This window comes from Pelobates fuscus, chromosome 13, assembly GCF_036172605.1.
Source record: "Pelobates fuscus isolate aPelFus1 chromosome 13, aPelFus1.pri, whole genome shotgun sequence".
NCBI classification, from domain to species: Eukaryota; Metazoa; Chordata; class Amphibia; order Anura; family Pelobatidae; genus Pelobates; species Pelobates fuscus.
Window position 1 is genome coordinate 110,846,535 of NC_086329.1, and position 286,323 is coordinate 111,132,857.

The following is a 286,323-nucleotide window of genomic DNA, read 5'->3' on the forward strand; positions in this document are numbered from 1 at the left end:
TGCCTTCTTGGCATATCCCTTTGCTGCTGGGGGGCAGGAACAACAACCTCTGCCCCCTGTAACTCAGCCTGCCGCTGGGGAGGAAGGACTGCACCTTCGGCTCCCTTGGACACACACGGCTGCTGGGGAGGATGGACGACACCATCAGCTCCCTGGGCCACACATTGCCGCTGGGGAGGGAGGTCTGCAAACCCCCTGGCCCGCTCTGATTCCCACGGCAAGTACTCTCGCACTGCTTTCTTCACACGCTGTATTAGATCCTCTGAGAGGTTGGGTCCGCATATAGCCAGCACCGCGGTGACCTCTCTGTCATACGCCTCTTGAGTGTAGCTGGGTGCCATGCTTGCTCTGCTGCAGTTGGTTCCTTGTAGATAGGGGCGCTGTACGGGTACTGGCGTTGCCCTCACTTTGTAATCCAGGAATGGTGTTGTCTGTAGCTGTCCCTCTGGTTGTAGGAACGATCCCGCCGCTTGCCACCAATTGTAACGGACCGTTTCAGCATGAAAGGGGAAAAATCCGTTTAGGCGATAATCCCCTTTTCTGGATACAGGCACAGCTACTGCAGAACACCACACTCCCGATCTGGATATGAAATAACACTCCGAACTGGAACAGCTGAACAAGAAAAGCATACAATCGGCTTACACTCTTGGCAGTCAGCTTACAATCCAATCCCCCCCAAGAACGAGACGACACTTCATTTTGAGGGTTAAGCAGGAACTCAAGACTGGGACACCCAGTCTGGCTTTTATTACCAACAAGTACATACAGGACACTCCCAGGGGGAGGATGAAATTAACCAATCACATGGATGTACCTCCCACACATTTCCTCCCCTTAGATTAACACTTAACACAATTATACTGTACACCTTTTTCCCCAATTCCTGGATGTACCCCAAATACATATGCTACACCTCCAAAACAGGTATCCCCTGATAGCCCTTATTCAGGGGGACAACATATGCAAGAATCAGCCCATTCGGATAAATGGTTCAGGAGTTATGGGACTTTAAAGTATTGACCGACCGCATGGGTAAAGTATCCGAAAACAGTTCCATGCATTTTGGCCCTGCGGTCGGTCACAAACAAGGGAATGAAAACAGACGAATTGCCTGTGTTATAGAGCCTGGAGAGGGTTTGAATGAATTCCCTTGTTTGTGGGGTTCTTTCTACCGAACGGCTGGTCATTCGGTAGTTTTTATACGAATTCCTGGAAGTCTGGAGGTCTCAGCGGTGTTTGCCTAGTCGAGTGTCCGATTTCAGTTCCAGACACTCGACGGCAAAACACCGCTGTTCGGCAGTTAAAGATGGCCGCCGCCACGTGGTTGTTTCCCGAATGGCGGCCACCCAGAGGACACATAATACATTACATGGATTGCCAATTACCTGTTTGCAACATTGTTGCAAACGGTAATTGGAGGCACACTTAGTCCTGGGTGGTCTGGTTGTTCGGTAGTTTCCTCCATACAATGAATGGAGTGATTCTACCGAACAATCAGATGAATGCTGTACATATATATAACCCAGGTTAACTGCATACAAAAATACATACATGACATTAAAGTATTAAAGGCAGGATTACTGTACTACGCTCCACAGTCTTAAAGGTGCAGTAGTCCCAAAAGTTCCAATATGTCCATCGCTGCTTTTAAAGGGCCAGTAGCAGCAATATAAATTATACATGCCCAAATATAGTCTTTAAAGTGCAATATGTCCAGGGGCCATAGTCAGCGGGCAGGAGGCTAGCAGCCAGGCTTCTCCAGCCCACAGTGGCGAAGTTGGTTTCGCCACAGATGGTGAGCTAATTCAGGGGTGCAATGGGCCACTTGACTGGATTTGCCCCCCAGGCCTGAGGCTGCCAGCCCTCCCCTGACAACAAGGTAACCCCCTAAGTCTTATATTCCTCGATAGCCTGGATCTAAGTGCCCATCATATCCAAAATTTACTCAGATCCCACAAATGCAGCCATTACGCCACCGGGTTATAGTTTAGACCGATCGTACACGAAGCGCCTGCTCAAAATAGTTCCATGAAATAAGGGTGTGTGGTCGGTCTCTTTCGGGAGTACTAAAATCCAACCAAATAAATGAGTGCCCTAATAGAAGTTTAAAACATAACATATATTGTTTCTCAATAAAACTAGGTTGACAGAATAAGTGTTTTGGGGCACTTTTGAGACTTTGTAAAATATGTGTTGTGTAACGGATCGCCTGGCACCCCGACCGGGTACCTCCGTTAAAGGATGCTCCTAGCGCTTCCTGAGGACTCCAAGCACTCTGGCAGACACCACAATCACCGAACCGATGCAGCATATGAATCTTCTCAAGCATAGGAATGCTGTAGACCGTTGAATAGGAACCATACGAATAGGCTTACACTCCTAGCAGTCAACTGGAACAGCATGCAATAAATCCTTCCCCCAATAATGAGACGACACTTCACTTTGAGGGTAAAACAGGAACTCTCTGGCTGCTAGCTTGCAGACCTTTTTATTAGGTGCTCCCATGAAGGGGAGGGACACACACAGTAACGTACATTAACCAATCACACAATAGTTACATCCCACACATAGCCCTCCCCTCTACCTGTAAACGAATTATCTGTACACACAGGAAAATACAATTATCATAGGTAGGGAAAATACAGTTTTTACACAACATTCATAACTCCCAAAATATACATCACTGTTACGGACCGTTTCAGCATAAAAGGGGAAAAATCAGTTTAGGTGATAATCCCCTTTTCCCAAAAAGGCACAGCTACTGTAAAAGCACCAAAACTCACGAACTGGATATAGGTGAATAAGGTAGCACTCCAGCTGGAACCTCACGAATAGCTGCTAGCAGATGAATAGGAAAAGCAGACATCAGCTTACACTCCTTAGCAATCAATCTCCAACAGCATACAGTGAATCCCCCCAAGAACGAGACAAGGCTCCGTGAGGGTCAAGCAGTGGTCTGAGGTGCTGGGCACCCAGCCTGGTTTTTATTACATGAGTACACATACAGGCCACACCCAGGGGGAGGCATAAAATAACCAATAACATAGATGTTACCTCCCACACATCCCCTCCCCTTAGTGTGACACTTAATCCCATTATGTGTACAGTTCCAAATATACTTTTCCATAACTTTCATAACTTTACAACCATACATCGTATCCACATAACAATCACATATTCGGACTCAGCATACTTTAAACATAACCACTCTCAAAAATCATACAAATCCCTCCAGTAAATAAAAAGTTACACGAAAGTCCTTTTATGACCGACCGCAAGCACCTTTTCTTGCCCAAAACAGTTCCATGGATTTGGGCTATGCGGTCGGTCACTTTCTAGCATAAAGACGGCTAAGTCCCGTTCGAAGTATGGCCGGTACTTCGACTTTAGTCGAAGTGTCGAAGTGAAGTCGATGGTACGGGTCGGCGGTGTTCGAGTTAAAATGGCCGCCGCCACGTGGTCCTTTGTCCGATGCCAGTCACTTCGACGACTTCGACAACTTCGGAACCTCCGGCACTTCGGTAACTTCGGCACTTCGGCTGCATCCGAAGTGCCCTATAAAAAGTGTAAATTCTTCTCCCCTAGTAATAAAAGGGCCGAACACTGTTTGTAAAAGGCCCAATCTCCCAGGGCCATAGTCCAAAGGCAGCAGGCAGGCAACCAGGCTCCTCCAATACAATGTGGCGAGATTGGTTTCGTCACATCTCTCCCCCTTTCCAAAAAGACTAACAGGGTACCTGACCTCCTGCCGGTCAGTGCCCTTGTTAGTCCAGCAATCCACCCACAAAGCAAATAAAACAGTACAGCCCACCCACAATAAATAGTTACTACACCTGGGTACAGGAGAAGTTTGTCCATGTCCAGGTGCCTCACCACGGCTGTGTAGGGGACTGGTAGGCTGCCTTGGTGGGTTGCTGAGTGGGCAGAGACCAGCGGTACTCTGTCCTGGTGCCAGCACTACCACCGGAGTAGTCTGGTTGGAGCCTGGTTGCTGGAGACGGACTGTCTCCCCCTTAGTTGCATAGCTCTGCTGCTGAGGGGGGAGACCGGTTGTCTCCCCCTTGGATACACAGCTCTGTCGTGGGGGGGTAGGACCGACCATCCCTACCCCCTGTGTGGTAAGTGCAGAGACCACGGTCCCATCTGCACTGGTGGGGGGTTTACAGTCTCCCCCTGGTACATTAAGCTGCCGCTGGGGAGAGGGGGTAACAAGCTCCTCTCCCGATAGAACACTCTGCCCATTAATGATCCGCCGCTGGGGAGAGGTGGTAACAAGCTCCTCTCCCATACATATTTCTAGTCTTTGCGGAGGGAGACCGACTGTCTCTCCTCCCAATACAGAGTCCTGCCGCTGGGGAAAGGAGACAGGGCTCTCTATTCCCTGCTGGATACTCTGCCACTGGAGAATGGAGACTGGGCTCCCAATTCCCGAAAAATCACGCTGCCGCTGGGGAGGGAGGACGCTGCTCTCCTCTCCCTGTATTCCACATTGCCCTCCTGGCATATCACTCTGCTGCTGGGGGGCAGGAACAACTACCTCTGCCCCCTGTAACTCAGCCTGCCGCTGGGGAGGGAGGAGGCTGCTCTCCTCTCCCTGCACTTCACATTGCCCTCCTGGCATATCACTCTGCTGCTGGGGGGCAGGAACAACTACCTCTGCCCCCTGTAACTCAGCCTGCCGCTGGGGAGGGAGGACGCTGCTCTCCTCTCCCTGCACTTCACATTGCCCTCCTGGCATATCACTCTGCTGCTGGGGGGCAGGAACAACTACCTCTGCCCCCTGTAACTCAGCCTGCCGCTGGGGAGGGAGGATACTGCTCTCCTCTCCCTGCACTTTACCCTGCCGCTGGGGAATGGAGACTGGGCTCCCAATTCCCTGCAGGCTCGGTGGAGAGACCTCGGTCCCATCTCCACTGGCCACCTGGGATTCTTCCCAGTAAAATTGTACCATCTCGTCCTCTCTGAATGGGTCTGGCTCTGGGTCTGTCCTGCTGCTTTCCTGCTGAGCTTTCTCATAATATTGGAACAGCTGTTGGTAGTCCTGTTCTAGTTCCATCTCCCGGGTTACCAGGTGGACCAGGTCTTGCTCAATTTCATGAGTGTCGTCCCAGTCATACCTGCTCTCCCTCCACTCAAAGAGATCACTGAACCGGGCTTGTGTGGGGCTCCCAAATTCAGGCTCTGAGAAAGACTCCCATAACAAGCCAGGACCATCAAACTCCTCTCCCTCTGGCTTGTCATGCTCGGCTGTCCAGGGCAGGTGCTGTGCAACATACCACCAAAGCGCCTGGTAGGCATCCTCCAGCCACATCTCCTGCCATACCCGGAGCTCCAATTCTTTTACCCATTACTCCCTGGGCTGCTCTCCCAGGAAGGGCATCCGCAGGGCTAGTCGCTCCTGCAAACGCTGATCTTCCTTGGGAAGTCTCTCACCTCATTGGTATTCCACAATGCCCAGTGCCTGGTACCAGATGCCTTTCCTTAATGCATCCCGGTCATCCATGTCACCCTCATCGTACTCCACTGCTGGTTCCATGCTGTTGCTTTTAGGGTCGCTGTACTGGGACATGCGTTGCCCTCAAATTGTAAAATCCAGAGCAATGGTGTCTCCTGTAGCTGTCCTTCTGGCTGTAGGAACGATCCCGCCGCTTGCCACCAATTGTTACGGACCGTTTCAGCATAAAAGGGGGAAAATCCGTTTAGGTGATAATCCCCTTTTCCCAAAAAGGCACAGCTACTGTAAAAGCACCAAAACTCACGAACTGGATATAGGTGAATAAGGTAGCACTCCAGCTGGAACCTCACGAATAGCTGCTAGCAGATGAATAGGAAAAGCAGACATCAGCTTACACTCCTTAGCAATCAATCTCCAACAGCATACAGTGAATCCCCCCAAGAACGAGACAAGGCTCCGTGAGGGTCAAACAGTGGTCTGAGGTGCTGGGCACCCAGCCTGGTTTTTATTACATGAGTACACATACAGGCCACACCCAGGGGGAGGCATAAAATAACCAATAACATAGATGTTACCTCCCACACATCCCCTCCCCTTAGTGTGACACTTAATCCCATTATGTGTACAGTTCCAAATATACTTTTCCATAACTTTCATAACTTTACAACCATACATCGTTACATAGTTACATAGTTAGATAGCTGAAAAGAGACTTGCGTCCATCAAGTTCAGCCTTCCTCACACCTGTTTTTTGCTGTTGATCCAAAAGGCAAAAAAAACCAAAAAAAAAAAAAAAAAAAAACCCAGTTTGAAGCACAATTTTGCAACAAGCTAGGACAAAAAATTCCTTCTTGACCCCAGAATGGCAGTCAGATTTATCCTTGAATCAAGCAGTTATTACCCTACATTGAAAGATTATATCCTTGAATATTCTGTCTTTGCAAGTATGCATCTAGTAGCTGTTTGAACATCTGTATGGACTCTGATAAAACCACTTCTTCAGGCAGAGAATTCCACATCCTGATTGTTCTTACAGTAAAAAAACCTTTCCTTTGCCTTAGACGAAATCTTCTTTCTTCCAGTCTAAACGCATGGCCTCGTGTCCTATGTAAAGTCCGGTTTGTGAATAGATTTCCACACAATGGTTTGTATTGGCCCCGAATATATTTGTATAATGTTATCATATCCCCTCTCAGGCGACGTTTTTCTAAACTAAATAGGTTTAAATTTGTTAACCTTTCTTCATAGCTGATATGTTCCATTCCTTTTATTAATTTTGTAGCCCGCCTCTGCACTTTTTCTAGTGCCATGATGTCCTTCTTTAGAACAGGTGACCAAAATTGCACAGCATATTCAATATGTGGTCTTACCAGTGATTTATAGAGAGGCAAAATGATATTCTCGTCCCGAGAATGAATGCCCTTTTTCATGCATGACAATACCTTACTGGCCTTGGCCACTGCTGATTGACATTGCACATTGTTGCATAGTTTGTTGTCTATAACAATTCCCAAGTCCTTTTCGTGTGTTGTTATCCCTAATTCACTTCCATTAAGGGTATACGTTGCTTGTGTATTCTTTACGCCGAAGTGCATAACTTTGCATTTTTCAACATTAAATTTCATCTGCCATTTGAGTGCCCAGTCCTCCAGTCTATCTAAATCCTTCTGCAGCAAAGTAATATCTTGCTCACATTGTATTATTTTACAAAGTTTTGTGTCATCTGCAAACACTGAAACATGACTTTCAATGCTGTCTTCAAGATCATTTATAAAAATGTTAAATAGAAGGGGTCCCAGAACAGACCCCTGAGGGACACCACTTGCCACCTCTGTCCAGCTTGAAAGTTTACCATTAACGACAACTCTTTGTATTCTGTTTTTAAGCCAATGTTCTACCCAAGAACAAGCATTTTCATCGAGACCGATTTCCTTGAGTTTGAACACTAACCTTTTGTGTGGAACTGTATCAAATGCCTTGGCAAAATCCAAATAGATCACATCCACTGCAACACCCTGATCTATACTTCTACTTACTTCTTCGTAGAACGCAATCAAGTTAGTTTGACATGACCTGTGCTTCATAAAACCATGCTGATTTTTGCTGATAACCATATTCTTCTCAAGGAATTCTTGAATATTATCCCTTAATAACCTTTCAAATATTTTACCAGCCACAGAAGTTAAGCTCACAGGTCTATAATTTCCAGGCAAGGATTTTGAACCCTTTTTGAATATAGGAACCACATCTGCCTTCCTCCAATCCTCCGGAACACTTCCTGAAAGAAAAGAATCTTGAAAGATTAAAAACAGAGGTTCACTTATTTCTACACTTAGTTCCTTAAGTACACGTGGATGGATACCGTCAGGCCCTGGAGCTTTGTTTATATTAACTTTCTTTAGTTGCTGCAGCACATTGTCTTGAGTTAACCAATTACAATTATTCTGCAAGTTTTTAGTAGCAATCATTTGCACATCTATTGCCATGGGTTCTTCTTTAATATATACGGAGGAGAAATAGTTATTTAGAATTCCTGCCTTTTCGTATCCACATAACAATCACATATTCGGACTCAGCATACTTTAAACATAACCACTCTCAAAAATCATACAAATCCCTCCAGTAAATAAAAAGTTACACGAAAGTCCTTTTATGACCGACCGCAAGCACCTTTTCTTGCCCAAAACAGTTCCATGGATTTGGGCTGTGCGGTCGGTCACTTTGTAGCATAAAAACGGCTAAGTCCCGTTCGAAGTATGGCCGGTACTTCGACTTTAGTCGAAGTGTCGAAGTGAAGTCGATGGTACGGGTCGGCGGTGTTCGATTTAAAATGGCCGCCGCCACGTGGTCCTTTGTCCGATGCCGGTCACTTCGACGACTTCGACAACTTCGGAACCTCCGGCACTTCGGTAACTTCGGCACTTCGGCTGCATCCGAAGTGCCCTATAAAAAGTGTAAATTCTTCTCCCCTAGTAATAAAAGGGCCGAACACTGTTTGTAAAAGGCCCAATCTCCCAGGGCCATAGTCCAAAGGCAGCAGGCAGGCAACCAGGCTCCTCCAATACAATGTGGCGAGATTGCTTTAGTCACAATCACATTTGCATAAAAATACATATTCACAATCAATCCATTCAGGGGAACAACATACTCAAAAATACGAATTGGACCAGGGGTTCAAAAGTTAGTACAAATGTGCATTTGACCTTCTGGAAGCATGGTTTTTACAGCTCAAACTAGTTCACCAGAATCCTCTATCCTGGAGACAATGGAGAAGCTGATTTAATTATATCCAGGGACAAACACAGCCTCCATTAAGCACATGTTACCAGCAACCACCAAAAGACATAAAAATGCATAACTCCTGTTATACTAAACAGAACCCCCACATTCAACCCATCCCCAGATGGCTTGGATCTGAGTGCTCAACATATCCAAACAGCGCGCATATGTAGCTTTCGCTACATATCTTCCCATTCGGGGGTAGACTAACCAGGTACCTGACCTTCTGCCGGTCAGTACCTAGATTAGTCGGGCAGCCCACCCATAAAACAAAATTAGCAGAGTAGCCCACCCACAAAACAAATTTAGCAGTGTAGCCCCCCCACAATAAAGAATTCACAGAATAGCCCCCCCACAATAAGTCATACTGGCCTGTAGGTCCCAAGTTGTGGGGTGAAACTGTGGCACCCTCGGCCTTGCTGGGCAAATGGCTGTGAGTACTTGGGGGCCAGATGCCCGATGTGCTCTGGGGTCAGAGCTGGGGTAGTCTCAGGGTAAGGAAAAAAGGAAGGACAGAGGCCAGCTGCGCTCTGCCCAGTTGCCAGCTCTTCCGCTGGGGCAGCCGGTAGAAAGTCAGGCTCAGGGGAAGGAAACAAGGGAGGACAGAGGCCAGCGGCACTCTGCCCAGTTGCCAGCTCTTCTGTTGGGGGGTCAGGGAACAAAGGAGTTGACTGGGGAGGAGAAATATCACTTACCTCCCCCTGGTACTCCGGCTGCTGCTGGGTGGGGAGGTCGATGCTCTCCACTTTCTGTAACTCCAGCTCTAGTTGGGGATCTGGGCCGGTTGCCCAGCATCCCTGTAGGGCCGGTGGAGAGATCTCGGTCCCATCTCCACCTGCCTGCAGGGGGTCCTCCCAGGACCAGTCTATGAGGTCCTCTACCTCGGGTACCTCTGGTTGGTGTTGGGGAGGGAGACCGGTTGTCTCTTCCTCCAATAACACATTCTGCCGCTGGGGAGTGAGACCGACTGTCTCCCCTCCCTGTAAAACATACTGCCACTGGGGATCTGGGCTGGGTGAGGGCCGGTAGAGAGACCTCGGTCCCATCTCCACCGGCCACCTTGGTTTCTTCCTCGTCCCACTCTACCTGTGGCTGGAGTTTCTCCCAACGTGCCCACTGGCCTTCCCTCAACGCCCTGTGTTGTAGGTTCCCGGTCACCATGTGTAGCGGCACCCCGGTGTAGTAGGGGGTTACGCCACTGAGAAGGTGTCCTTTCCCCCCCAAGATGAAGTCAGCTAAAGCATAACAGGTTCCCAGCAAATACGAATCCGCATAATAGCCATCCCCTCCAAGCACGAGATGAGACTCTGTGTTGAGGGTCAAAGTAGGAATAATCTTTATTCTGCAACTCGGGCTTTTATGCCGTACAACAACTCCTCCCCGTATCCGGAGGAGATAATACATTTACAGTGGGAGTCACTCCCACTGTACCGGGCAGAATATTTCACGATTATTACACGTTTAATAACACACACAATATATAACGAAAATGCACTGTGCTACGTGTATTAGGGAACGGAGATCTAAGGGAACAATATACGTGAAAATCCCCTAGATCGGTTGGGCCGTTTGCTAGATACACGTTTGCACCATTTACTCAGGAACCATATAACATAAACGAAAACTCTCTCTTGGATCTGGTGTCTCTAGTTCGGTACTTTGGATCTGTCGACCAGCATGGGCGTACGTTACCGGTAAGGTTGTAATTCGTCGTGTGGAAAGTTCATGAGTGTTCGGTCATTAGTTCATGCGGTCAAAATGGCCGCGACCCATTGTTCTCTCCACGTGGCTGCGTGTACCGTACGGATCCACAAGTACCCGAAATCCACAATAATCCAAATACAACGGCAATTCTCTGAGATGGTATCTATTACTCCAAAAGGGGTCTGTCACACCATGTCCCACACGAACCGCACGTATTTCTCCTCTGGATTGGGTCCGTAAAACTTAAGGTGCAACCCTACCATCGTGCCAAACTCTAGTACGGAGTAGCTATACGCCATGCTTGCTGTAGCCACTGCTGGTTCCATTATGTTGCTGAAGATAGGGACGCTGAACAACTCCACACATTACCGGTGTCTCTGAGCTGCTTCTCCTCGCACTAGGACGCCATCCCACTGCTTGCCACCAATGTAACGGATCCACTGGCACCCCGACTGGGTACCTCCGTTAAAGGATGCTCCTAGCGCTTCCAGAGGACTCCAAGCACTCCACCAGACACCATAAGCACCGCAGGCTGCAGCTATCTCCCTTCAGAATGAAGCAGGAACAAGCTCTTACAAGAGCTCAGTGATTATAGCAAGGGAATATGCCTAGCATAGCAATCCCTTGTAGCAGGTTCCCCCAATAAGAGACAGGACTCAAGTTGAGGGTAAAACAGGAACTCTCTGGCTGCTAGCTTGCAGCCCTTTTTATTAGGTGCTCCCATGAAGGGGAGGGACACACACAGTAACGTACATTAACCAATCACACAATAGTTACATCCCACACATAGCCCTCCCCTCTACCTGTAAACTAATTATCTGTACACACAGGAAAATACAATTATCATAGGTAGGGAAAATACAGTTTTTACACAACATTCATAACTCCCAAAATATACATCACATTCGCATAAAAATACTTATTCACAATCAATCCATTCAGGGGAACAACATACTCAAAAATCATACGAATTGGACCAGGGGTTCAAAAGTTAGTACAAATGTGCATTTGACCTTCTGGAAGCATGGTTTTTACAGCTCAAACTAGTTCCCCAGAATCCTCTATCCTGGAGACAATGGAGAAGCTGATTTAATTATATCCAGGGACAAACACAGCCTCCATTAAGCACATGTTACCAGCAACCACCAAAAGACATAAAAATACATAACTCCTGTTATACTAAACAGAACCCCCACATTCAACCCATCCCCAGATGGTTTGGATCTGAGTGCTCAACATATCCAAACAGCGCGCAGATGCCACAAACACAGTTCAAACGCCATGGGGTTTAAGTTTCGTATGGGCTGATGAGAGGGCCCATAATCCTGGGGCAGCCCAATAACCCACAGTATGCCCAAATACCATGCATAAAGGGCCAAATCGCCCAGGGACCGTAGTCACAGGGTAAGAGGCGGGCAAGCAGCCCCCTCCAAAACACAGTGGCGAAGTGGCTTTCGCTACATGTTGTTTTTTTTTTTTTTTTTATGCTTGGGGATAATTACATTAATACATTATCTACCATAATTATATCACAGGCAGAGGGGAGGGATTGTGTGCTGTATGTGGGAGTGTCAGGCAATTTACATTGTTTCTATTGGTTTGTATAATTTGTGTCCTGTGCCCCATCAGGTCCAGTGGGTTTTCCTCTGGCCTGAAACGTTGTATAAAAATCCAACCTGTTCCATTAAACCCCCAGATCATCTTGCACCTTCATGAAGTTTTGGCTCATGTTTGGCGGATTGGAGAACTAAATTCTGGAGATTGCTATAATCACTATACTCTCCTGAGTATAATCACTAAGCTCTTGTAAGAGCTATTCCTGCTTGACTCTCTGGAGCGAGAGGTTAACCCACTGGAACCTGCAGTCATGCTGCGGCAGTTTGTGGGTTTTGCAGCGGTTATGGTGCTCCAGTGCAGTGCTTATGGTACTTGTCAGTACTAGGAAGCAGCGATTTACGGAGGTACCCGGTTGGGGTGCAGTCGGTCCGTCACATCCAGTAAGTCAATTTTCTCCCATGGAACAGAGAGCCAAACATAAAGACCTAAAAGTACCCCATAACATAATAAAAACATACAATAACCCCACATGTCATACATCCCAAACAGCCCTGATCTGAGTGCCCAGGTTGTCCAAATAGCATTTACATTCATGCAGTGTAGGGGAATCACCACCAGGGCAAAGATCTGACCGGCTGCTTTTGGTGCTTTGCTGGTCAACTGTCGGGAGATCCTGTGGCCGAAATATGGGGTGCTCCACCTGGCTCTCAGAGAGCGTTTGTTCCCCTTAGTCTTGGGCACTTTCCCTCCAAAAAGCACTCTTCTGGCGGGTCACAAAGTGGTTCAAAACCCCGGACCAAGTAGTCCGGGAACCGCAAGATCGCCAAGCCGAAAACAGTTCCATAATATTCTCGGCTAAGTACCACTGAGGTGACCGGGAACCCCAAAGTCCTCATGCTGATATTAGTTCCATAGCAGTCGCAGCTAAGTACTGCTGAGGATTTGTTCATGTGAATGGCCGCCAGGGAGCTAGCATTTGGTTCCATTTGTGAGAAGGGAAAGTGCCAAACCAGGGGCACAGAGGGAAAGCTGCTAGTGGCGGCTGGGCAGGGTAACTGCCGAACAGGGTCTCAGACCTGGACCATAATTGGTAAGCAGGAGGCCAGCTTCTACACTCCTCCAGGAGTCCGTTGAAAAGAACATTTGTTAAAGTTGTTTTTGAAAGTAGAATTATCAAGGATCCTCTTCCTTGCCCTCTGGAGGACTGCAATTATTTACTATTTTTAATGAATTTTTTGATGTGTTGTTTTAGACAAATGTCATACTTACTAAGATGAAGAACGAGCTCTAAATAATTTCCATGGTCTTTCGTAATGTCCTTTTAAATTGAATGCAGCCTCATTTTTATCTCCACTATAACTCAGCCCTTGTTTTCCTATGACTTCTACAATGTCAGTACTTGCCACCGGTTTCTGACTTGTTCGTGCCTTACAGACATTTGTTCATACAAAAGTAGATCATCGACCCAGCACTTCTGGATTAAAAAAAAAAAAAGCTTCAGCACATACATTATGCTTCTCATGCTTTTCAGTTATTTGAACATGAAGCTTATCTGTCATGTCTTCCATAAAATAATTAGCTTCATGTGACCCTGAAAAAGCCAGACAAACAGAGCAAAACATAGCTTTCTTTATATTACAGTAGGCGACCATTTGCGACTTGACTTTTTAAATACTGGATACGGAATTTCCTGGTGTGGATGCTATTTGAAAAAGACAGCAAGTTGATTTTTCTTTGGACCATCAAATTAAGTAAATGATGGATCTATGTCTTCAGTTTGTGGGGACTAACCGAAGGGCAGGCTAATTGAGCTGTTGTCCGTTCTCACCTCTCTCGCTACTTGTTTTTCTCTCCTTAAGTTCTTTAAGGGCAATCACCACAATGGCGCGATGAGTATCATCGAAATCTTGGTTACACTGAGACTATGGAGTACCCTCGCTAACATCGAGAATCTTGTGGCGAAGACAAAATTGGTAAATGTCCCTCGTCACCTCCGTCAGTGCTCGTGACCGGCCTCCGCCAAAGCGGTTTATGTATTGGACCGCAGAGATATTGTCCATGCATAGGAGAATGCAACAATTGGAAATGTTCTTGGCCAGACTGTGGATCACAAAAGATCCCTCGATCAGTTCCAGGTAGTTGATATGGAACCCTGACTCCTCCTCTGACCATAATCCTCATGTAGAAGTGTGAGTGCAGGATTCACACCAAATATCTCCCAGTCGTTCCAGGCTTCCATGTGAAGGAGCCACCAACGAAGTTCTGTCCGTACCTCTGTGGAGACCGATACCCAATGGTCATACATGTGTCCAGTTCTTAGGTAGTGGGCTTTCAGCCTTTGCATGGTAATGAAGAGGTCCCAGAAAAATCGATTGGATGGAGGACGAGTACCAGGGCCGGACTGGGGATTCCAAAGCAGCCCTGGAAAAAAAAATCTATGCCAGCCCCATAAGTCATTGCGCCATATATTGTCGCATGTAATATGTAAGGCTATGTCTTGCCACCCTAGATGATTGATTTTATATGTATTAAGGCCTTTTGGCCTGTAATTGTGGGAGGGGCGTATGACACACCTCTTCCCTACTTAAGGGACACCCCTTACCTGGCTCCATATCGTTCGAGGTCAGCGCTGCATCATTTCCACTTCCGGGTCATCCAGACGCCATTTTACCTGATTACCCCATGAGGTTTTTTAAGCAGAGCTGTGTCAGGAATCCAGCCACGGGCTTTTCCGGCCTACCACCTTCTTTCTTCAATCCATCGCCGTGGATGGTGTCCAAGTGACTCACAAACTGTAAGTCAACCTACCTGTTATGCCAGGCATCAGTCCCACGGCACAATGCACGGGTCAGGTCCTCACTTTACGGCTGCATTTTGTCTAAGTCTGTTCTAAAACCATTGCATGTTCATGCATATCATTCGTTTAAACCTCCTACCGGTCTTTGGGTGTACTACAGGCTTCTTAGACATTATCGCATTTCATGTACAAACCAACGAACCACTGCATTTTCGCCTACACACTGACCCCTACCGGTCATTCGGTGTACTACAGGCTTCTCAGACATTATTGCATTTCATGTAAAAACCAACCTTGCTTCATTTAAACGATTGTCATTTCGGTTTGTGTTTTCTGGTCGGCACTTATTCATAGTATATTCTATGCACGATTGCTGTTCGCATTAAAATGCATACGGTTAAGCTATTCATGCTAACTTCTGTTTCCCTTCATACTAAGATTCGGTTATTCTGCTATGTATTCACATAGATCTTTTTCGTGAGTTACATTTCATCATTTCATGTATTTACATTTGGTTAAAAAGTTGCTTGGTTAAATAGACAGACCATTTTCATGCTATTTTTAAGGTATCACTTATTACATCAAGGGTATGAAACCAGCTAACATTTCTGTATAGACATTGGACTCCCACGCTTACTGGAGTATTTTTTATAATTATCCATTTCATTACAATTAAATCAGCCTACGTTACAGGCCTCATTTCTTTGTTGTTAACTATGACACAAGGATTTAATTCCTTTTCATGCATACTCGGGTTGAATCACACGTACTGATCCAACCAATCATACGTTTCCTGCACAGTAATCGGTTAAACTTTCAAATACTTATTTTACACGATCTTAGGTTGTCTATTTTGTTTCAGTTTGCTTATTATATATATATGGTTTTAATAATAATAGTTATTTTATTTTACAATGCAGATATTACATGTATATTACTGTTATGGTTAGCCTACATTACGGCTCCTTTTTCTGTCATGCTCGTACGACATACCACGAGTTCAAGGACACGGTCCTATTTTCAAAGAGTATAATGGAGATATGATGTTATTACAACCATGTACATTACGATTACATGGCACTAACTATTCAGGCCATTTCTTATCATACTCATACGATATACCACGAGTATATAAGAACACGATCCTACCTTCCACAGAGGGTTTTGGGTTGAATCACACGCATTGGTTCAACCACTCATACGTCACGTTACAACATTTTCTGCATAGATTGTCATTTCACATAATTTCACATGGCATTTACAAACTCAGGCCTTTTCTTGACACACTCAGACGACGTAACACGAGTATTCAAGAACACGGCATATACGTCTCACAAGACTTTCGGTTTTTGAATCACACGTTCTGGTTCATACATTCATACGGCACTTTACAGCAACATTTATGATTCTGCATATTGTCACTTCACATTAAAAAGTCCCTTGCATTCCCAGATCAGTTTAGTGACATGCATATCATCTGATCACCTTCCATATATACACATTACACGGCCAATCCCCTGCTGCCAGGTATCGGACTCAGCGTAACGCTTGTCACCAAGCATGGGCAGTCATGTCACTATCATACTCATAGATTTTACACCTCCCACACATACTGCTAGAAGCCCTAATCCCAGCCTATACAGATTACACAGGTCTCACAGGATCCATTCTCACTCTATCCCTTTTTAGGTTTATCCAGGTTTTCATACCTGTCGAATCTCAAACTTCATACATACTACCAGGTACATAAGCCTGCTCACGTTGTAGTTCACATACGTTTCATTCTTCTAGGCCATAGAGTACTGGCAAGTTAGGGGTATAGGCTCAAATAGGTACCTCCCTTCTTGGCATTTCTGCCTATCGTTTAGTGGTCCGCGAGGCCAACACCCCGCCTCAACGTTTCGGAGGCAAACGCCATCGGGCCACACGTGAGTTAGCCGCCTCGCAATATTATAGAGAGGGCCTCACCTGTCACTCCCTCCCCCTGTTTTCTTTTACTATCACCGAGAGGCCTACGATTCCTGCCACTACGACGGGTGGCCTCAATAACCCCTCGCGCCAACTCATAGACAGAGCCTCTCATAGCCACTTGGCAACTAGCAGGGCCTCACCTGTCACAAAACAAGATTAATTTTTCACCTTTCAGGCCTAGTTAGCCTGCCAGTATCACCCCTGGGGAATCGGTCACTACACCCCTTACCATGGCTGGGTCGCCCGCTGCGACCCCTCCAGCACTGGTTGAGTTGCAATCACTTTCTCCAGTTTCAGGGCACATGCTAAATCTGTGTCCAAATAAAATGTATCCCAAAACTATACTTAACATCAATAAACATTTCTGTACTTACGACATTACTGCCACATCATCCATCTAGACATTTGGTGGAATTCATTATCTCGGGTCTATCAGAAGGATTCACACAGGCCTCATACACATGCCTTCCGGAATCCTGGAATGTCCTAATTTACAATCCGCACAACAAACCCTACAGCGGTGGAGACACTCATAGCCAGGAAGTGGCAGAGGACTTCCTATGGGGGCCCTTCCAGTCCCCTCCGTTCACCACATGGCGGACAAACCCCATCGGTATTGTCACAGGGAAATCTTCTCACAAACAGAGACTTATCATTGATCTATCAACACCTCACACCTCTGCCACTCCTAGTCTGAACTCCCTCATACCCTCTGAGGAATTTTCACTGCAATATTCCACCATAGATCACGCCATTACGGCTATCATGCAGGCAGGGGCCGGAGCATGGCTCAGTAAGACTGATATCACAATGCTTTCAAGTTACTGCCTATCCACCCTACACTGTGTCACCTGCATGGTATCAAGTGGGCAGGGAACTACTATTTTGCTCATGTTTAACATTTAGGTTCCAAAGTAGTCCGGCCATTTTCGACGTATTCGCCAAAACCCTATGCTGGTTTTATTAAATATAGCCAGATGCCCTACAGTTATACATTATCTGGATGATTTCTTACTGGTCGAGGAGAATATTTCCCCTCCCAGTAGCCTAAAAGAAACCATCAGTCTATTCGAACAGGTGGGTGTCCCAGTCTCCTCCACCAAGACTGAAGGACCAGATACCTTCATCACATTCCTGGGTATCATACTAGACTCAGCCACCATGCAAGCTAGCCTGCCACGCCCAAGGTAGAAAACATTCTGATCAACATAATCTCTACATGCAACCGCAAGAATTACAGTCTCTGCTTGGGTCACTGAATTTTGCCATTCGCATCATACCTCAAGGCCGGGCTTTCATCTCACAACTCCTTTACATGTTTCCCAGTTTTAGACATGATGGACACAGGTCACCCCTGGATACCCAAGCCACGGCAGGCGTAATTATGTGGAGAAAATTTTTAACCACCTTGAATGGTAAAAGCATGTTCCTTCCAAAATTGTCTGACTCCTCACCTACCATTTGGTCAGACGCGGCGTCTACCACAGGTTTTGCAGCAATTTTTCAGGAACAAATGGCTTTGGGGCAGCTGGCCTTCAGAAGTTCAGGACCTGGAGGGTTTTTCCACTACCTCAGCTCTGTTTGAGATATATCCCATCGTGACGGTTGCCGTGGCATGGGTGCATTTATGGGCAGGTTCGTCTGTACGTTGCTACTCAGACAACCAAGTAACTTGTCACATTATAAACAAGGCCGATCCAAATCACTGACTATTATGAGATTCTTGAGGAAACTCACTTGGCTGGCTGCATGTCATAATTTTCTCTTGTTTTGTATTCATGTTCCAGGTGTATGTAACACTGCTGCTGACAATTTGTCTCGCTTTAATTTCCAGGCTTTTCGTCAAATACTCTCGTCAGCCGCACTCACAGCCACGAACACCCCACTATTCCACCATCTAGTACTGGACTAGATGCTATTATGCAACATAGCAGAACATTGTCCCAATTAGCACTGTCTACTAATACCCGGGAAACTTACGATAGAGCTTTCATTTGATTTAAAGATTCCTTTCTGAACACAACATCTTACAACCTTTCATCGTGACATCCTGGTTGGGCTTTGCTTCTTTTTGCCACCTCAAACTCAAACTATCATACAACACAATCAAACCATATCTGACAGGCATCCAACATCACATGCTAACTTTACAACCAGACAAATCAAGTGTCCTCCTACCAATTAAGAACATCCTTAGGGGTATTCAGAGATCCGAACCCCCACATACGGCCCAGAGGCTACCCATAGATTTCCATATTTTTAAAGACTTATACAATTCACTAGATTTAAACCCTTTACCAACAACACAAACCTCATCGTTACAACCACCATATACGTAGCCTTGTTTATGGTTTCTTGAGACCAAGAGAATTTACCGCCATCAGCACAACACAGTCCACTCACATCCTACTTCATTCACACTTAACAAAACACATGGACTATTATATCTTGACTCTGCCTCACTCCAAAACCAGTCAACATGCACTTTCAGTAGAGGTTAAGTACTATCCTACTCACAACAGGTGGAGCCCCGTCAAACTACTGGACTCATATACCCAGCATAACAACGAACCACCATCTCAACCACTTTCAGTCTACAAGGTTCGGTACTCACTACCACCACCTTTATGACACACGTCAGGTCTTTACTTACACAGCTGGGCCTCAAATCAGCTAACTATTCGGGCCACTCCTTCCTCAAAGGAGCAGCCTCCACAGCATCCGGTGCAAACATTCCAGTTCATGTTATCGGGTCACTGGGGCGCTGGAAGTCATCGGCTTACTCTAGATACATACCTAACCCGGTACAAGAAGTAAGAAATGCCTTTCAAGACATGTATGGTTAAAGTATGTATATTGCTGGTATGTAATAAATTTGATTTTCTACTTTTGCCCTCTTTATTTACAGGCCTACCTCATCGTCGGTTCCAGCACACCACAACCGACTTGCTCTTTTAATACCATCCTACACTTATCAGTGTTTGTATCTTCTGTACTATCATGAGCCCTTAACACAAGTATTAAGGCCTTTTGGCCTGTAATTGTGGGAGGGGCGTATGACACACCTCTTCCCTACTTAAGGGACACCCCTTACCTGGCTCCATATCGTTCAAGGTCAGCGCTGCATCACCCTCCCACCCACTCCTCATTATTAACTCCTTTTCTCTTTACATTTCTTCTTGGTGGGCCCTCTTTATTTACAGGCCTACCTCATCGTCGGTTCCAGCACACCACAACCGACTTGCTCTTTTAATACCATCCTACACTTATCAGTGTTTATATCTTCTGTACTATCATGAGCCCTTAACACAAATATATATATATATATATAGCTTTTTCCAATATCAAATATTGGTCCTTTCAGAGTAAAATTTTTAATTATACAGTAAGCATACTCACATGCAGACACAGACAGACAATCTCACTGACACAAGTTGATTGATACACAGCCTCACAGACAAACAATCTCACTGACATACATAAGGTCATTGACATAAAAACACAAACTCACTCAGTAGAAGGCACACACACACACAAGCAAGCCCACTCACTAGCAGGCGCGCGCGCGCGCACACACACACACACACACACACAGAGCTTAATGTAGTGGTTCTGGTGTCTATAGCCTGTCCCTGCAGGCTTTTCAATATAAACATGGGGGCTGGGGGGGCGATAGGGCCACATGGGGGCTGGGGCTATAATGGGACACATGGAGGATGGAGAGGGAACTATAATGGGACACATGGGGGCTGGGGGCTATAGGGACACATGGGGGCTGGGGAGGGGGCTATAATGGAACACATGGGGGCTGGGGGTAATAGGGACACATCCCTATTACCCCCAGCTCCCCCTCCCTCGCATGCAGCTTAATGAGACCGGGGCCGGAATATGACATCATATTCCGGCTCCGGTCTCTTTCTAGTGCGCGAGGGAGGGGGAGCAGAGACAGAACATGGGACACATGAGGGCTGGGGAGGGGTCTATAATGGGACACATGGAGGCTGGAGAGGGAACTATAATGGGACACATGGGGGCTGGGGGCTATAGGGACACATGGGGCTGGGGAGGGGGCTATAATGGAACACATGGGGGCTGGGGGTAATAGGGACACATGGGGGGCTGGAGAGGGTGCTATAATGGGACACATGGGCGCTGGGGGCTATAGGGACACATGGGGGGCTGGAGAGGGGGCTATAATGGGACACATGGGCGCTGAGGGCTATAGGGACACATGGGGCTATAATGGGACACATGGGGGCTTGGGAGGGTGGCTGTAATGGGACACATGGGGCTGGGGGGCTATATGGACACATGGGGCTGGGGGGCTATAGGGACACATGGGAGCTAGGGGGGCTTTAGGGACACATGGGAGCTGGGGAGGGGGCTATAGGGACACATGGGGCTAGGTAGGCTATAGGGACACATGGGAGCTGGGGAGGGGGCTATAAGGAGACATGGGGGCGATAGGGACACATGGGGAATGGGGAGGGGGCTATAGGAACCCATGGAGGGCTGGTGGGCTATAGGGACACATGAAGGGCTGGAGGGGGGATAGGGACACATGGGGCTGGGAGGGCTATAGGGACACATGGGGCTAGGTAGGCTATAGGGACACATGGGATCTGGGGAGGGGGCTCTAAGGACACATGGGGAATGGGGAGGGGGCTATAGGAACACATGGGGGCTATAATGGTACACATGGGGGCTGAGAAGTTCTCAGCCCCACCATTATAGCCCCAATGTGTTCCTATAGCCCCCCAGCCCCCATGTGTCCCTATAGCCCCCCAACCCCCATGTGTCCCTATAGCCCCCCAACCCCCATGTGTCCCTATCCCCCCTCCAGCCCTTCATGTGTCCCTATAGCCCCCCAGCCCTCCATGTGTTCCTATAGCCCATTCCCCATGTGTCCATATAGCCCCCTCTTCTTGCTGCCGCTGGCTGGGGAAGCTCTTCTTGTGGCCGCTGGCTGGGGAAGCTCTTCTTGTGGCCGCTGGGGGAGCAGGCTGTTCTGTCTCTGCTCCCCCTCCCTCGCATGCAGCTTAATGAGACCGGGGCCGGAATATGACGTCATATTCCGGCTCCGGTCTCTTTCTAGTGCGCGAGGGAGGGGGAGCAGAGACAGAACAGCCTGCTCCCCCAGCGGCCACAAGAAGAGCTTCCCCAGCCAGCGGCCACAAGAAGAGCTTCCCCAGCCAGCGGCAGCAAGAAGAGCTTCCCCAGCCAGCGGCAGCAAGAAGAGCTTCCCCAGCCAGCGGCCGCAAGAAGGGCTCCCTCTGCGGCCGCAGGTGAGCCAGCTGCCTGCCCGGCCCCAGGTGCCGACGGCCCACCGGAAATTTCCAGGTATCCCGGTGGGCCAGTCCGGCCCTGACGAGTACCCTCGCAAGTAGGCGGAGAGGTATGGTGTCTTTCCAGAGTACACGTCGGATCTCCTTCTGAATCACTGCTATCTTTGATGCAAGGAGGTGTAAGACGCATGAGTTGGAGTATATTTCGAGTCCTAGGAATTTAATCACTCGGGACGGGGACAGAGTCGACTTCTCTCTGTTCACTATGAAACCCAACAATTCCAGGAATCTTATTATAAACCTCGCTTGCGACTGTAGTCTGGAACTGTACTCACAAGAAATCAACAAGTTGTCCAGGTATATGAGACCACAGATACCCCGTGCTCTCAAGTGTGCCATGACCAGCGTTGGAAGCTTCATGAAACACCATGGGGTCAAGCTGAGGCCGAACGGTAGACACGTGAACTGGCAAGGTCGATCTTCCCGGGTGAAGCGAAGGAAGGTGCGACTTACGTGCTCCATGGGGACCTCTAGGTATGCGTCCGTCAAATCCAACTGTGTGAACCAGTCGTGTTTGAGTAGATCCCGCAGGAGATGGATACCTTCCATCTTGAAGTGTCGGTACGCCACAAAGCCATTGAGTTGGTGTAAGTAGATGACTGGACGATAGTCTCCCATTTTCTTTATGACCACAAAAAATATTGCTGAAATTGTCTGGGGCAAACTCTACGGCTCCTTTGGCGAACAGTGCTCGAATCTCTTTGTTTCGGAGCGATATGTGGATTTCGTTGCCCACAGTGGGGACCACCATTCAAACTGCTCCAGAGTATTGGTGAATTCTATCGCATACCCCTTTATTGTTTGGAGGACCCAGGTGTCCTGGAAACCATTTTTAACAGGGACGCTTTGCGTCAGTCCACACACCTGACCATATTCGTGTTGCCCAACTTGCATATTGCCCGTTGCACCCATTCCCTCACATCATGAGCTTTTAAAAAGTGTGCCTTGGGTGAGGGCTAGGTCTGCAAAATAGAGTATTTCTGCCAGGGGTCAATCATATCCAGCAGTTAGTCTTAAACCACTTTAAGACCGTTTCCTATGCCCTTCCATGGGTCCTGGCCTGATCGGGAAATAAATATACCACCGTGGTATCGAACTCCGGGGTGAGGGCAATCTTGTCCGGTAGTAGGGGTGTGGGCATTCGGTCCTGAGTTTGGCCCGGACTTCCTTGTCCATAGGCTTCCTCAGCCAGAAGTTGATAAACTTTGCCAGGAGATCTGGCAGACCCAATTCGGAGGGCTTCGGGTGACGTATGGTGCGTGGTTCGAACATGGGAGTGCTCCGCGCCAACCTTTCCTGCCAGGACGACCTGCGCGTTCTCTGCCTTGAGTGTAGTCCATGTCCTCTTGAGGCAAATCCTTCCATTCTTCCCCCTCTAAGGGAGGCTCCTTTGTCTTCCATTCGTCCATGATCTCTAGAGAAAAGGGAGGGATGGTGTGACTGTCTGAATATGTATAACAGTCTGTCATTCCCTTATTCCCATAAAACAATATCGCCAGTAATCCACAGGGTAAAATATCGCTGGTATCGCATAATAATCCACACATGAGCCAAAGCGTAATGCTGGAACAAGACTGGTTTAATGGAGGGAAAAGAGTCGGACAAGGATAAGGAGAAGTTCCGTTACAGGAAGAACTTGGTGCGGGGCATTTTCCATTTTGGCGAGCGTGATTGGAACGCGTGTCGGACATATGGTTGGTGGCGCTATGATGAACAATTTTGTCAGCGACTCGCTGTCCGCCCCTCTATCTTGTGGGATCAGATGGATATTGGCCTGTGGCTGTCCATCATGACTCGCCTGGCGGCAGACCAAGGGGGGACATCGTCCTTTCTTGGGGAGGGCGGTGGGGGGGGCGGTTCTGCCCCATCGGCCTCACACAGGCGGCCGGGCTGTTGTTGGAAGTTCAACAACAGCCAATGCAAGTAGGGAGCGACATGTCTTTTTAAACACGAATGCTCCCATTGCAGGGATGCCTACTTGACATCCCGCTGCTTTAAGTGGGGTAAGTTTGGGGACAAAGTCGATGTGGGGACTAAGGGCGAAGACGCCAGTGGCCGTGGACGTGATGCGCCCCTGGCTCGGCCATTATAGGAATCGCCGGGCCGCAGAGTTGATCCCGGAGGGGATTACCCCAGAAACTTGAAGTCGGTGTTTGATTTTTCTGATGTGCTCCTCGAAAAGCTCCGGAAGGGGGTTTCACTAGGGCGGGTGGTTGTGCCATTCAAGGCCCCTCCATTGTCCAATTTGCGAGTGTCGCCCTTGGGGGTGGTGCCCAAGAAGGAGGTGGGGAAATTTTGCCTGATTCACCATTTATTGTACCCTCACGGGGGCTCTGTAAATGATGACATCTCTGCCGAGCTGTGTCGGGCGTCTTATGCTTCCTTTGACGCTGCAGTACGCATGGTCAGGGCTGCGGGTCCCGGGGCATTGCTGGCAAAGGCGGACGTGGAATCAGCGTTTCGCTTGTTGCCGGTGCACCCCAATTGCCATCACCTCCTCAGTTGTTGTTTCCAGGGCCAGTACTATGTGGATATGTGCCTCCCGATTGGGTGCTCCATATCCTGCTTTTACTTCGAGTTCTTCAGCACTTTCCTAGAATGGGTGGTGCGGCAGGAGTCGGGGAACGACTCGCTGCTGCATTACCTTGACGACTTCCTGTGTGTGGGCCCTGCGCATTCTCTGGCCCCATGTAGGAGCCTGCTCATCTCGGTGGAAAGTGTATTTGGGCGCTTCGGGGTTCCACTTGCGCACGATAAGACTGTGTGGCCAGTGATGTGCCTTAGCTTCCTGGGCATCGAGATAGATTCGGTGGCCATGGAGTGCCGGCTGCCCCTAGGTGGAAGGGTTGCGCCAGGACGTGGCGGTAGCACGGGGCTTGCGGAAGATACAGCTATGCCAGCTGCAATCGCTGTTGGGGAAGTTGAACTTCGCATGCAGGATCATGCTCATGGGGCGGATTTTTAGCAGGCACCTAGGGGTGGCGATGCCTCGGCACTACATTAGACACATGAGGCAGTTGCGGGATGATTTGGACGTCTGGGGTACGTTCCTGGTGGATTATAATGGGAGGTCGTATTGGCAAGCGCAAGAGGTGTCCGGTGCGGATCTCCACCTCTATACGGACATGGCGAGTTCCGTCGGCTTTGGGGCGATATGGGGATACGCTGGTGAGCTGACACTTGGCCTGGGGACTGGTACGCCTCTGGTCTGACTAAGAATCTGGCTTTCCTCAAACTTTTCCCCATTGTGGTGGCGTTGGAGCTCTGGGGTCTGGACTTACGGGATCGGCGGGTTGTCGTTCACTGTGACAACCTTGGGGTCATGCAGGCGATTAACCAGCTCTCTGCCTCCTCCCCGCCGGTGGTTCATTTGCTCCAGCGCCTGGTGCTATGGTGTCTGTGCCTTAACGTGTCTTGTAGGACGCTGCATGTTCCGGGGGTTCACAATGTAATTGCTAATGCTCTCTCTCGTTCGCAGTGGTCGGAGTTCCCGGGCAGCTGCGCCCCACTCGGACGAGGATGGGTGCCGGTGTCCGGTGGAACTATGGTCCCTGGGCTCGAAAGGCTGATGGACCTGGTTTGAGTGTCTGTATCGAGTTCCACTTGGGCCAGATACTCGAAGGTATGGGCGTAATGGCTCGAGTGGGAGACAGGTCTGGGGGTTTTCCCGGATACGCCCGCTCGATTGCGGGGATGGTTGCGGCTATTGAACACTTGGGTGTCGCCTTCGGCGGTGTCCTCGCGCCTGGCTGGGCTGAGTTTTTTCTTTAAGCTGCAAGTGTGGGGGGACATGACCAAGGAGTTTGTGGTGAGGCAGGCGGTTAAGGGGCTGCATAAGGGTTGGGTTACGGTGGATACCCGGACGCCGGTGCCGGAGCGCTCCCACAGGTGTGCTTTTAGGACTTCGAGGTGCGGCTTTTTCGCTTGGCCTTTTCGTTTGCATTCTTTGGGGCCATGAGGATTGGGGAGTTGGTGTGTCCAAGCAGGGCAACCATTGGGGGAGCTCTGGGGTCTGGACTTACGGGATCGGCGGGTTGTCGTTCACTGTGACAACCTTGGGGTCATGCAGGCGATTAACCAGCTCTCTGCCTCCTCCCCGCCGGTGGTTCATTTGCTCCAGCGCCTGGTGCTATGGTGTCTGTGCCTTAACGTGTCTTGTAGGACGCTGCATGTTCCGGGGGTTCACAATGTAATTGCTAATGCTCTCTCTCGTTCGCAGTGGTCGGAGTTCCCGGGCAGCTGCGCCCCACTCGGACGAGGATGGGTGCCGGTGTCCGGTGGAACTATGGTCCCTGGGCTCGAAAGGCTGATGGACCTGGTTTGAGTGTCTGTATCGAGTTCCACTTGGGCCAGATACTCGAAGGTATGGGCGTAATGGCTCGAGTGGGAGACAGGTCTGGGGGTTTTCCCGGATACGCCCGCTCGATTGCGGGGATGGTTGCGGCTATTGAACACTTGGGTGTCGCCTTCGGCGGTGTCCTCGCGCCTGGCTGGGCTGAGTTTTTTCTTTAAGCTGCAAGTGTGGGGGGACATGACCAAGGAGTTTGTGGTGAGGCAGGCGGTTAAGGGGCTGCATAAGGGTTGGGTTACGGTGGATACCCGGACGCCGGTGCCGGAGCGCTCCCACAGGTGTGCTTTTAGGACTTCGAGGTGCGGCTTTTTCGCTTGGCCTTTTCGTTTGCATTCTTTGGGGCCATGAGGATTGGGGAGTTGGTGTGTCCAAGCAGGGCAACCATTGGGGGAGCTCTGGGGTCTGGACTTACGGGATCGGCGGGTTGTCGTTCACTGTGACAACCTTGGGGTCATGCAGGCGATTAACCAGCTCTCTGCCTCCTCCCCGCCGGTGGTTCATTTGCTCCAGCGCCTGGTGCTATGGTGTCTGTGCCTTAACGTGTCTTGTAGGACGCTGCATGTTCCGGGGGTTCACAATGTAATTGCTAATGCTCTCTCTCGTTCGCAGTGGTCGGAGTTCCCGGGCAGCTGCGCCCCACTCGGACGAGGATGGGTGCCGGTGTCCGGTGGAACTATGGTCCCTGGGCTCGAAAGGCTGATGGACCTGGTTTGAGTGTCTGTATCGAGTTCCACTTGGGCCAGATACTCGAAGGTATGGGCGTAATGGCTCGAGTGGGAGACAGGTCTGGGGGTTTTCCCGGATACGCCCGCTCGATTGCGGGGATGGTTGCGGCTATTGAACACTTGGGTGTCGCCTTCGGCGGTGTCCTCGCGCCTGGCTGGGCTGAGTTTTTTCTTTAAGCTGCAAGTGTGGGGGGACATGACCAAGGAGTTTGTGGTGAGGCAGGCGGTTAAGGGGCTGCATAAGGGTTGGGTTACGGTGGATACCCGGACGCCGGTGCCGGAGCGCTCCCACAGGTGTGCTTTTAGGACTTCGAGGTGCGGCTTTTTCGCTTGGCCTTTTCGTTTGCATTCTTTGGGGCCATGAGGATTGGGGAGTTGGTGTGTCCAAGCAGGGCAACCATTGGGGGAGCTCTGGGGTCTGGACTTACGGGATCGGCGGGTTGTCGTTCACTGTGACAACCTTGGGGTCATGCAGGCGATTAACCAGCTCTCTGCCTCCTCCCCGCCGGTGGTTCATTTGCTCCAGCGCCTGGTGCTATGGTGTCTGTGCCTTAACGTGTCTTGTAGGACGCTGCATGTTCCGGGGGTTCACAATGTAATTGCTAATGCTCTCTCTCGTTCGCAGTGGTCGGAGTTCCCGGGCAGCTGCGCCCCACTCGGACGAGGATGGGTGCCGGTGTCCGGTGGAACTATGGTCCCTGGGCTCGAAAGGCTGATGGACCTGGTTTGAGTGTCTGTATCGAGTTCCAGACTCGAGGTGCGGCTTTTTCGCTTGGCCTTTTCGTTTGCATTCTTTGGGGCCATGAGGATTGGGGAGTTGGTGTGTCCAAGCAGGGCAACCATTGGGGGAATCCTCTTCTAGGATGTCAGGGCTGGGTCTCCTTTAAGATTCGTTGCTCCAAGACTGACGTGTTTGGTAAAGGTAAGTGGGTACAGCTGGCAGCGTTTTGGCAGCTGGCAGTGTTTTTGCGAAGTTCACCCTGCACTGGCTGGCCCCCTGCTAGTGCACGAGGATGGGAGCTTCCTCTCCCATTTTCAATTTGTCAGGGTGTTTAGGCTGGGGTTGACTACTTTGGGCTTGGAGGGTGCGGAGTTTGGAGGGCACTCCTTCTGAATTGGCGCAGCAACGGAGGCTTCTCGGCTGGATATGCCGGATCAGGAGGTACAGAGAATAGGGAGGTGGGAATCCAGGTTTGTCTCTTATGTGCATCCTGACGGTCTCCTGAGCTAGACTGTTTGTTTTCCTCCCAGGTCTAGTTCCCTACAAGGTCTGGTTGATTGGTTACTCCTATATCCACTGGGCACGGAGGATAGCGGCAGTCCGGCCAGGGGGGAGCGTCTCGGTCTCATGCCAGTAACTGCGGAGGTACGGTGGTTCGGGGTCAGAGACATGAGGTGGGTCTGGCTCCTCCGTCTCTTGGTCAGGCTTTCCCGCTTGCTTGGGGCTAAATCGGTTTTGATTATCCATCTGGGTGGTAACGATCTGGGGACCGTGCCTGTGGGGGCCCTGGTGGACATGGCCAGGAGGGACTTGTCCCAGATCTTGATCTTGTTCCCCGACGTATCCGTGATTTAGTCGGAGGTAGTGGCGAGGAATTTTTGGCGGCAGGCCCACAGCCACAGTGCGCTGGAGCGCAGCCGCAAGAAGTTTAATCGGCGGATTGCGAAGTTTGTAACGGGGGTTGGGGGAATCTCGATACGGCACCAGGTTTTTGAAAAAGATGCAGCACATTTTTTCGACTGGATGGGGTGCATCTGACAGAGGTCGGGCTCGACCTGTTTAAGTTGTCGCTTCAAGAAGCTTTGGAACAGGCCATGGGGGGTTTGTGGCGGGGCATGTCCTTGCCAAATAAGGGATGGTAGATTAGATGAAAAGGGCCAATTCAGAAGGAGTGCCCTCCAAACTCCGCACCCTCCACGCCCAACGCAGTCAACCCCAGCCGAAACACCCTGACAATGGCCGGGTCTCATCCTTCCCCTGTCTCTTATGGTGAACCTGGAGGAGGTACCAGGTTTGACGTGCCCCCACTGGGTTGTAAGTAGACCGGTGGGCCCCACCGAGCGGAAAACCGGCTGGTGGGGAGCCCTGAAAAGGAAGAGGTTTTATTATGCCGAGGGGACGAGGTAAGAGCCTTGGGGAAGTTAGATTGGCAAAGACGGTTTCTTCATTACTGTATGACTGTATAAAAAGTGTTTATGTTAATTTATTATTATGTTATATTTTTAAGGAGTGATGCAGTATTTGGTGATGTTAATAAATGCTGTGGCCTGTTTTCCCAAGAAGTTGTCTGTCGTTATTTGAAGGGGTAAGTTATGTTTTTTTATGGGGGGATGAAGGGAATGCTATCCAATGCCCACTACGTACATACATATCTTTATAATGGTCACTCAAGGGAGTGAACTGGCCCTTTAATTTAAGTTCCTTTAATGAAAAACAGACATAAAATCTATATCCACATGTGCACACTCCTCAGGAACAAACTGCAAGAAATCCATATATTTACTGTGAAAAATGTCATTTCGTGGGAATCACGAACTGGCAAAACTAAGATGGCCGCCGAGAATCTAGGCAGCCATCTTGAAATTCAAGATGGCCACCGTTCACACACAAATATTCCGCGCGGCCCACAGTCGCGGCCCGCGGGTAAAGGCAAAGCGCCCCACGCTCCCTCCACCCCCAGTACCATTGTCTGTTAACCCCAGAACCTGCCAGGAATAAAACGTGATCGCGGTAAAATGCTGCTATTCATGCAAGTGACAGGGAAGGAAACAGGGTCAGCAAGGAGATGTAAAAAAGACAAAGTAAACATTAATGAAGGTTAAAACAGACTTGTGCTGCTGGAGGCATAAAATAAAGAAAGTTATGGAAAATATGAAGCCTCCTGTCATGTGATAAAATTATATATATATATTAATATTAAAATACACTTTTATTAATTGCGTGTGTGTGTGTGTGTATATATATACAATTATAGAGAGAGAGAGTTATTTAATTGAATAACTTTTACTCGCTTTTTAAATTTTTTTTACAGGCATGAGGGGGACTGCCTGAGAGTTCAGGCAGTCCCCCTGCAGGCACTACATAGGCCGGCTATTCCGGCCATGTAATTGCAAGGACCCCGCGATCACAAGGCTGGGAGGGGCCCGCATTGGGCAGAGGGGGTCTGCCTGAGCTTGCAGACAGACCCCAGGATCGCGACCACCATCGGGGGATCGGCGGGGACCCGGTAAGTACAATGGATGACGGGGATGTTCTATGCCCATCCTGGCATAGATGGCATAGAACGCCCGCCGTCCTTAAGGGTTTAAAAACGCTATAGTGTTCCCTTAATTCAAGAAATCAATAAAAAAAATCCACAAAGCATTCTGTATCAGATATACAATTAAAGGCTACTTAAAATTACCTTTCTTAGCAAACAATTATGGGGATGCAGTTACACCGTATGGCTATATCGAACAATATTCAACTCACACTACTCCTGGGCAGCAGCAATGACTATAGCACAATCATCCCCTATACATACACTAAAAACCAAATGCTACATAACCTCCAGTTATTGAAATGTGCGTAGGGAATTGGGATAGAGCTCCAGTAATGTTTTTCTTTGTTTTTTATTGTATGGCCATATCGTGTTAAACCCATCACACCAGGGTAGCCCAATATCTGTCGGTCCTACACAAATTATAACATGGGTTATAAACATGCTAACTGCAACACCACATGCAACTCTTTTTGCTTAACTCCTGGTTGTGCACAGTGTGGTATGTTTAAGGCATTCCAAGTCATGGGGTCCACCAGTCAGTTTCTCTCTGAATAATTGCTTTGCAGCTGCAGCTAAGTTGCTGGTGGCAAATAGAACAGACCAGTGCCAGCAGTCTGGGCCTCCATCCCTCAACTTGGTTGTGACCCCTTGGGCCTGATTTTGGCTGTGGCCTTTGTGCCTTGGCTGTCCTTTCTCTGTGTAATGGACCGTTTCAGCAGACAAGGAACAACCACCTCTGCCCACTGTAACTCAGCCTGCCACTGGGGAGGGAGGACGCTGCTCTCCTCTCCCTGCACTTCACACTGCCTTCCCGGCATATCACTCTGCTGCTGGGGGGCAGGAACAACTACCTCTGCCCCCTGTAACTCAGCCTGCCGCTGGGGAGGGAGGATGCTGTTCTCCTCTTCACTGCCTTCCCGGCATATCACTCTGCTGCTGGGGAATGGAGACTGGGCTCCCAATTCCCAATAAATCACACGGCCGCTGGGGAATGGAGACTGGGCTCCCAATTCCAGGCATCTCACACTGCCGCTGGGGAATGGAGACTGGGCTCCCAATTCCCTGCTGTATCTGCCACTGGGGAGAGGAGACTGGGCTCTCTCTGTCCCACAACTGTATCTGCCGCTGGAGTTCCTCCCAACGTGCCAACTGACCTTCTCCTGTTGCCCGGTGTTGCAGCCTCTTGAACACTAAATTCCTCATGAACTGCACCGATCTCTCCAGTGGATTGGGTCCGAAGAAGCTTAAGTGGAACCACACCATACGGTCGTACTCTCTCATAGAGTAGCTGTACTCCACTGCTGGTTCCATCCTGGTGCTGTTAGGGTCGCTGTACTGGGACATGCGTTGCCCTCAAATTGTACAATCCAAAGAAATGGTGTCTCCTGTAGCTGTCCTTCTGGCTGTAGGAACGATCCCGCCGCTTGCCACCAATTGTAATGGACCGTTTCAGCAGACAAGGGGTTAAAACCGCTTAGACGATAATCCCCTTTGCAAAGACAGGCACAGCTACTGTAGAATCACCAAAACTCACGAATTGGATATAAGTGAATGCATCAAACTCCCGAACTGCATACAAGGGAATAAGGTAGCACTCCAAACTCCCGAACTGGAACCTCTCGAATAGCTGCTAGCAGATGAACAGGAAAAGCTCCCAAGCGGCTTACACTCCTGGCAATCAGTCTCTAACAGCATACAGTGAATCCCCCCCAAGAACGAGACAAGGCTCCGTGTTGACGGTCAAGCAGTGGTCTGAGGTGCTGGCACCCCCAGCCTGGTTTTTATTACAGTCTTTGCAAATACAAGACCGCCCACAGGGAGGTAAAAACAACCAATAACATCACAGTTACATTCAGTTACCTTATCCTGAGAGGAAACTCAATTACACATACAGTTAAAACATACTTTTTACCCAACTTTCATAACTCTAGAACCATACATCCAATCTCCAAAATTACATATTCAAACTCAGCATACTTTAAACATAAACACTCTCAAAAATCATACCAATCCCTCCAGTGGATAAAAAGATAGACGGAAGTTCTTTATGACCGACCGCAAGCACATTTTCCTGCCCAAAACAGTTCCATAGATTTGGGCTGTGCGGTCGTCAATTTCCTGCAGAAAAACGGCTAAGTCCCATTCGAATGCACGAACGGGTCCGTTCGTGTAAATAGCACATTGTAACATGGTGTTCGAATTGTCGAACGTACTTTGACTTTAACCGAAGTGTCGAAGTGGAGGTGACGGTATGGGGCAGCGGTGTTCGACTAAATTAAAATGGCCGCCGCCACGTGTTCCTTTGTCGAATGTCGGCCACTTCATCGACTTCGACAACTTCGGTAACTTCAGCAATTCGGCTGCATCAGAAGTGCCATATAAAAAATGCCAATCCTTCTCCCCAGTATTTAAAGGGCCAGAATGAGTGACATAAACTCTGATGTGGCCGAATACCGTATTTAAAGGGGCCCAATCTCCCAGGGCCATAGTCCAAAGGCAGCAGGCGGACAACCAGGCTTCTCCAATGCAATGTGGCGAGATTACTCTCGTCACACTCTGGCCTTGGCTTGGGCCTGATTTTGGCTGTGGCCTTTGTTAAAGATCCGTTGGACCTTGGCTCCCCTTCACTCACTTGCTCTCCTTGCGCTGCCTGCAGCTGTCCGCAGTGCAGGTCTCAGAGCATTTAGGTAGCACGACGACTTGCGATATCACGTGGCGGCTAAGGTGGAGCAACATGCAGTAGGAAAAGCCAACTCCCCAGGACTAAGAATAACGAGATTTTTCACAAGTGGGTAGATGCGTGCTAGTCCAAAAATGCTCCCAATAAAAGATAATTACATTGACTAAAAAACATTGTATCATATTCACTAATACAGTGCTGTGACAGTGACAACTGGCTTTAAATAGAATGGGGAAAAAAACAACCATTTATATTGTGTGCTTGTTGAGATTGATCTATTCCAACCCTGCCGCCATAGCGCCCCCCATGGGTCGATGTCCGAGGTAAATGTCTTATTGATCTTATGGTAACATTGGATGTACTGCGCATGTTATAGCACAGAGACCCCACCCACATCCTATCCAGCCCCACCCACACCCTATCCAGCTCCTCCAACTTCCTATCCAAACCCTCCCACACCCTATCCAGCCAGTCTGATCAGACTGGCCCACATCCTCCTCTAATCCCTCCTACTCCCTCTCAGAGACACCCACATCATAGAATGTGACGGCAGATAAGAACCATTCGGCCCATCTAGTCTGCCCAGTTTTCTAAATACTTTCATTAGTCCCTGGCCTTATCTTATAGTTAGGATAGCCTTATGCCTATCCCACGCATGCTTAAACTCCTTTACTGTGTTAACCTCTACCACAGTCCACATCCTCCTCTAATCCCTCCTTCTCCCTCTCAGACACACCCACATCCTCCTCTAATCCCTCCTACTCCCTCTCAGAGACACCCACATCCTCCTCTAATCCCTCCTTCTCCCTCTCAGACACACCCACATCCTCCTCTAATCCCTCCTACTCCCTCTCAGACACACCCACATCCTCCTCTAATCCCTCCTACTCCCTCTCAGACACACCCACATCCTCCTCTAATCCCTCCTACTCCCTCTCAGACACACCCACATCCTGCTCTAATCCCTCCTTCTCCCTCTCAGACACACCCACATCCTCCTCTAATCCCTCCTACTCCCTCTCAGACACACCCACATCCTCCTCTAATCCCTCCTACTCCCTCTCAGACACACCCACATCCTCCTCTAATCCCTCCTACTCCCTCTCAGACACACCCACATCCTCCTCTAATCCCTCCTACTCCCTCTCAGACACACCCCCATCCTCCTCTATTCCCTCCTACTCCCTCTCAGACACGCCCACATCCTCCTCTAATCCCTCCTACTCCCTCTCAGACACACCCACATCCTCCTCTAATCCCTCCTACTCCCTCTCAGACACACCCACATCCTCCTCTATTCCCTCCTACTCCCTCTCAGACACACCCACATCCTCCTCTAATCCCTCCTACTCCCTCTCAGACACACCCACATCCTCCTCTAATCCCTCCTACTCCCTCTCAGACACACCCACATCCTCCTCTATTCCCTCCTACTCCCTCTCAGACACACCCACATCCTCCTCTAATCCCTCCTACTCCCTCTCAGACACACCCACATCCTCCTCTAATCCCTCCTACTCCCTCTCAGACACACCCACATCCTCCTCTAATCCCTCCTTCTCCCTCTCAGACACACCCACATCCTCCTCTAATCCCTCCTACTCCCTCTCAGACACACCCACATCCTCCTCTAATCCCTCCTACTCCCTCTCAGACACACCCACATCCTCCTCTAATCCCTCCTACTCCCTCTCAGACACACCCACATCCTCCTCTAATCCCTCCTACTCCCTCTCAGACACACCCACATTCTCCTCTAATCCCTCCTACTACCTCTCAGACACACCCACATCCTCCTCTAATCCCTCCTACTCCCTCTCAGACACACCCACATCCTCCTCTAATCCCTCCTACTCCCTCTCAGACACACCCACATCCTCCTCTAATCCCTCCTACTCCCTCTCAGACACACCCACATCCTCCTCTATTCCCTCCTACTCCCTCTCAGACACACCCACATCCTCCTCTAATCCCTCCTACTCCCTCTCAGACACACCCACATCCTCCTCTAATCCCTCCTACTCCCTCTCAGACACACCCACATCCTCCTCTATTCCCTCCTACTCCCTCTCAGACACACCCACATCCTCCTCTAATCCCTCCTACTCCCTCTCAGACACACCCACATCCTCCTCTAATCCCTCCTACTCCCTCTCAGACACACCCACATCCTCCTCTAATCCCTCCTTCTCCCTCTCAGACACACCCACATCCTCCTCTAATCCCTCCTACTCCCTCTCAGACACACCCACATCCTCCTCTAATCCCTCCTACTCCCTCTCAGACACACCCACATCCTCCTCTAATCCCTCCTACTCCCTCTCAGACACACCCACATTCTCCTCTAATCCCTCCTACTCCCTCTCAGACACATCCACATTCTCCTCTAATCCCTCCTACTACCTCTCAGACACACCCACATCCTCCTCTAATCCCTCCTACTCCCTCTCAGACACACCCACATCCTCCTCTAATCCCTCCTACTCCCTCTCAGACACACCTCTAATCCCTCCTACTACCTTTCAAGCTCAGGTCTCCTGTATTGCCCATGTACAGCTCTAATCCCTCCTTCTGCCTTCTAGCCCAACCCATATCCTGTTTTTTCCTCCCATTCTCTCTTAGACCCTCCCATTCCCACCGCTAATCCCTCCCATTTCTTCTCTCCAATCACACACTGCTCTAATCCCTGCTTCTCTTTTAGGCCAGCCCACATTCTGTGCCAGCCCCGCCCCCTGCTCTCCATGAACTGACATTCACTATGATCTCTCCCCTCTCTCTTTACAGGTGAAGAACCAGAGGAGCTGAGACTTGTTGGGGGACGCAGTGAGTGTGAGGGGCGAGTGGAGGTGAAGTATCGGGGAGAGTGGGGCACAGTGTGTGATGATTCCTGGTATAGATATAATAACACTGCTGTGGTCTGTAACCAGCTGGGCTGCAGTAAGTTACACACAGACCATGAATATGACGCTGCCTCTTTATTTGGTCCTGGATCAGCGAGGATTTGGTTGGATAATGTAGAATGTACAGGATCAGAGTCAGCGCTGTGGGATTGTCAGCATAATTCATGGGGAAAACATAACTGTGGTCACGATGAAGATGTTGGAGTGATCTGTGCCGGTGAGAAACCTCTAATATTATTAAACTCTCATTTTACCCTGTATACTATAATATTGGGTGTATATTGATTAATCACTATTTAATACTGTCTGTTATGAATGCCACAAATTAAAGCTAACCCAATGTACCTCTTTCCCCATCACCGACACTCAGTACAGGTACCGTGAACAGCCTTCCTAAACACTTCCTGTAAACTAAGATCTAATGTTTACATTTCCTTTATTACAAATTAAGTTTAATTTAAAATGTATTATCTCCTCCTCTGTTAATAGAGTGCTAGAACATGCAGGAGCAGCCTGTGTATGACTAAATTTCAATTTACAAAGCACTGTGTACAGTATCAGGACAATCACACAGCACTGTGTACAGTATCAGGACAATCACAAAACACTGTGTACAGTATCAGGACAATCACAGAGCACCGTGTACAGTATCAGAACCTTCACACAGCACTGTGTACAGTATCAGGACATTCACAGAGCACTGTGTACAGTATCAGAACATTCACACAGCACCGTGTACAGTATCAGGACAATCACAGAGCACTGTGTACAGTATCAGAACCTTCACACAGCACTGTGTACAGTATCAGGACATTTACACGGCACTGTGTACAGTATCAGGACAATCACAGAGCACCGTGTACAGTATCAGAACCTTCACAAAGCACTGTGTACAGTATCAGGACATTCACAGAGCACTGTGTACAGTATCAGAACATTCACACAGCACCGTGTACAGTATCAGGACAATCACAGAGCACTGTGTACAGTATCAGAACCTTCACACGGCACTGTGTACAGTATCAGGACATTAACAGAGCACCGTGTACAGTATCAGGACAATCACAGAGCACTGTGTGCAGTATCAGGACATTTACACGGCACTGTGTACAGTATCAGGACAATCACACAACACCGTGTACAGTATCAGGACAATCACACAGCACTGTGTACAGTATCAGGACATTCACAGAGCACTGTGTACAGTATCAGGACAATCACACAGCACCGTGTACAGTATCAGGACATTCACAGAGCACTGTGTACAGTATCAGGACAATCACACAGCACTGTGTACAGTATCAGAACCTTCACACAGCACCGTGTACAGTATCAGAACCTTCACACCGCACCGTGTACAGTATCAGGACATTCACACAGCACTGTGCACTCATTATGACATCTCCAACACGAATTGGAAGCGTTATCTTGTATTAGTGCTAGCTTTTTTGGTAGTAAACTTCTACATGCGTAGTGCATAATGTACCGTTCTGCAAGGTTTGGAGAGTTTTGATGTTATTATGTGAGTACAATTTTAAGTATATTCTTGATATATTTTTTTTATTTTTTATAAGCAGCTCATTTCGAAGTCCATCAGCCTCTGCCCATTTACATCTTACAATAGAGGTTTGAAACGTTTATGTAGCCAAGATGTAATCTGTGTATATGAGTAGTGTGCTATTGATCGGATATCACATATACAGTTTGTAGGAACCCTTCTTCTAAATATTAGAAATTCTGGTTATTCCATGTCTGCACCAAATTGTACAGTTTAAACCTGGAATAACCAATGATAATGAGATTCTAAACGCTGGCAATGTTCGCCCTATATAGATAGTGTTCATTTCGTTATACCGAGTATTGACTATTATGGTAATTTTCTTAAATCTTTCTGTAGCCATATGTGGCAAAAGTAACCTCACCACTGGTACTTGGTGGGGCCCTCTTGCCAGCCTCTTGACCCCATATTATGGGCCCTGCAAAAAGACCTGTTAAAAAGTTACGTCCATGGAAAAACCAAACCACTGAACTGATCTGGGTGATAAAGTGTGTGTTGTTCTGTACCTGGAGATAATTAATTATCTCTCAGACACAGAGAAGGAGTATGTTGAATGTATTGCTTATCTGTGCCTCTCCCTCTCCCCCTTTTTCCTGTCCTATTGTTCTCCAGCAGGGTGTTGTCCCAGGGACAATGCCAGACCAGTTTAAACTGGCTGCTTTGTCCCTCCTCAATCTCCCATCAGCCCTTGCTATTGTCTGACCCCACCCTTCCTTGTACTATAGTAATCTATGTAACCTTCTGTATGTAAATGAGGCTGTTGGGGGTTTAAATGTGTGTATAAATTGTAACTGCTGGCTTGTATTAAACAGACCTGCTTACCCCTTCATGAAGTCTTGGCTCATGGTTGGGTGAACTACACTCTGGGGAGTAATCACAATACTCCCCTGAGTATAATCACTAGCTCTTTTAAGAGCTGTTCCTGCTACGCTCTCTGGAAGAGGAGAGGTCTACCCACTGTGAGCTGGAACCTGGTCTTGGGTCCAGGGTGGGTGGAGGACAGCGAGACTCCAAACAAGCTGCGGTGGTTTGTGGGGTCTACAGTGCTTATGGTGTCTGGTGTGCTTGGAGCCCTCGGAAAGCACTAGAAGCATCGATTGGCTGAGGTACTCGCTAGGAGTGCCAGGCAGTCCGTCACACCATACAATAGAATCTATCAAGTTCAATGGGAATAAAGTAGGTCTCATAAAGGATGAATTCTCCAAGAAAGGGCCTAACACTGGTAATTTATTTATACAAAGAAAAAGTCCATAAATAGGGGACCAAAATATAGGAGAGTCCCTTGCCATAGGAATATTGTATGAATAGGTGACGAGTCTGTACTTTAGAGTAATGAATTTTAAGTTAAATTAAAAATAAACAAAAACTCCTATGTTAAAATACATCATATTAATCATTTATCCTAACATATAAAAGGAAAGGGAACATATTTGAAAGGCCACACACTTCCAATGCAATTAGTATTGGGAAAATCCCGTTATTGTGTGCTAGGACATATGTGAAGTGGCATGTCTACCATAACAGGAAGTACTGACCACATTTTAACATGAGTGGAACTATTACATCATAGTAATGACTGTAAGATAAGAATTAAAAGCCAAATAATGGCCATATAAATCATGTAGCTGGAACAGAAATAAAGTATCCACTTAACTCACTCTACATTGGTAGCAATCCCATGTAAATTGTAACAAAGACAGGGGAGAACTAATCATAAAGTAGCAAAAGAGAGAAAGAAATGAAACCTATCAAATATAGCTCGCTAATCAGAAAAGGAAACAAGTATTAAACCTGCATTTGAACTCCCATGCATGAGTGGATACGTCATATATGTAAGCTTGCCTTTACTACAAATCTAAGTCCACACGGTTAATTCCCTAGTTGAGCTGAATCCTTCAAACCTAGTGAGAGCCACGCCTATTACCTCGAGACATAAAGCCTTCCACTAGAGATGAGCGAACCCGAACTGTAAAGTTTGGGTTCGTACCGAACATTTTGATTTTTGGACCCCGAACCCAAGCCCGGACATTTCAGTGACAGTTCGAGTTCGGTGTTCGGAAATTTAATGGCGCGTTTTGAAAAGCTGCAGGGCAGCCAATCAACAAGCGTTTGACTCGTGTGCCCTTAGAAGCCATCACAGCCACACCTACTAATGGCATGGCTGTGATTGGCCAGTGCTGCATGTAACCCAGCCTCTATATAAGCTGGAGTCACATGAGCTCTTATTAGTGTAGGGAGAGGATGCTGCAGCTGTGAGGGACAGATTAAAGCGGCACTGTCATGCCGAATTTACCTTTCTCCAATTGATTCATCTTCTCTCCCTCTCTCAGGATCTGTTCTTCTTTCCTTCCTGTTTTCTTTAAATCTTAAGAAAAAGTAGGGACTATTTCTCTTCTGGAGGTTTCCTACGCAGTGACCAGAGGTGACCAGCGGAGGAGCAAAGTGTGCTTCGTTTCCGGTGGTCACAGGAATTTTCCCATGATCCTTAGCTTTCCTCCCTGTTCCCACGATGCTTCCTCTCAGTATTGCCGAATGTCCTGTCACTTAGACAGACCGCCGGCAAAACTGCATCCTAACAGAATGAGAACAGTTTCTCCATTCGTGTTAGAACGCAATTCGGGACTTTGTTCAGATCGCAATTTCATTCAAATTAATGAAACTCCGATCCTATTCGTGCTGTGGCTGCATCTTGCAGCCGCTTAGTAGATAACTCCCTAACTCCCACGGTATCAGGGAGCTACCTACTAAAAGGCTGAAAGACCTAAATTGGTCTTTCAGCCACATTTACTAATATGTAGTAAATAGAAAGGGAGGGGAACACTTGAAAAAGCCTACTGTTTGGCGAAACGCGTTGTGTATTTATACTTTGTTTTTAATTAAAGTATTTTGTGACTACCACTTACCTTTGGTTAGTACATTTACTTTATATGTTGCTGTTTTATCCTGCCTGATTTTTTTTAAACAATATTCAGTACTTCAAAAGAAATCCCTGGTGGGGATTATTCCACCCACGCTTGGTTCATAGAGCAGTGTGGCTGCTTAACACTGTAAGTACGTTTCATTTTTATTCCACTGTCATTTTATATATGGAAAACACTATGGGCCCTCTCTTGTGATTTTATTTTCATAAGACCGGCACTGCAAGCATCATTAGAGGAATATCCTACACGTGGGGAGTTAAAATACCACTGTATGCTGTTTTACTCAGAGCTGGTCATAGCTCTTTAAATTGTAAGTTGGCACTCTTAGGATCTCAGTGTTGTCTGTTGTTGCAGTATTACCAAAGTTATTGCACCATTGGGTTTTTCCATCTTTTATATATTTTATATGCTGACGTCTGTCTGGGATGGTGTAAAGAATCTTGTGAAGACACCTCCAATTGTCCAGCGATATCCTACATGTGGGGAGTACTAAATACCACTGTATGCTGTTTTACCTAGAGCTGGGCTTAGCTCTTTAAATTGTAAGTTGGCACTTCTCCACGTCTGTGTTGTTCGTGATCCTTTCCGCATTACGGTTTTGCACTATTGGTCTCCCCTCTCTGCTTTTGTATTCCATATTCGACTACTGAGATCCCAAAGAAAGAACATAAGAACACTCACTCAAGGTCCACATTGTACCTAAAGACTTTTTCATCTCCCTTTATTTTATTTAGCGCACCCTGTATTTGTTGTCTTTTGTTCTCTACATTTACTAATATGAAATAAAGATTACTTTGTATTAGTAAATTATGCCCCTACTCGCTATAACGCGAGTAGGGGCATGTCTAGTAAGCAGTGAGCAGCCTGTGGTTGCTCACTGTAAAAACATAAATAAAAAAAACATTCTAACCCCCCCCACCCCCTTCCCCTGCGTGGCGGGTGGGGGCCCCCTAAATAACAATTAGGCGGGGGGACCTATTGTCCTCCCCCCGGCCCCCGCCCATGGGCGACGGGTAGGGGACCCTAAAAAACAATAAGGGGGGGACCTACTGTCCTCCCCCTCTGGCCCCCACCCCTGCACGGTGGGTGGGTGCCCTAAATAAGGATAAGCGGGGGGGACCTACTGTCCTCCACCCCAGCTCCCACCCCTGAGCGGTGGGTGGGGGCCCTAAATAAGGATAAGGGGGGGGACCAACTGTCCTCCCCTCTGGCCCCCACCCCTGAGCGGTGGGTGGGGGCCCTAAATAAGGATAAGGGGGGGACCTACTGTCCTCCCCCTCAGCCCCCACCCCTGAGCGGTGGGTGGGGACCTTAAATAAGGATAAAGGGGGGGGACCTACTGTCCTCCCCCACGGCCCCCACCCCTGAGCGGTGGGTGGGGGCCCTATATAAGACTGGTGGAGGGAACCTACTGTCCTCACCCCTGGCCCCCACCCCTGAGCGGTGGGTGGGGGCCCTAAAAAACAATAAGGGGGCGGACCTACTGTCCTCCCCCCCTGGCCCCCAACCCTGAGCGGTGGGTGGGGGCGCTATATAAGACTGGTGGGGGGGAACCTACTATCCTCCCCCCTGGCCCCCACCCCTGAGCCATGGGTGGGGGCCCTATATAAGACTGGTGGGGGGGACCTACTGTATCCCCCCGGCCCTCACCCCTGAGCGGCGGGTGGGGGCCCTAAATAACCCCCCCTAGTCACCCCCCACCCAAATAAAACTATCCCCTACCTACCCCCCTCACCCTAAAAATAGTGAGGGGGGAATAAAATAACTAACCTGTAAACAAAAATTCAACTTACCATTTGACGTCTTCGTTTTTCTAAAATCTTCATTTTTCAGCCCAAAAAAGGCCAAATAAAAAGCTATCATATCCATCGAATTTAAAATAAAATAAAAAACCCGAGCGCAAAAAAAATCCTGACGAAAAAGATAAAAAACTACGCTAAAAAAATTAATCCATCTTCACCCATGGAGGGCTCCACGCAGACTGAGCTCTGCAGGGCGGGGTAAGGCTTTTAAAGCCTTGCCCCGCCCTGCAATTAGGCTAAGAACACTCTGATTGGCTGGTTTAAGCCAATCAGAGTGCTCTTTGTCATTTTACACAGCGTGGGAAAATTCCAGAACTTTCCCACGCTGTGTAAAATGACACAGAGCACTCTGATTGGTGGGCTTGAAATCCATCCAATCACAGTGCTCTGTGTCATATTACACAGCGTGGGAAAGTTCTTTGGAATTTTCCCACGCTGTGTAAAATGACAAAAAGCACTCTGATTGGCTATCCTTATTTAGGGCCCCCACCCGCCGCGCAGGGGTGGGGCCAGAGGGGGAGGACAATAGGTCCCCCCTTATTGTTTTTTATGGTCCCCCACCCGTCGCCCATGGGTGGGGGCTGGGGGGGAGGACAATAGGTCCCCCCCATAATTGGCATTTAGGGGGCCCCCACCCACCACAGGCTGCTCACTGTTTACTAGACATGCCCCTACTCGCGGTATAGCGAGTAGGAGCTAAATTTACTAATACTAAGTAATCTTTACTTAGTATTAGTAAATGTGGCTGAAAGACCAGTTTAGGTCTTTCAGCCTTTTAGTAGATAGCTCCCTGATACCGTGGGAATTAGGGAGTTATCTACTACGCGGCTGCAAGATGCAGCCACAGCACGAATAGGATTGGAGTTTCATTCATTCGAATGAAATTGCGATCTGAACAGAGTCCCGAATTGCATCCTAACACGAATGGAGAAACTGTTCTCATTCTGTTAGAACGCAATTCGGCAGTTTTACCGGCGTTCTGTCTAAGTGACAGGACATTCGGCAATACTGACAGGAGGCATCGTGGGAACAGGGAGGAAAGCTAAGGATCATGGTAAAATTCCTGTGACCACCGGAAACGAAGCACACTTTGCTCCTCCGCTGGTCACCTCTGGTCACTGCTTAGGAAACCTCCAGAAGAGAAATAGTCCCTACTTTTTCTTAAGATTTAAAGAAAACTAGAGCAGACAGGAAGAAAAGAAGAACAGATCCTGAGAGAGGAAGAGAAGAGGAATCGATTGGGGAAAGGTAAGTTCAGCATGACAGTGCCGCTTTAAGAAAGAATTCTGGTGTTGAATCTGCAAACTACAGCAATTATTTTTGTGGGTGCTACATTTTTGTACCCTGCCCCGAGCCCAGTGCCACAGGGAAATAAGCAATCAGTCTGTTTGTTAGGTGGGCACTTGCAACTGCATGTTTGCCAGGCACATTACTTTAATCCTGTTCTCGTAGCTCAGTGGGCAAAATCGAGGCATTTTTAAATACGGCTGTGACATTGCAGTTTGACAAATTCACATTTCTTTGGTGCTAAAAAGTACATTTGTGGTGTGCACTTCATATCTGAGAGTCAAATAGAACCGTCAAATACTGTGGTTACATCGCACTTTGAAATATTCACATTTCTTTGGTGCTAAAAAGTAAATTTGGAGCGTGTACTTCATATCTGAGAGTCAAATAGAACCGTCAAATATTGTGGTTACATCGCACTTTGAAAAATTCACTGCGCAGGAGCTGTGGACGGGCATGGAACAACAGACGGATGAGTGGTTGTTACCACTGAGCCTCAAGCATGGCCTGGTGGTGTGCGATAATGGGCAAAACCTCGTAGCAGCTCTGGGCCTAGCCAGTTTGCTGCACATCCCTTGCCTGGCGTATGTGCTGAATTTGGTGGTGCAGAAATTCCTGAAAAACTACCCAGATATATCAGAGCTGCTGCAGAAAGTGCGGGCCGCCTGTGCGCACTTTCGGCATTCTCACCCTGCTGCTGCTCACCTGTCTGCGCTGAAGTGTAACTTCAGCCTTCCCGCTCACCGCCTCATGAGACTGTGCGAGCAGCAACAGGCGATAGTGGAGTTTCAGCTGCAGCACGCACGGGTCAGTCGCTCTGCACCAGACTTGCCCTCCAATAGATCCTCGTTAAAGGATGTGTACTCATTCCAATTACAGGGCCTCAAAAGAGTCCTGTATTGTTATTTTTCGTCACTACCTCCCAGCGTCGGGAGTTGGTAATTTGTTCGCCTGCTGCCTTCCTTGGATTTGGTAGCCATTTCTCAGACTCCCTCTCCGAAATTGAACCCTGATTCCCCGTTACCCGTGGTCACCATGGTAGGCACAGAACGTACCATCGAAAGTTGATAGGGCAGACATCCATATGCGTCGTCACCGCCACGGGGACGTGCGATCGGCCCGAGGTTATCTAGAGTCACCAAAGTGCCTGTGCAATGACTGCCGAGTTGCCCACATTCTAACTTGTGCTGATTAATGGGTGGCCACCCTGCTGGATTTCCGTTACAAGGACAACGTGCCATCCTTAATTCCCTCACTGGAGCGTGATCGGAAGATGCGCGACTACAAGCACACGCTAGTAGACGTGCTGCTGAGGGCATTCCCAACTGACACCGGGGGCTCAGTGGAAGCACAAGGCAAAGGCAGAGAAGGAAGAGGTCGCCAGCGCAGTTGGGGCACCGCCAGCACCTCAAAAGGCAGGGTTAGCATGGCCGAAATGTGGAAAAGCTTTGTCAGCACGCCATATGGAACGTCTTAGCAGGAGGCAGCATTTCAGCAACATGGTGGAACAGTACGTGTGCACACGCCTACACGTACTGACTGATGGGTCTGCCCCATTCAACTTCTGGGTCTCCAAATTGGGCACATGGCCTGAGCTTGCCCTTTATGCCTTGGAGGTGCTGGTCTGCCCTGCAGCCAGTGTATTGTCTGAACGTGTGTTTAGCACGGCAGGGGACATTATCACAGACAAGCGCAGCCGCCTGTCCACAGCCAACATGGACAAACTGACGTTTATTAAAATGAACCAGGCATGGATCCCACCAGACTTGTCTGTACCTTGTGCAGAATAGACATTTATACCGGCCTCACCCAGCCATTGTTATCCTCAAGTGCACTTATTCTTTGTTTTCTTTTTTTATATGTCCCGATATTTTGGGAGCTACCCCAATTAAAAAAATAAAAATAAAATAAAAAACAGTGTTGGCTACCTCCTTCTCCTCCACCGCTGCTTCCACCTACACCGCCATGGTCACCGCCTCCTCAACCTATGGGTCACTTAATATAAACTATGCACACATTAGCAGAGGCTTGTGAAGGCATTTTCTCCATGCATCAGGAGTTGAGCTCAGTTTGAACAATGAAAGAGAATACCCTGCACTCCAACCCTCTCTCAAATGGATAATTCTGTTTATCCTCCTGACAGCCATGCTTTAGATTTTGATTTATGTTCTTCCAAAGCTAAAATTAAAGATTCCATCTAGTGCTATTTTATGGCTCAGTGTATTTTTCATTTTTATGCATTTTATGTTATTGTAAGTGATTTCCCTATCCACATTTGTTTGCAGGGAACTTGTCCTACTCTTACCCCCATTTTTCTTCCTTTTGCAGCCCTCTAGCTCTTTTCCACTACTTTTTTAGAGCCATTTTTGTGCCCAAAAGTTCGGGTCCCCATTGACTTCAATGGGGTTCGGGGTCAAGTTTGGGGTCAAGTTCGATCCCGAACCTGGACTTTTTTTCGAAGTTCGGCCGAAACCGCCGGACCCGAACATCCAGGTGTCCGCTCAACTCTAGTTATCACACATCAATAGTTTGTTTATAAAAAACAAAACAGTTTTCAATGTATATGTCTTGTGAGAGTAGCAGAATTTTCAAGTAAGGGCAATTTAAACACAAACCAACTGTGAATCTGCACACAGCAATTAATATTAGCTAAGTTAAAGTCAGACTCATATCAACAGGAGGAACAATGACTGAAACATCACATATTTCCAGCAGCACAACAATAAAATGAAGATCCAATCAATCTTGTAGACCGTGTTACTCCGTGCTTGGAGTGCGTTAGGAATTCAATAGTTCCCAAATACACAACTGAAGATTAATATCCGCTTCACAAAACCTTATAGTATTATAGAGATATAATCAGTGTTGGTTACTGATAAATGACTGAGTCTGAATCCTAAATCAAAGCAAGGACTTAAAGTTGCAGCACAGAATATTAACAATAGTTCTTAAATGGAGGTTTGCTAGATTATCCCGCACTTAGTAATTGTGTTTTGAAGATACAGCACTAACCGAGAGGAAGCTAATTAGAGTTTGTAACTTGGATACCCCAACAATCCAAAATAAAGCAAGAAAAAAGGAAGGAAAACAGAATGAGTCAAATAACAACTATGAGTATAAAGTAAACAAGATTAGAATACAAAGTGCACTAACTCCCAAAGAGAAAGTCTTTAAAAAATCTAAATAACCCTCACGGAAATAATGCTCCCGGTGGTCAAAGTGTTTTCCTCCTCGATGAACCAAAGCTTAAATCTTTGTTTAAGATGAGGAGGCACTCGATTTCTGGGTTTGTTATTGATGTCTCATATGAAATATAAATGCAGAAAAACAATAGTGTAACCCAATATAAACAGTGTTCTACTTTATATAAGAATAAAATCACACTCACAAAGCAGGAGCCTCCAATCAGCTCTTAGATGAAGCTTAGAACCTGCTATCGTATATGACTTTAATTGTCCTTATTGGAAGTTCACGGTGCAGTCGGTATATGAAATGAACAAAACAAATTTAGTGCTTTCTGCTTAGGATGATAAAAGTTATAGATTTAGGACAAATCTTCTTACCATTTTGAGAGCACCAAATGCTCAATGATATCAACTTAGGTGGCATGATACCCACCATGGCTATATGTAGGTATGTGGGGTAGATGAAGCAATGACTGTTATGATGGGTGCAGGCGTTCGGGGACTCTAGGTTTTCCCCTATTTAATATTAAATTTTAAGGTTCCCACCCATCACCCAGTCGCCATTTTTAAAGATTTAGTAAACATGCAGGTGAGGGCATAGAGAGGTAAACATCTCCATCACGTTAATACGGGGATCTTATTGACCCCACAGGATTTTTATTTATATTTTTTTTTTTCATTTTTGTTCTGGTGTTTTTTCATGTGGCAGCTGAGTAGCTCTAAGTGATGTGGTGCCACCAAATAATTAATCCTCGCAGAGCGAAGAGCATCTTAACTATTTTCCTGCTGGTTGTTAATGCTGTCAATGGGCAAATAGTACAAATATCAATTCTCTGTAAAAAAAAAAAGTGAATGATAAATTGTAAACGTGCAACCTAATGGATGTATTTTATTTATCTTTGGCCGCTGTTCGGTCATTGATAAATCTTTCATTCCTTTGCTTTATTTTGGTTTCGATATTGATATTAGTGAATGTTACAGAGTTGTCGGACCAACCAAATCCTGACCGCAGTTAGCTTTAGTAAATCTGCGAATTGCCAATGCAACCAAATTCCAGTGTTAGTGAATAACCCTTTATATGTAGAGTATAAAATAAATATATATAAATATTGGCAAAAATCATTCACTGAAATTAACAGTGGAGAATCTCCCAAGCTGCAGGTAACGTGAATGTTTGCTGGAAGTAGTGAAAATTAAGGGTTAGAAATTAATTTGTTTCTGTTAGATGGATGGGTGGAAGGTAGAACTCTGAACAGGAATGGCATTAATCACAGATAAAAAAACACCCCAAAGCTAGACAATGTAAATGATATATTGGTAATCCACCCTTGACAGCAGACTATGATCTATTCTGTTGTGTGAAAATAATTGAAATCCCCAATCATCATGTTCCATACAGTGTAATGATCTGTAATTCTTCTTCTTCAGATCACAGAGATTTCCGTTTATTGGGTGGACCTGACTCTTGTTCTGGAGATCTGGAGATAAAACATGTTAACATCTGGGGTTCTACCTGTGAATTAGATGAGGAGCTGAGAACAGCCAATGTTATCTGCAGAGAGCTGCATTGTGGGATAGCGGTTCCGCCCCCAAGGAATGTCACATACACAGAGAGAAAAGGCAAAATCTGGAATGAAGACATTAAGTGTGTTGGTAATGAGGCCAGTCAGTTCCAGTGTCCTACTGTTCCCAGACATGGGAGAAACTGTACCAACCCATATTATCCTGTCGTCAACTGTCTGGGTATGAATATTTTTTATTACTGTACTAAATTCATCCATGTATGTTCAATATTCTCTGTTTCTCTGTGCTGGTATATATGAAATAAACTATGATGTATTCTATATGCTGTATCGTTAGATCCCAGCAGCCATACAGTCTGTATGTTTGGGTGAGTGCAGCCTTTCTCTTCTCTATATATTATATTGCAGTCTGTTAAACTCCTGGCTCAGCAACCCCGCCTGTCACATCGGCCTTATTGCCTAAATTAAACCTTCCCTGCGGAGAGCACCCAGCCCTGCGGAGAGCACCCAGGGATACATGTCATAGGTACAAAGTGGGATCTGAGAACAATAGGGTTCTCTGTAAATAATGACTGGATTATTCAGTAATGGCCATATCATGTAACTTAATCCTAATTAAAGATATCTATACTTTATAGAAAAATAGAATGTGACGGCAGATAAAATCCATTCGGCCCATCTAGTTTGCCCAGTTTTCTAAATACTTTCATTAGTTCCTGGCCTTATAGTTAGGATAGCCTTATGCCTATCCCACACATGATTAAAGGGACACTCCAGGCACCCAGACCACTTCTGCTCATTGGAGTGGTCTGGGTGCCAACTCCCACTACCCTTAACCCTGCAAGTGTAATTATTGCAGTTTTTCATAAACTGCAATAATTACATTGCAGGGTTAACTCCACCTCTAGTGGCTGTCTAGTAGACAGCCACTAGAGGTCACTTCCTAGTTTCTAGCTCTAGCTAGAGCGTCGCTCAAAACCCCATAGGAAAGCATTGAAATGATTTTTCAATGCTTTCCTATGGGGAGACGTAATGCGCATGCGCGGCATTTCCGCGCATGCGCATTAGGTCTCCTCGGCCGGTGGGCGAGATTAGTCTCGCCCACCGGCCGACGTAATCACAAGGAGGAGCGTCGCGGAGGCGGAGACAGCGGCGAGGGACATCGCCGCTGTCCCAGGTAAGTCACTGAAGGGGTTTTCACCCCTTCAGTAACCGGGGATTGGGGGGTGGGAGGGAGAGGGACCCGCCAGTGCCAGAAAAACGGATCGTTTTTCTGGCACTGGAGTTTCCCTTTAAACTCCTTTACTGTGTTAACCTCTACCACTTCAGCTGGAAGGCTATTCCATGCATCCACTACCCTCGCAGTAAAGTAATACTTCCTGATATTATTTTTAAACCTTTGCCCCTCTAATGTAAGACTATGTCCTCTTGTTGTGGTAGTTTTTCTCCTTTTAAATATAGTCTCCTCCTTTACTGTGTTGATTCCCTTAATGTATTTAAATGTTTTGATCTTATCCCCTTGTCTTGTCTTTCCTCCTTTAATCTCCTTGTAAGTTTTATCCTGCAATCCATGAACCAATTTAGTAGACCTTCTCTGAACTCTCTCCAAAGTATCAACGTATACTCCGTCTGAGTATGTCTGTTATGAAGCGGTTACTATAATATTAATTATAACCCAAGTTCCCCCAAGCATCAGCCTAGATTTGATGAAGGGGTAAAACGAATCTGTTTAATCTGTCCGACTGGCACACGTATATACAGTACAGAGACGCAGCAAACACACCCATGACACTGTCACCATAACTCAGCAAAACAATACAAAATATGCAAACACACGAAAATACATATTTCCTCCCACAGTCTATACATCCCCGGAAAGCCTGGATCTGAGCGCCCAACATATCCGAAAAGCGCTCGGATCCCACGAACACAGCCAAATCGCCACCGGGGTAAAGTTCTGACCTACCGCACACAAGGCATCTGCCCAAAACCGTTCCAGGAATTCAATGGTAGTGGCTGGTCACCTTCGGGATTTCCATATGAAATAAATACCGAACACATACTCTGGCTTGTTAGTAGCATTTGTTCGTATGATTCTGGTGAACAAATATACTGAATGGCGCTCTCCTGCCATCTGTGTGGAAGAAACGGGGCTTACTGAACCAAGTACAACACAGGCGGACCACCCAGAAGTGGAAGTGTGCAGGCCATTTACCTCCCAGGTTGGGAGCCTGATGTAGGTAAATTGCCGAACGCTGGGTGGCTCCCGTTCGCGCAAACGAACACGTGGCAGCACCATCTTTATTCATTCAAATACGGTCAGCGGTGTGTGCAGCCAAATTCATGGAACTAAAATCGGCTGCACATTACCGCGAACACCGCTGACCTGTACCTTCTCCCATACTGAACTTTCACCCGCAGAGACTAAGTCCCGTTCGGCAATGGAACTTAGTCATTTTTTCATCCTGAAATTGACCGGCTGCACAGCCCAAATCTATGGAACTGTTTGGGCATGAAAATGTGCTTGCAGTCGGTCATAAAGGACTTTTGTCTAACTTTTGATCTACTGAACGGATTTTTATGATTTGTGAGTATGTTTATATTTAAAGGATGCTGATTAATAATATGTGGAGATTGGATGTATGGTTTTAAAGTTATAGTACAGGTATAAAAACTGTATTTTTCCTGCCTGTGATAATTATGTTAACCATTGTGTACCATAATTATATCACAGGCAGAGGGGGAGGATTTTGTGTGTAATTGCTGGGAGTGTTTTCTGTAATGTACGTGTTTATTGGTTGTTCTGTAAAACCCTGTGGGTGGTCCTATGTAAGGAAAACCTGCATAAAAGAAGGCCCTTTGAGTGCCAATGAAACAGAACGACTTGACCCTCTAACTTGCAGCCTCGACTTATGTTTGTAGGGGACAGCTATAATCACTACAGGAAATGCCATGCTCTTCATACTCCCTTAGCTACTGAGCTCTTGTAAGAGCTCTTGTTCCTGATCCTGCTATGCTCAACAGAAGGAAAAGGTTCACCTACTGGAACCTGGAGCCTGGTCGTAGGTCCAGGGTGGATAGCAGACGGCGAGATCCCAGACCAGCAGCGGCGGTTCGTGGAGTCTGCAGTGCTTATAGTGTCTACGGGGCTGGTGGTCCTTTGGTGAGTGCTAGGAGCATCCTTTCTACGGTCCAACTTCCAGCCAGCCTGGAGGCAACCGTAACACCCCCATATACAAACATATGATCACTGCCCTCTGCCTGGGAGACAATTGATTCAGATAATGTATTAACTCAATTATCTCCAGGCAGAAAAAACACATATTTTGTAAAACCCCAAAAGTACCCCTAAAACTCATGGAAACCCTGATAGCCCAGATCTGGATGAACAACGTATCCAAAAATCATCCAGATCGGTTCAGGGCTTCGGGATTTCCATGGAGGTCTTATTTTATTCGACTGCACACAGAATTACCGTCTGAAAATAGTTCCAGGAATTCAATCTGTGTGATTGGTCTACTTCGGAGATTCGAAGTAGCATATAAAATACCAAACATATAGGTTAGGGAGTAGGCTCAGCTTATGTCTCTCGTTTGGGAGTTTATTCTTACCAAACGCCATTCGATTTCCCTTCGAATAGCCGAACATCAGTAGAAGGTATGTGTTTAGCAGTGTTCGTGCCGTCGAGTGTCCGATTGGAGTTCCATGTACTCTACGACAAAACACCGCTCGCGGCTTAAGATGGCCCCGGCCACGTGTTCAACTGCCAGCCGACCACTTTGAATTGATTCAAACTGCTTCGGGAGTTCGAAGTGCCGCTTCACCAACAGGGGCGATAGTCACACGGCAGGAGGCTGGCAAACAGGCTCCTCCAAAAGCCAGTGGCGAGGTTACTTTTGCCACACTAGGAGTAGTCAAGGAAAAATAGGTCGGGGAGAGCAGTTCCAGGGTAGGCAAATTAGTGGATTTTATCACAATCAATATCCATACTTTAAACTGCATAAGTTCTAAAGCTAATTCAGTTCTTTCGAGCTTCTCGCTTCTATATTATACATGTCCCGGTGAGTCCAGCCTCTCAGTTCTATAAAATAAAAGACCTCATTACATGTAAAAATTTAATTTATCTACTAAAATTCCCATGTGGTCAAAAGAGGTATATCAGATGAGCTAAAATAAAAAGAATAGACTATTAACCCCTTAAGGACCAAACTTCTGGAATAAAAGGGAATCATGACGTGTCAGACATGTCATGTGTCCTTAAGGGGTTAATCTTTAATTTAGATAAAATTTTAGATAATGATAACCAGAATCAATCAGAGCATCAATAATGTGGAAAAACAATTTGCTGAGATTAAGAAAAGAGACGGGTGTCTACTTTATAAACACTGTGCTATTTACTAAAGTGAGAATTCAAATTGTAAAGAGTTACTTTAACCCTTTGGAGGAGGGACGTTTTCTGGGTAACATGCCGTATTGGGCAGTGGAGAAGGTTTCTTCATCCATTTGGAGTAAAAACTTTTTACTCACCTTGAATCCTACACTAGGCAAAGTTCCTGGCGCTGACTTTCACACCCTGTCAGATTTCTCAGAAGCCTGTTTTTGGACCTTTTGCCGTCTCAGAGCTCGTGTTGCCAGTGAAGGGAAGGATGTAAGTGGAGGGAGTGAGGAAAAGGAGGATTTTTATTTAAAAGAAACAGACCTGCATTGGTGGGAATAGGTAGAGAGTGTGAGAGAGCAAAGCTCTACCTACAAGGAAAATGTTTTTATATCTGTTGCCAGAGAACAACAAATGTCAAATCTGCACAGAATTGAAACTGGTAGCCAGGAAAAGAAATTGGAACAGTAAGCACCGCAATATGCAAATGAAGGATTTGGGCAGAGCTTCCCTGTAACGGACCGTTTCAGAAGACAAGGGGTTAAAATCCATTTAGGCAATAATCCCCTTTTCACAGACAGGCACAGCTACTGTAAAATCACGAATTGGATATAAGTGAATGCACCAAACTGTAATGCCTTAACTATGGTATCCTCTTACTTCCTGGTTCCACGGAGCCTAGCCACACCCCTGTATGAAGGTCTGCCTATTTAATCTGACTGCACCAGCTGATCAAGGCTGGATTATTGAACTACGTTCCTTACTCACAACCCGGCTACAACTTCGTTGTGAAAGCCTCTGCTACCAGACCGGACTGAAAGACTCTGCAAAGTTCCCTTCACCTCTCCTCATCCACGACTAAAGATTAAACACTCTTCATACGCCTCTGAGGAGATCTCGGGAAACCAGTGTTCTATGTGCCGGAAGCTAAGTAAAATCTCTGTGATAAGCATTGCATCTCAAGCTGTTATTTCCTGTCTCCAAAATCCTTCGATAATACAAAACCGTTACAGCTAACTTCAACTCATACTTTATCTCAGTTAGCTGCATCTGTCTTGCTTCGGTTAAAGTCTATGGAACAGCTATTGTGACTGCTTATCACCTAAACCGTTGATTCTACTAAGAGACTCTTTATTGATTCAGTGTCTGCAATTTACTATCGTTTACTCCTTAAAGCTACAGTGCCTGTAATTGTGGACTTCAGTTTTCATTTACTCCTTAAAGCTACAGTGCCTGTAATTGTGGACTTCAGTTATCATTTACTACTTAAAGCTACAGTGCCTGTAATTGTGGACTTCAGTTATCATTTACTACTTAAAGCTACAGTGCTTATAATTGTGGACTTCAGTTATCATTTACTACTTAAAGCTACAGTGCTTATAATTGTGGACTTCAGTTATCGTTTACTACTTAAAGCTACAGTGCTTATAATTGTGGACTTCAGTTATCGTTTATTACTTAAAACAACAGTACCTGTAAATTGGAATTAAAGTCATTACCTTTTACTTTTTATAATAAATATTCAAACTATAAGAAATCTGCAGTTGTGTTCCTTCATAACAAATGTTTAGACGTGACAGAATAATCCAGCCATTGTAATGGATCCAGCAGATTTCGATTCTACTATAGCTACGCTGAATCAAAGAGTTAATGCACTAGCCCAAAGTGTGCAAGACCTGCAAGTTACTAATGAAAGACTTCTCACTTATATCAGAGATTTACAAACTCATACTCCTCATACTACTCTGCACTCTGCTAGTGATCCTGCTGTGTGTAACCCTGAAAAGTTCTATGGAGATCGTTCCAGATACAGGGAGTTCCTCAACTCTTGCAAACTTTTAATTGCTTTGAAACCTAGATCCTATCCTACAGAAAGAACTAAAGTTTGTTCGGTTATTTCCTTTCTAAGAGGTGAACCTATGTCATGGGCTCATTCCTTTCTGGAAAACGATGACCCCATTTTAGATTCACTGGATGAATTTTTTGAAGCCATGTCTCTTCTCTATGAAGATCCTAACAAACAAGCTACAGCTGATTTAACAATCAGAACACTACAGCAAAGAAATAGACCCGTTGAAGATTACATTGCTGAATTCAAAAGATGGGCTATAGAAACGCAATGGAATGACATCACATTGCGCAACCAGTTTCGAATTGGTTTATCGGAAGCTGTAAAAGATGAATTATCTAGAACAGAACTCCCTACTAATTTGAACGCTCTAATTCGCCTATCAATCAGCATTGACAGAAGATTAAGAGAAAGAAATGCCGAAAAAGCCCTTTCACTCCCTCAAAAGCTCCAGATAAGACTTCCATACCAAGTGAACCTATGGAAATAGGGATAATAAGAAGTCCCCTCACTCCTGAAGAGAAAAATCGAAGACGTCAATTAAACCTATGCATGTATTGTGCCTCTCAAGTTCATTTAGTCTCTGATTGTCCTTCATTGAAACGGATAAAAGGCAGAAGGCAGTCTCATGCCTCTTCCATCCTAAGTGTACTTCCCTCTACAGCAAATACTCAAATGTCCCCTATCGTTCTTGTATTACAGTGGGACAATAAAAGAATTATAACCAAGGCTGTTATCGATTCCGGTGCAAATGGAGTATTCATCGACTCAGCCTTTGTAACAAAGAATAAAATTCCTTGTGTTCGTAAAAGAACTTCTGTACCTGTTAAAGTGATTGACGGGTCCCTCATCTCATCGGGACCAATACTTCATGAATCCATCCCTCTAAAAGTAACCATCAATCATACTCATACGGAAAGTCTTATATTTGATGTCATCTCATCACCATTATTTCCTATTATATTAGGGATCAACTGGTTAAGGAACCACAACCCTCAAATCTCATGGTTTCCCTTCTCTCTTGCATTTGATTCTGATTATTGCAAGAAAACATGCTTGCAACGTATTCCAATTCTCCAGTCTACGAAAGAACCAGCTAAAACCTCATGTTGTTCTGACACCGAACTGGAGTCTCCTCCTCCTACAGTCATTGGAATCCTATCTTCTCTTATCGACGACGTTAAAGGTCTCAGTGAAGACGCTCTTGAACTTCCTAAATCAAGTAAATTATCCAAGAAAAACGGTCTCTACTATTTTAAAGACCGGATTTATGTACCTCCCTCTTTCAGAATTAAAGTACTTGAAATTATTCATGATTCTCCTCTGGCAGGTCATCCAGGTATGAAAAAGACCCTTGAATTGTCTAAAAGATACTATTGGTGGCCTCGTCAAGACCAAACTATTGAATCTTATGTCAATTCCTGTTCTGTATGCCAAAGATCCAAACATGTGTCATTGCTAAAGCCTTATCATCCTGACCCTTTCCAAAGAAATGTCACTACTTCTCCTGATCCCATATTGGTCCAGGGTGAAGAAGAATACGAAATTCAAAGTATACTGGATTCAAGGATCCATCGTGGCTCCTTACAATACCTCATCAGATGGAAAGGATATGGTGTTGATGAAGATACATGGGAAAACTCCTCTGTTGTTCATGCTAATAAATTGATTTCCAAATTTCACAAGCATAACCCTTCTAAGCCAACTCAATAGCACCCAGAGGTTGCTCATTAGAGAGGGGGTACTGTAATGCCTTAACTATGGTATCCTCTTACTTCCTGGTTCCACGGAGCCTAGCCACACCCCTGTATGAAGGTCTGCCTATTTAATCTGACTGCACCAGCTGATCAAGGCTGGATTATTGAACTACGTTCCTTACTCACAACCCGGCTACAACTTCGTTGTGAAAGCCTCTGCTACCAGACCGGACTGAAAGACTCTGCAAAGTTCCCTTCACCTCTCCTCATCCACGACTAAAGATTAAACACTCTTCATACGCCTCTGAGGAGATCTCGGGAAACCAGTGTTCTATGTGCCGGAAGCTAAGTAAAATCTCTGTGATAAGCATTGCATCTCAAGCTGTTATTTCCTGTCTCCAAAATCCTTCGATAATACAAAACCGTTACAGCTAACTTCAACTCATACTTTATCTCAGTTAGCTGCATCTGTCTTGCTTCGGTTAAAGTCTATGGAACAGCTATTGTGACTGCTTATCACCTAAACCGTTGATTCTACTAAGAGACTCTTTATTGATTCAGTGTCTGCAATTTACTATCGTTTACTCCTTAAAGCTACAGTGCCTGTAATTGTGGACTTCAGTTTTCATTTACTACTTAAAGCTACAGTGCCTGTAATTGTGGACTTCAGTTATCGTTTACTACTTAAAGCTACAGTGCTTATAATTGTGGACTTCAGTTATCGTTTATTACTTAAAACAACAGTACCTGTAAATTGGAATTAAAGTCATTACCTTTTACTTTTTATAATAAATATTCAAACTATAAGAAATCTGCAGTTGTGTTCCTTCATAACAAATGTTTAGACGTGACACAAACTCCCGAACTGCATACAAGGGAATAAGGTAGCACTCCCGAACTGGAACCTCACGAATAGCTGCTAGCAGACGAACAGGAAAAGCTCCCAAGCGGCTTACACTCCTGGCAGTCAGTCCCTATCAGCATACAGTGAATTCCCCCAAGAACGAGACAAGGCTCCGTGTTGAGGGTCAAGCAGTGGTCTGAGGTGCTGGCACACCCAGCCTGGTTTTTATTACAGTCAGGTACAAACAGAACACACCCAGGGGGAGGTATAAAACAACCAATAACATAATAGTACAGCCCACAGTTTCCCTCCCCTCTGCTTGGGACATAATTGAGTTTCCTACTATATCTACTCAATTATCTCCAAGCTAAAACGTACACATTTTTATAACTTTAAAACCATACATCACATCCACATAAAAATACATATCCACAATCAATCCATTCAGGGGAACAACATATTAAAAAAATGGCATGAATCAGACCAGGGGTTCAAAAGTTAGTAAAAGTATCTTTTGTTCCCCTGGCTGGCAGCATAGCAATCTGGCTCAAACAGGTTTTACAGGGGCCTCTATCCTGGAGACAAAGGGGAAAGTAATCCAATTATCCAGGGCTAGAGGCAGACTCCATTGAGCACATGGTTGCAAAAAGACATAAAACACTTTAAAATACATAAAGTCACCTTTTACACATAACACACAGACATGTAACATATCCCCAGATAGCTGGGATCTGAGCGCACAAAACTACCGAATAGCGCGCAGATCCTATTCACACAGTTCAATTGCCATGGAGCTAAAGTCTTTCCCAAAGTCTTTCATTATATGAATGGGCTCCATGGCATAGCTATCTGGGGGTATCACAGCTCACACAGGGCAAGTACCGAATGACCCCACTGTATTTAAAGGGCCAGAATGAGTGACATACACTCTGGTATGGCCGAATACTGTTTTTAAAGGGCCCAATCTCCCAGGGCCATAGTCCAAAGGCAGCAGGCGGGCAGCCAGGCTTCTCCAATGCAATGTGGCGAGATTGCTCTTGTCACATTCCCCATGCGGCTCCGCCATCCTGTCCTAATACTGCACATCTTGATGGAGGGAGTATACACAGACTGGAAGCAATACAGCACAGGAGGTACTACACTGAGTGACTGGACTGATTCTAGCCCGTCTGAGTATGTGAGTAGTGGAGGAGGGCAGATTGCAGTGTGTGTGTCTGATAGACATTGTGTGTGTGTGTGTCAAACATTGTGTGTGTTTGTGTTTTAGGCAATGTGTGTGCCTGTTAGACATTGTGTGTGTCTATTGGTATATGTATGTATAACAGGTATGCAATCTTCATATATGTCAATGTATGTATTAGGCAATTTGTGAGTATTCGGGAAGGACAGTAAGATTTTTTTTTTTCTTTAATTCTTTTAGGGCTGCCTTAGGGGGAGTTGGTGTATATTCAGGTAGGATGTGTATCTCCATCAGGCATACTGAAATGCTGTAAATGGACCTGGCTATAGTTCACAGGGAGGTGTGAGGAGTGGCAGCATCCAACCACTCCCTACAATGCTCAGTACTTATGGCCACCGGGATTTAGTGTGGCGTCATACCCGGCGGTCAACATGCTGTAAAGGGCAAAGTAAGCATGGTACTGGCTGCTGCTGGTAATCTGTGCTGTGTGTGAGTGTCCGACAATGTGTACTTTGTGTGTGTATGAGTCAGTGTGTGTCAGTGTGTTTGTGTATTGGCCAGTGTGTGTCAGTGTGCAGTGTTTGTGTATGGGTGAGTGTGTTTGTGTATCGGTCAGTGTTTGTCGGTGTGCAGTGTTTTTGTATGGGTCAATGTGTTTGTGTATCGCCCAGTGTGCAGTGTTTTCGTATGGGTCAGTGTGTTTGTGTATCGGCCAGTGTGTGTCAGTGTGCAGTGTTTTTGTATGGGTGAGTGTGTTTGTGTATCGGCCAGTGTATGTCAGTGTGCAGTGTTTTTGTATAGGTAAGTGTGTTTGTGTATCGGCCAGTGTGTGTCAGTGTGCAGTGTTTTTGTATGGGTGACTGTGTTTGTGTATTGGCCAGTGTGTGTCAGTGTGCAGTGTTTTTGTATAGGTCAGTGTGTTTGCGTATCGGCCAGTGTGTGTCAGTGTAAAGCGTTTTTGTATGGGTGACTGTGTTTGTGTATTGGCCAGTGTGTGTCAGTGTGCAGTGTTTTTGTATAGGTCAGTGTGTTTGTGTATCGGCCAGTGTGTGTCAGTTTGCAGTGTTTTTTTTATAGGTCAGTGTGTTTGTGTATCGGCCAGTGTGTGTTAGTGTGCAGTGTTTTTGTATGGGTCAGTGTGTTTGTGTATGGATCTACTTTAGTCCCTTGGACATGTAGATTACAAAAGAAAAAATCCATGCCCATGTATGTATCTATAAAGCAGCTTGTGTGCGTGTGTGGGTAAGGTAGTGTATGTATGTATTTGCCAGTGTGTGAGTGTATGTATTATGAAGTGTGTGTTTGTATTTGTTGGTGTATGTATGTATTCGGCAGTTTGTGTGCATGTATGTATAAGGCACTTTCTGTGTGTATGTGTGTTTATGTATGTATAAGGCACTTTCTGTGTGTATGTGTGTTTATGTATGTATAAGGCACTTTCTGTGTGTATGTGTGTTTATGTATGTATAAAGCACTTTCTGTGTGTGTATGGCAGACATACAGCAGAAATGCTTTATATGTCTGGAGTTTGTAATTTTCTTGACAGTTTTAAAAATGCTGATTTGAAAAGAAATCAGACCTTTTATAATAAGGGCAAAAACACCTCCCTGTCTGTCACACAGCAAGGAAGATTTTCTTTCATTTCCCTCAGCTCCACAGAGCAAACAGAAGAGGCTGACGTGCTGTACTAGCATGCTCCTGCCTTCTCCCTTTCTTATTGAGCAGAACTAGATCTCAATGGGAAACATAGCAAAGCTCTGATCGGGTGTGCATGCGCACAATTACAGATCCAGCACAGATTCTAAATGAGAAGCCTCTGATTGGAGGGCATGCAGAAAAAACACATATCTTCTTTGTGAGTATATCTACTGTTTTTTAATGGAAGCTCATCGCTATATATATATATATATATTCAATCTAAACTTTCTGTACTCCAATTTTATGTTTGCTTACATACTTAGCACATTTACACTATTATTACTCTTTCTTTATTTCTCCTCTTTGTACAATGACCTATTGGTGCCGTATACTGGTAACCGAAGTATCTATAATTTATATTGTTTTTTGGGGTGAGGTACCTCACCTAAATATTGCTCCATGTCTTTTTATTTTGTTTGGTAGAATAATAATACTGATTACAGACTTTGTCCAGCTCTAGTAGGACTTCTTCCCACAGGTTGTTTTTTCCCAACTTTTTAGTTTCTTTAAAGAGATAATGAGGTTAGTCTAGACCAGGGGTAGGTAACCTTTTAGCAGCACTGTGCCGATACAGGATTGTGATGTCCCGTAGCGTGCCGGTCCTATTTTTTTTAATTGAGGTGTGTATGCTGCCGTATTCTGCTTGTGTTATTTTTACTGTAATTGCTTTGTATCGTTGTATTTGTGCATATATGCAGGGCCGTCTTTAATATTGACTGGACCCTGGGCAACGCATTTGCTTGGGGCCCCCTGGACCCTGTCCCCCCTCCCCAGGCATGCAATCACGTCCTCCATCTCAACACAGTGGCAGACCTAAAGTAGAGAGGTGCAAGAATTGTATTGGGCCCCCCTGTTGCACGGGTGATTAAAAGGTAGATCCCCATCTGTCGTGCAACTCCAGAAATGCATTGACAGCTGGGGCTCTACCATTTACCCATGTTTGCAGGTCTGTATTTAGCACTAAGCAGTTTTTGTGTGTTTGAATGTAAACAGGTTTTTGTATGGAATATGTTTGTGTGTGGTGTTGGCATGATTGCAAGCATATATTTGTGTAGTGTTGGTTTTTGAATGCAGGGGTGTATTTACATATGATTTTGGTGTGTAACACAGACGTGTTTGTACGAAGTGTTGAAATTTGAATGCAGGGGTGTATTTGTGTGTAGTGTTAGTGTGTGAATGCTGAGATGTATGCACATATACACGCACACAGAGATATATACACACTGAAACACACACACACACACAGATACACAGACATACTGACACACACAGACATACTGATACACACACACACAGATTTACTGACACACACGCAGACATACTGACACACATACACACACAGATATACTGACACACAAACATACACACACACACACACAGATATACTGACACACACAAAATGTACACTTTAAAAACCTGCTGGTGGCAGAAGGTGTTGGGAGTTGGGGTCTGGCTCTCTCGGCCAGCCCCCCTCCACTCTGCCTACTCTTCTTTCCCGTGCGCTCCTCTCTTTGTGGGTGGAAGTGATGCGTGTCTGTCACTTCCTCCCAGCCTGCTGCCAAAAAGCAAGGGACCCACTCGCGCTGTTAAGCGCCTCAGCGCGACCGGGCCTCTGCTGACAGAAGCCCACCGGGTGGCCCTTTGTGCACGGGCCACCCAGTGGGCCTCCTTAGTGTGCGGATTACCAGCCAGGTGTTAGAAATAGTTGAGGCCAGCGGGGCTCACTGTGCAGCTGCCCACTGTGCAGCTACCCCGCGTTAAAGACGGCCCTGCGTATATTAGCTATTATATTGTATATGTTCATGAGTAGTTTATGGATTGTGTATGATACATATGAATGTGAGTTGTGTATGGGGGCTGCTTGTGGAATTGTGTGTGTGAATGGATATGTCACATTGTGTGTTTGGTAGTGTGTATGGGGGCTGTTTGAGGTATTCCATGTGAGAGGTTGCATGTGGGGTTGTGTGCATGTATGTGGATTGTTAGTGGTTTTGCATTTGTGCGGATTATGTGTATGTTTGTGTGTGGGCTGTACGTATTATTTGTATGAGGGGAGGGTTATTCTGCATTTCTGTGTATATCTACCAGTGTGGGTGTCTTCCCTGGGTTCCAGTGGGGACCAGGCCGGCCAGGTACATGTCAAGGACAGGAGCTGCAACTGCGAGCTGTTCTACTATTGTGTGGATTCCCATTCACAAGTGCTGGGAGGAAGTGATCTGAGATCACTTCCTGTACGTGCTGCAATGCATAAATTGAGGATTGTCCTTCACCACCTTTTCAGATTAGCAGATACCTGAAGTTTTACTGGGACTCCTGATAGGCCAGAGCCTGTTTGTCTCTAGCAGCCTTGAGTGCCGTGCAAAGACACCTTGAGTGCCGTGCATGGCACTAGTGCCGTAGGTTGCCTACCCCTGGTCTAGACCCTGATGGAGAGAAAACTTTGTTTTAATTGTAACATTGATCATTGATTCAATATTGCTGATTTATCTCAGTTTATTAAATGGAGTGAAAAAGAAATAGTATACAAACTAACCAAAGATAATAAATCTGCTATATTGAAAGGGTCCCAGGTGAACCTCACTAACACCCAAAATAGTAAAACATAAGACAACAAAGTGGAAACCACATTCAATAAGCATATAATGTGAAATACAACCTGGAAAATGTAACCAGAGTAGAACTATTCTATATAAGAATATTGTGAAATCTAAAATGATAAAAAATACAGATCATAGCGTAACACAGTATGATGATAATAGTGAAAATGAGATGCTAATTACAAACTCACAAACAAAAGTGAAAATAAGGCCTCTCACCCCCCTTGGGGTATATGTGATGATGAATTTGATAGTAGATCCAAATATATGGATATCTTCAGAGAAATGGATAAAAAAAAAGGCATAAATGGTGAAGTATGTAGAAAAAGGTACAAAATTAATTTATTGGTTGCACTTACAAACAGGAAGATGTAATGAGCATATCTCCACTCCCAGTGGAACTGGATGGAAGCGTGGTAGATAAAAGCACAATTTCAGTCTTAGCAGCAGAGCAAACAGAGGGAGTAAATAAAATATAAATAAAAATAAAATACAATAAAGAGTCCAATATTCTTTATCCAACGCGTTTCATCCTAAGTAATGTGTGCAGGACTTCTTCAGGGGTATATAAAGAATCTTGTGTAGAAGGATTTCTTATACCCACGGTAATTCTTCTTGATGCCATTCACCGGCGGCGTGCGTTCCAGTCTGGAACACAATGGCGCACTTCTTATGACGTCTATCCGGTAAGCTCCGTGTGCGTGCAAAGGACGCAGAGTTCTAAACGCTCAAACATAGAGCGTGTCAGAACGCACAATCCAGAGCTCTAAACATAAAGAAAAATACACAGAACCAACAATCTGTCGCCATATAAACATGAAAATAAAATTAAAATAAAATATATATAATAATATGGCAAAAATATGATAAATAAAGTATAAATGGATGAATAGGCTGAAAAAATGTATTACAAAATATATAGTAGATACATAAATGTTCAATAAACTATAAATCAATTCATTGGTGGACAATTGATAATAGATACCTAAATGGGTTAAACTTACCTCTTTCTCCAGCACCGGGCGGGGAGCTTTCCTCCTCCTCCTCTTCTTCCTCGCGACGTCATCGGCTGAATGCGCATGCGCGGCAGTAGCCGCACTCGCATTCAGCCGGTCGCATAGGAAAGCATTCATAATGCTTTCCTATGGACGCTTGCATGCTCTCACTGTGATTTTCACAGTGAGAAGCACGCAAGCGCCTCTAGCGGCTGTCAATGAGACAGCCACTAGAGGCTCTGGAGGCTGGCTTAACCCTCAGTATAAACATAGCAGTTTCTCTGAAACTGCTATGTTTATAAAAAAAAGGGTAAAAGCTAGCTGGACCTGGCACCCAGACCACTTCATTAAGCTGAAGTGGTCTGGGTGCCTAGAGTGGTCCTTTAATATATACAAAGTCTAAATGACAGATCCAGTGCTCCAGAGGATAGGTTAAATCAGGCCTTGTAGATCTATTTCAGCGTTAAGGCCATGATGTAATGTTTTAAGGGTATATATCCAGAATGCTTCTTGACGGATTAATTCTTGAAGTTTATCCCCTCCTCTACAGCCTAATACAATATGTTCTATACCAAATGTGACGAACCCTACTACATAGACCTGTATTGCGGGTTCATCTGTTTCCATGGGATTCGTGGATTTCCTGTCCGTACGCTATTGGTTTTTCGTTTCCTAAAGTACCGAGTAAAACTACCGAACATCGGCCACCCAGGAGAGGAGTGTGCGGCTCATTAACACCTTGACCACAAATTAGAACGCTGTGGTTAACCGCAAACCCCTCTCCATTCCATTTCATACGGGTGGTCGTCGTTCGTATGCCGACCACGAGGCGGCGGCCATTTTGGACACGAGGCGAATCAGCGGTGTTCGGTGCAAAACCCATGGATCTAAAAACGGACTCTTTATCTACCGAACACCGCTGGAGACGGCCGTCCCTCCTTCTATTCCCTTGGAGGCATACGAACCCTGTTCCGTTCGGGGGTTTTCTTCATCCGTATGGACTTACCCAGATAGCCGGCCCATGGAGTCATTCGTACACCGAAAGACTTATGAGAGACTTTGACTCCATGGCGATTGGACTGTGTACTTCGGATCTGAGCGCTATTCGGCAGGAATATGCCCTCAGATTCAGGCTATCTGGGGATACGTTGCACGAACACTATATCTTCGGTACTTCGGATTTTATGTATTTTATTGCATTTTGTGTGTTTGTGTTTAAAATGGCGATGGTTCCTATCCTCGGAGTTAATTAGGTTTCTCCCTAATTATCTCCGGGATAGGAAGAAATGTCTTATGGGTAAAATGGGGAGGGCTTGTGTTATAGCCACTGCGATTGGCTACTGCTTAATATATTTTACAGTCTTCCACCAGGTCCCCTAGGGGAGTGTCTACCTGGTGGAGACCTGCATAAATACTGGGCAGGTAGCCCCCATTAAACACATTCTGCTTGACCTTCAAAACGGAGCTTTGTCTCGTTTGTGGAGGGATTGACTATTGGGACAGCGTTTTCGTTTATTTCTAGCTGTGGAAGGATTTCAGATGGATTGCTGATCGGGAGTTACCGCATTCGTATGCTCCGGTCGGGAGTCTTATGATCGGTTATGCTGGAACTGCATTTCTGGAGAAAGGGGATTATCGGCTAAACGGCGGCTTCACTCTCCAGGCGGCGAGTGTCGTAACAACTGGTGGCAAGCGACGGGATGAATCCCACCGCCCTGAAGGCCAGCTACACACCCCGGATTGGAAATGCAATATGAGGAGTTAAGGCGTGCTACCCTTAAAGACATTTTGGAGCGCAGAGGACGATCAGCGAGCAATCTCAAGAAAAGAGAGATTATTGCTATATTGGTAGAGATGGATACAGCACAGGGAAGGGAGATAGCTAATGTGCCTGGCCTGCTGGATCTAACACCCGAGGAAATAGCGTTTAACCGGGCAGTTCAGATCAGGCTGGCACACTTTGGCCCCAACCCTGCAGCGGATATTGTAGTGCAAGTACAAGCCGCAGTAACAGCACAACAGGCGCTCCAGAGAAGCGGAGCTGCAGCAGCAGAGGTACCCCATAATAACAATGGGAAGAAAAAGGTACCATTTGCTGCTTTTAAAAACTTTATTGAGACTGAAGGAGAGATAGACGGGTTCCTGGCGGACTTTGAACGACAGTGTGCTTTACACCAGGTACCCGCAGAAGAATGGGTTCCTATCCTCTCTGGGAAATTATCCGGCCGGGCTAGTGAAGCTTTTCGGGCCATCCCAGAGGAGGAACTCACTAGCTACCGGACAGTAAAAGATGCTCTTTTGACCCGGTACGCTGTTACCCCTGAGGCGTACCGGAGGCGATTCCGGGACAATAATAAACAGGCTGGTGATTCCTATGTGGAATGGGCATGCCGGGTACACCGCACGGCAGCCCACTGGATGACAGGATGTCGAGCGGTAACTGGGGAAGAGGTGCTGCAAGTGTTCCTGCTAGAACACTGCTTTGACAAATTACCTGCAGGAGTTCGAGAGTGGGTCAGGGACCGTAAACCCGCTACCTTCCATGAAGCTGCTCGTCTGGCTGACGAATACACTGATGCCCGTAAGCTCGATCAGACAGCAGCCAAGGTCCCTGCCCGAGTGGAATACAAACCGGCAGCACCTCCAACCACCAACCTATATCACCCCCCAGCACAACGTACCCCCGCTATACCGCCAACAACCAACCATGGGCAGTCAGCCCGATTCAACAAACGGGGTTACTCCAACCAGGTCCAGTGCTTTGGGTGCAAGCAGATGGGACATAAAAAACCAGAATGCCCTTTAAACCACGCCAACCAAGCACCATCCTGGAGAAACCCAGCCGGCGGAGCCCAGCAACCACCTCAGCCTTCTGCTCACTGCCTGGAGCAGGAGGAGTTTTGGGGTTTCCTGCACGAAGCAGACCCAGTTCACGCAGCTCAGCAGGACAACCGCCAACACCACAGACAGACCGTTAAGTTGAACGGGAAAGAGGTCACTGGTCTAAGAGACACCGGGGCTACGATGACCTTGCTCCAAAAGAACCTGGTTTCGGAACACCAACACACCGGGAACACTGTGGCAGTAAGGGTGGCAGGAGGCGCCGTGTTCCGTCTGCCTGTTGCCCGGGTTCATTTGGACTGGGGAGCGGGAGCTGGACATGTGAATGTGGGGGTTATGAAGGACTTACCTGCCGATGTTTTGCTGGGAAATGATTTGGCCCCTTTGATTTCCGCCTATGCTACTATGGGACCTGGCGAAGCCAACCCAGTGACTACCCGTGCTCAGACCCGTGCTGCTGGAACCGGCCCACCTGCTGCTGAGACCCAGGTAAGGACCGATTCCCCGACTGACACCCCAGGGCCGACGTTAGCTAGTTGGGATTCCCCGGAGGAGTTCGGGAGGGAAACCCAGACAGACCCATCTCTCCAGAGGTATAGAGGCAGAGCAGATACTGGAGAGGAGGGAGCAGAGGGGGAGCGGTATGAGTGGGTGGGGGACAGGTTATATCGGATCCCTAAGCCATCCCAGAAAAGTGTTGCCCCTCCGCCGAATCGACAGCTGGTAGTGCCCGCGAAATACCGGCGAGAGATTCTGCGGATAGGGCACGATGTCCCGCTAGCCGGACATCTAGGGTCCCGCCGCACAGGCCATAGGATTATGCAGAATTTCTTTTGGCCAGGAATTAACCAGGCTGTGCGGATATATTGTAGCACGTGTGACACTTGTCAACGGGTAGGGAAGCGGGGGGACCACCCAAAAGGTAGGCTTATGTCGATGCCTATTATTGGGGAGCCCTTTGCCCGCATAGCCGTTGATATTGTGGGTCCACTGGCCAGGGCTAGTCCATCTGGTAAGAAATACATTCTCACCGTGGTGGACTATGCCACTCGCTATCCAGAGGCAGTGGCGCTGTCTAACATAGAGGCAGAGACAGTTGCTGATGCCCTGGTTAGGATTTTTACCAGGGTCGGGTTCCCTCAAGAGATTCTCTCTGACCAGGGAACCCAATTTACCGCTGTGCTCACCCAGCAGCTGTGGAGGGTATGCGGCATTAAACCGATACTTAGTTCCCCATACCATCCACAGACTAACGGTCTCTGCGAGCGATTTAATGGCACCCTCAAACAGATGCTGAGGACCTTTTCTGACACTTGCCGAGACTGGGAGCGATTCCTGCCTCATCTGTTGTTTGCCTACAGAGAGGTGCCCCAGGAATCTACTGGGTTCTCCCCCTTTGAGCTGCTTTATGGGAGAAGGGTCCGCGGACCTCTAGATCTCATTAGAGGCCACTGGGAGGGGGAGACAGAGCAGGAAGGTACCCCCATAGTACCGTATGTTCTGGAACTTCGGGACCGCATGGAGAAACTGTCTCTGATGGCAAGAGAGAATCTCCGGGTGGCCCAGGGGAGACAGAAGGAATGGTATGATCGGGGTGCCCGACAGCGAGTATTCCAGGTTGGGCAGAAGGTACTAGTGCTCAAACCTGTGAAGGCGAACAAGATGCAGGCATCTTGGCAGGGCCCGTATAAAGTATTAGCCCAGGTGTGCGATACTACGTACCTTATAGCCAGCTGTTCAGATGACAGGATCCAGCGATCCTTTCATGTGAACATGCTAAAGGAATATCAGGAACGACCGGAGGATGTAGCCGCAGTGTGTGCCCCCGCTACAGACGATACCGAAAGCTTACCCCTACCCGACCTATTAGCCAGAGGTGCCCAGACGGATCTGACTGAGCTCGTACAGCTAGGGGACAGGTTAAGCCCCGCGGAGAAGGAACAGGCGAAACAGCTTCTGTGGGAGAAGCAGGCGACGTTCTCCCAAGAACCCGGCTACACTACCCTAGCTGTACATAAGGTAGAGACCCCTGGACAGAACCCCTTACGACAGCCCCCTTACCGTATCCCTGAAGCAGTCCGAGAAGGAATGCGGAAGGAGATAGAGGAGATGACCCAGCTTGGGGTCATCGAGCACTCCGATAGCCCTTGGGCCTCCCCTGTAGTCCTGGTGCCTAAGAAGGATGGGACCACCCGGTTCTGTGTGGACTACAGGAGGCTCAACGAGCGGACCACCACTGACGCCTACCCGATGCCACGGGTAGACGAGTTATTAGACCGCATTGCCAGGGGACGCTACCTGACCACCATAGACCTGTGTAAGGGCTACTGGCAGATTCCCCTGGCCAAGGACGCCATCCCCAAGTCGGCCTTCGTCACCCCCTTTGGCTTATACCAATTTAAGGTTATGCCATTTGGGATGAAGAACGCCCCAGCTACCTTCCAACGAATGGTGGATAGGCTCCTTGATGGCTTCCAGGACTTTGCTTGTGCATACCTGGATGATATTGCGGTCTACAGTGAGTCCTGGGAGGAACACCTGGTACACGTAGGGGTAGTACTGGATAAAATTCGGGCCGCTGGCCTGACGTTGAAGCCAGAGAAGTGTCATCTAGGTATGGCTGAGGTACAATACTTGGGTCACAGGGTGGGGTGTGGGAGCCAGAGACCAGAGCCGGCCAAGATAGAGGCAGTAGCGAACTGGCCCACACCTATAACCAAGACCCAAGTATTGGCCTTCCTAGGGACTGCAGGGTATTACAGACGCTTTGTCCCCGACTATAGCTCGATAGATAAACCCCTGACAGACCTGACTAAGAAGAACCTCCCTAAGCAGGTCCTGTGGTCTCCAGCTTGTGAAGCTGCGTTTCAAGCACTTAAGCAGGCCCTCGTGAATGCCCCTGTCCTGGCTGCCCCACTTCCTAACAAACGTTTTCTCGTCCATACAGATGCTTCCATGTATGGACTGGGGGCTGTGCTAAGCCAGGTCGGGGAAGATGGAGGAGAACACCCTGTCGCATACCTCAGTCGAAAGCTGTTACCCCGGGAAGTGAGTTATGCGGCAGTAGAGAAAGAGTGTTTGGCCCTGGTCTGGGCATTGAAGAAATTGAGCCCCTATTTGTATGGACAGGAATTTTCCCTTATCACGGACCACAATCCCCTTGTTTGGCTTAACCGGGTCTCGGGAGACAATGGTAGACTGCTGCGGTGGAGTTTAGCATTACAGCCATATAACTTCACCATCAGCTACCGACCCGGTAAGCAGAATGGGAATGCAGATGGGTTATCCCGGCAAACCGACGTCCTTGCTACTTCCTAGTCCGGTCATCCCCACGTTGACCCGCTAAAGGGCCAAGCCGGGTCTGCCGGAGTGTTCCACAAGGGGGGAGCCGTGTGACGAACCCTACTACATAGACCTGTATTGCGGGTTCATCTGTTTCCATGGGATTCGTGGATTTCCTGTCCGTACGCTATTGGTTTTTCGTTTCCTAAAGTACCGAGTAAAACTACCGAACATCGGCCACCCAGGAGAGGAGTGTGCGGCTCATTAACACCTTGACCACAAATTAGAACGCTGTGGTTAACCGCAAACCCCTCTCCATTCCATTTCATACGGGTGGTCGTCGTTCGTATGCCGACCACGAGGCGGCGGCCATTTTGGACACGAGGCGAATCAGCGGTGTTCGGTGCAAAACCCATGGATCTAAAAACGGACTCTTTATCTACCGAACACCGCTGGAGACGGCCGTCCCTCCTTCTATTCCCTTGGAGGCATACGAACCCTGTTCCGTTCGGGGGTTTTCTTCATCCGTATGGACTTACCCAGATAGCCGGCCCATGGAGTCATTCGTACACCGAAAGACTTATGAGAGACTTTGACTCCATGGCGATTGGACTGTGTACTTCGGATCTGAGCGCTATTCGGCAGGAATATGCCCTCAGATTCAGGCTATCTGGGGATACGTTGCACGAACACTATATCTTCGGTACTTCGGATTTTATGTATTTTATTGCATTTTGTGTGTTTGTGTTTAAAATGGCGATGGTTCCTATCCTCGGAGTTAATTAGGTTTCTCCCTAATTATCTCCGGGATAGGAAGAAATGTCTTATGGGTAAAATGGGGAGGGCTTGTGTTATAGCCACTGCGATTGGCTACTGCTTAATATATTTTACAGTCTTCCACCAGGTCCCCTAGGGGAGTGTCTACCTGGTGGAGACCTGCATAAATACTGGGCAGGTAGCCCCCATTAAACACATTCTGCTTGACCTTCAAAACGGAGCTTTGTCTCGTTTGTGGAGGGATTGACTATTGGGACAGCGTTTTCGTTTATTTCTAGCTGTGGAAGGATTTCAGATGGATTGCTGATCGGGAGTTACCGCATTCGTATGCTCCGGTCGGGAGTCTTATGATCGGTTATGCTGGAACTGCATTTCTGGAGAAAGGGGATTATCGGCTAAACGGCGGCTTCACTCTCCAGGCGGCGAGTGTCGTAACACCAAAGGCTTGAACATTTTCCCAACGACAAAGGGGACATGTATTACAGTGTTTCGGAACACTATGATCAAGTTTGCCTTTTTTGATATTATTGAAGTGTTCTAAAAGTCTAATGTGGAGTTTACGGGTGGTGCGACCTACGAATTGGGCTCCACAACCGCATTGGAGCAAATAAATCACAAAAGTTGTAGGACACTGGATATGTTTTTTAATTAGGTATGTTTTTTTAGTTTGAGTACCAACAAAACTAGTTATTTTTCTTTTTTGATGTTTACATGTGGAACAATGTCCACAACAGTAAAAACCTTTTAAAGGTTGAAGAAAAGAAACGGATGTGGATGAGGAATGTACAGGAAGAAGACTATGGGCCAGTTTATTTTTTAATAAATAAAAAGAATAAGACAGCGCTAGATAACTTTTTGGCAGCAACCTTAAAAAAAGGGAATCCCTCAGACCCTTTAAAACAAGATAAATAAATACAATAAAAAAGGCTGCGCACAAAAATAAAATCCAATGGTTTAGACAAAAAAGGAGAGAATAAGTCCAGCTATTATGTCCTTACAAGTGTCCTTGGTTGTTGAGGTCTTCTACTTGTGTAGTGGTATCACTTAATATGAAAGATAAAAAGGAACAAGGAACAACCAATGGTGTAGTACGTAAAATTCAGATATAGACGTGAAAAATAATAGTATAAAGCTCACATTTACCAGAGCTAATGTCCAGCTCTGGAGTGAAGTGCGTACAGCGGTTTAATCCCCGCTTATGGGATATAAAGCAGGTTCCTCTCCGTGAGTGGTTTTCAATTCTCGGGATAAAAAGAAACAGCCAATAGTGCTCACTGTATGGCAATATAAATAAGAATAATAAAAAAATGTACTTACAAAATAAGAGCAGACACACTGAACTTTTGATATACAAAAACAAAGAAAATAATGAAAATATATCACTTCCAGTTATTTTTAATTTTAATAATAAAAGCAACGATGTTAAAAAAATAATAAGAAAACACTGGCACATACTAAAACACGATGAGGTACTCAATCCCATTATACCCGCTCACCCAAATATTGTTTTTAGAGGAGCACCCAATTTTAAATCAATTTTAAGTACAAATTTTACTAAAAAATCTCCTCCAAAAAATCTATCCTTTTTCCCTCAGACTAAAGGTTTTTATAGATGCAAATTATGTAGTGTGTGTAAAACTGTGGATCATGTTATTTCATCTAAAGTTACAAAATTCATGTCTAATCAAACCAAAAAAGTGTACGATATTTATGATTTTATATGCTGCAATACGAAAAATGTTATCTATCTGCTCGAATGCCCATGTGGCCTCCAATATGTGGGGATGACCACAAGGTGCCTAAAGATAAGACTGAGCGAACATTGCAGAAATATTAAAAATGGATACCTAAACCATACAGTCAGGGGCGGACTGAGAACCCTCAGGGCCCCCGGGCAAAATAAATCAAGGGCCCCCTTACAGGCCCCACCTATACTCCGCATCAAGCGCCACCCATGTCCCGCCTCCATGCACCGCCTCCAGCCACACCCTACACAATCTTTAGACACAAGGAACAAAAGTGCAATAATCCCTTCAAGGCCCCAGTAGAGACTACAATTGAGGGCTAATGGGCCATGGTGGGGGGGAGCATTCTAGCAGAGGCTATCTCAGTGTCCTTTAGAGAGTGTGTTAGAAAGAATTTCCTCCAGGTCCCATTAGAGACTACAATGGAGTCTAATGGGGCCTGGAGGGGGGTCTCCAACACTCTGGTTCCTATTCACAATATAGCAACACAACATAGCTCGCTGATACCTAGGCCAAGTTGGCTCCTCTTACCTTAATTACTGTTGCTGGCTGGCAGTCTGTGGGCTTGCTGGAAGGCTGTGGGCTTACTGGCTGCGGCTGGCAGGCTGTGGGCTTGCTGGCTACTGCCGGCAGGCTGTGGGCTTGCTGGCTGCGACTGGCAGGCTGTGGGCTTGCTGGCTGTGGCTGGCAGGCTGTGGCTTGCTGGCTGTGGCTTGCTGGCTGGCAGGCTGTGGCTTGCTGGCTGGCAGGCTGTGGCTTGCTGGCTGCGGTTGGCAGGCTGTGGGCTTGCTGGCTGTAAGCCTAACTGGTGGCCTGTGGGCTGGCTGGCTGGCTGGCTACTGGCCAGCCTGTGGGCTGGCTGGCTGGCCGGCCTCTGGGCTGGCTGGCTTGCTGGCTACTGGGGCACTTGTAGATTATTTAAAGAAATAATCCATGCACAATAACCACTACTGCTCTGTGTAGTCGTTATGGTGCCAGGAGGACCGGGCCCCCCTCCCAGAGTAAGTAGTCAAACCGTTTAAGAACAGTTTGACAACTTACCTGGGGTCTGCTGGGATATGAGGCTGTAGTAGGGTATAGGAGCAGTGGTGCAATGTGTAAGGGGTGCAGTGTGTGTGAGTGGGTGTAGTGTGTGAATGTGTAGGGTGTGTGGGGCAATGTGTGTATGAGGGGGCTGTGTATGTGTGTGGCAATGTTAGTATGGGGGGCTGTGTGTGTATGGGTGGGCAGTGTATGTGTGTGTGAGGCAATGTGTGTAAATGTGTATGGTGTGTGTGGGGGCAGTGTGTGTGTGTATGGGGGGCTGTGTGTGTATGGGTGGGCAGTGTATGTGTGTGTGAGGCAATGTGTGTAAATGTGTATGGTGTGTGGGGAGTGTGTTTATGGGGCTAGAGTTCACTCTCACCACTGCGATCACCAGGAATCCCTGGTGGTCACAGTGTTGAGAGTGAACTCTAGCCCGTAGCTCCAGGGCTAGAGTTTACTCTCGCAAGAGCCGTAACGTTGCCGTGGTAACTGCGGCAACGATCTGTGCTCGCGCAAGAAGGACCCAGAGGAGCTGCAGGCTGAGCTCCCGGGTCCTCTCTTCCTCCCTCCCCTGCCGGCTGCCCGCACGGTGCCTGCGGACAGGGGAGGGGGCAATTGCCCTCCTCTTACTCCCCCCTCCCCCTCTTCTTCCCCCCCTTCCCCCTCTTCTTACTCCCCTTCTTACTCCCACCCTCTTCTTACTCCCCCTCCCTCTCTTCTTACTCCCCCTCCCTCTCTTCCTACTCCCCCTGCCTCTCTTTTTACCCCCTCCCTCTCTCTTCTTACCCCCCCTCTTCTTACCCCTCCCTCTCTCTTCTTACCCCCCTCCCTCTCTATTTTTACCCCCCTCTCTCTTTTTACCCACCCTCTCTCTCTTTTTACCCCCCTCCCTCTCTCTTTTTACCTCCCTCCCTCTCTCTTTTTACCCCTCTCCCTCTCTCTTTTTACCCCCCTCCCTCTTTACCCCCTTCCCTCTCTTTTTACACCCCCTCTCTCTTTTTACCCCCCTCCCACTCTCTTTTTAACCCCCACTCTCTTTTTACCCCCTCCCACTCTCTTTTTACCCCCCTCCCACTCTCTTTTTACCCCCCCTCCCACTCTCTTTTTAACCCCCCACTCTCTTTTTAACCCCCCTCCCACTCTTTTTAACCCCCTCCCACTCTCTTTTTAATCCCCCTCCCACTCTCTTTTTAACCCCCCTCCCACTCTCTTTTTAACCCCCCACTCTCTTTTTAACACCCCCCACTCTCTTTTAACCCCCCCACTCTTTTTAACCCCCCCACACCACTCTATCCCCACTCTCTTTTTAACCCCCCCTCCCACTCTTTTTTTAACCCCCCCTCCCACTCTCTTTTTACCCCCCCACTCTCTTTTTAACCCCCCCACTCTCTTTTTAACCCCCCCCACTCTCTTTTTAACCCCCCCCCACTCTCTTTTTAACCCCCCCTCCCACTCTCTTTTTAACCCCCCCTCCCACTCTCTTTTTAACCCCCCCCTCCCACTCTCTTTTTAACCCCCCCCACTCTCTTTTTACCCCCCCCCTCCCACTCTCTTTTTAACCCCCCCTCCCACTCTCTTTTTAACCCACCCCCCACTCTCTTTTTACCCCCCCTCCCACTCTCTTTTTAACCCCCCCTCCCACTCTCTTTTACCCCCCCACTCTCTTTTAACCCCCCCACTCTCTTTTAACCCCCCTCTCTTTTAACCCCCCCCCCTCCCACTCTCTTTTAACCCCCCTCCCACTCTCTTTTAACCCCCCCCACTCTCTTTTACCCCCCCACTCTCTTTTAACCCCCCCCCCACTCTTTTTAACCCCCCCCACTCTCTTTTTAACCCCCCCTCCCACTCTCTTTTTAACTCCTCCCCTGTAGCATGGCCGAGCGGCTGTGCGGTCCGCGGTGCCCGGCCGGAGTGATAGGAAGGTGCACACACACTGAGTGTGCACCTTCCTGTCAGTCTGGCCGGGTACAGGAAACAGAAACTCCTGTTCCGCGCGGAACAGAAGTTTCTGTTTCCTGTACCCGGCCGGACTGACAGGAAGGTGCACACTGAGCACCTTCCTATCACTCCGGCCGGGCACCGCGGACCGCACAGCTACAGGGGAGGGGAGGTGAGAAGCTGTAGCCGCCTGAGGCTCTGAAGAGAGCGCTCAGGCGGCTGCAGCATTTAAAGGGGCGGCCGGGCCCCCTGATGGCGGGCCCCCCTCCCGGCCGGGCCCTCGGACCATGTCCGAAGTGCCCGACCGGTCAGTCCGCCCCTGCATACAGTATCCAAACATTTTATTATGCACAATAAAGACCCACGCCTATTAAAATGTATCGGTATAAAAAAATGCTCTACCTCCTGACGTGGAGGTGATATAAAAAAGTTACTTGGAAAAACAGAGATGGAATGGGTGTATAAACTTCAGACTCTTATACCCCATGGCCTCAATGCAGATTTTGATTTACATAATTTTTTATAAATATTTATGTAATTTGATGCCTGTACCTAAAGCAAGGTTTTACTGTCATTTATTCAATTTACATATATCATGGTCTTATTGCTACCTGTTAATAACCCAATTTTTTATTATAATCTTTTATTTATCCTGCTCATTTTACTAGTATTGGCCCCTTTTTAATATAAGGTGTATTTGTTCCTTTTATCAATAATGTATTTATGTTTTCTTCCCATATTATTCCCCTTATTTTACTAGTTCCCTTTGGGTATTTGCCTCTTAGTCCTCCGTTTTAACTACATCTCCCATAAACCATTTCGGTCTCTATTGCCGATAATCACGTGACCATTTTCAACTGTCCATAACTAATATTTGGCATTTTCGTTTTCTACAATTTATCCCTGAATTAACATCAGACGAATATGGGTAAATATATGTCTAAGTTTTAATGTGATTGGAAACGGCCGTTGCTCGCGGCCAAATTGAACTACATTTCCCACTGAGCATTGCGGCTATGCTTCCGAAATGCGGAAGTGACGCCGGTCATGTGACCATTTTGAAACGTTTAAATTTATACTTTTCCACCCTCGTTTTTGATTTATATTAATTAGAATCATGCTGCTGTATCACAAATAAAGCTTCTATTAAGTTATTAACGTATTTTAAGTTTTAAACGTGCTTTTAATTCTGATTGGATGGACCAAGTTTTGGCGCCAAAATTCAAGTAATTATGTTCCTATATAATATCTACCCGCCAGGTTAAACATGTTATTCCATTTGAAAAAGTCCTTTTGTGACGAAACGCGTTATGGATATTTAAAAATATTGTGTTTTATATATTAAAGTATTTTTTGGTCATTTGTTTGTGCCAATTATCTTTTTTATAGACACATAATTTCTATTTTACCCTGGCTTTTTATTGTTATTTTTATCATTTTTTACTGGTTTTATAAGAAACCTTGAATACTCCTGGAAGTTTCCTGTACCCAAAGAAATCCTTAGGTGGGGATCAATCCACCCAAGCTGTCATCAAAGAGCAGTGTGTCTGCTCTTATTTTGTAAGTACATTTTTTTATTATTCTTATTCATATTGCCATACAGTGAGCACTATTGGCTGTTTCTTTTTATCCCGAGAATTAAAAACCACTCACGGAGAGGAACCTGCCTTATATCCCATAAGCGGGGATTAAACCGCTGTACGCACTTCACTCCAGAGCTGGACATTAGCTCTGGTAAATGTGAGTTTTATACTATTATTTTTCACGTCTATATCTGAATTTTACGTACTACACCATTGGTTGTTCCTTGTTCCTTTTTATCTTTCATATTAAGTGATACCACTACACAAGTAGAAGACCTCAACAACCAAGGACACTTGTAAGGACATAATAGCTGGACTTATTCTCTCCTTTTTTGTCTAAACCATTGGATTTTATTTTTGTGCGCAGCCTTTTTTATTGTATCAGTTTATTTTTTAGATTGGCTGCTCTTTTATTAATAACCATAGGTCTATTGGGGATAATATCTTTAAGTATATTATCTCTCTGGAGAATATACCAATATTTATTTAAGATCTTTTTAATTTGTTTTGCTTGTGGATTATATTGAGTAATAAATGCAAATTTAAATTTATTGTTCTGAGCATCAGAATTATTTTTGACCTGTTGTCTTTTATAATGATTTTTTTTTAAATGAGATCTATCTGTATCTAATATAGTTTGAATATCTGTATTTATTTGGTCCTGATCATAACCCTTTTCTGAATAACGTGTTTTAATTATCTGAGCTTGTTGGAAGAATGTTATATCATCTGAACAGTTTCTTCTAAGATGGATTAATTGACTCTTTGGCACATTAGAGAGCCAAGGAGGATGGTGAGCACTAGACAAGTCTATGGCTGTATTACAATCGGTTGGTTTGAAAAAGGTTTTAGTTTTCAGTTGATTTTGATCTATATAAATGGTTAGATCCAAAAAATCTAAAGAAACAGAACTAATATTGTCAGTAAATTGAAGATTATAATCATTAGAATTGATGCATTCGAAGAAGGCACCAAGACTTTCAATAGAACCTTCCCATACCAGTAATACATCATCTATGTAGCGATGCCATAGGACCAAATTGCCCCCTAGATGGTCACCAAGCCGAACATGCCGATGTTCCCAATGGAAAACATACATGTTGGCTGGGGGCAAATTTGGTACCCATGGCGACGCCACATTTCTGTAAAAAATATTGACCGTCAAACCCCCAAAATGTTTTGGTTAATACAAATGACATACATTGTGTCAAAAATTCAATTTGAATGAGTGAAATACGTGTATAACTGTTCAGTATATCCCTTATAGCTGAAATGCCCTTTTGGTGTGGGATGTTGGAATGGGATGTTGTTATATCTGCAGTAGCTAAAATGTATGTGGATTTCCATTGTATTGAAGTAAGATCTTGTAAGATATGTCTAGTATCTCTAATGTACGAATCACTGAGAGGAACATAGGGTTGAAGGAAAAAATCTGTGTACTCAGACAAATTGCAAGACAAAGAATTAATACCACTGACTATGGGACGGCCAGGAGGTTTTTGGAGATTTTTATGGATCTTGGGTAAGAAGTAAAAAACAACTAAAAAAACATACCTAATTAAAAAACATATCCAGTGTTCTACTACTTTTGTGATTTATTTGCTCCAATGCGGTTGTGGAGCCCAATACGTAGGTCGCACCACCCGTAAACTCCACATTAGACTTTTAGAACACTTCAACAATATCAAAAAAGGCAAACTTGATCATAGTGTTCTGAAACACTGTAATACATGTCCCCTTTTTCGTTGGGAAAATTTTCAAGCCTTTGGTATAGAACATATTGTATTAGGCTGTAGAGGAAGGGATAAACTTCAAGAATGAATCCGTCAAGAAGCATTCTGGATATATACCCTTAAAACATTACATCATGGCCTTAACGCTGAAATAGATCTACAAGGCCTGATTTAACCTATCCTCTGGAACACTGGATCTGTCATTTAGACTGTATATATTAATCTTCCTTTTTTTCTCTTCCATTTATTTTCTTCCTGTTATTATATTTTTTTCCTGTAATTTTATTTAGAATATATTGTTATTCAATGTATGTGTACACGGGCTATATATTTCTTTATATTTTATATTTTCTTTATATTTTTTATACATTATCAGTTATTTCTAGTATATGGATAGATGATGTTTATATATTTATATATTACCCATTTAGGTATCTATTATCAAGTGTCCACCAATGAATTGATTTATAGTTTATTGAACATTTATGTATCTAATATATATTTTTTAATACATTTTTTCAGCCTATTCATCCATTTATACTTTATTTATCATATTTTTGCCATATTATTATATATATTTTATTTTATTTTATTTTCATGTTTATATGGCGACAGATTGTTTGTTCTGTGTATTTTTCTTTATGTTTAGAGCTCTGGAATGTGCGTTCTGACACGCTCTATGTTCGAGCGTTTAGAACTCTGCGTCCTTTACACGCACAAGAAGCTTACCGGATAGACGTCATAAGAAGTGCGCCATTGCGTTCCAGACTGGAACGCACGCCGCCGGTGAACGGCATCAAGAAGAATTACCGTGGGTATAAGAAATCCTTCTACACAAGATTCTTTATATATCCCTGAAGAAGTCCTGCACACATTACTTAGGATGAAACGCGTTGGATAAAGAATATTGGACTCTTTATTGTATTTTATTTTTATTTATATTTTATTTACTCCCTCTGTTTGCTCTGCTGCTAAGACTGGAATTGTGCTTTTATCTACCATGCTGCCATCCAGTTCCACTGGGAGTGGAGATATGCTCATTACATCTTCCTGTTTGTAAGTGCAACCAATAAATTCATTTTGTACCTTTTTCTACATACTTCACCAAGTATGCCTTTTTTTTTTTTTATCAATTTCTCTGAAGATATCCATATATTTGGATCTACTATCAAATTCATCATCACATATACCCCAAGGGGGGTGAGAGGCCTGATTTTCACTTTTGTTTGTGAGTTTGCAATTAGCATCACATTTCCACAATCATTATCATACTGTGTTACACTATGATCTGTATTTTTTTTTTATCATTTTAGATTTCACAATATCCTTATATAGAATATTTCTACTCTGGTTACATTTTCCAGGTTGTATTTCACATTATATGCTTATTGAATGTGGTTTCCACTTTGTTGTCTTATGTTTTATTAAATGGAGTGCTCTGATGGCCCAGGGCAACCAATCTGATTATCTGTTAAAGGCTTCCCAGCTTTTTCCATCAGGATTTCTGCAATAACACACTTCAACAGAGATAGCCATTCCTTCAGATCACTTTCCATCTTAGGTACTCACAAATAGAGGGCAAATATCTCACTGTATTCTAGTGGGTAGAGACTGAGTCCTACAGAGATTAATTTCTGCTGGCAAGGTTCCCTTTCCCCTCAGGCCCTTAAACTTCTTGAAATAGCCCCACAGCTTGGATAATAGTAATATTTCTTATTTTGTGCCCTGTATGACAGTGAGCTCAGGAGAAGCAAATCCTATGAGACTAAGAAGACAAACTGCATAGTCCTTATATGGTATTTAATTGATCTTTCTGTCTATCTTTGTTTTATATGATGTTCTTTCATTGTAGGTTCATACAGTGACTTCCGTATTGTGAACAGCAGTGATACCTGCTCGGGGAGAGTGGAATTGCTGTACGCAGAGCAGTGGGGGACTCTCTGTAGCTCACACTGGGATTTACAAGCTGCTAATGTCCTGTGCAGACAGTTACACTGTGGTATTGCCATGTCTCTTTCAGATGGAGGGTATTTTGGGATGAGTAATGGTTCTGTTTGGAATGATAAGATTCATTGTAAGGGCACCGAGTCTCACCTATCAGAGTGCTCATTCACTGCTCTCGGGAACAGCAAGTGCCCCCTCTGGGATACAGCAGGTGTGATCTGTACAGGTAAGGTGGGTTTTCTAAACACATAATTAATAAATAAACACATGGTAATCAATTTGGAGGTGATATCATTCAGCACTAGATTTGGAAGCAGCAAGTGTTGTTCATTGTTTGTTTCTAGAGCAGAGAGACCTGCCTGGCATTCTGGTTCTGGATGCCCTTGTGGATGGGTCAGTCTGATATGTTAATGGTATAGATCCCCTATTTAATGGCACAATGTGAACCAATACTTGTTTAAGCAAACAAGGGGGGATACAGCACTTGTAGAATACTAATATAGTTCAAAGGCAGCTCAGTCACCAAGTCCGGGGCTTCTCTTGTCTGACGAAGAAAAAGGGAAAACAGAAGGGTGGTGTAGCACCTAATATGTCCTTGAAGATACATGAAATGATACAAAGAAAAACTGATAGTGTAGTATGTCAGATATAATTGTGAAAAAGTAAAAAAAGTAATCCACTCACACTTTTTGGGAGCCTGGGTGCAGCTCCAACCTTTGTGCTTAGGTGGATTGATACCCGCCTAGGAATATACTGTTGTCCACAAGTCTGCAAGTGGTCTTCCTCTAGATCAAATTCCTCAGGTAAGTAAGTATATGAGTGATGCTGATGTCTCTCCGTATATGGACATAGAAGATCCACAATGGTGTGTAACTGTAAAACTAAAATATAAGCTGTGAAATAAAAAAACATACTCACATTTAGTGGAGCAAAATGAGTTTTGCTCAAGCCAATAGGCGTAGGTGGTTTTATCGCCCCACCAAGGATCTAGGTGCTCATAAATCCAGCAGCAATCAGTATGGTCCAATAAAAAAGTACTTTTATTTATAAATACAAACGATAAAAACAAAAGTAAAATAGACTGGTATAAAATAGTATAAAATACACTTAATGCGTTTCACCAACATTGGCTTTATCAAAAGTGTTTATAGATAAAAAGGATCAGAGCTGCTTAAATAGGAGAACACAGTTTGAATGTAATGGTCATATGACGTCATAGGTCACATGACTGAAAACAATTAGCAATTACATTTTAAAACTTTATAAAAAATGAAAAGGGCCATAGGAGTACTATAAAGGAAGGTAGGTGAAGACAATGTGTATATTTAGACGTTAAACTCAGCATTTCTTTAATAAATATGTATAAAATAGTATAGTGGGATGGGAAAGAGGTAACAGCAAAATGGTGCACGGGCCGCGTCATGGGGACATATAACCTTCTACGCCTATTGGATTGAGCAAACCTAATTTTGCTCCACTATATGTGAGTACGTTTTTTATTTCACAGCTTGTATTTCAGTTTTACAGTTACACACTATTGTGGCTTTCTTCTCTTCTATGTCCATATACGGAGAGACATCAGCATCACTCATATGTTAGAGTGGGGTGTTACGACACTCACCGCCAGATAGATGAAGCCGCCGTTTAGTAAATAATCCCCTTTTCCAGGAACGCAGGTTCTGTACAGCCGACCGTCAAACTCCCGAACAGAGGATACGTGAACGCGGCAACTCCCGACCATAAAATCAGCCGAGCTCCTTTCACAGCTAGAAATAACGAAAAGCGCTTTCCCAGTAATTATTCCCACCACAAACGAGACCAAGCTCCGTCTTGAGGGTCAAACAGGAATCTCCTTTAATGGGGGCTACCTGCCCGGTATTTATGCAGGTCTCCCACAAGGTGGACACTCCCCTAGGGGACCTTGTGGAAGACTGTAACACATATAGAACAGTAGCCAATCGCAGAGGCGTAAATGTAAGCCCTCCCCATTTTACCCATAAATCCTTCCTCTCTATCCTGGAGATAATTGGGAAGAAACCTAATTATCTCCAAGGATAGAGGCAAATCGTCATTTTAAATACAGTATGAAAAATACATTAAAATACATAAATGAGGAAATACCGAATAAATATGGTTCGTGTAACGTATCCCCAGATAGCCTGGATCTGAGTGCATATTTCTACCGAATAGCGCTCAGATCCGATCTACACAGTTCAATCGCCATGGAGTCAAAGTCTCTCACAAGTCTTTCGGTAAACGATTGACTCCATGAGACAGCTATCTGGGTGTTCGTATGCCTCAACAAAATAGAAGGCGGGCGGCAGCTTCCAGCGGTGTTCGGTAGATAAAGTGTCCGCTTTTAGTTCCATAGAATCGACACCGAACACCGCTGTTCTTCCTCGTGTCCCAAAATGGCAGCCGCCTCGTGGTTGGCATATGAACGACGACCACCCATACGGATGAAATGGAGAGGTGTCTGCGGTTAACCACAACGTTCTAATTGGGGCCAAGAGGTTAACCAGCAGCACACTCCTCTCCTGGGTGGCCGTCCGTTCAGTAGTTTCAATCGGTATTCCGTAACCACACAAACAGGGGCATACGGACAGGAAATCCAACGAAATAAAGGCAAACAGACGAACCAACAATACTAGTCTGTACAGATGGATCTGTCACATGGGGATTACACCACTCCATGCTACATTTAGAGAGCCGACTCTCTGGCTCCAACATATGTGAGTGCACATTTCTTATCCGGTCTTAACTTTCTTGTAGGTGTGACATACCACACCATATTATTTCATTTTTTCTCCCACATGCTTATGAGGAATTTGATCTAGAAGAAGACCGCTTGCAGACTTGTGGACCACAGTATATCCCTAGGCGGGGATAATTCTGCCTAAGCGCGAAGGTTGGATCTGCACCCAGCCTCCCAAAAAGTGTGAGTGGATTACCTTTTATTCTTTTTAACAATTGTATCTGACATACTACACTATCAGTTTGTCTCTGTATCATTTTACGTATCTTCAATACTTGTTTAAGACCTGAGCAAAGATTTCACAAAGTGTAGGTTATTCTCCTTTGACTTATTTTAATGAAATGTGTATCAGTAACAATATCGAATTTACCTATAAACTGATTTTAAACCTCAATTTAGTAAATCTCAGCAGGAAGAACACAGAATATAGAATGAATGGTAAGACAATACAACAAATGTAAAAGAATCTAACAGTCAGAATGCTCACTGACTCCTTTATATTCAGTGGCATATGAAGAAATTACAATTGCATATTATACATTTATCAACATATTAACAGCTCTTAATGAGCCATTATCAGTATAAATATGATCCCATGTTTGGGGGGGTGGGTTGAATAAGCACCAGGGCCCTAAGTACTCTTCCACATGACAATAGCCCTTTTTGATTCTTTAAGAGTGTTCTTTTATGGTCTGTTGATAGGCTGACCTTCAAATCCCTCCACTAGCCAGGAGCACAGAGACTTCCTTCACAATCACTTACCAAAGCACTAACTTTGGACTTTGTAACTGTATCAAAATCAGTAATTAATTAGAAAAAGTGAAATTGAATCAATAACATGCTATATTAGATTTTACTTCTTACCTGTAATTTCTGTCCTCTCCCAGGGAAGGAGGAAGCTTTACGTCTGGTGGACGGGGACAGTCACTGTGCAGGGAGATTGGAATTTCTCCAGGATGGTAACTGGAACAGAGTTATGGCTGATCAGTGGGACATTAATAAAGGCCACATTGTGTGCAGAGAGTTACACTGCGGAAATGCCGACAGCACATTCACATTTAAAGCTCAGACTCCTGGCAATGACTGTGTGACGTGGGACAGTGTTATGTGTGACGTAAATAAAACTGAATCAACTGATTGTCCTACAAATCAAACAAGCCCAGCACCAGCGTGTACCGACCAGAACCTGGATGTGGGGGTCATCTGCTCAGGTTTTTAACTGTCGTTAATTACAGAGTTTTACTAATTAGAGATTTTGTAATCTAGCCTTAGTTTATAAAATATTGTATCTGTAATAAATGTAAAAATTGCTTATTCTCTCAGCTCTCAGACAGACCCAGCTGGAGCTTCCTGGAGTAGAGAGGGAGAATGAAATAGAATGTGGTTAAAATATACAATTAGAGGCACTCACTTTAATAAGGAGGGCAGCAGTAAATCCCACAAGGATTCACAACACCTCATGAAAAATGTGAAACAAAACAAGCAAACAAAGATGTAAAAACCGCCCCACAAAAAGGGAAACGTAAAACGATCACCTAAAAGTAATTATACTTATAGTTTATAGAGATCTTCATGTATAACACTATATCAAGTCTTGGGAAATAAAAATACAAAAACATATAATAGTGCAATATGAAATGATAACAATGAATTTATAGGGCTATTAAAAGGTCAAGTGATATCAGCACGGACCGCACAATCCCCGTCTTATTATATACTGGAGTCAGGGTCACCAGGTTTCTTACTTGAAATATGTAAATATAAAGAAAAAGAACCAAAGTCAAGGTTTATAATCTTGTAAATTGGATATTAAAGAAATGAAGGTATCCTACTTACAATTTTTAGAGCATGAAACTGCTCTGGGTTTGAAGAGCTTTGGTGGTTTAATCCCCAGCACGAATACAATGGAAGCAGGATGCCAGAAAAAATAACTGAAGACAAAATATATAAAATGGAACTGTATTTTATTAGTACAGAATAAAAACAAAGCTATTACAAATGTAGCCCAAATTAAAAAGAGGATCTACCCTTAACGCATTCCGCCTTGGGGGCTCTCATCTAAGCTCTCCTGTACTTACCCTGGTGGTCCACCAATCGACCGCTGCTACCCACGCTGCCAGAGGCTTCAGTCAGCCTCTTGGACGGCAGATGCTGTGCGCCCACCCCTTTTTATGATGCGGCGCACACGTGCCAGCATCATGATGGCATGGGAGCTCTAATCAATAGAGCTCAGCACACTCGCACCTTTTGGGGGTGTGGTTATGCTAACCACGCTCCCAAACATATAAAAATTCAGTTTGCCCAAGGCACAGTGCCCTGTCGTGGTTCCTAGTGTCACTAGTGTCCGAATAGCGCAAGTTTGTATGTCCTTTTGGTATTTGACCTGGCTTGCTATTGACCACTCTGTTTTCTGGTTCCCTTGATTCTGTATTGTTTCTCATGATTGTGTATTTCTGGCTTCCCTTGACCTCGGCTTGTTTTTGAAGTTTCTTAAAGTTTTTTCTATATTCCGGACTTCTAAGGACCGGTTTAGAGACCTTTTATCTGTCTCTGTTTCTACTGGTGGGTTTTCACTCTGCTTGTTGGGTTAATCGTTACATTACAACTGGGTTAATAGACCCTGCAGATGTTAATCCCCAGATAATGGCTCATGACGTACATCTTGATAGTCTTGACCACCGTATGGATCAGTTCGCACAGGCCTTGCAAACTCTGATTAATACATCAGCTGACGGATAAACCCAGACTATAAGTCCTATACATGCTGGTGTGGAATCCTCCACTCACAGCAGTAACACAAATCCTAACCAGTCCATAAGCTAGAGCGGGGATCCCTCTAAATGTAGAGGCTTTCTAAATCGGGTTATTATTTTGTTCGAGCTGTGTACCAGAGCTTATCCCACTGACAGGGCTAAAATAGGCCAAATGTCTGCTAAATGAGCTACTTACTTGGGGAAAAAAATTCCATCTGGAGTTCTCTGCAGTCCAAGGCTAAATTGGGCCCTGGGATGAGGCACCTGTGTCAGGGAGGGGTGCAAAACCAAGGAAATGGCTAGACTCCTAAATATATATATGAGAAAACAAGGGTCTAGCTGCGCTCACCTAAACATGCATAAATAGGGTGCTGCTGGGAGCCAATAACTGCAATAAAAATGAAAATTCAGTGCACTCCTTTATCTACTAAACAGCAACTTTGGTGCTGACAGATTGTTAGTGGGGGTTTTGTTACATTATATGATCATACATTGCATAAGCCTGCCACATCGTCAATCCCAGGGCCCTATTTAGCCTTGTACTGCAGAGAACTGGAGATGGAATTTCTCCCCCCCCCCCAAGTAAGTATCTCATTTAGCAGACATTTGGCTGTTAGAGTAGGACCTGCCAAAGATGGGGCAGGCTTATGCAATGTATGATCATATAATGTAACTAAACCCCCATTATTTTTTGCCTAGATTAGATGTTTTTTAAAAAACTAACAATCTGTCAGCACCAAAGAGTACGTACAGGCATGTAACATATGCACTCAGTCCAAGACGCCCTATGCTTTAACCTGTGGTCTGTTGCATCCTTTGATCATACCTTAAAGACCCTCGTCCAGTATATCCATCGATTTTTATCATTGACTTACCTAAATCTGAGGGTCACACAGTTATCTTAACTGTTACTGATAGATTTTCTAAATTGGTCCATTTTGTGTCTTTACCTAAACTACCTTCATCTCTAGAATTAGCTATATATTCACTAGGGAGGTGTTCCGCTTACATGGTATACCAGAAGAGATAGTATCCGATAGGGGTCCACAATTTGTCTCACAATTCTGGAAGGCAATTACTAACCAATTTGGGATTAAATTATGTCATATGTCTGCCTATCATCCTCAATCCAAAGGTGCTGCTGAGAGAATAAACCAATCCTTGGAACAATATCTACGGTGTTTTATTTCGGACAATCAGGATAATTGGTCAAAACTGCTTCCCGGGACTGAATATGCTCACAACTGTAATCAACGAGAATCCACAAGCCACAGTCCTTTCTACCTCAATAATGGTTACCATCCTTTGATTCTTCCATCTGCCTTTCCTTCACTGCTGTTGAGGAATACTTGGATAACCTGAGGAATGCATGGGAGCAGGTTCAGCACATCCTGACACAAAAAACGACTTTACAAAAGAAAAATGCTGACAGACACCGACAAGCAACTCCTATGTATCAAGTGGGTGATAGGGTTTAGCTTAGTACCAAGAATATCAACTTAAAAAGTACCTTCAAAACAGTTTGCTCCTTGTTTCATAGGCCCCTATCAGATATTGAGACGTATAAACCCTTTTTCGTATAGATTGCAACTACCCCCTGCATTACGCATCCCCAATACCTTTCATGTTTCCCTGTTGAAACCCCTCTCACCTAACTAGTTCATGAGACACTTTTTCAATCCTACTGCTGTTGTGGGAGAGGGGCAAAAAGAATATGAGATCCAGTCTATTCTGGATTCCCGTTTCTCTAGGGGAATTCTTTAATACTTGATCAACCTGGAAGGTTATGGTCCTGATGAGAGATCCTGGGTGGAGGCGAGTGATGTCCATGCTCTCTGTCTGCTCCGGGCCTTCCACTTTCGCCCCAGTGGGCAGTTCTAAGAGGGGGGTATTGTAAGCTCTCCTGTACTTACCATGGCGTTTTGCCGATTTACTGTCGCTCACATGCTGTCAGAGGCTCCAGTCAGCCTTTTGGGGGTGTATTTATGCTAACCGCACCCCAAAACATATAAAATCTCAGTTTGCCCAAGGCACAGTGCCCTGTTGTGGTTCCTAGTGTCACTAGTGTCCCAATAGCGCGTTCTTTAGTCTTTTTGGGTATTTGACCCGGCTTGCTATTGACCACTCTATTTTCTGGTTCCCCTGACTCGGCTTTGTTTCTCATGTGCATTTCTGACTTTTCTTGACCTTGGCTTATTTTTGACGTTTCTTAAAGTTATTTCTATATATCGACCATTCTAGGGACCGGTTTAGGGACCTTCTATCTGTCTCTGTTTCTACTGGTGGGTTTTCACTCTGCATGCTGAGTTAATCGTTACATCTCAAAAGAGAAAGCTCCAGGGTGAAATGCATTAAATGTATATTCTCAAAAGTGGGTTCAGTGTTTGGTTCTCTGGTGGTCCTAAGGGATAATTTCCCAGCTGCTTAAAGGGGATATTAACCAAATAGTGGGTATAAGCCATAACAACTGAGTGTAAAAGTGTACTGAATCTATTGTAATTTACTGGTATTTAATTTACACTGTGTGGTTTACCATCTTAACTCATTCTAATTTCGATACACTCTTTTCAGATATCTAAGGATTACACAGACACCCCATCTGTTATTCATTGCAGGACAAGATATTTGAAACTTTTGCCAGTTCAAATAAAGTCATATGTTAGGCTCCATTTCGTGACTTCAGTGCAGTAAAACATTTTTTTAATAGAGATAGGATTTGAATTGATTTTACATATATTGGGTAAATTTACTCACTTTGGTGTTTTTGTGTTAGGGTTTTCTTTTACTCATCCACATGTTACTACCAGGCAGCACACGCCCAGACTTTCCAAGAGAGTGCTTTTTTGAGGATTGTTTATCATATAGAGGGTTAAGCCCTAGGCCACCCCTGGTGTGTCCCTCTGGTGCACTGATTGTGCCGTTTCCATTGCAATTTATTTTTTCTTTTGTATACATTCTAAGACTTGTTTAACTGTAGGTTGTAACACTAGAAAACGTGGGTATGTCCAAAGGCACAAATATTTATACAAGGCACTATACGTATTGCTACACAGGCAGAATGTTTTACATGAAAGAATAAAGTCACCAATCAGAAATGTTTCCTACAGAAAGCAAATTATTGAGATTGGTCGATGGTCCAGGTCGATGTGCGGGCAGAGTGGAGATCTATCACCAGGGTGAGTGGGGGACAGTCTGTGATGACCTCTGGGACCGAGCAGATGCTGACGTGGTTTGCAGACAGTTGGGCTGTGGTCGTGCCATCAATGCCACTACAATGGCCAATCACGGCAGAGGAACTGGGAAGATCTGGTTGGATGATTTAAAGTGTGTGGGAAATGAAACGGCTCTATGGGAATGTGAATCGAGTCCATGGGGCCAACATGACTGCGGCCATAAAGAAGATGCTGGAGTCATATGTTCAGGTATCAGATATTTATTATTATGAAGCAAAGTAAATAAAACTGCCTGACGGTTATGGAGGGATTTCTTACTATTATGGGGGAAGTATGCAAAATAAAATAGGTATAAAAAAGCAAAACTACATTTCACAATAAACACAACTGACACCAGTGTTGTAAATGAATCTGAATGCAGTATCAGCACTGATGCTATATTAAGCAATTATAGTAATAAACTCCTGATAATAAAATCATTTCATTTTATTAAATGTTCAGTCTCAGCCAGGGAAGTTGCTAATGAAGAGCTGATCTGGACTACAGCTCTGAGTGAGCTTCTGGATTTAATTTTAGTAACCTTCATTTGTTAACCTCAAGTACCTTCTTCCTATTAAAACAATCTGCTTCTTGTATGTTACATTATTGCACAAGTATACAGTTCATGGCAGAACCACTGTAATGCAAAATATTTGCTTACAAATATTTTTTTTTTATTCAAGAGAGCTGTGTCAGAATGACTTCATGACTTCTCCCAGTGAGCACTTCATAAAACAAATGGGGGGGTACAGGGTGTCTGGTTGGACCACAATGACCAACATGGCCATATCAGCATAGCCATCAGCACAGCATAGCCATGTATTCAAATCATTGGCAACATATCTACAGGCAAATGGGTATACTGACACCAAGAAAGATCACAAGAAAGGCATTACACACATTGACTTACCACAGTTGTGGACATGTTTGTGGCCATGAGAGCAGCGTAGCAGGCCTCACAAAATTGAGGATGGATGTGTTTGTGAGTCTTATCTTTTCCAACTTCACATTGGGACACTGACCAGATTCTCCTCAAATTTGTTGAGGTCAAAACTTATCTTGCCAAAAAATGGAACTGAATAAACCAAAATGTTTTGATGGAGAATTACGCCTTGGGCTCCAGAACAGTGGCACTAGTAAACTGCAGGTGATAGGGCGTATTATGCGATCATGGACCGCTCAAACTCTATTGCCTCGCATCTTTATGTGATCAATAGCACCTTGGAAGATCTCAACAACTGCTTAAGGAGCAATAACTTGAGAGTTTGGGGTCTGCCCAAAAAGCCTTGAGAAGGTTCTTTACTGAATACTGTGACGAAAGCAATTTCCCCACTGGTTTTTGGAGAGGACTAATGGCCAGCCTTTTGCCGAAAGAATATGGGCCCTGCAAAAAGACATGTTAAAAAGTGACTTCATGGGAAAATGTGCCTTTTCCCCTTCCCCTTTTTCCTGTCCTATTGTTTCCCCAGCAGGGTGTTGTCCCAGCGACACTGCCAGACCAGTTTACACTGGTTGCTTTGTCCCTCCTCAATCTCCCATCAGCCCTTACTATTGTCTAACCCCACCCTTCCTTGTACTATAGTGCACTTTTAACATTGAAAATAGACCGGCCGCACAGCCTAATGAAACTGTTTTGGTCGTGAAGTCATGCTTGCGGTCGGTCAAAAGAGATTTCCAGGAATTTCCTGATCCCCTGCTCTGATCTGGGTGATATGTTATTCACCCAGATCAGGGCTATCTGGGGATGTAATATTTATGGGAATATGTTATGTTTTGGGGTGTTTTCTGTACTTTGGGGAGAATGTGTGTTTTTCTGCCTGGGGATAATTAGGTTATTCTATTAGCTACTTTAATTATATCCCAGGCAGAGGGGAGGTCTTGTTTGCTGTACATGGGAGTGTCACAGACTGTACGTTTGTTCTTATTGGTCTGTACAGTTGGGAATGCGGTGTTCCATCAGGTCCAGGTGGGGTGTGCCTCTGGCCTGAGGAATTGTATATAAGCAAACCTGTATCAATAAAGCCTGAGACTTGTTCTACCCTTCGTGAAGTTTCAGCTCATGTTTGGGGATTGCTATATTCACTATACTCCCCAGAGTATAATCACTGAGCTCTTATAAGAGTTTGTTCCTGTTCCTGCTCTCTGGATTAAGAGAAGTCTGCCTACTGGAAGCTGGATCCTGGTCTTGGGTCCAGAGTGGGTGGAAGACGGCGAGACACCAACCAAGCTGCGGCGGTGGAGCATCTGTCAGTGGAGGTACCCAGTCAGAGTGCCAGGCAATCCATTACAGATACATTTGCCGATATACTTTGGTTTCTTTTACCTGACATCCTTGATTCTCGATGGCAGATTTATCAGGCCCACTGAGTTCTGCTTCCTCCAGACCTCCAAGAGATATTATTAAGGGAGTTAGTAAGTGGAAACTTACTTGCCACCCGTGGAGTAAGAGGCAACCATATTACTTCTTTAATAAGACGAAGTAACATTTTTATAGCCTCCATCTCAAGCCATAGAGGACTTCCATTTTCCAAGTTAAATTTAAGAGCTATAGCCGCATTAGTCACAGAATAATAATGACTGTATTTTTGTAAACCCATATCCCCACAATTTCTGAGCTTTTGTAAAATAGCCAATTTAATTCTGCTACGAATGTCGGAAGGGTAAAGGAATGGTTAAGGGAATTGCTCTTAAAAATATAAAACTTTGAGAAGGAGTCATTTTGATAGAATTAATCTTACCTAGCCAAGAAATTTCCAGACTACACCACCTCTCAATAACTTCCCTAAAAGCGGACCAGATCTTAGCTAAATTATAAGTATGCATCTTTGACAGATTCTTGCACAGAAAGATGCACAAATAAGAAATATAGTAATCTCTCCAGTAACATTTAAAAGCAGCTTTTAAAATATGCATTTCTTGCCATGGAACAGACATGAGAATGCACGGGTTTTATTTGTATTCAGTTTATAATACGAAACGTTGACACATTCTTACAGGATTGACATTCGAGGTGTAATTGAGGTCAAAGGATTTTTTAAAAATAACATGATATCCTCCACAAAGAGGCCTATCTTGTGTTCTCTGTCTCCGACCGCAATGCCCTCTAAGTCTACACACTTCCATTGCTTCAGCCAAGAGTTCAATTGCCAGCACAAATAAAAATGGCAACAATTAACACCCCTGTCTTGTGCCATTAAATAAGGTAAAACTATCAGGCAGAAAACCAGTTGCAGATACTTGAGCAGTTGGATTACAATATAAATCAAATACAGTCTTAATGAAAGCATCTGGAATGTTAGACCGCTACATAACCTCCCTCAAGAAATCCCAATGAATTCTGTCAAACGCCTTATCTACATCTAAAGATAAGCAAAGAAGGTGTGCCATCCAATTTACTTTGGTGAATCAAATTGATAAAGTGTCTTATACTATCCGGGTGCTGATGGTTTAAAACGAATCCCACCTGGTGATAATCAATAAGGCAAGGGAGAATTTGAACGAGATGAATAGCCAATATTTTAGAGTAGTTTTTAGTGTCATCATTATTTAATGAAATTGGACAAATATTTGGACAAGCATTGAGAGTTTTACTAAGCTTGGCCAATGTTATAATTTGAGTACATAATGCATCTCCCGACATCTCACCAGTAGACAAATAAAATTGAAACAATTTAGATAAATGAGGGACTAAAACACTGGAGAAAGTCTTATAATACGACATTGTGAAACCATCAGGTCCTGGAGTTTTTCCAGCTGGTATCTTATGAATGGTGTCAGCAATTTCCTTTTGTGATATGAGGAAATGTAATATATCCAATGGGTCAATTGAGACTTGTTTCAAAAGGAAAAAATAGACAAAATGAGTGAGGTAAGATTCCACATTAAAAAAAAGTGTCGCAACCCCTAAAAACAAATATTTTTACACAGTCGTAATAATCTTTTAAAAACTTCGGTAAATATATATAAAGATTACCTTCTCGCTGCTGGATTCCTTCCAATAGTAAAATGATACTTCACGACATATGAAAAGTAGTCCCTACACGTGGGTAATCACAAACATTCCACATAAAAACATAAACAAATGCACACATGGCATAATACTGAGACCGCAGTCCTCATGTATGCTAAGGTGGTCCAAACATAACATATAATAGAAACTGAAAAATGTGGTGTGACGAAGTGCCCTTCGCCACTTTGTATTGGAGAGGCCTGCTTGCCTGCCTCCTCCCCTGCGACTATGGCCCCGGGGGATTGTACCCTGTTAAAGACTATTTTAGCAGATTGGATTTTAAAAGACTCTTGCTGCCCCTTTAAATTGTATTGGAGCAGTTCTGCAGCTTTAAATTGGCACTTCGGATGCAGCCGAAGTGCCGAAGTAGTCGAAGTAGCCGCCATTCGACAAACGAACATGTGGCGGTGGCCATCTTTGTTCACTCGAACGAGGTCAGCGATATGTGTAGCCAAATCCATGGAACTGAAATCGGCTACACATTTCAACGAACACCGCTGACCCTTACCTTCTCCTACACTCCGTTTTCAGCTGCAGAGACTAAGTCCCGTTCGGCAGTTTGAACTCACTGCTATACTAAGCTAAATGCACGAACAGCCCCGTTAATTTTTCTGTGTAAAATAGACCGACCGCACAGTCCAAATCTATGGAACTGTTTTGGGCAGGAAAATGTGCTTGCGGTCGGTCATAAAGGACTCCCAGCTAACTTTTTATGTACTGGTGGGATTTGTCTGATTTTTGAGTATGTTCATATTTCAAGTATGCTGGTTAATAATATATGATTTTTTATGAAGATTGGATGTGTGGTTTTAAAGTTATAGGACATGTATAAAAACTGTATTTTTCCTGCTTGTGATAATTATGTTAACCTATTGTGTAGCATAATTATATCACAGGCAGAGTGGCGGATTTTGTGTATAATTGCTGGGAGTGTTTTCTGTAATGTACGTGTGTTATTGGTTGTTCTGTAAAACCCTGTGGGTGGTCCTATGTAGGGAAAACCTGCATAAAAGAATGCCCTTTGGTGCCAAGTAACTCAGATCTTCTTGACCCTCAATACATAGCCTTGTCTCGTTATTGGAGAGAACTGCTTTATCACACTGGGTATTGCTATGCTCTGCATACTCCCTGGAGCCTTAATCACTTAGCTCTTTTAAGAGCTGTACCTGTTACCCTCTCCTTGGAGGAGAGGTCTTCCCCACACGGTCCTGGAGGACAGAAGCTGATCCAGGGTGGAAGGAAGACGGCGAGACTCCAGTTAAGCTACGGTGGTTGTGGAGTCTGTGGTGGTTTTGGCGTCTGCTGCAGTGCTTGGAGTCCTCAGGAAGTGCTAGGAGCATCCTTCAATGGAGGTACCCAGTCGGGGTGCCATAGATCTGTTACATGTGGTATAACTTCATTTATGATTTATAACACTATTATAAAGCAAAATTGAAAAAATAAGCCAAAATATACATTTACTGCTGACATGTGTGACATGTCATGATTCCCTTTTATTCCAGAGGTTTGGTCCTTAAGGGGTTAAGTGACCCTGTAACAATGTGGCGGATAGTGATGTACCGAACTGTTCGCCAGCGAATAGTTCCTGGCGAATATAGCGTGTTCGCGTTCGCCACGGCGGGCGAACACATGCGCGGTTCGATACACCCCTATTCGTCATCATTGAGTAAACTTTGACTCTGTGCCTCACGGTCAGCAGACACATTCCAGCAAATTAGCAGCAGACCCTCCCTTCCAGACCCTCCCACCTCCTGTACAGCATCCATTTTAGATTAATTCTGAAGCTGCATGCTTACTGAGAGGAGGGAAAGTGTAGCTGCTGCTCATTTGATTGGGAAATTGATAGCTAGGCTAGGGTATTCAGTGTCCACTACAGTCCTGAAGGACTCATCTGATCTCTGCTGTAAGGACAGCACCCCAAAAAGCCCTTTTTAGGGCTAGAACATCAGTCTGCTTTTTCTTTTTTTTTTCTGTGTAATGTAATTGCAGTTGCCTGCCTGCCAGCTTCTGTGTCAGGCTCACAGTGGATACTGTGCCCACTTGCCCAGTGCCACCACTCATATCTGGTGTCACAATAGCTTAAGCTTGCATTTATAAACAAAAACATTTTTTTTCACTGTAATAGATTGCATAGCAGTTAGTTGTCTGCCAGCTTCTGTGTCAGGCTCACAGTGGATACTGTGCCCACTTGCCAACGTCAAGGCAGACCCCCCTAAGCGGGTCCTAACACTGACCCTTCAGCCTGCTTCCTTGAGCTTCCGGCAAAGATATCTCTAATGAGACAGAAAGGGGTATTTTTTATATACACCCCTTTACTTATTAACCCTTAATAGGGAACACATGGGATGGGTAGCAGCATTGTAACCAGGCTGTGTGATACAAAGTAAATACAAATACAAAAAGAGAAGTCCTGCGCTTAAGCAGCAAGGACTACAACACACATCAGCCCCAATATATAGTAAAAACCAAAGAAAAGAAAATGTTACTTGCACTTTCTCCTTAATCCCTATGTATATTTAGACAAATGGAGGTAATTTAGTTGCTCCAATGGCCATTGGAGGGATGCCCGCCTGCCAACGTCAAGGCAGACCCCCCTAAGCGGGTCCTAACACTGACCCTTCAGCCTGCTTCCTTGAGCTTCCGGCAACAAGCGCAAGTAACATTTTCTTTTCTTTGGTTTTTACTATATATTGGGGCTGATGTGTGTTGTAGTCCTTGCTGCTTAAGCGCAGGACTTCTCTTTTTGTATTTGTATTTACTTTGTATCACACAGCATGGTTACAATGCTGCTACCCATCCCATGTGTTCCCTATTAAGGGTTAATAAGTAAAGGGGTGTATATAAAAAATACCCCTTTCTGTCTCATTAGAGATATCTTTGCCGGAAGCTCAAGGAAGCAGGCTGAAGGGTCAGTGTTAGGACCCGCTTAGGGGGGTCTGCCTTGATGTTGGCAGGCGGGCATCCCTCCAATGGCCATTGGAGCAACTAAATGACCTCCATTTGTCTAAATAAACATAGGGATTAAGGAGAAAGCGCAAGTAACATTTTCTTTTCTTTGGTTTTCACTATATATTGGGGCTGATGTGTGTTGTAGTCCTTGCTGCTTAAGCGCAGGACTTCTCTTTTTATATTTGTATTTACTTTGTATCACACAGCCTGGTTACAATGCTGCTACCCATCCCATGTGTTCCCTATTAAGGGTTAATAAGTAAAGGGGTGTATATAAAAAATACCCCTTTCTGTCTCATTAGAGATATCTTTGCCGGAAGCTCAAGGAAGCAGGCTGAAGGGTCAGTGTTAGGACCCGCTTAGGGGGTCTGCCTTGACGTTGGCAGGCGGGCATCCCTCCAATGGCCATTGGAGCAACTAAATGACCTCCATTTGTCTAAATATACATAGGGATTAAGGAGAAAGCGCAAGTAACATTTTCTTTTCTTTGGTTTTTACTATATATTGGGGCTGATGTGTGTTGTAGTCCTTGCTGCTTAAGCGCAGGACTTCTCTTTTTGTATTTGTATTTACTGTGCCCACTTGCCCAGTGCCACCACTCATATCTGGTGTCACAATAGCTTAAGCTTGCATTTAAAAACAAAAAAAATGTTTTCACTGTAATAGATTAATTAGCAGTTAGTTGTCTGCAAGCATCTGTGTGTCAGTCCAACAGCGTGTACTCTGCCAGTGTGCACAGTGCCACTCATATCTGGTGGCACAATAGCGTGCATTTAAAAACCCACAAACTTTTTTTTCACTGTAATAGATTAAATAGCAGTTAGTTGTCTGCAAGTGTCTGTGTGTCAGGCTCACAATGGATACTGTGCCCACTTGCCCAGTGCCACCACTCATATCTGGTGTCACAATAGCTTAAGCTTGCATTTAAAAAGCAAAAACGTTTTTCACTGTAAGCTAATAACAGTCACTGTCCTTCAAGCAGGTGTCAGGCCTTCAGCGTGCACTTTGCCACTCATATCTGGTGTCACAATAGTGTGCCTTTAAAAAGCAAAAACTTTTTCACTGTAAGCTAATAGCAGTCAGTGTCCTTCAAGTGGGTGTCAGGCCTTCAGCATGTACTCTGCCAACCTCTGCCAGTGCACATTGCCACTCATATCTGGTGTCACAATAGCGTGCATTTAAAAACAAAACACCTTTTTCACTGTTATAGATTGAATAGCAGTTAGTTGTCTGCAACCGTCTGTGTGTCAGGCTCACAGTGGATACTGTGCCCCCTTGCCCAGTGCCACCACTCATATCTGGTGTCACAATAGCTTGCATTTAAAAAAAAAAATGTTTTTCACTGTAATAGATTAATTAGCAGTTAGTTGTCTGCAAGCGTCTGTGTGTCAGGCCAACAGCGTGTACTCTGCCAGTGTGCACAGTGCCACTCATATCTGGTGGCACAATAGCGTGTATTTAAAAACCCACACATTTTTTTTCACTGTAATAGATTGAATAGCAGTTAGTTGTCTGCAAGCGTCTGTGTGTCAGGCTCACAGTGGATACTGTGCCCACTTGCCCAGTGCCACCACTCATATCTGGTGTCACAATAGCATGCATTTAAAAACAAAACACTTTTTTCACTGTTATAGATTGAATAGCAGTTAGTTGTCTGCAAGCATCTGTGTGTCAGGCCAACAGCGTGTACTCTGCCAACCTCTGCCAGTGCACATTGCCACTCATATCTGGTGTCACAATAGCGTGCATTTAAAAGCAAAATACTTTTTTCACTGTTATAGATTGAATAGCAGTTACTTGTCTTCAAGCGGGTGTGTCAGGCCAACAGCGTGTACTCTGCCAACCTCTGCCAATGCACATTGCCACTCATATCTGGTGTCACAATAGCTTGCATGCATAGTACCACTAATCCAAAAAAAAATGACAGGCAGAGGCAGGCCACCCCGCAGGGGCCATCGTGGTCGTGGTGCTGTGATTCCCTTTTGCCCTAGAATAATGCCCAGTTTTCAGAGGCCACGTACCCTGAACTTGAAAAGTTCTGAGGACATAGTTGACTGGCTAACACAGGACACCCAATCTTCTACAGCTTTCGCTCGGAACCTTGACGCACCATCCTCCTCCAGCTTAGCTTCGGACACCTCTCAAGATACCACTCACCCGCTTGCCGCCACCACCAACACTAGCACCACAGCCGCATCACTTGGTATGTCAGGAGTTATTTACACATCCGTTTGAAGAAATGAGTGATGCGCAACCATTATTGCCAGAGGATGTAGATAACAGGGATATGTCTCAGGCAGGAAGCATTACACACATGGACGTACGGTGTGATGGTGATGATGTTGTACCTGCTGCTGCTTCCTTTACTGAGTTGTCAGATACAAGTGAAGCGGTTGATGATGACGATGCGTCCATGGATGTCAAGTGGGTGCCCGCTCGGCAAGAAGAAGAACAGGGCGAAAGTTCAGATTGGGAGACAGAGAGGAGGAGGAGGAGACGAGTTGGAAGCAGGGGGAGGTCATCGCAAGGAGCTAGTGGCACAGTCAGACAGCATGCATCGGCACCCGGGGTCAGCCGACAGCACGCCAATCAACGCATGCTGTGTACACCACCAGAATGCCGTCATTGCAGACCTCAGTGAAAGGGTTAATGCTGTAATGGACTCAACTTCCCTCGGTTCTCGATCCCTCGGTCACCATAATCAACGTTGATGGAGAATCATTGTCAGCAATAAGACACGGACAAAATGCTTTGACAAGACTCTCAATTTGCTTTACTGTGAAGGAAGCATTTATACAATTTTGTTTACATGAGTCATGAGATATGCAATACAGTACAGAATATAAGATTGATTGCTTCCTTGGGCAAGACATCCTGAGATTGAGCATTGTCGCACATCCTCTAGAAGAATGTTAATTGTTTAAAGTCTTCCACAGTCAGCATTTCTATGTCGTACATTAATTTAAAGCATACAAAGCAAAAAGTAGTTTAACTGTTTCATATCCCTTCAGTCAGCAATAATGATTATAAACCTCATCTAAGCATAAATTACATATATCAGAAAAACTATTTCATTTTCTTACACTCAGCAGTGTGGCATTTTTTTTGTGTGTCTGCCTCTGACAACAGCGATGCCATTTGCAACCTGTGCCAAAAGAAATTGAGTCGTGGGAAGTCCAACACCCACCTAGGTAGAACTGGTTTGCATAGGCACATGATCGCACATCACAAACGCCTATAGGAGCAACACATGAGTACAAGCAGCACACAAACTCAAAGCCGCCATCCTCCTCCTGGTCCAGCATCTTCAGCCACGTCAACCACTGCTGTCCTCCTTGCCCCCTCTCAACCATCCGCCACTCCGTCTCTCGCCTTGAGCAGTTCCCGCTCATCTGCCCACAGTCAGGTGTCTGTCAAGGACATGTTTGAGCGTAAGAAGCCAATGTCAGAAAGTCAACCCCTTGCCCAGCGTCTGACAGCTGGCTTGTCTGAACTATTAGCCCGCCAGCTTTTACCATACAAGCTGGTGGAGTCTGAGGCATTCAAAACATTTGTGGCTATTGGGATACTACAGTGGAAGGTACCCGGACGAAATTTCTTTGCACAAAAGGCAATCCCCAACCTGTACTCGATTGTGCAATAGGAAGTAATGGCATGTCTTGCACACAGTGTTGGGGCAAGGGTCCATCTGACCACTGATACCTGGTCTGCAAAGCATGGTCAGGGCAGGTATATCACCTACACTGCGCATTGGGTAAACCTGCTGACGGCTGCCAAGCATGGAATGCGTGGCTCTGCAGAGGAGTTAGTGACACCGCCACGACTTGCAGGCAGGCCTGCTGCCACCTCCTCTACTCCTCCTACTCCATCCTCTTCCATAACCTCCTCAGCTGAGTCCTCTTCTGCTGCTGCGTCTTGCTCCACATCAACGGCACCCCCCCCTCCCCAGGTTCTATTCAACATCCCGGATACGTCACTGTCACACCGTCTTGGGTTTGACTTGCTTGAAAGCAGAGAGTCACACCGGACAAGCACTCCTGTCCGCCCTGAACGCACAGGTGTAAAAGTGGCTGACTCCGCAGCAACTGGATATCGGTAAAGTGGTTTGTGACAACGGAACAAATTTGTTGGCGGCATTGAAGTTGGGCAAGTTGACACATGTGCCGTGCATGGCACATGTGTGTAATCTGATCGTACAACGCTTTGTGCATAAGTACACAGGCTTCCAGGACGTCCTGAAGCAGGCCAGGAAGGTGTGTGGCCATTTCAGGCATTCCTACACGGCCATGGCGCACTTTGCAGATATCCAGCGGCGAAACAACATGCCAGTGAGGCGCTTGATTTGCAACAGCCCGACACGTTGGAATTCAACACTCCTAATGTTCGACCGCCTGCTCCAACAAGAGAAAGACGTTAATGAATATTTGTATGACCGGGGTGCTAGGTCAGCCTCTGGGGAGCTGGGAATTTTTTTGCCACGTTACTGGACGCTCATGCGCAATGCCTGTAGGCTCATGCATTGTTTTGAGGAGGTGACAAACGTAGTCAGTAGCACCGAAGGCACCATCAGCGACATCATATCATTTGTTTTCTTCCTGGAGCGTGCCCTGCGAAGAGTGCTGGATCAGGCCATAGATGAGCGTGAAGAGGAAGAGGAAGAGTTGTGGTCACCATCACCACCAGAAACAGCATTATCAGCATCGCTTGCTGGACCTGCGGCAACGCTGGAAGAGGATTGTGAGGAAGAGGAGTCAGAGGAGGAATGTGGCTTTGAGGAGGAGGAGGAAGACCAACCACAACAGGCATCCCAGGGTGCTCGTTGTCACCTATCTGGTACCCATGGTGTTGTACGTGGCTGGGGGGAAGAACATACCTTCAATGAGGTCACTGAGGAGGAGGAATGGGAAATGAGTAGCTCGGCATCCAACCTTGTGCAAATGGGGTCTTTCATGCTGTCGTGCCTGTTGAGGGACCCTCGTATAAAAAGGCTGAAGGAGAACGACCTGTACTGGGTGTCCACGCTACTAGACCCCCCGGTATAAGCAGAAAGTGGCAGAAATGTTACTGAATTACAACAAGTCGGAAAGGATGCAGCATTTGCTAAATAAATTAAAAAGTATGCTTTACACAGCGTATAAGGGTGATGTCACAGCACAACGGGAATCTAACAGGGGAAGAGGTGAAAGTCATCCTCCTCCTCCCACGACCACGCCGGCAAGGACAGGACGCTTTAAAGACGTGTTGTTTATGGAGGACATGCAGAGCTTTTTGAGTCCTACGCATCGCCACAGCCCTTCGGGATTCACCCTCAGAGAAGGACTCGACCGACAGGTAGCAGACTACCTCGCCTTAACTGCAGATATCGACACTCTGAGGAGCGATGAACCCCTTGACTACTGGGTGTGCAGGCTTGACCTGCGGCCTGAGCTATCCCAATTTGCGATAGAACTTCTGGCCTGCCCTGCTTCAAGTGTCCTGTCAGAAAGGACCTTCAGTGCAGCAGGAGGTATTGTCACTGAGAAGAGAAGTCGCCTAGGTCAAAAAAGTCTAGATTACCTCACCTTTATTAAGATGAATGAGGGATGGATCCCGAAGGGACTAACAGTGGGCGATACATTCGACTAAAAAAGGCCTGATGAGATGAGCTGCCTTGGGCTAAAAATGGTCCACACGCTGCTGTATTTTAGCTCTGAATGCCGGTTGACTTGCGTGACTTATCCGCCACCAACTAGGGTTCAAGCCGCAATGTTTTGGGGAACTTTCTGCCTGGGAAACAAACATCAATTTGTATGGCCGCTGCTACAGCAGCGGCTGCAACAATACCTAATTTTTCAGGCATGTGTACATATCTAATTTTTCGGCCCTCTGGCACATAACAGGGATTAAACTGATAGGAATAGTACTACTTAACACACCACTCCTATCTGGTGGCACATTAGATTGCGCGCGCAGTGCCCCAAAATTGAAGTAGGAGGAAGTAGGAGGACCGAGCAAGCATCTTTTTCCATCTCCCGGTTCCTTAAATCGATGCCATATACAAGTCCCCTGATAGGGCACCAGCTCGTTATTCTCTTGGGCGCCAGCTCGTTATTCTCTTTTTCACTTCACTAGGGACACTTTACTGCACTATGGGCACTTAGACCCACTCTTTGTCTTGCACACTGTTATTCCTAGCCAGCATCTGTGATGGGAAATCAGGCAGTCATCTAAACGTTTAGATTGAGCTTTACCTTAGAACACCCTTGAAGGTGTTTAAGGAGATTAGGGCTAGTTTAGAGGATTCTTCTTAGACCTCTCTGTAACGGACCGTTTCAGCATGAAAGGGGAAAAATCCGTTTAGGCGATAATCCCCTTTTCTGGATACAGGCACAGCTACTGCAGAACACCACACTCCCGATCTGGATACGAAATAACACTCCGAACTGGAACAGCTGAACAAGAAAAGCATACAATCGGCTTACACTCTTGGCAGTCAGCTTACAATCCAATCCCCCCCAAGAACGAGACGACACTTCATTTTGAGGGTTAAGCAGGAACTCAAGACTGGGACACCCAGTCTGGCTTTTATTACCAACAAGTACATACAGGACACTCCCAGGGGGAGGATGAAATTAACCAATCACATGGATGTACCTCCCACACATTTCCTCCCCTTAGATTAACACTTAACACAATTATACTGTACACCTTTTTCCCCAATTCCTGGATGTACCCCAAATACATATGCTACACCTCCAAAACAGGTATCCCCTGATAGCCCTTATTCAGGGGGACAACATATGCAAGAATCAGCCCATTCGGATAAATGGTTCAGGAGTTATGGGACTCCAAAGATTTGACCGACCGCATGGGTAAAGTATCCGAAAACAGTTCCATGCATTTTGGCCCTGCGGTCGGTCACAAACAAGGGAATGAAAACAGGCGAATTGCCTGTGTTATAGAGCCTGGAGAGGGTTTGAATGAATTCCCTTGTTTATGGGGTTCTTTCTACCGAACGGCGGGTCATTCGGTAGTTTCCATACGAATTTCTGGAAGTATGGAGGTCTCAGCGGTGTTTGCCTAGTCAAGTGTCCGATTTTAGTTCCAGACACTCGACGGCAAAACACCGCTGTTCGGTAGTTAAAGATGGCCGCCGCCACGTGGTTGTTTCCTGAATGGCGGCCACCCAGAGGACACAGAACACATTACATGATTGCCAATTACCCGTTTGCAACATTGTTGCAAACGGTAATTGGAGGCACACTTAATCCTGGGTGGTCTGGTTGTTCGGTAGTTTCCTCAATACAATGAATGGAGTGATTCTACCGAACAATCAGATGAAGGCTGCATATATATATATAACCCAGGTTAACTGCATACATAAATACATATACAATATACAGGCAGTACAATAGAATATGCTTCACAGTCTTAAAGGGACAGTAGTCCCAAAATGTCCACCGCTGATTTTAAAGGGCCAGTAGCAGCAATATAAATTATACATGCCCAAATATAGTCTTTAAAGTGCAATATGTCCAGGGGCCATAGTCGCAGGGCAGGAGGCTAGCAGCCAGGCTTCTCCAGCCCACAGTGGCGAAGTTGGTTTCGCCACAATTCTCCCCTTTACCAATTAGACTAACAGGGTATCTGACCTCCTGCCGGTCAGTGCCCTGGTTAGTCCAGCAACCCACCCACAGAACAGAAGTAGTAGAGCAGCCCACCCATAATAAACAGTTACCACACCTGGGTGAGGGAGAATTTTGTCCAAGTTCAGGTGCCCCCCCACGGCTGTGTGAGAGACTGATAGGCTGCCTTGGTGGGTTGCGGAGGGGGCAGAGACCAGCGGTACTCTGTCCTGTTGCCAGCACTACCACGGGAGTAGTCTGGTGGGAGCCTGGCTGCTGGAGACCGACTGTCTCCCCTTTAGATATATCGCTCTGTGGCTGGGGGACAGGACCGACCGTCCCTACCCCTGGGGCTGTAAGTGCAGAGACTACGGTCCCATCTGCACAGATGTGGGGCTTAACATCTCCCCTTGGTGGGTTAGGCTGCCGCTGGAGAGAGGGTGTAACAAGCTCCTCTCTCTGGACGGTAAACTGCCGCTGGGGAGGGGGGTTAGCAGGCTCCTCTCCCTGCCACTCTCTCTGCTGGTGGAAAGGGGGACCAGCTGTCTCCCCTTTCATTCTCTTGTCCGGCTGCTGGGGTGCGAGACTGACTGTCTCTGCTCCCTGCAGGACACACTGCCGCTGGGGAGGATGGACGACACCATCAGCTCCCTGGGATACACACTGCCGCTGGGGAGGAAGGGCGACACCTTCTGCTCCCTGGGACACACACTGCCGCTGGGGAGGATGGACGACACCATCAGCTCCCTGGGGCACACACTGCCGCTGGGGAGGGAGGACGCTGCTCTCCTCCCCCTTCGCTTCACACTGCCTTCTTGGCATCTCACTTTGCTGCTGGGGGGTAGGAACAACAACCTCTGCCCCCTGTAACTCAGCCTGCCGCTGGGGAGGAAGGACTGCACCTTCGGCTCCCTTGGACACACACGGCTGCTGGGGAGGATGGACGACACCATCAGCTCCCTGGGGCACACACTGCCGCTGGGGAGGGAGGACGCTGTTCTCCTCTCCCTTCGCTTCACACTGCCTTCTTGGCATATCACTTTGCTGCTGGGGGGCAGGAACAACAACCTCTGCCCCCTGTAACTCAGCCTGCCGCTGGGGAGGAAGGACTGCACCTTCGGCTCCCTTGGACACACACGGCTGCTGGGGAGGATGGACGACACCATCAGCTCCCTGGGGCACACATTGCCGCTGGGGAGGGAGGACGCTGCTCTCCTCTCCCTTCCCTTCACACTGCCTTCTTGGCATATCACTTTGCTGCTGGGGGGCAGGAACAACAACCTCTGCCCCCTGTAACTCAGCCTGCCGCTGGGGAGGAAGGACTGCACCTTCGGCTCCCTTGGACACACACGGCTGCTGGGGAGGATGGACGACACCATCAGCTCCCTGAGGCACACATTGCCGCTGGGGAGGGAGGACGCTGCTCTCCTCTCCCTTCACTTCACACTGCCTTCTTGGCATATCACTTTGCTGCTGGGGGGCAGGAACAACAACCTCTGCCCCCTGTAACTCAGCCTGCCGCTGGGGAGGAAGGACTGCACCTTCGGCTCCCTTGGACACACACGGCTGCTGGGGAGGATGGACGACACCATCAGCTCCCTGGGCCACACATTGCCGCTGGGGAGGGAGGTCTGCAAACCCCCTGGCCCGCTCTGATTCCCGCGGCAAGTACTCTCGCACTGCTTTCTTCACCTGCTGTATTAGATCCTCTGAGAGGTTGGGTCCGCATATAGCCAGCACCGCGGTGACCTCTCTGTCATACGCCTCTTGAGTGTAGCTGGGTGCCATGCTTGCTCTGCTGCAGTTGGTTCCTTGTAGATAGGGGCGCTGTACGGGTACTGGCGTTGCCCTCACTTTGTAATCCAGGAATGGTGTTGTCTGTAGCTGTCCCTCTGGTTGTAGGAACGATCCCACCGCTGCCACCAATTGTAACGGACCGTTTCAGCATGAAAGGGGAAAAATCCGTTTAGGCGATAATCCCCTTTTCTGGATACAGGCACAGCTACTGCAGAACACCACACTCCCGATCTGGATACGAAATAACACTCCGAACTGGAACAGCTGAACAAGAAAAGCATACAATCGGCTTACACTCTTGGCAGTCAGCTTACAATCCAATCCCCCCCAAGAACGAGACGACACTTCATTTTGAGGGTTAAGCAGGAACTCAAGACTGGGACACCCAGTCTGGCTTTTATTACCAACAAGTACATACAGGACACTCCCAGGGGGAGGATGAAATTAACCAATCACATGGATGTACCTCCCACACATTTCCTCCCCTTAGATTAACACTTAACACAATTATACTGTACACCTTTTTCCCCAATTCCTGGATGTACCCCAAATACATATGCTACACCTCCAAAACAGGTATCCCCTGATAGCCCTTATTCAGGGGGACAACATATGCAAGAATCAGCCCATTCGGATAAATGGTTCAGGAGTTATGGGACTCCAAAGATTTGACCGACCGCATGGGTAAAGTATCCGAAAACAGTTCCATGCATTTTGGCCCTGCGGTCGGTCACAAACAAGGGAATGAAAACAGGCGAATTGCCTGTGTTATAGAGCCTGGAGAGGGTTTGAATGAATTCCCTTGTTTATGGGGTTCTTTCTACCGAACGGCGGGTCATTCGGTAGTTTCCATACGAATTTCTGGAAGTATGGAGGTCTCAGCGGTGTTTGCCTAGTCAAGTGTCCGATTTTAGTTCCAGACACTCGACGGCAAAACACCGCTGTTCGGTAGTTAAAGATGGCCGCCGCCACGTGGTTGTTTCCTGAATGGCGGCCACCCAGAGGACACAGAACACATTACATGATTGCCAATTACCCGTTTGCAACATTGTTGCAAACGGTAATTGGAGGCACACTTAATCCTGGGTGGTCTGGTTGTTCGGTAGTTTCCTCAATACAATGAATGGAGTGATTCTACCGAACAATCAGATGAAGGCTGCATATATATATATAACCCAGGTTAACTGCATACATAAATACATATACAATATACAGGCAGTACAATAGAATATGCTTCACAGTCTTAAAGGGACAGTAGTCCCAAAATGTCCACCGCTGATTTTAAAGGGCCAGTAGCAGCAATATAAATTATACATGCCCAAATATAGTCTTTAAAGTGCAATATGTCCAGGGGCCATAGTCGCAGGGCAGGAGGCTAGCAGCCAGGCTTCTCCAGCCCACAGTGGCGAAGTTGGTTTCGCCACACTCTCTGAGTCTTTATAGCCCTTCTACCTATCCAGCATTTCTGGAAACTAGCTAAGAGAAAGGGTGGCTGTGTGTCTGTGATACATTTAACTTTATATCACCTTATTGACACTTTATCACTCCGGTCTCCATACTCTCTGCCTATACCCATCTATTTAGAGGGAATTTCTTTGCCCCTGCAAAAGTATTAGTATTAATAGTATTACCATTATTCTACAATTAGGTCTCTGAGGACAGGTGTCAATCCATATCTGCCAAGTGGCCCTATGTAGGGGGAACAGTCTCTATTCTGCTCTGTGTCAGTGTGTATCAGGGATCCTTAGGACAGGTGTCAATCCATATCTGCCAAGTGACCCTATGTAGGGGGAACAGTCTCTATTCTGCTCTGTGTCAGTGTGTATCATGGTCTCTGAGGACAGGTGTCAATCAATATCTGCCAAGTGACCCTATGTAGGGGGAACAGTCTCTATTCTGCTCTGTGTCAGTGTGTATCATGGTCTCTGAGGACAGGTGTCAATCCATATCTGCCCAGTGACCCTATGTAGGGGGAACAGTCTCTATTCTGCTCTGTGTCAGTGTGTATCATGGTCTCTGAGGACAGGTGTCAATCCATATCTGCCAAGTGACCCTATGTAGGGGGAACAGTCTCTATTCTGCTCTGTGTCAGTGTGTATCATGGTCTCTGAGGACAGGTGTCAATCCATATCTGCCAAGTGACCCTATGTAGGGGGAACAGTCTCTATTCTGATGAGCAGTCAGTGTGTATCAGGGGCACTGAGGACAGGTGTCAATCCATATCTGCCAAGTGACCCTATGTAGGGGGAACAGTCCCTATTCTGCTCTGTGTCAGTGTGTATCAGGGGCTCTGAGGACAGGTGTCAATCCATATCTGCCAAGTGACCCTATGTAGGGTGAACAGTCCCTATTCTGCTCTGTGTCAGTGTGTATCAGAGTCTCTGAGAACAGGTGTCAATCCATATGTCAAGGTGTCAATATGTCATATGTCAGGTGTCAATCCATATCCATTGTGATTTAGGAATGTTAGGTGATTTATGCCCTTTATGGATTAAAACCAGACTCTGCATCAACTGTGTAATTTTCCATGGGAGTTTTGCCATGGATCCCCCTCTGGCATGCCACAGTCCAGGTGTTAGTCCCCTTGAAACAACTTTTCCATCACTTTTGTGGCCAGAAAGAGTCCCTGTGGGTTTTAAAATCCGCCTGCCCATTGAAGTCAGTGGCGGTTCGCCCAGTTCGCGAACGTTTGCAGAAGTTCCCGTTTGCCGTTTGCGAACCGAAAATTTTGTGTTCGCGACATCACTAGTGGCGGATCATCCAGCATGCTATGTGCGTTGATACAAACACACTAAAATAAATGCTGCACTTAAACTCACAGAAGTTTTGAGCAATTTCTTTGTCTGTATAGTGAACACAAGACAACCAAAAGCAAAATGGGCTCGGGAAAGCAACCAATCACACTTACAAAACTTAATGAAATTATAGCCAACTTCCTGTGTTTACAAGGTAGGGTGCGGACAGAAATGGACAAGGATCGTGGACAATATGAGAGATTTAAGGAAGTGGCAGGGCAGCCATTTTGAACTGTCTTGAACTGTGCCTGGATCAATGGGACAATGTCCGGCTGTGAAAACAATAAAACAGGAAATGGGGGAGGGGGAAAGACACATACAACCTGGACAATCAATACATTCAATTCAATTCTAACTTCACAATATTGAAAATCCCACAATTTTAAACCAGACGATATGTGGGGAAGTGTCCACAAGAGTGGGAGATTTCCAACTTTTTATAGATAGAAAATGGGCATTTATACAGAAATTGCTCAGATTAAGTGTGAGAACTTTATTTCTAAAATGCGTCTAACTCTAAAATAGGTGAGAGCATAAGAATTAACACCTTCCTTTACAATACATTTAATCAGGGTCAGGGTAGGGGGGAAGGTAATGATAGATTCCAATTTTGGGATAAATGTAATTATAGATCTTGGTTCAATGATAGATGTAATTACATTAACCCGTAATAAGTCACACACGGGATTGCAGAGAAGCACTGGAACATGACTGTGTAATATAAAACAAACACACACACATAATGAATCCCTGCAATCAAACCAATCTGATGTGATTTATAGAGCGATACAAACAGCTATAACACGGATCAGGGACATTGGAATTATCACACTCCATGGCTGAAACCTATCACCTGCCTTTGTCTCAATTTCTGTTGTTTACTCTCTCAGTATATTTTTTTTTATAAATTCTTTATTTTTGTTGTGCTCAAATAACAATCGGACTTGCGCTGCCACAACAGCAGGAGCAAGAGCATAAACACATTTAGTATAACAGTGGCATTAAATAGTACTGCACATTTTAAATATATATGCAAAAGGTAACATTAATAAACGTCTACACAAGCATGTTTGTTAAGAGAATAAAGCAATATAATCGTGCGGGTGTATGTCAGGAGAATAAGGCTTTTTCTCAAAATGGTAGATTATGTTAGTAAACTTGCTTTAAATGAATATTAAGTAACAGCAGGCCTATATGTATACATGTTAAACGATATAATATGCTGATAGGTTTAAGCACTGTGTTAACAAATTAAATTCCGCTTAGTCGAATAGTTGCACAATTTGTAATTATAAAATAAAACAGGCTAACAGTAATCAAATCGGCTATATAAAAAAAATACACATGCTGAAAATAACAGTAAGGTGACTGGTGTGTACTTACGTAATGACCTATTTGCTTTACAGTAGTAACCAGTTAATATGTGGTGCACTAACCGGTCATACTGCGTGAGCAAAGGTTAAATTACGGTGGGTAGTAGAAAATATTGCTAAATGTTACGTATTTTATAAGGTGTTAAGTACCCATGACATTCCAAGCAGCAGTATTAAAAAAGGAACAATAAAAGGAACCATGAAAGGATAGGAACACGCAAGTTACATATGTGCAGCCAGGTTAGAGTAATGGCCTGTCTGCCCATGGGTGTTCAGGAGAGTGGCTGGTCTTCGGTGCCTTTAGTTTCATATAAGGACTAGGTTGCATATGCATATGCTTAATTATATAACAATTAAATGTGGGATGACCCGCCAGGCAGTACATGCGATTAAGCTAACATATGGTCAGCATCACGCTGGGTCTTTGAGGTAGTCGTACATTTAATTTTAAAACATAAAGGCATGGGAGTGTGCTGCGCGTAATGTGGTTGCTTAGGCAATTATGGGCCGCTGTATTGCAAAGTGAATTAAACGTAAATTGTAGATTCTGCTACAAAAAAAAGTAAGCTAAAATTAGGCTAATATATTAGGCCAATATATGGTTGGTAACATGCTGGGTCTTCGGGGTAGTCGTCCATTTTATTTTAAAACATGAAGGCGAGGGAGTGTGCTGCGCTTAAAATGGTTGCATAAGCATTTATAAGGCACATAAATATAAGGTGAGTTAAACATAAATTATAGGCTCTGTTATAAGAAAAATAAAAGCAAACAGAAAGAAAAACCAAGAAGCTGCTCGGGAACATAGGCCAGACATATTTCGGACTTCTATATAGCGCACAACATTCCCAGCAGTAACCTGACTAAGCAATATAACTGATTGTGTACAAAGAGGAATGAAAAGTAAAACAAGATAAGAAGTCAGTAGGCAAAAATAGGGTCTATGGTAGGTGGTCTGCCTATCCATGTGGTAGCAGTCATTGCATCCCGGTTGGGGAAATTTCTTCCAGTCATCGTTCATGTGGTAACTGTGACATAGGGGTCGGGCGTTAGTACCTGTGGCACAAAGGGGGTTATTCGAGACGGATCCCAGGAGTGGTGTGGGGGCGACGTGTACTGCTGGTTCAACGGTGGAAGAGATTCTCGCGGTAAGCCCAAGGCCTGCAGCAGCTGTGTTGCTTCGCTTATGTCTCGGATCTGGTGGGAGTTCGTCCCCTGGTGTACAGCCAGCATGTGGTTGGTCCGCCAGCGATATCGGAGGTCGTGTTGTCGTAGGAGTGCGGTGAGCGGTCTAAGGGAACGCCGCCACGCCAGGGTATCGCCAGAGAGGTCCGCAAAAAAGTGCAGTGACATGTCCTCAAATTGGAGCGGCGTTTTCCCCCGCAGGGCAGTGAGGGTTGCCGTCTTGTCTTGTCTGGAACGGAAGGTTACAATCACATCCCTGGTGGCTGTGTTTGGCGCCTTGGGCGGGATGGGGACCCTAAAGAGGTGCTCCGGGCTAATCTTGTTGGCTTGGGTAGGCGGCAATACACTCGTGAGTAGGCGTTTGATGAGCTGTGGTAATGCCGCATCAGGTATCGCCTCCGATATCCCCCTCAGCTTGAGGTTGTTGCGCCTCCTGGCGTTCTCCTGTTCCGCCATGCGGTGTGCCGTGTTCCTTTGTTGTAGCTGCAGGTCACGTACGGTCTTTTGGAGCTCCACCATATCTTTGGAGTGGTTTGTGGAGGCGTTTTCGAGGGTGTCTATGCGAGTTGTCAGACCCCTCAGGTCTCCTCTCAGCACCATGATGTCTTTCTGCAGGCTAGTCTGTAGGTCTGCAAGTAGTTGTTTCAGGATTAGCGTAGTTACCGGGGAGGAGTCCGGTGCGGGTTTGTCGGGCTGTGAGGGTATTCTCGGTGCTGGAGCAGATGGGTAATCTTCTCCCGACATGTCATCGGAGAAGTCCGAGCAGCCTCCGTGGAGAGCCGCCATGTTGGACCCGGTGGCTCCACGCGCTTGCCGCCACATGTCCCCTATTGTAAGTCCGGTGGCGGGTTTTTCTGCGGTAATTTTCTTGGTTTTTCGTCCCATATCGTTGGGGACACGTAGGGGGTCTTGGTTTTGTTTTGGTGGTTATGCCTTTTGGGTTTTTTCTTCGTTTTTCCCTTGTGGGTCTCGGAGCTCCAGTTTGGTGCGACCGCTTCCCTCTGCGGTTAGGCTCCGCCCCCCACTCTCTCAGTATATTTTATAAATAAATTACATACTTTTTTTTCTAGGTAAAAATAAAATATCCAAAGAATAAAAGGGAAATATATATAAATGAAAACCTTTTTCTTAACATGTGGATCTTTCTTGCAGAATTCCCAGATCTCAGACTGACTGGTGGATCTCATGCATGTGAAGGACGTCTGGAAGTCTATTACAATGGGACCTGGGGGTCTGTTTGCAATAATGGCGTGTATACAGGCTCCATCTCTGTCTCTGTTATCTGCAGCCACCTGGGATGTGGATCCAGTGGATCCAGTGAGGATCGGTTCAGATATGGAATTGGAAATAAACCATACTGGCTGGATGGTATTGAATGCCGTAAAAATGATAGATCTCTCTGGCAGTGCCCTTCAAATCCCTGGTCCCAGGAATCCTGCATTGTTTCCGAAATTGCTCAGATAAAATGTGAGAACTCACATATTTCTAAAATAAGTCTAACTCTAAAATATGTGTGAGTGTGAGGAAAATGAGAATCACACAACGTAATTTACAATACCTTCATACAATGGATATATTGGGTTGGGTGGGGGGGGGGGGGCAGTAATGGCGGACTCCGATTCTGGGATAAATGCAATCATAGATCTGGATTCAGTGATTGATGTAATTACAGAACTTGATTCAGGATTTGATGTAATTATAGATGTGGGTTCAGGGATGAATACATTTATAGATCTGTGCTCAGGATTGATGTAATTCTAGAGCCCTGTTCTGGGAGTAAATGCATTTCTAAATCACAGTATAAAGAAGAATCTTCAGGACAGCAAGCATCTAGGTGGGCTAAAAATAGTGGCAGAGCAAAGTTTAGACATTTGTCTTTGTTAAGCTTGACACCTCCTTCCGCTAAGCACCCAGGGTACAATTTGGAATTGAGTGCGGTTCCTGTGGTCACTTTTGGTAAAATATGCATTTATAAATCAGTCATATTTCCTGAAAGACTCGCCTTACAGACAACTTGAAAAACCAGGCAGACTTTTTTCCAAATTGCCACCTCATCTTAAACTTTACAACCTGTTAACACACAATGTGGTTATTAGCAGAAGGAATGAGAAGTAGAAAGTTGACAAAAGTATTTTATGTAACAATCCCACCTGTGATTTATGTCAGGAGTACTCAAACGCACCTTTACAGATGTTGAAGGTTTGGGTTGTTTAAAAACCTGTGGCAGCTATTTACTGCTGACTTCTGGTGGGTGTTATAGGTTTACGACAGTTTTATATGTGTCTCGTATTATTGTTTATTTATATACAGGTGACAGAATTCCAGAAAATGAACCTGAGGTTATTCACTGTCCGTCCTCAGAGAACTGCACTGGTGAGCACTTACTGTACTGATAAGAGAGTAAAAGCACAGACAATGAATAGATAAAGTAAATTGCAGGAACCAATACTATTACTTTAACTGTGGTATTTGAGGGGCAGTGAGTGATGTTGATATGTACATAATGTACACCTCTCTCATTGCTCTGGCAATGCTTAGTTTGATGACCCCGATAGCTCGAATCATTTATTCCTTGTTCTCACTCCCTCTACATTTCTCCTTAGATATGGACAGAGTGCGTCTCATGGGAGGACAGGACAACTGCTCCGGCAGAGTGGAGATTTTCTTCCAGGGTGTCTGGGGAACCGTCTGTGATGACTCTTGGGATATGAAGGACGCAGAGGTGGTCTGTAGGCAGTTGGGCTGTGGCACTGCCCAGGCTGCAGTTGGGGGGGCCATGTTTGGACAGGGCTCAGGTCCGATCTGGATGGATGAAGTGAAGTGTAAAGGTTATGAAAGAGTTCTCCAGGATTGTCAGTCTCTGCGCTGGAATAAGAGCGATTGTCACCACAAGGAAGATGCTGGAGTCAACTGCACTTGTAAATACCCTAAAATCTTAATCTGACCACTTTCCTCCCATGTCATACATACACAAGCTAACTTTCTTTTATGTTGTAAAGCAAGGTAAAACTAACTTTAGCCCATAACCCACATTTCCTCTCCATTTGCTCCAGTGCTGATTTTCCCACTGCCGAGAAACAAACATTTCTGCAAAGACTTCTTTCTGTCCTTATGTATCTCTACATTCAGACTATAAATGGACCCCACATCTCATTAGCAGTCAAAGTTCATACCTGCTTTCTTAGAGACAGCAAACAGCAAGAATGCAGTTAGAGAGCTTTGAGAATATTGGGAACACTATATAGATTATCTTATCAGATAGCAATAGCAGCCTGCAATGCCCTGTATAGTACAGCTGCTTGTTACATAGTTACATAGTTACATAGCTGAAAAGAGACTTGTGTCAATCATGTAGGTACGTAGTGGGGAATCGCGATGCAGCCTAGAACAAAATCTAACCCCATTAAACCCCCCAATAACGACAGACCACTTAGTATGGATGAAACAGGCCACAGCATTTATTATCACAACTAAATTACTGCATAACACATCCATAACTTTATTTATTAAATCTCTTCTTTTCTGTAACCAAAACATTAGACATAAATAAGCATAAATTAACATATATACATATATAACTCCACCCATAGTGTTATACAGTGACCCAACCGTCCTTGCCAATAAAAACATGGAGTGGTTCCTAATCACCACTCCCTCTCACCTCCCCCCTCGTCATAAAAATCCTTCCAATGCCTGCCATCAGCCGACCTTATCCACGCTCGATGGGCACGAGACCTCAGGCAACCTAAAGTTAAACCTTTAGAGCAGGGGAGGTTTGAGACCTTAAAAAAAACTTGTTCATCTCATTCCATCTACTTAAACGTAACCTCAAACTCAATTGGCAAGGACATACCCCCGGCTAGCTGCGACAAAATATAGTATAGGGTGGGCGGGAGGGAAGCTGTTTGCTGGCCCGAATCCCAAGTGGCACTGAGGTAAGACCTCCCCCACACTGTCTTACACAGAACATAATCACACCCACAGATTCTTCCCAACCAATTCCATGCATCTATCCCCACACTCCTACATGTGCCCTTGTCCGCTTAGCTGCGCTATCTCCCCAGGGCCTAGTTCAGCCTTCCTCACGTATGTTTTTGCTGTTGATCCAAAAGAAGGCAAAAAACACAGTTTGAAGCGCTTACAATTTTGCAACAGTGAGTTAGTGCGTGTCTGTGTGTGTGTCAGTGAGTGAGTGTATGGCTGTATGTGTGTGTGCCAGTGAATGTGTGTCTGTGAGTAGTTGTGTCTGTCAGTCACTGAGTATGTGTCTGTCAGTGAGTGGATGTGTCTGTCAGTGACTGAGTATGTGTCTGACAGTGAGTATGTGTGTCTGTCAGTGAGTGGGTGTGTCTGTCAGTGACTGTGGGTCTGTCAGTGTGTGTGTGTGTGTGCCAGTGAATGTGTGTCTGTGAGTAGTTGTGTCTGTCAGTCACTGAGTATGTGTCTGTCAGTGAGTGGGTGTGTCTGTCAGTGACTGTGGGTCTGTCAGTGTGTGTCTGTATGTGCTGGTCTTATTATAAATTAAATTCACCAAATCCATTGAATACATAATTTAATCACAGTGATAAATAATGTATTCAATGTACAATGTATGTATGAGGCAGTGTGTGTGTGTCAGGATGTATGAGGCAGTGTGTGTGTCAGGATGTATGTCTTGGGCAGTATGTGTTTATGGATGTAGGTATTAGGCAGTATGTGTGCATGGATGCATGTCTTAGGGTGTGTTTATGGATTTATGTATTAGGCAGGTTTTATGGATTTATGTATTAGGCAGTGTGTGTGTATGGATGTAGGTATTAGGCATGTATAAGGCAGTATGTGTGTATGGATGAATGCATTAAGCAGTATGTGTGGATGGATGCATGTATAAGGCAGTATGTGTGTATGGATGAATGCATTAAGCAGTATGTGTGGATGGATGTACACATTAAGCAGTATGTGTGTATGGATGCATGTATAAGGCAGTATGTGTGTATGGATGAATGCATTAAGCAGTATGTGTGGATGGATGCATGTATAAGGCAGTATGTGTGTATGGATGAATGCATTAAGCAGTATGTGTGGATGGATGTACACATTAAGCAGTATGTGTGTATGGATGAATGCATTAAGCAGTATGTGTGTATGGATGAATGCATTAAGCAGTATGTGTGTATGGATGCATGTATAAGGCAGTATGTGTGTATGGATGAATGCATTAAGCAGTATGTGTGTATGGATGCATGTATAAGGCAGTATGTGTGTATGGATGTATGCATTAAGCAATATGTGTGGATGGATGCATGTATAAGGCAGTATGTGTGGATGTATGTATGCATTAAGCAGTATGTGTGGATGGATGTACACATTAAGCAGTATGTGTGTATGGATGCATGTATAAGGCAGTATGTGTGTATGGATGAATGCATTAAGCAGTATGTGTGTATGGATGAATGCATTAAGCAGTATGTGTGTATGGATGCATGTATAAGGCAGTATGTGTGTATGGATGAATGCATTAAGCAGTATGTGTGTATGGATGCATGTATAAGGCAGTATGTGTGTATGGATGTATGCATTAAGCAATATGTGTGGATGGATGCATGTATAAGGCAGTATGTGTGGATGTATGTATGCATTAAGCAGTATGTGTGGATGGATGTACACATTAAGCAGTATGTGTGTATGGATGCATGTATAAGGCAGTATGTGTGGATGGATGAATGCATTAAGCAGTATGTGTGGATGGATGCATGTATAAGGCAGTATGTGTGGATGGATGTATGCATTAAGCAATATGTGTGGATGGATGTACACATTAAGCAGTATGTGTGTATGGATGAATGCATTAAGCAGTATGTGTGTATGGATGAATGCATTAAGCAGTATGTGTGTATGGATGCATGTATAAGGCAGTATGTGTGTATGGATGAATGCATTAAGCAGTATGTGTGTATGGATGCATGTATAAGGCAGTATGTGTGTATGGATGTATGCATTAAGCAGTATGTGTGGATGGATGCATGTATAAGGCAATATGTGTGGATGTATGTATGCATTAAGCAGTATGTGTGGATGGATGTACACATTAAGCAGTATGTGTGTATGGATGAATGCATTAAGCAGTATGTGTGTATGGATGCATGTATAAGGCAGTATGTGTGTACGGATGCATGCATAAGGCAGTATGTGTGTATGGATGAATGCATTAAGCAGTATGTGTGTATGGATGCATGTATAAGGCAGTATGTGTGTATGGATGCATGTATAAGGCAGTATGTGTGTACGGATGCATGTATAAGGCAGTATGTGTGTACGGATGCGTGTATAAGGCAGTATGTGCGGATGGATGCATGTATAAGGCAGTATGTGTGGATGGATGAATGCATTAAGCAGTATGTGTGTATGGATGCATGTATAAGGCAGTATGCATGTGTGGATGCATGTAAAAGGCAGTATGTGTGTATGGATGCATGTATAAGGCAGTATGTGTGTATGGATGCATATATACGGCAGTATGTGTGTATGGATGTATGCATTAAGCAGTATGTGTGTATGGATGCATGTATAAGGCAGTATGTGTGTATGGATGTATGGGACTTCCAGACTTCCACCAATTTGTTTTCTTTCATATGAACACATCGGCGTTTAGTACATTTAAACACATGAACAAGAGATACTTATACATTAGATACATTATTTTAGTGTGTTTCTCTGCCCCTGAAATAGACTGGCCGACCCAGCTGAACTTATGGAACTATTCTGGGCAGTAGCCTCGTGTGCGGACGGGCAGAAATGTGACCTCCTGCTAACTTTTGAACCCCTGATTTTCGAGTATGTTGTTCCCCCAGATCGGGGCGATCAGGAAATGTTTATTTGGGGGGGGGAGTTCTTATGTTTTTGGGGTATTTCTAAAAATGTGTAAAAAGTAAAAAAAAAATTCATTTGGAGATAATTGAGTTAATACAGTAATTAACTCAATTATCTCCTAAGCAGAGGGGAGGGATTGTGTACACTGCATGGGAGTGACTGAATGTAAAATTCTGTTTTGATTGGCTTGTTGTTCCTGTGTCCCTGTGCCCCACTAGGTCCACCTGGGTGGTAACCTTGTGGGATAAACAGTATAAAAGGCAGTGTGCCTGTAATGAATATGCCCAACAAGCAGAGTGTAAATCACCAGAACCACAAAGGTAGATAGAGAAAGTCCCTATACCGGTCCTTAGAATGGCCGGGCTGAAAGGAGCTAGCGGAGCCAGAGACAAGCCGAGGTCAAAGGAGTACAGAAAAACACAAAAGCGAGGAACAAGCAGAGTCAGGAAACCAGAAACCAGAGGAGTCAAGGGAAAGCCGAGTCAAAAACACAAAGAAGCAAACAGGAACACGCTGAGGAGGAACTAGGAACACTAGGAACCACAACAGGGCACTGAGTTGAAGGCAGGCTGGGCTTTTATATGATTAGGGACATAACCATGCCCCCAAAAGGTAAGAGTCATTTGTGCTCTTCTGTTTAGAGCTCTTTTGCTAACACTTTAAAAGGGGCGGGTGTACAGCGGCCGGCTTCCTTGATGCTTAATGTATCTATCTTCTGCGTGGGAGCGGCTGTCCGACTGATCCTGCTGTCGGCGGATCGGCGGACTGGCAAGGTAAGTGTCCTGTTTCTCACAGTGCCACAATAAACCTTCAGTTCCTGATTTACCCTCAACACAGAGCCTCGTCTCATGCTTGTAGGGAAAAGCTATACCTGCTGCAAACCCTGCCTTGGGATTGCCCTATAATCACTTGGTCTACTCTACAGCCTCTCTCCCAACAGGGGAGAAAGGATATCTCTGGGCGGCAAAAAGCCCTCACCCTATCGGGGTGCCGCTACACTTAATAATAATTCTAATGTTTTATTTTCATGAATCTCAGATAGTGGGCAGCATCCCAATTGTTGTTGACCTTCAGTCCTCAGTCTGCAGTTGTCTTTTGTGCCGTTAGATTATGGGAATCTCAGTTCAATGCTTTTAAAATACCAGTTGGCCTGCCGTATATCACTGTATATATATCTTTGTGTAAATTTATTCTACAGTAACAATGCTTACTCTGCTCATTTATCAGATCCAAATTATCTTTATGTTTCTGATGGATTGAACGAAGGAGACAGTCTTACAGCGGTCGACCATAAAGATGTTGCACCTATAGGTATGAACACTTTCAGTTTCTATGGTCATGTGTTTGCAATATCCGAACTCTGACCATATTAAAACTCTGTGAAAATAAGAATGTATTACCAGATATAAACAAACATGAAATTGTCTTTAACAAAACCATGAAATGGAGAAAATCTTACGGAGAATATCTGCATTGTATAGAGGTGATACTATATAAACCTGTAGAGAAAGCGCTGTTGGGGTCCATCACCCTAATTCTGCTCATCCTAAGCAAGAACAGAGATTAGAGATTTAAAATCTTAGTTGCAGGTTTACTTGGGCTCATCCTATTCATTATTGCTTTGCCTGCTCCACCCTCATGTCTCCCATATGGTCCACACCTCTATGGCATTGTCTTAAAATCTGTAACTAAATATGGCAGAAGAAATTTATGTAGACATGTCAAAGCAATGCTGCTCACCCTATATTAGATTATAATAATGTTAAAGGATTATTATAGAGTCAGGAACACAAACATGTATTCCTGACCCTATCGTGTTAGAACCACCATCTAGCCCCCCTGGCCCTCACTTGCCCCTCACTTGCCCCTTGGCTGACATCATCAGAAATTGTGTTCTGAGCCAATCACAAGGCTTTCACATAGGACTGGATGAGATGGTCAAGGAGGCAGATCAGGGGCAGAGCCAGCACAAAAAAATTACAAAACGTATCAATGAAAAGTGAAGGATTCTGATTGTGGTAAAAGAAGCAGAATGCCGAGATCAGAGAGGGAGGATGAAGAGGGTAAAAATGAAATAGATCTTTTTGTAACTGACACAGAATGAATGAAGTAAATATAACTGGGAAAAAAAGGAACAACCAACAATTAAGTTCTTCATCCATTCATATTGTGCATAATTAGTGGTGCATGATGATTTGGGGTACAAGCTGGAAGTAGAATTGAGGTGTTCTACACTAAATGTGATATATTTATTATTAATTAATAAAACAATATGGCTGACTGACGGACTGAGAGATCGTATACTACAATTCCCATTAATAGAATTTATTATCTATCTCTTTCAGGAGAAAATGAGCAAACACCGTACACACCCAGTATCTTCCCTATTGTTACCTGCATTGTTTTGGGGCTTCTCCTCAGTGTGGGGGTGATTGCTATAGGGATCCTGATGAAATACCTATATCGCTACAGAGAAGGTAAGTCCCATGCAGAGAGAGAGTGTGACAGATACTATCACAATCACCGACTGATATTATAATTATCATGTAGCCCCATTTGCAGCCATCACTGGGAGAGAAATACACGGTAAAATGATACATTTAATAAACAGAAAGGATCATAGAATGTGAAGATAAATTGTGGATATGCTTCCCTTGGCTGCCATTATTCTGTATATATTACTACATGTCAGATTATGTATAGATACGTGACATACAGCCGTGTTTCTGCTTATCTCCAGCCTTCTCTTCTCTAACGGATTACAATCCTGTATACGAGGAAATCGATTACAATCTGATAATCAATCGACACAAATCCTCCGGCCGTTCAGGTACACACAGTTTATCTTTTATTTTTGTATTTGGATTTCAGTCTATTGAGTGTTACTGCCAAAAATATAAAACACAATTCAAACCGGAAATGAGGAAAGCGTAACCAGATAATTGTCACATCCTGTTCCTAGCTGCCGATCTTTCTGGCAATGGCTTCTGGTATCCAGTACTCTTTTTACTCTTTTTACTCTTGTCACTTTTCAATTCTGATTTTGACCATTTGAACTTACTATATCTCAAGTTTTTAGTGCCCTCACTTGGTGTTTGGGATTTTCCCGAACCCCCATATATATTTGTTTGTATTTGCTATATATAGGCTTTCCTGGAGTGTGCCTATTTAGTGGCAGCTTTTAACATTGAGATCCTTTAGTTTGGATCTACCTTCATTGCGTATTTTTCTGTGTTATTTATCATATCATACATCTGAAAACCATCACACAATGATTATTATAAAATACAAAACTTTATTATTTCAACGCAGTTTATAACTCCAGAGACTCTGCTAAAAAACTGGAATATTATGAAAGTGAAGAAAAATTGGACAGAGAACTTGGAAAAGGTATTTTAATAAAATGGAATCTGTCTCGGTTCATAATTATATGAATTAAAACTATCGATAGGGAAAATTCTAAATATAAATATTTTTTTTTTATACACATAGTACAATATATTGGGAATAATTATAAAAAACAGATATTTTGTAAAATATAATTGGATAAAATGTGTTTGTAAAAATAACGAAATTGTATAATGATAACAGACAATATTAAATGATCCGATTCTTGGATGAATGGAAAACTGTATTTTTATTATGAATTTTGATTGGTTACAGTTTCTGAACTGTTTGTGCATTTGGTGTTACCATTGTCAGAATCCAATAATGTCGTAATCCAATTCTGCCGATAATGCGGCTGCAGTTAGAAACCACTATCAAATCAAAACCAACATTTGCTCACATCATTAATCACACAAAAATGGCTATTTGAGATTCTATTACAGGTTGAAGACTGTCAACAGTCTATACGATATATTGGAGTTATGTACGTTTTGTGATGGCTCTTTAAAACCCCCGACCTTCACAGAACTGAAAATGTAGAGAAGTCAGAACTATTAGAATAAAAGAAGAAATACCATTGCTGTCCTGTGCACTCAGCCTAGAGATTGCTGTTTAGGGATACCTACAAGATACAAAATTATGTGAATTGGCACAATGGATATTAGTAAATGTTTGTTTATACTTTAGCTCTTCCCTACTTTATCACCGAGTCTCTCCAGATACACGCTGGACAGATAGTGTCTGTTCTGTGGAGTTAACTTCTCTCCATCGTTCTGTCTCAGACAATGACCGTGATGGAGATCTGCAATATAATTATGATGACGCAGAAATAGCGGATCCCAACGACTCAACAAATGTCACAATCAGTGAAGGTAAGAACAATGTATTTTATCTCATTATAAATGATCGCATTGTCCAGAGCTGTAAATCATTCCAGGTTCTGCACCCTATATTGGGGCTGTCTAAATAAATATATCATACACTTAGCACAGTTTTATTCAGCTATAATTCAATTAAACCATTCCTGTGCTAAAAGTAAAGAGTTACGTTGTTTATGTAAACCCATTAGTCCTTTAACTACCTGGTATCGTCCAAGATGTACCCAGCTGTCATTGTAGCATGAAATATCATATTTATTATTATATTAGCATTTAAATAGCTCCAGCATACTCCACAGCGTTTTACAATTACAGAATGGGGATACTTTGTAGCAAGTCATTTTAATACAAACCAGGAGGCTTCATATTTGCCTCTTTCTTTGCTGCTGCCCCCCGGGTGAGTGTCAATAAATCAATTCCTTCGGCATTCTGTACGCAGTGGGTCACCCAATACAAAGACTGCGGCCGTAGGCAAAGCGTCAAAAATATCAATATTGTGTGACACCTCTGTCTGCCCCCTTAATAAGCGATGACACCTTTTAATACCCCCAAATAAGTGGGTTACACCTTTTTCTGCCCCAGAATAGGCAGGTCACACCTCGTTTTGTCATTGAATAGGCAGGCCATACCTACAAGCAACCATAGACTGCACCAGTTTCTCAGATAGGCTTGAGGTAGGACTGAAGGCAGGAGTTTCATTACACGTAGAGTTAAAAATAAAATAAAAAGAGGTAGGAGTAAAGGGAACTAGTTAGACAGTCAGGACTAATTCTGTAAAGGCCATAAAAGACTGTTGTGGATTACACCATTTGGTACAAAATAGATAGGGAAAATGGGCGATAGGCACCCAGACAACTGGCAATTACAGGGGCAAATAATATAAGATAAAACCCCATATATAGATAGTGGAAAGTAGACAGTTTAGTGGCAGAACTTAAAGGTGGAGGTCAACCAGGGAGCCTAGTAGAGTACCATAAATAAACACATAAAGACAAATTGGCAAATACATCAAGGAAGATAAAGTAGTCATGCACAAAAACAGCCTCAAGAAGCACAAAACCTGGCTCACCATTATGAACTGAGTATAGGATGGCTGCACAGAGTCCAGAAGCCTGAAGGATGCAGGACAGAGTCATGTGGAAGCGGTTAAAGGTACCACATGGAGAAGGAAGAGGAGAGCAGGCTTGGGTGGTATGTAGTGCTGTAGATGGCGATGGTACCAAGAGTGAGGGAAAGTGAAGTGTAAATGAAGTGTAAAAGTCCAAACTCCTTTTTATCCAGAGACGCCGATTGAGAAGGTTCCTCCATATGGTTATGAGAATGTAGAAGAGTCAAATCAGGAAGAAACCACCGTAATCAATAATGGAGATGGTAAGCTGAAATACCCCTCATGTCACAAGCGTATTGTCCCATGTCTCTGTATGTAGTCTCTAGGTATGTTTACAGAACAATAAACATAGAATGGAAGAACAGCATGAGATTCGGGGATTACACAGAATGTCCACTCATGGGAGTTTATTAGTGAGGAATACAATATTGTGCAATCATTTCCAGGCAGACATTTTAGTTATACAGACCATTTACGTTTTTATAGATAAGAAACCTCATCATTCGATGCCATTGTGGCTTAGTTGATAAACACCCAGTAGGTTCGAAACGTTGCTGCTTTTACCCCCGTAATGCTGCTATTTCGTTTATCCCGGAGTTCGTGAACTGTTATATATTCTGCATATTGTGGTTTAGCTGACATCATGTTATTGTTGTAACTCAGGTTCCCACTCTGAGAACCAGACAGAGGAATATGGATATGATGAGGCAGTTTCAGGACATTTCCCTCGACTACTGTACAAAGACGAAACTGCTATTAATACCAACGAGGACAATAACCTTGTAAAATCAGCCAAAGGTTTGTAATAATTGTAGCATTCACTCATTATCATATTGCAGCGTAACATGATATACATACTATGTTTATTATTACAGGATCATATATCCTGTATATCATATATCTAGTACTTTGTGAAGTAATTTTATCATTGTGCAAAAATACAAAAAAATCTAGTAAAACATGGCGCTATAAAATTAGCAACTCACAATGGTAGAGCAGTATAAAGTCTGCTCTAACTTTAAGAGCTTTCTTGTCCTATCTGCAGGACTCTGTCGAAGCAGTAGGATGATGTACTTGAAGTAAGCAGGACGGCAACGGAATAAAAGTAAACCCTTTATTGATACAAAGTATAAAAGCAAAGACCTTCTCCCTGGAAAGCTGTTGTATATCGATCCCACTTCTGACTCGCGGCATGCACTTGCGGTCTTCTAGTGGTCGGACGGAATAGGAGGTGCTTGTGGCACGTACTCATGTTGTAGCGGAGAGCTGATATCCCACAGCTATTTTCCACTTACGATCCCAGTGAGGCTCAGGAACAAGGCAATTGTAAATCCACAAGCAGAGTTTCCAGCAGGCAAAGTAACACAGCAATATCCCAACAGCAATCCCAATAACTGGACGACACACAGTTTCAGGAGCAGAACTAACTATCTTTATTCCAGGGTTCCTTATAAAGCATGCTCCCATGCAAGGGAGGGATTTACATCAATTAAGACAGTAACCAATACTGTAACTGTTACCTCCCACACATCTCCTCCCCTCAGAGTGACTCATAATCCCCTTAATTTATACTGTACATTGCCCCAAACCTGGATGTACCCCTGAACTAGTACCTATCATCAATATTAGGGTACCACCTTGATCTGGGTGAATAATATATCCAAAATTCACCCAGATCGGACCAGGGGTTCGGTATTTAGGTGGAGGGTGAAGTTTGACCGACCGCACACGAGGTGGTAACTGAAAAGGGTTCCATGCGTTTGGGCCCTGCGGTCGGTCTCCGTTCGGCAGTAAAAACCTAGCCATCCACACTTAAATTCACCTGTATCATAGTTCCCTCGTTCGGTACTTTGTTTCTACCGAATGGGGATTCGTTAGGTCCCTCCGTTCGGTAGTTACGGAGCTCTGGAGGTCTCAGCGGTGTTCGGTTGTTTGAGTGTCTGATTTGAGTTCCAGACACTCGACGACCAAACACCGCTGAGATTTTTATGCGTAAGATGGCCGCCCAGGCATTAGCAATTACAGTTACAGTTGCGGTTTGCGAGAAGTGTGAACGCCTAACGAGGCGCACACTTCTCGCTGGGGTGGTCTAATGGTTCAGTAGTTTCATTCCCATGAAACTACCGAACCCACATACGAAATCATACAGAAATACACGAATACAATAAATGAATACAGTCACATATGTATGTTACAGGACAGGCTTAATACATTCCGCTACACACGTCGTGCGTCGAATAGCGTGATGACGCGTTTCGCCTAGGTGGCCTCCTCAGATCACGTTCGGGTGGTTGCCATCTCTTGGAATATGTACCCGTCTATGTAGGAATAAAAAAAAAAAAATATAAAAAATAGATTTGAAACTCTAACACAAGAACAACCACTATCCAGACAGAACAATTTTTTAGGAAAGCAGAGGGGGAAGGTTTCTTTCTCACCCCCAAAAAAGGAGAGAGAGAGACCTAGAGGATGCAGGGGAGGGGTTGAACTTCAACAACGAAAAAAGAGGAAGGATGTCAAATTGGAGGGAGTGATGAATACAAACCGAGTATAGATGAAATAAGGATTTTAAATAAGGGTCTGAAATTTGCACCTTCAAGAAATTTTTATTCTTTTTCAGCCTATTGGATATATTGAAATATTCTAGAACCCTGACTTTAAAAATATTTTTTAATATTAATAAATTTGTAGATTCTAAAACAAGTGGAACCCATACGGCACTAAGAAATAAATAAAAAAAAAAATTCCTAGGACTTACAAAACTAGTGAAATTGAGATATTTGAGAAATCTGTGATTGAGGACTTTGAAAAACTTGATATAGAAAATAAAATAAAAAAGTTTAGGAATAATTTAAGTGGACAAGTACATAAGGCTCTACAGAACTTAAGGAGAAACAAAGAGATTATTATTAAGCCCGCAGACAAGGGAGGTAGCATTGTCATCCAAAATACAAAGGATTATTCGGAGGAATGTTACAGACAATTAAAAGATACCAATGTATATATTGAACTAAAATAAGATCATATTCAAGAGATAAAATCCTCCTTATTTGCACTGCTGGAGAGAGGTAAAGAGTGCTAAATGATAACGAATATAATATTCCCAGGACATCTGTCTGTTACACTTTACCAAAAGTGCATAAAAGTCTGACACAACCCCCTGGTAGACCAATTGTTTCTGGTATTGGCTCCATATCAGCTAATCTCTCGAAGTATGTGGACATTTGGTTGCAAGATTTGGTTAAGGAAATGCCTTCATACTTAAGAGATACTACAGATGTTATTAAAATTATTAAGAATGTCAGCTGGAAAGAGGGCTATTTTCTGGTGACTTCAGGTGTGTCGGCATTATACACATCAATCCCACATGACTTAGGTTGTAATACAATTCAGGATTGTTTAAAAAGGTCAGGTACATTTTCAGATGAGCATATAATATTTTTAACAGACAGTATTAGATGGATTTTAGAAAATAATTATATTTTTTTATAATTCTAGGTTTTATTTGCAGCATCAGGGTACGGCTATGGGGACCAGGTTTGCCCCCAGTTATGCCAATTTATTTATGCTGGGTTGGGAAAATGATGTTATTAACAGCACAGCATGGGGGACGGACCTGGTCACATACCATAGGTATATTGATGACTTATTTTTCATATGGAAGGGGACGCTAAGTGATTTGGAAACTTTTTTAATAAGTATGTATAATAGTAATTGGGGCATTGAACTAAATAGTCAATTTAGAACTACAAGCATACATTTTTAGATCTGGAAATCTATACAGAATGGGATATTCTAAAAACAAAAACAAAAATTCAAAAAAGTGGATGCTAATAGTTGTCCTATTTAATAGAGGACATTATACACCTTGGTTAAATAATATACCAAGAGGACAGGTACAAAGGATTAGGAGAAATTGCACTGATAATGACATTTTTAAAGAACAAGCTAAACTAGTTTTAGATAAATTTGCACAAAATAAATACCCTGAAGTTATACTTGAAAAAGCATTTGAAGAAACTAACATATTGAACCAACAAGAATTGATTTCCAAACACAACATTTCATAAAAAATTGATAATTTTAATTTAATGCCCTTGGTTTTAGATTTTAATAATGATAATAGGAAAGTTAAATCCATTATAAATAACAATTAATTAACAATATCTACATATCCCATTCAGAGCGGGAATTAACAATATCTGCATATCCCTAGGTAGACTTTAGAAATGTCTGCTTTTGATACAACACACGTGATAATTCCCCAGAATACTGTGTTAAATATGTAAAAAAGCACCGACAGGTTCTAATAGATTGTGATCCTAATGACTTGTTGTAAAGTTTCCACAAATTTCCAGAAATAGATAGACCCCCATTATAGTGAGTACAATTACTGTGACAGGAACTGGCGTGAAATAATAAAACTATTTATTATATCACCGCTGGTTCGAGATTCTGAGAGATCAGGTTTGCTGACAGCTAACTCCGTGCTGTAACAGACGTATGAAATTATCCACACATTCACTGTGTGTCCCAGCAGCCGGTATGTGATAAAGGGTCACCTGGTCCGAAGTCTCTATTCACTACCAATAGTGCTTACACTGGCATCATTATCCCTAATCCCATAATTTCTAAATAAATCCTTTTATTACCCTATCCATCCCAAAACTCAAAAATAAATGTTAAAATGATTGCTCCTTTTCACCGCCCCATATCTATAATTTTACAAATTTATTTTGTAGATTTTATTTGCTAAGGACTTGAAAGACCTCTCGTCTGGATAATTCACCAGTTATACAATCTTTTTAAAAGCTGTTTTCATGAAGAACATTTATGTTAAATCCGTTTTATTGAAGTCATCATAATAAACAGTTCTCCACGCAGGGGATGAAGCGGAGCCCGCACACACAATAGGTTGTTATTGTCTCTAACTTTTTTTCCCTTTAGAAAAAGCTTGACAACTACACCATGAAAGCAATAGTGTACAGCGATTATGCACATCATTTGTGTGATTATATATATAGAGCAACGACAAGCATAGCATGTTACAGGGTGACTGAGTAAATATATTCAGCATAGCATGTTACAGTGTGACTGAGTAAATATATTCAGCATAGCATGTTACAGTGTGACTGAGTAAATATATTCAGCATAGCATGTTACAGTGTGACTGAGTAAATATATTCAGCATGGCATGTTACAGTGTGACTGAGTAAATATATTCAGCATGGCATGTTACAGTGTGACTGAGTAAATATATTCAGCATGGCATGTTACAGTGTGACTGAGTAAATATATTCAGCATAGCATGTTACAGTGTGACTGAGTAAATATATTCAGCATAGCATGTTACAGTGTGACTGAGTAAATATATTCAGCATAGCATGTTACAGTGTGACTGAGTAAATATATTCAGCATGGCATGTTACAGTGTGACTGAGTAAATATATTCAGCATAGCATGTTACAGTGTGACTGAGTAAATATATTCAGCATAGCATGTTACAGTGTGACTGAGTAAATATATTCAGCATGGCATGTTACAGTGTGACTGAGTAAATATATTCAGCATGGCATGTTACAGTGTGACTGAGTAAATATATTTAGCATAGCATGTTACAGTGTGACTGAGTAAATATATTCAGCATGGCATGTTACAGTGTGACTGAGTAAATATATTCAGCATGGCATGTTACAGTGTGACTGAGTAAATATATTTAGCATAGCATGTTACAGTGTGACTGAGTAAATATATTTAGCATAGCATGTTACAGTGTGACTGAGTAAATATATTCAGCATAGCATGTTACAGTGTGACTGAGTAAATATATTCAGCATGGCATGTTACAGCGTGACTGAGTAAATATATTCAGCATGGCATGTTACAGTGTGACTGAGTAAATATATTCAGCATGGCATGTTACAGCGTGACTGAGTAAATATATTCAGCATAGCATGTTACAGTGTGACTGAGTAAATATATTCAGCATAGCATGTTACAGTGTGACTGAGTAAATATATTCAGCATAGCATGTTACTGTGTGACTGAGTAAATATATTCAGCATAGCATGTTACAGTGTGACTGAGTAAATATATTCAGCATAGCATGTTACAGTGTGACTGAGTAAATATATTCAGCATAGCATGTTACAGTGTGACTGAGTAAATATATTCAGCATAGCATGTTACAGTGTGACTGAGTAAATATATTCAGCATAGCATGTTACAGCGTGACTGAGTAAATATATTCAGCATGGCATGTTACAGTGTGACTGAGTAAATATATTCAGCATAGCATGTTACAGTGTGACTGAGTAAATATATTCAGCATGGCATGTTACAGTGTGACTGAGTAAATATATTCAGCATAGCATGTTACAGTGTGACTGAGTAAATATATTCAGCATAGCATGTTACAGTGTGACTGAGTAAATATATTCAGCATAGCATGTTACAGTGTGACTGAGTAAATATATTCAGCATAGCATGTTACAGTGTGACTGAGTAAATATATTCAGCATAGCATGTTACAGTGTGACTGAGTAAATATATTCAGCATGGCATGTTACAGTGTGACTGAGTAAATATATTCAGCATGGCATGTTACAGTGTGACTGAGTAAATATATTCAGCATAGCATGTTACAGTGTGACTGAGTAAATATATTCAGCATGGCATGTTACAGTGTGACTGAGTAAATATATTCAGCATAGCATGTTACAGTGTGACTGAGTAAATATATTCAGCATGGCATGTTACAGTGTGACTGAGTAAATATATTCAGCATGGCATGTTACAGTGTGACTGAGTAAATATATTCAGCATTGAATGTTACAGTGTGACTGAGTAAATATATTCAGCATAGCATGTTACAGTGTGACTGAGTAAATATATTCAGCATAGCATGTTACAGTGTGACTGAGTAAATATATTCAGCATAGCATGTTACAGTGTGACTGAGTAAATATATTCAGCATAGCATGTTACAGTGTGACTGAGTAAATATATTCAGCATGGCATGTTACAGCGTGACTGAGTAAATATATTCAGCATAGCATGTTACAGCGTGACTGAGTAAATATATTCAGCATAGCATGTTACAGTGTGACTGAGTAAATATATTCAGCATAGCATGTTACAGTGTGACTGAGTAAATATATTCAGCATAGCATGTTACAGTGTGACTGAGTAAATATATTCAGCATAGCATGTTACAGTGTGACTGAGTAAATATATTCAGCATAGCATGTTACAGCGTGACTGAGTAAATATATTCAGCATGGCATGTTACAGTGTGACTGAGTAAATATATTCAGCATAGCATGTTACAGTGTGACTGAGTAAATATATTCAGCATAGCATGTTACAGTGTGACTGAGTAAATATATTCAGCATAGCATGTTACAGTGTGACTGAGTAAATATATTCAGCATAGCATGTTACAGTGTGACTGAGTAAATATATTCAGCATGGCATGTTACAGTGTGACTGAGTAAATATATTCAGCATAGCATGTTACAGTGTGACTGAGTAAATATATTCAGCATAGCATGTTACAGTGTGACTGAGTAAATATATTCAGCATGGCATGTTACAGTGTGACTGAGTAAATATATTCAGCATAGCATGTTACAGTGTGACTGAGTAAATATATTCAGCATAGCATGTTACAGTGTGACTGAGTAAATATATTCAGCATGGCATGTTACAGTGTGACTGAGTAAATATATTCAGCATGGCATGTTACAGTGTGACTGAGTAAATATATTCAGCATGGCATGTTACAGTGTGACTGAGTAAATATATTCAGCATAGCATGTTACAGTGTGACTGAGTAAATATATTTAGCATAGCATGTTACAGTGTGACTGAGTAAATATATTCAGCATAGCATGTTACAGTGTGACTGAGTAAATATATTCAGCATGGCATGTTACAGTGTGACTGAGTAAATATATTCAGCATAGCATGTTACAGTGTGACTGAGTAAATATATTCAGCATAGCATGTTACAGTGTGACTGAGTAAATATATTCAGCATGGCATGTTACAGTGTGACTGAGTAAATATATTCAGCATAGCATGTTACAGTGTGACTGAGTAAATATATTCAGCATAGCATGTTACAGTGTGACTGAGTAAATATATTCAGCATGGCATGTTACAGTGTGACTGAGTAAATATATTCAGCATAGCATGTTACAGTGTGACTGAGTAAATATATTCAGCATAGCATGTTATGTCTACAGTAGGAGGCATATATTTGTGAATGAGTATGGACTCCACCCACTATGAATGAGTGGTCTTTCCATCATATTTTCTTTGTTTGTTTAAATTACTCTGGGGTTAGGCCCCTTATACCTCCTGTAACCTTCATAGAGGCTCTGGAGTTGGCTCGTCCAACACCTTTCACCCTCTATCTTTTTGTCATATCTGGAATGGTAGTCATCCTAAATAATCGCATTTAGTGCCTTCCGTGTAGACCAATAACGTAAAATAGTTACATTAAAAAACTTATACGGTTAGAACAGTAAACTAATAAGATGCAATATTACAACCAGGTAATTATGTCATAGAGCAGCAGTAACACAAACAATGATAACGTATGTAGTTAGCAGTTTCCCTTGATTGGGGACATGATAATAAAAGCCTGCATGATGGCCCCTCTGAGTGTACTCATGGCTCAGTAGGTACACGCCTGGTTAGGAGGTGATTTCCCAAAATAAATTAAAAAATGAAAAACAAAAATATGTCCAATGAAAAACAAAAATATGTCCACTTAGTCCCTTCCACCTTATGATGAAACTAGTGTCCCATTCCACTCTGTCAGAGGCTGCCACTAGGTTTATTTAGAGGCCTCCAAGGGTGTAGGTATCTCAGATAGGCATAAGCAAGAGTGTTCCAGCTAGGTGTCCACAGCACCACAGGCACTCGAGGGCCCGCCAAGCCACGGTGCTCCTACCACATAAAGTTAGCGGGTCAGCATCCTCCTGCACCTCCGCTATACCACTGGTATCCCTGCTGTGAATGTGTGTAGCCTCATTATGCCTCACCCACTGGTGGCAACCTCTCTGAGGCTGGGCGCCCTTGACCTCACAGCCACCAGTCCGCTGGAGGCCCCGGCACCCCTCCAACTGGGCTCACAGCTACAGGGGCAACATCCTCTGGATCTCCTTCATCATCCAGAGGTCAGGTTTACATGCTAAGCGGCAAAACAAAACAACACCGTTGTTAAGTGTTAATATCGTATAAATCACTTAACTCCAATCAATCTGTGGCCTCCCAAGATCGTTATCCACCCAAAACGATTGTTATATATGTATAGAACCACAAGCAGAAATGGGATACGGCTGTACAGTCTATAGAGGGAACATACAAAGAAAAAACAATAGTGTGATACAGTATATACAGTGAATAGTGCGCTTAAATGGATGCACTCACGAGATGGTGAAGATAAAAGAGCATTCAAAGGTGCCTCCCCAGGATATATGGAGGGATGCTGATATCCTTTGCAAATGTCGAGCAGCCAATGGGACACAGGACTCCAGGTGAGTAGTAGTAGAAAATATTCGTAATTTTTATTCTCTTTAAAAGGTGAAACAACACCATAAAAATAAAATATAAAAGTGCAGCAATAGGTCCAACGCGTTTCGTTCAACACAGGAACTTCATCAGGGTCCGCACAATAAAAGAAATCACCAGCAGTATTGCAGATTATAAAAAAATATACATGGACCGCACAATAACCGCACAATAACCGCACAATAAAATAAATCACCAGCAGTATTGCAGATTATAAAAAAATATACATGGATGTATATTTTTTATAATCTGCAATACTGCTGGTGATTTCTTTTATTGTGCGGACCCTGATGAAGTTCCTGTGTTGAACGAAACGCGTTGGACCTATTGCTGCACTTTTATATTTTATTTTTATGGTGTTGTTTCACCTTTTAAAGAGAATAAAAATTACGAATATTTTCTACTACTACTCACCTGGAGTCCTGTGTCCCATTGGCTGCTCGACATTTGCAAAGGATATCAGCATCCCTCCATATATCCTGGGGAGGCACCTTTGAATGCTCTTTTATCTTCACCATCTCGTGAGTGCATCCATTTAAGCGCACTATTCACTGTATATACTGTATCACACTATTGTTTTTTCTTTGTATGTTCCCTCTATAGACTGTACAGCCGTATCCCATTACATGCTAAGCCTCCTCTCCAGGCACCCCGCACCCCCAAGATCTTTTCGGGATCCCGGATCTTTGGTGTGACAGACCCCCTGCCATGTCATGGCTGCGCCTCCTTTCCACAGAGTTGAGACAGTGTTTGCTGTAAAGGGAGGCTGGCGGCTGCAGTCCTGTGCAATATGTCCACTATCCCAGTAGGTCCATCTCAGTCGGACGCCGATCCGCCAAGTCAGTGCATTTCTTGAGCATTGGGCCAGGCAGCCCCCCAGCTGTAATCACCAGCGGCAGCTAGTTGTCCTCCTTTAGCTCCTCGTGGCGAGGGGCTCTCTCATGCAGGTATACACGTGTGCGTGTATAGGTGGAAAAGCAACCTCGTCTCTGCTCCTGGCTGCGGTATTCCCCCCATCTTTTACTTCTCACCAGTGGCTCAGGCAGCTGCCGATTCATGATATTTATGCACTTTTTGGGGGATCCGAGCCAGAGCCACATGTGGCAGCATCCGGTCAGCTCGGTGGCCGGCCCCCTGAAGGGCATATTTAGCCTTTCCATATTCCAGGGCTAATAAAATTATTATCATTGAATTGGACAATAGTTACATCTTATACAAAGAATTGTTTTACACTTAGAAAAGATAACTTTTTTTTATTTGTTTTTTATTTATCCATTCAGGATTTGAGGCATTGAGTACAAATAATATATTTAACCATGGCCCTGAGATACATGATCTTCCAATCTCCGTTACCATGGACTATGATGATACAATGGTGGCCTGACCAGTCTGCTGACCTCCGGAATTAGTGGACTTTGCCCACTCTTATCCAACATGTTACTAAAATGTTCTGAAGGAGATGACATTTATTGCTTAAAGAAATGATAATCAAATAATGTTTTCACGTTCTATATATTCAGATTAAACAAAATAAATAATATCCTTCAATAAAATGGAAAATATGGGAAATGTATGAATTTTACTGGAATAGCACTATTTTAGAACAATGAGCTTTTATGCCATTTATTTTTTATTAATTTTAGGGGTTTATTCATTCAAGTAATAATTGTAAAAAAAAATGGAGGCCAAAATAATAGGTGTGGAAAAAATGCTGAATTTTTCATTATTTAGTTAATATATATTTATACATTTTTTTGTTTTTTTGTCGATACACAATGCTTGTTTTACAAATGTTATACCCATTGTGTTTTCTAGAAATAATAAAATACACAAATTATCCAGAGTCCGTGACTTTCTTTATAGACAATGTATAACAATCCTGTCTAATACTCTGTGTTAATACTTTACTGGTCAGTATTGATTAGTACAGACCGTTCATCTTCAATAAAATATCTCACAAAACCATATTCACTGCACAACACTAAACCTCCAGTTATTCTCAACATCGACATATACTCCACTTATACTCTGCTTCTACTACTCTAATCCCAGCTCCCTCAGTCATACTGCTCATCCACAGCCATATACCTCCAGCTTACACACCCCTTATACTCTACTATGGAGTTATTTCAGCCAGGCATTCGTGCTTTGACGCTGAGATGTTTTGGCAGTCAGCCAGCTGTGTCCATGCATAGGTATTTTCCTTTGGTTCTCAGATATGTTAGAATGAAGGAGATCCAGACACTGCAGAACACGAGTATACTAAGGGTGATATACTAATAAATGGCCAGTAATGTACTGGCAAGATATTCTACAAAGAAGCTCAATAAAGCTAATAAAAGAATATACCCATCTACAAAATACTAGGCAAGTGCAGAACCTTCATTACACTGCAAGGTCACCACTGATGGTTGGGATTTAGTGTCAGAATCAGGAAAGAGTGGGGATTACAGGAGCCACGTAATACATACAACAACCTCTTCTAGTGAGCAGAGTAATACAACTGATCCATCAACGTGTCATCAGTGATACAACACTTAGAATGTCAATGGACTGTTGGTAGAACACAATAGTATGTGAACTGCTGAGGACTAAGGTACACGTGTTAATAACACATGATATAACAGTAAAATCAAATGTGATTTGTGGTGATGGCATAGCAATACTGACCTTAAATATTAGATTGGGGTGAAAAAACACTAGCATTTTATATAAAACTTAAAAAACAGGGGGGAAAAAAATAAAAAAAAATAAAAAATGAAAAAATAAAAAGAAATAGAAGAGTGAGAAGAGGATAGCATATGGGAGGACAGGGAAGGGTGGATTGTGTACGCCTAGCTCTAAACCAGTCAAAGTCATGCACCTCATCAAACACCATCTTACTAGCAGGCAGAAGTTCCTGTTGTCTAGGACAAAGAAAAGGAGTATGTAGTGAGTGTAGAAGAAAGGGGACATGCCACAGTGTTAGTCTGCATAACCTAATTAATTTAATTGTCACCCAGTCCACACACGTTTTGTTCCCACACATCCCTCTTAAGCTTCCAAAGTTAAAGGGACACTATAGTCACCAGAACAACTACAGCTTTTTGTATTTTTTCTGTTGAGTAGAATCATTCCACTCGGGCTTTTTGCAGTAAACAGTCTTTACAGAGAAAATACATTGTTTACATTACAGCCTAGTGATAACTTCACTGGTCACTCCTTAGATGGTTGCTAGAGGTGCTTCCTGGGCAGTACTGCCTAGTGTGCAGTACTGCTATTCAGTGTCTCCACCCTCTGCATGCAGTCACTGAACTTTCCTCATGGATATGCATTGATTCAATGAATCTCTATGAGGAGATGCTGATAGGCCGGGACTATGTTTGACTTGTGCTGGCTCTGCCCCTGATCTGCCTCCTTGATAGTCTCAGACAATCTTATGGGGAAGCATTGTGATTGGCTCAGACCACCACTTCTGAAGATGTCAGCAGACAGAGTCAGTTCAGAGGCAGGCAGGGGCAGAGCCAGCAGCTGCAGATTTAAATGCAAGTAATATTTTACTATATTTAGGGAGGCAAGAGGGAGCCAGGGAGGCTAGATGATGGTTTTAGCATAATAGGGTCAGAAATACATGATTGTGTTCTTGACCCTATAGTGCTCCTTTAAGCAAGAGTGTGTGAAGAGTAGTGAGGGTTGCCACATTTCTTGGGGAAAAAAAAACCTGTCTTAATCATTTGTATAATTAATTAGTTATGCGTGACATCACATGATGTAAATCACAAGAAGTGACATAAGAGAATATAATGTAAAATCACCAACAAACTACTTACAGTTTTATTCTGCTGTATAGATAGATTGCTCCCAGTGTCTACCTGTCTCTCAGTGTCTTCCTATCTCTCAAATCATGCAGTGTCTGTGTCCCTATGTATCACAGTGTCCCCATGTCACCCTGTCCCCTAGTCTCCCAGTGTCTCAGTGTCCCCATTATGGGGACATAATAGGGTCAGAAATACATGATTGTGTTCTTGACCCTATAGTGTTCCTTTATGGGAGTTTGCACCCAGACCACTCCAGAGATGTTTTCTACCCAGCTGAGGAAGCCTGTTTGGCAAAACGTGTCCTGGGAACTGTGAGACATAGACTTTAAACATTGGACTTATATTGCCGAATTAGTGTTGTTTTTTTATATTTGTATTTTAATAATTTTTTAACGTATATATGTTAATAGTAAATAATGTATTCTTTTTTTAAACACACTAACAACATTTTTCTGCTACCATAAAGAAGGAATGTGGTCCTCAACCACATATGCTATTTGACTTGAGCCTATTTGGAAGGCTCTGTGTCTGTGAGTACCCCATTTTTCTTCCACTTTATTATTCATGAAAACTATACAATATTGTACCATGTGCATTTTCTCTTGTGATATCATATAGGGCAAGAACACCCAAAAAAATATTTAAAGAAGGGAAAGGGTCGCCTCTACGGTCATGATTCCCTTTTATTCCAGAAGTTTGGTCCTTAAGGGGTTAAATTGCTTCAATATGTATATTTTATGATTTACACTATAATCAATAGCACAATTGATTAACATCTTCACTACTGAGCACTTTTATTTGCAAACTGTTTAGCTTAACATTTATTTGAATCAAGGGATGCATAGTTAGCATATACACATTTCATATGACAGCAATGTTGTCATAGATTGCTTTGGGGACAAGTAAAAAAAAATAAAAATTGTGTAAATTAACTTTTTCTTATCTGTTCCTACTTCATGAAAATATGTGGGAAATTAAAAACTTCAGACAGTATAGAGTAGCCTTTATCTTGCAATTGTTCACACCGGTCTGAAATGCTAGTATAAGAGCAGGAAAGTGTGACACAAATCAGAACCCTGTACGCATTACTAGCAGTGCAGTTTAATACAAATTGTAACAGAATATAAAAAGAGTGCCTGCATTTGAGTATAATTCTCAAATACCGTAAATACAGTTTATTCATACATTTCTAAAATAAAGGTATTTAAATCTGCTGTAGCAACCTTTGTCAAGATTTATATGGACTGCTGATGTAATACTAACAGTGAAATGGTAAATTCCATTCACTCCTTCCCCCTTCCTGACTGTAGGAATTGTATGATCCATTGAAACGTTCTGTACTGTTTGGAAGCAGGGGGTGAACTGACATTTGCAGAAACTTTACACTCATTATATCAGTGACTAGTTGATTCTGGCAGAGACATTTGTTCCTCTACAGATTGGCAGTCATAAAAAGAGTATAAATGAGGATTATAGCCGCTTCATGGGCAAGCTTTCATACTGCAAAATACATGAAAATAAAAATGCTAATACTCATTTTTAGTATTGATGGGGTTAAGTGCTCTTGACAATTTTTTATTAATGGACCACTATAGTGCCAGGAAAACATACTCGTTACTTGGTGAATGGAGTGAAAATAGACTCAGGTCTTGGCAATAAGTGTTCTGTATTAACCACCACTTTGATCGAGCAAACATAGCCAGTCAGGGAGGCATGGCCAATCTCGGACCTCCAAATTACATCGCAATGAATATCGTGATAACATGTGGACAGTTTTGTTTTTTTTCTTTGCAAAATGTGTTTGTGGGTTTAAAACCTTCTCAGTTTCCCACTTGATTTAGTGAAAGCCTTTTTAATCTTGTATTTCTGTAGTTACCATGTAATAAACGGTGTTATGCTATTTGCTCTCTTTTATGTTATGGGAAATAGGTTTTACATATAATTTTAACCCCTTTAGGACACAACTTCAGAAATGAATGGGAATCATGACGGAATATGTCCTTAGGAGTTAAACTCTCTTTTCTTGAGTGCTTTTGTTTTAAAATCACTTATTTATGTATTTTTTTTCAATCGACCAGCACTGAACAATTGATTTGGCAGTATTGTATATATTTGTGAATATTGTGTATCATTTTTATGCACATATTAGCAGTAACTATCCTGACTACCTTTAGTTATTGCTGCTATTAGATTGAGTGTGGTTTGCTGTGGTGTACACTGTGTGGGCTACTCTTTAGTCTGTATAATTTGTATTTTTTATCTACTTACTCTACCTAGACTTTTCCAGAGACGTGGCTGTCAGAGCGTTCTTACTCATACTGCAAAACTTGGGAAATAGTTATGTCAGGAATTCTGGATTTTTATTTGGTCTTGTTTGAGGATGAATATAAGAATTAGAAGAAAGAAGACTACGGATTAGTATTTTTTTTCAACAGGTATTAGTTTAAATCCATCCCTCATTAATATTAAGGAGGTTTATTTATTTTTATTGGGGGGTCTGGCTCAGAGATTGGCTTGCACAAGCCACGTAGGGGGGCCATGTTATTTTTTGGTGGATGAACAATTAGGGGTCCAGGATTTTCATTTATTTTCTTTAGCCAGCCGCAACAAACTCAACCTAGCACTAGCAGCCAAGCGGCAGATAGTACTTCCGATTATCATTTCATGTGAAAAGCAAATTAATTATAATTTGTGGATTTGCATCCTGATGAATTTATTCAGTTTATATTCGGTTGCCATGCCTTCGATTATGTTCAATTCCTGGGACTTGTATTGATTTGCATGTTGATAATAGTGATTTTCCAAATGCTTCTGAACTAATGAATCAAAAGTGGTCGGACCTACTGAGGTCACGAGCGCTTTAGTAAATCTGTTAATTGCCAACGTGGTCAGAATTCTGTCATTTTCCCCACATTTTGCCCATTTGGGCTGTGATCAGTATTTACAGCAAAGGTTTAAATCCTATCTTGTTCTACAACAGACTAATAAATGAGCCACTTACTTAGTAGAGCTTCTAGAAAATTATTTTTAATAGGTTTCTTACTCCAGATACATTTTCTAAATATCTATATATCCAAATGCCACCACAAGTTGTTAGAAAGTCTGCAGATCATTTACATATACTTTCTTGTTTCTTTAATAAATAAACCTGCAACTTCTCCCATATATGAGTCAATCTATTTTTAGTTTCTACTTAATATTTGAAGTGAGATTCTAAAATATTTTTATATTTATTTTAATAGCCGTTGGATTATAAATGGGAGGAGCTTGGGAAAAAAATCTGCTTCCCCCTCCCCCACTTCCCAATTTTTCAATCATTTTTCCATTAATTGATTAGGGCCTCAATTTTATATTTTATAGTTTTAGACAAGCTTTTAAATGATTTATCTACAGCAAAATATAAAAGACTTTAATAGAAACTTCAGTAGAAAAATAATTTAAAAAGTGTATTTAAAAATATTAAATTATAACCTAAATTCTGTCCATAGAGTCCTCAGCTTGCCTTGTCCTTCGTGCTTTTACAAAATCCCACATGGATGACCTCCAATAATTTACCCAATTAGGCCTCAATTTAGTATTTTGTAAACTATATTGAAAAATGATTTAATATATTTGGATAAACTTTTAAAAAGATTTAAAAATGTTAAATATGTTTTGATATTTTTATATATAATATATTTTTTGATAATGTAGGAATTTGAAACAATAATCTCAAAAGATTATCTAAAATTGTTAAATCATTTAAAAAGCGTTCAAAAATATTAAATCAAAGCCTTAATCCATTGGGCACAATTTCCTTTTGGTTTCTTTTTCTTTCCTTGATTTCTTGTTTCTTTTTTCATTTTATTACTCATGACGATCCCATGATCACTCTTTTATGTATGGTATATTGTACAATTGATACAGTAATGTTTATCTCACAAACTTTGTATTTAAAAATATTCAAATAATAAAAAATTTTTAAAAAAATTGTAATCTCGTTTTATTCTCAGTTGATCGACAAAACATTCACTTGGATGGGAGCCAAGCTGTTAAAAATACACATATAAAATGTCAACTGAAATAAATGCTAAAAATGAACACATTTGGGGGCGTGGCCTAGCAGCGGAGCGGAATGGCTGCCTAATCTCTGAGCTCCTCCGTACTCGCCCTGCAAATCGCTAGAAAGCTGCCCCAAACGCAAATATGGGGAAACACACTAAGGCTGGGGGTACCCCCAAACCAGCGACCACCCGCCCACCTGCAATCCAGGCATCGGTCAGGCAATACATGACCACACAGCCGGACCCATCTTCCCAGGCCTCCGCTGAGGCCTTCCTGTACTCGGAGGCCTCATCCATGAGCCCGAACTCCCAGGTCGGCGACGCGAGCGGAGAACCCACTGAACACCCGCCGGCAGACTGGATGGCCCTGCTGAGAGCACTGCCTACCAGAGCTGATCTGACCCAAGCCACATCGGCCCTCCATGCCTCGATCCGGGCCGACCTCCAACTGATGAGAGCGGACATGCAGGGTATGGCGGACCGCATGGCGCGGCTGGAAGAGGAACAAGACAACCTCACTGTGGCCCACACAACCACGGAGTCCACGCTTCTCAGCCACACTGCCCACCTACAAGCCATGGCGCGCCATGTAGAAGACCTCGACAACAGAGGCCGCAGGAACAACCTGCGGATCCGAGGCCTACCTGAAGGCGAAGAACCCTCAACCCGGCTCACAGACACACTTACCTCCTTATTCAACGACCTTCTAGGCCGTCCTACGGACACGCTGATCGACTTTGTCCGTGCACACAGGGCATTAAGACCCAGAGGCCCTGATGGAGCGCCGCCAAGAGATGTTATATGCTGCTTAACTATCTTCTCCCTCAAAGAAGACATACTACAGGCGGCTCGTAATGCGGGATCCATTACTCACGAGGACCACCCGATCCAGATATTTCCTGATCTCTGCCCGGCCACATTGGGCTACCGCAGGGCCCTGAAACCCCTCACTCGAGCCCTGACGGCTCAGAAGGTGAGATACCGATGGACTTTCCCGACCGGCCTAATTGCTCACACCCCTAATGGTCCCATGCCGGTACGCAACCAACAGGACCTGCAAGATCTCACCATTGAGCTCCAGCTACCACCTTTCAACATGCCTTGGCCGGACCCATTAGACTTCTATGTAGGCCCACCGAGGCCGACACGAGACGACCCACTGCCACAAAGAAGAACTAGATCTAGACAGGAGACGGCGCGACCAGTCGGCAACACCCGCTGAGTTCTACGGCTCCTAAGAGACTTTGAGACCCACAGTTTGAGGTACCTGCCTATGAACAATAACCCGCTGGGGAGCTTCCCATAAGGTATCTCACAAACCACACTGAACTGCCGGTCTCCCTCTCTTGTTACACTTTTGGGTGGGGGGCTGAAACGGGGGATTTGATGACTCTGCGGCTCACGCTATGCCTCGACCGCCACTCAGAAGGGGAACATTCTCTTAACCGGCTGCGTTGCCATAGGGGGACTGACATTGCCACACCACCAACCACGAGCCGCAGAGACGGGGAGACTCGGTGCCACCGGCACACTTTGTGACTACTAATAATGGTGATAAAGGGTCTCTGTCGGAGGGCCCATCCTCCCCCTCTATTGAAGTGGATGAGTATATACCATGGGGAAGGATAGGCAGGAGGGAAACACAACCACCACACACACGCCTGACGCCAGAGCTCAGGGCCACAACACGACACGCCATCCAACTAGACACGCCATGATGCTCGCACACACGACTCACAAGGCTAGAAGCCTGGTCCACACGACATGCATAATCTTTACGATACCCCACTCACAAGATCACAGATAACCTAGGGGCTAGAGTATTTTTTGGGCGGGGCGGGTAGGGGGTAGCCAGAGGGGCCTTCCACGTGGGAGTTTTTCTTTCTTTTTGTTGTCACCGCTGTAGGTGACCCCACGGGGAAACACCTCGTTTTTTTTTTTTGTTTTTTTTTTTTTTTTTTTTCTCCTTTTTTATCCTTTCCTCTCCCCTCTCTGAACCGGGACACCGGAGAGAGACCGGGTATATCCGAGAGGCATTCAGTAACCAGTAGGCCACGTTCCCACCTGGTCGGGGTGTCAGGTAGAAAGGCAAGGGGACTCGACCGAACCGCTAGTACGGACGGGACGACTCCACCTCGGCCTACACCCGAGCCATTATTTTGTATAGTGTTGTTTTATTGTTCATTGTTTACTTATTGTTTACATAGTGTTCATTTTATTTTTCTTTTCCTTTTTGTGTCGTCTCTGTATCTAATCCTAGGCGCTCAAAGTCCGGCTGCGGTGTCCGCGTGGGGACTCGGGAAGGGGCCTCATCAAGGACCACCCGTCCAGGTAACACCCTTTCCCTGTACCTCTGACACGCTTCTCCCCTGAACCCGCCCACCACCTGAGTGGTACTGCAAACCGTAGGCCCACCATTTATCTGCCCGCACTACCCCTCCCAGAATAGCCCATAGGTACTCCGTCATGCAGAACCCGAAACCGGTAACCAGAGCAGACATCAACATTGTCTCTATTAATGCCAAGGGCCTTAACCAACCTGAGAAACGATCACAGGCGCTCCGCCACTTTCACAGCCAAAGAGCCCACATAGTATTCATACAGGAGACACATTTCAAGGAAGGTCTGACACCTAGAATGACTGACAAACGGTTCGCCCAATGCTATCTCAGCAACAACCCCTTAGGAAAATCCAAAGGCACGGCCATCCTCCTTCATAAATCCCTACATTTCACACCCACAGCAACCATGAAAGATGACTGGGGAAGGTATATATGTGTTAAGGGAACGATAGCTGACCGTACGTACACGCTAGCCAACCTGTACGCTCCTAACACTGCGCAACACCGTTTTCTGACTAAATCACTGAAAGCCATCATGGCCTTCACGGAGGGTTGTCTGATCATGGGAGGAGACCTAAATGTGGCCCTACAACCGAGCCTAGACACCTCTACGGGCACCTCGACGATACCCAGACATGTGTTGACCACTATCAACAAAACCCTTAGAGACCAACGCCTGACCGACTGTTGGAGAGCGACACACCCTGATGACAGAGACTTCACCTTCTATTCCAATCCAAACAAGACGTACTCCAGACTTGACTACTTTTTCCTACAACACTACTACCTGACTGATGTTAAGTCTGTGACGATTGGGACAGCGACATGGTCCGACCACGCACCACTCACCATGACGCTAACGTCTCCCCTCTATAAGCCGACGTGCCGCAACTGGCGACTGAACGAAGCCCTACTTAACGACCTAACAGTAGCCACGGAATCCCGAACCGCACTTACTCAATACTTCACTGACAATGTTACCCCAGATGTGACACCCCTCTGTGTGTGGGAGGCCCACAAATGCGTGATACGAGGCTACTTCATAGCCAAAAGCGCAGCCCTGAAAAAAGCAAAGGCTGCCAGACTGGCGACCATAATCACGGAGATACAGGTGGTGGAAACCAGGCACAAACTTACACGGCTCCAGAGCGATGGTGCCAAGCTACTGACACTACGCAGGGAACTGGCATCCATCATGAATGCCTACCACCAAAGGGCGCACCTGCGCACCAAAGCCTTCTTTCACACACACGCCAACAAATGTGGGACCTTGCTGGCCCGTATGATCGCTAAAAAGAGAGCAGAATCCTACATACCTAAAATTCGTGATAAAGAAGGGCGACTGAAACATCTCCCGGGAGACATGGCGGCGGCAATACGGGAATATTATGCGGAGCTTTATGCCATACACCCCGACAGGGAGCCACCACGCCAAGGTGACGCCTTACCAGAAACTAGACAATACCTACGCACACGCATACATAACCGACTTCCCAGGGAAGCTACGAATGCCCTTGACGAACCGATCACGCCTCGCGAGTTAGCCTGGGCCATAAAAGAGTCGAAATTGGGCAAATGCCCGGGCCCTGACGGTCTCCCCACTAGATACTATAAAAAATTTGCTGACGTGTTATCCCCACATCTCTTGACTGCCCTTAACACCTTACGTGACGGAGCCAGCCTACCCACACAGACTCTAGAGGCCAACATCTCCCTAATCCCAAAGGAAGGTAAGAACCCGGAACTCTGTGCGAGCTACAGACCTATCTCCCTACTAAATTGTGACCTTAAACTCTTCACAAAAATACTAGCCCGCAGACTACAAACCTACCTCCCTGATCTCATACATAGAGACCAGGCAGGGTTCACGCCCCAGAGAGAAGCAAGAGACAACACCATCAGGACACTAGATCTCATCCACAAGGCACAAGACAGTCGGGAGGGCCTCCTCTTGCTCTCCACAGACGCGGAGAAGGCCTTCGACCGCATAGATTGGGGCTACATGCTGGCGGTATTAGAAGGGATAGGTCTGGGCCCGCACATGATGAACTGGATACGAGCGCTATACTCCAAACCCACAGCAAGGGTATGCGTGAACGGACTGTTCACGAACCCGTTCCCCATCCGGAACGGCACAAGACAGGGATGCCCCTTGTCCCCATTGCTGTTTGTACTGGCACTGGAGCCCTTTCTTAACTCTGTCCGGGACAACCAAGCCATAAAAGGGATACAGATAGGGCAGACGAGACACGTAGTGGCTGCCTTTGCAGATGATCTGCTGTTTTATGTCACTCAGCCTGAAACATCAATGCCAGCAATTATGGCAGAGTTCCAGCTCTACGGCCAATTATCGAATTTCAAAGTTAACCTCGCCAAATCTTCGGTTCTGAATGTCTCGATCCCACCCAATAGAGTTGCAGCCCTGAAGCACACGCTCCCATTCCAATGGTCTGACACTACTATAAGATACTTAGGCACCTCCATACCAAGAGACCTGTCACAAATATACACCGCTAATTTCCAACCCCTCCTAACCACAATACGTAGAGACCTGGAGGAATGGACTAAAGTTCGCCTTTCCTGGTTTGGACGCATTGGAGTGTTGAAAATGAACATCCTGCCCAGGCTGCTCTACTTGTTCCAGACACTGCCAATTCACATACCTGAGGCGTACTTCTCAACACTGCGCTCCATGGCACTCAGATTCACATGGCACAACCTACGGGCACGGGTCAAACACGACACTCTCACATTACCAAAACGGAAGGGCGGCCTGGCCCTCCCAGACTTCCAGGTTTATTACAAGGCAACCCATCTCCAGAGGGTGATGGAATGGTCCAAATCGGAGGTCCACAAGCTATGGAAGGAAATAGAGTCAGACCAAATATCCAGACCAATAGGGCTCCTACCGTGGCTAGATCACCGCCAGGGCAGACAGCTGGCTAATCCACACCCGCTAATTAGAGCAACCTTAATGGTCTGGCACAAAGTGGGGACACCCTCCTCCTTCACCACGCCCATCTCACCACTCTTACCCCTGACGCATAATGACGCCTTCCCACCTGGACTAGACGCAGGCCCGTTCCAACAACTGTTAGGAAACTCACTACCCAGACTCTGCCACGCTACCACCAATGGCACGACACGGACTCTTGAGTCCCTGCTGCCCGGGGGGAGACCAACGTTCATGCTGCAGTTTAGATACAAACAACTATCCGCTTACCTACTAATAGTCACCAAAGACATCCACGCCCACAGGCCGCTCACAGACTTTGAAAGGCTCTGCCATGACCCAAACCCACTGGCCAGGGGACTGTCCACACTCTACAGCCTCCTCATGGACGCAAAGAGACTTCCCCCACGAGCTTCATGAGTAAATGGGAAACCGACCTGGGAATTACACTCTCGCCAGCCCAATGGGAAAAGATCTGTACCTTGTCCCTTCACTGTTCAACATCCAGCGGCATACAAGAAACGGCCTATAAGGTACTGTCTCGCTGGTACCGCACGCCACTGGCCACCCACTCCGACGACCCAACCGCCACCAACACCTGTTGGAGATGTGAGAAAGCCCTAGGCACTCTCTTCCATATCTGGTGGACGTGCCCCCTGATACGACCCTACTGGGCAGCGATCCACACGATCATCACCAAATTTTCTGATACGCCCCCCCAATTAGACCCAGCAGCCTTTCTCCTGCACCACACCACCACCCGTAGCTCAGCTTACAAAAAATCCCTAACGATCAGGATCTTAAATACAGCCAAGAGTCTCATTCCCTTATACTGGAAACAAAAGACCCCACCACCTGTGTCGACCTGGTTTAAGCGCATGGAAGAGCTAAGGGCACTAGAGGAACTCACCTCACACGCAGAGGGGAGGGAACAGTCGTATATGACGACCTGGACACACTGGATACTGACCACGACGAAACCTGACTTCCAGACGCTTATCACAGACTGAGTAGACATCAGAAGGGACATGACCCGAGACGATGGGTAGGGGTGACAAGGAAGGACCGACAAGACAGCGCACGTCATACATAAAGCTACCACTGACAGACGTTAACTCGACAATTCTGACCCTGACAGAGACGAAGGACCACATAAACCTAAAGGGAAGGGAGGACACTTTCTCAAACGCTGAGGGATCCCCCCCCCCCATTTCCCCATTTTTTATCCCCCCCCCCCCTCTCCCCCCCTCCCCCCCCCCCCCCTTCCCGGGTGGACTTGCGGGCCGCGCAGCCGGACCAGGATACAGCAGACCACAGGTATGCCATTAAATGCTCAACTACACATGTTCCGACCTGGAAACCTGCGCGTTTCTCTGCATTACTTTACCGACACCTCAGAATCGCTAACAATGTGCCTTATTACCTGTATCTGCCAGTTGTTGGAAACCTGCGTGTTTCACTGAACCACACTTGAGACGTTTACCTTTATTGTTATTTGCAAATTTATTCTTGAAAATCTGAATAAAATTTAATTCACAAAAAAAAAAATGAACACATTTTCTATATTTTGTTACATTTGGTTATTACATTCATATTTCTGGTGTTCTTATGAGGTCTGAAGAAAATGACGTAGCATTTTGGTAAAAATATGAAACCTAGAAATGCAGAGCTGGAAGCTAATATGGCAAATATCTCGACAGCCACCAGATATTTTCCTTTGGTGCTCAGATATGTTGGAATAAAGGAGATCCAGACACTAACGAAAACAAGCATACTGAAGGTGATATACTGAGCCTCGTTATAAATGTCTGGTAATCTGCGGGCAAGATATGCTACAAAGAAGCTCACAAAAGCTAATAAGGCAATATACCCAACTACAAAATACAAGGCAAGAGCAGATCCTTCATTACACTGCAAGGTGATCACTGATGGTTGGGATTTAGTGTCAGAATCAGGAAATGGTGGGGAATACAGGAGCCACGTAATACATATAACAACCTCTCCTAGTGAGCAGAGTAATACAATGTAAATTGGGACTCTGGGTCCAACCCATAGTCTCAATATACTTCCAGGGTTTATAGCATTAAAGGCAATAACAACAGTCATTGTTTTTCCCAGGAGAGAAGAAACACTTATGGTAAAGATTACTCCAAAGGCAACATTTCTTATCAAGCAGGTCACCTTCATGGGTCGTCCAATGAAGAGCAAGCTACAGAAGAATGATAGTAAGAGAAACAGGAGGAGAGTATAGCTGAGATCTCGATTGTTGGCTCTTACTATAGGACTGTCTCTGAACTTGATAAAAGTTCCCAGAACTAACAGTGTGATGGCAGATAAAATAATCACTATTATTAATAAACTGAATCCAAGTGGTTCGTCAAAAGATAGGAAGTCAATTGCTCGCATGATGCATTGATCTCTTTTATCATTGGACCACTGATCTTCTGGGCAAGGTAAGCAGTTCTCCATGTCTAACATGAAATAAATATAGAGAAAAGAGTATGACAAAAATAGACATTTAAAAAACATGTTTAAAGTAGTAAATAGTTGTTCACATTTCAACTTATTGCCTACTGGATTTGGAAGCAGGCATGATCGAGTATGAGCATTCTGATCTGGTGTGAATGTGAGTCTAAACCAATAAGGTAAATGGGCCTGAAGAAAGGCAAATCCATTAAAGGGACACTCCAGGCACCCAGACCACTTCTGCTCATTGGAGTGGTCTGGGTGCCAACTCCCACTACTCTTAACCCTGCAACTGTAATTATTGCAGTTTTTAATAAACTGCAATAATTACCTTGCAGGGTTAACTCCACCTCTAGTGGCTGTCTACTAGACAGCCACTAGAGGGAACTTCCTGCTCCATAGCACAGAAAACCTGTGCTAGAGCGTCGCTGGACGTCCTCACGCTGTGTGAGGACCTCCAGCGTCGCTCATTTCCCCATAGGGAAGCATTGAAATTAATTTTCAATGCTTTCCTATGGGGAGCGCATTAGGTTTCCTCGGCCGGTGGGCGGGATCAGTCTCGCACACCGGCCGACGGAGGCAGAAGGAGGAGCAGGCAGCGACATGGGACATGTCGCTGCCTCAGGTAAGTGACTGAAGGGGTTTTCACCCCTTCAGCAACTGGGGATTGGGGGGTGTGGGAAGAGCGGACCTGCAGTGCCAGGAAAACAGATTGTTTTCCTGGCACTGGAGTTTCCCTTTAAATAAACACAATGACCTTGTTTGATTAGCTGGAGTAGAGACCGGTGTATACATTTCTATAAGTTATGTCAATAAAGGATTCAGCTTAATCCACAGGCTATTTACGAGTCCTTCTCGTAGGTTTACTATCTATCTTTGTATCTATCTATCTATCTGTCTGTCTGTCTATCTATATCTATCTGTCTATCTATCTATCCATATATATATATATATATATATATATATATATATATATATATATATACATACATATATATCAATCTATATATCTGTCTGTCTATCTATCTCTGTCTATCTATCTATCTGTCTATCTGTCTGTCTATCTATCTATCTCAATCTATCTATCTATCTATCTATCTATCTATCTGTCTGTCTGTCTATCTATCTGTCTGTCTATCTATCTATCTGTCTGTCTATCTATCTGTCTATCTGTCTGTCTATCTATCTATCTCAATCTATCTATCTATCTATCTATCTATCTGTCTGTCTATCTATCTATCTGTCTATCTATCTATCTATCTGTCTATCTATCTATCTATCTGTCTATCTGTCTATCTGTCTGTCTATCTATCTATCTCAATCTATCCATCTATCTATATATTGAATTCAAAATACAGTTAGAATGAAATCACACACAAACATCCACGCACAGTATTCATTCTAAGTGTATTGCGATATTTCTTGATACAGATTATACCCAGCGCACACACCATCCTCTCCATGCATTCTGTTCTACACGTTAGTCATGATTACCTGACGTGTTGGAGATGTGTCCTTCTGAACACGGCACACATTTATAGCAGCAATGGGAATTCCCTTTTTTAACAGCTTTTCTGTATCCTAGAGGACATGGTTTGGTACACACTGAGGATGGGATCTGCAATATATAAAGACTAATCAATGTACATATAAAACACATTATAAAAAGACAATAAGGTATACGCCTACAAGTACAATTGCTGCTTTATAAACTGCAATATAGATCATGTTAATCTATTATTAAAATTTGCAAGCATTTATTTTAATCTTATAAACTCTGCTATAAATTATTGTAATGGATTTTATATGTCTATATTTACATTTTTATATAATAAATATCTAAAAGACAAAACTTTATTGCTTCCAAGACAATCCTTATTTTATATTGTATTCTCAATTATTTATAAATGTTAAATAGAGGATCTCTTACACTAACTATATACAATTATGGCTAAGATATCTGTATGGTTAGCCCTACTAAGTTCTATGATTTAAGACGTTATAGTGGTAAATAGTGGAACCAGCCGCGGTTACACAATTGTCGCTGATGATTTACCCGTGGATTTTCTGTACCCCAGAAACAACAGTTTTGCTTATTAAGTAATTTAAATGAAAATGAGCTTTGTCAGACATGATGAGATGATGAAAAAAATCTTATTCGTTGTTCCTTCATGAAATTACCCAGGATGAAGCTCCCAAGACTCAGTTATGAAATGTACCTGCAACAAAAGTATAAACTACCAACAAATAATCTATTTACCGGTCATATCCTACTCGGAATTTTGGTCCACCGTGTACATTATAGTACTTGCCAATTAAGCTACAAAGTGGGTAATGGACAGGAAGGGCTTTGGACTTTGTATACAGCATAGATTTACTCTGGGATTTTTTTCTTCATAAAATGTGTCCTATATATATAATGTTTTCTATCATTTCAAATATGAAAAACAATTGGTGCTACAGTAAAAAGACTTGTTGGTCATTTGGGTTTCTTCTCACAATCACATTCTTCAATCCCTAAAAGTCTAAGGCCCTTTTGATGTGCAACACGTTTGTGACCAAGGCCGCTTAGGCGAGAAAACAGGGGGCTGGCTGCACTCAACTGAATATGCATAAATAGGGGGCTGCTGGGAGCCAATTTATAAAAATAAAAGAAAATCCAGCGCACTCCATTATCCCCTAGACAGCAACTTCAGTGCTGACAGATTTAGTTAGTTCTTTTTAGTTTTCCTTAGTTTTTAGCTTTCCTTTTATGCAACTTTCCCAACAAGGTTACTACCCAGGTGGACCTTGTTGGGCACAGGAAAATACAGTGAACAGCCAATAAACATTAAGTCACATAATAAAACACTCCCATTCATTACACAAAATTCCTTCACTCTGCTAAGGAGATAATTGAGTTAATTACTGTATCAACTGTATCAATTATCTTCAAACAAAAAAATAAAAATGTTTGCACATTTTCAGAAATACCCTGAAACCATATCCAAACCCCATAAAACATATATTTTCTGATAGTCCATAGTTAGGGGAACAACATATTAAAGAATCATACGAATTGGTTCAGGGGTTTGGGAGATAGATTTCTGCCCGACTGCATACGAGGCACCTGCCCAAAATAGTTCCATGCATTCAGCTGGTGCGGCCGGTCTCTTTTGTGCATTAACAAAATGTCAAACAACAGTTTACATAATCGTTCATTCATTTCATGGTTGTGTACCACTTCATTCGTATATAATTCCTACCAAATGCCACCTTCTTCAGATGGATTATAACGAATCTAAGTGGTCCTGGAAGTCTCAGCGGTGTTCAGGAGATCGAGTGTCCAAAAATATCCTGTTGGACGTGTTCAACAAAACAAGATGACCGCTGCCATGTGTTTGTGCATACGAATTGACGTCCACCCAGTAAACCACTCAGAACATTGGGGTTGTGGTTTGGCATAGAGTCAAATGAGTAAATTGGTGGAACACGACTGGCTTGGGTGGTCTAACGTTCAACAAACTGTTCGGTAAACGAACAAATTGGGTATAGTTTGTTCGTTTAAACATTTATATGGGGTATAGGTGCAGGATATTGTAACAGAAAGTGCAAACCAGTAATACATTGTAATACACGAATAGGGCATTCGTTACAAGCACCAGAATTGTTTTAAGGGAGAAATAAGGCTTTATTTCGATATCTTACATGTAAACATAGAACATTTTTAAAAGTGAAACTAAAGAAAACTAACTCAAAATAGATTAATTGATGAGTCCTAATTGTAAAAATGCCCAATATGTCTAGGATTTTAATTCTTTTTTAAGAGCAAATGTTGAGTTAATTATGGGTTTTAAGTAAAAATGTTGCTATATATTGCATGCTGAGATTACAATAGTTATAATAGTTACAGAATCCTGAGCTGCTACATAAAAGTTTTTATTTGTAGATGGTACATCTTCCATCCTATGTAACTAAGAGCATTTTAACACTTTTAATTTAATAATTTTATCATGAAGCTCAGTCAAAATATTTTGTTTTCTTACATATGTTTTATTTTGGGGAAATTCACACATCCCATATTTATTTTCTGCTACTGTTCTTGAGTACAATGATACCTCACTTGTCTTCCTTTAATATGTATTCCAACCCATAATACAACCTATAATCCTACCCATAATACAACCCCACTCAAATCCTTAATCTTATCCATAATCCAAACCATAATCCCACCGATAATCCTGGCCATAATCCAAGCCTTAACTAGACCCATAAATGTATCCATTATCCTACTCATAATTCTACTAATAATCCTACCTACAGTCCAACTCCTAATCCTGCCCATAAACTCCCTCCTTTGTCTCATCCCATACTTCCAACACTCATCCTGCCCATAAACTCACTCCGTTGTCTCATCCCATACTTCCAACACTCATCCTGCCAATAAACTCACTCCTTTATCTCATCCCATACTTCCAACCCTCATGCTGCCCATAAACTCACTCCTTTATCTCATCCCATACTTCCAACCTTCACCATGCCCATAAACTCACTCCTTTGTCTCATTTCATACTTCCAACCCTCATCCTGCCCATTAACTCACTCCTTTATCTCATCCCATACTTCCAACCTTCACCATGCCCATAAACTCACTCCTTTATCTCATCCCATACTTCCAACCTTCACCATGCCCATAAACTCACTCCTTTCTCTCATCCCATACTTCCAACCTTCACCATGCCCATAAACTCACTCCTTTGTCTCATCCCATACTTCCAACCTTCATCATGCCCATAAACTCACTCCCTTGTCTCATCCCATACTTCCAACCTTCACCATGCCCATAAACTCACTCCTTTCTCTCATCCCATACTTCCAACCCTCACCATGCCCATAAACTCACTCCTTTGTCTCATCCCATACTTCCAACCCTCATTCTGCCCATAAACTAACTCTTTGAACATAGCTTATCTGTCAGTCTGGGGCCACTAATTGTGACTCCAGCTGACAGATCAGTCCCTCAGGTATTTAATGTACAATGAATGCACAGTGGTCTATACCGTCAATGAGAGTTAAAGACCTCCACTTTATGATGGCATGGACTGTCATGAATTAAGAAGGCTCCAATCAGGGTTATTGCTTTATTTGTGTATTTATTATTTTGCCACAATTATTGTATTCTCATTTCTTTCCATGTTCCTTGCCTAGTTTCTTGAACATCAGACATAGTCTGATAGCTCAATAAAGAATTTGCCTTTTTTCAAATTGTTAGTGTGAGCATGATGGTGTCACAATCTCTAACCTCCCTCCATTGTGCCCACGTGGTACGGCACCCGACACCAACTCCTTTCCCATGCCGAATGCTGAAATCACGCCCCTTCTCATGGAGCAACGAATGCGCGTTAATGTCATTACGTTGATGTCTCCGAATGTTTTGGTGCAGGGCTTAAAGCAAAAGATGCTCCCATATAATTAGTGTGCCTTTTGCTTTGTTCTTGCCCTATTGTTGTTCTGGTTATATTTTGACAATTCTGTTCTCTGGTTTCCTGACTCAATTTTGTGACCCATTATTTGTGGGTCCCCAGATTCCTCTTGTGTTTTGACACCCTGTGCCCATTATTGGTGTAGGGTATGTTGAATGGATTCATTGTCTATTCCTCTCCCCCTTTTTCCTGTCCTATTGTTTCCCTAGCAGGACATTGTCCCATTGTCCCAGGGACACTGCCAGACCTGTCTAAACTAGCTGCTTTGTCCCTCCTCAATCTCCCAATTGGTTTGCAGCCCTTTCTATTGTCTGACCCCACTCTTCCCTGTACTATAGTGCTCTATTCACCTTATTATATGTAAATTAGGTTGTTGGGGGCATAAATATGTGTGCTATGTCTATTAAAGTTAGTTGTTGTTTAACCTTCACCAAGTGTCGTCTGGTGTTTGGCAAATGAGCTCTAAACATCGCTCTTCTGATGAAAAGGGTGTCCACGGCTATAATCCTAGTAGACTGGTCAAGGGTGGAAAAGGCGCTCAGGGATCCTAGTCAAGCCTCGGCAACTGAGTCTAAAGTGCTCAAGGTTCCCTGAAAACTACGAGGAAGCGGACTTGGCGGAGGCACTTGGTAATGAAGCTCCATCACAGGCTTGTACCTTGAATTCTCTACTTTCTGGTATCTTGGCCCGGCTATTACTGTATCGCTCTCCTGATTTCTGGCATCCTTATATATTTTGGCTATTCTCTAACTATTCTTTCTTGTTTTACATTAAGCCCTAACATACTTAGGTTCAGTAATAAATTTTGTGTTTTCTCTAGGACTACACATTACCTGTTGGGGTTTATGTAGCCGTGATAGATGGATATAAAACCTGGAATTAAACATATCTGATTTTATGTAACTCCAACATACTTTATTAAGTGGCGTTCTCCACACTATGTTCTCCACGTCAATAGAGAGTTGTGTTTCATGATTTGATGCAGAATCACACTCTCCAACCTTTCTTAGAAGAACTGTCCCATCAGAGTAAACATTCCAATTCATGATGTCAATGTGCCCAGGAGTTTCTCCATCTTCATTCACAAATATTTCTTTTCCTGCTGGAGTCTTGAAGTGGACATTCCTCAAATAGTTGTTTAACTGTAATTAAAAAAGTGATAAACATTAGTTAAAAATTGCCATTTGACCAAGAACTAAAAACAGAGATTGTGCCTAGTATCACTATTGCATACAGCCACAAGTCCTTTCTGAGAATATATATAGATTGTAGAGATTGTAGCCGTATTAGTCCAGTGATGTAGATGTCAAAAACAGATAAAATGTGTATCAGAATTTTTTAATGACAAGCTTTCGGGAGAACCTCCCTTTCTCAAGTCTGAAGCATTTCTGAGCCAGACGACACATAGAATTCAAAGTTGAGTTGTGATACGGGGGTTAAAGCGACATGAGTGCAGATAAGACGCAGGTTTGATAGAACATAAACACCAAGCTTGTCATTAAAAATGAATGGGGACTATGTGTTTTTTGAAAGATTTTCTGATATTATTTTGATGTTCTAAAATGCGTTCCTTTAATTTTAATTTTCTACAGGTTCTGCCCGCACACTGTTTACTGCATGGACAATGGAGCAGATACATTAAATGTTTGGTTTCACAATTGATGTTGGACTCTATAAAAAAATGATTTTTTGTTATTGGGCTTTGAAATTGTTTTACCTTTCAGAACCTTTGTGTTCTGCATGCAGGAACTGCACTTATTGCAGGAATTAAAACCTTTGTTTCCTTTCCTCAAAGTGCTTTTTTTGTGTATGTTTAAGTGCATCACTTGGTGCCAAAATCCTTTTAAATGTTTTGCCTTTCTAAAAATTACAGGTGCTTTCGCTGGGAGAACCTTGCCCAACACTGGATCTCTTAATAGTATTTTCCAGTGATTATTCAAGATGGTCCTTATTTTTCGATGTTCTACATTATACTGAGTTATGAAAGCATATTTCCTTGTTTTTTGTTGTTTTGCTTATTTATTTAATCTGTTCTATGTATTTTTTTTATTTTTTGGGGGCTTCTCTCTCCAATGTTTTCTTCTCATATTTTTTATATGAGTTTATCACACAACTGTTTCGCCTGTTGTTGATAATCGGAATCATTTGAGCAGTTCCTTCGAACATGGACCAGCTGGCTTTTGGGTATAGACTCTAGCCAGTTTTTATGATGGCAACTTTTTCTATGTATAAAGCTGTTGCCTTCTGTTTTTTGGTTTTTTTTTTTCTGAGGGGGGTTAATATATCACACATTGAATATCTAGTAGCAAGAAACCTTTCATTACTGATCATATGGTGCCATAAAATAATCGGTGTGGATAACCATTCAGAGTTTTAAGATTTCTATCTGAGAATTTAGAGACCACCAAGTGGTTCAATATACTCATTACATATCTTCCTTTAATATATATGTTTTTTTACTACGCATTTTTGATAGGCTTTATTTATCCTATTTCGATTTTTTCACATTTGACTGGCTACTGGGATATCCAGGCCTTTGTATTGTAAACTATTCAGAGTTGCATTATATTTATATTCTGGAGAGGACACACAGGATGCTTTCTGTATCAGAACATTTGGATTCATGCAACGTTAATCCAGTGCTTGGATACTTTCCTTACATTTTTCATCAGTTGGAAGCTCAACAAATAAATATTTATTTCTGAACTGCTTATTTCTCTTCCATTATTAAGTCATAAGATTAATGCAGGCAAGGGCTATTTGCTCACTTTGTTTTAGAGGATTTCTGCTACACCTCAGTGGGCTTCCTGTGCCTCTAATGCACAGGGGGCCCTGCCAGCATTTTGGATTCAGACTGCCCTTGAGGGTGGGATCAGTTTGATATGCGAAAGACTAAGGTTCTCTCTATAATGGAACAAATGAGCTATAACCTGTTTGAGAATGGAATTGGGATACGACAAGCAACACGCTAATTGAGCTGTTGTCTGTTCTCCATTTTCTCACAAACTCTTGTTTTTTGGCTAATTTTCATAAAACATTTCTATACAATTTATAAATAAGATCAAATGGAAACCTGGAGAAAAGAAATGTGATAATTTGATAAGTAAGCTATTTACTTAATTGAAAATGTGTCACATTGTCACTTTTATATTTTTTTCACTGTTGTAAAATTAATATTTTACCTTCCAGGGGCTAAATGTCACATCCGACTCTAATTCTTGGATACGTTCATCAGATTCATCGTAAAACATATCATGAAGCGCATGTGCAAAGGTGTAGATGGCAACGTACATATTATATGTAAATCGGAACGTGTTAACGTCAAAAACGGAAGAATCAAATGTTTTCATTGTGTCATTGATTGTACATATAGGCAGATTCGAATCTGCAACATAGTCAAAGATATTCACACATCTGAATAGAATATGCCATAACACACACGTGTAGCGATCATTTGGGTATTTTAAGGGACTCGCACTGTACAGGAATTCCTTCAAACCTGGGATATCTCCTTGGTGGCCCAAAAAAAACAGTGACCCATTCAGTGGGAGGAAATTCAAAGCAGTCATTTTCTCTGTAGAAATATCTAGGGTTGATGCAAGCAAAAAGTTTTTATTATAGCCATTGTCCCCAAGAAAAAATAAGGAAAAATAAAGTAAAGATATTGTATCACAGTAAATTATAATGACATGGGCAGTGGAATTCCTAAATGTATTTTTCAGATCTTCAAAATGTTTTGATTTTACTTTAAAAGCAACAAGAAATTCCACGCAGGCTCCACTTCTGATAATTTCATTTCTAAGCTCCTCACCGGCTTTCTTATTACTTTTATCTACTGAGTAAACAATTCCCACCCAAGTCCAAGAGAACTTTTGAAGAACCTGTATAATAGCTTTGTAGCGAGAGTTCTCAGTAGTAACGGTTCTATAGAATGTTGGAAACTGTTGTCGGTCATTAAATGCCGGATCCTGAGCCCCATAGCTGATCTGCAAAGGAAGACATTCTTTAGATATTCAGTCATTTGTATATCATATCATCACACCTGGAATCATTTTAAATGACCTATGCCTCCCTATGACCCGTCATATATCGACCACAGTAAAAACTATCACAAACCTTTCTTACATAAAATCCTATAACTAACTTTTTGATGATGATTAAAATTGGTGTTTTAACATTTTTTTTCATTGAAATATCTAAATATTTCATATCTACCCCAGGCATTTTAAATGTAGGAAAGCAACATAGATTTTTCATTGTTTCCACGGGCCTTGAGGCTGTTTTAGTTCTCTTTCAGGAGTAATTAAAGGATTAAGATCTGGATTAGTTTGAAGATACCCTGTATATACCCCTTGATGGACCACCTGGTACCCCGACTAGGTACCTCCGGCAAACACGCTTTCTAGCTATCGCCGGGACACCATCAGCACTTCAACCCCTAGCTGCTGCAGCTTGGCTGGGGTCTCTACATCACTTCCCACGCTGGAACAGGGTCCTGGATCCAGCTTCTAGTGATTAAAGCTCTCCTGCAGAGAGTATAGCTGTATAGCTGGTACACAAAAAAACACTAGTCGAGACTGAGTGAAGGGTGTAAAGGAACTGATTTATTATGGCTGAGTTGCCTGCTTTTATACACAGCCCTCAGCACGGAGTCTCCATTCAATGCAAGATATGCCCTTCCCATTAATCTCTGTGCCTGGGAGATAATTGCATGGTAAGGTAAGCTAATTATCTCCCAGGAACAGAGAGGCAAACATTAAAATATAAAACATAAAAATACACCAAGACATAAAAATATAAAATAACCCCACAAATAATACATCTTTAAATAGCCCTGATCTGAGTGCCCAAGTTCTCAAAATAGCGCTCAGATCCGTGCAGTGTAGGGGAAATGCCACTGTGGGCATTTGGTGCTTTTGCCGGTCAACTTTCAGGAGCTACTGCATCCGAAATATAGGATGCTCTGGCTGGCTGTTAGGTAGAGTTTTTGCCCCTTAGTCTCAAGCACCTTTCCTCCAAAAAATGCTCTCCTTTGCGGCTTGCAAAGTGGTTAAAAACCCCGGACCAAGTTGTCTGGGAGCCACACGGTCACCTCATGCCAACAGTTCCATTACATTCGTGGCCAGCTGAGGTGAGGTCCAGCTGAGGTGACCGGGAAACCACAAAGTCCTCATGCTGAATTTAGTTCCATGTAAGTTCCTAAGTGCCGTTGAGTACAATTTGTGGATTTCTTCATGCGAACGGCCAACAGGGAGCAAGTGTTCAGTTCCATTAGAATATAGGGGGAAAGTGCCGAACCAGGAGCACCCAGGGAAAGCTGCTAATGGTGCTTGGGGAGGTTTAACGCCCAAAAAGGGTCTTTGGATATGCCCTGTAGTCCTTGGGCAGGAGGCTAGCTAGCAGGCTCCTCCAGGAGCTTGTGGCATAGGCACGTTTGCCACATACCCCTCACATTATACATACACACTATATAATGTGCAGTCTCCCATTGTAATATCTGCTAACAACTTAATATAAATAATAATATTTGCTAATAACTAATAAAAAGTAGAAGTTCATGGACCTGGAAAATGATTTAAACAAAGAAATTAATGTATGTTTTGTAGTTTAACTACATTGTTCAAGTGCAATCCAAACTCTCCCTTTAAGTATAATATATTACATTTGACAATAAACTTTGCTTTTCTTTTCCCATATCCTTTTGTAACTTATTTGTGTAAATAGGAACAGATGATCACCTTGCAGAAAGCTTGTGGATGAGCTTGAGACCTAACATTCTTTCCAGAGATTATAGATGCTCTTATTGCATACCTCCAAAGTGTCCCTATTTGCATGGAGCTCATCAGTGAGGCTGGGAAACACTAGGTGTTGGTGTGTCTGAGTGTATAACAGAGCTCGGCTATTAAAATACTCTGTGCCGAGTCTGAGCCCATTCAAACTGGGTTCACGCCATTCTCCTGGTTGGTCGGCATGAGTGAGCGCTGATTGGTCAATGCAGGGTGCCGGCAACCAATCAGAGCAGGAGCGCCCGCTCACATTCAAATGGGGTTTTGCGCCCTTTCTCCTGATTGGGCGGCAAAACCCCACTCCTCTCAGAGCACTGATTGGAGCAACAGAGTTATACGTCCTTTCTTTGGATTGGACGGCGAAACTCCTTCACCCCCAGGAGCTAAATGGCACGATTTGGTTTGCGCCCTTCTAGCTGATTGGTTGTTGCTTGGTTTGGGTGCAAAGTTTGAATTCGCCGGACTAAACCAAGCAACACCATGGAACTAATTTCAAGGATGTACTGAGCCTCGAGCCCCGGACCTTGGATGCTGATATCTTGGGCCCTGTACATCTGATCACCCTGCTTTTTGCAAGGATCCCAGATAGGACCTGGGGCTGTTTAGCGAGAGAGGTTTCCACTCTGTAACTCCTCTCTTTCCAAGGGCGCCAAGCCCCAAAGTTCATCCCCCTGTATGTAATGTGTTCTCATGTGTGTCCCTGCGCCCCGGTTGTTATCTGTAACCCCACCGCCCCCTTCCTGGGGTTGTGTTGTGTTGGATGGAGACCCCCTGTGGGGGTCTGTGCATAAAAGAAGCCTGTTCTCAATAAAGATTGTAAAAGGTTGTACCCTGGAACTGTGTGTTGTCCAGTTACTGGGGGAAATGGGTTTGGGCAATTATTAATAGCGGGGGATAACCAGCCGGGTTATGATGTCCCGCTACAATGGGCCAACATTTGCCCAGTAGAAATAGAGGGAAGGGGAGACAATATCAGTCTTGGACTTGGACTGGCAGAGCGTATGATACCTACTGAAACCATGGCAGAAGTGCTGTGATGGTCTCTGGTGCTGAAGGAGAAGGGACATATGACATAGCTGAGCAGGTCTGGATCTAAAGTTCAGTTACATTAAATGTTATCTTTTTAATAAAATAATATTCTTAATATATTTGTATTTTCTGAGTTTATATAATGTCATGGTGAATCTCTGCTCTAGCTTTTATCTTCTAAAAGCACAATATGGCCTGATTACACCTTACAAAAAAAAAAACATTCATCCCTTTATCTTACCTGTGGGAAAGCATAAATACTTGCCACTTCATATATTACATATGTTAATGAGGATAATAAATGTCCCACAAAACCAACAAGGACATTCTTCTCATTGCAGTTATAGTTGGGGACTGATGATGACCTCCTGGTTAATATACTCATTGTGTTGGCCAGGGCTCGTCTCTCACTGGAGCAGGAATCATACATCTGAAAACCCAAGGAGATATTTGGCAAAATACCAGGATCCTGATTGATCTCTTCAATGGCAAAAACCACGGCCAAGTAGTGACGGTAATACTTGAGAGATGGACTATAAATAAAAACAGTGTTAGCCCCACTTAGATGTAAGATTTGAATCTTTGTATATCTCATTACTTAAATTAAAAGGGACACATTGAACCTCAAAATCATGTTAGCTTGTTTGAAGAGTGTGTCCTCTGTTTTCATTTTACAAAAATTGCAGATTTCACTACAAATACTCTCTGTTAAACATTAATCTGGTTAGTTAACCTGCCTGTCAGATGGTTCTGTTACTTCCTGGTTTGATTAGTTCAGTGAAGCTAAACTCAAGAAGCAGCAATTGCCCAGAGCACGTGCCTTGCAAATACTTCTCATTGAGCTGCATTGGGAAGTCGGTGATTGGACAGTCAAAGAAAGTCTGGGCGGGGCTAGAAGGGGAGGGGTTGCAAAGGCTGTATACAAAAGATCTACAGCTGTTTTTAGACACACTCTCAGTGAAAAATGTATAATTAAATGCATGCATGTTTTTTATTTGTGATATAACAGTGCTATTTATGTATTTATTTATTTTATTAATTTGCATATTGGCAGCGGAGTGTTTAAAGTTTAAATTCTAAGCATTTTGCAGGACTATACATATTTAGTAATAGGAAACAGTATACATAACATATACAAACAATGAATTGTAAACCACTTTTAAACAAGTTATTACATATAAAGTCCATGCATGGACATAATATGTAGGGTAACAGAGAAAAGGATGGAAGATTAGAATACAATAGAGAGGTACATTGATGAAAGTAAATGATAAAGAGAAGAGTGGGTACATTGACAGAGAGCCGAGGGTTTAGAACAGCACTCAGGCCCAACTCAGTAATTCATATCGGGAGCTCCCTATACATATATATATATATATATATATATATATATAGTTATTAATTGTAAAGAGTATGATTATTACATAATAAAACATTCTGTTTTTAATTATGAATAGGTGGCTGTGTATGTAGTAATTGCTTTTTATTTGAATTTGACCCAGTAGGTATGGCATTTTCTTTTACTGTAGTAGATGACTAGATGCAGTTGGGAAGGTCCCATGTCATATGATTGGGTCTGCAAAGTCTATAGTGTTGGACATTCACTGGCTCAGTTGATTTAGACAGGTTTTGGTTAAAGGAGTTGAAGTACACCAATGTTTCTGTTTCTGAGGACCCACTCACTAATTTTTAGGTGGACTTTTTTTTTTAGGCCCCTATTAGTTTACACTGGGGTCCTTTAGACTTCAATCCCTAACTATATCTATGATTTTAATGCTGCCCAGTAATGCAGTTTTGTAACTTTTATCAGTGACATATTACTGTCCCTCTCTCCAATTTCCCTGGAACATATTACTTATTTTGACAAGGTATCCAAAGACTGCGTACAGTATGAGGAATGTAGCCCAAGGAGCAGTGCCAGGGGCGTATTAGCCGTGAGGCAAACAAGGCATTTGCCTTGGGCGGCATTTTCCAGGGGGCGGCAAAAAAAGCCGCCCCCAAATGCCCAAGGCAAATGTCTTGTTAGCCTTGCGGCTAACAGACATGCTGGGCTGCTGGGCGGTCGGGCGGCGCTGGTGGGCGGCTGGCGAGGGAGCACTTCCTCTGAGCTGTCTGCTCAACTCCCTCGCGCGCCACAGAGTGAGGCTGGGAGTCGGAATATGACGTCATATTCCGGTTCCCAGCCTCACTCTGAGGCGCGCTAGGGAGCTGAGCAGACAGCTCAGAGGAAGTTCTCCCTCGCCAGCCACCTGCCCACAAGCCAGTGCCGCTCGCCCAGCAGCCACTGGACCACCAGGGAGGAAGAGACCCCCCCAGCATTCCCAAATGTAAGGAGGCGGGGGGGGGGTGTTTAAATAAATTTAAAAAAATGTGTTAATGTGGGTGTGTGTGGGTGTTAGTGTGTGTGTCTGTTAGTGTGTGTGTGTCTGTTAGTGTGTGTCTGTTAGTTAGTGTGTGTGTCTGTTAGTGTGTTTCTGTTAGTGTGTTTGCCTGTGAGTGTGTGTGTCTGTTAGTGAGTGTGTGTGTCTGACTGTGTGTGTCTGTTAGTGCGTGTGTCTGTTAGTGTGTGTGTTTGCCTGTGAGTGTGTGTGTGTATGTTAGTGAGTGTGTGTATGTCTGCTAGTTTGTGTCTGCTAGAGAGTGAGTGTGTGTCTGTTAGTGTGTGTCTGTTAGTGAGTGTGTTTGTCTGTTACTGAGTGTGAGTGTGTCTGTTAGTGTGTGTGTGTTTCTGTTAGCTAGTGTATGCGTATCTGTCAGTGAATGTGTGTGTGTGTATTTAGAATGCGGGGCGGGGGGAAAGGTTGGGTGGGGGTGGCGCGTGGGGGTGCCTGAGTTTTGTCCTGCCTAGGGCAGCACAAAACCAGGATACACCACTGAGCAGTGCAGCTAAGTGGAATGGACCTTGACATGGCTAGGAGACAGGCATAGGAGGGGATGGTGTTGAGTTTGGCTGTAGAAAGTGGGAGTGGGGTTTTTTTGGGTTATGGGAGTATATATAGTGGCCATTTTAGATTAAGGGGTCATCTTAGTTAATCCTCACTTAGTTTGTGCAGGTGGTGTGGTGTCTCGTTCTTGTGTCTTTCAGGTGCTGCTAATGGATAAGTGGCTGGCTGGTGTTTGTGCTGCAGTCCAAAGGAGAGGTGTTGCCTATCTGCAGGAGCAGTTAGTAGAGACCCTGGTCCCATCCGTGTCTACTGCTGCAGGGTCCACCGCGACAGCCGGGGTGAAGCCTGGACAACCTGCTCGGAGAACCTGACCACCTCAATGATTGAGACCTGGAGATGGACCCTCAGTGCGGAAGGGGGTGAGCCCATCGCTGGCAGCAAGGCCAGATGCTGCAGAGGCCAGAGGGAAGCTCAGCAGTTCCGGAGGTTGCATCTGCTTACTCCTGGGAACGAGGCTGAGGGGGCATGTTTGGGCTGTGAAGGACCGGCACGTTCGGACCACGAACAGGCATTGTCAGGAAGTGACGAATAGCTAGGCCATAAGCAGAAGCTTAAGGAGGTTGGCGGACTTTTGGGCCATGAACAGGTGATTTGAGGAGTTGGTGAACGTTCAGACTGAACAGGTGAAGTCTAAAATTGGCAAATGGGTAAGGTGTCGAATGTTCAGGCCGCGGAGGGGCGAATGCAGGTTCTGGCGAACGGGATGGCTGCGAAAAAGGACACAGGGAATCTGCGAACTGGAGGACTGTTCTGGCCGCGAGCTTAATCATATGGATCCCAGTATTGGTTCAGTCCATGAATCCAGGTTGTTGCATGCAGCTGTCCATTCGGCCCGTGTATGCAGGACTTCGTTGGCGAACGGGAGAACCACTGGTATGGCGGGCTCTGCAGCAGGTGGGAGAGGCGCTGGAAGTGCTGTTGGTCGCGGAGGAGCTATGGCTCTGGCTGGTGAGTCATCCCTCATACGGAGGCGTCACCAGTCACGGGGCTGCAGACGGGGAGCCCACGCTTCAGCCAGTGGACTTGTAACAGGACCAAGAATTATGATGGAAGCCTCGCTCATATGTCAAGGATTTCAGTTAATGTTTGTATGCTATAAGAAAAATATGTCATTGAGTGAATAACAGTTTAAAAAAAAAGCATTGATTCTATGGGGATTCTGAACATGCTGGATCTCCTCGTGCAAAGCGTGAGGACATCCACCATCATTCCTGTCTAGGAAAGTGAAGGGAGTGCCTCTAGTGATTGTCTGATAGACAGCCATAACCTTGATCGTTTAATGCAAACATTGCAGTTTCTCAAAAACACGTTTACATTGCAGGGTTAAGGGAACAGGGACACTGCACCCACACCACTCCAATAAGATGAAGTGGTCTTTGAGCCTATAGTGCCATTTAACTCAGAATTAACTGTTTGAAAATGGCTTAACATTGTAAGGTAAGGTGGGGCCTAGGTTTTCCAGTCCCTGTGGAATTTTTACATGTTTAACTTTAAAAGAGCGATTCATTTCGTGAAATTACTATAATGTCCAAAAATGAGCCAAATCCTACATATGTGATGGATTCCAAATTCAGGAATAAATATTTCTATTTGGAGTTATTTTTCTAAAGCTGCTCCACATTTTCGGGTAGAAATTATTCTAAGCAAAACTGATGAAAATGGCAGAATTATTATACCGTCACTAGGTACAATGTCCACTGTTTGTCCATGTGTTTTTCCTTTATATTCTGTGTTTCCCCATGTATCGGTATGCATTTCGTGTATTGTGCCTGTACATGCAGCAGCTCAGTAAAGTAGAGTAAGTGAAATGAATTGCTCTGTGCCTCTTCCTTCCTTTGTGAATGTTTGGTCTGCCTGTATCTCTCCCCCTTCCCTCTCCCTTTTCCTGTCACAGCAGGACGTGGACAAAGAGGCACTGTCAGCTCAAGTTGCAGGGGCTGCTGTGTCCATCTTCCATCCCCCTCCCCCCATCAGCTTCTTGGGATTGAAACCACTGTGGGTTTGTGTCGGAGACCCCATGTAGGGGTCTGTGCATGTAAAACCTTGTGTGACTTAATAAATGAAGTCAGTCAGTGTTGTAACCTCCAGAGCTGTGTCTTGTCCAGTTACTGGGGGAGAAATGGATGCCTGCTGGTTGTAAGGGTTCCTGAACGGCTGAAGGAAGGCTTTAGCTGAGGTAACCGGCAGTTACAAGGGGGTCCACTACACTATATTTTTGTTCAATTCTTTTTAACATATTTAACATATTCACCCCTAATATTGAAAATATATTTTAGAATGAGTATCAGTAGAAAGCTCTCTCTGGCCCATAAAACATGCGCAGAATGGGCAAAAAAATTACCATGAAACAAACGCACAGCAATGGTACTAAAACAGTCAGACAGAAACACACAGAATTCCATCACTAAGGGGTTAAAAATGTATGTTCAATAACATATATATACAATACAAAAAAATACATTTATATACAGTCAGGTCCATAAATATTGGGACATCGACACAATTCGAATCTTTTTGGCTCTATACACCAACACAATGGATTTGAAATGAAACAAATTTAATTTGAGGGTATTTACAACCAAATCAGGTGAACGGTGTAGGAATTACAACAGTTTGCTTGTGTGCCTCCCACTTTTTAAGGGACCAAAAGTAATGGGACAGATTAACAGTGATCATATCACATCATATAGATAGGGAAATTATCCCAAGAACAAGCAGGAACTGAATACAGTTGCAGTAGAGGCCTGGCAGAGCATCACCAGGGATGAAACCCAGCGTCTGGTGATGTCTATGCGTTCCAGACTTCAGGCTGTAATTGACTGCAAAGGATTTGCAACCATGTATTAAAAAGTGAAAGTTTGATTTATGACTGTTAATCTGTCCAATTACTTTTGGTCCCTCAAAAAGTGGGAGGCACATATACAAACTGTTGTAATTCCTACACCGTTCACCTGATTTGGATGTAAATACCCTCAAATTAAAGCTGAAAGTCTGCAGATAAAGCACATCTTGTTCATTTCATTTCAAACCCAATGTGTTCGTGTATAGAGCCAAAAATATTAGAATTGTGTCGATGTCCCAATATTTATGGACCTGACTGTGTATATATATATATATATATATATATATATAGTAACAGTGAAATAAATATATACTGCATCTCGCAGCTTCGCCAAAATTCCTCTGAAATCTTTAACTATAGTAGAGAGTAGAAAAATGTTTCTTTAATTCACTCCTCAATGCTATTATTATAAAATACTAGAATTTTCACATCATATAGATACATTGATTTATTTATTAGAAATATATTTTCTATCATTTTTTTTTTTTTTGCTTTTCTTGTTAATCCAGTTATTTGATCCCACGAGAAAAGTACTTACCTATAGCACATGACCGGCCGGGGTATTTCTTGAAATTCATATATGACTCTAGATAACGTAAATAATTCCACGATCACTCCCAGCACGAGGTCGCCTTCTTGTACGTAGCCTTCAGGACTCTGATCTTTCAGGGTACAACTGGCCATTGAGACATCTCCCGCACCACCCGGTAATGTTAGCAAGATAACAATCAGCGTGGCCATTATGGGACAAGAAAAGCCACGTTTATTGAAATAGTTTATCCAACCAAGCCATCGTTCAAAGACAGTACGAGGAAACTTCTTCCTTAGGAATGTCATCAAAGACCCGATTGAATGTTACTTGTATTAAATAGAAAACTCTCTTTTCTGTTAACGTCTAAAAACACAGATATTAATCAAACTATAAAACATGCAAAAGGTTTTAATTACAACAAAGAGAACTGTACTTATAAACAAATCAAATACTCTCTGATAGAGATCTCTGGGGATAAGTTTATACACAGAAAGGCAAGCACAAGTTTTCTAAACATTGACTATAATTTGTTAGTTCTGCATTTTTATATTTTTTTTTATTACATTTTAAACAGGAAATATTTTGTGAAGTGCTGCCTTAAGATACCATTTGAAAAAGGCTTGAGTGAGATCACACAATACTGAACAAAAAAATAAAATAAACAACTAACATTTTGACATCTTTCTGTCCACAATTCATTAGTTAATATATAATCCACTGTGTATAATAATTCTGTTTTATGAAATTCGAACTTTTTTTGATAGTAAAAAGTTGCTGTGTGTATGCTTTCATTACAGAGAGACAGCAGCGTAGGAACTGGGACTGGAAACATCTCTGCACCAAATACAGATAGTCGAAAACAAAAATGCACTGCTATTTATTAAAGTGATAATGACAGGGAACTGAGCAGGTAATTCCAAGTATTAGGATAGAAAGTACGATGGAATAGAGCTGGGAATTTGGGTTCTAAAATGTTTACATTTCCTTGATTGTCCACCATAACGGCTTTACTGAATAAGTCACTTAGAATGTCTGTTTTTCTTCCGTTTTTGATTCATTTATTTTTAATTACGCATTTTTTGCCTTTTTAAGAGAAATTCTTAATTTAAGATTTAATGGGTGTGTTGGCTAGTGAAAGTGCTGTGATTCACTATACAGTAAATTGGGCTGAACAGAAAATGATTTACAGATATCAATCAATCAATCAATCAAGGAGCATATTTATTAAACAAGGGATAGTGGTGAGCTTACAATCTATTCCTACATCACGCTAGAAAAGTACGATTTGAAATCAGAAAACAAATAATACCCCATGCTATCATTGACATCGCTCCAACTTGCTCAGATTTTATCAAACATTGCAATCTGTCAACATAACAGAATAGCCCTTCATTTGACAAAAAGAGAGAAACACAGAAAAGCAGGAATCAGAAACAAACCGTAGATAAACAAAAACTCAGGGTAGACAGGCAGACAAACTGCTGAACTAACAGATAGAAAGACAGGCAACGTGAAAACCAAAATGACAACCAGACAAACAGACACCTAATCAGACTGGCCAGCAGTTGGACAGATGGACTGACAGATAGCAAGACAGACTGACAGATATACTAACAAAAAATAAAAAAAATAATGGTTGTCTGCAATGTTACAATATAAATATTGAAATGATTATAATATAATTTTGCAAAAATTTTCACTATTTAGGTAATAAAAAAAATAAGAATAAGAAAACAGTACAGACAGGCAACCTGCCAGACAGATAAACGGACAAACAGAAAGATAGACCAATAGACAGACAGACAGTTGGACATGCAGACAGACAAACGGACAAACAGAAAGATAGACCAATAGGCAGACCGACAACTGGACATAAAGACAAACAAATGAATGAGAAGTCAGACACAAAAACAGACAGATGGAAAAATGAATAGAATTGCCGACAGGTGGAAGTATGTACTGGTAAGCAGACAAAAATCCAGACAGACTGACAAAGGGCACACATATACATGTGATTTTTAGGAAAAATAAATTTTTTATGAAGTTAAAATATAAATAAAGTAAATTATAATTTTGAAAATAGAAACACAACAAAGAGGACTCTGCCAAGATACCTGTGACTCCTATGTTCAAAAATTAGTGGCAAACACAGCAACCTGGCCCATGGCAATGTAATCAATGCATTATCACAGCTACCTGGCCCATGGCAATGTAATCAATGCATTATCACAGCTACCTGGCACATGGCAATGTAATCAATGCATTATCACAGCTACCTGGACCATGGCAATGTAATCAATGCATTATCACAGCTACCTGGCCCATGGCAATGTAATCAATGCATTATCACAGCTACCTGGCCCATGGCAATGTAATCAATGCATTATCACAGCTACCTGGCACATGGCAATGTAATCAATGCATTATCACAGCTACCTGGACCATGGCAATGTAATCAATGCATTATCACAGCTACCTGGCCCATGGCAATGTAATCAATGCATTATCACAGCTACCTGGCCCATGGCAATGTAATAAATGCATTATCACAGCTACCTGGCACATGGCAATGTAATCAATGCATTATCACAGCTACCTGGACCATGGCAATGTAATCAATGCATTATCACAGCTACCTGGCCCATGGCAATGTAATCAATGCATTATCACAGCTACCTGGCCCATAACAATGTAATCAATGCATTATCACAGCTACCTGGCCCATAACAATGTAATCAATGCATTATCACAGCTACCTGGCCCATGGCAATGTAATCAATGCATTATCACAGCTACCTGGCACATGGCAATGTAATCAATGCATTATCACAGCTACCTGGACCATGGCAATGTAATCAATGCATTATCACAGCTACCTGGCCCATGGCAATGTAATCAATGCATTATCACAGCTACCTGGCCCATAACAATGTAATCAATGCATTATCACAGCTACCTGGCCCATAACAATGTAATCAATGCATTATCACAGCTACCTGGCCCATGGCAATGTAATCAATGCATTATCACAGCTACCTGGCCCATGGCAATGTAATCAATGCATTATCACAGCTACCTGGCCCATGGTAATGTAATCAATGCATTATCACAGCTACCTGGCCCATGGCAATGTAATAAATGCATTATCACAGCAACCTGGCCCATGGCAATGTAATCAATGCATTATCACAGCTACCTGGCCCATGGCAATGTAATCAATGCATTATCACAGCTACCTGGCACATGGCAATGTAATCAATGCATTATCACAGCTACCTGGCCCATGGCAATGTAATCAATGCATTATCACAGCTACCTGGCCCATGGCAATGTAATCAATGCATTAGCACAGCTACCTGGCCCATGGCAATGTAATCAATGCATTATCACAGCTACCTGGCCCATGGCAATGTAATCAATGCATTATCACAGCTACCTGGACCATGGCAATGTAATCAATGCATTATCACAGCTACCTGGCCCATGGCAATGTAATCAATGCATTATCACAGCTACCTGGCCCATGGCAATGTAATCAATGCTTTATCACAGCTACCTGGCCCATGGCAATGTAATCAATGCATTATCACAGCTACCTGGCCCATGGCAATGCAATCAATGCATTATCACAGCTACCTGGCCCATGGCAATGTAATCAATGCATTATTACAGCTACCTGGACCATGGCAATGCAATCAATGCATTATCACAGCTACCTGGCCCATGGCAATGTAATCAATGCATTATCACAGCTACCTGGCCCATGGCAATGTAATCAATGCATTATCACAGCTACCTGGCCCATGGCAATGTAATCAATGCATTATCACAGCTACCTGGACCATGGCAATGTAATCAATGCATTATCACAGCTACCTGGCCCATGGCAATGTAATCAATGCATTATCACAGCTACCTGGCCCATAACAATGTAATCAATGCATTATCACAGCTACCTGGCCCATGGCAATGTAATCAATGCATTATCACAGCTACCTGGCCCATGGCAATGTAATCAATGCATTATCACAGCTACCTGGCCCATGGCAATGTAATCAATGCATTATCACAGCTACCTGGCCCATGGCAATGTAATCAATGCATTATCACAGCTACCTGGACCATGGCAATGTAATCAATGCATTATCACAGCTACCTGGCCCATGGCAATGTAATCAATGCATTATCACAGCTACCTGGCCCATAACAATGTAATCAATGCATTATCACAGCTACCTGGCCCATGGCAATGTAATCAATGCATTATCACAGCTACCTGGCCCATGGCAATGTAATCAATGCATTATCACAGCTACCTGGCCCATGGTAATGTAATCAATGCATTATCACAGCTACATGGCCCATGGCAATGTAATAAATGCATTATCACAGCTACCTGGCCCATGGCAATGTAATCAATGCATTATCACAGCTACCTGGCCCATGGCAATGTAATCAATGCATTATCACAGCTACCTGGCCCATGGCAATGTAATCAATGCATTATCACAGCTACCTGGCCCATGGCAATGTAATCAATGCATTATCACAGCTACCTGGCCCATGGCAATGTAATCAATGCATTATCACAGCTACCTGGCCCATGGCAATGTAATCAATGCATTATCACAGCTACCTGGCCCATGGTAATGTAATCAATGCATTATCACAGCTACCTGGCCCATGGCAATGCAATCAATGCATTATCACAGCTACCTGGCACATGGCAATGTAATCAATGCATTATCACAGCTACCTGGCCCATAGCAATGTAATCAATGCAATTTTACAGCTACCTGGACCATGGCAATGTCATCAATGCATTATTACAGCTACCGGGCCCATGGCAATGTAATCAATGCATTATCACAGCTACCTGGCCCATGGCAATGTAATCAATACATTATCACAGCTACCTGGCCCATGGCAATGTAATCAATGCATTATCACAGCTACCTGGACCATGACAATGTAATCAATGCATTATCACAGCTACCTGGCCCATGGCAATGTAATCAATGCATTATCACAGCTACCTGGGCCATGGCAATGTAATCAATGCAATATCACAGCTACCTGGCCCATGGCAATGTAATCAATGCATTATCACAGCTACCTGGACCATGGCAATGTAATCAATACATTATCACAGCTACCTGGCCCATGGCAATGTAATCAATGCATTATCACAGCTACCTGGCCCATGGTAATGTAATCAATGCATTATCACAGCTACCTGGCCCATGGCAATGTAATCAATGCATTATCACAGCTACCTGGCCCATGGCAATGTAATCAATACATTATCACAGCTACCTGGCCCATGGCAATGTAATCAATGCATTATCACAGCTACCTGGCACATGGCAATGTAATCAATGCATTATCACAGCTACCTGGCCCATGGTAATGTAATCAATGCATTATCACAGCTACCTGGCCCATGGTAATGTAATCAATGCATTATCACAGCTACCTGGCCCATGGCAATGTAATCAATGCATTATCACAGCTACCTGGACCATGGCAATGTAATCAATACATTATCACAGCTACCTGGCACATGGCAATGTAATCAATGCATTATCACAGCTACTTGGCCCATGGTAATGTAATCAATGCATTATCACAGCTACCTGGCCCATGGCAATGTAATCAATGCATTATCACAGCTACCTGGCCCATGGCAATGTAATCAATACATTATCACAGCTACCTGGCCCATGGCAATGTAATCAATGCATTATCACAGCTACCTGGCCCATGGTAATGTAATCAATGCATTATCACAGCTACCTGGCCCATGGCAATGTAATCAATGCATTATCACAGCTACCTGGACCATGGCAATGTAATCAATACATTATCACAGCTACATGGACCATGGCAATGTAATCAATGCATTATCACAGCTACCTGACACATGGCAATGCAATCAATGCATTATCACATCTACCTGGGCCATGGCAATGTAATCAATACATTATCACAGCTACCTGGCCCATAGCAATGTAATCAATGCATTATCACAGCTACCTGGCCCATGGCAATGTAATCAATGCATTATCACAGCTACCTGGCCCATGGCAATGTAATCAATACATTATCACAGCTACCTGGCCCATGGCAATGTAATCAATACATTATCACAGCTACCTGGCACATGGCAATGTAATCAATACATTATCACAGCTACCTGGACCATGACAATGTAATCAATGCATTATCACAGCTACCTGGCCCATAGCAATGTAATCAATGCATGATCACAGCTACCTGGCACATGGCAATGTAATCAATGCATTATCACAGCTACCTGGCCCATGGCAATGCAATCAATGAATTATCACAGCTAACTGGCCCATGGCAATGTAATCAATGCATTATCACAGCTACCTGGCCCATGGCAATGTAATCAATGCATTATCACAGCTACCTGGCCCATGGCAATGTAATCAATGCATTATCACAGCTACCTGGCCCATGGCAATGTAATCAATACATTATCACAGCTACCTGGCCCATGGCAATGTAATCAATACATTATCACAGCTACCTGGCACATGGCAATGTAATCAATACATTATCACAGCTACCTGGACCATGGCAATGTAATCAATGCATTATCACAGCTACCTGGCCCATAGCAATGTAATCAATGCATGATCACAGCTACCAGGCACATGGCAATGTAATCAATGCATTATCACAGCTACCTGGCCCATGGCACTGTAATCAATACATTATCACAGCTACCTGGCCCATGGCAATGTAATCAATGCATTATCACAGCTACCTGGCCCATGGCAATGTAATCAATGCATTATCACAGCTACCTGGCCCATGGCAATGTAATCAATGCATTATCACAGCTACCTGGCCCATGGCAATGTAATCAATGCTTTATCACAGCTACCTGGCCCATGGCAATGTAATCAATGCATTATCACAGCTACCTGGCCCATGGCAATGTAATCAATGCATTATCACAGCTACCTGGCTCATGGCAATGTAATCAATACATTATCACAGCTACCTGGCCCATGGCAATGTAATCAATGCATTATCACAGCTACCTGGCCCATGGCAATGTAATCAATGCATTATCACAGCTACCTGACACATGGCAATGTAATCAATACATTATCACAGCTACCTGGCCCATGGCAATGTAATCAATACATTATCACAGCTACCTGGCCCATGACAATGTAATCAATGCATTATCACAGCTACCTGGCCCATGGCAATGTAATCAATGCATTATCACAGCTACCTGGCCCATGGCAATGTAATCAATGCTTTATCACAGCTACCTGGCCCATGGCAATGTAATCAATGCATTATCACAGCTACCTGGCCCATGGCAATGTAATCAATGCATTATCACAGCTACCTGGCCCATGGCAATGTAATCAATACATTATCACAGCTACCTGGCCCATGGCAATGTAATCAATGCATTATCACAGCTACCTGGACCATGGCAATGCAAGCAATACATTATCACAGCTACCTGGACCATGGCAATGTAATCAATGCATTATCACAGCTACCTGGACCATGGCAATGTAATCAATGCATTATCACAGCTACCTGGCCCATGGCAATGTAATCAATGCATTATCACAGCTACCTGGCCCATAGCAATGTAATCAATGCATTATCACAGCTACCTGGCCCATGGCAATGTAATCAATGCATTATCACAGCTACCTGGCCCATGGCAATGTAATCAATGCATTATCACAGCTACCTAGCCCATGGCAATGTAATCAATGCATTATACACGATATAAGGGTGAATTTATTAAACTGTGACTTGTAGTGACCTGTAGGCTGAATTAAAAGAGATGATGAACAGTATATTAAATAAATCCAGCAGCGGCCATAGCTGAATATTAACGTGGTTTAATGCAATACTTACTGTATGAATGTTAAGAGAGTGCTCACTTTCTACGACTGCTCTCACAGCCCCGTCAGTCTGTATTATTGGGCCGTGCACGTTACCATCTCAATTTATAGATGGCTGTTACAAAAATACTAATTACATATGAAAATAATAATAATGTATATGAGCGAAAATAGCTTAGCGCAGGCACAAGGTCCGTTACAGCTGGGGAATTGCTGTCGAGGAAAACATGTTTTTCTTCTTCTGAAAAAAAAACAGAGAAAAAAAGTATCATTCAATTATTTAACCCCTTCACGCCACCACTCATGTATGTGTACATGAAGCCATACCCTGGAATCGTGCATACACAATTTTAAATATTGCAAATTAAATTAATTGATTGCAAATAAATTACTTTTGCACCAGCTGCCCATACAGCAGAGTCGGTGCTACTATTTTAGCACTGGATCTGCTGAGCCCCCCGCAGCTGCACCAGCCAGTGGGGAGATCTATGGATCTCCAGTTAGGAGAAACCTTCTGCAGATGCTCCATCTCAGACAGAGTCAGAGACTGGAAGAGGCTATTCATAGGTTCCTGTATCCAGCCAGGGGTGCAGATCCCTCTGGTATTCCACCAGATCACCTACTGAATCACCAGGGAAGGAACATAAGAGCCCCTCATGCAAAACAGGTAAGAAGGAGGGGGGCCCGGCAATAAAACAAAACACAATCTGCAATGTGTGGGAAGCTGGACATAAAAGCTCCTTACATAGAATGTGACGGCAGATAGGAACCATTCGGCCCATCTAGTCTGACCAATTTTCTAAATACTTTTATTAGTCCCTGGCCCCTGGTATGTAGGTAAACTGAATATAAAATAGTAATAATAATGTACTACTCACAATCCCCAGAGCTAAAATCCAGCTCTGGTATGAAATGCGTGAAGTGGATTGATCCCTACTCAAGGATATATGGAGTGTTACCTGTTAGCTGGACCACACTGCTGCTGAAAAACTGCACTCTGCTAACCGGTAACACTCCATATATCCTTGAGTGGGGATCAGTCCACTTCACACATTTCATACCAGAGCTGGATTTTAGCTCTGGAGTTTGTGAGTAGTACCTTATTATTTCTATTTTATATTCAGTTTACCAACATACTGTACCATTGGAGTCCCGTCTTCTGTTTTTTCCCATATGCTCCATTGAATCACAAGCCCACACCCGTGACGTTGCATCCTATTTGCTGTTCTACAAGAACTTCTACTACTGTGGATTATACTTCATTAAACTATTTTAAGTTATTTGGACTATATTTTATTATTCACTTGTACACATCATATATATTTTTTTATTAACTGTTCAACTATTTTATAAAAAAAAGGGGCACCCTTTTCTTCTCTGATTTGCTGTACACATATTTATAGGGGACAAGAAGGGGACTCCCCTCACTCTTAGGTGTGCTGCCTGTACTATTTATATGATGAATTTATTGTGGCACTTTAGCGCTGACCCAACTTCTGATGCATGGAATAGCCTTCCAGCTGTAGTGGTAGAGGTTAACACAGTAAAGGAGTTTAAGCATGCGTGGGATAGACATAAGGCTATCCTAACTATAAGATAAGGCCAGGGACTAATGAAAGTATTTAGAAAATTGGTCGGACTAGATGGGCCGAATGGTTCTTATCTGCCGTCACATTCTATGTAAGGAGCTTTTATGTCCAGCTTCCCACACATTGCAGATTGTGTTTTGTTTTATTGTCGAGCCCCCCTCCTGCTTACCTGTTTTGCGTGAGGGGCTCTTATGTTCCTTCCCTGGTGATTCATTAGTAAAGTAATACTTCCTGATATTATTTATAAACCTTTGCCTCTCTAATTTAAGACTATGTCCTCTTGTGGTAGTTTGTCTTCTTATAAATATAGTCTCCTCCCTTACTGTGTTGATTTTTTACTTATAATAGAGCCCTCAATTCACCCTGCCAATCATAATCACCCCTACACACAGTCACCCTGTGTCACGGCACCCCAGGCAGAGGCAGATGCACCACACTCACTCAGCAGGCGCCAACATGGCCTCGGGGTACCGGTTGACATAATCCACTACGGTAAGGATATGTCACTTACCGGAGTGATTAGGCTCGGCTAAGGGTCCTATCAGTTCCACTGCTAAAGGGCTCTTCAATAATAGACATAAAGACCATCTTAGCCTTAGGGTGGTCCCCACTTTTGCCTACCCGCTGGCATTCTTCACAAGTCTGACAATACTGTTGGATATCCTTTGATATTCCAGGCCAAAAACTGTTCTGGGTTTTGTGGTAAGATGTCCATTGTATTCTCAGATGCCATGCTAAGGGTACATCATGCCCTACTTTCAGTAATTCTGCCAGTATTTCTGGGGAATTATCAGCTGGCCCTTCTGAATGGGTCCAGGGATGTTCAACTTGGATTCAGTAATCTGATATAACTGTCTCCCTTTCCACATAAACTGCTCTCCGCCTAACCCTCCCTGATCGGTTATGGCTCTCTCCCTATACTTCTGCAGGGAGGGATCTTCACTACTTCCTTTCCAAAGTCCTCAGGGGTGCCCCAGGGGAGGGGTTCTATAGTTCAGTTGGGGTAGGGGTTCTTACCTGGGCCTCAGCAGAGTGTGAGTGTTTATCCATAGCTCGGCACAGAGCTCTGGTAGTCACGGCTTGCACTTCATAGATTGTCTTGGAAGCAGAAGTTAGGGGTCCCAAGTTATTCCCTAACAGAACCTTGGCTGGCAAGTCTTTCATCACTCCTACATCCACAGTACCAGCTCCTGCACCCCAATTTAGGTGCAGACGGGCAGTAGGAAGTCAATAAATAGCTCCTTCGGCCACCCGAACTGCAACAGATTTCCCAGGAAGTTTGTTGTTACCCACTAGATGTAGTTGCCCCGGTGTCTCTCAGGACACAGGCGGTCTTTCTGTTAACCAGAACCAGCTGCCTGTGAAACTGTCTATTGTTGGTGTTTGCTGCCTGTAGCGGGTTAGCTTCATGAAGCACCCCCAGTGGTTCTTCTTGGCTCAGCCCCATAGCTTCCCATGTCTTGGAAATAAGGTGGTCCACACAGTGGGCAGTGGCCCAGGTAGTTGTGGTCCCTGGCCAAGTCCAGTTGGGTCTAGGGGGCTTTAGGGGACAATTGTTCCGTAGTTGACCTATTTGTTTGCACCGAAAGCAGCGGGGCCCAGTCTTTTGTTGAGGCACATAAACCTCAGGTGGAGGGCGATTGTTCCCCCTATTGTCTGTACTGGTGGGTCAGTCTTGTGAGTTTTGACACGGGGTTAAGAGCGGTCCATTTTGCAGGCATCAGTGTACTCATCCACTAACCTGGCTGCCCTTTGGAAGCATAAGGGGTCTGCGGTCTGTCACCCAGTCTTTAACTTCGGGCTACACCAAATTAAAGAATTGTTCCAGTAGCACATCCTCGGCAGCCATTAATCCAGTGGGATGCTGCTCGGTTCATCTGGAAAGCCCACTCTCCTTGTGAACCTTCCTCAGTTCTCTGAAATTCCTGTGGTAAGCTTCTGGCATGACTGCATACAGTGCTAAAAGTGCTTCCTTTACTCGCTCATAGTTTTGAATATCCTGATCTGAGATGGCTCTGAAGGCTTTAGCAGCTTTACCAGACAACTTTCCAGCCAGGATGGGAACCCAGTCTTCCTCTGCTACTTTATGCAGGACACACTGGCGTTTAAAATCTGCTAAGTAACAGTCAATCTCTCCCTCAGATTCTTGAAAGGCTTTGAACGCATTGAACGGTACCTTTCGCGGCTCCGGTGCGAAACTGGGGCTGTTTGCGAAATATGCTGCTGTTCGTTGGATTTCAAGTATACTAACTTACAGCTTGCATTGCTCTCTGACTTTCGCATCTGCACCCAAAATTATTTCAGGATTATCTCTGGAGGTGGGCTTGGGCTGAACAGCGCCAACCATTTCCGAATCTCTTTCATTTGTTCGGTTTCATCTGAATGAATTGCCTTGCTGCTGACAATGCCTCCTCGAGCTTCCAATAGCTCCTTTAATTTGGTACGCTTGAGTTGAGTTTCCGGATCTCCATCCATCGTACTCCTGGCGAATGCCAGATTGTAGCTCCAGGGAAAAGGGACTTTTCCCAAATGTAGCAGACCACCAATATGTCGCTGCCACGGATTCCCTTTTCCCCAAATATCACAGCCTGAGACATAATTGAGTCAGGAACTGTACAAACTCGATTATCTCCAGGTACAGAAAAACATAACAATTTTCAAACACCCCAAAAGTCACATCCCCAGATAGCCTTGATCTGAATGACCATCATATCCAAAAATCACTCAGATTGGTTTGGTAGTTTGGAATTGCTATTGCTGGGAAGTTTTGACTGGCCTGCCATGAGGTCAGAGCCCAAACTAGTTGAAGGGAAATCATAGCAATGGCCGGTCTCCATTTGTGGAATTTTGGATGAAAACCACATAATTTATACAAAAGATTTCAAGTGTAGAATGTTCCTCTCATTCTGTAGTTTATGTCTCCCAAACGCCGTTCGTACAGGTGGTCAGGAACTTGAACTGGCAGCGGGTCTATTTTCACCGGCGTTCGAGCGAGTGCCTGGCCAAAATCAGTTTCAGGCACTCAATGACCAAGTCCTTCTGCCTGCATTCGGGAGACAAAATGACTGCCATCCATTATGTTGACCATGTGCTTTCAGTTGCACGAAACCTAGTGGAGCATTCTATTAATTGTTTCCATTGTGGTTTTTGTACTGGATACAGTTATCACGTGGAAATATCCCTCTCTTGACTGGAGCAATAGAGACCGTATCGGAGAACCTGACAATCCTTCCACAAATTGGCATGATCCCAAGCAGATTCGTTTGTCAGGGGGCACTAAATATTTGTATAGTGGGGCTAATTCAGGCATAGGACAGAATTATGGGTAGGTAATGTTAAAAAGCTGCTGAATTAGGGGTATAGCTCAGGAACCACCACAAGGTGTGTCTGTCCAGCTCGGCAGTCAGGCCCAACCCCCTTCAACAAGGGAATTCAGAGGACTTATACCTACACAATATTGTGAATCCCTGCACCTTTCAAACTATAAAAGTGATGCAAGAAAATCCACCTGTGTAGATGGGTCCAGAAATTAGGATCCGTCACATAGGTGGAAGTACACCTAGTTGGACACTCCAGAAGTGTCCTGGGGCATAACCCCTATCCAAGAGGAGAAAGGCAAAATACTCAAATAGTTGGGAAAAAAATCCGAACTTAAAGAGTATGAACTAGAGTATAAGGTAGATATATAAACAAACGTTCTTGAATTAATATAGTAAATAGTTAGATAGCATGGGTACGAAATAGAATAGTCTATGTAGTGCAGTCAAGCCTAAATGGCTCACCTCTAGATAATCCTAGCAATAGACAGCTACCTACTAAAAAAACTCTCTTAAAAAAGCTACAGACTAGAGACTTTAATTAACGGTACATAGGGTCAATTTTTTAGTAAGAGCTGTTGGGGAAAATATTATATATATCTGTTTAATATGTGCTTGATAAGGTCTGTGTGTATGGGAGGTCAGGAATTATCTTCAAAGGGAGTTTCTGTTTAGATAGTTGGAAAGATACAGCACCGATCACATTTACATATAAACTGGTCTTCAAAGGAGTCTCTATCTAGGAAATCACACCTTAGGTTAGAGGCAAAGGGATGGCTGGGAGAGTTAACACTTAAATAAAATAACAGGATAGACAACACTTTGGGCCTTGGGAAAGTAAATCACATTTACATATCAATTGAGCTGAGGAATTTGCTATTTACAACATGGGAACCAATTCCTTTAAAAATAGAAGATACTGACATCACATTAGATTAGGTTTGGTAAGACACACATGCTGCACATAACATCTCACAGCATATACACAATGTAGCCGATATTATTAGATAGATGGAATGTGTGAGTGTTATGAATGTATTGTAACTCGGTAATACTATAACTCTGTAACATTCTTCTTCTGTAATATTTAATTAGGCAGATTCTAAGTAAAGATTTCTCTCTGGTAAGGATTATGGTGTTGGCTGTTTATTTGTAATATCGGGTAGAATACCTTAGTAGTGCTAGTCATATATTTATCTGGACAAGGGGATAAAGATATATGTTAGTTCTTGGAAGAGGTGAAACAGTGGTATTACATTCACTATTAATACACAACGCAGAGTGGATTTCTCTCAAAAGGATACCAATTGGAAATATTGGTGGTGAGAGAAGGATTATACAAGAAGAGCAAACCAAGACGAAAGGCCCCAGAGGAACACAAGAAGCAGGTCTACAAGAGGCCAACAACGGAGAAAAGCTTACTGACCCAAGAAAGCCAGATTATCAATCTTTCCTCCTACCAACTCACTATTCCCGAAACTCAGATATTGAAAAGAGGACTGTCCTTTGTCCCCACACCTAAATTTGACAAATTTGTCTGGACAAAGGACATTCATCTATTTGCTAGGAAATTGGCTCTTCACACGTTTCATTGCATCCAAAAGAACAAACGAGCAACCAGACTAGGTCTGGAAGTCCAAGACATGAATTTGCTTGATAACCTGGTGGAATTGCTGAATAGCAATGATCCACTCACTACACAGACAGCTCCCTTTACCAATTTAAAACCAAAAAGCAAATTCACTCCATACATTCCGGAGTTCAAGTATATTGAACTCTTCGTGGAACTAACTTGCAACGAAATAGAAGCTATAGGAGCCAATACACATTCCAACTTTCATCCAAACAATTTGAGCTATCAGGAAAATAGAGCACTAGCCAGTCTTAAAAGAAACGAGTCAATCATCATCAAGCCTTCTGACAAAGGCGGAAATCTGGTAATACTAGACAGGATTAACTATGTCCAAATGGTACATAGAACATTAGATGACAAAAATACATATGCAGCATTACCGGCAGATCCTACAAACAAATTTCTAATGGAACTGAAAAACATCCTAGATCAGGCACTACAGACTAAATCAATAACTATGGATGAATACAAATTTATGTTCAACAAGAACCCTCCTATAGCTACCTTTTATTCATTGCTCAAAATACACAAGCAACAAGAAATACTATCTGGGAGACCTATAGTATCAGGCAGGAATAATCCCACACAAAACTGTAGCATCTATGTAAAACGTATTCTATGTGATCTGGTCAGGATATCAAGACAGAATGCTTATTACCACATGAGATAAAGCGATAATTTCGTCTTACACAAGACGGGCACTGAACAATGCTAAGTACAAAATGGCACTCCAAGGGTCAACTTACCCGTAGAGGTTTTTGATACTCTTGTACAATTTGCATCCTTCCCCAGTCTAATATTCAATTAGTCACCCATTTCATCAGTACTTTTATAATGCCCAGTACAATATCACCCGTCGGATGTACTCCACTTTGATTGGAATGTTACAATTTAATGTATCATACATTTGTATCTGCACAAGTGCATTGTATTGCAACATTTACATTAAACACTTCAATATCATCTAGATTGGACAGAATACTATACATTACGGCACTCAAAGGGTTACTATGAATTAATAATGACGTCAGAGCCTCACTACCGTGATTGGTGGATGTTGCTTAACTGATTAGCATAATGAATATTCGGATCTTTGGCGCCCAAAATGCTTACTTTACCGGCTCCTGATAGGACCAACCTTAATTATGAGTTACATGAATGCATATAAAAGGAGACTTGAAATCAGTCTCCCGTCAGTCCCTGACGAAGGTGCACTACAGCAAGCACCGAAACTCGCGTCGGGTTCCTCTTTCCTCTATTTCTTTTCACTAGGGCTATCTATCACTATGTGCAGGTAACCAACATTCTAAGTATAGTTCTGCACATAGTTTCACTTTAATGTCACATTCTCTATTCACCTCTCATCTGTTCACTACATACCTCGTTGTAAGGGTTTGTTCTAACGGTGCTTTGATTGGGATTTAATAATACTGCTGTCTGCACCATTATTTAGACCTTGTTTTACAGTCAGCTGCACAGCGAGTAAGGGGGATATTACCTATTCCCTACTGGTGCGAGTTGCTATAATATACAAGTTAGCAGCAGTCATATCTTCCAGAAAGCCTGGTATGTTAGCCGAATGGTTGTTTATTGTGCCTTTGGATGTGAATTTATAGACTTATAACTGTATAAGTGACACTACAAGTCACACGGCACTACAACAACTATCTAAGCTTTGTCCAAGTGACCAGTCTCCTAGCTATTCATTCGGCTATATAAACCTGCTGTATACTCTCGGTGCTACTAGACTTGACCCTATGTACCGTTTTCTTACCTTTCAAACTATCATTTCCCTTTGAGTTAATTTGCAAATATTTATTTTATCACAAATGTAAACATTGTAAAATAGTAAAGTATAGTAAAATATTTATTTATCAAGTGGCCATGGCCTTTACAATGTGAGGCATTTGTCGTTAAATCCTGATCTCACCTCTATTGAGTGTAACATGGTCCCACAAGGGGTTCTATCATGACAAGCATGACTGCATATATGACTGTCCTTTGACCCTGCTGCATTACACCATGTTGGCTGAGGGTTTTTAACAACTGACTTTTCATATGCTTTTTAATAACTATATGTTCTTTTTAGGCTTTTAGACTTTGAAAGAAGCCACTGTTCTCCTGGCTAGTGAGTTTTGAGTCTAGCCCCCTGCCCGTCAACTATGGCCCAGTCCCAAGAGCCCCTAGAAGAGAAAATTGTCACTGTGGAGAGGGATATTGTGACCCTGGATTAATTTGGGTCCTCTGGGAATTACCTGGACCTATCCTGCACATCGAGCACCTGATCGGGAGATGAAATGTATGATGGTAGTGTGACAGACTGCCTGGCACTCCGACCGAGTACCTCCGTCAATCGCTGCTTCCTAGTACTGATGAGTACCATAAGCACTGCGCTGGAGCACCATAACCACCGCAGCTTGGTTGGGGTCTCGCCGTCCTCCACCCACTCTGGACCCAAGACTAGGATCCAGCTTCCAGTAGGTAGACCTCTCTTAATCCAGAGAGCAGGACAAGAGCTTAGTGATTATACTCTGGGGAGTATAGTGATTATAGCAATCCCTAGAGTGTTGGTCTCCAATCCCCCAAACATGAGTCAAGACTTCATAAAGGTGCAAGTTGATCTGATCTTTAATGGTTCAGGTTGGCATTTATACAATTCTCCAGGCCAGAAGAACACCCCCTGGACCTGTTGGGGCACAGGAACACAAAGGACACAAACCAGTCAGAAGAAACATACGCTCTGTGACACACCCATGTATAGCACACAATCCCTCCCCTCTGCTTGGGAGATAATTGAGTATCTGTCCTGTAAGTAACTCAATTATCTCCAGGCAAAAAAAAAAACACATTTTCACAAAGTTCGGAAAGTACCCCAAAACATAACATACCCCCAAATATGTTACATCCCAGATAGCCCTGATCTGGGGGAACAACATATCCAAACATCACCCAGATCAAAAGTTTGATGGAAGTCTCTTTTTGACCGGCTGCAAGCATGGCTTCATGCCCAACAGTTCCAGGGAATTAGGGCCAGTGGTCAGTCTCTCTTTGTGGAGTACAACAGTACTTACATTACATGAATGGAGCCTTTTAAAGTGTATTGAGCAAGATATATTGCAGGGCCCATAGTCACAGGGTAGGAGGCATGCAAACAGGCCCCTCCAAAAACTCGTGGCAAACTCACAGAAAAGGGGAAGTTTGTCACAGGTGGTTACCATCGCTTTAACCATATAAACTCTGCCCTTCTCACAGGCATTTCTCCAGAGTTTCCTCACCTTGGTCTGGGATTATGTGTGACTGGATTTGCTGTTGGGAATTATAGAACATGTGTGTGTATATATCTGACACCTCTTGTGATTCCCAGATATTTCTTATGTCTAAGTCCCCCTGTGCCCATTTTAGGTTCAGGATGTGTATTATTATTATTTATTACATTTTTTGTTTGCTGATACTGTCTACCAACTAGGTGGATTTGGTTGTGGATCCTGTGCAGTGCCATGTGTTTGTTATAGTGTAATTTAGAAATAAACAAAGATGTTTAAATGTCTATCTGTTCCTGTCCAAATTAGAGAAAATTAAATTGCGTATATACGCTGAAGTAATTCAGACTGACACACGGAGTTCAGGTTAAAATAACTTCGAGGAAATTTATTGGCAAGTGAGTAAGAGCGGGCTCGCAGGCCCTTATAAGAGGAATTTTACGTCATCATTGATTATCAAGATATCAGTAAATAAACATCATTAATTGGATTAATTGTTAAGTGTCTGTGTTAGTGTCCACCTATCAATATGATTAATTGGCTCAAAAACTAAGTGGCTGGCTAAGTGTCCACCCACCGATAGGTGGTATTGTTCTGGACACGGGTGGGGACAGAGGGCTCAAGCGCCATCTTCCCTAGCATGAGGTTTACTCGGTGGAAAGGGGGGCTTGAGTGTCATTTTACACAGTCAGTGATGTCAGGTCTTGTGGTCAGGTGCAAGGTTCTCTTATGAATAGAACATTTCATTAGTACAGTGTTCTCATGGCCTTCAGATTATACTATGTTGCAAATTACAGGAAATTCAGCAGTTCCAGAGTTAGTCATGTCTTTATAGAAAATACAGTCTCTGTTCATTGTATTAAATGTAGCTGGGAAATTCTGTCATGTAATGTAGTTTAAAATGGAGAAGTCAGGTAATGAGGACAAAATGGAGGGTCTGTCACAGTGTGAGGTTAATATGGAGTTAGTACAATAATTCAGTACAAGTTCAATAAAGATTTTAATAATTCTACATCAGTCCCCCCTATGAAATGTTAGATTCTAAGAGATAAACTTTATTTGTTAGTACCAGAAGACGTGTTAGCCCAAAGGCACAGAAACCCCGAGGCCGCTAGCTAGGTGTTAATGCAAAGTGCAACTCTGTCCCTAACTCTGACCCTAATAGGCTAACTCATCGTCAGTATGGCTCTCGAACACTTCACTCCCATGGGTGGCCCATGGTGGCTTGTCCACCACTTCTCCACACGGGGTCTTTACCATTCACTGACAGATGCTGTCCCTAAGTTGTTCCCTTCCTAGAACTCTCGCACTTTATCAACAAAAGGGATAGTCTGTAGCGGTATACAGGGTGAGTTGAGATCTTGGAAATCTTGGTCATCAACTTCGAGATGTGTGAAAGTGGGTGCCGCTTGGTCAACAGTCTTCATGAGGGATTTTCTCAGACAGGGAAGGACACAACAAAAGAGAAGAGCAAAGATAAAAAGAAAAATTAGTATTGACATACCAATATGCATTAAAGCCTTTTGCCATCCTGTCATCCAACCAAACCATCTGTCCCAGGGATCTTTTATCCCAGAATTCCTTGTTAACTCTTCAGAGAGCTCATTCAATTTTTCTATGGCTAAGGTAACTTTACCATTAGGGCCTGTGTTTTCTGGGATGTAAGTACAACATGTCATGGTGTCGGGCAAAATTTTACATACCCCTCCTTTTTCGGCTAGAATCATATCTAAGGCCATTCTATTCTGGAAGGCCATTTGGGATGTGGCCTGTAACTGTTCGGCTAATCCCTGGAGGGCATCTCTGGTATAATTAACAAAGCGCTGCTGGTTATAATAAATGTAATTTATCCAATTTAAATTCTTGTTTGCGGTAACTATGGTAAAAAGTGATTCAAATCCTGCAGCAACTTCATCTCTTGCTTTAAATTCGTTGGGCACCCCCCTAGGCACCCCAACGGCATCAATATAAATGTGAGGATCAAAACTTCCTTTTACTGGGGCTTCGCGCTTAACCTTAGCTGGGGTATGACTGGACTCATGGGTGTTGAGGTGTGTGTCAGAGATAATGTGTATAGGCATAATGGCTTTAGCCAAAGTACACTCCCCCCACCATTCTTTGTCCATTCTGGATCTTAGCTGTAAATCCCCACACAACCAGTAAATATCCCCTAATGATCTAGTATGGAACTGCAACAAGTTCATGGAGACATTTCTGTAGGTAGAAGAAGTTACCCAAGAATCTACCAATTCCATCATAATTAGCGTAACAAGTGTAATTACCTTTATATACTGTAATACCATCTGGGGGTTTGACATCCTTGGTCAGAAGAGGATACTCTACTGTCTATGCTTTACATATGGACCTGTTGAAATCGTAGTGATAGGCAAAAAGACTCAAAACACATTCTTCTATATCTACTGGCAGGGTTAAAGGCACGGTGCCCAGATGAGGCCGGGCACCGCCACACACATAGCATGCGGTTTTGTTATGCTTGTTGGCATTATATTTCATCCATTCTAACCATAAATTAACATCATTAAAACCTGTTTCAGCGGCCATGGTATCTTCAAAGGTGGGGTTAGCAATGGCCATCATATCTTGAAAGGACTGGATGTGTGGTTTTAATGGATTAGGGACCATATGGGTGGCCCCTTGCCACTCAGAAGAGTTGCACATATCTTTAAGGTAGAAATGCCCTAATTTGTTATAGGAACCTTTTTTCCAATACATTCCCATTACATACTGGTCTGCATCTGTTGGGCTTGGATGCTCAATGTTTAGAATTAGTTTCATTGGTGTGCCTCCTTCAGGCTTTCTCAGAGTCATTCTTTGGAGAAGGGATCTACCATGATCATCTACTTTAGATAAGGCACTTTTTGGTTTGTAACCCCAGGCAGGCCCGGCATTCCATCCCGCCGCCCCCCAATGATCACAATTGTGCCCCCATTGTTTGTCCACTACACAAACATATGGGTCTTTTGCATGAGGGATATCTCTATAGATATTCTGGATTTGTGCTGTAGAGAATGGGCATTCTACGATGTCACAAAAATCAATCAGGTATAGGTAGCCACATGGGTACATGATGAATTATACCAGAAGGTGTACCCACTAACATCTTTGGTGATGGCTACCTGCTGAGCCTTAATTAGACTAATTAAGGAGATAATGTACCAGAGGTACATGGTTGTCAGGACCGGACTGGGTATGAAAACCAGCCCTGGAAAAAATTACATACCAGCCCCATAGCATTGCAGAGTCATCAGAATTCACCTTAAAAGCCCATTAAAATGCGGACGGCATATAACGCTGTAACAGCGTTAAAGGGACACTATAGTCACCCAGACCATTTCAGCTCAATGAAGTGGCCTGGGTGCAATGTCCCTCAGGTTTTAACCCTTCACATGTAAACGTAGCAGTTTCAGAGAAGCCTCTAGTGGCTGTCTTCCGGAGAGACACTAGAGGCGCATCTGCGACGCTGGAGGCACGTTTTGCCTCCATCACGCAGAGTGTCCATAGGAAAGCATTGAGAAATGCTTTCCTATGGACACTTTGAATGCGCACGCGGCTATGCGCATTCAGCTCCAGTGACGTCGGACGGGGGAGCTGAAGTCAGACAGGGAGGAGAGGTCACCAGCGCCGAGGGAGCCTGGTGCTGGATTAAGGTAAGTAACTTAAGGAATTTTAACCCCTTCAGCGCCACGGGAGGGGGACCCTGAGGGTGTGGGCACCCTCAGGGCACTAAAGTGTCAGGAAAACCGCTTTGTTTTCCTGACACTATAGTGATCCTTTAAGAGTTTAAGGGGTTATTTTGGCCTGGGGAAGCCAAATGGTTATACACCTATGCTCTAAACCAGGAATAGACATCCTTTGCCACTCCAGATGTTGTGGACTACACCTCCCATTATGCTTTGCAAGCCTTAATGGAGATGTAGTCAAAAAACAAAGGGAGTGTCGAAGGTAACCTACCCCTGCACTAAATAAAAAATATATAATACAGTTCCTACCCCATAAATATAATATTTAATGCTCTCATCCAACCCCCTTCCCTCCACAGTTCCTAATAAATATATTACAAATATAATTCCCTCACCCATGTAGCCCCCTCTATTTACATTTCCTTCTATACACACATATATATAATATTCATTGGGCCACAAATATAAATGTCACAAATATAATCATTGCCTCATCTCAAATTCCCTAGTCAGATCTTTCCCGTCCCCCCTCCCCCCTATCTAATATACTGCTGACCCCCTCCCCTAATACATTACTGCCCCCCTCCCCCAATACATTACAGACCCCCCTCCCCTCCCCCAATACATTACTGCCCCCCCTCCTCAATACATTACTGACCCCCCTCCCCTCCCCAATACATTACTGCCCCCCCTCCCCTCCCCAATACATTACTGACCCCCCTCCCCTCCCCAATACATTAATGACCCCCCCCTCCCCTCCCCAATATATTAATAACCCCCCTCCCCTCCCCAATACATTAATGACCCCCCCTCCCCTCCCCTCCCCAATACATTACTGATCCCCCTCCCCTCCCCAATACATTACTGACCCCCCTCCCCTCCCCAATACATTACTGATCCCCCTCCCCAATACATTAATGACCCCCTCCCCTCCCCTCCCCAATACATTAATGACCCCCCTCCCCTCCCCAATACATTAATGACCCCCCCTCCCCTCCCCAAGACATTAATGACCCACCCCCCTCCCCTCCCCTATACATTACTGACCTGACCCCCCCTCCCCTATACATTACTGACCCCCCCTCCCCTCCCCTATACATTACTGACCCCCCCTCCCCTCCTCTATACATTACTGACCCCCCCTCCCCTCCCCTATACATTACTGACCCCCCTCCCCTCCCCTATACATTACTGACCCCCCTCCCCTCCCCTATACATTACTGACCCCCCTCCCCTCCCCTATACATTACTGACCCCCCCTCCCCTCCCCTATACATTACTGACCCTCCCCTCCCCTATACATTGCTGACCCTCCCCTCCCCTATGCATTACTGACCCCCCCTATACATTACTGACCCCCCCTCCCCTCCCCTATACATTACTGACCCCTCTCCCCTCCCCTATACATTACTGACCCCCCCTCCCCACCCTTATCCATTACTGACCCCCCTACCCTCCCCTATACATTACTGACCCCCCTCCCCTCCCCTATACATTACTGACCCCCCCTCCTCAATACATAATACAATAGGTCCCCCAAGCCCCTTTATTCTTACCTTTAGAAGTTCAACAGCTCAGGGAAAAGAGGCCGCGATGCAGACAGTTTCAGTGGTGCCGCCGCCGCGCAGCCGCCGGATGTGACGTCATGTCGTCATTTGCCGCTCACATCCGGCAGCTGACAGTAAGCAGCAGCAGCGGCCGGCTCGGGTGTGACTGCGGCCGCGCGGTTGTGGCTGCGGCCGCGCGGCCGCATAGGGTAACAGAATTTTTTTTACAGGTCGTGTGGCTGAGTGCAGCCACATGTCAAAGCGGCCCCAGGGCTGGCGGCCTACCGGGAAATTTCCCGGTATCCCGGTAGGCCAGTCCGGCCCTGATGGTTGTGCGGTATCTGCTTCCTCCGGGGCAGGAGACTTCTTGCAGTGGGAAGCGTGGATCCAATGTGGCCTGCCGGCCAATTTGACGGAGGTTGCGGTGATCAGGAGAACTTGGAATGGACCGTCAAATCTTGGTTCCAGGGTATTTTTCCGCACAAATTTCTTGACCAGAACCCAATCTCCGGGAAGCAGGTTGTGGGTACCTGTATCCAAATCGGGATCTGGAATTGAAGAGAAAACTTGGGCATGTATTTTGTTTAAGGCACTTGCAAGTTCAGTTACATAGTCTACTAAAATATCAGATTGAAGCTGCAACTGTTGCGGATAATAACAACCTAGTCTGGGTGCTGTCCCAAATAGAATCTCGTATGGGGATAATGAGTGCTTCCCTCTAGGTGTGTGCCTAACGCTGAATAAAGCTATTGACAGGCTTTCTGGCCAGGGCATCTTGGTTTCTTCTGACATTTTTAACATTCTGGCTTTTAGAGTACCGTTCATGCGTTCCACTTTGCCACTACTTTGTGGGTGGTAAGGGGTGTGAAAGGCTAGGGTCACTCCCAGAGCAGTCCAAATTTCTTTAGTCACTGTTGCTGTAAAAGCTGGGCCCTGATCACTTTCAATGACTTCTGGAAGTCCAAATCTACATACAATATCTGCAAGTAGACGTTTAGCTGTTGTTTTGGCAGTGATATTGGCCACTGGGTAGGCTTCTGGCCAGCCTGAGAACATGTCCACTATTACTAGGGCATATTCATGGGGCCCACTCTTGGGCATTTGTATATGGTCAATTTGAATCCTCTGGAATGGGTACATGGGTTTTGCCAGGTGTTTTAAAGGCACCTTGATTGGTTTTCCCGGATTGCATTTCGCACAAATGACACAGGCCCTACAGAATCTGTTGACAAATGTTGTGATTCCAGGTGCTTCATAATACTTTTGTATGAGGGCGGCCATTAGGTCTTTTGACAAATGTGCAGGTCCATGTGCCCATTGGACAACTGCTGGATATAAATTTTTTGGAAGGCAGAATTTAAAGTTGTTGTAATATATTCCGTCTTTTAGGACAGCTCCTTTCTTCTTCCATTTCTGTATTTCTTCAGGGGTAATTGCAGCTTGCTTTTCTCGCAAAATTCTTAGATCAGTAGGAAGGGTTTGCAAGGTAAAAATAGGAACTTCTTCTTCTTGTCCGGACACTTCTTCATCCACTTCCTGCAAATCTCTGGCTGCTTGCTTAGCAGCCTGATCAGCCAAATGGTTGCCCGTTGCTTCATCTGTATCCAACTTCCCATGTGCCTTGACTTTCAAAACGGCCACTTCTTCAGGGAGTAGGAGGGCATCCATTAGTTCCTTGATTGCAGAGCTGTGTTTGACCGGTGTACCGGCAGTGGTAAGAAATCCTCTTGTCTTCCAAATGAGGCCGAAGTCATGTGCCACACCCAGAGCATATCTTGAATCTGTATAGATGTTGGCACGTTTTCCTTTGGAAATTTTGCATGCTGAAGTCAGGGCTTGGGTAGTTGCGCAGACATTGCTGATGATAAAGATGATGACTTGATAACTTCATCTGTTGTGGTTACGGCATATCCTGTGTGGTATTTTCCTTCTTCATCAGCATACCTTGAACCGTCCACAAACAGGGTGAGATCTGGATTTGGTAATGGATTCTCATGCACCGTTGGTAAGTGTATTGTCTCCATTTTCATTTGTTCAAAACAGTCATGAGGTGTTCTGGGTCATAGTCATTCACTATGACCAGATCTTGAAATTCTTTTTCCAGGAAATGGCGTGGCCATGCCTCAAGAAGATCAGTTGTTGGGTATTTGGCAATGCCATTTTCCTGTAGCTGTGATTCATCCATGGTGGCCCATAATTTTGCCATGGGCCCAAGATCATTCCATGATCTTGTCTTTAACTTGGTAACGGGGACATGTGGGATAGCAGTATCCCAATGGCGGTACAGGTAATTGAGTTCTGGGGGTAGTTGGATCAGGACCATGCTATTGCCTTCAGAGTCACAATAGAAATCTTGAGCAGTGAGCTTCACCTCTATCCAGTGATAAAGCTCATCTTCATAGCAAGGTTCAGGAGTAATGTTTGGCTTGTACCACATGGTACAGAAGGCGTAATCAGGGCCTTCACAGAGGGGTGTCTTTTCTTCATGAAATGATAAATCTGGATGCATCCTCTTAATGCACCCACAGAGAAGGTAGATGTAGGTTTCATCCATGATAAACCCATAGTAGATACCCCCCTCAGGGAGTGGAAGAAGAGTGGAAGGATTAAGAACTTGACATCTTTGTATGGAAATGTTGTCAGGTAGAAGAAGATGACACTGTAGACGCAGGTGTCTGGCAGGAGACATGTGCTTGAGCTGGACTTGGTTGATGATGGCAGAAATGTTATGAGGGGCCAAGACAACCAGAGGGTGGCCGAGGACCAGGTCTGCAGTTCTTTCAATAAGTTCTCTTGCGGCAAAAACAGCCCTAAGGCAGGAAGGGGTCCCTCTGGCCACAATATCCAGTTGGCAGGAGAAATATCCAATAGGCCTCTGGCGGCCTCTTAAGTCATTTGTTTGGGTAAGGACTCCTGTAGCATGGCCTTGTCTCTCAGAGACAAATAATTTGAAGGGTTTGGTATAGTCTGGTAGGCCTAAAGCAGGAGCAGATGCAATGGCACGTTTTAGAGTGCGGAAATTGTCCAGAGCTTCATTGGTCAGGCAAAATGGGTCTGACTTGAGTGCATCATAGAGAGGTTGCATAAGCAGAGAGGCTTCTGGGATCCATGCCCTGCAGTAGGAAATGAGGCCTAAGAAGGCATGAAGATATTTTGAAGTCCTTGGAGGTTGAATATCCAGAATTGCTCTGACTCGGTCCCGAGTGAGATGTCTGGTACCTTGAGATAGGCAATGACCAAGGAAAATTACTGAAGGTTGACAGAACTGCAGCTTGAGAAGTGAAGCTTTGCATCCTTGTTCTGCTAAATAGCAAAGGAGACTAATTGAACAGTCTTCAGTTGTGGGTATATCATCTCCACAGAGCAGTAAATCATCCGCATACTGGAGCAAGACAACTTCCGGGTGGTCTGCTTGCCATGGGTCAAGGATGGAGCACATGGCTCTTGCAAATTGACTTGGAGAGTTTTGTGCCCCTTGGGGCATGACAGTCCAGGTATACTGTTGCATCTCATGGGTGAAAGCAAACAGGTATTGACAGGCTGGGTCCAGTGGGACACTGAAGAAGGCATTAGCCAGATCAATGACTGTGAAATATTTTGCAGATGGTGGGACTCCAGAGAGCAGAGTGTGAGGGTTTGGTACAAGAGGGGTGTCCAGGACAGTTGCTTCATTGACAGCACGGAGATCCTGAACCATTCTGTACTTCTCTGGCTCACCTTTTGGAGTTTTCTTCTTCACAGGAAATAATGGAGTATTACATTCTGATTTACATTTCACTAGAGCACCCTTCTCCAAGAGTGCTTTGATTTGAATTGAAATGGCTGCAGCCTGGGCTGGTTTTAAAGGATATTGTGGTTTTCTTGGTAACTTAGCTCCTGGAATAAGCTTTACCACCACAGGTGGGACATTTAGGTGACCTATGTCCTCTGGGCCTGAGGACCATAATTTAGCAGGCACCTTTGTTTTTAACACATCTGGAAAGTTGGACCTCTGTTCTGCTGCTTCCCCACGGGGCTCTTCTAAATGCAACATCAGAGGTAGGGAGCACAAGGCTGAGGTGTCTGATTCAGATAGAGGTGTAGACATTTCTACCTGTCCATCTGGAGTGAAGGTAATAGATGCCTGCAGGCGTGAGAGGACATCAGCGCCTAACAGGTTAATTGGGCATGTGGAGAATACCACAAAACGAGCAAGCAGGCTAGGGTAGTTGCCAATTCGTAATGGAGTTGTTAAAGGACTGTGTCTTGGCTGGCCATCCACTCCAACACAAGAGACATCAATATTTGATAGAAAAGATGGGTCTGGCAGGTCTTGTTCTCGTAGAACACTCCGGGCTGCACCTGTGTCAACAAGAAATGTGGTTGGTTGGCCCTCAATGGGTAAAGTCACTGTAGCAAGTGGCCCCCCCTTATCCCCTGTAGACACTGCCATGACAGGGGTTACAGACACAGGCTTGCCAACTTCCTAATCATCAGGTTCCTCAACTATTGGAACCGTTGTTTCGGCCTTAGGGGCCGGGGCAGGCTTGGACGGCTTTCTGGGTTCTCTTTTAGGTTCTGGGCAATCACTTCTAAAATGTCCTTTAGCCTTGCAATTAAAACAAAATCCATCCTCTGGTTTAGTGCCCCTGGGGACAGGGGTAGTACGGGACACCATGAGAGGAGCTGAACTGGGCCTTCTGGGGGTCTGGGCAGATTCCAGACCTCTAGCAACTAAGAGTAAAGTATCCAGAGGAACAACCTTATATTCAGGGCGTGCAGCAATGATTCCCTTGCGTATGGAGTCTTTAACACCTTGGACAAACGCACCTGACAGCATTTGTGAATGAATCTTGTCAGTAAGATCAAACCCCAAATCTGTAAACATTTGATACAGTCTTGCATGAAACCTTTCCACTGATTCTCCTTTATCTTGTATAACATCAGTAAGGCCAGCAGCCTGATCTGCAAGTTTGTCCTTAGCCCATTCTCTCAATTGGTTGCAAAAGGTTACTCCGGAGGGGTAATCAACATCACTTACAAGCAAATCTGTACTGAGGTGGCGGGCCATGCTGGGCCAATATGCATCCCCGGCTTTAATAGCACAAATGCTTAGTAAATCACGCCATGCTGCGGAATAAGTCTTTTGAATCTGAACTATCCCTCGGTAAAAAGGCATAGGCTGCTTTTCTGGGTCAGGGAGTGATTTCATTAAAGCACTAGCTTGGGTGGGGTTAAAGGCAACATATTTAGGAGGGGCGCGTTCTCCCCGACCCTTGTGTCCAAAAGGATCATCGATGGAACGGTGGGCCGAGGCTCCCGCAGCCTCCAATGAGTCTTGGGATACCCTGTCATCCTCTTCCTCTTCTATGATCTGGGTCCTTCTACGTGAGGGGACCACCTGAGGTGACAGAATCGGGGGATGGGAGGGAGTCCCAGATGCTGGGGTGGCTAGTGGGTCATAATCTTGGGATGAGTAGTCACCAGGAAGTACCGGCATCAGGGGTGCTGGGTGACTGGGGGCCGCCATATTGGAGGCGTGAAAGGAAACTGCATTGGGGTTAAGGGAAGAAGTGGCGGCCATGTTGGATGTGGGCACATCCGGGACAGACTGTGCCGGACTGGGCATGACCGGGACCTGGGGAGTGGCTTGGGGAAGAGGGTATGGATAACTTGGATAGGGACATGGGGTATGGGAAGGGGTATGGCCAAGCCATCTGGGTGGGGACCGGGGCGGAACCTGGGGAGGGCAGGAGAGTTGGGTAGGGATTAGGGAAGGAGGTGGGAACCTGGGCCGTGGTAGGGGCGGGTAAGGGAGAGGACGGAGAGGGATTAGTAGAGGTGAGTGTAGAAGGAGGAGCCGGAGTGGGTGTAGTAGGATTGGCAGCAGCAAGGGAGGGGGGGTTAGTTAGTTGGGCGGATGCAGGTGGGAGGGTAGGATTATCAACGGAGAGATTGTGTAGAGAAGAAATGGCAGATGAAATATTAGGGTTAGGTACAGAAGGTAGTGTAGGGATGGATGAGGATGATGGGAATGTTAGGGATGGGGAAGGGGAAAAGAAAGATCCATCAGAATTCAGGACCGGGCAAACAGGGGAGATGACGGGATGGGCATCGGGAGGATTGGGAGTGGGGAACATAGTCAGCTGGCTATCACCTATTGCTGACTGAACCTTGGGGATAGACATCCCCTGGGCACCATTTTGGGGCGCTGGCTGAGGGAATACCCCAGCAACACAGTTATTATGATACACAAACAATTTCACACCTTTGTGATTTATTTCTTCCTCAACCCAACCTTCCTGCTGAATAGCCTTCGCTACTCTGTACCATGCTTCAGCAGTCTTTAATAAATCGTTATCTGTAAGCTTGCCTTTCTTCTCTGTCAGTAATCTACGCCAGCTTTCTGGCTGCAATCTACCACATGAAGGCACAGCAATTTTACACACTTTAGCAATCTTTTCAACACCTTTAACCATCTCCTCTCCCTCTCTGTCTTCAACTAAATCACATGCGAGCCAGCCCTTACTGGGCTTACTCAATTCCTGCCCCATATTCCCCTTCCACCTATACAGGCATCCCAGATATAGGGAAAGAAAAGTAAAAAATGAACCAGAACATCTACAATGCTCGACTGCCACTCAAGAAGGGTGGGTCCCCCTCAAGTGCGTCTTCCCAAAACGTAGACCAGTCACTGAATCCGCCTACCCGGGGTGGTAGACACGGATTGGAGCGAGGTGAGAAGTGTATGACCAATCACTTCTCTATCAAGAGAAATAGGAGTGGATAGAGTAATAATACAGGAAGTGTAGGAAAAGTAAAAAAGTAAGGAGAAATTTCAGAGACAGACACAGGAGTTTGAATGACTCCTAATTAAACAAACAAGACAACAATACAATTGAAATACAGTGCATGCATCACAGTTCAAATAAAATCAACAGTAATCCCTTTCCTTTACTCGTGTGACCTCCCTCAATCTCGTAGTGTCCCTGCTCGGAGAACGACTTTCGTAAGTCTCACTACCAGCGGCCAAGGATAACAGCTAACACCGGTCCGAAATCCATATGCCTCCCTCGTTACAGCAGTCCACTAACAGTGGCCACCTCTATCCTCACCCTCGTAGTGCCCCTATGAACCCACTCATAAGTCCCAATACCCCGTGGTGATGAAGACAGCAATGCCTGCCCGAATTCACGCACCACAAATAAAAATTGGAATGACTCCAGCTCAGCGCTCAAAGCTGGAGGGTACCACCGCTCTGCAAGCAGAGCTACGTGCACAATGAGGCTAGCTAGGCTATCAAAGTGACACAAGAAGGATCCCCAGGAAACTATGAGTCTACACAATCTCCACAGATCCAACACACCTCTTTTTCCATACAGCCACAGCCACGAGGCTCCTAAAAGAGGTAAACAGGCAAAGAAGACCCCCAGGAAAACTTCCACAGGTCCACCCCCCTTTTTCCCTACAGCCACAGCCACGTGGCTCCTAAAAGGGGTAAACAGGCAACACAGGACTCCAGGCAAATCCCCCGGGTCCACCCCCCTTTATCCCAAAAGGGGCAACAGACAAACACAGGACCCCCAGGCAAACTACCACAGGTCCGCCCCCCTTTTATCTCAAAATGGGGAAACAAATAAACACTCAACCCGGGCACTTAACTAGAACAGGCCAATTCAAACACACCCAGGCAACAGATAGACTAAATGCAGGTAAACAAGTGAGTAACGAGACACCGGGCAAGATATTACCTGTCTTTGATGTCCTCCCGGGAAGCAGTCACAGACACGTGGACGGGTCAATCAAAGGGGCCGGAACTCTGCAGAAGTCTCTACCGTGTACTTGGAGGTGATCAGTCTCCCTTTCCTTCCCCCCGGATTCCTCCGTCCAACAGCGTCTTCCTTAGGACGGCTCACCGGCCAGAGGCCATAGCCCGATGCCCCACGTTGGGCGCCAAATTTTTATAGTGTAATTTAGAAATAAACAAAGATGTTTAAATGTCTATCTGTTCCTGTCCAAATTAGAGAAAATTAAATTGCGTATATACGCTGAAGTAATTCATACTGACACATGGAGTTCAGGTTAAAATAACTTCGAGGAAATTTATTGGCAAGTGAGTAAGAGCGGGCTTGCAGGCCCTTATAAGAGGAATTTTACGTCATCATTGATTATCAAGATATCAGTAAATAAACATCATTAATTGGATTAATTGTTAAGTGTCTGTGTTAGTGTCCACCTATCAATATGATTAATTGGCTCAAAAACTAAGTGGCTGGCTAAGTGTCCACCCACCGATAGGTGGTATTGTTCTGGACACGGGTGGGGACAGAGGGCTCAAGCGCCATCTTCCCTAGCATGAGGTTTACTCGGTGGAAAGGGGGGCTTGAGTGTCATTTTACACAGTCAGTGATGTCAGGTCTTGTGGTCAGGTGCAAGGTTCTCTTATGAATAGAACATTTCATTAGTACAGTGTTCTCATGGCCTTCAGATTATACTATGTTGCAAATTACAGGAAATTCAGCAGTTCCTGAGTTAGTCATGTCTTTATAGAAAATACAGTCTCTGTTCATTGTATTAAATGTAGCTGGGAAATTCTGTCATGTAATGTAGTTTAAAATGGAGAAGTCAGGTAATGAGGACAAAATGGAGGGTCTGTCACAGTGTGAGGTTAATATGGAGTTAGTACAATAATTCAGTACAAGTTCAATAAAGATTTGAATAATTCTACATCATGTTGTCCGTTAATGATTTTGCAAACCAGTGCAATGCCACCTGTTAGTTTTAAAGAACTTGAAATAATTATGTGCACTACCTGATTAGCAAGCCTCATTAATTTGCATATTCATATAGGTTTGCATAATATGGTTTATGCAGGCAGAGGATTCATTTCTTGTCAGTGTTTGCCTTCCCCACCCATTTATAATTATTGTATTGTGTTATATGGGTGTCTGTATGACTCCCCATGTGATTATGCTTTATGGATTGGATTGAGTGTGTCACCATAAGTGCAACGTATTGTGCATAGGGGCTAGTACAGAGTGTAAATAAAGCATAGTGTTCTAGTTCTATTGGGAACAATATGTCCTGTCTGGTTTTTACTGGGATTCCAGGATCAGAGTTTTTAGACCTGTTGACTGGCTGCACTGGCCACTGATCCCAGAGATGTGTTAAGAAAGACCTAGGCTTGAAAGCCATAGGTGACTTTGTATAGATGACAGTTGGAGGCAGAGATGTTGATACCTGCTTGGGAGAGGAACAGAAGACAAAGTAAAACCACAAGCAGGCTAACAAGTGGTCTAAGACAACGACAAGCGTGTAGCAGAAAGTGGCTGTAGATCAACAAATATAACACAAAACAAAATATAGCGTAATACTGTTATGAAAATAATAAAATGTGCAGGTATAGTTAGCACTCACGAGATGTAGTGGAATAAATCACAGAAAGGGGCCGCCCCCGATGGTTTGGGGGGCTACAACCAGGACGCCTCTTCCTGTAGCAAAATGCTGCAAATATGGAGAGCGGACTCAGGATACAGGTAAAAAACTGCTTTTATTTATCCAAATTTAAAATTGAGCTAAAAAAAGCCTTAGAATAAAAAAGGTTGCTTAGGAGTAACCCTACATGTTTCACCCAAAATAGGGCTTCCTCAGGGAGTCTCCCAAAATTAATAGCAACAATATACAAAGAACAATAAAATAAATTAACAAAGTAACAAAATACTACGCAGTACAAAGCAGGATAGCCGGGGAGTACCCTGTAGAGTACCCTGTAGATGCTTAGACTTAGGACTGTGAAGACAGTTTTAAGACAGTTCTACAGAGTCATCTGGTATGCTCTGTTTTAGCCTCCTAAAGAAAGCACTTTAAACTAATGTGAGCAGATCGGTGAACATAGCTCCCGTCAGTAAATAAATGGGACTGTGTGTGAACTGAAAGAAACCACTACATTGCCTACCACTTATTTACAGGAAAGTTTCACTTATCTCGTGTGATGTATACTACCACTACAGTGGATAAACAATGTATCCCTTCTAGACAGAGATTTATGCAATAAGAACAAACCCCACAAACCAGATGAGACTGTCCTAGTCAGTCCCTTCCTCGTTACCAAGCTATAGGTACAGGCAGATCTACAAACAGTAATTCTGTAATTTATTGGGTGTAATTCTATTATATTATTATTTCAGTGTTTAAAACTTTTTTTCTACAACTTTTAATGTACTGTTTGTATCCTACAATTTTACTTTGATGAAGAACCGAATATGAAGATGCTGTCTGGAGATACCTTCTGCTTCCATAGGAGGTTTCAGTTGGACAAATCTAGCTACCATCAAATTAGCAAATACAATTACCTCATTAGCTATTTACAGATTGTAGACTCAATTCAATCTCAGCTTGCTTTGCTAATTCAGTATTCCAAGAAAGGAAAACAAATCGTTAATTGTAAACACCATGATTATAAAATATCTCATTCCCAGCATCTAAAGAATCTTGCGACTGAGTTTGTCAAGACTAGGTCGGCCTTCAATTCATTCTTTCCCTGGTTCATTGCTCATTGAAGGCCTTCTTCTACATTCTGCTTCCACATGAATATGAACATTACGTGGGTTTGGGCTCTGAGATGTTATACAAACTTAATACCAATGCTCTACATGTTTACAGGACCTATGGCTACTGACTACAGTAACAGAGATATGTGTAGTATTATAGCTGATGTTTTGCCTCTAAGCTAATCCAAAGAAGGTGACATAATCATTGGTGGCATTCTTCACATCTTGTTCTTGTCCCTTGAAGATAGACCTGACTTCTTAAAATTGCCAGTTTCACCATCATGCAACAGGTAATTTGCATTTATTAGTTTTGATAATTTCCGTAGGGGGTGAGTCTCATGGTCTTAATGTTAGCGCAAGGCTGCAAATACTCTATTGGGAAAATTACCCTAAAAAATATCAGAACTTTGTTGGATTTTAATGTATTTTTAACATTTTTTAAATAGTTTGTAATGCTTAATGTACAAAAACACTACTAGATGGAATACACCATTATACCCGCAGGACTGCTCACTAATTTGTGTATTGAAGAGAAATGTAAAGAAATGACAAGGGGATATCGTCTTTTGTGCCATAATTGCTAAGTTTGAAACATTTCCGGACACTGTAATTATTTTCCCAATGCAATCTTGTTTGGGTTAGTAAGTAGCCATTGCAGACGGGTTATTGCTGTGACAATCAGGGTCATTCACGAAACTGAAAGTATTCTCTAAGTCAGCTATACTTTTGGTTCAGTTACTCTGGTCTTAGTTTTGAAATTCACCTTTAAAGTTAACTTTAGTAAATAACTCTTTAATCAGTCACGGACTGTGAATGGTAACAAATTCAAATCGAAATGGTAAAATGAAAGCCAAAAGAGCTGCTTTGGAAAATTCCTCCTACTCATCAGTAGTGACCGTTTGGATATTTCAGCCTTCACTTTCCCATTTCAGCTGAGAGCTTACATTTAATATATGTATAAAGTTAGCTAAATAGGCAATTTGGAGAAGACTTCCAGCTCACACAAGTAGCTTTCTATCAAGCTGAGCTTTTCCGGCTTTGTTCATCAAGACATTCCTTAACTCTGCTCACCTTACTGTTTAGTGAACAGGCCTTGACCTCAACCAATAGTCCGCACTATATATTTCCAATGGGATTTCTCAAATGATAAATGACTAAATGCTATTTTTTTACTCACTGTATATTTTAGGATTTAGGATTTTTAGCAAAACTTTTTTTACTTTGTCAGGAAATGTTAGAATAATGTGATATTCCAGTCTATCGCTTCATTATCTCCTTTCATTTATCTTCGCAAGTGAAGAGATAAACAATAGCTCTGTCATCTTGCCCAACATCTCCTTGGGTTTTTACAGATCTATCATGCAGGGACTAATGAAATCATGGCAGAGAAAAGTGCTTTGAATATTTTATCCAGTTCTAAAAAAACAGCTAATTATATATATATATATATGGCAGGAACAGGATGGTGGCAGCTTTTGTTGGGCATTTGCTGCCCGTTGTAACACAAGCAGTTGCAAGCCATACTCAGGTCTATGGGATCCCGCAGGTGAGATCACGTGGAACATTGATTCATGCAAACACACTCACGCACACAGACTTTAACACACATAGCCCCATCACCTTATACATAACCCTCATTCACAAGCAAATGCACACTTAAACAAACACGCAAACACACACGTGCATACACACACTTTAATACACATAACTCCATTGCCCTATACATAACCCCCATTCACAAGCAAATGCACACTTACACAAACACAAACATGCATACATACACTTTAACACACATAACTCCATCACCCTATAACACACATAACACACATAACTCCATCACCCTATATATAACCCTCATTCATAATCAAATGCACTCTCACACAAACACATTAACAGACATAACTCCATGCACAAGCATGCACACTTACACAAACACACACAAACACACACACAAACAGTCATAACCATCACTACACACAGGAACTATGATACACACACAGAAACAAAGCTCCTACACATTCATATTGCTATTCACAATATTTTTACCAGCCCTCTTACTTCAACACGAGGAAAGGTATTGCATTTGGATTGAAACCTAGCTGATGTTTAATAAGCCAGTTATATTGCTTTAATTACCCAGTTCAACTTTGCCTTTCAGGTATTCAATAATAGAATGTCAGAGACAAATCTTTTTTAACACAGAAAGTGCTAATATTATTAAGAATTGTTTGGCTGTTGCAATGTAAAGCATTGTAATTGTGTATACATTGTCTTTTCAAATAAACACTTGCTGTTGTTCAGTCCATGAATCTGATCTGTTTTGTCATTTAAAAAGAATATAAACCTTACTAAAATATAACAACTCATCATACACAGATTGCATCTACTAAAGAACACAGTTAGGGAAATGGGTTTTCTTGAGTTTTATATCTCAGTAGTTTAGCAGATAATTCCTTAATTTGGCACTTTGTAACTTTGTGACTGTTACCTTCATTCATTTCCCACAATTTATAATGGGTTTCTGAATGTCAGAAATGAGCAAATATTTGGTTAATCCAATTCAATATTTTCTGAATTTTACAAGACCGGAGCATCCTATTATATTATTTCATTTAAAATAATCAATAAAAGTCTTCTGATTAAATTAAAGTGTTTAGACTAGGGGTAGGGGAGGAGTGGGGGGCTGAGCAATAATTCATCTCTTTTTGTTGTTAGATTTACCTGTAACTATTCCTAAGGGGTTAGTTCTCCATAAGGTAAAGGGTGGTGTAGTGAAGGGCCCTATCATGAAACCGTTGTCATTCTCTTTGTTGAGGAGTGCCCTTATGCTAGTGGAATCCGTGATTGCTGATTGTAGATTGGGACATTTTATTATCCCTAAAGGTAGAGCCTAAAACCAGTGTGAAACCCCAAAGAGAAATCTTGTTGATTAGAAATTCAACAAGATGTGAGGAAAGATGATTGTAGCGGCACCCCGGTGTAGTAGGGGTTTGCGCCGCTGAGAAGGTGTCCTTTCCCCCAAGCACGAAGTTAGCTACAGCATAACAGGTTCCCCATAATTACGATATCCAAGTAATAGTCATCCCCTCCAAGCACGAGACGAGACTCTGTGTTGAGGGTCAAAGTAGGAATAATGTTTATTCGGTAACTCGGGCTTTTATGCCGTACAACAACTCCTCCCCGTATCCGGAGGAGATAATACATTTACAGTGGGAGTCACTCCCACTGTACCGAGCAGAATATTATACCATTATTACAAGTTTATATAACACACACAATATGCAACGAAAATACATTGTGCTACGTGTATTAGGGAACGGAGATCTAGGGGAACAATATACGTGAAAATCCCCTAGATCGGTTGGGCCGTTCGCCAGATACACGTTTGCACCAATTACTCAAAAACTATACAAGATAAACGAAAACTCTCTGTTGGACCGGGTGTCTTTAGTTCGGTACTTTGGATCCGTCGACTAGCATGGGCGTACGTCGTTGGTAAGGTCGGAATTCGTCGTGTGGAAAGTTCGGTCATTAGTCCACGCGGTCAAAATGGCCGCGACCCATTGTTCTCTCCACGTGGCGATGTATACCGTACGGATCCACAAGTACCCGAAATCCACAATAATCCATATGCAACGGCAATTCTCCGAGATGGTATCTGTTACACCAGAAAGGGGTCTGTCACACGGCTCCCTCCTAGTGGTACACTCCGGCAGACCTGGATTGATCCTTTCGGATTAACTTAGGGATGACCGGAATTCATTTGTCCGGAGAATTGTCCAGTTGTCGAGACAACCCATCGGCGTTGCCATTTAGCTTACCGGGTCGATAGCTGATGGTGAAATTGTACGTTTGCAGGGCCAAGCTCCATCTTAGCAATCTGCCATTGTCTCCTGCGACCCGGTTAAGCCATACCAATGGATTGTGATCTGTTACCAAAGAGAATTCCTGTCCATACAAATAAGGTGTTAGTTTTTTCAATGCCCATACCAGGGCCAGGCACTCTTTCTCTACGGCCGCATAACTCACTTCCCTCGGTAACAGCTTTCGGCTGAGGTATGCGACCGGATGCTCTTTTCCATCTTCCCCGATTTGGCTCAGCACAGCCCCCAGTCCATACATGGAAGCGTCTGTATGTACAAGGAAACGTTTGTTAGGTACTGGGGCAGCCAAGACAGGAGCATTAACAAGAGCATGTTTGAGAGATTGAAATGCGGCTTCGCAAGCGGGAGACCACAGGACCTGTCTGGGTAAATTCTTTTTGGTCAAGTCAGTCAAAGGTTTGGCTACCGTGCTATAATCAGGGACAAAGCGTCTATAGTACCCGGCGGTCCCTAAGAAGGCCAATACCTGGGTCTTGGTATTCGGTGTGGGCCAGTTTGCTACTGCCTCAACCTTGGCAGGCTCCGGTCTCTGGTTTCCACACCCCACCCGATGTCCCAGGTATTGGACCTCGGCCATTCCTAGATGGCATTTCTCGGGTTTTAGTGTCAGGCCCGCGGCCCGAATCTTATCTAGGACTACCCCTACGTGGACTAAATGTTCTTCCCAAGACTCACTGTAGATCGCAATGTCATCCAGGTATGCACACGCAAACTCCTGGAAGCCATCGAGGAGCCGATCCACCATTCGCTGGAACGTAGCCGGGGCATTTTTCATCCCGAATGGCATGACCTTAAATTGGTATAAGCCAAACGGGGTGACAAAGGCCGACTTGGGGACGGCATCCTCGGCCAGGGGGATCTGCCAATAACCCTTGCAGAGGTCTATGGTAGAGAGGTAGTTACCCCTGGCTATGCGATCTAATAATTCGTCTACCCGAGGCATGGGGTAAGCGTCAGTGGTAGTCTTTTCATTTAGCCGCCTGTAGTCGACGCAGAACCGAGTGGTTCCGTCTTTCTTGGGGACTAAGACTACGGGAGAGGCCCAGGGACTGTCGGATGGCTCAATGACCCCCAGCTGTGTCATTTCCCGTATTTCCTTCAGCATTCCGTCCCGGACGGCTTCCGGAATACGGTACGGGGGTTGTCGGAGGGGGGCCTGCCCTGGGGTCTCTACTTTGTGTATGGCCAGGGTTGTGTATCCTGGCTCCTGGGAGAAGGTACTCTGCTTCTCCCATAGGAGCTGTCTAGCCTGCTCTAGCTCCGTAGGGTTCAGTCGTTCTCCCAGCTTCACTAGGCTAACTGGGTCGGGGTGAGTCTCCTTTTCCAGCAGGTCAGGTAGGGGTAAATTTTCGGGGTCATCAGTAGCTGGGGCACAAACAGCGTTAACATCTTCCTGTCGCTCTTGGTACTCTTTCAACATGTTCACATGAAAGGAGCGTTGGATCCTTTCATCTGCACAGCTGGCAATAAGGTAGGTGGTATCACAGAGTTGGGCTAAAACCTTGTAAGGACCCTGCCACGCAGCCTGCAGTTTGTTGTCCTTCACCGGTTTTAGCACCAACACCTTCTGCCCTATATGGAACAGTCGTTGCCGGGCACCCCTATCGTACCATCGTTTCTGTCGCCCCTGGGCCGCCTGGAGATTCTCCCTTACCAATAGGGAGAGTTGCTCCATGCGGTCCCGGAGCTCCAGGACATATGGTACAATAGGTGTCCCTGCCTGTTCGGTTTCCCCTTCCCAGTGGTCCCGAATGAGATCGAGGGGTCCTCGCACCCTCCTCCCATACAATAACTCAAAGGGAGAAAAACCCGTAGATTCTTGGGGGACCTCCCTATAGGCAAATAACAGGTGGGGTAAGAATCTCTCCCAGTCTCTGCAACCGTCCGTAAAGGTCCTCAACATTTGTTTGAGAGTCCCATTAAAGCGCTCACAGAGACCGTTAGTTTGGGGATGGTACGGGGAACTGAGCAGGGGTTTAATGTGGCACACTTTCCATAACTGCTGTGTGAGTACGGCAGTGAACTGGGTTCCCTGGTCGGATAGGATTTCTTTAGGGAACCCCACCCGAGTGAATATCTTAACCAAGGCATCGGCTACCGTCTCCGCTTCAATATTCGGCAGGGGTACCGCCTCGGGGTACCGGGTCCCATAGTCCACCACGGTAAGAATGTACTTCTTACCGGACGGGCTATGTCGCGCTAGGGGGCCTACAATGTCGACGGCGACCCTATAGAAGGGTTCCCCAATGATCGGCATCGACATTAATTTGGCCTTCGGGCGATCTCCCCTCTTACCCACCCGTTGGCAAGTGTCACAGGTTCTGCAATATTGTCGCACGTCCCGGTTAAACCCTGGCCAGAAGAAATTCTGGGTAATCCTATGGGCCGTGCGACGTACTCCTGAATGGCCAGCTAAGGGTATATCGTGAGCGATCCTCATGATCTCTCGCCTGTATTTTTTCGGTAGCACTAGTTGCTTCTGTGGGACGGGGTTTTTACCTGCTGCGGGCTCCTGGGGGATCCTATACAGTCTATCCCCCACCCACTCGTAGCTTTCCCCATCTGTCCCCGGTTCCCCTTTCTCTGCCTTATCCCTATATTTCCGGAGAGTGACGTCTTCCCGCGTCTCCCTCCCAAAAGTCTCAGGGGTATCCCAGTCTAAGGGGGTCTGTCCTAAGGTCACAGTCGGAGGGTCAGATCTTACCTGGGTCTCCGCGACTGGCGGGCCGATTCCAATAGCACGAGCCTGAGCCCGGGTGGTGACAGGGCAGGCTCCAGCAGGGCCTTGAGGAGCAAAAGCGGACAACAGCGGGGCTAAGTCATTTCCCAAAAGTACTTCCGCGGGTAGCCCTTTCATCAGGCCCACATTCACTTGGCCAGCTCCCACCCCCCAATCCAAATGCACTCGGGCCGTGGGGAGGCGATGTACTGCACCCCCGGCCACTCTAACGGCCACCGTTTGGCCAGTATGTTCTTTTTCTGGGACCAGGTCGTGTTGAATCAAGGTTAAGGTGGCCCCAGTGTCTCGTAACCCACTGACAACTTGTCCATTCACTCGGACTGTTTGTCGGTGATGTTGCCGGTTGTCTACAGCAGCCGCATATAGGGGATTGGCCTCGTGTAAAATCTCCCATTGCTCTTCCCCCAGGGGTTGGGCTTCAATGCAATGGGCCCCTGAGGTAAAAGGTCGGGGGTTCCCTTCAGCAGGCTTCCTCCAGGACGTTTGTCGAGCGGGATCAAGTGGGCATTTGTCCCTCAGGTGACCCACTTGCTGACACCTATGGCACCGCCGGCGGTCCGGGACACTTGACTGGGTGAAGCGGGAGGGAGTGTTGTAGCTAGGTTGGATAGTGGGGGTGGTTGGAGTAGGGCCGACAGGGCGGCTTTCTACTCGGGCAGCTGTCTTTTGGACCGAGAGATCGGGTTTGCGGGCGTCTGCATACTCGTCGGCCAACCGGGCGGCTTCGGGTAGGGTAAGTGGTCTCCTATCCCGAATCCACTCTCTGAGCTCCTTGTCCACCTTTTCAAAAAAATGTTCCAACAAAAACAACTGTAAAACCTCCTCCGCGGTGGTAGCTTGGCACCCATCCATCCAGTGGCCAGCCGTGCGTTGTAATCGGCAGGCCCATTCGGTGTAGGAGTCACCGGTTTGCTTTCGGGATTCCCGGAAGCGTCTCCGATATGCTTCGGGGGTTACCGCATATCGGGACAATAGAGCTTCTTTTACCAATCGGTAGCTTCCCACCTCATGGTCCGGGATCGCCCGGAAAGCATCGCTGGCTCGTCCGGATAATTTGCCAGACAAAATTTTGACCCACTCCTCGGAGGGTACTTTATGCAGGGCACATTGACGTTCAAAGTCCGCTAGGTATTGGTCAATCTCCGCCTCTGCTTCCACAAAATTTTTAAAAGCGGCAAAGTGTACTTTCCTCTTTTCCTCGGGAGTTTGGAAAGTCCCCGCAATTGGACTGGTGCCTGTGGAAGTCTGGCGCCGGTTGGCATCGACTGCCGCAATGACTTGGGTTACAATCCTAGGTGAGGGGTTTGGTCCGTAGTGAGCCAGCCTTACCCTCACCTCGTGGTCGAATTGTTCATCTGCTGGCGTTCGGACCAAAGCGATCTCCGGTTCTGGGTTTGGTTCGACATCCAGTCCGTCATTCTGTTCAGCTAAGTCCAATGCGACCAACTCTGCCAAAATGTCTCTTTTCTTTTTGTTGCTAGCCGAATGACCACGGCTCTCCAACAAGTCTTTTAGGGTAGATCGTTTCAACCTTCCGTAGTAGGCCTCCATCCTGATTGCTCTCGGTAGCTGTCCTTCTGGGGTGAAAGAACGATCCCACCGCTGCCACCAATTGTAGCGGCACCCCGGTGTAGTAGGGGTTTGCGCCGCTGAGAAGGTGTCCTTTCCCCCAAGCACGAAGTTAGCTACAGCATAACAGGTTCCCCATAATTACGATATCCAAGTAATAGTCATCCCCTCCAAGCACGAGACGAGACTCTGTGTTGAGGGTCAAAGTAGGAATAATGTTTATTCGGTAACTCGGGCTTTTATGCCGTACAACAACTCCTCCCCGTATCCGGAGGAGATAATACATTTACAGTGGGAGTCACTCCCACTGTACCGAGCAGAATATTATACCATTATTACAAGTTTATATAACACACACAATATGCAACGAAAATACATTGTGCTACGTGTATTAGGGAACGGAGATCTAGGGGAACAATATACGTGAAAATCCCCTAGATCGGTTGGGCCGTTCGCCAGATACACGTTTGCACCAATTACTCAAAAACTATACAAGATAAACGAAAACTCTCTGTTGGACCGGGTGTCTTTAGTTCGGTACTTTGGATCCGTCGACTAGCATGGGCGTACGTCGTTGGTAAGGTCGGAATTCGTCGTGTGGAAAGTTCGGTCATTAGTCCACGCGGTCAAAATGGCCGCGACCCATTGTTCTCTCCACGTGGCGATGTATACCGTACGGATCCACAAGTACCCGAAATCCACAATAATCCATATGCAACGGCAATTCTCCGAGATGGTATCTGTTACACCAGAAAGGGGTCTGTCACAATGATCAGTCAGGTAACAGTGCAAATTGGGTACATTTATTGAGGTTTATTTGTTCCGACACATTGTTTTAGCATGAGCTCTGAAACACAGCGAGCATACGTGAAGGAATCTGCAGGCGCTGTAACCACAACTGACCGCGTTACAAAAAATTGGTTTAAGCATGCGTGGGATAGGCATAAGGCTATCCTAGCTATAAGATAAGGCCAGGGACTAATGAAAGTATTTAGAAAATTGGGCAGACTAGATGGGCCGAATGGTTCTTATCTGCCGTCACATTCTATGTTTCTATGGTTTGTCTAATTTATCTTTAAGCCCTTTTTGAGTGGTATTATGTGTGAACTCAGTACTGCCATCACTAGTGGAAGGTGGTGCATCGTCGTTGAGATAGAAGTTTGCTGCATGAGTGGCCAAGGAACATATAGCATAAACTGGTGTTTTAAGTCCTGCAAAATGTTTACAAAATAACTGTGTCTAGTTGGCCCCAGTCGGTATGGACATTGAACTAGGCTAATGCAGCGGTGGCTTTTGCTGAAAAGGACTTCTGATAATCGTAAAAAGCATACCCGCCATATTTATAACCAAGGTCCACTTGTTTGTGCATATACAAATCCAGTTCCTCTCTGCTGTGTTGTGGATGAATAACCCAAAGTATGTTCAAGGGAAACCAGATGGTTGTAACAAGCGCTCAGAGAAGCTATAAGACATACACACACACACTGTTTGTAAATCAAAATATCGGTTCTGCTTCAATTGGGAGAGCTTACAGATAATATAGAAAAATTGCTACATGCAAAAAAAAATGCAGAACTAGCCATATTTATGAAGGTCATAACACACAGGTACTGGAAACGTGCTACATTACGAGAAAAATATAGGGGGTTAGGGCAGCTGCAACGTTTTTCTGAAAGCAGCATGGCGTCATAACAGATAATACAAAAATGTGTGTGTACGTGAATAAGCTAAACTAGGGTAAAGTTCATCTTCACATATATAAAGTGTATCATGATCCAAGTTTGCCAATTTTAAACAGACTGGACATCTGCTCATCTGTAGCTTGAGCCTTGGGCCAGAGGTGCATTCCTTCACAGCGGTGAGGATATAAGGAACAAATCACATCCCTAAATAAGCCAAAAGCCAAAACAAATTCTGGAATATTTAATTTTTGTTAAGTCTGGGATCTCTACTGTGACAGACCCATCCGTATGGACAAAAAATACTGTGTTTGTCTGTTTTGCCGTTTGTATGAATTCCCCCATTCGTATGCCTGGATTAAGGGAATGCATTTGTTTGCCGACCGCAACTACCGAACGGACGGCCACCCAGGAGAGAAGTGTGCTGCTCGTTAACCTATTGATCCCAATTAGAACGTTGAGGTTAACCGCAGCCACTTCTCAATTAAGACCGAAGACAGGGTGGTCGTCGTTCGTATGTCGACCACGAGGCGGTGGCCATTTTAACTATGCAAAAGCCCAGCGGTGTTCGATGATTATTTCATGGAACTCAAAACGGACACTTTTTCAACCGAACACCGCTGAAGCCATCGACCTCCCCTTCTCAATCGACAGAGGTATACGAACACCGGCCGTTTGGGAGATTTAACAAAACGAATGGACTTAACCCAGATAGCCGTCCCATGGAGTCGATCGCATACCGAAGAGCTATAACCGACTTTGACTCCATGGCGATTGAACTATGCATATGGGATCTGAGCGCTATTCGCCAATAATATGCACTCAGATCCAGGCTATCTGGGGATATGTTATACGAATGCAATATGTTCGGCAGTTAGAAAGTTATAGATTTTAATGTATTTTATAACTGTGAGTTAAAATGGCGATGTGCCTCTGCTCGGGGAGATAATTGAATTACTTCCCAATTATCTCCCGAGCAGAGGGGAGGAAACTGTGATGCATGCTGGGAATATTGTGGGGATGTAGGTCTGAAATGTCTTTGAACTTTGACCGGGCGGTAAGAATCAGGCTGGCCCATTATGGTCCCAACCCATCTGCAGAGATCATCACCCAGGTCATGGCCGCTGTGGAGGCCAACCTGCTACGCCAAAGCAGTGCTGCAGCAGCCCCAGTGACAGCAAACCCGGGGGAAAGAAAGAAAGTGCCGTTTACGGCATTTAAAGCTGTAGCGAAAGCCACTTCGCCACTGTGGTTTGGAGGGGGCTGCTTGCCCGCCTCTTACCCTGTGACTACGGTCCCTGGGCGATTTGGCCCTTTATGCACGGTATTTGGGCATACTGTGGGTTATTGGGCTGCCCCAGGATTATGGGCCCTCTCATCAGCCCATACGAAACTTAAACCCCATGGCGTTTGAACTGTGTTTGTGGCATCTAAACGCTGTTTGGATATGTTGAGCGCTCAGATCCAAGCCATCTGGGGATGGGTTGAATGTGGGGGTTCTGTTTAGTATAACAGGAGTTATGTATTTTTATGTCTTTTGGTGGTTGCTGGTAACATGTGCTTAATGGAGGCTGTGTTTGTCCCTGGATATAATTAAATCAGCTTCTCCATTGTCTCCAGGATAGAGGATTCTGGGGAACTAGATAGGAAAGAAGAGGTGAGTGTAGTTGGACTAGACAACTCCCACACACTCCAAATGGGTTACTAGAGGTATATAAGGGGCTTAACCCCAGATATTGTCAAAGAGAAAAAAGATATGAAAGCTGAATCTGGAGAACACTCATATATAATGGGTGTAGACCGAATTTGCCTTCAAATATATATACCTCAGAATAATGAAAGTTACATGTACAGGGGAGGGAGGGGGGAAGACTAGGGTAAACCTTTATTGAAAAGCAAACAAATACGATTTAAATAAAGTTAAAAAGGCCACAGAAGATGGCCATAGAAATGCCACTACACACTAGGATCCAGACGGTGGGCAAAAAAGGTATCGTAGAGTAGACTTTAATAAGGAGCCAAAAGCTCCAGAGTATAAGTATCTGAAATCTAGTGGAGGGGATACCAAACAACGGGGCAGGAGAGGAGAGGCAAACACTGTTCATATAAGTGCTATGGACCCCTAAGTCCGAGATATTAACACAAAAAATGTGTATATAGCACTATATACATGAGAGTCCTAGGGGGTAGAAGGGCTGTGGTTGCTGCCAAGGGCAGGTGTTATAGAGAGTAGGGTACACAGGAGTGAGGGAAATGCTCCAACAAAAGGAGACACACAGACTTGCTGCTACACAGCGCAGCTAGTATCCACACCTTAACCACATACCACACACACGTCTCAAAAACTTGCCCTGGGCTAGCTGTCTAGCTCACATCTGTGAGTGTCAGAGCTAACTGCTACTTCAAGGCAGCCTCAAGATGTCCCTAACTCCCCAGACAATACAACATGCAAAGTTCTATCAAAATACTTTCCCACCCCTTAGTAGGTAAACCCCATAACAGAGATTCCAAATGTTCAAAGTGTTAACCCATCCAAATAGGAAACCTAGTGGTATTGATAAAGATATTCGACTCAATCTTAGGAATTAGCGTCGGCTCAGATCATTCCAAGTTGAGAATACAAAATCTAGAGGTGAGCATCGGCTTTTGGTATCCCCTCCACTAGATTTCAGATACTTATACTCTGGAGCTTTTGGCTCCTTATTAAAGTCTACTCTACGATACCTTTTTTGCCCACCGTCTGGATCCTAGTGTGTAGTGGCATTTCTATGGCCATCTTCTGTGGCCTTTTTAACTTTATTTAAATCGTATTTGTTTGCTTTTCAATAAAGGTTTACCCTAGTCTTCCCCCCTCCCTCCCCTGTACATGTAACTTTCATTATTCTGAGGTATATATATTTGAAGGCAAATTCGGTCTACACCCATTATATATGAGTGTTCTCCAGATTCAGCTTTCATATCTTTTTTCTGGGGAACTAGTTTGAGCTTCTAAAAACCATGCTTCCAGAAGGTCAAATGCACATTTGTACTAACTTTTGAACCCCTGGTCCAATTCGTATGATTTTTGAGTATGTTGTTCCCCCGAATGGATTGATTGTGTATATGTATTTTTATGCGAATGTGATGTATATTTTGGGAGTTATGAATGTTGTGTAAAAACTGTATTTTCCCTACCTAGGATAATTGTATTTTCCTGTGTGTACAGATAATTAGTTTACAGGTAGAGGGGAGGGCTATGTGTGGGATGTAACTATTGTGTGATTGGTTAATGTACGTTACTGTGTGTGTCACTCCCCTTCATGGGAGCACCTAATAAAAAGGGCTGCAAGCTAGCAGCCAGAGAGTTCTATTTTTACCCTCAACTTGAGTCCTGTCTCTTATTGGGGGAATCTGCTACAAGGGATTGCTATGCTAGGCATATTCCCTTGCTATAATCACTGAGCTCTTGTAAGAGCTTGTTCCTGCTTCGTTCTGAAGGGAGATAGCTGCAGCCTGTGGTGCTTATGGTGTCTGGTGGAGTGCTTGGAGTCCTCTGGAAGCGCTAGGAGCATCTTTCAACGGAGGTACCCAGTCGGGGTGCCAGTGGATCCGTTACAAAAGCCTTCAGTGAGACAGAAGGAGAGATTTATGGGTACCTTGCTGATTTTTAGCGGCAATGTGCCCTGCACAAGGTACCCCTGGAAGACTGGGTTACTATATTATCCGGCCAGGCCAGCGAGGCTTTTCGGGCCATCCCTGATGAGGAGATCGGGGATTATGGGGCCGTCAGCGAAGCTTTACTCTCCCGGTATGCCGTTACACCCGAGGCATACCGGAGGAGGTTCCGAGACACTGTTAAAACAACTGGGGACTCCTACGTTGAATGGGCATGTAAGGTGCACCGCACAGCCGCGCACTGGATGGCGGGGTGCCAGGCTGTGCCCGGAGAAGAGGTGCTACAGATGTTTCTACTAGAACATTGTTTTGACAAATTACCAGCGGAGGTCAGAGAGTGGGTAAGGGACCGTAAACCCTCCACTCTACATGAAGCAGCTCGACTGGCGGATGAGTATACAGATGCCCGCAAACTGGACAATTCCATCAGCAAGGCTCCCGCCAGAGTGGAATACAAGCCATCAGCAGCTACCACCTATCAGCCTCCAATGAATCGGCCATCAGCACCCCCTCCGTCTGCCCAGTATCAACGTTCACCCCGGTTTAACTCACGAGAGTACTCCCAACCCATTCGGTGCTACCTATGCAATCAGCTAGGGCACAAGCGACCAGAATGCCCGATGAACAGTGCCAACCAGAACCAGTCCTGGAGGAGACCCCCACCTCTCCCAGCAGCTCACTGTGTAGAGGAAGAGGAATGCTGGGGCATCCTACATGAGGCAGACCCCGTTCAGGCTGCCAACCAGGATAACAGACAGCACCACCGGCAATGTGTAAAGGTCAACGGGAAGGAGGTCAGTGGTCTGCGAGACACCGGTGCAACCATGACTTCGCTCCAGAAGCACCTAGTATCCGAAGCACAACATACCGACGACACGGTCGCAGTACGAGCAGCCGGGGGTGCCGTGTTTCGTCTACCCGTTGCCCGGGTACATTTGGATTGGGGAGTGGGCGCTAGACATGTGAATGTGGGGGTCATGAAGGATTTACCCGCCGATGTCCTCATTGGCAATGACTTGGTCCCCCTCGTTTCAGCCTTCGCTCCCATGGGTCCCGCTGCAGTGGACGCTGTCACGACCCGTGCCCAGACCCGTGCCGCCGAGACCATCCCACCTGCTGCTGAGACCCAGGTAAGACTCTCTACCCCGACTTGTACCTTAGACCAGGCCCCGTTAGGCTGGGATACCCCAGAGATGTACGGGAAGGAAACTAGGGAAGACCCGACAGTAGCGAAGTACAGGGCCAGGGCCGAATCTGGGGGAGAAGGAGTAGATGGGGAGAACTACGAGTGGGTGGGGGATAGGCTGTACAGGATCCCGAAACCGTCCCAGAAACCGAGTACCCCTCCGCAGAAACGACAGCTAGTGGTACCTGCAAAGTACCGGCAAGAGATTCTGCGGATTAGGCATGATGTGCCGTTAGCGGGCCATCTAGGTTCCCGCCGCACAGCTCATAGAATCACCCAAAACTTTTTCTGGCCCAATTTTAACCGAGATGTGCGGGTTTATTGTAGCACGTGTGACACCTGTCAACGGGTAGGTAAGCGGGGGGACCACCCAAAAGCTAGGCTTCAGTCGATGCCTATCATTGGAGAACCCTTTTCCCGCGTAGCCGTTGGCATTGTGGGTCCACTGGCCAGGGCTAGCCCCTCCGGTAAGAAATACATTCTTACCATGGTGGACTATGCCACACGTTATCCAGAGGCAGTGGCACTGTCTAATATAGAGGCAGAGACAGTTGCTGATGCCCTGGTTAAAATTTTCACTAGGGTCGGGTTCCCTCAGGAGATCCTCTCTGATCAGGGAACTCAGTTCACCGCTGTGCTTACCCAGCAGCTGTGGAAGGTGTGCGGCATTAAACCGCTGTTTAGCTCACCTTATCACCCACAGACCAACGGTCTCTGCGAACGATTTAATGGCACCCTCAAACAGATGCTGAGGACCTTTACTGACACTTGCAGAGACTGGGAGCGATTCCTGCCTCATCTGCTATTTGCATACAGAGAGGTGCCCCAGGAATCTACTGGGTTCTCCCCCTTTGAGTTACTCTATGGGAGAAGGGTCCGTGGACCCCTAGATCTCATTAGAGGACACTGGGAGGGGGAGACAGAGCAAGAAGGGACCCCCATAGTACCATATGTCCTGGAACTCCGGGACCGCATGGAGAAACTATCCCTGATGGTAAGGAAGAATCTCCAGGCGGCCCAGGGGAGACAGAAGCGGTGGTACGATCGGGGTGCCCGACAGCGGGTCTTCCAGGTTGGGCAGAAGGTTCTAGTGCTCAAGCCTGTGAAGGCAAACAAGATGCAAGCATCTTGGCAGGGCCCGTATAAAGTGTTAGCTCAGGTGTGTGATACTACCTATCTTATAGCCAGCTGTACAGATGAACGGATTCAGCGATCCTTTCATGTGAACATGCTGAAGGATATCAGGAGTGACCAGAGGATGTTGCGGCAGTCTGTGCCCCAGCTACTGACGACCCCGAGAACTTACTTTTACCTGACTTGTTAGAGAAGGATCCCCAGACTGACCTTACTAGTCTTGTGCAGCTAGGAGACCGACTAAACCCGGCAGAGAAGGTACAGGCAAGACAGCTTCTGTGGGAGAAGCAGGCGACGTTCTCCCAAGAACCCGGGTACACCACCCTAGCTGTCGAGACAAGGTCGAGACACCCGGACAGAACCCCCTACGACAACCCCCATACTGTATCCCTGAAACAGTCCAAGAAGGAATGCGGAAGGAGATACAAGAGATGGCTGGGGGTTATCGAGCACTCAGACAGCCCTTGGGCCTCGCCTGTAGTCCTGGTGCCTAAGAAAGATGGGACCACCCGGTTCTGTGTGGATTACAGGCGGCTCAATGGCGGCGCAAAGGTTATTGGCAGATCCCCCTGGCCGAGGATGCTATCCCTAAGTCAGCATTCGTCACCCCATCTGGCCTGTACCAGTTTAAGGTTATGCCATTTGGGATGAAGAATGCTCCGGCTACCTTCCAGCGTATGGTGGATAGGCTCCACGATGGCTTCCAGGAATTTGCATGTGCATACCTGGATGACATTGTGGTCTACAGTGAGTCCTGGGAAGACCATTTAGTACACGTGGGGGTGGTGCTGGACAAGATTCGGGCCGCCGGCCTGACCTTGAAACCAGACAAGTACCATCTAGGCATGGCAGAAGTGCAGTACTTGGGTCACAGGGTAGGATGTGGGAGCCAGCGACCAGAGCCAGCCAAGGTAGAGGCGGTAGCTAGCTGGCCCACACCTATCACCAAGACCCAAGTCTTAGCCTTCCTGGGGATGGCAGGGTATTACGACGTTTTGTCCCCGACTACAGTACGGTTGCCAAGCCCTTGACTGATCTGACTAAGAAGAATTTACCCAAGCAGGTCCTGTGGTCTTCAGCTTGTGAAGCCGCGTTTCAGGCCCTGAAGCAAGCTCTTGTGAATGCCCCTGTCCTGGCTGCCCCAGTCCCTAACAAACATTTTCTTGTACATACAGATGCTTCCATGTATAGACTGGGGGCTGTGCTGAGCCAGGTCGGGGAAGATGGAGGAGAGCACCCTGTCGCATATCTCAGCAGAAAGTTACTACCTCGGTAAGTGAGTTACGCGGCAGTGGAAAAAGAGTGTTTTGCCCTGGTCTGGGCACTGAAGAAACTGAGCCCTTATTTATACGGACAAGAATTTTCCCTCATCACAGACCCCCTATTGGTATTTAGGGCCCCCGACCGCTCAGGCTGCTCACTGTTTAATAGACATGCCCCTACTCGCGGTATTGCGAGTAGGGCCACAATTTACTAATACTAAGTAATTTTTACTTAGTATTAGTAAATTTGGCCACAAAAAAAAAAAATAGGAGGTGGACCGAACCGCATATGTTCGCCATCCATGGCGAACGCGAACACGTTATGTTCGCCAGGAACTATTCGCCAACGAACAGGTCGTGATGTCCCGAACTGTTCATTGGCGAATAGTTCCTGGCGAACATCGCATGTTTGCGTTCGCGGCCGCGGGCGAACACAAGCGATGTTCGGTCCGCCCCCTATTCGTCATCATTGAGTAAACTTTGACCCTGTGCCTCACAGTCAGCAGTTGTCAGGGTACCTGTGGTCTCTACCTCCGAAAGAGGTAGAGACTTAGCTGTTCCTCCATCCAGACGGTCTGATGGCTCCCTTCCCCGCGGTCTATCCGGTCATGCTAGGCCGACCGCGAGGGAGTGACTGCCTTTTACAGCATCTAGGCAGGAAGTAGTCATCAGGACACTCCCCCGGAACAACCTGTCAGTCAATGGCTGCAGGACCAATCAGGACGCCTTGGAGGCGTGGTTACTGCTCTGAACAGGGTATTTAACAGAGCTTCTTTCATTAGCTCATTGCCCTGTCGTGGTTCTAGCTTGTTCTAGTCACTCAGTGCTTGTGTATTCTATTATCCCTTTTGGTTTTGACCCGGCTTGTTTACCTTACTCTGCTTATCTCTGTTACCCTTGATTCGGCTTGTCTCTCGCTTACCTGTCTTCTGTTACCCTCGACCTCGGCTTGTCTTTGACCATTCTATACTGTACTACTTACGTTAGTCCGGCCATTCTAAGGTCCGGTATACGTATCTGGCTACTGTTTGTACTCTGCGTGTTGGATCCCTGTCCCGATCCTGACATTACGACAGGGCCAATGGATCCTGCAAGTACAAACAGTCAGCTGGCTGCTCCTGATCCTAGGTTTGAAGCCATGGATCACAGAATGGATCAGATGGCGCTTGCGCTACAGGCTCTATTAGCTTGTGCCAATAACCCACCAGAGGAGATACGCAATACCCCTGTTTCTCCTGTCTGTTCAGGTCTAGAGGTAGCCACAGTGGGTGCTTCTTCTCGCATTACCCCCCCAGTACGCTATGGTGGGGCTCCTGAGAAGTGTTGTGGTTTTTTAAACCAAATTAGTATCCACTTTGAATTGCAACCTCGCTCTTATCCTACAGATAGGGCAAAAGTAGGATTTATTATCACCCTACTCATTGAGAAAGCTCTGAGATGGGCCAACCCACTATGGGAGAACGATAACCCATTAGTTTATAACTATAACGCATTTGTAGCTGCTTTTAGAAGAACATTTGACCCTCCAGGTAGAAAGGTTAATGCAGCCAGATTACTGTTGCGCCTGAGACAGGAGAACCGAACACTGGTGGATTATGCACTAGAGTTCAGGTCTCTGGCGGCAGAAATCAAGTGGAATGAGCAGGCATATATGGATGTATTTTTGAATGGCCTATCTGATGTAATCCTTGATGGAGGTTGCTACCAGAGAACTCCCTGAGAATTTAGAGGATTTAATTTCGTTCATCTCTCGTATAGATGAACGTCTAAGAGAGAGACAGAACACTCGAGAGAGGAACCAGAGACCTTCTTTTAGGTTAGCTCCTGCTTTTCCAAGTCCTGACTCCACGATATCTTTGCTTACTGAACCTATGCAGATAGGGTATACCCGCCTCTCTGAGGAGGAAAGACAGCACAGGAGAAGAGAGGGTTTGTGTATGTATTGTGGAGTCAAGGGTCATTTACTCTCGAACTGTTCTAACCGCCCGGGAAACGCTTGCACCTAAGTCCCTCTAGAGGACAGGCCTTGGGTGTTTCTATTTTGTCCTCTACTCCTAATTATAAGGATCACAGGTTTCTGCTACCAGTTTCCTTAACTTGGGGGAAGGAAGTAGTAAGGGCTATGGCATTGATAGATTCCGGTGCTGCTGAGAATTTTATCGACCAAGCCTTTGCTAGTAAGAACAATTTTCCATCCCAGCTAAGGGAGACACCTTTGGCCATTGAGGCCATAGATGGTAGACCACTACTAGACCCTGTTATCTTTCGTGAGACCGTACCCATTGATTTAAATGTTGGTATCCTACACGTGGAGAATTTATCCCTTCTGCTCATTTCGTCTCCTTCCGTTCCCATAGTTCTGGGGTACCCATGGTTGAAAAGACATAACCCTATTATCGATTGGGAGTTAGGAGAGATACTCTCGTGGGGCCAGGGCTGCCAGGATCGGTGTTTGTGCAAGGTTTCTCCATTAGCTAATATTAACATACCGGAGAATCCTACTCAGTCCACAGAAAGACAAATACCAGACCTTTACCTAGATTTAAGGGCAGTGTTTGACAAGAAGAATGCCGATTCTTTGCCTCCACACAGGTCATTTGACTGTAAGATTAAGCTGCTACCCGGCACTATGCCTCCGAGGGGCCATGTATATCCTTTGTCTGTTCAGGAAAACTCGGTTCTAGAGGAGTATATTCGGGAGAATTTAGAAAAGGGATTCATCAGGAAGTCTTCTTCTCCGGCCGGGGCTGGGTTCTTTTTCATTAAGAAGAAGGATGGCACGCTGAGACCTTGTATCGATTACCGAGGCTTGAATAAAATAACTGTCAGAAATGCCTATCCTATCCCACTGATTACCGAGTTATTTGATCGTCTTAAGGGCTCCAAAATCTTCACCAAGTTAGATCTCAGAGGGGCTTACAATTTGGTGAGAATCCAGCAAGGTCACGAGTGGATGACGGCATTCAATACCCGGTATGGCCATTACGAATACACTGTTATGCCATTTGGACTATGCAATGCTCCTGCAGTATTTCAAGATTTGATTAATGAGGTACTTAGGGAGTTTCAGCATGATTGTGTTATTGTTTACCTGGACGACATACTAATACACTCTAAGGAGATTGAGACTCACCATAGACAGGTCAGAAAGGTATTACACAAGCTGCTGCAACATGGTCTATATTGCAAATTGGAAAAGTGCAGTTTTGATCAGTCTCAGGTAGACTTTCTTGGATACGTGATTTCTGGGGAGGGTTTTAAAATGGATCCTGTAAAACTCCAATCTATTTTAGACTGGCCCTTGCCCAAAGGACTCAAGGCTATCCAAAGGTTTATTGGTTTTTCCAACTACTATAGGCGCTTCATTAAAGGATACTCCTCTATCATTGCGCCTATTACCAATATGACCAAACAAGGGGCTGATACTAAGTTCTGGTCTAAGGAAGCTCTTGGTGCTTTCAAGACTCTCAAGGAACTTTTTGCCTCGGCTCCCATTCTAGTCCATCCTGATACGACTCTGCATTTCTTGCTCGAGGTCGATGCCTCTGAGACAGCAGTTGGGGCTGTTCTGTCTCAAAGGTTAGGGGTGGATAAACCGTTACACCCTTGTGGTTTTTTCTCTAAGAAATTTTCTGGGCCTGAGAGCAGATATGACATCGGGGAAAGGGAACTGTTAGCAGTCATTAAAGCCTTAAAGGAGTGGAGACATTTGTTGGAGGGGACCCTACACCCTATTACGATTTTGACGGACCACAACAACTTGTCCTATATTGGGGAGGCTAAGCGCTTATCCTCTAGACAAGCTCGTTGGTCCTTATTCCTGACTCACTTCAATTATGTACTGACTTACAGACCTGGTTCTAAAAACTCTAAAGCCGATGCATTATCTCGCCAATATGAACCTTCTACTGTACCTGAACCAGTTCTTTCTTCTATAGTTCCGAAATGCAATATCATTGCTAATACGAATCCCAGGATTCATTCTCCATTACTGGCCGAGATCATTAAGTTGCAACATCTAGCACCTAAACAGACTCCTGCGGGCCGTCATTTCGTTCCTCCTGCTCTTCAACTGGAACTTTTACAGTGTTTACATAATAGCAAGATGGCGGGACATCCTGGTATTCGCAAAACTTACGCGTTGATCTCTAAGGACTTCTGGTGGCCTGCTTTACGGAGGGATATTGAGGAGTTCATCGCTGCATGTGAAGTTTGTACTAAAACCAAACAACCCCATACGCTTCCATGTGGATTCCTGCACCCCTTGGAGGTTCCAGAAAAACCATGGTCCTGTTTGGCCATGGACTTTATTGTCGATCTACCTATCTCTAAAAGACAGACTGTTATCCTCGCCGTGGTTGACAGGTTTACTAAGATGGCACACTTCATTCCCCTGCCTAAACTCCCGTCTTCTCCCGAATTGGCAGAGATATTCGCTAAGGAGATTTTTCGCCTACATGGGATACCCTCTCAAATTGTATCGGACAGAGGCTCCCAATTTGTTTCCCGCTTTTGGAGGTCCTTCTGCTCTCAACTTGGTATTAAATTAAACTTTTCTTCTGCCTATCATCCTCAGTCTAACGGAGCTGCTGAACGTACCAACCAGAAAATCGAACAATATTTACGATGCTTTGTTTCTGAACACCAGGATGATTGGGTCGGTTTGATTCCTTGGGCGGAGTTTGCACACAACAATCTCGTTTGCGATTCTACTCATTCAAGCCCCTTCTTCATGAATTATGGTTTTCATCCGTCTATTCTTCCTTCGGATTCCCCTTCCCAGGGGGTGCCGTCGGTTGATGTTCATGTTGCCAATTTGAGGAAGTTGTGGGATCAAACTTGACAAATCCTTGTGCACAACTCTATGTTGGTCAAGAAACACGCTGATAAACGTAGAAGGGCGGCTCCGGTCTTTGTTCCAGGTGATAGGGTATGGTTGAGCACGAGGAACATCCGTTTAAAAGTGCCCTCCATGAAGTTCGCTCCTCGTTATATTGGACCCTACAGGGTGCTGACCCGTATCAATCCAGTTGCGTATCGTTTAGCTCTTCCTAATACCTTACGCATCCCGAACTCGTTTCACGTTTCATTGCTGAAACCACTCATATGTAACAGATTTTCCTCCACAATAGCCCCTCCTCGCCCCGTTCAGGTGGAGGGTCAGGAGGAGTATGAGGTTAACTCTATTATTTATTCTCGAATCTCCCGGGGGAGAGTACAATATCTGGTTGATTGGAAGGGATATGGTCCTGAGGAGAGGAGTTGGGTATCTCAGGAGGATGTTCATGCTCCCCGTCTCCGCAGGGCGTATCACTCTCGCTTCCCATCTCGTCCCGGTTCATTCCGCCCGGTGGGCGTATCTGAGAGGGGGGGTACTGTCAGGGTACCTGTGGTCTCTACCTCCGAAAGAGGTAGAGACTTAGCTGTTCCTCCATCCAGACGGTCTGATGGCTCCCTTCCCCGCGGTCTATCCGGTCATGCTAGGCCGACCGCGAGGGAGTGACTGCCTTTTACAGCATCTAGGCAGGAAGTAGTCATCAGGACACTCCCCCGGAACAACCTGTCAGTCAATGGCTGCAGGACCAATCAGGACGCCTTGGAGGCGTGGTTACTGCTCTGAACAGGGTATTTAACAGAGCTTCTTTCATTAGCTCATTGCCCTGTCGTGGTTCTAGCTTGTTCTAGTCACTCAGTGCTTGTGTATTCTATTATCCCTTTTGGTTTTGACCCGGCTTGTTTACCTTACTCTGCTTATCTCTGTTACCCTTGATTCGGCTTGTCTCTCGCTTACCTGTCTTCTGTTACCCTCGACCTCGGCTTGTCTTTGACCATTCTATACTGTACTACTTACGTTAGTCCGGCCATTCTAAGGTCCGGTATACGTATCTGGCTACTGTTTGTACTCTGCGTGTTGGATCCCTGTCCCGATCCTGACAGCAGTCACATTCCAGCCAATCAGCAGCAGACTCTCCCTCCCAGACCCTCCCACCTCCTGGACAGCATCCATTTTAGATTCATTCAGAAGCTGCAATCATTTTTTTTATATATTTTTTTTTTTAATTTTTTTTTTAATTCTAAATGCAAAACATTGTTATTTAGGGGAATATTCACTAAATCGCAAACATTGCTATATAGGGGAATATTCACTAAATGCCAAACATTGTTATACAGGGGAATATTCCCTGATACACACTGACACAGAGCAGAATAGGGACTGTTCCTTCTACATAGAGTCACTTGGCAGGTATGGATTGACACCTGTCCTCAGGGACCATGATACACAATGACACAGAGCAGAATAGGGACTGTTCCCCCTACATAGGGTCACTTGGCAGATATGGATTGACACCTGTCCTCAGGGACCCTGATACACACTGACACAGAGCAGAATAGGGACTGTTCCTTCTACATAGAGTCACTTGGCAGGTATGGATTGACACCTGTCCTCAGGGACCCTGACACACAGAGCAGAATAGGGACTGTTCCTCCTACATAGGGTCACTTGGCAGATATGGATTCACACCTGTCCTCTGGTACCCTGATACACACTGACATAGAGCAGAATGGGGGCTGTTCCTCCTACATATGGTCACTTGGCAGATATGGATTGACACCTATCCTCAGGGACCCTGATACACACTGACACAGAGCAGAATAGGGACTGTTCCTTCTACATAGAGTCACTTGGCAGGTATGGATTGACACCTGTCCTCAGGGAACCTGATACACACTGACACAGAGCAGAATAGGGACTGTTCCTTCTACATAGAGTCACTTGGCAGGAATGGATTGACACCTGTCCTCAGGGACCCTGATACACACTGACACAGAGCAGAATAGGGACTGTTCCCCCTACATAGGGTCACTTGGCAGATATGGATTGACACCTGTCCTCAGGGACCCTGATACACACTGACACAGAGCAGAATAGGGACTGTTCCTTCTACATAGAGTCACTTGGCAGGTATGGATTGACACCTGTCCTCAGGGACCCTGACACACAGAGCAGAATAGGGACTGTTCCTCCTACATAGGGTCACTTGGCAGATATGGATTCACACCTGTCCTCTGGTACCCTGATACACACTGACATAGAGCAGAATGGGGGCTGTTCCTCCTACATATGGTCACTTGGCAGATATGGATTGACACCTATCCTCAGGGACCCTGATACACACTGACACAGAGCAGAATAGGGACTGTTCCTTCTACATAGAGTCACTTGGCAGGTATGGATTGACACCTGTCCTCAGGGAACCTGATACACACTGACACAGAGCAGAATAGGGACTGTTCCTTCTACATAGAGTCACTTGGCAGGAATGGATTGACACCTGTCCTCAGGGACCCTGATACACACTGACACAGAGCAGAATAGGGACTGTTCCCCCTACATAGGGTCATTCGGCAGATATGGATTGACACCTGTAATGAACCGCTGGCACCCCGACCGGGTACCCTCCGCTGACGGATGCTCCTAGTGCTTTCCGAGGTCTCCAAGCACTCTGCCTGACACCATAACCACTGCAGACCCCACGAACCGCCGCAGCTTGGTTGGGGTCTCGCCGACTCCACCCACTCTGGATCCAAGACCAGGGTCCAGTTTCCAGTAGGTGGACCTCTCCAAATTCCAGAGAGCAGGAACAGGAACAAGCTCTTAGCAGAGCTCAGCGATTATACCCTGGGGAGTATAGTAATTATAGCAATCCCCAGAGTGTAGTTCTCCAATCCCCCAAACATGAGCCGAAACTTCATGAAGGTACAAGATGATCTGAGGTGCTAGCACACCCAGTCTGCTTTTATTTCCATCTTACTCATATAAGACCGCCCACATGGGAGGGGTAAAATAACCAATAGCATAACGGTTGCAACCCACAGGTTCCCTCCCCTCAGATAACCAGTTAACATAATTATTACAGCCAGGGAAAATACAGTTTTTATACAGGTGCTATAACTTTAAAACCGTATATCAAATCTTTATAAAAATTACATATTTGAACTCAGCACACTTCAAACATAAACACTTCCAAAAATCAGCCAAATCCCTCCAGTGGATCAAAAGTTAGCTGGAGGTTCCTTTATGACCGACCGCAAGCACAATTTCCTGCCCAAAACAGTTCCATAGATTTGGGCTGTGTGGTCGGTCAATTTCATGCCGAAAAACGACTAAGTCCCATTTAGAACGGGACAGTCTCTGGAGCTGAAAAACGAAGTGCAGGAGAAGGTAAGGGTCAGCGGTGTTCGGTAAAATGTGTAGCCGATTTCAGTTCCACAGAATCTTTAGCATACACCGCTGACCGCGTTCGACTGAACAAAGATGGCCACCGCCACGTGCAATTACCCTGCAGTAACCTCACAGCCTGGGAGGTAAATTGCCTGCACACTTTAACTTCTGGGTGGTCCGCCTGTGTGGTACTTGGTTCAGTAAGCCCTATTTACTGAACCAAGTGGGAGAAAGCCAGGGGCAAGTTATTTTACAGGTCTGGGGACATAGTCTTAAAGGGACATTGTTCACCAAAGTTACAAGATGTCCCCAGATGGTTCTTAAAGGGCCATACACACCCAATAATAGTTAATACTTTTCAGGGACCATAGTCTTAAAGGGTATTGTTACCCAAAGTCTCAATATGTCCCCAGATAGTTCTTAAAGGGCCAGCAGTCGCACAATAAAATACAATATGCCCAAATGTTGCACCTGAAGGGCCAAATCTCCCAGGGACCATAGTCAACAGGTAAGAGGCTGGCAATCAGGCTCCTCCAACGGCCATGGGTAAAGGGCAGCTTGTCACCAATAAATTCAGTGACGAAAGGCATTTCGTCACAACACCTATCCTCAGGGACCCTGATACACACTGACACAGAGCAGAATAGGGACTGTTCCTTCTACATAGATTCACTTGGTAGGTATGGATTGACACCTGTCCTCAGGGACCCTGACACACAATGACACAGAGCAGAATAGGGACTGTTCCCCCTACATAGGGTCACTTGGCAGATATGGATTCACACCTGTCCTCTGGTACCCTGATACACACTGACATAGAGCAGAATGGGGGCTGTTCCTCCTACATAGGGTCACTTGGCAGATATGGATTGACACCTGTCCTCAGGGACCCTGATACACACCTACACAGAGCAGAATAGGGACTGTCCCCCCTACATAGGGTCACTTGGCAGATATGGATTGACACCTGTCCTAAGGATCCCTGATACACACTGACACAGAGCAGAATAGGGACTGTTCCTCCTACATAGGGTCACTTGGTAGATATTGATTGACACCTGTCCTCAGAGACCCTGATACACACTGACACAGAGCAGAAAATGGGCTGTTCCTTCTACATACAGTCACTTGGCAGGTATGGATTGACACCTGTCCTCAGGGACCCTGATACACACTGACACAGAGCAGAATAGGGACTGTTCCTCCTACATAGGGTCACTTGGCAGGTATGGATTGACACCTATCCTCATGGACCCTGATACACACTGACACAGAGCAGAATAGGGACTGTTCCATCTACATAGAGTCACTTGGCAGGTATGGATTGACACCTGTCCTCAGGGACTCTGATACACACTGACACAGAGCAGAAAAGGGACTGTTGCTCCTACATAGGGTCACTCGGCAGATAGGGATTAAAACCTTTTTTTTTTTTTTTTTTTTTTCTAAATGCAAAACATTGTTATATAGGGGAATATTCACTAAATGCCAAACATTGTTATACAGGGGAATATTCACTAAATGCCAAACATTGTTATACAGGGGAATATTCACTAAATACCAAACATTGTTATACAGGGGAATATTCACTAAATACCAAACATTGTTATACAGGGGATTATTCACTAAATGCCAAACATTGTTATACAGGGGAATATTCACTAAATACCAAACATTGTTATACAGGGGAATATTCACTAAATACCAAACATTGTTATACAGGGGAATATTCACTAAATACCAAACATTGTTATACAGGGGAATATTCACTAAATAACAAACATTGTTATACAGGGGAATATTCACTAAATGCCAAACATTGTTATACAGGGGAATATTCACTAAATACCAAACATTGTTATATAGGGGAATATTCACTAAATACCAAACATTGTTATACAGGGGAATATTCACTAAATGCCAAACATTGTTATACAGGGGAATATTCACTAAATACCAAACATTGTTATATAGGGGAATATTCACTAAATGCCAAACATTGTTATAAGGGGAAAATTCACTAAATAGCAAACATTGTTATACAGGGGAATATTCACTAAATGCCAAACATTGTTATACAGGGGAATATTCACTAAATGCCAAACATTGTTATATAGGGGAATATTCACTAAATGCCAAACATTGTTATACAGGGGAATATTCACTAAATACCAAACATTGTTATATAGGGGAATATTCACTAAATACCAAACATTGTTATATAGGGGAATATTCACTAAATGCCAAACATTGTTATACAGGGGAATATTCACTAAATACCAAACATTGTTATAAGGGGAAAATTCACTAAATGCCAAACATTGTTATACAGGGGAATATTCACTAAATGCCAAACATTGTTATATAGGGGAATATTCACTAAATGCCAAACATTGCTATATAGGGCAATATTCACTAAATACCAAAAATTGTTATACAGGGGAATAGTCACTAAATACCAAACATTGTTATATAGGGGAATATTCACTAAATACCAAACATTGTTATAAGGGGAAAATTCACTAAATACCAAACATTGTTATAAGGGGAAAATTCACTAAATAGCAAACATTGTTATACAGGGGAATATTCACTAAATACCAAACATTGTTATACAGGGGAATATTCACTAAATACCAAACATTGTTATAAGGGGAAAATTCACTAAATAGCAAACATTGTTATACAGGGGAATATTCACTAAATGCCAAACATTGTTATACAGGGGAATATTCACTAAATGCCAAACATTGTTATATAGGGGAATATTCACTAAATGCCAAACATTGTTATACAGGGGAATATTCACTAAATACCAAACATTGTTATAAGGGGAAAATTCACTAAATAGCAAACATTGTTATACAGGGGAATATTCACTAAATACCAAACATTGTTATACAGGGGAATATTCACTAAATGCCAAACATTGTTATACAGGGGAATATTCACTAAATACCAAACATTGTTATACAGGGGAATATTCACTAAATGCCAAACATTGTTATAAGGGGAAAATTCACTAAATAGCAAACATTGTTATACAGGGGAATATTCACTAAATACCAAACATTGTTATACAGGGGGATATTCACTAAATACCAAACATTGTTATACAGGGGAATATTCACTAAATGCCAAACATTGTTATACAGGGGAATATTCACTAAATACCAAACATTGTTATATAGGGGAATATTCACTAAATGCCAAACATTGTTATAAGGGGAAAATTCACTAAATAGCAAACATTGTTATATAGGGGAATATTCACTAAATGCCAAACATTGTTATATAGGGGAATATTCACTAAATACCAAACATTGTTATATAGGGGAATATTCACTAAATGCCAAACATTGTTATACAGGGGAATATTCACTAAATGCCAAACATTGTTATATAGGGGAATATTCACTAAATACCAAACATTGTTATATAGGGGAATATTCACTAAATACCAAACATTGTTATATAGGGGAATATTCACTAAATACCAAACATTGTTATACAGGGGAATATTCACTAAATGCCAAACATTGTTATATAGGGGAATATTCACTAAATGCCAAACATTGTTATAAGGGGAAAATTCACTAAATAGCAAACATTGTTATACAGGGGAATATTCACTAAATACCAAACATTGTTATACAGGGGAATATTCACTAAATGCAAAACATTGTTATATAGGGGAATATTCACTAAATGCCAAACATTGTTATACAGGGGAATATTCACTAAATACCAAACATTGTTATACAGGGGAATATTCACTAAATACCAAACATTGTTATACAGGGGAATATTCACTAAATGCCAAACATTGTTATATAGGGGAATATTCACTAAATGCCAAACATTGTTATATAGGGGAATATTCACTAAATACCAAACATTGTTATATAGGGGAATATTCACTAAATACCAAACATTTTTATACAGGGGAATATTCACTAAATACCAAACATTGTTATATAGGGGAATATTCACTAAATGCCAAACATTGTTATACAGGGGAATATTCACTAAATGCCAAACATTGTTATATAGGGGAATATTCACTAAATGCCAAACATTGTTATATAGGGGAATATTCACTAAATACCAAACATTTTTATACAGGGGAATATTCACTAAATGCCAAACATTGTTATATAGGGGAATATTCACTAAATACCAAACATTTTTATACAGGGGAATATTCACTAAATACCAAACATTGTTATATAGGGGAATATTCACTAAATCCCGAACATTGTTATACAGGGGAATATTCACTAAATGCCAAACATTGTTATATAGGGGAATATTCACTAAATGCCAAACATTGTTATATAGGGGAATATTCACTAAATACCAAACATTTTTATACAGGGGAATATTCACTAAATACCAAACATTGTTATATAGGGGAATATTCACTAAATCCCGAACATTGTTATACAGGGGAATATTCACTAAATACCAAACATTGTTATACAGGGGGATATTCACTAAATGCCAAACATTGTTATACAGGGGAATATTCACTAAATACCAAACATTGTTATATAGGGGAATATTCACTAAATACCAAACATTGTTATAAGGGGAAAATTCACTAAATGCCAAACATTGTTATACAGGGGAATATTCACTAAATACCAAACATTGTTATACAGGGGAAAATTCACTAAATGCCAAACATTGTTATATAGGGGAATATTCACTAAATGCCAAACATTGTTATACAGGGGAATATCCACTAAATGCCAAACATTGTTATACAGGGGAATATCCACTAAATGCCAAACATTGTTATACAGGGGAATATTCACTAAATGCCAAACATTGTTATACAGGGGAATATTCACTAAATACCAAACATTGTTATATAGGGGAATATTCACTAAATACCAAACATTGTTATACAGGGGAATATTCACTAAATGCCAAACATTGTTATACAGGGGAATATTCACTAAATACCAAACATTGTTATACAGGGGAATATTCACTAAATACCAAACATTGTTATACAGGGGAATATTCACTAAATGCCAAACATTGTTATACAGGGGAATATTCACTAAATGCCAAACATTGTTATATAGGGGAATATTCACTAAATACCAAACATTGTTATACAGGGGAATATTCACTAAATACCAAACATTGTTATATAGGGGAATATTCACTAAATGCCAAACATTGTTATAAGGGGAAAATTCACTAAATGCCAAACATTGTTATATAGGGGAATATTCACTAAATACCAAACATTGTTATACAGGGGAAAATTCACTAAATGCCAAACATTGTTATATAGGGGAATATTCACTAAATACCAAACATTGTTATATAGGGGAATATTCACTAAATGCCAAACATTGTTATACAGGGGAATATTCACTAAATACCAAACATTGTTATATAGGGGAATATTCACTAAATACCAAACATTGTTATATAGGGGAATATTCACTAAATGCCAAACATTGTTATATAGGGGAATATGCACTAAATGCCAAACATTGTTATACAGGGGAATATTCACTAAATGCCAAACATTGTTATATAGGGGAATATTCACTAAATGCCAAACATTGTTATAAGGGGAATATTCACTAAATGCCAAACATTGTTATACAGGGGAATATTCACTAAATGCCAAACATTGTTATACAGGGGAATATTCACTAAATGCCAAACATTGTTATATAGGGGAATATTCACTAAATGCCAAACATTGTTATATAGGGGAATATTCACTAAATACCAAACATTGTTATACAGGGGAATATTCACTAAATGCCAAACATTGTTATACAGGGGAATATTCACTAAATGCCAAACATTGTTATACAGGGGAATATTCACTAAATGCCAAACATTGTTATATAGGGGAATATTCACTAAATACCAAACATTGTTATACAGGGGAATATTCACTAAATGCCAAACATTGTTATATAGGGGAATATTCACAAAATACCAAACATTGTTATGCAGGGGGATATTCACTAAATGCCAAACATTGTTATACCGGGAAAATATTTACTAAATACCAAACATTGTTATACAGGGGAATATTCACTAAATGCAAAACATTGTTATATAGGGGAATATTCACTAAATGCCAAACATTGTTATACAGGGGAATATTCACTAAATGCCAAACATTGTTATACAGGGGAATATTCACTAAATACCAAACATTGTTATACAGGGGAATATTCACTAAATGCCAAACATTGTTATACAGGGGAATATTCACTAAATGCAAAACATTGTTATATAGGGGAATATTCACTAAATGCCAAACATTGTTATACAGGGGAATATTCACTAAATGCCAAACATTGTTATACAGGGGAATATTCACTAAATACCAAACATTGTTATACAGGGGAATATTCACTAAATACCAAACATTGTTATACAGGGGATTATTCACTAAATGCCAAACATTGTTATACAGGGGAATATTCACTAAATACCAAACATTGTTATACAGGGGAATATTCACTAAATACCAAACATTGTTATACAGGGGAATATTCACTAAATACCAAACATTGTTATATAGGGGAATATTCACTAAATACCAAACATTGTTATACAGGGGAATATTCACTAAATAACAAACATTGTTATACAGGGGAATATTCACTAAATGCCAAACATTGTTATACAGGGGAATATTCACTAAATACCAAACATTGTTATATAGGGGAATATTCACTAAATACCAAACATTGTTATACAGGGGAATATTCACTAAATGCCAAACATTGTTATACAGGGGAATATTCACTAAATACCAAACATTGTTATATAGGGGAATATTCACTAAATGCCAAACATTGTTATAAGGGGAAAATTCACTAAATGCCAAACATTGTTATATAGGGGAATATTCACTAAATACCAAACATTGTTATACAGGGGAATATTCACTAAATACCAAACATTGTTATACAGGGGGATATTCACTAAATGCCAAACATTGTTATACAGGGGAATATTCACTAAATACCAAACATTGTTATATAGGGGAATATTCACTAAATACCAAACATTGTTATAAGGGGAAAATTCACTAAATGCCAAACATTGTTATACAGGGGAATATTCACTAAATACCAAACATTGTTATACAGGGGAAAATTCACTAAATGCCAAACATTGTTATATAGGGGAATATTCACTAAATGCCAAACATTGTTATACAGGGGAATATCCACTAAATGCCAAACATTGTTATACAGGGGAATATCCACTAAATGCCAAACATTGTTATACAGGGGAATATTCACTAAATGCCAAACATTGTTATACAGGGGAATATTCACTAAATACCAAACATTGTTATATAGGGGAATATTCACTAAATACCAAACATTGTTATACAGGGGAATATTCACTAAATGCCAAACATTGTTATACAGGGGAATATTCACTAAATACCAAACATTGTTATACAGGGGAATATTCACTAAATACCAAACATTGTTATACAGGGGAATATTCACTAAATGCCAAACATTGTTATACAGGGGAATATTCACTAAATGCCAAACATTGTTATATAGGGGAATATTCACTAAATACCAAACATTGTTATACAGGGGAATATTCACTAAATACCAAACATTGTTATATAGGGGAATATTCACTAAATACCAAACATTGTTATAAGGGGAAAATTCACTAAATGCCAAACATTGTTATATAGGGGAATATTCACTAAATACCAAACATTGTTATACAGGGGAAAATTCACTAAATGCCAAACATTGTTATATAGGGGAATATTCACTAAATACCAAACATTGTTATATAGGGGAATATTCACTAAATGCCAAACATTGTTATACAGGGGAATATTCACTAAATACCAAACATTGTTATATAGGGGAATATTCACTAAATACCAAACATTGTTATATAGGGGAATATTCACTAAATGCCAAACATTGTTATATAGGGGAATATGCACTAAATGCCAAACATTGTTATACAGGGGAATATTCACTAAATGCCAAACATTGTTATATAGGGGAATATTCACTAAATACCAAACATTGTTATACAGGGGAATATTCACTAAATGCCAAACATTGTTATACAGGGGAATATTCACTAAATGCCAAACATTGTTATACAGGGGAATATTCACTAAATGCCAAACATTGTTATATAGGGGAATATTCACTAAATGCCAAACATTGTTATATAGGGGAATATTCACTAAATACCAAACATTGTTATACAGGGGAATATTCACTAAATGCCAAACATTGTTATACAGGGGAATATTCACTAAATGCCAAACATTGTTATACAGGGGAATATTCACTAAATGCCAAACATTATTATACAGGGGAATATTCACTAAATACCAAACATTGTTATACAGGGGAATATTCACTAAATACCAAACATTGTTATACAGGGGAATATTCACTAAATGCCAAACATTGTTATATAGGGGAATATTCACTAAATGCCAAACATTGTTATATAGGGGGATATTCACTAAATCCCAAACATTGTTATATAGGGGAAAATTCACTAAATGGCAAACATTGTTATATAGGGGAATATTCACTAAATGCCAAACATTGTTATAAGGGGAAAATTCACTAAATGCCAAACATTGTTATATAGGGGAATATTCACTAAATACCAAACATTGTTATATAGGGGAAAATTCACTAAATGCCAAACATTGTTATATAGGGGAATATTCACTAAATGCCAAACATTGTTATAAGGGGAAAATTCACTAAATGCCAAACATTGTTATATAGGGGAATATTCACTAAATACCAAACATGGTTATATAGGGGAATATTCACTAAATACCAAACATTGTTATAAGGGGAATATTCACTAAATGCCAAACATTGTTATACAGGGGAATATTCACTAAATACCAAACATGGTTATATAGGGGAATATTCACTAAATACCAAACATTGTTATATAGGGGAATATTCACTAAATACCAAACATTGTTATACAGGGGAATATTCACTAAATACCAAACATTGTTATATAGGGGAATATTCACTAAATACCAAACATTGTTATACAGGGGAATATTCACTAAATGCCAAACATTGTTATAAGGGGAATATTCACTAAATGCCAAACATTGTTATACAGGGGAATATTCACTAAATACCAAACATGGTTATATAGGGGAATATTCACTAAATACCAAACATTGTTATATAGGGGAATATTCACTAAATACCAAACATTGTTATACAGGGGAATATTCACTAAATACCAAACATTGTTATATAGGGGAATATTCACTAAATACCAAACATTGTTATACAGGGGAATATTCACTAAATACCAAACATTGTTATACAGGGGAATATTCACTAAATGCCAAACATTGTTATACAGGGGAATATTCACTAAATACCAAACATTGTTATACAGGGGAATATTCACTAAATACCAAACATTGTTATAAAGGGGAATATTCACTAAATACCAAACATTGTTATACAGGGGAATATTCACTAAATGCCAAACATTGTTATACAGGGGAATATTCACTAAATGCCAAACATTGTTATATAGGGGAATATGCACTAAATGCCAAACATTGTTATACAGGGGAATATTCACTAAATGCCAAACATTGTTATATAGGGGAATATTCACTAAATGCCAAACATTGTTATACAGGGGAATATTCACTAAATACCAAACATTGTTATACAGGGGAATATTCACTAAATGCCAAACATTGTTATACAGGGGAATATTCACTAAATGCCAAACATTGTTATACAGGGGAATATTCACTAAATACCAAACATTGTTATACAGGGGAATATTCACTAAATACCAAACATTGTTATACAGGGGAATATTCACTAAATACCAAACATTGTTATACAGGGGAATATTCACTAAATGCCAAACATTGTTATACAGGGGAATATTCACTAAATACCAAACATTGTTATATAGGGGAATATTCACTAAATACCAAACATTAATGGGGGGACCTACTGTCCCCCCCCCCCCTGCCCCACCCGTGAGCATTGGGTGGAGGCCATAAAAATAATGAGGGGGGACCTACTGTCCTCCCCCAGCCCCCACCCCTGCACGGTGGGTGGGGGCCATAAAAACAATGAGGGTTGGACCTACTGTCCTCCACACCAGCCCCTACCCCTGCGCGGTGGGTGGGGGACATAAATCAAAATGGGGGACCTACTGTCCTCCCTCCCGCCCCCACGTGTGAGCTGTGGGTGGGGGCCCTAAAAAAAACTATAAGGGGGGACCTACTGTCCCCCCCGGCCCCCACCCCTGAGCGGTGGGTGGGGACACTAAAAAAAACAAAAAAAAAACCCTGAGTATGGTGGGTGGGGGCCATAAAAATAATGAGGGGGGGACCTACTGTTCCCCCCCAGCCCCGACCAATGAGCGGTGGGTGGGGGCCCTAAATAAAAATCCCCCCCAATCAAAGGTGAATAGGGGTCCCCAAGCCCCTAGTCACCCACCCCCCACCCCTAAAAAAGTTACCCCCTACCTACCCTAAAAAATAGTGAGGGGGGAATAAAATAACTAACCTGTAAAGAAAAATTCAACTTATTATTTGATGTCTTCATCTGCCATCTGCTGTTGAGCATCCATGATCATGTAACATACTTTGTTGTTTTATTATGTATCCATAACTCTAAGAATAAACCTGAAAAAATGTAAGTCAGATTGCATATCACTACTTTTTATTAGTATAGACGTATATTAATGTAGCGAGCCTTTGACCCAAGACTATATATACAAAAGACGTATATATCAATCAACTGAAGAAAGAAGAAACAAAAATGTATTACAACACTGTTACAAAGTCCCCTCTGTCTGCTACTATCTTGTTACTTTGTTGTTTAATTTCACTAAAGAACTGTCTCAGGTCATTTGTATGTACGAATGACTGACCACCCGGCCCTGGCACATGCCGCTAATTGACCTTGTTCACCTCTACAATACCAGACAAACTTTCGAACGATCGACCACCCTATCTGAGTAGTGTGCCCCTTATTAACCACCCAGGAGCTGCCGTTTTGTGGTTAACCGCATCCTAATTGACTGTCGACAGGGTGGTCGTCGTACGTATGCACGAACACATGGCAGCGGCCATCTTTAACTATCGAACGCCATCTTTAACTACCGAATGCCCAGCGGGACCTGGTTGTCAAATGCCTGGTAGTCTTTTTGAATACTATTTTATACGAACCCCGCTGGGATTTATCATGCCCGTCCATTCGTGTATAAAATACAGAAGATTGTGCCTTTCGGTATTTTAAGACTACCTAGGGTACACCGACCCCTTGCAGGACACTATGGCCGAGGACCCCAAGTGCATATATTTTTTGGTGATATAACAATAAGGATATTTATCTGTTCAATTGAGGTTATAAAGAGACTGTTTCCTCCATACTAAAGTAAGAGACTGGTTTGTGTATGGTTAAATACACTGAGTGCTGTGAATGACCGAGGTCTGAAACCAGGAAGTGATGTGGAGAACGAAGTGGAACGCAACACTGCGTTCCAAAAGAGAAAAATCCCGAACCCGGAAGTGATTTGGAACGCACAGTGCGTTCCACGGTGAAACCCAGCCGGAACCCGGAAGTAAAAAGACGCAATGCAAGAAAAAGCCGCCAGAGAAGATTTTGGACTCTATTACCGATTGAAAAAGCCCCAACAGGGGCGAAACGCGTTTCGGACTACCCATTAGCCATTTGGCTACCTTTTCTTTTAGCAGTTTTTAGCTAAAAGTTTTACATTATTTTACATGCTATTTCTAATCAGTATGTTTTTATAGTTTGCTTTCATATTTTGCTCTTATAATAATAATTTTTTTGGCTTTCTATGCCATTTTCAACTCAGCAAAGAGCCTGACTTATTTAGCTATTGTTCCTACGAAATTGAGTATATCAACCCATCGTGGAATTGTGTGGAAGTCAAGTGGGAGCAGTGAGCCAGGCAGGAGAGGGACATCCTTCCAAAAAACGTCCCAAGGCGATATCAGTGAGAGCCACACGTCATTGGCTCCACATTTGTGAGTACCTCATTTTGAGAATTCGGCATTGTCCAGTTACACCAACTGTATTACACTATTGTGTGTGTTATATTCATTTTTTACAGATATAACCGGAAGTGTGAATTACCACCTTTTGTATGTATTTATTTATCCCCATGGCGTTCCCATGCAATTTGTGAGATCTGAGCTCTTTTCGTATATCTTGTGCGCTCAGATCCAAGCTGTCTGGGGATAGGTTGAATGTGACAATTAAAGACTATGGTGTATAAGTTATGTATTTTTATTCAGTTTTCATGTATCTATAAAAGTTATAATGTTGCATGTGCCTGGAGATAATTGAGTTACTGTAACAGTTGGAACTAATTATCTCCAGGCAAGAGGGGAGGATTTGAAAGGATGCACTTTGTCCCCATTGGTTGTTGTCCTTTGTCACCCAGTGTACCATCAGGTCCAGAGGGGTGTGCCTCTGGCCTGAAAATATGTATTTAAGCAGTGCATGAGTGATCCATAAACCAGTCTTCTTACCCTCAACTTGCAACCTCTACAACCTTGTTATAGAGAAATTAGTTATACTAGCTCTACCGATAGCTAGCTGGATATCTACACTTACAGGATTATCGCTGGATGCTGTTGGAATTTCGCTACTGCTCTCCAGGATTGGGAATCAGGACATCTAAGTGGTCCAACCCTCAGCCAGCCTGAGGTCAACCGTAACAAACACCACACGATTTTTTTTTATATATGAAAATAATACGGTGTTTAACACGTCAGTCTGATATTTGTTGGTCATGTTTTGGAAGGCTTTTTATGGGAACGTGAATTCTGTAAAGTTCTTAGGTTAGCCAGCAATATAGACATGTGACTAGCAGGATTTTCCTTGCTCGAGCTTTCCTGCTTTCAGAATTGGAGCAAGCGGCAGCAAGATCCACCACTGGCCTTGGAGTTAAACCAAGATACAAAATTAAGTCCTCTCTCAAACTACTTCTACTTCTGAGCTGCAGCAAAGACTACAGTACACCACAGCCCCAATACGTACAATAAAAAATAAAGAAAAAGGTTACTTGCACACTATCCCAAATCCCTTTGCATTGTCAGGTGAGTTTACACTTTAAAGGGACACTCTACTGCCCAAATACAACATAAATAAAAACACTGTTTAATAGATACACGCCAAACTTGCATGCATTAAATTATACATTTTTTCATTGTGGGTATATCTAAAAATAACTTGCGAAAATGGCAAATATCTTGTCTGCTTCCCTTACAAGCCCTCCCCTTCTAACCACGCCCAGACTTTCTGTGCCTATCCAATCATAGTCTTTGCAATACCTGATCTCTGGGTAATTGCTGCCTCTTGAGTTTATTTCTACCATTCTAATCAAACCAGGAGGTAACAGGTCCTGCTGTCTCCACTAAAATTTGCACTATTTCCAAAATGAAAAAAAGAGACCACACTCTTCACACATAAAGCTTTTCAGCAATTTAAAGTGCTTTAGGGGTCTGGAATGTCACTTCAATAGCCATTGGAGTAAAACTAAAAGCCCTTGAGTTATTTAAATGTGCATAGGGATCTGGGAAAGTGCGCAAGTGACACTTGTTTTTTTTTTTTTTTTGGGGGGGGGGGGGAGGGGGGTATTTAACCATTTGAGATCTGTTTAACCTCTAAAGGTGAGCCAGCACCAAGGACCTCGTGGCATCACATCAACTTAATTTTGATTAAGTTGTTATGGTGCCCAAACTGGTCCTTCAAGTATGTATTACATTTTTCAAAGCAATATGCATAGTCAACCATTGAATTTAATATTTCTTTTGTGTAATAATTTGCTTGATGTTTCGTCCATAAAAATGTTTGAGAACCAAAAAAGCCATTACTAAGAATCTAGTCACCATGCTATAAAATCCACATTTCACCCAGTAATTTAATTAAAAAAATATGTTCCTCAGGACGTAATCTTCAGGAAGACGGGCAGACCGGAGAAATGCGTTGACGTCATTAAGGGGGTGGAAACTATGGATACCCGGAAGCATTGCGTTCACATTGTTCGGGCTGCAATTAAGCCATTATATTCCTGTCAGGGTGGCAGTCCGGTGCCCGGGACCCAGACAAAGTGTCCAGGCGGCGGAGCAGGACCGGGACCCAGTATGCCTGATGATCAGAGTAGGAGTCACAGCGTGGAGGTGGATTAGCAGGGTCTGGTGCAGGGTAACCGCACGCCCCCTGGTGTACAGAAAGAGACACAATGATAAGGGAAAGCCAGAAGGCAAGGATACCAGAATTCTTGGAAGTTCAAAATCAAAGCCAAAGTAAAAAAAACAGAAGAAACTTGAATCAGGAACACGCTCTCGGACAACCACTAGGGAAACCTCGACAGGGCACTGAGCAGGATAAGAACTGTGCCTAAATACCCCTCCTCTGGATCTGATAGGCTGTAATCATCCTTTGACCCCAAAGGCAGTTACCAGGTTCCCATAAATATAATTGCTGTGCAGCACAAACCCTCCTGTGGATTTGATTGCTGCTCGGCACAACTTTTCCTGCCAGGACAGTAATGTTGCTCTGCACAACTTTTCCTGTCAGAACATTAAATGTAATTAATCACATTTTTATATGCAGATGAATACGTGACATTACCCCCCACCTGAAGAACGCCCACCGAGCGAGCAGGACCAGGCTTGAGAGGAAACTTGGCGTGAAAATAGCGAATCTTGCGGCCAGCATGTATATCAGATGCTGGAACCCACGAACGATCGGCTGGTCCATAACCTTTCCAATCCACCAAGTACTGTAAAGTGGCCCGAGAAAACCTGGAATCAATTATGGAAGAGACCTCAAACTCTTCCTGTCCAGAAACAACTAAGGGAGGAGAAGGGACACTTGAGAGAGTATATGTGACAGAACGCTGGCACTCCGACCGAGTACCTCCACCAATCGATGCTCCTAGTGCTTGCCGAGGACTCCAAGCACTCCAACCAACACCATCTGCACTGCAGACACCATTTTCAGTGATGCAGCCGTGCTGCGGTCTCACCGTCTTTCACCCACCCTGGATCCAAGGCCAGGATCCAGCTTCCAGTAGGCAGGCCTATCTTCTCCCAGAGAGCGTAGCAGGAACAAGAACAGCTCTTACAAGAGCTTACCCTGGGGAGTATAGTGTGAATATAGCAATCCCCAGAGTGTAGTTATCCCATCCCCCAAACATGAGCCAAGGCTTCAAGAAAGGGTCAAGTAGTTCTGTTTAATGGCAGCAAAGGGCTTTCTTTTATGCAAGTTTTTACACACATAGTACCACCCACAGGGGTTTGAAGAACAACCAATCAAACAAGTAATATGCAGTAAAACACTCCCATTCATTCCCACAAAATCCTCCACTCTGCCTGTGATATAATTACTGTACTATAACTTTAAACTTATATATCCAATCTCCATAAAAAGAACACATAAAGGACCTGGCGTCTTGATGACAAGCTACTCACAGACCATACCTTTATTACCCAAATCAGGGATGAACTAAAGTACTATTTTGCCACTAATGATACAGAAGACATAGGAGTTGGTACACTGTGGCAAGCCCATAAGGCGGTCATCCGGGGCCAACTTCTCAAACAGGCCAGCCATAACAAACGGCAACGCATGAAAACCTACACAGACACAATCACCGAACTCACAGCTTTAGCACGTACAAATAAAACATCACCATCCCACGCCACCACGAAACAAATCCTCCACCTACAAGCAAAACTTAGGGACATGGAACTAGCTAAAACCACATACCTGCTGACAAAAATGAAACATAAATTTTTTAAGGAGGGTAATAGGGCAGGACAAATTCTAGCAGCTCAATTGAAAGCCCGAACACCGAGATCTAAGATAGCGTTTGTATATAACAAAGAGAATCGCAAACTTACTAATCCACAAGATATAGTGGAGGAATTCGGCAAATATTACAGCAACCTATATAACTTAGCTCACGATAAAGATACATACCATCCCAGTCTCACAGATATCGATACCTTCCTTCAGGATAAAGAACAACCACTGGGAGGAAATGGATTAAATCCATCCGCCAATGTTGTGGTGGTTATAGGATATAGTGGGGCTTAACCCCTTGAAATATATAAAAAGAAAGAGGCTACTGGTCGGCAACTCGAAAACGGATTGCCCTCCAAATAGACCTTATATCCTTTAATTTACAAAAAGGCTTGTGCTGCAGGTACCCACTAAAGGGAGTCTTTGCATGCAGTGAGCCAAAACAAAAAACTCTTTAATAATCCCTCTTGAGGAAAAAAGCAAAAAAAAATTTGTTATATGTACAAGTGTAAGTTAAAATTGAGGACCTAGTGGGGTACGGGTCATAGCTGCGCCTGGCTATTACTATAGCGAACACAAAAACTAAGGAGATATAAGTGTGGCTTCAAACATATGCCGAATACTCCACTAGAATAGTTGTGTCAGAAAGACCAAGGTTACAGAGTATGCAGCAACAGTTGCTAAAACATCTGATTATATTTTGTATCAACTGGTAGAAGCTGCAAAATGTACACCCAAAAATGCAAAATATAAATACAATAATGCAGTGCTCCCCAACCTTTTTATCGCCGCGGACCGGTAAACGTTTGATAATTTTTCCGTGGCCCGCTTGTTTTGATTTAATAAGACAAAAAAAAACCAAACAGTCACATATATTAAAAAAAACACGCAGACACATACATAGTCAGAAAATCACAGTCACATAAAGACATAGACTCAAAATTGTGTGTATGTGTGTGTGAGCGGTGCAGTGTGTATGTGAGGGTGGCAGTGTGTGTGAGAGTTGCAGTGTGTGTGTGGGGGGCAGTGTGTGTAGTGTGTGTATGGGGGAAATGTTTGTGGGGCAGTGTGTGTATGGGGGCAGTGTTTGTGGGGCAGTGTGTGTAGTGTGTGTATGGGGCAGTGTGTGTAGTGTGTGTATGGGGCAGTGTGTGTAGTGTGTGTATGGGGCAGTGTGTGTATGGGGGCAGTGTGTGTATGGGGGCAGTGTGTGTAGTGTGTGTATGGGGCAGTGTGTGTAGTGTGTGTATGGGGCAGTGTGTGTATGGGGCAGTGTGTGTAGTGTGTGTATGGGGCAGTGTGTGTAGTGTGTGTATGGGGCAGTGTGTGTAGTGTGTGTATGGGGCAGTGTGTGTATGGGGGCAGTGTGTGTATGGGGGCAGTGTGTGTAGTGTGTGTATGGGGCAGTGTGTGTAGTGTGTGTATGGGGCAGTGTGTGTATGGGCAGTGTGTGTAGTGTGTGTATGGGGCAGTGTGTGTATGGGGCAGTGTGTGTATGGGGGCAGTGTGTGTAGTGTGTGTATGGGGCAGTGTGTGTAGTGTGTGTATGGGGCAGTGTGTGTATGGGGCAGTGTGTGTATGGGGCAATGTGTGTAGTGTGTTTATGGGGCAGTGTTTGTGGGGCAGTGTTTGTGGGGCAGTGTTTGTGGGGCAGTGTTTGTAGTGTGTGTATGGGGCAATGTGTGTAGTGTGTGTATGGGGCAGTGTTTGTGGGGCAGTGTGTGTATGGGGACAGTGTTTGTGGGGCAGTGTGTGTAGTGTGTGTATGGGGCAATGTGTGTAGTGTGTGTATGGGGCAGTGTGTGTAGTGTGTGCATGGGGGCAGTGTTTGTGGGGCAATGTGTGTAGTGTGTATGGGGCAGTGTTTGTGGGGCAATGTGTGTAGTGTGTGTATGGGGCAGTGTGTGTAGTGTGTGCATGGGGGCAGTGTTTGTGGGGCAGTGTGTGCATGGGAGCAGTGTTTGTGGGGCAATGTGTGTAGTGTGTGCATGGGGCAGTGTTTGTAGTGTGTATGGGGCAGTGTTTGTGGGGCTGTGTGTAGTGTGTGTGTGGGGGCAGTGTGTGTAGTGTGTGTATGGGGCAGTGTGTGTAGTGTGTGTATGGGGCAGTGTGTGTATGGGGCAATGTGTGTAGTGTGTTTATGGGGCAGTGTTTGTAGTGTGTGCATGGGGCAGTGTTTGTGGGGCAATGTGTGTAGTGTGTGTATGGGGCAGTGTGTATGGGGGGTAAGGAGGCTTTTTTAAAATGTATTTAATTAAAATTAATATATTCATGTCCCCCCTCCCTTCTTACCTTTACTGGAAGGAGGGGGGACATTTCTTAGTCCCTGGTGGTCCGGTGGGGATTCCCTGGTGGTGAGGTGAACTCTAGCCCAGTTACAGGGCTAGAGTTCACTCTCGCGAGATTTGGAGCGTTGCCATGGTTACCGCGGCAACGCTCCAAATCTCGCGAGAGGAGGACCCGGAGGAGCTGCAGGTAAGAGCTCCCGGGTCCTCTCTCACTCCCTCCCCTGCCGGCTGTCAGCAATGTGCCTGCAGACCGGGGAGGGAGATCTCTGATCTCCCCTCCGGTCCGCAGGCACATTGCTGGGCTGGCACTTGGGCAATGCCAGCCCTGCATTAGCCGGCAGGCTCGCACACCCCACACCCCTGGGCGGCCCGGTACCGTTTGATCCACGGACCGGTACCGGTCCGCGGCCCGGGGGTTGGGGAACACTGCAATAATGTACCCAGAAACGCCAAATATATATACAATAGTACTTTAGTATATATTTAAGTAGATTTTAGACATCACTTGTTATGTGGGAAACGGGTACAATTGTAAGGGGTATGAAACTGGAGATGGCTTAAAGGCTGTAGATTACAATGCAGTTGTACCTTAAGATGCCATAAACTTTTGTCCCCTGCATAAATGCGAATCTTTCAAAAGGCTCTAATATCTCTTAGAATATATTATCGATATATATCACAATTGTGTGAGGATACCTGGAGATAATTTAAGAGCTGGTGGGTTACAAATGCAGTTCAAAATATAAATATACCTTTAAATGCCATAAATTTATTTCAGTGCAAAGAGCAAATCTTGATTTTTAAGGCAGAAGGTATATGCAAACCCATGTTAAATCATAAAGGAAAGCATAGAAATAAATTATGTAACCATATGTACAAAGATGCCTAAACAGCTAAATGTGATTTGGGGGTAGGAATCCCTAGCATCTTGTACATATCGTATACATATATATTCAAATGGTCTTTAGCGTGCTCAGGATCGTAGAAATGTCACAGCCCCAGAATTGTCCAAACAAGAAAATTAAAAAGTAAAGATGAATCCGCTCATTGTGAGCTGCTCAACGCGCGTTTCGGCGATACACGTCGCCTTTGTCAAGAGCCGTTTGCAGAGTGGATGGCGCCTCTTTTTAAATGAGTCTTAGGACTTCCCCCCAGTATGACGTAAAACTCCCTGTCTAATCGGTAAGTCCGTACGGACGGGAGGGGGCGGAGTAATCCCTTCAATAGATACAAGGTCTGAATTGCAGTTAACCCTAATCGGGAAACCGAGTGCCGGAATGGATCAAACGATGACACGGACACTAAGTAAAGATAGCAATATTGGGACCCTGTTGTGAGTCTATAGAGATACAGGTCGTCCAACATAAACGAATATACGAACAGATGGATCAAGTACTTGAAGGAGGCTGGAAAAATTTCAGTATATAAACCAAAGTACATCAGATCCAATTGTTATATAGGACGATATTATTCTATAATAGGCATACAATTGCCATGATTAGGGACCGAACTGGAAGTTCAAAATGTGTATATAAAGAGGCGTAAATGAACACTTATAAAGACATAAGCAAATGTTCATTGTAGTTAAAAAAGAAGTAATAAGCTTCAAACATACAGAGAAACATAGAGAATTTGTTAAAATGGACGTGTTGTGTTGACAGATGTTGTTAGAGGGTTAATGAAATTAACCTTAAATAAATAAGAAGAAGGGGAATTTTTAAACCGACCAATAAACTTGTAGATATATATACAAAGTATTTACATAGTATTTTCAGTGTAAATTTTGCAAAATGACTTGACAGGATATATGAATTGGTATATTTAGATAAAGGGGGCGAAAGAGAAACCTTCATTGAGACCTTTTGGGTAATGGATATAAGGTCTATTTGGAGGGCAATCCGTTTTCGAGTTGCCGACCAGTAGCCTCTTTCTTTTTATACCTTCCTTCAGGATATTCGCTTACCTACCATCTCGACAGCAGAAGGCCACACACTGACACAACCATTCCAAACCCAGGAACTTTTAGACATAATCAACCAATTACCAAAACAAAAATCACCAGGCCCAGACGGATTCACTAACTTATACTATCATACATTTAAAGACATCCTAGCACCGCACATGACCAACATGTTTAACCAATGCTTCCAAACAGGTGTCATGCCTACAGACATGTTGAAAGCGCATATATCTACAATACCAAAGCCGGGAAAGTCCCCTAATCAATGCGCAAATTTCAGACCCATATCTCTCCTGAATTGTGATACAAAAATGTATGCCAAATTGATAGCAAACAGGCTAACACTAATCTTACCGAAATTGATAAGCAACGACCAATCAGGATTCATAAAAGGTAGGCAGGGATCTGACAACACTAGGAAGCTATTAAACATACTTTCACACATAGAAGAGAAGAGAACAGAAAGCCTTCTGTTAGCCCTTGATGCCGAGAAGGCTTTTGATAGACTCCATTGGACATACATGGCCTCTGTGTTATCTAAATATAACTTCCCACCGGAACTAATACAGGGGATCATGTCGTTGTATAAACATCCCACTGCCCAAGTATCTCAATCGGGATTTATCTCATCACCATTTGCTCTTACCAACGGAACCCGCCAAGGATGTCCTTTATCTCCCCTTTTATACATATTAGCACTAGAACCAATAGCGGAAAAGATCAGGCAGGATCCAGTCATCACAGGCATCCACATCGACAACACCGAATATAAATTGACTATGTTTGCAGATGATGTTTTACTATCCCTAAGCAATCCTAAGACATCCCTACCACGCCTTATGACTCTGCTACAAGAATATGGACAGATATCATATTATAAACTAAACACTAATAAGACGCAAGCCTTACCGATACATATACCAACACCATATACTCAACAATTACGTCATACATTCCAATTTGATTGGAGACAGAAGCATATCACGTACCTGGGAGTGAAGTTGGCTCTCCATGCAACAACAACAGTATCCCTGAACTATGGTCCTCTGCGGCACACATGTATCTATAACTTCCAGAAGTGGAAACAAGTCAAACGTTCCTGGCTGGGAAGACTCCACACGATAAAAATGGTACTACTACCAAAAATCCTATACATATTTCGAATGTTGCATTTGCAGGTCCCGTCATGTTTCTTCAAATCACTTCAAACTACCTTAAACAGATTTATATGGAATAATAAGAAACCTCGACTACCTCTCTCCTTACTCCAGATTACACAGGCGGAAGGGGGTCTTGGCCTACCGAAATTAAGTACTTACTACGAAGCGGCTATCCTCGAATCTGCAATTCGCCTTCATGCCCCTCAATCTATGTACCAATGGGCGGATATGGAGAAAGAAAAAGTTTCAATGTCATCCCTAAAAAACATAATGTGGACACCGAAGATATTTCGAAAAAAAGAGTTGACAATATATCCAACCACGACACTAACATTAAAAATATGGGATAAAGTTTTAGCCACAAAGGTCGAAAAAGGGAAATACAGTGCTCATGCTCCTTTGGAAGCAATAAAAGAAATCTCACCGTGGCTTTCGTTAACTCGCTGGACGGATCAGGGCATCACTTATATTAAGGATGTATGCACTCAAACTTCGATTCTGGCATTCCCAGAGCTACAGAAGAAATATAAGTTACCGGACTCTTTTATCTTTCCATACCTCCAATTGAAAAGTATCGTCCAAGACAAAGTAACCTTGTGCAACCCAACGACGCACCCACGAGAGGTTTATGACGCGTGCGTTCCACCGGTGGTTAGAACAACTCACTTCCTTAAGCCTATGATTGGTTAATATGGCGCCGCGTCACTTCCAGTTTGACAGCGCGCGCGAAACCAGGATACAGTAAGTAAACTAATTCTCTACCACATGAAGCTAATTACTCTTATTGTCTTGCATATATATTTGGACATTACCAGGACTTCATCCACACTTCTGAAGAAGCCTCTATAGGTGAAACGCGTAAAGTGGATTTTTTATGGACTTTCTCATTGAGTATTCTATATATATTGTTTTATATGTATAATAAATAGTTATAATCTTAACTTTTTTACTACTCTGAGATTTCCATTATATTTTGCTCCTGGTTTACATCTTTATTCCTTGGTGGGGATTATACCACCTATGCGCTATTAACTAGAGCGAGGCACGCTCTAGTAAATGTGAGTACGATATTTTATATTCACTTACCATTTATATTTATACCAGTATATACTACACTATGTGGATTTTCCTGTCTGTTTTCTCTGTTTGAGACCATCAAGACGTGGACTACCTCATATTTATCCTAGGACGGGGATCATTCCGTCTACGCGCTAAAACAGCAGAGCTCTGTATTTAGCTCTGCTAAATGTGAGTGTACTACCTTACATGCTTTTTATTGTTTCCAGAATATTTACAGGGTTACACTATTGTTTTGTTTATTTCTCTTTTTTTGAGGTCTACCATTATACGACCATAAGGATTTGAGTACGTTTGTTCGTATCAAAATAAGGGCGCGGTTTCCTTTCTCTCTCTGTTCACCATAGATCTCTTTTAAGCACTTTAACACCCAGATCCTTCAAGTATGTAACTCAATGGGAAAAAGAAGGCTTGAGGGGACTTTCAGATGAAGACTGGATGCGGGCACTCAATGCTCTTAAAGGTCTCACACCCTGTTTCTCCCATGTAGAAGCACATAAAAAGTTAATCTACAGATGGTACCTCACTCCACAGAGAATACAGCAAATATTTCCCGGAGCCAATCCCAATTGTTGGAGATGCGGTTCACATAAAGGGACCATGATGCATCTGTGGTGGGACTGCAACGGAATCAAACAACTATGGACACAAGTGCAAACCATATTAAATGCAATTCTACCTAACACACAACCTCTTACCCCACGGGAGGGTCTACTATTGCTCTTCCCACGTGGAAGCAAGAGGCGAAAAAAGCAATAGCAATAATCATCCTGGCAGCACGAAACCTAATGGCTGTACACTGGAAAACTACCTACTGCCCCTCGCCCAAAGAGCTATCCACCAAGATCTTCCAGTACTATAGATATGAGGTGCTGTCCGCAGACACCCACAGTTCGGCTAAATACATAGAACAGCTATGGCAACCCTGGCTCACACACCTGGGAAAACTCTGCCCCTGACACATAACGAATGACACATTCCAACACTCACATAATTGAGACAGACTATCACAATATTAGCTCACCCACAATTAGAGCTGAACTCAATAGTCACTAGGAAAACCATGACACAAGGCAATACACCTCCCTCCGAAGGAATGCCATGGCACTTCATTGTGCTTACCCAAAAAGACTCCCTCCGCGTTACCGTAATATAACATAATATACTAATGAATCAACGCTAAACAAATAAATATATGACCCAAGGACTAAACGGTTCAACAAACCAAACCTCTCAAAGGAGACATAGAGGCAACACACTGTACGACCATGCTTGACCCAAACCCCAACACACACAGACTACAAGATAAACAATGTATTTCGGATTTCTGATAGATTAGGCAAGATAGGAGTTACCGTTTGATATATTGGAAACATCCGATGCAATCTGATAAATGTCTGCAACATTATTTGTATCGCTACAACCCATACTGTTAGTTGGAAAAGTCTGACTTCATGATCTTGTTATACATCATGATCGTGTTACCCCCTACCCTTTTTCCTTTCTGTACCCCATTTTACTGTTTGTTGAAAACAATAAAAACTTCATACCAAAAAAAAAAAGAACACATAAAAGTGGGAAAAGGCATGAATAAATATTTTAGGGGACTGGGGACACAGTCTTAAAGGGGCATTGTATACCAAAGTCTCAATATGTCCCCAGACAGTTCTTAAAGGGCCATACACATCAGAGTCATAGTCAGAAGGCAAGAGGCTAACCATTAGTCCTCTCCAGGCTAAGTGGCAATGTTAATTTCACCACAGTATATGTATTGCAAACAAGAGGTTTGGGTAGCGACACATGAAAGGTATTTGGAATACGTAATGAGGCCGGGAGGGCCAGAGAATATGACACAGGGTTAATCCTCTGAAGGATGCGAAAGGGGCCCAGGAATCTGGGTGCAAACTTCATATTAGGAACTTTCAATTTGATGTTGCGCAATGATAGCCATACCCTGTCACCCACTTGGTAAACGGGGTTGGCACCCCGCCGTTTATCCGCATAGAACTTGAAGCGAGTTTTGAGAGCGGAATTAACTTTGGTCCAAGTATCACGGATAGAAGAAAGGTGATCATCCAAAGCAGGGATAGTTGTCTCAGAGAAAACAGCCGGCAGGACAGTAGGATGATGACCGTTATTAACAAAGAATGGGCTGTGACCAGAAGAGTCATGGGTAGCATTGTTTCTAGCAAACTCGGCCCAGGGTAGTAACTCAGGTCAATTATCTTGAGTGCTATTTACAAAACAACACAGATATAACTGTAATGACTGGTTAGCCCTCTCAGCCGTGCCATTAGTTTGGGGATGGTAAGCGGAAAAAAAAGACAATTCAATGCCCTCCAAAACCGAGACACAAACTGAGAGCCCCTATCAAACACAATATTGTGAGGAATGCCATGCAGTTGGACAATCTCACGTATAAAGATAAGAACCAGGTCTTGAGGGGATGGCAATTTTTTAAGTGGAATAAAATGAGCCATCTTAGAGAAACGATCAAACACCATAAGAATGGAAGTATAGCCATTGGAACTTGGAAGTTCAACGATGAAGTCCATTGACAAGTGGGACCATGGAACACTAGGTACAGGAAGTGGTTGCAACGAACCACAAGGAAGCTTATGAGGGACCTTAGAAACATCACAAACTGAACAAGCCTGCACATAGTCCTTCACATCGTTTTTAAGGGAATCCCACCAAAATTATCTCATGATCACAGATATGGTTTTATTGATACCTGGGTTCCCAGCAGTCACATTGTCGTGGAACACCCTCAGCACATTCTTTCTTTCACCTAATGGAAGAAACAATATGTCCAGTGGTTTATTGCATGGTGCCTGAGACTGAGCCTCCATTATAGTACCAAGCAAGAGAGAAGACAGTGAAAGAACACTAGAAGTGATGATACATTCCTGTAAATACCCCGTATCAAACTGTCTAGACAAGGCATCAGCCTTCACATTTTTTGGACCTGGTCTGTAAGTTATAAGACGTTTAGCATCCCCTATATAAGCCAAATTATTATGGTTCGTAATGATCAAAAGGGGATCGTTGGAACCTCCCAAAAGATGTCGCCACAATTTAAGCACTAGGACAATGGCCAAGAATTCTCTGTTGCCAATATCATAATGTCGCTCAGCAGGAGACAACTTTCTGGAAAAGTAACCACAAGGATGCAAAGGGTGTCCTGACTCTCCCTTTGAGAAAGAACCGCCCATACCCCAGTTTTGGAGGCATCGACTTCTAATATGAAGGTTTTGCTGGTGTCAGGGTGTTTCAGTATGTTGGCAGAAGCAAACCTTTGTTTAAGAAGTTCAAAAGCCTCTCTAGCTTTCTTAGACCATACCGTACTACTAGCCCCCTTACTTGTCATATTGGTGATAGTGGCAATTACAGAAGAAAAATCCCTTGATAAATGTTCTGTAATAGTTCGCAAACCTAATAAATCTTTGGGTGGCTTTTATTCCGCTAGGTACTGGCCACTGTATAACAGCCTCTAGTTTCTGAGGGTCCATCTGAAAACCAGAGGCAGAAATGTTATACCCCCAAAACTGTACTTCAGTCTGATCAAACGAAAATTTTTCCAATTTACAATAAAGTTTGTTTTCCAGTAAAGTCTGCAATACTTGTTTGACCTGTTTGTGGTGGGTTTGAAGGTCAGGGGAATAAATAAGGATATCATCCAAATAAACCAGGAAAAATGAATAGATATAATCCCTGAGTACATCATTAATAAAATCCTGTAATACGGCCGGTGCATTGCATAGCTCAAAAGGCATAACAAGGTACTCATAGTGCCCGAATCTAGTGTTAAAAGCCGTTTTCCACTCATGATTTTCCTTGATTCTTAGCAAATTGTATGCACTCATGAGATCCAGTTTAGTAAAGATCTTAGCACCCTGAAGTCTATCAAACAATTCGGAAATGAGAGGGATAGGCATTCTTAACAGTAATCTTATTTAATGCTCTGTAGTCAATGCATGGACGTAATTCTCCATTATTCTTTTCTACAAAAAATAAGCCTGCACCAGCAGGTGAGGATGATTTCCGTATATGGCCCTTGTTTAGTGAGTCTTTGATATATTCTTCCATTATTTTACTCTCCTGTGGCGATAAGGCATACACTGCCCCTTTAGGTGGCATAGCGCCTGGTAACAGATTTATGGAGCAGTCATATGACCTGTGAGGAGGTAAGATATTGGACTGACTCTTACTAAGTACTTCCTTAATCTCCCGGTATTGTATGGGAACTTCGGGGGTTTGAGGTGTAGTAGTGGGTAATTTAATGGTACCCACTCTCTTGGTGAGGTGTAACATACACTTCCCATTACAATCCTTTCCCCATTTCAATAGTTCCCCATTAGCCCAGTCGATATGAGGGTTGTGCTTACTAAGCCAAGGAAAGCCTAATATGATAGGGCAAGAAGGAAATGCAATAACTTGGAATATTATATCTTCCTTATGTAAGGCACCAATAGACATGTTATTGGGCAAGGTTTCATGGGTAATTAAGGGTTGAGAGAGTGGTCTGCCGTCAATAGCCTCAACGGCCAGAGGTGATATTCTCTCCTGGATAGGTATAGCATTCTTTTTAACAAAATGAACATCAATGAAATTTACTGCTGCACCTGAGTCCATCAGGGCCTTGCATGAAAAGTTATTTTTGTCAACTGTGATCGTAATATCAAGGAGAGATCTATTTATGTTATTCCCAGAGTAGATATTCATTACACCTAAGACCTGTTCCCTTAAGGTTCTTAGGTGTGGTAGTTTTCCTGACGTATGGGACAAGTACTTCTCATATGTCCTTTTTGCCACAGTATATGCATAGGTACCTCTCTTATCCTATGTTGTCTTTCTGCCACGGACAGTCTAGTGACCCCCAACTGCATATGTTCGGGTCCGGACTGTATAGAGAGGTCAGGAACAACCGGTTTTGAGAATGAGGTGCTAATGGCAAAGCCATACGTCTGGTTTTATTGCTGGTTCTGAGTCTATTATCAATTAGCATAATAAACGTAATAAACTCATTGAGTTTTTTGGGTAGTTCTTTGGCAGAAATATCATCCAACATAGTCTCAGATAATCCCTTCTTAAATGCTGAGATTATTCAGCTGTTAGTCCAGTCTACCTTGGAAGCCAAGGTGTGAAATTCTATGGCATACTCCGAGATAGACCGGTTCCCTTGTCTAATATGCATTAGGGCAGTGGAGGCGTCATCCTCCATGCCTAATCGTTCAAACGTAAGTTTAAATTCCGCAAGGAATTCCTGGTAATTGTTTGCAATGCTCCTACTACTCTCCCATTACGGATTGGCCCAAGCTAAAGCTTTACCTTTAAGTTGGTTCATAACGTAACCCATTTTAGCTCTGTCAGTGGGAAAAGATCCTGGTGAGGCCTCAAAATTATACTCAATTTGGTTAATGAATCCCCGGCATTCTTGAGTATTACCATTGAAATGCAAGGGAGGAGATAGTAGGTACCTTATGTACTACAGGAGGTACATTAGGCGGAGGTGAAACAGTTGGAGAAGCCCCAGGTTTCAGATACGCTGTTCGAGTAAGGAGCGCACTGAAAGCCTGGGCAAACTGACCATTCGGTGATCATTCTCCACTAGCTTTCTCTCACAAGCAGCTATGTGCTGACATAATTCTTCAGGATCTATGGCCATGCTGTAATGTCAGGATGACTAGTTGATCCAGCACGTAGAATTGTGTTACACAGATGACTAATAGGTAACGTATTACCAGGCCTTAGAATGGCTGGACTTAACGTACCAAAGAGTAGTCAGGATACTTGCCGAGGTCAAGGATACAGAAAGAGACACAACGATAAGGGAAAGCCAGAAGTCAGGGATACCAGAATACAGGGAAGTCAAAATCAAAGCCAAAGTAAAAAACAAGAAGAAACTTGAATCAGGAACGCGCTCTCGGACAACCACAAGGGAAACCACGACAGGGCACTGAGCAGGATGAGAACTGGGCCTAAATACCCCTCCTCTGGATCTGATAGGCTGTAATTGGCCTTTAACCCCAAAGGCAGTTACCAGGTTCCCATTTGCATAATTGCTGCTCAGCACAAACCTTCCTGTGGGTTTGATTGCTGCTCGGCACAACTTTTCCTGTCAGGACAGTCAGGACATTTATACTTCACTTTATATTATGTATCCGCAATAGAGAGTTCATTGGTACATCATTTATTATATTGGGTCCATGCATACATTGTGATTTTTATTCATTTAGTGTTTGTCTTGATTTATTTTAAGTATATTTATTGTATAGGAGTTGTATCTCAATAAATACAGCAATTATATTTTTCCAAACATCTATTTCTGAGCGCACATACTTTTCTATATCTTTTTGAGCTAACACTCAATTTTAGACGCTTGTGAATGTATGTAGCTGCCAGCCCTTAGTATTTGTTATTTAGTACACCTTGTATCTATTTTTCTATTTCCTATATGGTCATACAAGCGCATGTTAAGGTGTCCAGTTAGGCTTTATTATAACTGTTTTTGTGTTTTTTGTGTTTTTTCCGTTCAATTACTATCCCTTTGGGAATCACCTATCAATATGAGTCTAAATAGTGTCACTAATAGACTTGATAGGAGAACGAACCTCTTTAATGAAAGAGTCTCAGATAAAGTAGAAATTACTCCGGTTTCTGAAACCAATATACACAAATTGTTTTTTGAATTGGAGAAAACCCTCAAGTTAGAAATGAGAGATTGGTGGGATAGTGCCCTCCTGGAAAAATATGTTGATAATAAATTTATCCCCAGAGGGCTTAGATTTGATAAACAGCCCTTCTTCAATGACAATAGTTTGTTAGAAAAAGAATGGTTAGGGGCTCTTGATTCTTGTTCCTTTATATTAATGGATATTCTTGTTAGGTATAGAGAATCTAGGCTTCTTGTTACTGAGAAGAAGATAGAGGATCTTCACCAAAAGATTGGCCATACGCATTCACAATCTACTGTTATTTCCAAATTAGATGAGTCTGTCAATCAGAGGCTGATCAATTTTGAGACAGATTTAATAGCACATAAAAATAAGAAATTCCAAAGAGACAAATCTGACTATCAAAGTGAGCAGATTAGGAGCTGCAAAGAAAGCGTAGTTTCAGGCCAGTTACTAAGAACAAGAGTTCATTATCACAGTCGTCTAAGAACGCCAATCCTCACCAAGTTCAAACCCATCAGACTCATAGATCTTACGCTGATTGGGTCAATAATACTAAAATATGCAGTATGGGGGTGAGTCTCCATCGATCCCCTATGGGGCACATTTTGTCTCTAGGAAGAGAAATGCACCCCCTATATCCCGTGACAAAAGAGAATTGTATAATTCCAAACATACCCCCGTGGGGAACCACACATACAACACCACTGGAGTGGATGATATTGCCAGCGGGGCTGATAAGGCCAGAGAATTAGGGGCTAAACCTAAACAGGCATCCCCCAACAAAAAGAAGCGTGTCAGTACTATACCTAAGGATTTTTTGGAGTTAGTCCCCCCGCGGAGAATGGAAGAGAGAAATTTTCCCTTATTCCGAAATCTGTCCAGCAAAAGGAGGGGGGTCCCCATAGAGGAACAAGAGGAGACGGAAAACAGTCCTGCCAAAATGAGGTGTCTTCAATAAGAGGTTTATTTAATCTATCATCTCATACCCTGAATGCAGGAGAGATCTCCCTACTAAATAAGGGATTGAAATATGCCCCGGATAGACTACCGAACATAATTGATTTGTTTAAAGACCTCAACCATTTCGTCAGGAAACTTACGGTGGTACGATCCTTCAATCTTAGGGGATCAAAAGGTTTGGAAGACTGTCCTAAGTCTCTCAACACCCCACAAGATAAAATCATCTTTTATAATTTGATCTCTCTTTTGGAGGAACAAGATGTTCCAGATCCCAATGAGGATCTATTGAGTATTCTAGAGTCAAATATTCCATCTGGACTTAAACCACATTCCGCTTTCTACCCCCAGGCGGACAAAGGTCCATATATCCAAATGTTCTACGAGTTGGTCTTAAAAGAGTTGAGGGTCCTCTGCAATAATTTCAATAAGAAAAAGGCAAAAGTCTGTAATAATTTGGAGAAATCAGAATTAACAGCTATGTCCACCTTGAAAAATAATGATAACCTAATCATTAAAGGAGCCATTAAAGGACAAGGGAGGGGGCATTGTCCTGTTGGATTAAGCGGATTATCTAGAGGAAGCGTATCGAATTCTAGGTAACATAGACTACTATGAGGTTTTAACATGTGATCCCACTCCATGTTTTAGGAGAGATTTAAGAGAGCTTATAGAACAGGCATATTTGAACGGGGCTATTGATAAAAAAGAGAGAAGTTTCTTCATCTCGGCCAAAGGGGAGATCCCCATTTTTTACTATCTCCCCAAGGTGCACAAATATCTCACTAATCCACCGGGGCGCCCCATTATATCGGGCTTGGGCTCACTGATATCACCCATTTCTAAATGGGTAGACTTCCATCTGCAGAGATACGTTCCACATTTGCCCTAATTTCTGAAGGACACAGGACATGTGTTGTCCATCGTCAAGGAAATTGAATGGCGAGAACACTACTGCTGGCTAACAATTGATGTGGCAGCACTCTATTGCAATATTGACCACACTTTGGGTCTAAAAGCCATTTCATCGTACTTAAGATCAGACCCTCTACTCCCAGTCAATCAGTCCGAATATATCATCAGATTTACCGAATTTATGTTAACACATAATTATTTCGAGTTTTTTGTCCAAACCAGAGGTAACGCGATGGGGGCGAGTTTTGCTCCATCCTATGCCAACTTGTTCATGGGTCACTGGGAACAGTCGATGATACTCAGTGAACCGTATTGGATGGAGCGACTCGCCCTCTATCGGAGGTTTATTGATGATATCCTCATTGTCTGGAGGGGTGATTGGAATGAGGTGGAAGAGTTTATGTCCTACATTAATAATAACCGTTGGGTCCTTTCCTTCACATATAAGAAACATAAGTCTACTATAGACTTTTTGGACTTATCTCTTACGGGGTCTGAAGGGCGTTTTAGCACCAAAACATACCTAAAGAGTGTAGATGTGAATGGTTACCTACATGCCAACAGTGGCCATCACCCTACATGGATCCAGAACATTCCTTTAGGGCAGTTCACCAGAATCAAGCGAAATTGTACATTTGTGTCTGATTATGAGAGAGAGTCCCTGAAGCTGTGCCAGCGTTTTATAGAAAAATCTTATCCACCAAACAAGATTTTGAAGGCCTATATGAAAGGGCTCAGTTCCAATCATACACTTGGGCCTAGGTCTCAAGTTTTAAGCCCGTCTAATTTGACCCTGACAGCAGCATCGACCCCTGAACATATATTTCACACAAATGAGCATTATACAATCCTTGAATTACTGGGAAAATCCCATGTCTCCACATTGAAAAGAGCTAAGTACAATATCAGTACCAAAGAGGTGGGAAAAGGTTCTACACCAATATTTTCTACCACGTTTAACAAAGGCTTTGACGATATCATTAATATTTTTTATATGTACTGGCCTATCTTAACCAAGGACCCATGGTTATCGTTTTGCATCTCTGAAGTCCCGAAGGTTACATTCAGAAAGGCCCCAAATTGAAAGAATATTTTAGCCCCCTCCAAGTTACATCATCCCAGTGAGAAAATTAAAGGGGTTCATAAAGATGGGTCACATCATACCAAGGAGACAAACAGAGCGGCCTACAAAGAGGGGGTACCGAATAAATGTTGTGGTCGTACTATATGTCTTACATGTAATTTCATCTGCCACCAGAGCTCTACATTTAGCCCCTTTAATAACTCTGATGTCATTTTTTCAGTTCAATCTGAAATCACTTGTAACACTTCGTTCGTGGTGTATTTACTAACTTGCCCTTGTGGGCGTCAATATGTAGGCCAAACTACAAGACCCCTAAAATGTAGATTTCGTGAGCATAGAACAGCCATCATTCGTAATGACACCAGGTCTTCAGTAGCCCGTCATTTTTATATCTTCCATGAGAATAATCTATCTGGTATACAGCTCATGGGGATAGCCCATATTCCCCCCTACCAAGATGAGGCAAAAAGGAAAAGAGAATTGATTAAGTCCGAGTCAGTTTGGATTTTCAGGCTCAACACCATGACACCTAATGGTTTGAATGAAGAGCTAGAGCTCTTCTCAATCACCCAGGTTCACTTTTCTTTTTTTGCCTCATGAGTAATATGTACCCATATCCACTCTGGGTTCTCTTCACATTTATGTTTTGTGGAGCTAATCATACCCCCATCTATTTTATCAATATATATATATGGTTTTTGGTCACTGGTAGTGACATTTCAAGATTACCTATGCTCTTTCTATATAATCTTTTTGTTTTATGGGGGACAAGTACTCGTGAGTTGTGCTCATATTTATGTCTAGGGGTATAATCATTCCCTTATTTATAGTACCAATGTATGTACCGTTCTTTGGTCACTGGCAGGGACCCCCCAAGTTCTATCAAGGGTTTTAAATCATAATTTGGAAAAATTAAGTTTGCCCCTTTAAATGGTGATGTGATCGATCACCTATGCACATGTATACAATTTAGTATTTTTTTACTAATATCTTGTTTAGTTATTTATATTTTATAGCCTAACTGTTATATATTATCAATTTGTGTTTGAGGAAAGTGTAATTCTACCTCTCACTCACATATGCTTATTAGTATTTTGTGTTATCGTGTTAAGTATATTTGATTAATTTTCCTAGTGTAGGGTGTTTTCTCCCTCACATGTCTAATTACTTCACTACCTTAAATCAGGTCTTTTTTGCAGCTATCTATGTGACGAAGTGCCCTTCGCCGCTTTGTCCTGGAGAGGCCTGCTTGCCTGCCTCCTCCCCTGTGACTATGGCCCTGGACTGTATTGCCCTGTAAAACCTACATTTGGGCATAATGGATTTGTGTATACTGCTCCTGGCCCTTTAAATACTTGGGAGCAGTGTTCCAACCTTTTAACGGGCACTTCGAATGCAGTCGAAGTGCCGAAGCCGTCGAAGTACCGAAGCCGTCGAAGTGGCCGCCATTACAGTCGAACACGTGGCGGCGGCCATTTTAATGCAGTCGAACGCGGTCAGCGGTGACCTGTACCTCCCCCTATTCTTCGACACCACAGCTGGGGACTAAGTTCGAACGTTCGAACACCCGTTCGAATGGGACTTTGTCATCTTTTCATGGGAAATAGATCGCCACTCGACTAGCGACCACCGCGGAAGTTTTAACCGCATTTGACTTCGACACTTCGACAAAAGTCGAAGTGCGTTCGAATATTCGAACACCGCCTTCGGATGGGACTTTACCGATTTTCAGAACAGAAATAGACCGACCACACAGCCTGAATCTGTGGAACTGTTTTTGGGCATGCAAACAGGCGTGCGGTCGGTCCAAAGAGACTTTTTAATATTTCTGGAACCACTGGACGGATTCTCACGAATTTTGAATATGTCGTTCCACAATTTATGTTGTGCATAAAATGTAAGTTTTATTAATGTACTATGTAAAATGGGAAAGTTATGAAAGTGCATAAAAATGTATACAAATGTGTAAGTTTTAGCTTGGAGATAATTGAGTAGATATAGTAGGAAACTCAATTATCTCCCAAGCAGAGGGGAGGGAACCTGTGGGCTGTACTATTCTGTTATTGGTTATTTTATGCCTCCCCCTGGGTGTGTCCTGTGTGTACCTTTTGTAATAAAAAGCAGGCTGGGTGTCCCAGACCTCAGAGTTCTTCTTGACCCTTCAAAACGTAGCCTTGTCTCGTTATTGGAGGGAATTGCTGTATCACACTGGGGATTGCTATGCTCTGCATATTCCCCTGAGCTTAATCACTTAGCTCTTTTAAGAGCTTGTTCTGGATACGCTCTCCTGGAGGAGAGGTCTTCCCCACACGGTCCTGGAGGACAGAAGCCGATCCAGGGTGGAAGGAAGACGGCGCGGCTCCAGTTAAGCTACGGCGGTTGTGGAGTCTGCGGTGGTTGTGGTGTCCAGTGCAGTGCTTGTGGTCCTCGGCGCAAGCTAGGAAGTGTCCATCAACGGAGGGTACTCGGTCGGAGTACACGGAGCTCCGTTACAATCTAGTCTTGAGAAAGTCCCGTGGGCGGGACGAAACGCGTAGATGTGGCTGCATTTTGTTGCTGGTCCCACTTGATTTTTTTCGTCTGCCTTTTATTGTTTATTTATTTTATTATATTATTTTTTTATATCTTTTTATTTCTAATTGTTTCGTGCCTTTAATCACATATTTTCCTTTGTGGTGAGTGAGGGTCGTTGTGCCAATACACTCCTGACCCTGGGAAGGTGAGGACTTTCATATATATATCAACGGCTGTTTCATCTAACTATACCGCGGTCTTTTGAGAAGACACCGACCGCGGTATATGTTTTCAACTGATGAGTGATTTACCAGCTGCATCTGTGGGTGGTCTGCCACAACTACACCGCGGTCTTTTTTGAAGACCTCGACCGCGGTGTATATCATCGTTTTTCGACGGATCCCCTTTGAAGTGGGTCTGAAGCTTGCTGCACAGAACTCCCACTCTCCTTTTTTTGGTTCTTTCTTCGAGTACCTCGGTGGGGGGCCCACACCGAGGCAGGTACTTTTATTATTGTTTATATATTTTTCAATCTTTATTTGTTTATATTATTATTTTTTGTGATTTCTTTTTTATTGATATTGTTTTATCTTTTGGGCAGCTGCTTTGATACTTTATTTTATACTATGTACCTATAATATAGAGTTAATTGATAAACCATTTATACTTCACTTTATATTATGTATCTGCAATAGAGAGTTCATTGGTACATCATTTATTATACTGGGCCCATGCATACATTGTGATTTTTATTCATTTAGTGTTTGTCTTGATTTATTTTAAGTATATTTATTGTATAGGAGTTGTATCTCAATAAATACAGCAATTATATTTTTCCAAACATCTATTTCTGAGCGCACATACTTTTCTATATCTTTTTGAGCTAACACTCAATTTTAGACGCTTGTGAATGTATGTAGCTGCCAGCCCTTAGTATTTGTTATTTAGTACACCTTGTATCTATTTTTCTATTTCCTATAAGGACAGTAAATGTAATTAATCACATTTTTATATGCGGATAAATACGTGACAGCTACAAAGAGATTGCAGGAAAAACAAGTGATTGATAATTACATAGAAGTCCATGGCAAAGAAATGATCGATTATTTTAAGAGGTCTTTATTCTAATCTTATAGTATCAATTCTCTCTTTACAGCTTAAAAGAACAGCCTCATTCTATTTTTTAAGTCAGATTCCAAGTGTCTTCATCCCTGCTCCCTGCCATTATTGGATTTATTTAAATTCATCCTTAAACCTTACAATTACATCTATCATCATCACAGCACAAAATAGGATTAATTGCTATAGGTTGCCTGTTATAAAGACTGTACTTAATGCTGATTGGTCGAAGAGTTTACCTGTTCATGCTTGACTGTGATATTTCTTTCCTTAGTGTTACCTATCTGTTTTTAATATGTTTGCTGCTGTGAGCGGTAAAGAAAGGTGTATGTATAATACTCGGCTCCTGTCATTAATAAAACTAATATTTTATTTTACCCCATGGCTAGGAAAATCTTGAATCTGAAATACTATTTGCCCATTGGCAATCTAGTCAGAGTAAATAGCAAGCCAACTGGGACTTCTCTTAAAAACATAGCAGTCAGAGCGCTCTGATTGGTTTACTAGTCAAGCAATCAATGAGCTCTTAGTCATATTGCAAAATAATTTGAAGAAATAAGACTTTTGATAGTAAATCTGATTATTTAAATAGACTCCCCCTATTTGTATTATGGGGAGGTAGGGATTCAGGACCACTAGTCATCTGTGGCGGGGAGAGCATACTATTATTTTAGAGGGTGGAAAATAGTCAGTAGAGTATTTTATCTTTAATTAGGGCCCCATCAATCACCAATTATTGGGGAAGGCACCACTCCCTCCCTTTATTATTAAAATTAGGACACCAGGCCTTTTTCCATGGGTAGGGCCCTGTAGATACACCAGGTCCTCCTCCTTTATTGGTAATATTAGGTGAAGTCCAAACCAAATTCAGGCCCATCCAGAGCCTGACTTACACAATATGGACATTGCTGAATTCCATCAACAAATTTCCATATTTTGCAGTTCGAATTGCCCTATACATCAGCACATGGTTTTGCCCCTTTCCATACTGGGCTATTCAGACATTAGTGAGTAACACGGTTAATATATAAATTCATAGAAAATGACAGTTACCATTCAATGGCCATTTAAATAAATTAAACAAAAATATTTGAATTTAAAATAATTTTATTTTATTTTATTGTTGAGATTATTAACAGAATATTTATGAATCACAGTAAATGCAATATATGACCAAGTTTTTATTTGATTAAACCATAACAGAATTCAGGAACATTTTGCTTCTTTTCGAGTTGAAACAAAATAATTCATTATTTATTCATTGTGTCTTTTCCCCAGGTATCCAGTAAACTAGTCAATGTTATCAGAATGTTTCTTCTGTCCCAGCTTCCTTTAAGATAGTGGCACTGAAATGCATGAAAACAAAGATACATAGAGAAAGTGTGGGCATTAAATCAATCATCAGACTCAGAAATATTCTTAGTATCTCATTCTATAAATGAATCCCCAGGGAATGACGATTAACCTTGGAGATGCAGATGTATGTTGACCGTGATGCCAAACCAGAACATATTATTCAAGGCTTTCTATCCTACACAAAATCATGTTCTATCATTGCCATTTCCACATATCCCCCCTTCTATCTTCATTATTTCATCTCTCCTGACCATTTCCATCGTTCTGTCAATGTCCACCATCTTAATGATCGATTTCCTCTCTCATGAATAAACTCCATGCTTCTCTATGTCTCCTCTACTGCCTCCATGATTCTCTATCTCTCCCATACTACATCCACGATTTGCTAACTCTCCCATACTACAGCCACGATTTGCTAACTCTCCCATACTACATCCACGATTTGCTAACTCTCCCATACTACATCCACGATTTGCTAACTCTCCCATACTACATCCACGATTTGCTAACTCTCTCTACTGACTCCATGCTTCTCTACCTCTCACATACTACATCCACGATTTGCTAACTCTCTCTACTGACTCCATGCTTCTCTACCTCTCACATACTACATCCACGATTTGCTAACTCTCTCTACTGACTCCATGCTTCTCTTCCTCTCACATACTACATCCATGCTTCTCTAACTCTCCCATACTGCCTCCATGCTTCTCCAACTCTCCCATACTACATCCATGATTTGCTAACTCTCTTTCCACCTCCATGATTCTCACACGTCCTGCCATTTTCATGAATTCCCACTCTTTTCAACAACTTCCACAGTTACTTCGCTCCCCTATCATTTATCAATCCACTCACACCTTAATTCCTTGATTCTATCACTCCATTATCATCACTATGTTCTTTCTCTCCCTAACCATCTCCCTCCTTCCCTCTTTCCCCTGCCTCTTTCCAGCTACCTTGCAGACCATGGTACAAGGGCATAGGGAATATCACTGCACTCATTTATTGAAATCAGTTGCATAAAACAAAACAACCAATGCTATTGTAAATACTGGAGTGAATCATGAAATTGAACCACTGCAAACTGAAATCTTGTAATTTCTTTGAAAAAATAAAGCCACACTTAGCAAATTTAAAGCTCAAGGAACTTAAGTAAGACACATTTTTACATTTTTTTCATTCAAAGGTGGTTGTTGGCCAAAATACTCACCAAAAACATAGGAAGCCTTGAAGCCTTCATACTGGCCAGATTCGTCACTAATGAATTGTAGCATCATTGAATTTCCAGCAGAATAAACTGTTCGTGAAGATAACAAGCCGCATAATATCTGTGATGGTCCCAAAGAGGTATCTAGCCCATTATAAATGGACAGAGAATCATAGCTGCAGGAATTTGAGAACGCATCCTCCAGGTCAAAATTAATTAAAGTTAATTTGATCTGTAGAAGAAAATACACTTCATTATTATTCTGGAAAATAACACAACACATTAAGTGAATTGATATAATAAAAAATAAAAAACTTGCCTCTTCTCAAAACTTTATTAATAACAACAACAAAAAATAAATACATATAATAATTAAAATGATTATTAACTCCACATACACATTGACATACAGATAATCTATCCAGAAACCTATTTCCTCCATCCATAGCTAGATGCATGGTTAAGGGTCAGTCTTACATTCATGTCTCAGGCCCACAATTCATACAGTGTACATCCAGAATTCCCTCTGTCACATTAGAGAGTAAGAGACTGTCTAAATCAATCCATGGAGTTATTCCAGCTCATTAAATATAAATGAGTAACACTAAAGGAAGGCATTCTACCTTGTATCCTGCCGGAGCGATGATTTTCCAGATACAGTTCATATTTGGAGGATAATTGTCGGGGAAGCTAGGAGTGGTGAAGTTATTTGCTGAAGTATAGTAAATGGCTCCACATTGCACTGCGGGGTAAATGGTAGAAGTTAGTTAGATTGTCTAAGTAGAACCATTAGTTAAACACTCAGTGCCTTGTTCCTGTCAGAATCTGTGTTTAGCACCACTAACTGTGTATTTATCAGAATGTTTGTTCACATCGCTGTCTCTACAGTTAGATAGAGGCCAATAGGTGAATATTATTAATGAAAAACAGAAGCAGAATAATTAATAAAAGACAAGGATTGTATTGTCATACACTGATGCATGTGAGCTAGTTTATAGCTCCACACTTGTGAGTGTATTTCTAATTCATTTATAATACATCCCTGCCCATACAATATTTCACTATCAGGATAACCTTGTGTTTATTGTCGTTTGATATTTTCCTCTTTTGATTCAGTGAGAGAGCCAGGCTCTCATTTGAATCACCCAATCTATAAAGAATTTTGCACCATTAGGGTATATTTGAACTATTTACACATTTTATTTATAATTTTGTTTATTTACATTCTTGCATTTCCTTTGTTTACCACGAAGCACAGCCTGATTTGCTTTTTTCTGAATTTGATTATTACTATAACACTGACTACCATTAACAATAAAACAAGCAGGTTTGCTGTTTGTCTGAGCCAAACTCTATATCATTTACCATAAAATCTAGAATTTAAAGACTGTCATGGCCTCTGATTGAAGAACAGACATCAAGCACAGGCTTCTCTTCCACCCAGGGTGCCTGTAACATGACTACATCCTGTCAATGAGCATACTGAGCTCACTGAGCCAATGACAATAATAAAACAAAGTTCTAGGACTCCAGAATGGATGACATGGGAGAGGAACAGCATAGGACCTCTCTACACAAGTAGCATTGTCCAGTCTACCTGAGGTATAAGTAGCTTTAAATCCTGTCGCTGAAAGGGAACCATCACTGGCAAACTCAATGAGCATCTGGCTAGCAGAAGACATTACTTGAGGGACAACTCCTGAGCCGCATGATCTATCCAGCAACAATGGGGACGTCTTACTGGGTCCATCGTAAATCTTAATGTAGTCAGACACACAGCCAGGAGAGGACTGCACATCAAAGGCATTAAGCTGCAGCATAACCTTGGAAAATAAATTTGGTTAGATTTAGGGTTTCAAATGTTCAAATAAAAAGATATATTTACTAAAGCTAAATTGGGTCATTATGTGATGGCAGTCTAGCCAGTCACCACATTAAACTAGTATATATATTAAAAAAAAAAAAAAACAGAATAAATAACAATCCTGTGGGGTTCACTAAGACACCCTTATTAGTGTATACTAGGTATTTTACTTCCATATGTCTCCACCTGCCATGCGGATGGGGCCCTTATTTTCTCTGTGGGTTTATTTTCCCTGTGGGGTTGGGATTCTTTAACTGTTCATGAGGAAATAGCTAATGTACCCCACCCTTCCCCAGCCTAGGTTGAGAGGTGGAGGCCGCAATATTGTAGCATATGTGGAGGTGGAAGCTGTAACGTTATTGCATATACAATAAAAAGTCTGCCTTCCCTATTTTTAATTAATAAGGGCCTACACACTGCACAATGGTACCCCACATTACTGTTTATAGTAGGGCCCACACTTGTCGCACATGGGTGGAGGACAGGGGTACACCGTTCACCTTTTTAGTATTATTATTAGGGCTCCAACCAGTAGCCCATGAGTTGTGGCCTGGGGGAGCACTAGGTCCTAGGTCCTCCTTCATAAATATTTAATGTAGCCCCCCTGTGACGGACCACCTGGCACCCCGACTGGTTGCCTCCACCAATCGATGCTCCTTAGTGCTCACTGAGTACTTCCAGCACTCCACCAGACACCATCAGCACCGTAGTCCCCATGTCCAGCGTTACAGCTTGGCTGGGAACTTGCCATCCTCCACCCACCCTAGCACAAAAAAACTATTTTTTTATAAAACCCAAAAAGTACCTCCCAAACCTGTGGAAACCCCACAAAAGTTACATCCCCTGATAGCCCCAATCTGGGTGAACAACACATCCAAAAATCACCCAATCGATTCAGGGGTTCGGGATTTCCATGGAGGGCATAGTTTGACCGACCACACAGGAAATTGCTGTCTGAAAAGAGTTCCATGAAATCAGACTGTGCGGTTGTTTTTTTCTGGGATACATAATACATTTAAAATACTAAACATAGCGGTTCATGGGTAAAGTCAGTCTATGTCCCTCGTTCGGGGGCTTGCTCCCACCGAACGCTGCTCTTCCCATGCGAATCCAGCCAAACATATGCATAGATGGATGTCCCAGCAGTGTTCGCACCGTCAAGTATCCGTTTATAGTTCCATGCACTCAACAACCAAAAAACGCGTTTGTGGAGTTAAGATTGCCGCCACCAAGTGTTCACACATACGAATGGCGGCCACCGAGTTAACCACTTAGAACTTTGCGGTGAGCGAGGTGAATAAGGTTAATAGGCTGCACACTCCACTTGCGGGTGGTCCGACTGTTCTGTAGTTTGTTCTATATACGAACACAAACTCCTAATCCGTTCGGTACGCTCTGTATACCGAACTATATAAATCCAAAAGACACGAACAGTGCCTTTAACCGAAGTTTATTACAGGGGCCATAGTCACAGGGCAGGAGGCTGGCAAACAGGCTCCTCCAAAAGCCTGTGGCGAGGTTACTTTCGCCAGACCCCCATCTTATAGACACAGGTAGGGGCACGGGAGGGAGGCAGCAGTTGCTGTCCATTTGCTAGTTTTAGATATTCCAACACCTCTATTATCATAATTACATTTGGTTCATTTTTTAGCCTTCAGTCTGGCTTAAATCTGGACAATATTTAAGCCCGTTCGGTTCCTGATTAACAAAATACAGCCACTAATGACTTCTATGAACAATGTCCAGATTTTACAGTCTAAAATCCCCAGTATTCATCCGGATGGTTTGCCCCTTTTGGTACGGAGCCATTCGGACATTACTTAATAACATTACATTTTTCATGTTTATTCAGTTAAAGCTGACATTATATATTAAACAAATTACCATACGTAGGTACAGGTATCATTACCGTGATTTTTTATAAATCATTTCTGTATCCTAAAGCAATGTGATAACAAAATAAAACATGTAACTACATTCCATCAAATACAATGAGTGAAGAGCATCTAGGGGATATGAGGACCTGGCACCATTGAGTTATGTAGAGTTGGATTACCGTTACAAATGAGGTAAAGTGCCATGTACGCATAACGCAAGAGAGATTGCCATTGTTGTAGAATAGTGATAAGTACTCAATGAATGACTTACCTTGCCAGATGGGATTCTTATTAACCAAACACAGCTGGAATTTTGAGGATATGCAGAGGGATAATTGGCCGAAGTCAAAGTTCCATTGATAGTATTGAGCAATGTAGCACAAACATCTGAATATAACACAAAGAAAATACATTGAAAATGGTGATAGAAATGGTGATAGAAATGGTTGACATTTGGTGCAATTTACTAAGTGGTTAAAGAGCCACATTATTTTTCTTACTGGCTGCTTTTGAGCGAAGCTGAGCCGCATTGTTATTTTCCTAGCATGTGTTGTCTTTTCCGATGTTGGGAAAGTAACTGATATAACTCCCTAAGCACTAAATATATTCAAAAGTCCTGAAGGATTTCTCCCATGATGTCAAAGTATCAGTGCCCCCCCACAAAGACCTTAGGCAGTGTGGATAGTAGCAATTAATCTATTTAAACTTAAAAGGCCTCAATGTTCTTAGAGCGTGCAAAAAAATCACCTTTTCTTAGTCAATAAAAGTATCACTTTAAAACGTTGTTTTATTTTAAAGGAATAACCATGCCCACAACAACCTACTGTAGCGATTATGAAGTCAGAAGTGCCCTGTAGTCACGCAGGTTTAGTATTGTATGGAAATATACTTGGTTCTAGTCTGGCACCTGTGGCTACAGTTCTTGCATCCAACATTCTCCTTTAGACTGTCTCATGAGCACAGTCACCCATAATCCCATTTGGCTTTGTAGACCAAATGTTGGGACCACAAAAACCAGGTAAGTTATCAAAATGGCTTTAAATCCGACTGTTAGGGAAACACCAGTGCTTGTAGTTTTAGCTACTTTAATATTATAGGAAACACTGAGCATCAATAACTCACCACATTGATAGAGTCTGTTGATTTTAGACACGTCCAGAGGACTCACTCCATCTCTTTGTCCAATTGGTACAGAAGGGTTAGGTTTAGGTACAATGGTGTTCTTTCCTGAAGTGTTACTGAACGCGTTTCTTAGATACAAGAAGGAGACATTGAAAAATGAACATGTGAAGTCACTCACCTCAGCCGATCATAACAATGCAGAGAATATAACATGGTGCATGACAGAGGGCATCATTTCCATATTTACTAACAGGTAACGTGAACAAGAACCACAAAGATACTTACCCGGGATAATGCATCACCGAACCATAGTCATATTCAAGACCCAGGTTATTAGTCTGGCTTTTATTAAAGTTTATTATTTGATCTGTAAGGTAAAATAATATTAATTATAATAAATAGACAAACAGAGAGAAAGGCAGATAGATAGATAGATAGATAGATAGTGTAGATGGATGGTGAAGATAAATAAAAAAGATAAACAGACACGCATACAGACAGACAAACAAACTGATGGATACCTGGTGAGATAAACTCAGTCATTATAGTAACAAAGTCATCGCGGTCACTTCTAGAGTGCTCATGGAAAAAGCCCAGATTATGTTCAAGTTCGTGCTGGATGGTTCCTTTGGACATACAACTACCGGCATTGAGGTTCACCCCCTGGCCACCTCTTACTTTTCCAATGAATGATGAGCACCTGCGAAGATATAGAATACATAGTCACAATGGGCTAATCATTTCTTTAAATAAGCAATATTGTAAATCAAGGTACGCATGAGAACTCCTGGTTTAGAATGCTTTGGGAATGTGAATTGTTAAACCTCGTAGTTTCTCTTTACATCTGCGTATATTCCCTAAATATTGAGTTATGGAGAAAGGACAAATTAAATCAGACAAAATTGATAGATACAAAATTATACAAATAATCTTTTTTTTTTTTTTTTTTTTTCCAACTCTGTTATATTACCGGTATCTTGCAATCATTTTTTTATCCACAAGTAGAACATTTTTCATAAAATAAATGATTTTGCGTGAATGTAATTTTAGCAGAAACTGAATCAGAAAAGGAAAGAATGGCAGGGTGACGGGTCAGTTAATATGCTGCAAAATAAAGGGAGAGACAAAATTCAGACTAGGGTTTGTGGAGTCAATAGCTTCGTATTAATGAACGAGCCTTACCTTCATTTATGGCCATTTGCTTCACAGATAAAGTAAAGAAAAAGGGAAAAAAGAGGAGTAGTAAAAATATCTATTGTATATTTATTAAATATTTAATATATACAATTACATTTTGTTTCTTCATTTTCCCCTCTATTTCTCACGTGATCTGTGAAGAAAGTCGGCATTTAATTACTGTACCCTAGTCACAAACTATCTTTTTTCATATCAATCTTTTGTTTGGGTTCCTCAGGTGGAATTCAGAACCTAGACACTGAATTGAACATGTTCTGCATTGTGCAGTTCAATGGGTCCATTATTCGGTTACATTTTGGGTCTGTGTTCAGGAATTCTACCAATTAGGCGATTGGATCAACTTTGGCCAAACTGCAGTTCAGCCTGAAATTAATCTTCTAATGTAATAATTTTTATTATATCATTAACTAACATCATCCTATTAAAATTGTCATATGAAATTGGCTTATTTTATACAACACTGCATATCATTAAAACAATAACATTAGACATAAAAACATCCATTGTTATCTATTCACATAAGTTTAGTGCAAGACATTTTAAAACATACCCTCCTGTGGCTACAATATTGAGGAAGTCTTTCTCTGTTGTCCGGGGTACAAAGCGTATACAGGTCAAGGTGTGGAACTCCTGCATGGAACTGTTAAACAAGCTGACTTGCTGAGTGTCTAGGGGAGGAATTAGAAAGAATTTTGGAACATTCCTTTTAAATAAACCAGCTCTCTAAGAATGGTATAGTAGAGCTACTCACTGTAACTGGACGAGAGGTTATATGGCACTATAACAGTCCCATCTGCAGATTTGGGCCAAAGAGAGCTTGCAGAGTTTATGGCACTGCGACCTCTGGGATGAATGAGAATGTCTCCCTCAATCGTCGGGAACTTGCTGTCTGCAATGGAGAGTGAAGTGTAAATAACACATAATATGTCATTCATTGTATTTCCTGTTACAATATAGTCTATGAGTATTTAGTCTATAAATGTACACATAGTTTAAGTAATCTCAGGATACGCCTAGTGGGAGTTGTAATCCATTAAAGAATGGGAGCAGTTATTACTCCAAGGAGAAATCGAATTGCTTTGGTACTGAGCAGATTTTTTTTTCTGATATAAAAACTGATATAATTTCAGATTGGGATTTACTTAACCAACAGCAGCAGCAGGGGACACGTTTAATGACAACAATTTGACCTTTTTCATCCTAAATTGCTAAGATTCAGATTTTTACTTGTTTTTAATAATTTACTCACCTGGATTGTTTGCTAATTCACCCAGTATGGTGTCCTGTGTGTTTGTGTCTTTATTGTCTGGAAATAAATTGAGTAAATGTTCAATAAGAATCATACAAATATATTAATGAAACAAACTAAAACCCAGTATTCAATGATAACAAAATAATGAAATACATTGAATGATATATAAATTAAATGTGGAAGTAAAACAAAGGAAATGATAGAAAGACTGACAGACAGACAGACAGTGAGAGATAGATAGATAGACAGTGAGAGACAGTGAGAGATAGATAGATAGATAGATAGATAGATAGATAGATTAATATATGAATTATAAAGCTATATATCAGATATCTTACCAAGCGTTTTAAGATTAGGAAACATAATCTGTGAAATAAAGAAACACAGTTTGTGAACTTTCAATTAAAATAAATCTCAGCATGTATTACTGTATCACATCACTTTATTACAATGGTAGAAATATCCCCAATAAATGACGTTTACATGTCTGTGTCCAATCATGAAATTAATGTCAGCAATCTAAATGATTAACTCTCAAAATGTTCCTTATTTTATCGTTTTGCTGTCTTACCTGTAAATTTGGTGGTAAAGGTACATTCAGGACTGGTCCAATCACACAGAGCAGAAGAATGATGGAGATTCCCATTTTCATCCAGTTGAGGTCTTCGTACCTGGGATTATTTCTATAGTGTGCTCTTTACAAGTTCTGTCTATAGATATGTTTTAACTCCATCTCAGATCCACCTTTTATACAAACTCTGGGTAAAACCTCAACCAATCAGAATCCGAGTTCCCAGGAAATGATGACAGCTGGAAGATGTGCCTCGAGGTCTTCTCATGGTTGTTATGTGCACCAAATCGCTAATTACAAGTGACATATTGATTTTCATGCTGGTAACTTGTAACCTTCATTTTACATTATTCTTAGAGCTCAACCTTTTAAGTTTTATTATGTAACCAAGATGGGCAAACAAATCCAATTTATATCTGTTTTTATTCAGAGCTGTAGGTTGTTAATAAGAAACTATTTTGAGTGAAACATACAGAATTCTCTTTATTAATTAACACGTTACGGAGATTTTACAATCAAATTTAGAAATATAGAAGGAAATCTACTTTCTAGCTCGGCATCTTGCCCTAATTTAATTGTACGGCATAGAAGCTTGTACTTCATTGAATAAACCCTTTATAATCTTCTAGAGAAATATTGGATCTTATTGCAATTTTACTGCCTCTTCATTTTTATATTAACTCCTAACATTTAATTTCTTCTAGTTTCAGCATTTTGCTTCACTAAAAATACAGATAGAAAATGTAACAAACTGTATGGAGCTTGTAGGGTCAAATGTACCTTTAATTAATGGTATATAAACAAAGTAAAAACTAAAAAATATCAAAAATGAAAATAGAACAATTAACCCCTTAAGGACAGAGCTTCAGAAGCTTGTCTTTCACTTAATGACAACAGCATTTTTTGCATTTTTTGCATTTTTTGCTGTTTGCGTTCAACTGCAATTTGCATTTTACTAATTTATTGCACCGACGCATATTATATACCGTTTTTTAAAGGACAGGAAGGGCTTTAATTTGATGTAACATATATATATATATATATATATATATATATATATATATATATATATATATATACATAAATGCTTATTTATTATAAAAAAAATACAGAAAAATGCAGAAAAAGATAATTTTTTTTTACAATTTTTGCAATAATAATGTGTGCACAATTAGTGCAGGTTAAGGAAAGTAATTAAAAATAAATTCATTTAGTTGTTCTGATTTACAGAATATTTAATGTGTCTGGGATTTTCAGTTTTTTGTGGTAGTTGCAGGTCACAAAGCACAAGGAGTAAAATAAACTTTTAATGTGGAGCGATTTTAGAATTTGGTATGTTTGTTTTGTAAGCTTAATAGCCATAAAATAAAACAAAATTGCCACACAAAAGTATATATTTATATAAAGTAGACATCACAGGCTATTTACCTAAGGTTGTTTTGACACTTTCTACGTAGTCATTTCACCGCCAACCTCTGCTAAATATTGGAGTAAAATTTTGTTTTTTGGGGGTTTTGCACACAAACTTATAGCAAAGAACTTCTCATGTGTATTTTGTAAAGTTGGTGTGTGCTATTCCTTTACAAAGTTTTATTTTGTGTTCAGTTACATCTGCTGAGTAAAATGACACCCCCATTGTATGTCTATGGCACTATTTCGTGAAGCTACAGTGCCATACAGGAGACCTGTCCTTTTCAGTACTCACAGTAGAATTTTGAGAGACGGATTTAATGAGCCTATGCTTCCATTTGGGGTATTATAACAGTTTGACTGTTCAAAACCCCCCACAAAGGCCTACCATTTGTAAAAGCAGACACTCCAGGGTATCTCATAAGGTGCATATTGTGGCTTAACATGCCCCCATTTTTTTACCATTACATGCCAAAGTATGAGGTAAAAAATAATTTTGTGCATTTTTACATACGGATTGCATTTTTGCTGGGCATTTTGTATATTTCATATGTGCCACTAAGTTCAAACCCCCCAAATTATGCTCAGCTAAGTCTTCTGAGTAAAAGGACACCCCCATTGTATGTCTTTGGCACTATTTCGTGAAGCTAAAGTGCCATACAGGAGACCTGTCCTTTTCAGTATTCACAGTAGAATTTTTAGAGCTGGATTTAATGAGCCTATGCTACCATTTGGGGTATTATAACATTATTATTATTATTATATTATTTGACTGTTCAATAAAACGTGAAGCTACAGTGCCATATAGGAGACCAAGCCATATCAGTTTTTTTGAATTTTGAATTTTGTCGCTGGGCATATGTGCAATTTCCAAGCATCTTTGCAGGTTTTAAATTCAAACTACCTCACAAAGGCCTACCATTTCTTAAAGTAGACACCCCAGGGTATTTCAAAAGGCATATTTTGAACCTTAGCGTGGGATCATTTTTCCGCTAGCTTGTACCAAGTGTAGTGGCAATAAGCGTTTTTTTCTGCCTTTTTGACACACAAAGTGAGTTTGCACAGTATATTTTGCAAACCGTATGTGTACTACCACTGTATAATACTTCATATGTTGCTCAGCTATGTCTGCTGAGTACAAAAACACCCCCGTATGTACCTTTGCCAGGTATATGTGGATGTTGAAGGGGCACATTTGAGACGCAGCCATTCAGTTTTTTTCTAACTTTGAAGTTTTACGCTGTGTCCATGTTCCAATTTGGAGTAGTTTAGATGGTTGGTTATTGAAACTTCCCCACAAACACATACTATTTATTAAAGAATACACCCTGGGGTAATTCAAAAGGCATATTTTGAACCTTGGCGTGGAATAATTTTTTCTCTAGTTTGTTCCAGGTGTAGTGGTAATGAGCGTTTTTAAATGTATTTTTTTACTTTTTAAAACTTTTTTTACTTTTTAAAACTATTTTTTAAACTTTTGTTTTTCTTATTAAAGTTTCCTAAACTTTCTTAAAACTTTTTTTTACAGATTTAACATTTTTCTAAGCTTTTTTTTTTTTTACCGTTAACCCCTAACTAGCAGTAAGTAGCACTAACAGTAAATTCCCCATTTTCCCATAAGTCCCACCCACCCCAGCTAGCAAAATATTTAATTATACAATATTTAAATTAGTTAATTAAATAAATTGAACCCCAGAGGCAGACCGGAGCACCATAAACCCCGCGATCGCCACAATTGCGGCGATCTGGCGTTAATTTTAACAGGTGACGGATGAGGTCCATCACTCGTCATTAAGGCAATCCCCTGAGTGACTGACCTCGTCCGTCACTCGTCGTTAAGGGGTTAAAATATATTTATGGAAAATGTATACATAAAAACAATAAAAATGATAAAAAAAATAGGATTTTTAATGCCAAGGCAACTTAGTTGAAAGTTATAGTAAACTAAACATGTGGCTCACAAGAGTCAATTTACTTTGCTGTTTTCAAACTCTAAACAAGCCTAAAGTTCTCTTCTTATGGTACGGTACTTTACTCTTGTTATTTCCTAAGGCAAACCATCACTTTTCTCATAAATGGGAGAAATAACTGAAACTTACAATGCCCCCACAGAGCTGGCACAAAAGAGTTAACATCCTTAAAGCAGTGACATATTGTTATCATTGGGTAGAAGTGCGTTACATAGTTACATAGTTACATGGCTGAAAAGAGACTTGCCTCCATCAAGTTCAGCCTTCCTCACATTTGTTTCTTGCTGTTGATCCAAAAGAAGGCAAAAAAACCCAGTTTGAAGCACTTCCAATTTTGCAACAAGCTAGGAAAAAAATTCCTTCTTAACCCCAGAATGGCAGTCAGATTTATCCTTGGAACAAGCAGTTATTACCCTACATTGAAAGATTATATCCTTGAATATTCTGTTTTTGCAAGTATGCATCTAGTAGCTGTTTGAACATCTGTATGGACTCTGATAAAACCACTTCTTCAGGCAGAGAATTCCACATCCTGATGTTCTTACAGTAAAAAAACCTTTCCTTTGCCTTAGACGAAATCTTCTTTCTTCTAGTCTAAATGCATGAACTCGTGTCATATGTAAAGTCCGGTTTGTGAATAAATTTCCACACAATGGTTTGTATTGGCCTCGAATATATTTGTATAATGTTATCATATCCCCTCTCAGGCGACGTTTTTCTAAACTAAATAGGTTTAAATTTGTTAACCTTTCTTCATAGCTGATATGTTCCATTCCTTTTATTAATTTTGTAGCCCGCCTCTGCACCTTTTCTAGTGCCATTCTTTGCCCTTCTTTAGAACAGGTGCCCAAAATTGCACAGCATATTCAATGTGTGGTCTTACCAGTGATTTATAAAGAGGCAACATGATATTCTCGTCCCGAGAATGAATGCCCCTTTTCATGCATGACAATACCCTACTGGCCATGTTTAATATTAGATGCTATCTGACACCAGACAGACTAACCCATATCTTCCACACAGCTTGCTCTCAGTGCTGGAGGTGCAAATAACTTGTAGCAACCTCAACTTGTAGCATGTACGTAGACGTTGCCCAGTGCTGCAACCCCATTGGAAACAAATCCATGCTATGTCCCAAGATGTTTAATAAATTGAGCTAATTGTCTCCCTTTTAGCATTTTTGTTTTTCCTCTTCCCCCTCGAGATTTTCTTTCCAAGAATGCACTACCGGCTCACTTGTCTTTAGCCACTAAGTAATTGATTGCAAAATATTGGAAACAAGACCTCTACCCTCCTTTATCAGAGGTTATTATGAGAATAGAATGTAATGAAATATATGAGTAATGGTCAGTGTAATTCTGCCCACATACTAAGAAATACAATGCCATTAGGGGGAGATGGGATTCCTACGCACCGGCACATGGACACCGTTAGATAGACAGGGAAAGGTCAGCTCCATAGGCCCTCTATCACACTGCCTGAATTTTCTGATAGGTCCCTTGCCAAGTTTATTTCCCTTATCCTGTTGGACACTCTGTAAACTTGTAAACATAGCTTTTTGGTTTTCTTCCCTATGTTATTATTCTCTTGTGATGTGAAACGTTTTCTTTTTATTTCCTTTGTCATATCTTTAAGGTACTTACTACAATATCAATTTAATAAAAAAAAAAAAATATTCAGGTAAATTGACATTTTGACTGGCTTAATTAGTTAATTAGTTAATTGCAAAGCTACCTGTTAATACTGACTCACATTGTTTAAGTCAGTTACGCGGGGCAAGGCTTTAATATGCTGCAAAGAATGGTGTGTTAAACCAATTTCCAGGTTTTATAGCAGTTTAACAGATAGGATTACGTGGATTTTTTAAACAGGTTTATCTGGTGATTTTCAGCATGGTGTAACCATTTTATCAGCATAGCAAGCAATATAATTTCCATTAAACTAAAAAGCTGACTTTATATAATAGTGGATGATAATTATTTGAAATAATCGCTTATGTTTGCAACGTTCATTTATAAAAACCAAAACAATGTAAAAAAAAAAGTTCATACAAGAATATTAATCTAAATAACATCAGTAATAATGTAATTAGATTAACAAACGTTACCTCCCCTCCACCATCCACCCCACCGAGCTTTAATCTGGTGATAATTCTGACGAAGGACGCTGCCACACCGTGTCCATGTATTCCAAACAGAATGTGCATCATATTGCTGGGTCAGATTCCCAATCGTCATTCCTACTCCGATTCCAGAATACGTTCTGTGTGATCAAGAATGACAGAAACCAATGCACAGAGTAAACTATCGATATAAACTCCACAGGCTCCAAGCTCACTGTCCAGTTTCTCTGTATTCCTACATTTGCATTTAGTGTTTTATATTGCCTGTCTATCTTAGTTTACTGATTGTGGCACTAATAAGGCAATATGGTGGAACAGAATCTCCATATTTGTTTGTTAAGATAGGTGATTTTAAGAAACCTTATGAAATATACAAATGTATTTTTATCTGTGCGTTGTTACTTAATGTGTATATTGTAGCAGTTGTCATGGTAACACCGTACAATTGTTTCTATACAGACACCACTCAAAAAGGGGAGGAAAGCGTAATAATGTTTAGAAACACTCACTTAAATTCACTCACTCATTCAGTGAATAGAAAAACTCTCAGACACTCACTGTGATAAATCAGACAGATTTATTGGACATTGTGATATTGTAATAAGTTATGAACACTTTACTTATGTAGATATAGGATGGTTGGGAGTAATGAGATAAATGGTAATAAATTCACATAAATTCACAAGGATTTATATAACGATTCCTAATAGTCAATGGGAGACGCAAGAAAATCTCTATAACCCCTTCTTTTATATGGGCCCTTTGTTAGCATTAATTAAAGTAATACATATGATGATTTGGTAGTTGACGATGTCATTCCTAGATAAAGCGATATGAATTATGTACCAATTTCTGATGTAAAACAAAAGAAGGGGGAGGAAAGCGTAATAATGTATAAAAGCCCTCACTTTAATTCACACATATTCATTAAACGAAAATAAAAAATCGCAGGCACTCACTGTGATAAATCAGGCAGATTTATTGAACACTGCAACGTTTTGACATGTACTATGGTTATTATCAAGGGTACAGGTCGAAACGTTGCAGTGTCCAATACATCTGTCTGATTTTTCACCGTGAGTGCCTGAGATTCTTTCTTTTATACTTGTTTTTGTGAAATATGCTAACCAATGCTCAGTTAGCAAACAGTGATTTTTGAGTGCAGTCCCTCTTTTCTCTTTTAACACTTTCATACAGAGACAAACACTCACTGATTTGACCCACATCGACAGACACACTCTCACTGACAGACACATCAACACACACTCTCAACGACTGACACAATCTCACTGCTTTGAAACTCGCTCAACGACAGGCAAACACACTGACAGAACCACACTCTCAATGACAGACATACAATCTCACTGATTTGAAACACACACTAACAGACACACATTCAGATAAACACACACTGGCAATCTCTCAGTGACAGACACAAACTGACACAGATTTGAACAACTCACTAACAGACACAATGACACATACTCTCACTGATCCCACAATCTTACTTATTTTCCAAACAGTCACTGAAAGACACACACACACACACACTCACTGACAATCACACTCAAACTGTGTTTGTCAGTGAGTATTTCAAATCAGCGATTGTGTGTTTGTCAGTGAGTGTGTGTTACTGTCAGTGAGTGTTTCAATTCAGTGAGATTGCGTGTCTGTCCTTGAGAGTATGTGTTGGGGGTTCTGTCAAAGCGTGTATCTTTCAGTACATTTCAAAACAGTGAAATTGTGTGCCTGTCATTGAGATTGTATGTCAGTAAGTGTTTCAAATCATACTGAGTACATACCTGTCACACACACAGACATGCATACTCACTGGAAGACACAATGACACACACTCTCAATGACAGACACTATCCCATTGATTTTAAACACACTCACTGGCAGACACACTTACGGACAGACACACACTCACTGATAGACAAACACCTTCACTGACATGAGCACAATTACTGACAAAAACACAATCTCATTTGCAACACATTCACTGACAGACACACTCACTGGCAGACATTCACACACATACACACACACACACACTCTCAATGACAGACACACACATACTGACAGACATACACATTTGTACATTTTTGTTCACAAAGTAACAAATTAATTGCATTTCTTGTTGTTTTCATATGGTATATATTTTTAGGCTCACCCAGCCTCTAAACCTCTGGGAGAGCTGGTGTTTGTCCTCTCCTTGAGGTCCAGTGGGGATCTTCTCCTAAATCCATGGGGTCCAGTGGGGATCTTCTCCTGAGCCTCTGAGGTCCAGTGGGGATCTTCCCCTGATTCCTTGTGGACCAGTGACATCTCTGATCTTCTAGTTCCTCACTGATTCTTCACGCTGTTTACTGATGCCAGAGCCAGGGTAACATCATATTTTGGCTCTCAGCATCACAGAGAACATGCAAGGGAGCAGTGAGGAATTAGAAGATCAACATTCCCCCACTGACTGTGTCCTCTCCCCCAGTATATTTTGGCCGAGTAGGCACCAAATTACCTGCACGGCAGGTTGTCAGGATCGGGACAGGGATCCAACACGCAGGGTACAAAGAGTGGAAAGGTACGTATACCGGGCCTTAGAATGGCCGGACTAACGTACCGAGAGTGATAGAGAATAGTCAGAGACAAGCCGAGGTCGAGGGAACGGGAAGACAGATAAGCGAGAGACAAGCCGGGTCAAGGGAGAACAGAGAAGCAGGGAAGTACAACAAGCCGAGTCAAAACCAAATAGAGCAAACTAGAATACCAGAGCACTGAGTGACTAGACAAGCTAGAACCACGACAGGGCAATGAGCTGAAGAGAGAAGCAAGCTTAAATACCCTGGCTCCGGATGGTAAGCACGCCTCTGACAAGTGCCGATTGGATATCGGACACTTGAGTGACAGATCGCTCGTGATAGCGTCATGACGTCACGTATTGAGCGTCCTGCTAGAAAAGGGTGTGGATTCCTCGCGGCCGGTGTTTAAGTGGCTGGATGAACCGCGAGGAACGGAGGAAACAGCTCGCCTGGATGGATAAACCACCAAGTCTCTACCTCTCTTAGAGGTAGAGGCCTCAGGTACCCTGACAGTACCCCCCCTCTCAGATACGCCCACCGGGCGGAAGGAACCGGGGCGAGATGGGAAGCGGAGGTGAAATGCTCTGCGAAGGCGAGAAGCATGAACGTCCTCCTGAGGTACCCAACTCCTCTCCTCAGGACCATATCCCCTCCAGTTGACCAGATATTGCAATTTTCCCCTTGAAATTCTGGAATCAACGATGGAGCTTACCTCGTACTCCTCCCGACCCTCCACCTGAACAGGACGAGGCGAGGAGACCTTAGAGGAGAATTTGTTGCAAATAAGGGGTTTTAACAAGGAGACATGAAAAGAGTTAGGAATGCGTAAGGCAGGTGGCAGAGCAAGGCGATACGCAACCGGATTGATACGAGTGAGAACCCTGTAAGGGCCTATGTAGCGAGGAGCAAATTTCATAGATGGAACTTTTAGTCGAATATTCTTAGTACTTAACCATACCCTATCCCCAGGAACAAAAACAGGAGCAGCTCCTCTATGCTTGTCAGCGTGTTTCTTGAACAACGAGGAACTATGTAACAGAATTTGCCGAGTCTGATCCCATAATTTCTTCAGGTTGGCGACATGATCATCAACCGACGGTATCCCCTGAGAAGAGGAAACCGAAGGAAAAATCGAAGGATGAAAGCCATAGTTCATGAAGAAAGGGCTAGAGCGAGTTGAATCGCAAACAAGGTTATTGTGTGCGAACTCCGCCCAAGGAATCAGACCGACCCAATCGTCCTGGTGTTCGGAAACAAAGCAACGCAGATACTGTTCGATTTTTTGATTGGTACGTTCAGCAGCTCCGTTAGACTGAGGGTGATAGGCCGAGGAGAAGTTCAATTTGATGCCCATTTGAGAACAAAAGGATCTCCAGAAACGTGAGACAAATTGAGAGCCTCTATCAGAAACAATCTCTGAAGGAATCCCATGTAGGCGAAAAACCTCTTTTGCAAAAATCTCCGCCAATTCAGGAGAAGTCGGAAGTTTAGGTAATGGCACGAAATGGGCCATCTTAGTAAATCTATCCACCACCGTGAGAATAACAGTCTGTCTCTTGGAAGCAGGCAAATCAACGATAAAGTCTATGGATAAACAGGACCAAGGTTTCTCAGGAATGTCCAAGGGGTGTAACAGGCCACATGGAGATGCATGAGGTAGTTTAGTTTTGGCACAAGTTTCACAAGCTGCGACGAACTCCTCAATATCTTTTCGAAGTGAAGGCCACCAGAAATCCTTGGATATCAAAGAGTATGTCTTGCGAATACCAGGATGACCAGCTACTTTACTTTCGTGAAAACATTGTAAGAGCTCCAGTTGAAGTTCAGGAGGAACAAAGTTTCTTCCCTCAGGAGTGTTTCCGGGAGCTAGATGTTGTGACTTCAAGATCTGGTCAAGTAGCGGAGAATGAATTTTGAGACTGGTATTAGCAATAATATTGCATTTGGGTACAATGGAGGACATAAGTGGTTCAACTGAAGCAGAGGGCTCATATTGGCGAGATAGCGCATCGGCTTTAGAATTCTTTGACCCAGGTCTGTAAGTCAGAACGTAATTGAAATGGGTAAGAAACAACGACCAACGAGCCTGCCTGGAGGACAACCGCTTAGCCTCTCCGATATAAGACACATTTTTGTGGTCAGTTAGAATGGTAACAGGATGTAATGTACCTTCCAATAAATGTCTCCACTCTTTCAAAGCCTTGATAACCGCTAGTAATTCTCTGTCACCAATGTCATATCTGCTTTCAGTACCGGTCAATTTTTTAGAGAAAAATCCACATGGATGTAATGGTTTATCAACCCCCAACCTTTGAGATAGGATAGCACCTAAACCAGTCTCTGATGCGTCTACCTCAAGTAGAAAAGGCAGAGAAGTGTCGGGGTGAACTAAAATTGGAGCGGAAGCGAAAAGCTCCTTGAGAGTTTTGAACGCAAGGAGAGCTTCAGTAGTCCAATTCTTAGTATCAGCCCCCTGTTTGGTCATATTAGTGATAGGTGCGATAATGGAAGAATAGCCCTTAATAAAGCGCCTGTAATAATTAGAAAAACCAATAAATCTCTGTATGGCTTTAAGACCTGTGGGTAAAGGCCACTCTAGAATGGATTGGAGCTTATCCGGATCCATCTTAAATCCCTCCCCAGAGATCACATAGCCGAGAAAGGTTACCTGGGTTTGATCAAAGCTACATTTCTCCAACTTGCAGTACAAGCCATGCTGGAGAAGCTTGTGCAAAACCCTCCTGACTTGCTTGTGATGAGTCTCAATCTCACTAGAATGAATGAGTATATCATCTAGGTATACAATGACGCAATCTTGCTGAAATTCCCTAAGAACCTCATTTATCAGATCCTGGAATACAGCTGGCGCATTGCATAACCCAAAAGGCATAACAGTATATTCATAGTGACCATATCGAGTATTGAATGCCGTCATCCACTCATGTCCCTGCTGGATTCTCACCAAGTTATATGCCCCTCTGAGGTCTAACTTGGTGAAAATTGTAGAGCCCTTCAAACGATCGAAGAGTTCGGTGATCAAGGGAATCGGGTAGGCATTTTTAATGGTTATCTTATTCAAGCCTCGATAATCAATACAAGGTCTCAAAGAACCATCTTTCTTTTTAACAAAAAAAAATCCAGCCCCGGCAGGGGAGGAGGACCTCCTGATGAATCCCTTGTCTAAATTCTCGTGAATATACTCCTCTAGAACTGAGTTCTCTTTTATAGATAATGGGTATACATGACCTCTGGGAGGCATGGTACCAGGGAGTAGGTTAATTTTGCAATCAAAGGACCTGTGTGGGGGTAAGGTATCGGCTTTCTTTTTGTCAAATACTGCCTTTAAATCTAGATACTGAGGCGGAATTTGTGTCTCTGTAGGATTGTCAGAGGTATTCGATGTATTAGTTAATCCGAGAGGTAAGACCTTCCGCAAGCATTTTTCTTGACAATTCTCTCCCCACGAAACTATCTCCCCTGACTCCCAATTAATAATAGGGTTGTGTCTCCTCAACCAGGAGTACCCCAGGACTATGGGAATAGACGGAGAAGAAATGAGCATTAAGGATATATCCTCTTTATGCAGGATGCCAACAGTTAAGTTAATCGGTATGGTCTCATGGAAAATAACAGGCTCAAGTAACGGTCTACCATCGATGGCCTCGACAGCCAGTGGTGTCTCTTTTAACTGGGATGGGATAGCATGCTTGGCAACAAAACCCTGATCTATAAAGCTCTCAGCAGCTCCAGAATCGATTAGTGCCATAGTCTTTACTACTCCCTTCTCCCACCTCAAAGAAACGGGTAACAGAAGCCTGAACTCTTTGTAATTGTGAATAGAGGACAAAGTAGAAACACCCAAGGCCTGTCCTCTAGAGAAACTTAGGTGCGAGCGTTTCCCGAACGATTAGGACAATTTAGGCGTAAATGTCCTCTGACTCCACAATACATACATAAACCCTCCCTTCTTCTGTACTGTCTCTCTCTCTCTGTGAGATGAGTACTGCCTATCTGCATAGGTTCAGAAATACGTAAGTCCTCGAACTCAGAATTTTGAAAGGTAGGCGCTAGTTTAAAGGAGGGTCTACGGGTCCTATCTCGAGTGTTCTGCCTCTCTCTTATGCGTTCATCAATACGAGATATAAAAGAAATTAAATCCTCCAAATTTTCAGGGAGTTCTCTAGTAGCGACTTCGTCAAGAATTACATCTGATAACCCATTCAGAAACACATCTATATAAGCCTGTTCGTTCCACTTAATTTCTGCCGCCAAGGACCTGAACTCTAGTGCATAGTCCACAAGTGTTTGATTGTCCTGTCTAAGGCGCAACAGTAATCTAGCTGCATTGACCTTTCTACCAGGAGGGTCAAAAGTTCTTCTAAACGCAGCTACAAAGGCATTATAATTATAGACTAGTGGATTATCATTCTCCCATAAAGGATTGGCCCATCTCAGAGCTTTCTCAATGAGTAAAGTAATAACAAATCCAATCTTCGCTCTATCTGTAGGATAAGAGCGGGGTTGTAATTCGAAATGGATGCTAATCTGGTTCAGAAAACCACGGCACTTCTCCGGTGACCCGCCATAACGTACTGGTGGGGTAATACGGGAAGAAGCACCTACAGTGGCTACCTCTAGACCTGAGACTGCAGGAGAAATAGAAGGAGTACGTGTCTCCTCAGGTGGGTTACTAGCACGAGACAAAAGTGCCTGTAGTGCTAGAGCCATCTGATCCATCCTATGCTCCATGGCGTCAAACCTGGGATCAGAAGAACCAAGCTGACTGTTTGTACCTGCAGGATCCATTGGCCCTGTCGTAATGTCAGGATCGGGACAGGGATCCAACACGCAGGGTACAAAGAGTGGAAAGGTACGTATACCGGGCCTTAGAATGGCCGGACTAACGTACCGAGAGTGATAGAGAATAGTCAGAGACAAGCCGAGGTCGAGGGAACGGGAAGACAGATAAGCGAGAGACAAGCCGGGTCAAGGGAGAACAGAGAAGCAGGGAAGTACAACAAGCCGAGTCAAAACCAAATAGAGCAAACTAGAATACCAGAGCACTGAGTGACTAGACAAGCTAGAACCACGACAGGGCAATGAGCTGAAGAGAGAAGCAAGCTTAAATACCCTGGCTCCGGATGGTAAGCACGCCTCTGACAAGTGCCGATTGGATATCGGACACTTGAGTGACAGATCGCTCGTGATAGCGTCATGACGTCACGTATTGAGCGTCCTGCTAGAAAAGGGTGTGGATTCCTCGCGGCCGGTGTTTAAGTGGCTGGATGAACCGCGAGGAACGGAGGAAACAGCTCGCCTGGATGGATAAACCACCAAGTCTCTACCTCTCTTAGAGGTAGAGGCCTCAGGTACCCTGACACAGGTACTCTGTGTTTGAGAATAATCAATGTCTTAGGGTGTGCCCTAATGTGGCCAGCCAGTCACCTTTTGAGCCCCCACATGACAAGCCATTGGCCTGTTCCTTGTGGTGCCACCCAACTACTGTCACCGGAGCGAAGGGCCCCCCCATGCACCCACCAAGGATTGGCCCTAGATGATGATTTGCTAAATATTTATAAGGTTCACGAATGCAGAATATGACACCAAATGAGTGGGTTAAATAATAAAAGTTACTTTATTAAGCACAAAACAGTATACAGTTATAGGTTATTAATAACAATATAGTATAATCTTTCCATTTACAAGGATTTTACAAAAATAAACTAATATAACACCGATTAATTCAGAAAATCAACATCCACACTTGCAGCAGGAGTCTCTCTTTATCAGGAAAAGCAAATAGCTCACTGATTAAGCTATTAGCCTAGAGCAGGCATAGGCAACCTTCAGCTCTCTAGATGTTTTAGGCTACACCTCCCATGATGCTTTGCCAGCATTATTGGTGTAAGAGCATTATGGGATATGTAGTCCAAAACATTTGGAATGCCGTAGGTTGCCTATCCCTGGCCTAGAGTCTCAGATTAATCGGGAAAGTCCCTACACCAATGTGTCTATTAACTCACAGATAGTATAATTATACTAAAAGCTGTTTGCCTAAGCAAGTTTATACAAGTGCCATGCGCATTTCATACATGAGAGAGTGCAACTACTCAAAAAATACAAAACATCAGCCAAACCAGAAGAGCTGCCCCGATGCCCAGAGAGAGTCTGAGTCATGTGATAAGACACCTGCAATTTATTTGGAAGATTCTGGAACTCTGAGTAATGTGCCCACAATATAATGCTGTACTTTTTTTTTTTCAACTAAATAGCTCTAAAAAGTGGTGATCGATATATGTATCCCTACAATTAGGAATACAGAAAAGCTTTTTTACTAATTTGAACTCTACCAGCTCTTATATAAAATTTAGCATAGACTGGCATGATGCAGAGACCAATTTCCTTGACTTAGTCATCTACAAGAATTAACATAGTCTATACTAATCTCTATGCCAAACCTACAGACTGATAGATAGACAGACATATAGAGAGATATATACATACAAATTAGG

The 286,323-nt window shown here is 43.4% G+C and overlaps 3 protein-coding genes across 3 annotated transcripts; 1 reads left to right on the plus strand and 2 right to left on the minus strand.

Moving 5' to 3' along the window:
- Positions 1 to 25,236: 25,236 nt before the first annotated feature.
- LOC134582710 (scavenger receptor cysteine-rich type 1 protein M130-like) lies at positions 25,237 to 134,349 on the plus strand. The gene is made up of 22 exons (XM_063439353.1): positions 25,237 to 25,306; positions 25,590 to 25,733; positions 26,331 to 26,474; positions 27,072 to 27,215; positions 27,813 to 28,109; positions 35,915 to 35,953; positions 36,125 to 36,247; positions 48,212 to 48,526; positions 80,319 to 80,636; positions 84,053 to 84,376; positions 89,026 to 89,340; positions 111,992 to 112,306; positions 113,150 to 113,212; positions 113,443 to 113,757; positions 118,916 to 118,999; positions 120,034 to 120,165; positions 120,429 to 120,518; positions 121,001 to 121,078; positions 121,858 to 121,947; positions 123,235 to 123,324; positions 123,725 to 123,859; positions 133,924 to 134,349. Exons 1-22 carry the CDS (start codon positions 25,237 to 25,239, stop codon positions 134,025 to 134,027), a joined length of 3,729 nt encoding a protein of 1,242 aa, XP_063295423.1. The 3' UTR covers positions 134,028 to 134,349.
- Positions 134,350 to 147,338: 12,989 nt separating this feature from the next.
- Positions 147,339 to 154,752, minus strand: LOC134582711 (vomeronasal type-2 receptor 26-like). Its single transcript, XM_063439354.1, has 3 exons — positions 154,621 to 154,752; positions 149,739 to 149,862; positions 147,339 to 148,249 (listed from the first exon to the last, which is right to left on the minus strand). The coding sequence occupies exons 1-3, from the start codon at positions 154,750 to 154,752 to the stop codon at positions 147,339 to 147,341; spliced, it is 1,167 nt and encodes a 388-aa protein (XP_063295424.1).
- Positions 154,753 to 262,602: 107,850 nt separating this feature from the next.
- On the minus strand, positions 262,603 to 271,535 carry LOC134582712 (embryonic protein UVS.2-like). Its single transcript, XM_063439355.1, has 12 exons — positions 271,498 to 271,535; positions 271,157 to 271,213; positions 270,659 to 270,796; positions 270,458 to 270,575; positions 269,232 to 269,410; positions 268,996 to 269,077; positions 268,711 to 268,838; positions 267,860 to 267,975; positions 265,445 to 265,670; positions 264,471 to 264,589; positions 263,851 to 264,079; positions 262,603 to 262,627 (listed from the first exon to the last, which is right to left on the minus strand). Exons 1-12 carry the CDS (start codon positions 271,520 to 271,522, stop codon positions 262,614 to 262,616), a joined length of 1,431 nt encoding a protein of 476 aa, XP_063295425.1. The 5' UTR covers positions 271,523 to 271,535; the 3' UTR covers positions 262,603 to 262,613.
- Between the last annotated feature and the right edge of the window lie 14,788 nt (positions 271,536 to 286,323).

Excerpts from the sequence above, each read along its gene's own strand:
- LOC134582710 (XM_063439353.1), top strand. The coding sequence starts at position 25,237 with ATGGCGAGTTCCGTCGGCTTTGGGGCGATATGGGGATACGCTGGTGAG. Across the intron at positions 113,758-118,915 it reads TGCTGGAGTCAACTGCACTT|ATCCAAATTATCTTTATGTT; the intron begins GTAAATACCCTA and ends CTCATTTATCAG. Across the intron at positions 121,948-123,234 it reads AAATGTCACAATCAGTGAAG|AGACGCCGATTGAGAAGGTT; the intron begins GTAAGAACAATG and ends CTTTTTATCCAG.
- LOC134582711 (XM_063439354.1), bottom strand. The coding sequence starts at position 154,752 with ATGAATTGGAATGTTTACTCTGATGGGACAGTTCTTCTAAGAAAGGTT. Across the intron at positions 149,863-154,620 it reads GGAGAACGCCACTTAATAAA|ATCCCATCCTCAGTGTGTAC; the intron begins GTATGTTGGAGT and ends TATATATTGCAG. Across the intron at positions 148,250-149,738 it reads ACACATCTCCAACACGTCAG|ACATGGAGAACTGCTTACCT; the intron begins GTAATCATGACT and ends ATTTCATGTTAG.
- LOC134582712 (XM_063439355.1), bottom strand. The coding sequence starts at position 271,522 with ATGTTTCCTAATCTTAAAACGCTTG. Across the intron at positions 269,411-270,457 it reads AATATTGTAGCCACAGGAGG|GTGCTCATCATTCATTGGAA; the intron begins GTATGTTTTAAA and ends ATATCTTCGCAG. Across the intron at positions 264,590-265,444 it reads TAAAGCTACTTATACCTCAG|TGCAATGTGGAGCCATTTAC; the intron begins GTAGACTGGACA and ends TTTACCCCGCAG.